The 243,793-nt window shown below is 48.3% G+C and overlaps 2 protein-coding genes across 3 annotated transcripts; one reads left to right on the forward strand and one right to left on the reverse strand.

Moving 5' to 3' along the window:
• The first annotated feature begins 38,184 nt into the window (after positions 1-38,184).
• LOC144721532 (slit homolog 2 protein-like) lies at positions 38,185-226,369 on the forward strand. Of its 2 annotated transcripts, XM_078599210.1 has the most exons (37): positions 38,185-38,659; positions 50,938-51,009; positions 51,748-51,819; positions 62,514-62,585; positions 155,095-155,166; positions 159,295-159,366; positions 160,304-160,375; positions 161,685-161,848; positions 165,595-165,742; positions 170,269-170,340; positions 172,326-172,397; positions 172,532-172,603; positions 175,815-175,958; positions 177,080-177,243; positions 179,024-179,047; positions 182,593-182,743; positions 183,341-183,415; positions 185,436-185,579; positions 186,859-187,002; positions 189,569-189,735; positions 190,443-190,575; positions 192,263-192,331; positions 193,289-193,360; positions 196,984-197,055; positions 198,550-198,621; positions 199,045-199,208; positions 199,918-200,042; positions 200,665-200,765; positions 201,972-202,111; positions 206,934-207,027; positions 209,424-209,561; positions 211,354-211,594; positions 213,090-213,220; positions 217,840-217,994; positions 218,890-219,184; positions 219,860-220,074; positions 221,407-226,369. In XM_078599210.1, the coding sequence occupies exons 1-37, from the start codon at positions 38,472-38,474 to the stop codon at positions 221,679-221,681; spliced, it is 4,653 nt and encodes a 1,550-aa protein (XP_078455336.1). In that variant the 5' UTR covers positions 38,185-38,471; the 3' UTR covers positions 221,682-226,369. The 2 variants fall into 2 exon arrangements, with proteins under 2 accessions (XP_078455336.1, XP_078455337.1); XM_078599211.1 differs by lacking the exon at positions 179,024-179,047.
• Positions 226,370-232,851: 6,482 nt separating this feature from the next.
• On the reverse strand, positions 232,852-242,098 carry MORN4 (MORN repeat containing 4). Its single transcript, XM_078599212.1, has 5 exons — positions 242,011-242,098; positions 239,899-240,000; positions 239,467-239,581; positions 235,331-235,440; positions 232,852-234,380 (listed from the first exon to the last, which is right to left on the reverse strand). The coding sequence occupies exons 2-5, from the start codon at positions 239,963-239,965 to the stop codon at positions 234,232-234,234; spliced, it is 441 nt and encodes a 146-aa protein (XP_078455338.1). The 5' UTR covers positions 239,966-240,000; positions 242,011-242,098; the 3' UTR covers positions 232,852-234,231.
• Between the last annotated feature and the right edge of the window lie 1,695 nt (positions 242,099-243,793).

The following is a 243,793-nucleotide window of genomic DNA, read 5'->3' on the forward strand; positions in this document are numbered from 1 at the left end:
TTTTTGGCACGCGCGTCGATTGCCAGCGCAACATAAACCAAATTTGATTTGAAGCTTTCGTGACTGCAGAAATTACTCATTGCTTCTTTCGGTAAAGTCACGTAGAAGGAAAATAAATTCAATCATAGAGTACGACGTTTCGATTGCAACACAAGCAACCGTCATCAGGTAGAACTAAACATTTTAATATAAATATTTCTACGTGACTTTACCGACAGAACCAAAGAGTAATTAACCAAATTGTTTACTTTCTCAAGGGCCAATATCCCGTCGAGCTCTTGCGAGCCATACGTTCCTCTGCCTCTGGGTGCAACGCCGAGGCGACAGTCGAAATGCAAACCAATGAAACACACTTCATCCCAGCGTTGTTTCAATGCGCATAGCGACCGTATAGGTTTCCCTGTCTTGCTCCCACACGTTAAGCTTTATGTACGTATGTTGAACTTCTTTCGCACCGTACGTAATCAAACGTGCGAATCGAATGTGCGGCGGAAGGACAACTAAATGAACACAAACAGAAGTTTGCACGCACACACACATGTTTGCATTGTTGTTTTCGATTTGCGTGCATTCATGTCGCTGTTAGACTAAAATATGGAGATCACTTGCACCCATAAGCTAACTTGTTCTAGCGCTTCATGCTCTCAAATAATATTTGCGATGTTATTTTGTTTTGTTTGTTCGCGTGTATTTAGGTTTAGACCGCGAAATATCTCGTTCAGTAGTTGTGCAGTATTCCTGAAGCGCTCTGTACCCGTTCTCTGCAAAATTGACGCTAATTGTTTGGTCTGTTGTTGTTGTTGTTGCTGCTGCTGCCGCTGCCGCTATGCTCACGCAGCACCACGGGCAACTGGCTAAACGGGATCATCATCCGCACAACAAATGAAAATGAATCCAAACTGCTGGTTGGTTTAAACTTTAAAGAAAAATTTTATCCCGTGGAACGATATCGCCACCTGCTGGTATTGCGTCTCACTCACAGCGGCGTGGTGATGGGCTGCCTGCAGTTAGAGCGTCTCAACAGCAGAGGGCGACACAGATGCAGGGCCCAACAACAACCAACTCGGTCACTCTTCTTGGTTCTTTCGGTAAAGTCACGTAGAATGGAAATAATAAAATAATGAAAATAAAACATAATAAAATAATTCTCACGACGTTTCGGCCACAACGCAAGCAGCCGTCCTCAGGTGGAGAACAGGTCTGTCGAGAAGACAGAGTCTGCGTTGTGGCCGAAACATCGTGAGAATTATTTTATTATATTCTTAGGTTTTTTCGGTAAAGTCACGTAGGTAAAACATTAAAATTAATAAAAGTAAAATAAAATAAAAATCAGGACGTTTCGGAGGCAACACAAGCTTCCGTCGTCAGGTGGAACCGTCACAGCCACGACAGGGGTATCAAGCTTGTGTTGCCTCCGAAACGTCGTGATTTTTATTTTATTTTACTTTTATTAATTTTAATGTTTTACCTACGTGACTTTACCGGAAAACCCCTAAGAATATGAATCCTTGCAGTCACGAAAGCTTCAAATCTAGAATTATTTTATTATGTTTTATTTTTATTATTTTATTATTTCCATTCTACGTAAGAACCAAGATAGATGAATCCCTGCAGTCACGAAAGCTTTTAATCGAAATTTAACTCGGTCACTGTTGTACTCGTAATCTTTCACGACCAATATTATTCATTATCATCATGAAAAAAAAATTACTCTCCAACACACCGGTGTGCTGAAGTAGGAACTAATTGCCGCCTTTTGTTTACGTGACAAACATTACCAATGTACTGTGTCGGGTGGTGGTGAGTCCACGACACATCTGTATTTACGCGATCTAACCCAAAAAATGTATCATAACATTCATCATCAATACCGTCAGCAGCAGCAGTAGCCATGATCGATCTACTGCTGGATGAAGGCTTTCCCCGAGCCGTCCATTTCTCGGTGACGATCGCTTGTGTTGTGATCGATTCGTCGTAGTTTTTTGTTAATTTTATTTTTTATAAATTATAAATTTGAACCCATCTACGTGACTTTACCGATATGCCCAAAGAATATTAATTCCCGCCGTCACGAAAGCTTTAAGTCAAGATCCGTCCATATCCCTCACGATCCTGTGACGTTGTAATAATGATAATAATTCGCCGAACAACGAGCTGATGTTGACGCAAGCAAGGACAATGTCACATACTCCGGATTGTAAGACGCTTTGGAAAGGAAGACGCTCCCCAAACTTGTGCCCGGTGTCAATAAAGTTACACAAATCTGGGAACACGCACACACACATACCTACCGGATTATAAGACGCGCCTTTGCTTGGACATGCAAGGGGGAAAAGTGCGTCTTATATCCGGAGTGTACGGCAATACATACCCAAGTTTATTTTCGGACAGCAAAGGTGAGATGTTGTCCTCCGATCATGCACTGCACGTAATCTTACATCGCCGCACAAAGCCTCTACAGAGGCTATTAAACGTCTTAATAAACTCGACGTTCACACGTGGAACGTTGCAATCTGCATCTTGCCGTGCGAAACAAGAAGGTGATATAGTGCATACAGCCTTGTTTTAGTTTAGACCACGCACTGCAATGTTTAAAGACAAATAACGATTATTGAATTCATCTTCTTGAATTATAATCGGCAGGGCCGGGTGAGTGGCTCAACTCGCATTTAGTCGATGCGAATTGCGACCATTGAGGTGGTCGCTCATATCCAGCGGCGGGCATTGCACTTTCCAACATCGTGTGTGCTTGCCCACAGAATGGCACATATTTTATCGACCCTGAAGTGATGATGGGCTAAGTCAACCCCAGCCAGGATTTGAACTCGGAACCTTCCGATTGCGGGCTGCTTGCTCGGCCGCTGAGCGATCCGGCTGGATGCGATGTATTCGCATTTATATTTCTAGTTCATTTACCTCTCCTATAAATCGTGTTTTTTAGATTGTTTGTTGTTGTAACCTTATTACCCACCCCTACTGATGGCCTAACTGATGGCCTTAATCCAAGTTATCTTGTGGTTGTTGTTGTTTGACTTGCATCCCACTGGGATATTTGCACAGGGCTGGTGTACGGTGATTTTTCTGCAATATTTTGCCTTCTTTTCTTGGATTTTATGTTTGCACATAGTCACTTTAAGGTGTTTTCTTGTTCATGTTTTTTTGTTTGTTGCGGTTGCACCTGATTCAAGAGTCGAATGGCTCACAGGGCTATACCTAAAAAATGAAAATGAAATTAACTTTACTGGTCATCTGTGAAAAGAGCGCTTTATAGCTCATCGGATTCGTTTTCCAGGATAAATAAATGTTCCGAGTCTGATTCCGATTCAGTGGGCCGTTCACTTTGACGTCGCACTGTCATGTTGGGTGTCTGCCTTCATTCGTACGAGGTCGGATTCGCCTGAGCCCCGTCCGTTTTCAAGCAGGGGGCAAATCCACGATGTGTCCGTATCGGCCAGGAGGCGTCACCATTGCACCACTGAGGCTGACTTACGCAATAAATTGAAAAATGGGCTATTTTTGATGAACAGTGGAAACTGACGAGTCATCCAAGCTCGCAAAGTAACGCCTTGATAAAAAAAACATAAATAGGGAGATAAATTCAAGAAACCGATATTGAAGATAGAAACAGCTACACCAATATGACATTTTCGATTCGTAACGCGACACGGTTGTTCTGTTGCTGGGTTACATTTGCTTCGTTGCTGTACTTTATTTTCATTGCTTTCCTGTTATCATTCTGGCCACCACAGGTCACTCTTGCAAATGAGACTATGCTGGTCTCTTGACTTCTCACCTGGTTCAACAAAACAGTCTCTTCACTTGAACTGCGATAGACAGAGTCGACGGGAGACACGGGAGGGGTGAGACAAGGGGAACTCATTCTCGGCAACGGAATTGAATGTGACACTGAGTGGCATTTTAGCAAAAAAACTAGATTGGACAAAGACATATATACAAAATGGTGAACGTATTAAGCATCGTAGATTCATCTTCTTGATTCTTTAGGTAAAGTCACGTAGAAGGGAAATAATAAAATAATAAAAATAAAACATTATAAAATAAATATTATGTTTTATTTATTTGTTTCCCTTCTACGTGACTTTACCGAAAGAACCAAGAAGAAGAATCCCTGCAGTCACGAAAGCTTTAAATCGAAAAATTCATCGTAGATTCACTGATGGCATGGCCATTAAACAACCAGTGGCAAATTAACTCTCATAGCCAATACTCCAAGCACTCTGTGTGATCCACTTTGGGTGGATATCATTGGGGCTCCGCGATCCACCAACAATTACTCATCGGATTCCCCCCAGTATAACTACACATTCTAATTCTGTAATGCACACTCGACATAAAGTACTCGCGCCATCTATTGGAAGATATTCGTATTATTTTTCAATCTCGGACGCTTTCGTCGAGGATTTTAATTTACCATGAGCTGTAACGAAAATCGTTGCTTGCCTGCGTTCGAGTTTGTTCCGCTTTGCCCCGAGATCCACGATACAATCGTCTTGCGATCATCCGCCGGTGGATTGTGGTCCACGTGTCGTCCACCACCGACACGACACGAAACGAATTGAATACTTGCACACAGAAGGCTGCAAAGTGGGGCCAAAGATGACTGCAATAGAAGCATGAGTTGCGTACAACAAGTTTGCCTCGCGAAAAGGAAGTAACCCTCGGAGGGATGCAAGCAACAACGACAAAAACACATTGCGCATATCTACTGCCGTTACGGAACGCAGACCGGAGTCAACACGATCAAATGAAGACGCGGCGGTAGGGCGGGAGAGAGCCCTTTTTTAAATCCTTTATATTAAGTTCACTTGCTTGCTTGCTTACGACCGTGCAAATCTTTCGGTCGTTTTTTAACCCACTTCCCGTGAACCAATTGAGCTGACATTTTGCACACAGACTCGTTGTGCGTGACAATGTATTTTCGTGAAATTTTTTTCTCCAAAATGTTACACTTTTTAGGGAAAAAATTAAATATATTTTATTACCAATTGCTTAATGGTGGCAGCCATTCATCTGACCCATAGGTGGCAGCCATCTCAAGCCAGAGGACGAGAGTACTCTAGCCGCCACGCATATAAAGGATTTATAGTGAAAAACTTTGTTTTTACGGGTTAATTTTTCTCAAGTTGCAATGCAATAACGAAAATCTGTTCAAAGTAATGCTCCTGCCGGGGAATGTTTTCGATTGGTGCATGTTTGCCTCCCGTGACGCGTGGGATTGATAGCGTGGGCCTTGACCAAGAGGCAAGGAGTGGTGCGTGCGCACTGGCAATTCATCACACTGGCAGAGATGAACACGTGACATTGGACAAGAAATGCAAGTGGGAGACATCGTAGCGACTTAAAAAAAAAGTGGTTCTTGAGCAGGATACATCGTAATAGGGAATGATGACCGCTGAGCAAGACGGTTGAGACAATGGCAGCCAAAGGAGAGAGCACATTCAAGAAAGTAAACTATTTCAATTTTACCAATATACCAATGTTGAACTTTTTTCGCACCACACGTAGACAATCGTGCTAATCAGCAGTGCGGTTGAATGATGGGATCAGGTAAGGCCCACTGAGCTATAGTGTTCTTTATCAGAAGTGCCCTGGCCACAATCATAGCTCAACGAAGTGGCTTATCACATATACATTCATAGCAGCCGAAAACTCCAAACGCATGATTCTAAATGTTGAGGAAAAAACCGGAGGACCCGGAGAAAATTCCACGCGACTACGGGGAGAGAGACACGCAAACTCCAAATATACAGCAGCAGGCGTCAGGGTCGGGATCGAACCCTCAACCTCCTGCATACCAGGCGAGGTAGTTAACATCTCACAGAACCCACGACCTCCTGTAGACCAGGCGAGGTAGTTAACATCTCACAGAACCCACGACCTCCTGTAGACCAGGCGAGGTAGTTAACATCTCACAGAACCCACGACCTCCTGTCGACCAGGCGAAGTAGTTAACATCTCACAGAACCCACGACCTCCTGTAGACCAGGCGAGGTAGTTAACATCTCACAGAAACCACGACCTCCTGTAGACCAGGCGAGGTAGTTAACAACTCACAGAACCCACGACCTCCTGTAAACCAGGCGAGGTAGTTAACAACTCACAGAACCCACGACCTCCTGTAGACCTGGCGAGGTAGTTAACATCTCGCCACCGCGGCGCCCAGGCAGCGAGCGAGATGAGCATCGCGGAAAGGAAGGACGAAGAGCAGCGCAGGTGCAGGAGCGAGACTGATTGTGGCCTCGCAGCGCCGTCTCCGAGGCGACAACGGGCGTGGGGAGGCGTTCGTCCAGCTGATGATGACGTATTTTGACAATCAAATCAGCCAAACGTCATAACAGAGGACGGTCCAACTTTTCAACCAATGTCATTTCGTTTACTCTGCAACGACATCTCATAGCCTCAAGCAGGACACACTGACGAATCGCGTTCCCCCATCATCGCCCCGCTTTTGCCGAGCGCTCCGTTTTCGGAGGGGGCCCTGCCTTTGGATGAATGTCGCATTTTGATTCCGCACACTCTGTCCCAGCTGCTAACGGATGCACCGCTGATTTCCCAGCACCGCTGTTTTCTTAACCCAAGTCTCCGCCATAGTAAATCGTGCTTGAAGACCCACGGCAGTTTTTTTCTTCCTCTTCTTCTACTGCTTCATATTTCTCTCAGCTGTGGAGGAGCCGTGTGTGGCATGAGCATTGCCGGCTCAATGACTTTGCTCAGAAGCCATCCGTCAGGACCTGTGTGACATCTGCGCTAAGTCGGCGCACGGGGGCTGCTCCACACCAAGACAGCCCCTCCCCCCCTTCTCCCCCCCCCTTCTCCCTCCCCCCCTCCCCCCTGCTCCATCGCTCTCCTCTTCTTTTCCTGGCCGACAGCCTAAACGCGTTGTGCTCGCAGAGCACAAACAAAGCCACGTCACTTCGTAATTACCGGCGCAGCGTTCGCCCTCGAGCCGCTGCTAATGAACAATGTGGGAGGAGAAAAAAAAACACGTTTCTCCAAGACTTTCTTCATTTTTTTCGCATGTTCCTTTAAATCCTTCTAGTCTTCTAACCCCCCCCCCCCCCCCCAAATAAAGCATTTTCTAAGCGTGCTTTTTGCTGTCGTTCGCATCGTCGTGTTCGCTTCTATTCGTCTGTGCTTTTTCACTTTAGACTTTTCTGCAGCCCTTTTTTTCACGTCGCGTTTTTTTTTGTGTTCCTCTCTTTTCGTTTTTGTATAGACGCCCGGGATGTGAACCTCCCACGATTCCTATATTTCTTTGTGCGAAATCCCCTTCCCTCGCCAGCCCAGCGTTTGCCCTGAGCGCCAGCGGCCCAGCGCTTGAAGTGCCCCTCCGAGAGACGCCAGTGAACTTGAGAGAGACGGGGTATGTGCGCTAAGCTGATTTCCAGTAGCCCGAGATATTTTTTGGGCCGGGAGGGCGCCAACCAGAGACTCCAAATCATCGTATCGTTTAGCGCTCTGTCAGTCATCGCGAAACACTCCGCCGCTTTCTCGGCAACAAATCGTTCTGTTCTTGGTAAGGAGTTTGTCTCCCTTGTGTCACCGACGTAAGTTATCAATTGATGGGTTCGCAAGTACTGCATCCAAGTCCCCTTTTTGTCGCAAAAATAACACACCTTCGGTTCGCACGGTTGGGTACGTACGATGCGAAAGAAGTACAATATACATACATCGGTTGTAGTTTGGTATCAGTATCTGGCCTGTTGTCATTCTGCCGCATTGCTTTTGCTCCTCGGCGTCAATATTGTAGACATCACTTTGCTCTGCCATCCAGGGTCTCAAGACCGCGCATTCTACCTCTGCCTGTGATCGACTGCATCCCATCTTGAGATGCGGCATAATGTGGACGCTGTGTAAATTGTAATCATGCTTGCAGTTCACCTCCCTGCAGAGCAAGGAGCGCAACGTGCTTTGCGCACTGCTACTACGAACCTGCGTCCCTCCAAGTTCGATTCCCAGCCACGCGTCGCAATCCCACACTGGCCCGCGTGGTGAAATATGGTCATACAACCCCCATGACTGACATGGCCCCGGAGGCAGGTGGGACCTCCGTCGAACAGATTGCCAAAAGGGCTATAACATCGCCCGGCCAAGGGCCGTGCACTACACCCACACGTCTGAACACGTTGAACTTCTTATCCTCCGACTCGCTTATTTTACTTGTGGTAGCTACAATCACGAGTAATTTCAGACTGGCCCGAGTTTGTTTTAACACGGAGTGGCATTTTGAAACGCATCGCCCACTGCGGTGGTGTCGGCGTTTTTGCTGCTGCTGCTGCTGCTGTTGCTGCTGCTGCTGCTGAACACGCGTGTCGACGTAGGGACGGCGTGGCGCGGATGCTCGCGCAGAGAAATGCGTCCGCGCCCGCACGCGAACCCCGCAGGCCGCTGAAGGTTCACGCAGGACACGCGGTGGGGGGGGGGGGCAATTAGCGGTGCAGGTGCCCGGACGTGTGTGTGTGCGTGTGTCGTTGAATTTTGGCGATTTTTTTGTATTTATTTATTTAGGAATCCACGTCCTCGTGCGAATCGATGTGGCTTTGTTTTTCCCAAAAAATGTTTTTAGCAAGTTCCAATGGGTACAATTAAAGTTAAAAGGGTAAAGGGGCAGCCCTGCAATTTCTTGCTCGCACCACCGCTGGCAGAAGGGCTCCATCCCTCCACTCAGTGATATTTGGGCGACTCTCCCACGTTGTCGCAACTCCGCACCGCACGCGACCTGCCGATGAACTCACCGCGGTTGTACCCCATCCATAGACTCGCTGGGCACAGATCGAGGCCGGGGAGAATTAAGAAACTTGTCGGTCGCAATTGCCGTACCGGGAGATCGAACCGGCGCCCTCCGGATTGCCGGTCCGGTGTGCAGCACAAACCACGGTAGCACGCGGCAGCAAACCTCTGCGCTCAATAACCCGCGGACGGAGTGAGCGCGTCGAGTTTTAGGGGAACGGACAAATTACCCCATTCTGGGGACAAAAAGTTAAGAAACGTAACCCTCGAACCGGTTTTAGGAAGGTTGAAAAAAAGTCGAAGAAGAAGAAGAAGAGAGAAAAAAAATTCCCTTTTTTGGTCAAAAAAAAAAAACAAGAGAGAAAACACGCAAAACATAATTTGATGGTGCAGGCTGGAAAAATATGGGAGACAGATGTTTTTGTTCGGCACAAAGGCGCCCTTCACTCGCAAGATGAGGACATTAGTGCTGATAGATGCCAACACGTGCCGGGTGCTGTGTGCCCTACACCGAGGCCCTCCACGTTAGACAGTTATCTTCTCGCCGCCACTCAACGCGCCCTCTCCAACCCCCCCCACCCCCTCGCTGAACGGGGCTTCTAGATGGCCTTTCTAGTTCGCCCCTCCATCCAACGTTATTTTAGTTTCATATAAATGTAATGCGGGCGTAAGCGACCTTCCGGATGTGACGTCACGGGGGGTGGAGTCATGTGACGTGGGGGGAAGGTTCGGGTCCTTAAGCGGGTAAACCGGAAGGGGAAGGCAGTCGGGGTGTGAGCGGAAAAGAGTGAGGCCACGCGGGCGAGTGTGGAGAGGGGGGGCGCCGACGGCCATCGGGAGCCAACCCCGAAGATAAGAGGAAGCTGCGGAGTGGTGTGCAGCTGCAGAGGAGACAGCCAGAAGGGCTGCGTGTTAGAGGCAGCGGTGTGGCTGCCAGGAGGAGCTGCGGAGAGAGAGAGAGACAGCAAGAGGCTGTCAGAGCTGCGGAGGGAGAGGAGTTGCAGCGAGAACAGCCAAGGGGGGCTGTGTGAGAGAAACAGCAGCGGAGCTGCTGTTGTGGATCGGGCCGACATTGGAGTCAGCACCGTGGAGAAGCTACAGAGTAAAGACAGCCGTGTGGGTGTACAGCACGAACCGAATAAAGGACACTGAGCCAGACATCGTGGTCCAGTCGTTTATTACACTGGTGTCGGAAGTGCAACGGCATGTCGAAACAAGTGAGGAAGAAAGTTAATCCGGCGCCTGCATCGGCTTCTTCGTCCGACGACGACGAACTCCCTCCAACCACGGATCCTGTTGGGGTGGTGGAGGAGAGCCCGGCTGAGGCGACCACGGGAACGGGAGTGGAGGATGTTGGCGCGGTGGCGGGTCCGTCGACATCATCAGACGCGGATCAACGATGGCAAGCGATGGCGGTACAACTGGAGGCACTTAAGGACGTCCTGGCGCATCTATGCCATCTCGTCGCGCCAGGGACGATGGATGATGCAAGTGGTGCTCCGCGGGCCGCCACGTTGCCTGTCCTGCCGCCGCCATTGCCCACGCGGCAAGAGGCCGCCATTTTGCGCGCTCCGTGGCGCCAAACCGCCATCTTGGCCACGCCGCGGGCCGACGCCATTTTGAATTTGCCATCACAACCACCACCATTGGAAGACGGCGGGAAGAGGAGTCGGAGTCGCCACCTTACAACGGTTAAAGAATTTTCCGTCGGTGGGGACTGGAGCGCGTTCGCCTGCCGCTTCTTGGCGGCGGTACGCACAGCAAGATGGACCGATGCGGAGGCTTTGGAGGTGTTGCCGACTCTCCTGGACGACGAATCTGTCCGATTCTTCCGTTCCATAACGACCGATAAGAAGGCAACTTTATGTGGTGTTTTTCAAGAAATGGCCGATGCTTATGAGCCACCAGATGATGCGCATCGGCGATTCGCTCAACGACAACGAGCACCAGAGGAGTCGCCCGTGGCGTTCAGGGGTGCGGTGCTGGAGCTGGCCATGGCAGCTTATCCTGAGACGCCACAGGACCTGCTCGAGCCTCTCATATTAGGGAAAATGTTGGAGCTGTCTCGGGATCTAGGGATCCCCATGCCTGTGTGTGGGCATGAGAAGCTAACTTCCCGGACGGCTGCTAAGTGTCTCGATGCGCAATTCAACCTCCGTCACTGGAAACAAGTGACGGCGTGGACGGGGGGGCCCGTCAAAGAAGGGGATGCGCTGGGGTGGAACCCTGCGCAGGCTGTCTATGTTCCGGATGACCGGGGCCCTCAACAACTGACGGCCGCCTCCGCTCCATGGACGGGACGCGGCGGGCCGAGACCGCGCGCGGCGCTACCAGAACGGGGCCGTCAGGAGGCGAGGCCTGCGCTTCGGCGCAACGAGGCCGAATGTTTCCGCTGCGGGCGTAGGGGCCACTACGCCAGAGACTGCTGGGCCCGCTTCCCGGCTCCGCCGCAGCAGGAGGCCTCGGCACCGGTCAAGTCGGCTAAAGATCCTCCGAAACAGGCATGTCGGCACGCACCAGACACTCGGCAAGGCTTTACACCTCACCCATCACCGTCGTTGCGCCATCCTAACGTTGTGGTTAAAGCATGCCCTTCGACGGAGCCTTGTCGCTCGGTCACGCAATGGCGCAAGTTGGCACGGAGAGTCGTCGCGGCCGCTACGGGCTCGTCCACTGTACCGGGGTCTATACAAGGGGTGGACGTACGCATTTTGGTCGACTCCGGCGCGTCTGCGACTATTATTTCGGATGTCATTTTTCATCTGTTGGGCATCCCGCCGGGGGCTGTGCGTCCGGTTTATGGGTCGTGCGTCGCTGCCAACGGGGGTAGCATGGGTATCGTGGGTCAGGTGGATGCTAAGATATCTATTGGGGATGTGTCGGCCTCGGGTGTTGTGTTGATATCGAGATCTTTGGCGGTTCCTTGTTTGTTAGGCACCGATTTTTTGGCTAAGATGCCCATTTTGATCAAAATCAATGAGAATTGTATTGAACTGCCGGGGGGCCGTCAAATCTCGTTTCTGCCGTCGCCCTGGGGGCGACCTGCTTCGGCCGTACAAGTGCAGGCGCTGTCCGTCGCATCTGTGGACATTCCACCTGGTACACAGATGCTTATACCCTTGCGGTATCGGAAGCCCCTGCCTGATCGGCTAGGAGCAGTAGGGGTCTTGTTGTCACCGTCCGCCGCGATAACAACCGGGTTGGCGTTAGTGGGGGCACAGACCATCGTCCGGCCGGATCAATTACCGTTTTTACAGGTGCTTAATGCGGGGGGAGAAAACGTCCGTGTCCCGGCCGGTACGGTTGTGGCACATGCCACTACGGCGTTTGCGACCCATGATTGTCCACATAGCCGGGGAGTTGTTGCTGGGGTTTCCGAGCCAAGGAGTTCGGATGATCGTTGGGTTGCTCATTTATGTGACGAAAATTCTTCCCTGTCCATGGAGCAACGTGGTGAGCTGCGTAAATTGTTGTTGACATATTCCGATGTGTTCAGCTCCGATGATTTGGATTTGGGCCGCACTTCGTTGCTTTACCATCACATTGAGACGGGCGATGCTGCCCCTATTCGATTAAATTCGCATCGGATGAGTCCTGCAGAGCGAGAACACGTACGGGGGGCAGTGGAAGACATGTTGGCTGCGGACATTATATCGCCATCTAACAGCCCATGGGGCGCTCCAGTCGTCTTGGTTAAGAAGAAGGATGGCAAATTGCGATTTTGTGTTGATTTCCGCAAATTGAATAAGATATCGGTGGCAGATGCGTACCCCCTGCCGCGTATGGATGACTCCCTCGACGCATTGTCGGGGGCTAAGTTCTTTTCCACACTGGACCTCTCTTCGGGATTTTGGCAGCTTCCCCTTGACGAGTCCTCACGGGAGAAAACCGCATTCCGTACGCCGCAGGGGTTATTTCAATTCAACTGTCTCCCGATGGGATTGAATGCGGCCCCTGCTACATTTCAAAGGTTGATGGAGCTCGTTTTGACGGGGTTGCAGTGGGAGACATGTCTTATATATTTGGACGATATCATTGTCTTCAGCCGCACATTTGATGAACATTTGACGCGGCTGGAGACAGTGTTCACGAGGATGCGTTCTGCCAAATTGAAATTCAAACCAAAGAAATGTCACCTACTGCAACGGTCCGTCCGCTATTTGGGGCACATTGTGAGTGCTGAGGGAGTGTCCACGGATCCGGAAAAGACGGCGTGCGTCCGGGATTGGCCGACTCCGGCCACCGTGGGGGATGTTCGGCGGTTTTTGGGATTTGCCTCGTATTACCGAAGATTTGTGCCGGGTTTTGCGACGATTGCGAGGCCCTTGCATCTCCTTACGGGTAAAGGACGGAAGTTTGTTTGGGGACAGCCGGAGGAGGCGGCCTTTCGGAGTCTGCGTGATCTATTGGCCACGGCCCCAACATTGGATTATCCCGATTTCGATCACCCATTCATTCTTGATACGGACGCGAGTGACACAGGTATTGGGGCGGTGTTATCACAGTCTAAAGGGGGTGTAGAGCGTGTCGTGGCGTATGGTAGCCGAGTCTTGTCTCCTGCGGAAACCCGCTACTGTGTCACTCGCAGAGAACTATTGGCGGTTGTTTTTTTCCTACGGCAATTTCGACCATACCTCTACGGTCGTTCTTTTATTGTGCGTACGGATCATGCGGCCTTGCAATATGCCCTTAAAATTGACCAGCCATCCGGACAGTTGGCACGTTGGTTGGACACGCTACAGGAATTTTCCTTCCAAATTCAACATCGGAAGGGAGTGCGCCATGCGAACGCTGACGCACTTTCCAAATTACCGCGGCGCGCCCCTTGTAAATGTGAGTCGGGGACGCATAGGTGTTCGCCGATTCCAAACCCCCCTCAGCCGCTTACGTTGGCCGTCGAGAAGTCGGACACTCCGATGGAACCGGGACCGGCTGACGGGGTTTTGAATCTGCCGCGGTCTGTCTGGATCCGGGAACAGATGATGGATGAGTCATTGGTGTCCTTGCGGAAGCGGTCTGCTAAGGACAATGGGAGTCCGAGTACGGCTGTGGGGCCGCAAACCGCTCTCCGAGATGGTCTGCTTATGTGGCGGGAGGGGTTCCAGGAACGTTGGCGCCTGGTGGTACCAACGTCCTTGCGATTCGAGTTGATTAGAACCCTCCATTGTGACACTCTCTTACATTTAGGGGTGCAGAAGACCTTGTTGACGTTGCAACGTCATTATTTTTGGCACGGCATGGCGACAGATGTCGTAGGGCACGTGCGCGCGTGCCCTGCGTGTGCACGACGTAAGCCGCCGAAACATCCTTACGTGCCGCCTCTCCAGTCGATTCAGGTGTCTCGAGTCAATGAATTGGTGGCACTGGACATATTGGGACCTTTTCCACCATCGGCGAGGGGTAATAAATATTTGCTGGTAGGGGTTGAGTACCTCTCCCGTTGGCCGATGGCCTGGCCGTTGCCCGATCAGTCGGCCGCGGCCATTACCGACGCCTTTTTGTTTGGGTATATTATGGATAAGGGGGCGCCTGAGAGACTCCTCACGGACCAGGGCAGGAATTTCTCTTCTAAATTATTGGCGGAAGTGTGCGCGGGCCTTGGGACTAAGAAAGTACGGACATCCCCATACCATCCGCAGACGGATGGTATGGTTGAACGGCTGAACAGGACATTGTCTGCCATGCTTTGCCATACCGTGAGTGAACAACAATCAGATTGGGATCTGCACATCCCCGGGGTGCTTTCGGCGTACAGGATGACGCCTCATGCGGCTACAGGATATTCGCCGTTTTACCTTATGTATGGTCGGGAAAACGTGCCGCCGGTGGATGTGCAATTGGGAACTGGGGTGAAGGGACCTCGTAAACCACTTCCTGAATACATTCAGGACACGGTTCGCCGAGTCACGGAGGCGCGGGAGAATGCCCGCGTGGCTACGGCCAAAGCCCAGGCCCGGAACGAGCGATATGCGCGACGGTCTGAGGGGGAGTGCCCTTGGAAGGTTGGGGACCTAGCCTGGCTTCATTGTCCACAGGTACGTCCGGGGACCTCGCCGAAATTGCACAAACCCTGGCATGGTCCCGTACGCCTCATTGCGGTTCCCAACCCACAGTCAGCACGCGTCCAGATTGGGTCTCGTCGCTGGGTTGTGCATACGTCGCGCTTGAAACCATATGTTGCTCCCTTACATGATGCGTCATCCCCCAATGTTGCCTTGCCGGGGTCTGTTGCTGCTGACTCTCCCCTGCCTGCGTCCATTGATCTTGCTAGAGCGCCTGTCGTACCTGTTCCAGACAGGCCGGCCGTGACATTGCGGGGGACGAGGGGCCCTGCTCGGAGGACGCCTGCCAGGTCTGCGGGACCTTCGAGCCCTGCAGCCCTTCCGACCCAGCTGCGGGCACGGTCACAGGACAAGCCCAAGACTAACTCTTTAGAGACACGGGACGGCGGTGGACTTCCAGCTGCGACAGGGGGATTACCCCCTGTCATTCCTCGACTTTCATCGCGTTCCCGTTCTGCGAGTGGGCCGCCGACCGTCCGGGACGGGCCGGCGACCCGCACACGTTCCAAATCGCTTACGTTTCGTTGATTGTTGTTGTCTTGTTATTTTTTTTTCTTACAGTTGTATTTATTGCATGCTTTTTGTACGTTCGTTGATGTTAATTGCGTTGTTGTTGTTGTTCTTGCTGTTACATTTTATGCTTAGTGTCCTTTAGGGGGGGAAGCTCGGTTCGCCGCATTACGATTTGCTATTGGTCAGCCGAGGTCGGCTGGGATTTTTCTACGGGGGAGGGTGGTGTAATGCGGGCGTAAGCGACCTTCCGGATGTGACGTCACGGGGGGTGGAGTCATGTGACGTGGGGGGAAGGTTCGGGTCCTTAAGCGGGTAAACCGGAAGGGGAAGGCAGTCGGGGTGTGAGCGGAAAAGAGTGAGGCCACGCGGGCGAGTGTGGAGAGGGGGGGCGCCGACGGCCATCGGGAGCCAACCCCGAAGATAAGAGGAAGCTGCGGAGTGGTGTGCAGCTGCAGAGGAGACAGCCAGAAGGGCTGCGTGTTAGAGGCAGCGGTGTGGCTGCCAGGAGGAGCTGCGGAGAGAGAGAGAGACAGCAAGAGGCTGTCAGAGCTGCGGAGGGAGAGGAGTTGCAGCGAGTACAGCCAAGGGGGGCTGTGTGAGAGAAACAGCAGCGGAGCTGCTGTTGTGGATCGGGCCGACATTGGAGTCAGCACCGTGGAGAAGCTACAGAGTAAAGACAGCCGTGTGGGTGTACAGCACGAACCGAATAAAGGACACTGAGCCAGACATCGTGGTCCAGTCGTTTATTACATGAATACGCACGCAAATGTGGAAAGTGTTAGGGAATGTTATGTCCGCCGATGGGATCGGGCCGATATGAAGGCTGGAGAAGCGGTCGCGACACGAGGGTTTTGTGCCGTGGAAGGCATCGTTTCATTTCCTCGCCTTATTAGCCTCCAGCCCCCCCCCCCTCCTCATCACCCCCCCCCCACCACCTCATCACCCCCACCACCACTCCTCCTCGGCGGCGGTAATTATGCCCGAGCTCTTGTAACGAAAACAAAAATGGGTAATAACGTAAACACTGCCAAGTTATCCTCATTCATTTCCTCAACCTCTCTCTCTCTCATTTATTCCATGAGATGTGTGTGTCTCCCCTCCCTCTCCTGCCCCACTAATTCGTCTCTCCTGCGTATCTCCCCCTTCGTACTTTGAGGACGTTCAATAATAATTAACCGGTTCTCTCACCCGACATCACCCCGCATCGTAAGGTGAAAGGAGTTTTGCGCGCGTGCGTGAAACAAATCCCGTGAATTTGTTGTTGTTCGTGTTTCAGAAAGGTCATATTTACCCCCGCGGGAAGAAGCTCATTACATGGAATATTTTTTTTTTGTGAACTGTGTAATGACCGTTTTGTTGTACATTTGATCAACAATTTTTTCTTCTCTCTGCGTGTGCGCGCGCACGCGCATATCTCAAAGGACCGTTGCAGAACATGTTCCCGGCTCTTCCGCTCGCTTTGTTGGTCATTTACATGCGGCCGCCGTGTATGCTCTCCTCCCGCTTGCCTCCGCCGTAGAAGTGGCGCCATCTGTTGCATCCCCTGCTGCGCTCTGCTCCTGCGCGAGCGCGCGCGCAAAAAACAAAAGAGAGAAATCGTGCGTCTGCTCGTCCCATGCAACAGTAGTAGCAGCGGCAGCGGCAGCAGCAGCGGCGCGCCATCACTTCCAAACTCGTCGGGGGGCACGGACAAGCAAGGCACGAAGAATAAGCGAGGGACAGAGAGCTGCATCGGGCACCTTCGGAGTGCGGTTGACAGTCGAGGGACCCCACACATCGCAAGTTCCGATTTGTGTGGCCAGACGGGACGCAACTTGTGACGGTGCCCCTTTAAAATGAAAACAAGCAGAAGGTGGTCACGCCTGGGTATGGTTTCAGCTGATCAGCCCCCTCCCCTCCCCTTAGGATTTATGAAAAATGTGTGTGCCCCGCAGCTGGTAAACTGATTTTAATTTTATTTATTTAAAAAAAAACATTCCTGCGGTGTAAGTATGCTTATGTATGTATGCCTGTTTGCATACACAGACGATCGGTTAAACATTTTTTTGTGAATGAAATGCAAAAAAAACATATCTATGCTGTGTGTGTGTGTGTCACGCCAGCACAAGCGCTGGGTTTAATTTTCGAACGTTTAATTTGTGATCGCTGGACTCGCTCACGCGACTACAAGCGGCACCGTTACCCCTTCAAGATCGTTATCTTGAAGTGTAACGGACGTGCGCATGCAAACTTGCTTTAATTTCTTCTTCAGATAAAGCGTTCTGAACTCTATTTGAACAGTCCGTCCGCACAATTGAATGCACGCGAAGGCTTCCTCCGTGTTCCACTAATTGCATTTCATTACTCTCCCGAATGTCTCTCGCCGTTTCCACGAGCTTTACGTCATCAATGCGTCCAAGCCTTCGGATTCATCTCTATTCGCATCCCATCCATCTCTCTCTCTCTCTCTTTCGCTTGCATCATATCATTTTTTAAAGGCACTCACTTTTCTACAGGCGCATTACGTGTGCCGGCTCTGTAGAATATGTGTTGGCGTGCGTACGCGCGCGTGCGTGTGTCCGTTGTGGCTCGGGTTTGTGTGTTTTTTTCGTGTTCCTCTTCCTCTGTCTCTCTCTCTCTCTCAATTGAGAGATCTAGGGCTCCCTGCGGAGATTCGGTCCCCAGCTCTGCTGCCTCGCTCTTTTAACGCATCCCCCCTGGGCTGTTTTGAGCTCAGCATCGTGCACAATTTGTCAAAAGAGATTCACAAAAATCTCGATCACCGTGTTATTAATGTGCGACCTCTTGCCCAATAACGGAGCCTGGACACTGCGCAGGAGCTTGGCTTGGCTGGGTGGGTGGGGAGCGGTGGGGGGGGGGCACCCACAGCGCTGCTTTCAATACCGAGACAAAGCAGAACTCTTACGCATGCGTTTACTCACCACTTTACCCCTCTTCTTAATTGCTTTATCGGCAGAACATGTATATGTACACACATATATATATGATACAACACTAATAGTAAATTACAGCCCTTTGTCAATACACCGCTGCAGGAAAGCTTCCCCACACCGCGCCAGTTTGGCCATACATCACCCGGCTTGTCATTGCGGTTTGGTGGAGATGGCATTTCAGATGCCACTCACCACTGGTGCTGGCCATGGCCGGGAATCGAACTCGGCTCACCGCGGGTTCATCACAGTGCATCGCACTGACCGCTCCAACCACTCACCGCAACTCTCTTCGTATGTCCACGACAACGTGCATCATCGCGTGCTCGTCAATTGGCAAGGATACGTTTAATTAGGAAGACTTGAGAAAGCAACAGCCTTTTCATCAGCGTGTGGCATTGCCGTACGGTGACAAGTACTTCTCCTTGTTTGTCCAACCTAAGAGCCTACAAACGCACCTGAGGAGGGTTTCTTTCATTAAAAAAAACAAACGTTTGTGTGTAACTGGAAGTAAAAAAAAAATGCTAAAAGAATTGCTGCCATCCCAAGTCGGCTGTTAAAAAATTTTGTATCTGATCTTTAAAAAAAAAAAAACACCAGATCCATCTAATCGAGCCTGGTGGTCCGATGCAGCGCTGTGGAATTGTAAACAAACAAAAAACAGCTATCTGGAGCTCAACTTAATTACACGTCTCTTCTCCTTCTTGTTCTTATCCGGAACTGTGGCCAAGTTCTACCCCGGAATCCAAGACGCGTCATTATCCACCCCCTCTGTTTTTGATGGTCAAAAAGAAAACGACGCGATGCCGTGAAAACACAATCGCCGGGCGCGTTACGACAACTTACGCGGAGCGTGACGGCTCGGTTTAAAAAGGAGGAAAAAAAAGACGTGGCACAGCCGGTAATTTTACAATTGTTTATTTGATCTAGATTGTAAATAAACCCGGTGAAGCCAAAGGACATCGTCGCATTTGCTTATTTTTCGGCAATCAGTCTATAAACAGGCCACTTTTCAGACTGCAACAGGCTAAGGGAAAGGCGTACGCGGAGATTCAAAGGCTACGGAGAGTCGATGGATGTCAATGTTTAGCCTGATGAAGGTGTCGCGCTGAAGGGTTCGGGAAAGTTCTGCTGTGTTCCGCACTTGACGGAGCATCAGTGAGCTCGGGGTAAAGTTGGCGAAAGCGCCTCCGACAAGAGAGGCGGCACGGCTCGGGAAAAGTTTGGCCAAATATTAAACGGGGGCTCTTGACTTAAAGCTTTCGTGACTGCAGGAATTCATATTTTTGGGGTCTTTCGGTAAAGTCACGTAGATAGGTTCAAAGAAAATAACAAAAAAACTACGACGTTTTGATCGCAACACATAATTCGTCCTGATGACGAACGCTTGTGTTGCGATCGAAATGTCGTAGTTTTTTGTATTCTTTTTTGTAATCTATCTACTTTACCGAAAGACCCAAAGAATATTGAACGGGGCCCTTCCTGATAGTGGGGTGGGGGGGCTGTCTTTTATAAGAAAAAAAATGGCAGCTGTGAATAATTCAAGGCGCCTTCGTGCCGTGCAGGTTTAACCACAGCGTGTCTTCAAGTTCTGTCACGCATTACATCTCTCCTACTGTGGCCATCATCGCCGTTGTGAGTAATGTTCAATCCACTGCTGGACGAAGGGCTCCCCCAAGCATGCGGCAATCTCTCACGAATCATGCGATCTGACCATCCAACCGACGCCTGCCTACACGTGGCCGTGAATCGATCGCTCTCAAAGTCCCACCGGCGTCTCTACCATGAGGAAAATAATAATCACAACAAAGGCTGCCTCAATCCCTATCAGTGGCAGCGAGCCGCTTGACCGTACGTCGCCTGTGTGTCTATGTGTGTGTCTCTCTCTCTGTGTGACTATGTGTGTGTCTCTCTCTGTGTGTGTCTGTCTATGTGTCTGTGTGTGTCTCTCTCTGTGTGTCTATGTTGCAGAGGTGTGGACTCGAGTCATGTGACTTGGACTCGAGTCAGACTCGAGTCATGAATTTGATGACTTGCGACTCGACTTGGACTTGCATAACAATGACTTTGTCCCACCTCTGCTATGTTGTGTGTCTCTCTCTCTGTGTCTCTTTGTTGTCTCTCTCTCTCTGCTTGTGTGTCTGTCTGTGTGTCTCCGTGTCTGTGTTTTGTCTCTCAAATTTAGCAATCTTTGGAAGAACGTAATCAACCAGGTAGGGTGTTGACTTGTGTTAGCCGACTCTCTGTGTTGTATTGAATTTCATTTCTAAGTTTACTAGGGGATATTTTTCTCGTTCATCCTTACCTGATGACGAGTGCTTGTGTTGCAATCGAAACGTCGTATTCTATTATTTAATTCATTTTCTTTCTCTGTGACGATACCGAAAGAACCAAAGAGTAATTCCTGCGACCACGAAAGCTCCAAATCGAGTTCGTACGTCGCCGTGTTGGACAACGCGAGTTCGTGAAGGGGGGGGGGGGATCATTCGTTGTCGACGTTAGCCGTGGCAGGGAATCGAACTCAAGTTTGCCCGGTTCATGGCGCAGCGTAAAAAAACCGCGCTGGCCCTGCCGCTTCACCAGTTGCTCTCTTCTGCACGTGGATGATCATCGTTGTCACGTGGGACATAAGCGCAACAAAGCAGAGCAGCCTAATTACTCTCGTTTTTTGTTGTTGTAAAAATTAGTGTTGTTTTACTCCAGTCTAATTAACATGTGCGGTTGCGACAACATCCTTCATAATGTTTTTTTGTTTTAACCACAGAAAGCGCCTGCGTGCCGCTGTCATGCAAAGCAAATACACAAACAAACAAGCGAGCGAATGCATTAAACAAACACTGCGCATAACGCGCACATAATATGAGTAAAGTCGGTAAACATGACCCAGGTCTCCCTTGAGATCGACACTCCTCGTCTCAATAGGCCCTTAAACTGGCTGTCTACTAAATATGCGGCCGCTTATTCATCATCATTATCAGCCACGAAGCATCCACCGCTGGATGAAGGCATCCCCACGATTGCAACAATCCACCTCGCACGTTCACACTTCGCCCATGTAATCGCTCCATCTCCACCGTCAATGCATTTGTCCCGGCGCTCCCTCCTTCGGCTGCCAATCCGTCGTTAGTCTCGTCCACCGACCACGTATTACCCTCCAAACGCCCCCGACAATACAGCGCAAGTACGTGGTGGTGGATACCGTGTCCCTGTGTCGTACGTTGGTTTCTCGCGTTAAGGGCCTCAGTGCATTGGAGAAGGATGAGCAACACACACGCGCACACAGAAGGTTGGTGGCCTGACCCTGGAGACAGGACAAAACGTTCGACTGAGTGGTTTGTTGGGTCACAATTGCTCGCAAGAGACACCTATTGACGGATGGCCGAATCACAATATTTAACTCTAACACTAATCTTCATTGGATTTGCTGAAATAAAAAAATGTCCCCTTCCTGCATCCATTTCGCCACTTGCAACATATAAACAAAATATTTCAGTACCCATCAGCCTAACGGCATTCTGGGAGCGTACAAATTCAGCAGCATTGTGTCAAGACAAGCAACACTGTGGATCGGTATCTGCATACAGCATCTCATTAGTGGGGTTAGGCTTGCTTGAATCAATGCTGCGTACATGCTAATATTAAAGACAATGACCCTTCCCTTACGATATGGGCTCCCAGTTCCAAGCAAAATTATTTAATACACAACACAAATTATAAGTGTTTTAGATAAATAACATTATTTTGTAACAACAAAATTCTGTTGTTATTCATATTCTCCACAATGACGCAAATTATTATTTTGAACAATCTACGTGTTGTTATTTTCATTATACGACTATTACTGTTGTTGTTTTTTGTTGGAATATGTTTGTCCATCATTCAACTTTTAACTCGGTGTCACCACGGTGGCGAGATGTTAACTCCCTCGCCTGGTATACAGGATATACAAAAGGTTGTGGGTTCGATACTCGACCCTGACGCTTCTATATTTGGAGTTTGCAAGTTCTCCCCGTGGTTGCGTGGAATTTCCTCCTGGTCCTCCGGTTTTTCTCTCCATATTTAGAATCCGTATTTGGCTGTTATACATTTCCACGTGAAAAGCTACTTCATTTGATAAAGAGCCACATAGCTCAGTGGGCCTTACCTAGTGAAGTAAAACTAGTTTAGTTTTAGTTTTTAGTTTAACTTGAGAACCAAAAGTTGCACAAGGATGGGACTCTGAGGTCCATCACCTCGATGCCAAGCGCACAGCCACGGTTGCTAGACGCCACCGCAAGAAACTTCCCAGGCTGCTGCTGCAAGTTACACTCAGATTGACCACATTTAGAAACATGTTATATATTTGCACGTGATAAGCCACTTCGTTGAGCTATCATTTGTGGCTGGTGGCTACTAAAAAGAAAGCTATATCAGTATCAGAATATTGATTTATACTGGAGAAATTCGATGCGCTATAAGCTCTTTTTTCACAGATGTAGCTCAGTGGGCCTTACCTGGTCACAACATTCAACCGCACCTCTGATTAGCACGCTTAGCTACGTACGGTGCGAAAGAAGTTATATTCTGCCAAATCAGTGTATTCGTGAAGTATGGTCAAACAAACCTCACTGCCGACGCGGGTTGCGGAGGCCTTCATCCAACAGTGGACTGAGCAAGGGCTGCAAAAAAATTAGCATTCTAATATACATGATAGTCTTTAACCTCGGTCGTTATAAACGTTTATTTTGTTGTTAACGATCTACCTCCACGAAGACGCTTAATCTTAGGTCCGAAGTAAGCATCGTATATCTGTGCGTCGAACTCGGACCCATTTCTATAAGATAGGGAGGGTCCTTGCCTTGGAACATCTGGGCAATTCGCCAGCATTGGTTCAAGCGAGGCTGACTGCTGCTGCTGATGATGATGATACACTGAATGTTGTAACGGGTCCAGAGTTTGCTTGTTAAATAAAACCCGACAACAACAACCCAAAGCTGCTGATAAAAGCCTTCCCGCAAGGCTGTGCGATCGATGGGGTGTTCGCAAAAATGGGAGAGGCAAAAAATACTGGAGAATAAAGGTGTTGTTTATTTCGTGACAAAGGAAGAGTCGCGTTTGTGTTCGTAGAAAGTGGACGTGGGTCCAGAGACGTGCCCAATTCATTACGAACCCTTGGCTTTAGTTGCAACGGTCACGACTGTATAGGCACCTCGGAGTGAAAGACATTGACCACCACGTATGAAGGTCCGAGCAAGACGACGCCACTTAGTGTAACAATCCCGGCTCCAATCCGTCCGTCACGTCTCCTCCTTTTCCTCCGTTGCAGCCAGATGGGGGAACTCGCCGAGGTCACGCGACGCAGTCAAAAAGAAGGCGAAAGGAAAACAGGGGAGACCAAGGTTAGGATGAGGAAAATAAATAAATAAATAAATAACTACATAAACAGAACAGGGTTAGCTTTTGATCGAGTTAGGACTCAAATTCAACGTCAAGGCGCAGATGCGAAAAGTGTTTACAAATGCAAAGATGGGATGTTTTTTTTCTCTCCCTCTCTCTCTCTCATTCGTAATCGTGTTCCAGTTTGTGTGTTTCTGGCAACGTGGCATGGAACAACACATTTCCATTCCGAGACCGCTCAACGGAAAGCGGTGGAGAGTCACCGCGTGTGAGAGAACAGCTTCTGGAAAGTGATATATACAACACATTCCTGCGGAGGGAGCTGGTAGGAACGTTGGGTTGCTCGGTCAATGGCCAGGGTCAACGGTGGCGTGGTGTATTCCGCAAATATGCCCGACTGTGAGGGCGGGCACAAGCCGGCGTGAGTAGGTTAAACGTTGAGTTTTATAAGGGCACCACGGGGTGACCAGCCCCTCCCCACCCAGCCCCACCCCTCCGACCCCCCACCCAGCCCCACCCTCCCCACAACAGCCCCTCCCCACCCTCCCCTCCCCTCCCCACCCAGCCCCACCCTCCCCACCCAGTCCCTTCCCCACCCTCCCCTCCCCACCCAGCCCCTCCCTCCCTACCCAGCCCCTGCCTGCACGACGGACGGATACAACAATCCCCTGTGGGCTGGTGTAACCAGCAGGTTCCTACCAGTATTATGGAATTACTTGCTGAGTTCCCCTCTAACTGCCACTTCAATCTTTATTCGAAGCTTTCGTGACCGCAGGAATCCATACCCTCTGGTTCTTTCGGTAAAGTCACGTAAATAGAAAATATTATAATAATAACACAACGTTTCGGTCGCAGTCACGAAAGCCTCAAATCAAGATTGAACCGCCTCTACGGGGAGGGCTTCCACACAACTGTGAGATCTTTTACTGATGACGGACGCTCGTGTTGCGACCGAAACGTCGTGTTATTATATTTTTTTTCTATCTACGAGACTTTACCAAAAGAACCAGAGAGTAACTGCCACTTGTGCAGTTGCTGTAGCTATCGAGAGTGCAGGCGGTGCAACTGCACCATGCAGGGCCTGGCCGCCGAAAGGAGTAACTGTGGATACTGAATCGTTTCGATGTAACGCTGTATAGATTTCGGAGATTATTTGGCTCACAATAAATGCATCGGATAGCGTTCGCAAGACGTCAATAATGTAGTATTTGTGCTGCATGTAGGGAAATAGAACAAACAAAACTGTGTAAAGAAATGTTTTGGGTTTTTACAATCCAAGACCAATACAAATGAGACACATCATAGAAACAATACAAATGAGATGGACATTTTTTTTACAATTGACGAACAGTACAAATTAGAGCGTATAACCGAGACGACACTAAATAGAGCAACAATATGAAAAAACATGATAACAAAAACAAGTCCCAAAAAAAGATGACACATTCTCGAGCCCATTCGCTAGAATCTGGGTAAAGTCCGCTATCTGCCAAGGGCGAACCCGGCCGGCAAGACGACAACAATCAGGAGGATCCTGGATCACGACAACCGACCGAACCCACAGCGCTGGACGGGCATCGGCACGGCAGGAGGGTCACGAATCGTCACAAATCCACCAGACGGGCAAAACGAACTCGTCAAGTTGGGGGGGGGCAGACAGGGTCCATTCTGTGTGGTGAGCAGACATTTATTTATCGCTTTATTTTATATTCGTGGCAGCAAAGTGGGAGGGGGGGGAATTGAACATGCGGACAAGGCAGCAAGCTTAGCTTGCTACTGCATTGACGTGCACCACTGGCCGGATAACAAACGGCTCAGGAGGGGCCGGTTAAAATTCATTCCATTTTTCCACACGCTGAAGGGGAATTTGCTGGTGGTGATGGTGGTGGGGGGTGGGGGGGTAGGGGCTTTATGCGTATGAGCGCACGAGCTTCAGCAGCGCACATGCCGCTCGACTATTATTGACAAAACTGCTGCAACTTCCAGCCTCCCCGCTGCGATTGCTGGAGGGTGACGGGCCCACACCGCCCGTCAGCAGCGCGGCACGCCGCTCATTTATTTGACCGTGCGGGCGAGCGAGCTGTGGTGGTGGTGGCTGCGGCGGCGGCAAGAAGGGAAATGCATTATCAATATTTGTATTATAATATATAAAGAAGTACAGACAAATAAATGTGTTGATGTATCGACAAGGGCTGCGAAGTCGTAACGAGCTGCAGCATAAAATGAATGAATCGTTTGGAACGAATGAATGCCATATTCTTAGGTTTATTTCGGTAAAGTCACGTAGGTAAAAAATGTTAATTAATAAAAGTTAAATAAGAAATAAAATAAAAAGCACGACGTTTCGGAGGCAACACAAGCTTCCGTCTTCAGGTGGAACCGTCACAGCACGATAGCTGTATCAGGTCGTGATTTTTTATTTTATTTTTTATTTTACTTTTTATTAATTTTAATTTTTTACCTACGTGACTTTACCGAAAAAACCTAAGAATATGAATCATTGCAGTCACGAAAGCTTCAAATCTAGAATGAATGCTAATTCTTTACCCATGAGAAGCCTCGCTGGGTCGTCGAGAGGGTCTTAGAATGTGAATGTTTGGCGAATTTCATTAACGTACGTTTGGCTGCATGTGGAAGGAAAGCGGTGAAAGGATGAGGATTTGCACTCGTTGCATTTATAATAGAGCTTAAATGCCACAGAAACTCCAAGCGCCTTACATCACATTTCCAACCCCAACTATTCCAATGCCCTGCTGCAGTCGAGCCGAGCGCTTTGCCCAGTGGCAGGCTGCATCTGCGCCCAGGACAAGGAGCAAGCGGACAGTACTCTCTGTCCTTCAATTGGCGAGATGTTAACCACCTCGCCTGGTATACATGATGGACGTGGGTTCGATCCCGACCCTGACGCCTGCTGTTTATTTTGAGTTTGCGTCTCTCTCTCTCTCTCCCCGTGGTCGCGTGGATTTTTCGCCGGGTCCTCTGGTATTTTTTTCCCCTCCACATTTAGAAACATGCGTTTAGAGTATTTGGCTGATTTAAGTGTCCGCATGATAAGACACTTCATTGGACAATCGTTTGTGGCCAGGTCGCTTCTGAAAAAAGCAATATAGCTCAGTGGGCACTACTTTGTAAAATCAAATAAAAAATAGTAAAAATGTTGTTTTAGGGTATTAGTCTGCCACGAGATCCAGGAGAAAGCCCCACTGTGCACCCGAGGAGGTTGACACGCGCTGCTGCCATCTCCTGGCCACACCTCACAGTCCCACACATTTACAACACCTGGGCAGGCCCTGGTAGTCACAAATGTACGAACCAGGCTCAACCATGCTTAGCTTCGGTGAGCGGATGAAATTGGGAGTATTGAGGGTTAATGTTGATCTTAAGGCAAATAAATTAAATTCGTTTCAGAATTTCCATCGATAACTTGCATGTTGTTCTCAATTGCATTGCTTAGAATTGCACAAGCATTGGAAATATAGTACAGCAGTTTGTTTTAGAAGATAATGAGTCATACATGAATATAATTCGTTGAAAATGCATGAAGATCAAAGTCCACAACTAGAGCCTAAGTCTTGACTTAAAGCTTTCGTGACTGCAGGAATTAATTTAATTCATACCGAAAGACCCACAGAATAGAGCCTAAGTCTCAACACTCATTATCAGTAGGGTCCTGCATTGGGATATTTGGCCAATTCCTTTCTAAATAATGTTTAACATGTGAGAGGAAATGAGAGTACACAGAGAAACTCCGCACATTTGCAGGAACAACACTCACCATACAGGTTCGTGAACCCATTTTCTGCTCTGCCATCTTCTGCGCGGTGCAGTGGTTGAAACAAATTTAACAAATCTATACGTGATCCACCAACCCTCGCCTCCACAGCGGCTGGATTAGGTGGCGTGCGTGTGTGCGTGTGTGCGCGCCACAATGGTTGGTTTAACGATGCAATTAACAAAGGCTGTGCCTCTGGGTGTACGTGTTTCGAGGTTGTGGCAAGGCCGCTCTGCGACCATTCTTCGTGGGTCCGCACGCCCCGTGGCGTTTGTAGCAACGTCCGACGATCCGCTCGACGCCCTGGCGGCTTCTCCAGCATTCCTCCCACATTCAAAGTACTCATTCTTCAGGAACGTGGAGCGAAACAACGGACATCGTTGCCGAACGACGCGCGATACAACGCGAATACAACGCTGGGACATTCATGCGCGTTTTACCGTCTTCAAATTTTCTACAAAACAAAACGGCAATTGTCGGTCTCCGTTACGGATGGGCGATTCTAAATGCTTCCACAGGAAGCTGCTTTTGGAATTGAGCTTCTGGCTGCTTTCGCCAGACCAGACCATCCCCAGGTGCTGCCGCAGCCAAACATCAGTGGTGTTTCTGCTCCGTCTTGAAGACGGCTCATGATGCATCCCCGTGGGTCAAGGCTCTTGAGTTGCGAACCCTGAAGCGATGACTTCATTTTGTAAAATCCATGCGGAGCGGCCTCCAGGGATCTATGATGCGCCGGATCGTCTCGCTACCGGCTCACCCTGAATGCTCCCCATCTCGCCCGCATCTCGGAAGCTAAGCAGGGGAGGGGGGGGTGTGAACCGCCTTGAGGAATGCCACGAGATTCCGTAAGGATCGGGCTGCGACGTGGTCAGGAGATGGCGGTGCAGTTCAGTGATGGACTGCATCCATCCGTGCGGTGCTTCGGGTGATAACCCATCGCGCGCGCGCTTTTGCTCCGGGAACTCTGATTTCCTTCCGCATGCAAAATGATATGCAATGGAATTGGACAAACATCGCAATGCAGGACCCACCGTATTAAAAAAACGAGTGTTTTGAGAATCTGTGAGGGATTAATAAAGTACATTATTAATGATTATTATTAAATAATGGGAGCCGTGGCGCAGTGGTTAGCACACCGAGCGATGGACATGATCTCCCGAGTCTGATTCCCGGCCACAGCCGAGATCAGCGGGGAGTGACGTGTGAACCGGCCCTGCCCCCCCAACCCCTATCGACCAGCGTGGTGAAGTATGGTCAACACAACCGCATGACTCACACTGCGTGGGGAGCACTTAATCCAACAGTGGATAAGCAAAAGGCGCTACAAGTAGTACGCTCGGGAAGTATTATTATAATTATTATGAATCGATGACTCGTTTATGAACTTGCTGCTGCAGCTCCTAGATGCAGTGATGATCTGAAACACGCCTTTGTTTTTGCGCCTCGAGATGCACTGCATAGCAGGCTGAGTGGCATCATTAATAGATGCTGGCGATGATGATGATGATGACGATTATGATGATTATGATGGCGATGATGATGATGGCGAGGATGATGATGATGATGATGGCGAGGATGATGATGACGATGATGATCGCGATGATGATAATAAGGATGATGGCAATGATGATGACGATGATGATAATGATCGCGATGATGATGATCGCGATGATGATGATCGCGATGATGATGATAGTAAGGATGATGCCAATGATGATGATCACGATGATCGCGATGATGATGGCGGCATGCAACCACTCTCAAGCGTTTGTCGGCACCTGAAGGCAGAGGCATTTTTGTGGACATCCTGAATCGCGTAACCGTGAACATGGAGTTTTAGCTGCAGCTGCTCTGCGCGACATCGTGAGAGAGACCACAACTGCTAACAGGAGGGACGTGATTTAAACAAAAAAAATCTCGTTAACGCAACACCAGTGTGAAGCGTGCCTGAGCGTGCGCTGTGGCATCCTGGAGGCTCTGCGAGCAGATTGGTAATGTCCCCCGCAGAAGGAGGTGCTGTTAATGCGATGAACTCCGGAGAATACAACGAGAGGCTTTGATGCGCGTGAGGGGGAGGGATAGTGTCGCGGTTAGCGCTGCGCTACAAACCCGGCGACACGAGTTCGATTCCCGGCTCACGGGCCAACACCACAGGTGACGATTTATCTGAACCGGTCATGGGTTTCCCTTAGGTCGACTCAGCCTCGATTGAGTGCCTGGTGCGGTGTGTAAAAACATCGCCACTCGGGAGACAAAGACGGCCGGGCGTGGTGCTGGCCACCCACCCCATCGTGTGCCGTTGCGGCCTTCATAGGTGCTCGCTAACAGCACTTGCCCCGAAATTGTATGTTCAAGCTATACGGGGGATCTTTGTCTTATATATAAAAAAATTAGTACAATTTGTTTACGTGTTGTGAGCGCCAGTGGAAATATAAAAAGGAGCCTAGCTTCAATTTAGTCCGTGCTTAGAAACGGGGAAGGGGTGGGGGGGGCGGTGTGGGCCTCGGAGAGGACATAGTTTCCCTTTCACTCCTGGCTGACCTCAAATACTGATGCCCACGGTCCCTGGCCTAATTATAGGTGTGGCGGGTGAGATGATATCGCTGCTTTGTGCGTGTCTTTCTCGCTTGCCCCGTGCTGATGGTTCTCTGCACGGTCCCCAGGACAATGTGGGCTGCACTGTTGCATCTTTAAACAACAACAACAACAACAAGGATACAAAACAAACAAACAAAACCACAGTCTGCAAGGCAAACTTTACTTTAATAGCCATATAAATAATGATTTGTATTAAAATTAACGGAATAGAACAAACTGTTTCGTAACATTCTCGAAGGTGGCATTGTGAAACTTCTACCACGGTTTTTTTTTAATGGGGAGCGATGTTGCAGTGATTTGGGTCCTGCGCTACGAAACTGGCCACTTGGGTTGGATAACAGCCGTGGCTGACCAACAGTGGTGAGCGATTTCTGAACCGGTACTGGTTGTGGAAGAGGTTTTCACACGACACATTTGAATTCGCCCTTTTCTCACTCGCACAATAGGGAAGTGCATCTTGCCGCTGCCGGGAGATTGTCATTTATCGAATGAGGGACAAATAAAAATGATCTTACTGTTGGGATTTCGCCAAACTGAGTGAACATCAAATTTAACGCAATCGGGTTTTTTTTTCGTGCAAGTCATTAGTGACCGGGCTGAGACCATCAGTTCTCTCCACTCGAGTACTGTACCTGGTTTAATCAGAGATGGCTCATACCTGGATTGGAACCTATGTTTCGTTCGACTGTACCAGCTAAGGCCCACTCAGCTATACAGCTCTTTTTCAGAAGCGACCTAGCTACAAATGATAGCTCACTGAAGTGGCTTGTCACGTGGACATTTTATAGCAGCCAAATACTCCAGACACACGTGTTCATTTTAAATGTGGAGGCAACAACCCCTTAAGACACCGGGGAAAAATCCACGCGACTACGGGCAGAGAGACACGCAAAGTCCAAATATACAGCAAGCGTCAGGGTCAAGATTCGAAACTCGCGTCTATCGGTTCAGGGCTCTGATCTCTGAGCCTCCCATTCACCTCTAAAATCGTGACAATAAATAAAACAATCCTGCGTGCATGTACACACGACAGTCTAACTAAAAGTGAATGCAATGTTAATTAATCATTCATACATAATTGACAGCCCCTTTGTTAATACGAAGGCCCCCGCCCCCCACGCCGTTTCGGATGTTTGACCATACTTCACCACGTTGGTCAATGGAGGTTGGTCAAGAAGGGACGGAGCGCCGATATCACACGCACACGATGCGAGCCGTGGCCGGCAATGGAACTCAATCCGGCCAAGGTTCATAGCGCAGTGAATTAACGCAGCGCCACCACTCAATTAAACGGCTCTATTCGTTCATCGAGGCAATGTGTTAGCGTGATTAAGTGGAACCAATGCGAGCGCCATTAAGCGAGCGAACGTTCGCATTTCGCCTCCGTCCATCGATTTTTTTTTTGCGGGAGGAGTCGGAGCGCGGCGAGGCCTGTGATGCGAGTCGCAACCAACAGATGGAGCAAAGCCCCTTCTCCTCCCCCGTCTCCTGTCGCCGCGCGTCCCGTGAACGAAGGGCTCGGGGCTCGGGCGTTCGCGTGGACGATCAACCGAGACTCGGGCTTTGTTCTGCGGACGCACACAGTGGTGCTGGTATCGCGATACGCGAACAAAAAAGGTCACAAGCCCCCCCCCCCCCCCAAGCCGATGGTGAAACAATCAATTTACGGGAATATGTATTTAATTGTTCATGTGAAAACCACCGTCAGACGTTTACGAAGTGTGTTTTGCTTCATTCATCCTCATCGGCCAAGACCGATCCACTGCTAGATGAAGGCCTCGCCAAGCCGTCGATATCCTCGACGATGTAACAATATACTCCTTCATCTTCCCCCCGGCGTCAATGCCGCTCTACAATGGGCGTAATTATTCGCACGAGACGAGATGCATTTATGTATTGGGAACTCCGCGGGGAGGAGTGCAACCGCCGTTGTCAGAGAACAGCCGCGGAAGATGGCATTACAGAACTACTGCTGAAGTCACAACAATATGCCTCTTGATGCACACTCGGGGTGGACCGTTTACATCCCACACAAAGAACGTGTGTTGCATGGTTTAATATACTCGTCGTTTTCAGATGCAATTTTCACGAATGACGATACGCAAGATTATAAACAAATTATTGTAATGTCCGGAATATGTATCTTTTATTACATCTTAAGAGCTGCAATTTTGCGACAGTAAGTGAAACCCCAATGTCAATGCGATGCTTATTGCGTGCAGTAATTGGGGATCGAGCTCCATTTTCTTCAGCTCATCACCACCCCCTTAACACCCCCCTTCACCCTGGGTTAATCACGGGCGGCTGGAACCCGGACTCGAACGCAGGTTTCTCAGCGATCAGGAGACACTCGTGACGTTATACTCTCACTCACAACGATCTTGAATGATAACGATGTGTGGGTTAATACACGTAACGGTAAGTCCTTGCTTAACGAGGTTGTTGCATTATGCAACACTTTTCGCACAACGTGGAATGCGCTCGTTATAACGCGAAACAACGCGCCGTTACAACGCGGTTTCTTGAGCAGTCGAGGACAAACTACTTTCTTTAGCTTCGCCGCTGAGCGGAATGATACAATTCGCGGAATGATACGGCAACGCGGCGGCAATATTCTCAGTGATGTGTCCCATCCATCTCGCTGCGCGTGCGTACATCGCATCTCGCTTAACTTTATCGTTACATTATTTCATCGTTTCGCTTAACGCGGAAATTTTCAGGAACCCATCCACCGCGCTAAACGAGGACTCAGTGGGCAACGTGAACACGCGCTCTTTGGAAACAAGCTTACATGGACACAATAGTGATAGTTTTACACGAATACAAACCGAGTATGCTCAGTGAACTACACTCTGAACCCGGCCACCCGAATTTAAATATTGGCGACGACCACCATCAGTGATATCTGACCTAGTGCCGAATTATCCCAGTAGCACAAGTAGCTACATATGCTACGGGTCCCGCACTTTCAAGGGCCCCGCGCTAAATGCTTTCAAGCTATCAATTCCGGTTCAGTGATTCTGCACTTGCTCTATTACTACAGTACTATACGGCCTTCAACTTTTATGAACAATTGGGTGTTTAAGGTTAGCGATTTGTCGTATTATCTGGCTGTATAGCAAATAAAAAAAATACAATTACTTTACAATGCGAGTTAAAAAATTGTGTTTCAATATGTATGTGTTTTTTATATTTAGGGCCCCTCGCAAACACGCACTGGGCAGCATGGTGAGGTATCGTCAAGTAATTTCAATGACCGATATGACGGTGAAGAGATCCTTATCCAGCAGTGGATTGACAGAGGGATGTACATCGTTTCAATTCCATTGCGCGCGATAGAGCGATCAGCAGTCTCAATACAACTCCCGCGTCAACAATCAAATGTTTATTTCAACTTGCACCTTACACACGCAATGCAAAATGCACCCAGGGGCTATTGATTTACATTAACGTTGGCGCAAATATCGGTGATGTATTGTTATTCCCATACGATCACCATTAATTAGCAATCGGCATCGTGAAGACCACAGACAAGACCGTGTGAAAAATAATTAGCTCGGGGTATTACAACGCACCGATGAATCGCATGATTTACCATCTAAGCCAACGCTATGCATTTAAACGAATTTCGTAGTAAACCTTCGCACGTTTGTCGATTCCTACGTCCCGTGTGAAATCATCACGTGACTCAGCAGCCGCTAGATGCCGCTATCAACGTGATAAAAAAAAGGTTATCGACGATTCATTAAATCGCCGGCATGGATGCTACTCGCATTGCTTCTGCTTTACTTCCCTATACTTTGCACTCCTATCGTTGATGTTGCACTGTATGTTGTATCGTTCTAACCGCCCCTATTGGTCACCTGTAGAAAAAAAAATAGCTTCCTAAATCATCGGATTTCTCCAGGATAAATAAAGATTCCGATTCTGTAACGAGGACACAATCTGGCCCACCGCTCGCCCTTCCCACGGAGCGTAATGAATTCACCAAATCGATCGAGTTTGGCTATTTAATATCGACAGCTCAAATGACACCGACTCATAGATGGCGCACACCACGACTCGTAACTCTGCCACGCGGCTCATGACATGGACATGAAGTTGCCTTTCATTTCGAGCATCGGTGTGCGGCTGCGTGTGTGTGTGTGTGCATTGATCCATATTTCAAGCGCACACGTGTTATCTAGAGTAATTGGTAGTACACGTGTTCTATTGTAATTGGGAATATAGTACACGTGTCCGACAGTAAGTGCTAGTGCACGTGTTGTACAGCAACTGGCAGTACGTAAAGCACCAGGTGGCCGTACCCCTGGCCGTGTATAGGCTTGTCAGCAGAATGCTCCTGGCAGAATGTAACGCAATTTAGATTCGACCCGCGTCTTCATTACAGCTGCATCTCAAAACGCTGTACAAACACAGGGTGGCATGCGCATTACGGTAATGCGGACGGTAATATCGATGTGGATTAGCGAGAAGAGTCATCTTAAGACTTTGACGCTCTTCACAAGTGTGTGCGAAGAGGACTTACCGTATCCGTATTCTGCGGATGAGAAGAGACACCCCCCCCGTCCTTGCATGGTCGGTGTGCGTCTTCCAACAACGAAAAACAAAAAAAACAGCCATGCATTTTGTAATTGTCAATTGTAAAAGAGGCCGAATTGCAATGGTCGTACGCTTTGTTTCATATACATTTTCACATCATGCAAAATGATGTAGATATAAGTAAAACTGTTGTGGGCCGTCAATACGTCTGGATATCTACCCTTCGCGGAAATGACAACTGTTCAAAGAAAACACGTGCAAGTTAATGTATGGAGGAGCGGTGGCGCCGTGGTTAGCACACTTGCTATGAACGCGGCCACTGCAAACGTGACTTTACCGGGCAGTGATTTCTGAACCGATTCTGTGCCTCGCCCCCCCCCCTCCCGACTTCCATCAACCCGCAATGACACGCGTAGTGAAGTATGGTCAAACAACTTCCACGACCGAGCGCCCAACACGAGGAGGCTTTCATCCAGCAGCGGAATTGACCACGGCTGCTGATGACGATGGTTAGATCAGATGTAAATGATGCACACTGAGCCCGGGGTATTTGCTCAATCGCGCACTATCAATTATTTCAACTTGTAACCAGGGCCGGATTAAGATTGTGTCGGCCCCTGGGCTACAGGCTACCGTGAGGCCCCCAGTAATATTCTTAGGTTTTTTACGGTAAAGTCACGTAGGTAAAACATTTAAATTAATAAAAGTAAAATCAAAATAAAATAAAAATCACGACGTTTCGGAGGAAACACAAGCTTCCGTCTTCAGGTGGAACCGTCACAGCACGATAGCTGTATCAAGTGAGAGAAATTCCAAGAACACAGTATTTGTATATATACTGGTTGAGGGTGGGAGGAGCCAAGGTAGGCACTGAATATTATTTTTTCAAAAGGAAAACAAAGTTAAAGAAAAATAAAATGTATTTTTACAAGGCCTACAACAAATCAAATTCAGCATTCACAAATGAAATAACTTTTTCACTTCATCTCTGGAGGCCCCTCTCCAGCTGGCGGAGGCTCCTGGTGCTGCAGCCCCTAAAACCCCCGTGGCTGAATCCGGCCCTGCTTGAAACGCGCCGCCACCACCGCCGCACCGTAATTCGTTCACCTCTCGAAGAGGCGCGAGGAGGAGGAGGAGGAACCACAGACAGACAACCTGCGAAGGCAGCAACCACGCGGTGGACCGGCGCCAACAAATTGCCCAAGCTTTGCGGTCCACCATACGTTAAGGTGTTACCGGCACATTTAATGAGCGCATGCACGTGGGATGAAACCGGAGCGCGCGGGCGGAGAAACCCCTACTCGCGCGAGGGAGAAACACTCTACCCCCATACGGACGGAACAGGTGGAATCCACGTGTTCTTGCGTGTACCGCCTTCTCCTGGCGAGCCAGGGTATGGCAACATCGAGCCTCCACCAAACCCGGCTCAATGCTCGCGCCACGACAATTCATCATTTCTGGGTCGGATGTCAGACGTTTCGCTCCACGTGCGTTGAGCTTCTGCAGCGGTTCCTGTGGAGATTTCTCGAGGGACTGCAGAAAGAAGAGGCAGCGAAACGTCGGAGGGCTGCGCGGATTTCCCGACCGAAGCGAGCGACGATTCTCGCGACACGAGATCCGCAGCGCTGATTTAGTACGCTTCCCACTAAAGAAAATCTATAACATCATTACAAAATCAATTGACGGTCCCGTGGGAAACGACTGGAAATATGAGACCCCCCCCCACCACCACCATTCTCCTACCCCCCCTCCCCCTTCTACACAAACCACCCGACTCCTCACTCACTCTCTCTCTCTCTCGCCGGCGCCGCGCACGACCCAGCAAGCCACTCCGCCTCGTGCACGAAGCCATCGTCCAACACTGCCGCCGCCACCCCCCCATTCCGGGCCAAATGAGCCCCCCACCTCATCCCCACAGCACTAACAGACTGCACATATACGTCGAGTATTGTACACGAGACCCTTGAAGATCGCGGGGGGTTACGTTCTTGGAAAGTTCTGCGTAAAGCCGAAACCGCGATATTCGATACTTACGCCTTAACTAAATAATGGGGTTCGGGACGCATGCAAACAAACATATACGCATCTAAATTGAAATAAGCGCTGTTACTCTATGTCACGTAAACTAATAACACAATTATTGAAATAAACCCTGAAAACACTTTAAAAAAAAAACATTCCTAGACAATACAAAGTATAAATAGTGAATAGATATTGTGCAGTACACATCTCTTAACCTGGCTATCCCTCCACCCCAGCCAAACAGAACCACCCAGCCCCTCTCCATCCATCGATCCCCCCCACCCCCCACACACACCCCATGACGCCCCCCCTCTCTCCCGCCCCATCACATCACACTGTCACAATCTGCGTGTATGTATCATTGCATTTGATACAACACCGAATGTGGATGCAAAGGTGCAGCCCTGCAATTGCGTGCTCACCGCCACTGCGGGCGGATGAACCTCCTTTAAAGGGAGCGCTAGAGAGCCCCTCTAGAGAAGGGGTCTTTGACCTTCTCTTCCACGCCGACCAGAGGTCTTGGAAGAGGTGCACATCTCTTAACCTCCCTCCAGTTTACCCCGCCCCAACATTCCAGCCATCCATGACCCTCGCCTCCAGCTACCCACCTTCGAGACCCCTTTCCCCACGACACCAGAGATGACCCCCTCTATTATAACAGCCTCGCTCCGTACCCCTCCAAAGGGACATCTATCGCACAGCAACTTCGAGTGCAGCTTGTTGCTGCCCGCTTGGCGCTTTGGGGCGTTTTGCTCCTGTGCTCAGCAATCGTTGTTTTGTGTTGTTGTTTTGTGTTGTTGTTGTTGTTGTTTAAAAAAAACAAAACAAAGCACTCATCTCTTAACCCCAGCACACCACCACTCCGCGCCACTACCATCATTACCATCTCCCTCCATCCATCCCACTCCTGCGCGCAGGCTCCACGCACCCACACCACGCGCTCTCTGCTGCCTCCCTCTCTCTCTCTCCCTGCCCGAGACTCCACCGCCTCCCAGCGCGAGCCGTGGGCCGTTTTTCTATTCGCTGACAGGCGAAATGAATGGGCCGGGCGAAGCGAGGCGAGGGAGCCCGGGATTGGTTTATGGCCGAGCACAGCGAACACAACTCCTTGGTGCGGCACGCAGAGCCGTGCACCACCGCAGCCGCCCGCTTTAATAATAGAATAATACAAACACACGCGTACACACACACACGTCGAGGAGAAGGCTGCGGCGGCTCAGGGTGCTCTTGACTCTGCTCGCTTGGTGCTATCGCTGCTGCTGTTGTTTTGCCATTCGTATCGTTGGGAGCAGTCGTGATTATAATCATATCGCCATCATCACTGTCATCATCGTCGTCATCATCATCCTGAAGTGCGGAGCGGTCGAAGCCGGTGGGTGGTGGTGGTGGCTCCTTGCGTGAGACGCAGCATTCACGGGCAGCTTCAACGGGGGAAGGACTGATCCTCGGTTCGGTGCAGAGATCGATCTTGAATTGTTGACGGGAGGAATCATTAAAGCCCCCGTGTTCTGCGTGGGACGGAGCATTGCAGCACGAGCGGAAGGGGGGGGCGGGGGGGGGGACGCCGGGGGGGGGCGCCGGGGGGGGGGCACGGGGGGGTCTCGGTACTTCACGCGACCACCCTCGCTCATCAATCAAATGCGCAAAAGAGCAAAGCAACATCGGAGCCGCTCGTCACTGCTAAGGCGACGCACCCGTTCTCAGCGCTAGAAAGTGCGCCTTTAAATATTTCATTTTGTTAGTCTTTCCCCATCACCCCCCTCCGCACAATCCTTCCCTGTGAACAACCGCAGTCGAGCCTACGTACGCCAGAGTGTGCTGCTGAAGGGGGGAGGAGGGGGGTGGTGGTGAATAGCGTAGACACAGGGACGTGTCTGCCGTGCCCGTCGTTCACCGCGCACGAAGATGCCCGGAGCGACGCGCCCCGTAGCTCTTCTCGCCGCCGCCGCCGGCCTCCTGTGCCTCGCCTTGGCCGGGAACGGCGCCTGGGCCGCGTGCCCGGCGCTCTGCACCTGCACGGGCACCACCGTGGACTGCCAGAACCTGGGATTCCGCGCCGTGCCAAAAGGCATCCCTCGCAACGCCGAGAGAATGTGAGTAGAGAGACACGTCGCGTTTGTGATGGGGAGTGGGGGGGTCTAAGCGGGATGAGACTCGCGAGCGAGCGTGATTGTGTGCTCTGCCACGCTTTGCTACCGCAACATCCTCGTCGTCGTTCTAATCATCGTTCGCTCCGGCATCGTAATCATTGTAATTGTCGTCGCCGTCGTCAGCCGATTTCTCTTCCACCGCATCTAATTCTCCCTCCGTGTCCTTCTAACCGTCATTTCTTCCTCTTTCTGTGATTATCTTGATAATTGCTCTCACGTTCCACCTTCTCAGTAACATTTACATCTGCAACAGCGTCTGGCTATTCCTCTTAAACATACATTTACTCTCTCCTTCGCCTACCTCTTTCAAAGTCGATCATCATCTGCCTCAACCACCTTCTTTTCATCCGTCTAATCATCTTCATCTGTCTGCTTTTCAACCCCTTATCGCCACTCCATCTTATCCTCCTCATCATCATCATCATCATCCGCTTAATCTTATCATCATCATAATGATCATCATCAGCCTGTTGATTCACCACCTCCTTACTCCTCCTGTTGCTGCTAATTATCATCGTCATCATCGACAGCCCACGCGTCTAATGAATGGACCGCCCGTGCGTGTGTTTGCCCCAAAGTTGTAAATTAACTCGCGCGCCTCGACGGCGAGAAACGGCGATCGTAGCCACGAGTTGAGAGCCGTGATGGCAGTTGGCGTAAGCCGCACAGTCACTTTATAACGAGTCGACAAAACTGCCCGCTCTAATGACACACTTGACGCCAGATTTAAAAACAAAAAGATGAGTCTCAAAACTTGACGTGGAACTCTTGTTGCACGAGCCCGGCTCTTGTGCGTAACGAGCGGGCTGCAGTCCTCCGTCCAGGCAGAGTGAACGCTCCAAATCGTCGCAAATCTAATCTGCCTCGCCGCCGACTTTGTAATTCATTGATAATGGACTTAATGACGGGCCAGTGAAGTCCAGTTGAGAGTTTATCGGACAGCGCGCCGTACACGCACCCGTGGTTGTATATGCTTTAATCGCGCTGCTGTGGTTAACTCACATTTGTTGGAACGTGGAACGCAAAAAAAAAAATCATACTTCAATCATTTCCAAATCGCGTACGAATCATCTGCGTGATTGTTAATGGCATACTATCAGATGCAGAGGTTGGGGTTTGGTAAGTATTTGTTTATTTACGGCCGCTGGCGTTTCTGAACAGATTAAGGGAGCATCGTTGGCCTAACTGATGCTGTCGTACGGTTCTTTTAAATGCTTTCTAACGGAATGGTTTGGGGGTAGAGCTGCTTATGGGCAGGAGGAGGAGGAGGCATTGAATGTAAACACACATATTTGCTTTGAGTACATTGATGGAGCGGAGTCGTGCCTCGTGTAGACAACAAACAGCGCGCTCCCCCCTCTCCCACGACAGCACGAAGATTGTTTTATTGTCGCCTTTAAATGCGCAATGACAGTTGCACTGAAACGCGACACCGGCGCTTGAAGATGCGATTATAAAATAAAAAACGACGAAGGTTAGAGAGAGGGAAAAAAACACACACACACGTACAATCCCCTGCCCTCACATTGCATTACAATTCGGCGGGGTCACGTACTCATCTCGTGTATGTATGTGTATACAGTACACGCCACAGTAGTCATGTACCACGAGTCAAAGTGTGCACGGGTTGTGTTTGCCATGTTGTGAGTGCAACGTCGAGTGCACGGTTTCCCAAGCTGCAGTCCTCACGACCCACCACGCCACATGATTCCGCGTCTGCCAGTTTAGTCCCCATTCAAATACAAATTAACTCGTTCGATGATTGGTCAACACGCCCCAAGTGTACACGCTAAGCATTCGGCGGGTTTTCGCGTTATTAAGATCGAGATCTCAGTGTGCGTGCCTGTTTGTGTGTGTACACACGTATTTTACGTGACGTAGATAGCGTTAATTGCTTAGCGCGTCACGTGGGACGAGCTTAACAATAATCGGGTGCGTGCAGCGTGGAACGAGTTAATTTGTATTTGTATGGGGAGGAGAAGACGGATAAACGCGGACAGACGTGTCGTGGTGGGTCGCAAGGGACCGGCGTTTAGGAAACCCGGTTCTCATGTTTGCCTAGCGAGCTGTTAATCGCCTCGCCTGGTATACAGGAGGTCGTGGGTTTGACCCCGATCCTGATAACTGTATATTTGGAGTTTGCATGTTCTCGTCGCGGTCGCGTGGATTTTTCTCCAGGCACTTCGGTTTTTCCCTACACATTTAGAAACATGCTTTTCAAGTGTTTGGCTGCTTTCCATTTCCAAGTAACAAGCCACTTCGTTGAGCTATCATTTGTGGCCAAATCGCTTCTGAAAAATATCTACATAGTTCAGTGGGCCTTACCCGGTAAAATAAAACTTGTACAAATACTATCGTAAATATGGGCATTATCCTTGTACGCGTACGTGTGCATGTGGTTTATGTTAATAACACATTGCATAATCCATCGTAGACATGGATTTAAAAAAAAAAACGCGTGTGTTTCACGCCTGCGTTCGCGACAGTGAATGTCACCAGACGAAGTGCGACGATGGGGTGCCCCCCCCCCGTCCCAGTCGACAAGCAGATGTCCCCACACGGCCACTCCGATTCACGCCGTGACATTTGACCCTTCTTCATCGGCGCACGCGCTTAAAACGAGCAACGTGGGTTTGTTGATTGCTTACTGGTGCCGGGAACACAGCGACGCATCGCACGAGCAGCACAACAAATCCTGCAGCGCGTGACCTTGTTATATGGGGAGGTGGGGAGGACATACAAAACACTGGGGGGCTGATGGGCACGGCAATGAAATCCTGCCCGAATTAAATGGTAAAAATGAATAAAAACATTTATACACCTTTATACAGCTGGTAAATTATATCACCACCATGAAATAATTGTCATCATCATCATCGTCGACTCATGAGTACAACAGTATTGACTTTACTGTAAGAATTTTGAGGGGGGGGGGCTGAACCTTCAGCAGATGCGAGGCGTGTGGGGGGGGCAGTCCCCTCCTGGTGCCAGTCCGACGTTACAATCTAGAACAGGGCTGTCACTCAACACAATCTAGAGCAGGGCTGCCACACAACACAATCTAGAACAGGGCTGCCACACTTTCTTAATCACAGTGCATTGCGGCTCTTGAAATATTGAGGGTTTTATTTACCGAATTCGAAAAAAAATGCTCTTCCTGTTGTTATTTCAGTTGCCGACGCCTGGTCTAGAATGTGGAGTTTCTAGCAATGACGACTCTTTATCTACCACCACCCCCCGCGCGTGCAAAGACAAAGATCCCCCGTGTAGCCTAAACAGACTGTTGCGGCAAGTGCTGTTAGCGAGTAGCACCTATGAAGTCCGGCATGGCACACGGAGGTGGGTGGGTGGCCAGCACCACGCCCGGCCGCCTTTGTATCCCCAGTGGCGATGTTTACTACACACCGCACCGGGTACTCATTTGAGGCCGAGTCGACCTAGGGGGAGGCCCATGACCGGTTCAGATAATCGTCACCGGCGTTGGCCGTGAGCGGGAATCGAACTCGGGTCGCCGTGTTCGTTGCGCATTTGAGCTCCGACCGCTACGCCACCGCTCCCGCGTTCACGGTGCCCGCATCGTGCTCATCGGCGATCTCCGGACGTATCCGGCGCGCTTGGTGGAGGGCAGCTCATTGAAACCCGAACACCAACAACAACAACAACAAAAATAAGTGCGCGGCTCGTAACGATTCCAAGCAGAAACGACATCGCCCGCATCGCGAGCAAATAATTTGACATTTGGAGCGCCACGTGTGCCGCGGATTTACATTCAGAGTCCCCGTGCTCCGTGCCAAGCATTAACCGTCATCGGGCGTGGTGTTTTACATTGATGTCCTTGTGTGTGTGTATGTGTGTGTGTGTGATTGAGAAAATTGCCCGCAATTACTCAATTACAGTGTCGAGATGTAGTTCTCAATGCACGCTTCACGCGAGACGCAGTTTTTCAGTTTCATTTATTTGGTATAGCCCTGTGAACCAACGCGGTGCTGCATTGGGCCGCGTGTGTGCGGGATAAATTGCCGCAAGGCACACATCGACCAAAATAAATGGTGATATACGCACAATATTGTTCTTTCGGCGTCTGCGTTCGTGTGTGTGTATGTGTGAGCGGTGGCGCGGTGGTTAGCGCGTTGTGCTCCAAACCCGGCGACTCGAGTTCGATTCCAATAACAATTATCTGAACCGGTCCTGGGCCTCCCCTAGGTCGTCTCATCCGCAAATGAGTACCGAATGCGATGCGTAAACATCGCCACCAGGGATACAAAGGCGGCTGAGCACGGAGCTGGCCACCCACCCCCTCGTGTACCGTGGCGGCCTTCATAGGTGCTCGCTGACATCACTTGCCCCAACAGTCTGGTCCAGGCTTTGGTGAGATTGATTACGTCAACTTCTTTGTCCGTGGCTCCTCCTGTTCATTCGAGAAGACATAACGGTGCCTCGGTGGGGTTTCGGTTAATAACAAAGAATGTGCATGATGTGTTTTTTTGGGGGGGTTAGATCGCGTAAATATAAATGTGTCGGTAAAGCCGCCGCCACCCGACACAGCCAACTAGTGAGGGTTGTCACGTAAGCAAAACATGGCAATTCGTGACTCGTACAGCGCACCGGTGTGTTGGAGAGCAAATCCACAACATTTACAATCAGAATATCGTCATGCTCTGCATTTTGCGTACCGAGAACGTTATTGTTATTACTTTGTCTTTGGTGCAATTAAAGCGGATGATTAACGTTTCAGAAAAAAAAAAGATTCGTTAAATTTATTGGCAACAACATCAGTCGCGTGGCATTTCGGATCGGCCACACGGTGGCTGCGTGTTTGCTCTCTCCCTCGGGATTGTTCGCACAGCCCCGTGATATTTGCTTGAACGTTTGGTCCACGCACCTACCCGTGATATCGTGATTTCGCGGATACCGCCGGTAATCAATGAGTAAATAAAGCAGATGCAACGATTGCTCTACTAAGAACGTGTGCGCGTGTGTGTGTGTGTGCACGCGCGTCTCTATAACAACATCAATCTGCACACTTTGAACATTGCTGGTTGAAGTTAAAATAACAAATAGTTTTATTTTTTAATCCGTTGGCTCTCATTCACATCTTAGCGGTGTCTGGCCGAGCAAAACAACAGACAATTTTACTCCGACGTGGCGTTTATTTTCTTTGCAGTTGTGCTGTTTCACCCCTCGTGTGTGTCCTGTCGGGTCGTACCGCGTGTCGTTGTCGACGTTTCACTCCACCGGCTGGGAACTTGTTCCCGAAACGCACTGAAAACGTAAACAGGCAATTACCCGGTGGGTTTTTACTTTTTATTTTCATTTCCTTTTGCAAAACCCAACGTAACGCCAAATCCTGATCGCGTTACAATGCCGACGAACTTACCGTCAGAGTGTGGATCAAATCCGTAATCTCCGAATTGAGTGTCCTGTGTGGAATCGTTCAAAAGCTTTTCCTCGGCAGTTACGAGGTCTGTCTCGTTAACCCCCCCCACCACCCCCTAAAAAAAAAAAATCTAAAGTGATCGCTCACCTTTAGAAGGGGGAAAAAAATACCCCCGCTCTGTGACGTCACCGTTCGTCATATTTCACCGATGGTGACAGTCACGTGGACAGAATCCAAGAAAAAACGCGGACTCCTTCGTAAATTGTGGCGGTTTAATGCTCCGCGAAGTGCCCATTAAGAAAACATGTGGTACCTCCACAATACACACACACACGCGCAGGCGCGCACACACAGACAGACACATTTACACGCTCCGAGGGACTCGTGACCCAAAATGTGCAATAATTTAGGGCGGCATTGAAGGCAACCTGGCCCTCCGGTTATGTTTTTGGCAATATTCCTTTGGCACGCGCGCGAGCGACGCCCCGCGCCTTCCAATGCGAAAATAAATTAGCGGCGCGTCACGCGATAATTCATTAATCTCGAACGCCGACGTGCGATATCTTGCGTGCCGTTTGTTTAGCGAACGGAACACCAATTGAGTGCGTGATTGCTCGACGCGCGCACCGCGGTAAATATACCCCCCGGCGGTGAGGCTATTGAGTGCGCAGGCGGTGCAACTGCACCGAGGCGCACAGACCAGAAGGGGACCAGGTGGCAGACTACGAAGAGAGGGGGGGGGGACAATTTTCATCGCTGGCACCAGCGCCGATGCAAACCGAGCGACGCCACTGCCACTCGCACGGCAAAGGCGAACACTAAATATTGACACGATAGATTAACTGTGAAAATATTTAACTTGGTGTATACAGCATATGTGAGAGTGGTGGAGGGTGGGGGGTGGGAGCTTTGGCGCAATGATTGACACACGAGGCGATGAACCCAGCGACCTGAGTTCAGTTCCGTGGCCACTGCTAACCCCGCCGATTGGCGAGCGATATCCATAACAAGCCCCAGAAACCCCCCCCCCCTCGCCCAGCCCCCACCCCCGTGACCACTGTGGTGAAGTATGGTCAAACCACTCCTCGTGACCAACACGACACGGCGTGGATTTCATTCACCCATCAGTGGATTTGACAAGTGGCTGTGTGTATCGTTGTAATTTATGATTAGATGTGTACGCAGCATCCTCTTGGATTTGCAAAACACGCGGTGACGTTTGGGACCTCTTTACTCCAGGAATAATTGGCATCACACACGATGTTGCGGCAGCTTATAGCCACTTCATGGAAACATTCCTGACAGTAATTACATTTTTGCACCGTTGTGACGAGAAATGTAAACTCTCATATCTGCATCTCGATCATGATGATGATGATGAAGATAAAAGCACAATAAATTCCTACTACTTCCCATCCGCCGAAAATAAACTTTTGAGTTATTTTGAGCCAATTTTTTCTGGTTATTGTATGAACATACAGCAGACGTGCGCGCGCACGGTAGTCCAGAAATAGAACGACGCTACAATGCGCATTCCTCTGCAATGCGAGTCTTAAGTTAACTACTCACCTAAGGCAAAGCGAGGCCTACTTCCCGTCACACTGCACAACCGCAGCGGCTCGGTACATGCTGCGTGTACACCACTCGACGCTTCACGTTGGCATTGGCGTTATTTTGTGTGTGTGTGTCAGAAAGAGGTTCAACGTGTACTGTACGTACGTATGTTGAACTTCTTTCGCACCGTACGTAGCCAACCGTGCTAATCGGAGCTGCGGGGGAAGGACAACAAGCTAAACACAAACAGCTGTTCTAACGGAATGAGTTATAATCTAGATTTCAAAGTTCACGGCTCCATTGGCTTCCTAATATCGGAAGGGAGAAGGTTCCAGACGGCCGTAGAAGCGCATTTGAAAGCGCGTGATGCTGTGGTCGTTTTTGTTCGACGGTTAGCCAGAAGCCGCTGCGAGGATGACCGGAGTTCGGGTGACGGTTTATGCTCCTTGACGAGATCAGCGACGTATTGTGGTTCATTTGCGGCAAGAAATACAAAAGAAAAAAATCCCCCGTATAGCCTTCACATACTATTGTGGCAAGTGCTGTTAGCGAGCACCTATGAAGGCCGGCACGACACACGAGGGGGTGGGTGGCCAGCGCCACACCCGGCCGCCTTTGTCTCCCCAGTGGCGATGTTTACACACCGTACCAGGTACTCATTTGAGGCCGAGTCGACCTAGGGGAGGCCCAGGACCGGTTAGGATAATCGTCACCGGCGTTGGCCGTGAGCGGCAATCGAACTCGGGTCGCCAGGTTCGTAGCAAGAAATGCATTCGTACACATACATCGAGTTACATCGAGTGAGAGGCTATGCTTCATTAGAGCCGTTGACAAAGTGTGTGTGTGTGTGTTTAAGTCTGCACAGTGTTGTACTTTGTGTGCACCCGAGACAGCTGCCGGGTCTGCATTTATGTGGCCAGCGCCGCTTTGTTCAACGTGCCCTTCTGACGTTAAGTAAACGTCCGCTCCTGCTTAATCAATCGATGTGTGGTCCCCTTTATTTAATCAGGTGAGAACCCATCGAAATTTGACACGCTCTGCGTCTTCCGCTCGGAGAGAAAAGAAACCGCGATGACGTTTGACAGAATTGAATGCATCCCGATGCATTGACCTGTCATCGTCGTTGTCATCATCAGCCATGATCAGTCTACTGCTGGATGAATGCCTTCTCAAGTCGCACCTATCCCTCACGGTTCGGCGATGCAACAATCCACACGAGCCGATCTCAGCTTCATATCCACGGCGGACGTCACCTTAGACCGGTTTATTCCTTTGACTGTCGCTCAGTATTTATTTTCGCCATTATCCCTTCCAGCCATGACATGTCCTGCCCAAGCCCAATTACTTATCTTACCAGTCAAAATAATGTCTTTGGCCTTCGAATGTTCTCTAATCCACGTGTCCTTCTTTCTGTCTCTGAGTGCAATCCCAAGAATGCATCTCTCCTTGCTTCTGTTGACCTGTACATAGAAAAATGTACGTTAACGTTTGTGCATAATGATTTTCTAACAACAAAAGTGAACACTAACACCTTTGCTTTTGTTGGTATCCTGGAGTTTAGCGGACGCTATTTAATTTGAAGCATATATATTATTTATATGTATTCATGCTCAAGAATACAAGATGTGTACGTCACACTTAGTCGAGCGGCAAGTCGCGTGCGGTGGGGAGAAGTGTGGATACTCGCGCGCCTTCCCAAGATTTCCGACCAGTGAGGAAGAGTAGGCCAAAATCATCTCGAGAGGGGGGGCTCCTCGCGCACTACCAATGACAACAGCACCTTACAGCAGCAGTGGTGTGAGCAAACAATTGCAGGACTGCACCTTTACCCTTTTACCTTTCATCTACATTCACGCCAGAGCTTGGCAGCCTTTAAATTCAAAACACATATCCGCTCCGTTGTACCGTAAATGTGAGGCCGATATTAATCAGAGCCCACGGTGAAGTTATTATAATGGGCTCTAAACGGGGTCGTCGTTGGGTCAGACATGCCACCACGTGGCTTTGTGAGTGTAAATTCGGCCGTGAACGGTGAGGCCACACAGGTGGGTTTTTACCCGCGTGTGGTTTTTAAATACGGCAAGTCCTCGACTAACGCGTGGTGTTCGTGCAACGAATCTTTCCTGTAACGCGGTTCTTCCGTGAGGGAGCGCGGAATGGCCACAAGTTACAACGCGGAACGCGCCGGCTCGTTCTAGCGGTGCATGGAACGTGCGCCGTTATAACCCGGTTTCTGAGCGGTAAACGACAAACTACTTTCTTGAGCTGCACGGCTGAGCGGTATGATACAGGACGTACGTATGTATGTTGAACTGCTTCCCCACCGTACATAGGCAACCACGCTGGAGGTGCGGAATGATACGGTAATGCAGCGGCGTTATTTGTTCCACCGTCTCAACGCGTGTGCGTGCGTCGTATCTCGCCGAGTTTTACCTTTATGTTATTTATGGAGAAATTCATCTTCTTGGTTCTTTCGGTAAAGTCACGTAGAAGGGAAATAATAAAATAATAATAATAAAACATAATAAAATAATATAATTAAATAATAATGTCATAATGTTTAATTATTATTTTATTATTTCCCTTCTACGTGACTTTACCGAAAGAACCAAGAAGATGAATCCCTGCAGTCACGAAAGCTTTAAATCGAAATTTATGGAGAAATTGTTTTGCTTAGGGCGTTTTTCGCTCAACGCGACACTGTTCAGGAACGCATCTACCGCATTAAACGAGGAATTACTGTGCCCACGAGGATGCAAAGGAAGTTTGCGCGGGAGGAGCTGGCCTGTTACGCAGCTGTAACCGAGGGTTCCCAGGTCTCTGTTACATTGGGAAAATGAACGCAGAGAGTTGTAACGCAACTAAAACAAAAAGGAAAGCCATTGACTGGGTAATATTGCCCCAAGGTAAATAAAGTTTGCGCGTTCTGCTATGAGTCAGTTTGGCATTCGCAGCGCTTTCACTCCTGGTACCGGGTCACTCAAGGGTTATTTGTCACCAGAAGCCACTAGAAGTCTACGGAATTGATGATGAGCTATGTGCAATTCAAATGACCTTTGGCTTAGGTCAAAAACACCAAAATATAAAATTTGTCACCAAGCTAATTTTACGGGGTGTTTTTTTGTTATATAAATGTTTAAACTCTCCTGCCATTCCTCTTCATGTTTGAGTTGACAGCTGAGGGAGTAGTGTTTGTGAAATGAAGAAAAATACGAGCAACATGAGGGGCTGGGGGGAGGGGGTCAGGTGAGGGGGGGGGGCAGGGTTGAAGCTGACTTAAACTGTAAAATTTCACAACCATTGTATTCGATTTACGACAATAGTTGACGATCCTGTGTCTTGTTACAGATTTTACCACTTGGGTGCTGTTACACTGGTGAATGATGTATGACATGCAAGACAATTACATAAGAAATATAGAAGCCACAAGTATTTTATTTATGAGTGTAACTGCAGCTATTTATATATGAAATGGATCTTTTTCAATTCTACTCATTCATAACGTAATGTAAAGTTCAGCTCACTCTCTGGGGAATCTGATATTGCTCAATTCCATATGTCTTTGCATTAATTGTTTCGTAAACCCCTCTGGTGAGTCCTCAAATTTTCACAAATTGCAGGCATGTTTCAAAAAAATATCCGGCGTAATCTTACGCGACATTCTTTGCGACATTCTACTTGTCCTGTGTCATTTTGTTACCCGTATCAACAGTCGCAAAACGTGGATAGACCAATCGCGGAGCTAGATAACCTGGAGGTACCTGGGACATCGTGCACGCTCCGTAGAATGCACACACAGCGAATCGATGCCCTTTCAATCAGGCGAGATCCAATTGAGATGCATTATCTCTTCTGCTGGACAAACTTTGTAATCGCGGTTTTTTTTTTATATTGTCCGCGATTAGGGCCAAGATTTATACTAAATGATGTCAGGTAATACATTTTGTTGATCGCCAACTAGTTCACAGCCGATCGCGTTCTGAGTTAATCACAATGTCTCCCACAATGGCTGTGGCGGGAATTGAACTAATGGCTCCCCGCACACTGGCTTGTCGGTTGGCTCGTTGGGGGGAGAATCAGAATCAGAATGTGTATTTATACTGGAGGAATCCGATGAGCTATGAAGCTCTTTCTTCATAGATGTCCAACAGGATCGGACGGGGCTCATGTGTGCAGCGGCATACCCAGCTAATCGATTTGTAGCATTCAAAATGTGCTTCTACCAAACAATGACAGTAATTTTGATTTAAAGCTTTTGTGACTGCAGGGATTCATATTATTGGTTCTTTCGGTAAAGTCACGTAGAAGGGAAATAATAAAATAATAACTCTTCTTCCTAGCGTTTTTCCCGCTGTGGCACAGGGTCCGCTTTTCGGCATTGTCTTCTCCATTTGGCTCGGTCCAGGGCATCTTCGGGGGATGCGTTTAAAATAATAACAATTTTACAATAAAATTCTCACGACGTTTCGATTGCAACACAAGCAATCATCATCAGGTGTGCTGTGGTTTTCACAACTGATGATGATTGCTTGTGTTGCAATCGAAACGGCGTCAGAATTTTATTGTTTATTTTTATTATTTATTATTTCCCTTCTACGTGACTTTACCGAAAGAACCAAGAATATGAATAACAGTAATTGCAAATATTTTTTATTTGTATAACATTAAAACTATCTTAAATTACATCTACGTTCAATCATTATACATTTACACGTTTACAATGATGTAAAATCTCAAACGTAGTCTGACAAACAACTGCCACCTAATTGCCCTTGTGTCTTTCCCTGGGTGCACCTCTGTGTGTATGATGTGTGTGTATTTTTGCGTGTGTGTGTATATATTTGTATGTGGGAGTGCGTATGGGTAGTGTAGCGGGTAGCGCACTGCGCTACGAACCCAGCAACCCGAGTTCGGTTCCCGCTCACGGCCAACACCAGTGACGATTATCTGAACCTGTCCCGGGCCCCGCCTAGCTCGACTCAGCCTCAAATGAGTACCTGGTGCGGTGTGTAATCATCGCCACCGGGGAGACAAAGGCAGCCGGGTGTGGTGCTGACTACCCACCCCCTAGTTTACCGTGCCGGCCTTCATAAGTGTTCGCTAACAGCACTTGCCCCAACAGTCTATTAAAAGTGATACAGGAGACCTTTGTCTTTGTGTGTACAGGTGGTTCTCTGCTATTGCGCTGCATACCAATCCATGCGCCTGGCTGTGTTGCCGTGGGCTCGGAGTCTCGCAGGGTCAGATGAAGGCCGCTCATCGCCGTGCGCTCGTGTTTTGTTGTTCACAGCGACCTCAATGGGAATAACATCACGCGCATCAGCAAGGCGGACTTCGGAGGACTGCGCCAACTACGCGTTCTGTAAGAGCCCTCTCGCCCACCTACCGCTCGCGATACGAGATCGACCCCCCATTGTCGAATCCCCCCCCCCCCCCCCCCCGATTGCAATTACCACCACCGAAAATTTTCATTTCCAACGGAAATATATTCCCCGGGTCACCGGCTAGAATGCTGTGTAGTAGGCACACGCGAATGTGAGCCGTAGCCATGGCAAGAAAGGTATACTGAACGTGGTGTGCAGGGCTTGAGAATATTTTCTGGGTCGATGGAGCGGGCACACGACTAATAGGCATGCAGACGGGTAGTGACAGTCAAAGTGAGTACGATAATGGACGTGGTTTGCCGGGTGTGTAAATGTTTTTCTGATCTCCGACCTAGACAAACAATATTTTTTTTTTATCCAAATAATCTTCACGTGTTTTGCCTTATCCATGTTTTTGTTTTATTCTGGGGGCCGCTATCCTTCCGCCAACGTTGCGCCAGATAGTGGAGTGTTGACCGCAGTTGTTTGCTGACGGTGAACCTGGCTATGGTAGTTCTCTAGCGTTGTGCCAGATAGTGGAGTGTTGACCGCAGTTGTTTGCTGACGGTGAACCTGGCTATGGTAGTTCTCTAGCGTTGTGCCAGATAGTTTAAAATTGACCGCGGTCATTCATGAACGGTGAACCTCACGATGGTAGTTCTCTCTTCCACCGCCCTGTCGTCTTCGCGCAGCTGATCCTTGCGTGTTTTTTTTCTCGCCCGCCTGCTCGTTCACAGGCAGCTGATGGAAAATCACATCGTCGCGATTGAACGCGGCGCCTTCCAGGACCTGAAGGAGCTCGAGCGACTGTGAGTACATCGCCCGAGAAAAAAATATTTCCGTGCCCGGCACACAACATCCAATGTACCTCTCGCTATGACTGTGACTACTAGCTACGAGCCACGTGACACCTGCTAGCCACGTGACACCTACTAGCGATCTTGAAAATATTCAGTGAACAATTAGGCCCCTGAAAGTTGCACTTGTTTTCCCTGATTGTCATTAATATGATTAATTCGTGAAGATAAATAATTCCCAGGCTAATGATTATAAGTATTTGTTCCTACCAGCATGCATTCATTGCCCCCTACATGCAAGTCTGTTATTCATTCCTCTCTTATCTAACTTGTATATATATCTCTTGAAAAGGAATTTGGTTTAAGGTTAGTAACTGATATTCTTGGTTCTTTCGGTAAAGTCACGTAGAAGGGAAATAATGATGATGATTGCTTGTGTTGCAGTCGAAACGTCGTGATAATTTTTATTGTTTATATTAATATTATTGTATTATTTCCCTTCTACGTGACTTTACCGAAAGAACCAAGATTATGAATCCCTGCAGTCACGAAAGCTTTAAATCAAGAGTTAGTAACTGAGTTAAGTTTGGACTAACTTCGGACCAAAGTCATTGTATGAAAAAGTTAAATTATGCTGTATTTATGTTGAACTAATTTCGCACCATATGTAGCAAACTGTGCAACGTACACTGCATGAAGAAGTTGGGCAACCAGTCTTCAAATAAATCATTTAGTGGAAAATGCATGGATATACGGTAATGCAAAGAAAGATTAGTCCGTTTCAAAAATAAGAGGGAGCACAAATATTTCAGAAAGGGGACCAATATTCGTGAATGTCAGTTCTGAGCGGGAATGCACATTTGTTCTCTCTGGAGCAATTATTCTGGGAGAGGGTGGGGGGGAACACACATAATCTCTGACACCTTCACGACAGCACGTGTGTTCTATTACGAGTGGCACAAATGCTAAATGTACTTGTTATGCAATTGTAGAAACACGCACACGACAATTGTCAGCACAGCAAGGGGTGTCCGCCGTTGTTTGTGCCGGGGCTCAACCCAAACTCCTGGAGCGGTCACGTGCGTGGAGCTCGCTTTACAGGGCGTCTTTGCGTCGGCCCCGGCTCTTGAGCCCTCCCAGCTCAATTTCAATTACCGGTGGTGCGGTGAGAGCCACGGTCTGCGCCGATCGTCAGGGATGCAGGGACTACACCGGCATAGTTTCTCAATTGCAGCCACTCACGAAGCAGTATTTTCGTACGTGGGATATCTTTGGCAGATATTAAACTCCGTTGTGAGAATGTCGGGGTGTTTTTTCTTTTTATGGATTTTTTTTTCCGCAAATCATGCGACACGCATTTGTTAGTTGAAGCTACTGGCTGGATGGCCCCTGCTAATGGAAGTCGACAAACTCCGCTCTGTACACGCTGGAGACCCGATTGACATCTCAATGAAATGGCTAAAAAACAATCGGTTTTTTTTTTGATCTGCAACATTGTTTGGCTTTGGAAAGACGATTTCAGAAAAATATATCCGATGAATTTGAATTTTCATCACTGTGACAACCTAGCCCTGAATCAACCCTTAGATGCTTCGTGCTACAAGAAGCAGTGCGCATGATAATTCCTGCAGTCACGAAAGCTTTAAGTCATGATAATTGGTTCTCGTGCACGGAGAGAAAAGTGCGGGTGCTGCCATCTAATCTAATATTTCGATTTAAAGCTTTCGTGACTGCAGGGATTCATCTTCTTGGTTCTTTCGGTAAAGTCATGTAGAATGGAAATAATAAAATAATAAAAATAAAACATAATAAAATAATTCTCACGACGTTTCGGCCACAACGCAAGCAGCCGTCCTCAGGTGAAGAACAGGTCTGTCAGAAAGACAGCGTCTGAATGACAGACCTGTTCTTCACCTGAGGACGGCTGCTTGCGTTGTGGCCGAAACGTCGTGAGAATTATTTTATTATGTTTTATTTTTTTATTATTTCCATTCTACGTGACTTTACCGAAAGAACCAAGAAGACTAATCTAATATGTTACGCTAGCATGGAAGAGTAGGCCAAAATACCTTCTAAATAGAGGCTGTATAGCTCCCTCTGGTGGAGGCATTTTCGTGAGCAGTGGTGTGAGCCAGTAATGGCAGGGCTGCACCTTTACCTACATCGAAGGTAGGGCGCGGGAGAGGTGGTGCAATGGTTCTCGCACTATGTTGTTAACTCGAGCGACTTGAATTCGTTTTCCAGCCGCGGCTAACATCAGTACGTGGGTGACATCTAAACCAATCCTGGGTGTCTGTACCCCCTCCCCCACCAAGTTCGCAAGCTCACTCTGACCGGCATGGTGAAGTATGGCCCAACAACTCCCATTACCGACACAGCACGGTGTGAGAACTTCATCCAGCTGGAAGTTATCTATTCTATGTTATTTTCTACATGGAGGGCCTAGATTGGAGCGGTGTCCGTGACGGTGTGGCGCCGAGTCCCTATTACCCTCCGAGCTGTCGTAAACGGACTCTGCTGGGGGCTCTGCTCGGGCTGCGCGCTTTGCCGCACGACGAGCGGTGAGCAGAGCGGCGGTGGTGGCCGCGTAGTCACAAAGCTGTGCCGCGCAGGCTGTCATTAACCTTGAGCCGCAATTTCCTCCGTTATAATTTAGCCTTTGCAATTAAGCCGCTCTTGTGCCCTCTATGATACTCGTGAATTTTTTTTTATTGTGGTTAGTCATGCTAGTTTGCAATTGGGCGAGAAGAACATTTTTACCTGATTTTTATAATTTATTTATTCCGTCCCTTAATTTAATCCCGATTGTTTTTCTACGGTGGATGTATACATTTGTCTCGGAGATGCCAGTGGAATCGCTGAAGGCAATGTTTCTCAACGCCAGTCCTCACAGACAACCTTACACCACAATCCACCTTCTTAGCTTCACCAATATTGCCTAGCGTGGGTGGGTCACGATTGAACCGACTGCAGTTGAGAAACGCTGGCTCAGAAGTTCCGCGGGCTGCTCTCGCACCGAGGTCCTGTGTTCACCTCCTCCATTCCCTGTGGCCCAAACGGCCATTAAATACACGGGGCACCATGCCCACGGGGCCGCGTCGCAGCTCAGCGGCAATATCCTGGGGTCAAGCTGCGCAAAGACCCAAAACAATGGCAAGACGGATTTGCTGTTGACACTGCTTGAGGTGGCCTCTATGGAGAGTAATTACGCTGCACAGTTGCCCAAATCTACGTCACGTGACCAAGATGTGACCCGGAATTAAATAATTATCCGAACAATTATGGGGAAGGAAATATCTCACCAAGATGATGATGATGATGATGATCATCATGCTTCTCCAAACGTCCATCTCCGGACGTTTTGACAGCCAATCGTGATACCTTTTAATCCCTCTTCGTGCAGAGGGGCTTAGGCCTTGCAGCAGTTAGAGTGGCAACCGAGCGATATTTCTTTGCTGCAGGACAAGCGGACGCTTTGTTGGGGACCTCCTGAGCAGTTTACCCGAGGAAACTGGCACGTGGACCGGCAGGAATTAAACATCTTTCATGAGTTTGCCGTTGAAACATCTGGAGATGTAATTACTGTGGTTGGAGAAGCGTCATCGGCATCTTTGTGAGACCCATTATTGTTGAGACACGAAGACGTAGCCCTGTCTGACATTCTGCAGCTGTCCACAAGTGTTTATGATTCACATTAATTGTAAGCATAAATGTTGACTTGAAGCTTTCGTGACTGCAGGAATTCATATTCTTTGGGTCTTTCGGCAAAGTCACGGAGATAGAACAATAAAATAATAAAGATTAAAATAAAGTGAATAAAAATATAAGAATTTCACTTCAATTTTATTCGTTCATTGTTCTATCGACATGACTTTACCGGAAAGACCCAAATAATATGTAAGCATATATGTTATTAGGTTATCATGTTCACATGAAAGTCACTGGTAAATAGATGTAAAAAAATTGTATCCTTTCCAAACACTCAAGCTTAGAAGTACCGTATTGGCAGCATTAACATTGTCCATTCACATATGATACAATCCAATTGCGATTCATATAGCGTCTCAATGGAGCTATATCTTAAGATACTATTTGGAAAAGTGGGGCATGCGCATGACCACAGCGATGAGATGGTGGTGCGTTATTGAAGCAAGTCGCGATTGGGAATCACACCGCACACACGGCTACGTAAGGCAACAAAGCCGCAGTGGCTTATAAATATCCACAAATCACGGAGCACTGAAACAAACGAATCTCCATTGAAAACTCGTTTCTTTAGAATTGCTTTTCGTTTTTTCTTTGTTGTCCTTCCCCCGCACCTCCGATTAGCATGGTTGGCTAGGTATGGTGCGAATTTTTTTTACGTGCAACAAAATAAAATCAGGCTTGACGATTACAGTTACTTGAATGGAACACTGAATGGATCTAGGTTATGGATTGAGGGTTGGTCTCCATGAGGGCCGATGCGCTGCCAATCGAACAGACGTCCTTGCCTACGTGAGATGTGGACGTCTCCTGTGGGTGCAACATCGGTGCCGGTAGATCGAGCGTCTCGAACTTGGCCACGGCTCCGCCATCAACAATTTTACATTTTCGCTGGACGAGTTTTTGTTGTTGCAATTTCCAGAAATTGGTGTCAACAAATATAAACGTCACTCGCGCTAGCCGCCCGTGGGATCTCCTGATGTCCGTCTGATGCGAGGACGCAGCGTCCGATTGTTTGCGGGGCACAAGCACGTTCCGTTTTTGTCACGGCGAGACAGAAGGGGGCTTTGACGAGCACAGCAAGGGCCCTCTTTTTTTGGAACGTGGTTTTCGGTTCAGCGCTGCTCCACATTTTGCGGAAAAATTGGCGTGGCGTACCGATTTATCGTTGTTTTTGTTGCATGATTGTGAGCGCAAAAATAACAAGCCTCCCGCGCGCGGCAGAAGATGATGCGACCACAGCGCTCATCCAAGTGGCTGCTGCTTCTAGTACCGCTGCCAAAGATTGTTAACGTCGCGATGACGCTTGGCCGTAGCCGCATCAGCAGAGTCAAAGTGATCTCCTGCTGCTCAAACGAGCGTTGAGGCATTGAGGCATTGGTGCTCATCTCCTATTTACAGCGGTGGAAGTTCCACATACCTATGCCAGGATGCGCGGATGATGGGCTGAGTCAACCCCTATCCAGGATTTGAAATTGCAACTCGATAATTGTGAGCCAGCTGCCTCCTAGGACGGGTCGCGTTGGGTATCAACACCTGGCATATCGATGGGGGGCACGGGGGGGGGGGCTGGCTGCAGTGCAGTGGTTAGTGCATCGCACTCTGAACCTGACAATCTGGGTTTGATGCTTCACCCCCCTCCGCCCCCACCCCCTTGGCTTCACCAGCCCACACTGTTTAGCGTGGTTAGGTATGGTCATGCAATCCCATTAATTGACATGGCGTGGGGGGATACCTTAATGCAGCAGTGTATTGACGAAGGATTGTAGTATCAACAAAGCTTTGTTGATATCTGAAGCACTCTTTATTGATATGATATTGTGACAGTTTTCATCATTTTGCAAAAAAACCATGAGAGTACTTGACAAAGCAATAGCGAACCTGTGGATGTATTCCTCGATCGAATATTTGAACTTGCAATGCACGCTCTTGGCAGAAGCACGCTCGATAGTACGCCCTGCGGCCGGGATGTTACCGTTGCACAAAGGTCAACAATTATGCTTCTTGAAATCTTCAAGAAAATTCATTGAATTTGACATAAAACAAATGCCAAAGTCACACGATGAGAGGTCTAGTTTGTATTTGAGCGAAAAGTCAATTTCCTAAATCATCCGTGGCGTCGACATTTTATTTCCTGCACCATTTGTCTGCACACCAGTTAGGGTCGGTTAGTATTCTTTGCCAATAAAGGCTTATATCCACAGCTTACTGGGCAATGCAAGACCACGTGACTTGGCGATAACATCACAGGAATAGGCAACGCATGTTGCAATAAGCAGAGCGCCGGCCAAGGCGTGGCATCAGTGCTATTTTACAACGGGTATTGTGTCATTAATCATGTGATTGTAAGTAACATTACTGGCCCCCTTTCTTCATCTGCCAGTGCATTGACAAAGGGTTGTAAAGTATTTATTTTGCATTGCATTTACCCATGAAAAGCCTCATTGAGTGCCGGTAGAGGACAACAATGGATGTTGCCGCCTTGCTCTCTGCTAATAACATCGCCCCCCAGCAGCCAATAGCAACCTGTTTTGTGCACGGTGGTCTCCCGTTTGCCCATCCATCCAAGCGTGAGCCAGACTCAAAAGTCCTGCTTAGCTTCGGAGATAATTTGCACCTGCAAATATGTCGGGTGCGAGATGTGTCAACTACCTCGCCTAGTATACAAGAGGTCGTGGGTTCAATCCCAACCTTGACGGCTGTATAATTTGGAGTTCTTATGTTTCTCTTCCCGTGGTTGCATGGAATTTTCTCCGGGTCCTCTGGTTTTTTCCCTTCACATTTAGAAACACGCGTTTAGAGTATTTGACTGCTATACATGTCCACGTGATGAGCGATTCTTTGGGTTATCATTTGTGGACAGGTCGCTTCTGAAAAAGAGCGACATAGCTCAGTGGGCCTTACCTGGTAAAATAAACAATAGTTTACGTAGTTTAGTTTTCCTGCGCAGTGCTCCTTATTTATGTATTCCCGGCTGCTCATCTTGAATTGTTGAACTGTTAAAGTTTCCTTTTTTTATATATACGTGCATAAAGTGAATTTTAACCGCGTTCAGTTTCCATAAATAGCGAATTTGTGGAACAGGGGCTTCTGGGGAGTTGTGCTTTTTTTGTCACATTGTACTTCAAGACTGCGACTGCTTTTTTTCCCCCTGACACGACCGGATGGTGGAGGGATTTCTAGTAAAAGAACCCATCAGGCTCGGCGTATTGGTGGTGTAACTGTGACGCAGATTGGATCGCAGGAGAGATGCTCGGATGAATCAACATCCAACGGCGGTGGAGAAGTGAGCGTAATTAATCTCGCCGCCTCGCCTCGTTTCGCTGCCATTAGCAAACTTTCTTTTTTTTAAAGCACATTGCCTCCGGGGATAAAATTAGCGCAGCCGTTACAGCCTCGTTAACGTGCTGCTTCGAAGAGTGTGTGGGTTTAAAAAAAATATACATATTAAAAAAATATTCAGGGCCTACCTTGGCTCCTCCCACCCTCAACCAGTATATATAGAAATACTGTTTTATTGGTATTTCTCTCACTTGATACAGCTATCGTGCTGTGACGGTTCCACCTGAAGACGGAAGCTTGTGTTGCCTCCGAAACGTCGTGATTTTTTTTATTTTACTTTTATTAATTTTAATTTTTTACCTACGTGACTTTACCGAAAAAACCCATGAATATAAATCCTTGCAGTCACGAAAGCTTCAAATCTAGAGTTACCGTGCTTGTTTTTTACTTGCGTGTTTTTCTTGTGAAACCTCCAAAAGCAAATTTGACTGTTTATAGACAAACCTATGAGATCTCTTTTACCAGTGGCAAAATATAATAGTAGGTTTTTACCCTTTTAACTGGTACAAAACTGACACCTTGAATAAAGGTGTCAGTTTTGTACCAGTTAAAAGGGTAAAAACCTACTATTATAGACAAACCTATTTATTATCTGTGTCGATTTGTGTATGTAATTGACCAAACATCCCAGTGCAGGACCTTCTTTAGAGGAGACGTTTAGCAATCATTGCGGGAGGGGGGGGTCTTTGGTTGTATCGCACACCCACGTGGACAGCAAAGCTGTGAGGATGAGGCCCTTGCCACGCCCTGCGCTTCACGTTTGGTTATTTGACCAGAGGTCACCACACCGCTCAGTGTGGATTTGGTGGAGGCGGGGAGCGTATACGTGGGAGCATAGAAGTACTGTACAGCAATGGATTTCGCGACACCGTAAAAAGGACGCTTATTTATTTTGAACTAGGTACTGTAATGTATTCTATGTAGAGTATGAATGTGTGTGTATATATGTGGGGAGCGGTGGTGCGGCGGTTAGCGTGCTGCTCGAGTCTCCAGGTTCGATTCCCGCTCATAGCCACTATCAGTGACGATTATCTGAACCGGTCCTGGGCCTCTCCTAGGTCGACGCAGCCTCAAATGAGTACCTGGTGCGATGTGTAAAAACATCGCCACTGGGGAGACAAAGGCGGTCGGGCGTGGTGCTAGCCACCCACCCCCTCGTGTACCGTGCCGGCCTTCATAGGTGCTCGCGAACAGCACTCGTCCCAACAGTCGGTAAAGGCTATACGGGGGATTTTTGTTTTTATATGTGCACTTGAAATATATAAACTTGTAGCAGTTTGTTAATCTGCTACTAAATAAAGCCCTCCCAACGTCATTCCGCTCATGGGGTTTGCGTGACTGTCCTTTGTATAAATACACACATACAAAATTCTTTGTGTTGTATCTAGATCGTAATTGTCTCAGATTTTGACGTCTTTATAGTTTTAGGCGCCATGTTTAAGAGGGGGGGGGGGGGATGCCGCCTTTTGAGACAGCTTATGCTGCACCCACCACGGCTCCATTTGTCCTCACGCGTGTGTTGTTCTTCTTCTTGGTTCTTTCGGTAAAGTCACGTAGAATGCTTGCGTTGTGGCCGAAACGTCGTGAGAATTATTTTATTACGTTTTTATTTTTTTATTATTATTTTATTTCCATTCTACTTGACTTTACCGACAGAACCTAGAAGATGAATCGCTGCAGTCACGAAAGCTTTAAATCGAAATTTACGTATGTTGTTTTTCATCTCGATTCGAAGCTTTCGTGACCGCAGGAATTCATACCCTCTGGTTCTTTCGGTAAAGTCACGTGGGTAGAAAACATTAATAATAAAAGAACACGACGTTTCGGTCGCAACACAAGCGTCCGTCATCAGGTGAGGTGCAGTGCCGGCCCGAGCCTCTTGGGGGCCCTAAGCAGAATTTGATTTGGGGGCCCCCCTCCCACCACGCAGACTCATCTGTGCTAGAAGATTATTGACACAAATGTCACACTATAATGTTATAGCGAATATTATAAACGAATACAGTGAGGTTATGTATTAATAAAAAATAAAAACAACACTTAAAATACTTCACTCTTTTATTAAAACTTCTGAATACAAACGGTCACAAAAAACATATTAAATAAATTATTTGCAAATGTGCATTAAATGTGCAATCTTTTAAATAAAACCAAAATAGACAAACATTAATCTAATCAAAAATAGAATGTTACAAAAAAAAAGATACTTAAATAATGAAAGCAAACATAAGAACAGCAAGGGTTCAACAATGTCAACTGTACAACAATGACCTCAAAATCGTTCCTTCCTAGCTTTTCTGGAGGCAAAGTCACTAATGACATCATTGTATGGTATTGCTTGGCCAACTTTGTTATTAATACTAATGACTGCAAGTCCACTTAGTCTTTCCTGGGCCATTGATGATCTCAAATATGTTTTTATCAATTTGAGCTTGGAAAAGCTCCTCTCTGCTGAGGCAACTGACACAGGCAGAGTGCAGGCTATCCTGAGAGCTACCCAAAGATTTGGGTAAAGCTCACACATCTCATTTTGTGAGAGGTATGTGAGAAGCTCAAAGGCAGTCATCATAGTTTGGGGAAGTTCAGGAAGACTCTCTATCTCTACTGCCAGTGCGCTACCATCAATATCAGCCTCCTCTCCACAAGAGAGTTTTTCCCCAAGAAGCTCACATTGTTCCCTCCGGACCTTTTATTAACCATATTAATAAAATTGAAGTCTATTTTCATTACAGAAGTCTCCCCACCTAACATGGCTTTGGTATATTTTCTCATAAAGATCAATACCATCGCTTGCCAAAGATCTTAAAGCAGAGACCGCACGTGCTTTGCCTATGAAGCTGGAATATTCACTTCAACACAAACAGCAATGCTAGCTAAGCTTGTCATCGCTGTTTTCTCCAACTTAAACCGATATCTATCAACGTGAAATACACACCTACTACCTAGATAAATGTATATTAATAACATTTCACTGTTGTGGCGGGGATTTAGCTCTGGTGCGTTATATTACCACTTTTATGGCTTATAAAAATATCATGAGTCATGACTAGCTAGCTGCTTCCTCAAGTGACGTGAGCACAATTTGTGCTGCTGCTGCACAAAACATACTGTAAATAATAATGCAAACATACCTTTATCTCGCTCTTTTTTCTCCTCCTCGGTCCTTTTCTTTTTTCTTTTTTCGGCACCAGAGGGATACGTCCTTTTTTGTGACATGGCTTAGGCGTATTTATTATCGTGACGTACAATTGCGCGCACCTGCCCGCGCCCGCGCCCGCGCCCACGCGAATTGTCAATGAGCCGTGACATCCGTGAGCCGTGACAAAGCAGCAGTTGTCGACAGAATTTTCTTGTCTTGAATCATTTATTCATTCATTCATTAATTCATTTATATCACTTGTTTAAGTTATTTAATTGTAAAAAAAAAAACGATTCGGGGGCCCCCTGGTGGCCAGGGGGCCCCAAGCAGCCGCTTAGTTCGCTTATGCCTCGGGCCGGCCCTGGTGAGGTGTGTTGTTTCTCTACGTGCCTTGCTTATGTTGACATGATTTCCCTCACGGGGCATCTTGAGGTGCACTTGAGTCTGGATGCTTTGCACGATTCAAAAAAGCGCGCGACTTCTCTCCCCCATCTCCCTTGTGGTGGTTGTCGTCGGCCAGGCGCTTGAACAGGAACCGCCTCCCTCTCCTCCCCGAGCTGCTCTTCCTGGGGACGCCGAAACTCGCCCGACTGTGAGTACAGCCACCTTTATTCTTTCTCAACTCCCATTAGCACGGTTCACTACGTACGGCGCGAGAGAAGTTCAGCACGCGTACACGCACACACACCACCGCCATCGAGCGTCGGAGAGTGTGCAGGCAGTGCAATTGCGCCATAGGTGCCTACAGGTCAAAAGGGGCCCAGGCACTGGGCTATGAAGAGGTATCGAGCGGAGTGGGGGGGGGAGTATGATGCTCAAAACACCGCCCCCCCCCCCCCATTTCATTCCTCATAGCACCAGGGCCCAATGCCAACCCACGCTGCGCCACTGCATTCAACACGGGGTGCGTCGGAGGTCACGTCCGCGACCAACTCCAAGTCTGTCATCTGTTGAGCATCGCGCGCGGCATGCACAACGCCTCCTACGTGTCCCTCTTGAATTGCCGCCACGATTTCTCGTGGCGGACGCAAGCGTCGCGCTGTTTTAGCGCTCGCCGACCCAACGCGTTGGCAGCGACACCGCACCCGTGCCACCCCCCCCCCCTCCTCCCCCCGCGCTCTTCAACTCGTGCCACCTCTCTGCCAAGTGCGCCCGCGGATTTACCGTCACTTCGCTCACGCCCGCCCGCCCGCCCGTCCGTGCGCACCTTTGCGCTCGCGAGGCTGGCGCAGTTTGCGTAGCGGAGCTCCAACTCCCTGCGGGGTTCTCCATTGAAACTGTATTCCTGCCTCCGGGAGTCGGAAGTCTATTAAATCCGATTTAAAGGCGGCGGCGGCGGTGGTGGTGGTGGTGGCGACTGGTTCGTGCAGGGAAGGAGGGCCCTCTCACCGGGCGAATCGTCTTGGCGAGGATTAAGAGCGAGGTGGTCGCCGGAGGGGGGTGATGGTCTGCGGCCTCGAACGATGCCATGCGGCAAGTTAACGCTTCCAATAGATCTGCGGGTAACTTGAAGGGTATTTTTAGCTTATCGGGCCGTTGGGCTGTTTGCTCACCAATCCATCTCCCGCTATCTGATAGGCCCATCTCGAGCCAAAGAGGCCATTGGACAGGCTTGGCAAACATGCAACCCAATGCCAATGCTGATAAGAAGTGCCAGGTGATGCAGATAAGATTTGGGGTATGGGTGTGGGTGGAATGCACTTGTGGCAGCTGATTTGGGAAATATAAATAAACGAGAAAATAAAGTGTCAAAAAAAGAGAGAACGTGCTAAAAAGACTTGGACCCGCACATTGATTAAAAACAAAAACATCGCCGCTACGCTTAGATTATTCGCATACATTTTTAACGCGATCTATTCATAAATCATTGAGGGAATGGTGTGGTGGTGGTGGTGTGAAACAAATTCATTACCATTATAAAAGGGCATCTGGTATGGGAGGATTTCAAATTAGCGAGGGAGAAAAAAATAATCTGCCGCGTGAACAATAATTACGTGAAGCAGTGCGCCGGAATAAGTGCGCTTTGCTTTTTTTGTGTTCGTGCATGTGCAGGCCCGGTGCACGTGCGTGCCCATTAAAAACCCTCGCACGTGCAGCAGCGCGCGCGCGCGCACGGCCAGGCCATTCGCGTTCTCTCCCCTCCCGAGATTACAGTTCAGCGATGAGGTCATCGGACGTCTCGCTGTCTCGCTGGGCGCATCTCAAATATCGATGACTCTCGCGCATTTCCCACGAGCCTTGTGGCCCCTTCCCTTCCGAAGCTGCCGTCTCGCGCGCGTGCCGCGACCTCTCTCCTGAGAGCGCGGCCACCGCCACTGCCACCGCCTCTCTCTCTCTCTCCACCGCCACCCCCCGCCGCCCCGATCCCAGAGTTGGCCATCATCGCAAGTAGCGCCGCCATGACGACGACGACGATGATGATGATGAGACACAGCCTCATTAACCTCTCCGTGGGAAATTGCTTGGGGGCAGGTGCTGCTCTGACCTCCCGGAAGCTCCCTCGCGTAGCCATCCCAGGTGGGGGGGGGGGGCATCTCAGGGCGAAGGCGCATCTGTGCAAATGTATAGATTTTTGCACGCAGGATGGAACACTACATTTTTTCCCTTAATTTAACCTTAACGTGTCAAGCTCTGTTCTATTGGGAGATGTGTGTATTTTTTGCACGTAAGTGTGAATTTGTGTGCTATTATCAGTGGCGACTATTTGAACCGGTCCTGGGCTTCCCACGAATTTGACTCAGCCTTAAATGAGTAATTGGTGCGGTGTGTACACAACAGTGTTGGGGAGACAAAGGTGGCCATGTGTGTTGCTCGTGGTCTCGTATATACATTTTGCTTAACCAGTTAGCCCACGCATTAGCATATTGTTGGCATACATTTTTGTAAACAATCAATTCTCAATCGATTATCCTATGCATGCATTGTGAGCATAAGAACCTATTTCATCCGATGAATCGATGCTTCGTTGCACTCCTCGTAATCGGCAATAATCATCATCAGCCATGGTTAATCCACTGCTGGATGAAGGCCACCCCAAGCGATCGCCATCCCCCAGGGTCTTACAATCAAAACCCACCCAACACCTGTGCTCTACAGCTCTTTTTCAGAAGCGACCTGGCCAACAGTGGTAGCTCAACGAAGTGGCATAACGTGCGGGAAATTATAGCAGCCAAATACTGGAAGACCCGGAGAAAAATCCACACAACCACGGGAAGAACATGCAAACTCCAAATACACAGGCGTCACAGTCCAGATGAAACCCACGACCTCCTTCATACCAGGCGAGGGAGAGAACATCTCGCCACCGCGGCGTTTCCGCCACCAGCTTCCGCTCCGTTGTTAGTCCTGGCCACGGTAATTGGCGAAACGCGTGCGAAATATCCGTTTAAGCGAGCGGGCGCGTGACGTTACGTACCTGTGCAAGTCACTTTGTTTTTATAACGGTGACACAACTCGCACCATTATTTGTCGAAGAGAGGGTGTGGGGGGGGAGGTCTTAACAAACAGGCCTTGAGTTGGGGGGGGGGGGCTAGGGCGATCGGGCGTCCGGGGCGCTCGCGAAGAGAAGAGGAGGAGGAGGTGGCATCGTTATTTCGCGCTCGCGACAAAAGCTCGGCGTGAGTGCCACGGTTCGTTCTCCCGCAACGAGGTAGGGGAGGGCCCACCGCCTACCCGCTGCTGTGCGCCGCCGCCGTGCTGTGCCGGGCCTGACGTGCCGATTAGGGGCCCCGCTCGCCGCCTGAGCGGCTTGTAACGAGACGTGAAACTGACAGCCGCTTCGATGTACTGGCATTTGTATCCCTATCGGATGTCGCTCTCTCTGCTTGAGTTGCCACCCACCCCCTCCCACTCCACACACTCGTTCACCACACCGACCCTGCCAACCCACGTTCCTCCCGTTCACACTTTGCCAAATTACTATTCCTGGGGACATGGACATGCTCACATGAATATATACACATGCTTGAAAGGAGAGGCGCTTACCCTATATTTACGTGAGCGCTATGTTTGAGGCTGACTTTTGCGCAGAACGCCACATATATATGTATCTATTCGGTGTCTGGAGCACATTGTTGTTATGCGCTGATGTATTATCATCATCATCATAGGCCACGATTAATCCGCTGCTAGGTAAAGAGCCTTTCGCCAAGTCGTCGCCATCTCTTGCAGTCCAGCGGCGTAAAAGGTTCAACAAATGTCCCCGCCCGCCCCCCCCCCATGTGGTTGTAACGATGTGAAAGTAAAAGTGTCCATCTCAACTTCTTCTTGGTTGAAGCTGTGGACGAGACGGCCTCACCAGGTTTTACAGTTTTCCGTGTTTTGAACGACGCGGGTATAAATTCTCTCGCGGGTGATCGAGTTGCCGCCGTCAACTGAGATGTGGAGCACGGGGGGACGGCGACAACCGCCGGGAAGAGTGTCACAGGTCATGGGGGGGGGGGAGTGGTGGGTGGCGAGGGGGTTGGGTGGGGGGGGCTATGTCCGGTGACATTTGTGGAAGTAGCTAACGAGAGTGTGACGGCCGCCGATCTAATTTCGATCCGTGCTTCTTCCAGCGCTGAGATTCAAGCGCGGCTTGAACAGATCCGCGTGCTTGGTTTTCGCCCCTAAATTAAAGGGGACGATGCCGCCGCTGCTGCTGCTGCTGTAGCAGTTGGCTGCCATTTGGAACACATGGGGGCCCTCTAAAAGTGTCACGCTTTGGTGGCTGCCTTTCGCTTTGCGCAGGCGTGCATGCACAAGGGGTGTGTGAGCGGTAACGGAACGAGCGTGCTCTGGGAGTATTTGTGGAGGTGCCCATTTGCCCGGGCTTGCTCGCGGACCTGCACGCACATGTTGCTCGAGCTGTGTGTGTGTGTGCGTGCGTGTGTGTGTGTGCGCGCGCGTGCGTGCGTGTGTGTGTGCGCGCGCGCATGTGTGTACGTGTGTAGTGGTTAACGCGCTGCCCTACAAGCCCGACGACTCAAATTCGATTCGCGCTTGCGGCCAACACCAACGACGATTTGTTTAACTGGTCCTAGGCCACCCCTAGGTCGACTCAGCCTCAAATGAGTACCTGAAGTGATGTGTAAACATCGCTACTAGGGGACAAAGGCAGCCGGACATGGTCTTGGCCGTCCACTCGCTCGTGTGCCGTGCCGGCCTTCGTAGGTGCTCGCTAACAGCACTTGCCCTGACGGTATGTTAAGGCTATACGGGGGAATCTTTGTCTTTGTGCACGCATTTTTTCGGTGGCGATGGCACAGCGATTAGCACACAACGTTTAGGTCTTGGAGACCTGGGTTCAATTGCTGTCCATCGCATTGCATCATTAACAAATTACACCTGTCCTAGGCCTACCCCGAGGTCAACTTTAGCCTCATCACGAGTCCCTGAAACATTGTGTAAACAACAGCACTGGGAAGACAAATGTGACGTGGTATGGTATCTTGGCAACCCGGAATGTATATCCACACTTGGCGAGCCACATCGACTATTACCTCCCGCTCTGGGGGGAGCTGCTCGTCACGTGCCATCTACTCCAATCTACCAGCGACACAAGCAATAATATTCTGTGAGAAATTAAGCTCTGGCCCCAACAGTCTATAAAACAACGGTAATCCTGGTCATTGTGCATATCTCTGTGTGGAACGAGCCGCTACCTGAGAGTGGTTGGCTGATGCGCTGTCTGTTGAGGGAGTGCGAAGGGTGATCCAGAGCTTGAAACAAGGTAAAGCGGAGTGCAGGGCAACTAGAATGCAGAAGTTGGCAGAGTGAGGAGCAAAGTCGGTGCATCTGCCAGTCATCACAGTCAGTCATCCTATGCAATCTGGATCTGTTCCATGTCGTCCTGCCAGTGGGAACTTCCGACACTTTACGTGGCCTCAAATTGCACCTAGCCTGGCACAAGAAGCGCGCTGACGTCACCGCCACTTAGTGGTGAGCGGCAGTGGTTGTTTTTGTATGTGTGTGTGTGTCGTATGACATTGGAAGCGGTGTGAGGAGGCCGCGTGATGAACGTGTGCCTCCCCCGTCGTCACCCGATACCGCTTCTCTTCCTGTATCCGTCTCGGTTGCATCGCACCCGCTTCACCTCGGCATCCGGATTTTTTAAAAATCGCAGCAGGGGATCGCGCCAGCTTTGCACTTCAAAAACCTCTGGGAAGGCTCGGCATTAACAAATACGTGCGGGCCGATACCGATTTTACAACATAAATATTTAACAGTGATCATTGGTTCATTGACCCCGCGCAACTGCAGCTAACCGCTTCAAACGACGTCCGATGGCGGTTTTTTGCAGCCAACCAAAAACCAAAATAGATTTTAAGACTGCAAAAGCTTTGCATGCCTTGCAAAATGCAACCGCATATTCACTCGTGTCCCACGGCAGCGAGAGGGGCACCACCGTGGCAAGATGTTAACTACCTTGCCTGGTATGCAGGAGGTCGTGGGTTCGATCCCGACCCTGGCGCCTGCTGCTGTATATTTGGATTTTGGATGTACTCCCTGTGGTTGCGTGGATTTTCTTTATGTCCTCCGGTTTTTCCATTCCACATTTAGAGCCAACACACGTTTCGAGTGTTTGGCTGCTCTAAATTTCCACACCATGAGCCACTTCGTTGAGCTATCATTTGTGGCCAGGTTACTTCTGAAAAAGAGATATACAGCTCAAGTGCGCCTTACCTGGTAAAAAAATGTTTAACTAGTTAAATAGTTGCTATGAATTGGGATGGGGAGGGTGAGCTGAGCAGTGGTTTCTGCACTGGGCCATGAACCACGGTGACCCGGGTTCAATTCCCGGCCACGGCTAACATCATCGGTGAATTATATCTGAACCGGCAACGACCAGCACTGGGAAGTGGGGTCCAACGACCCCCACAACCAACACGGTGGCGTGGGAAAGCCCTCGTCCAGCAGTGGATTGACAATGGGCTGTGAGTCAAATTTAAATATCACGAAGTGGAGCAGGTAAGCGATGAGTTTTACACGGTGAGTTTAAACGGTGAGTTTAAACGGTGAGTTTAAACGGTGAGTTTAAACGGTGAGTTTAAACGGTGAGTTTAAACGCACCTGAAATGTAAACCGTTTGAACGCCGGTGGTGTCGGCGCCTGATGGACGTTTGTCATTTTAAACGAGTCGTGAGCTTTGGAAAGGGTCTCACAATGTGGGCTGCTTATTCCCCCGTGAGATGTCATTTAGCCTTGGGGTGCTGGCGGTGGGGAGGAGGGGGTAATACGCAGTCACCGTAATTTCGAGGCAATTGTCGGCGGGATATGGATTTGAAGGGGGTCTGGGCTGGTGAGCAGGTGCGCGAGTGTTTCATGTCGGCGTCGTGTCTCGCCGCAGCGCGCCCGCGTGTGCTCCCAAATCCTCCATTTCTGGCGAGCCGTCCACTTATTGCCGGTAGCGCCAGCGCCAGTGCTCCATTTCTCACTTTAAAAATTCCTGGGTCTCTGGTAGACCAGAGGGGGTGGTGGTGCTGGTGGTGGTGCTGGTGGCGAACAGCACGTGATTAGTAACCACAGCCATTGCGAGAGGTCTGTACCGGATGTGGTGTCCCAGCTGTGGCAATACGTTCTGGGTCACTGGTAGGCTTGAGTAGGCGGATTAGCATGGTTGGCTACGTACGGTGCGAAAGAAGTTCAACATACATACAAGTGACTGGTAGTAGTAGCCACAGCCATAGCAGAAGATGGTGTGCTATATTCCAGTGCACCTATATGGACAGACCCGGCTGATATCAAGCACTGGCCATAACATTGTAAATGCAAATGTTAAAATTGGCAAACAAAAATACTCAAACTGCTTCGACTGGAGCTGAGCTACCCATATGAAACCACGGGATGGTTCCGTGTCTTCCAACCTACATTGGCGGCGATGCAGCGAAACATAAGGGGCTGGGGATGTCCGTGCGGATAACCGTGAGGGCGTGAAGTTAATGACCGCGAATGGGGTTTGTGCACAGGCTCTAAGTGCTGCGCGAGCACAGATTGAGGATCCGGGGAGCGAATGGCCTGAAGAAGAAGCACACAGCGGTCCACCTTATGAACGTAATGAAAGCAACGTCGCCACGGCAGCGAGATGTTAACTCCCTCGCTGGGTATGCAGAAGGTCGTTGGTTCAATCCCATCCCTGACGCCCGGTCGCGTGGATTTTTCTCTGGGTCCTCCGGTTTTGTCCTCCATATTTAGAAACATGCGTTCAGAGCTAGTTTGCTGCGATACATTTCCACGCGATAAGCCACTTCGTTGATCTATCGTTTGTGGCCAGATCGCTTCTGAAAAAGAGCTATATGGCTCAGTGGGCCTCACCTGGTAAAATAAAAATAGATTTTAGTTTTAGTTTTACATCGTGCTTTGTCTGGGCTGGTTTACATCCAGAAGGTAAAAAAAAACTGAAATCTGAATCGAATTAGTTGTCGTAATAACAGCACTGTATTTCGTAACGAGACGACGATGACGAGACACGGTTTTCTGCGCCGTCTGCTTTTGACTGATTTTTGTTTGCCTTTTCGTTCACTCGGTGTGACTGCCTTCAGAGCTTAAAATAAAACCACAATACAACTTCACGATCAAACTTCCGCGACGTCATGCCACTCGGGGAGAGGCGCGTGCGCTCTTGCCTTTGATATTGTAATTTTGTTTTTATAGGTAAGGCGGGTTTTTTTTTGTACCCATCCGCTCGCTCGTGTCTCCGCAGAGGCTCGCGACGGCGCTCAGGGCACAGCTTAGATAAATCAATGACAGAGATGAGATCTCACCCCCAACATTTTTCGTGTGTGTGTGTGTCCCACTAGGACCCCTGCACCGCACCCCTATTCTCAATTGCACATGGTGATCTAAGCCCCGTTCCCAGCGCTCAGATCCCGTGCGTACATAGCAACTCGCTCGCGCGCCCCAAGAGAAACTCAAGGGAGAAGGGCGGGGCGGGGAAGAACTTCGCATGGAAAAGAGGGGTCTCTCTTTTTTTTTAAATCGTGGGGAATCGGGACACAAAGGCCAGTTTGTTCCTCCTGGGGAGAAAAAATAGTTTGTCATTAACTTTTAAACCCTGTGCCCCCCCTCCTCCTCCTCCTCCCTCTGATTCCCCTTTCCATCCCCACCAGACGCTGAATGGAGTTTTGACGGGTTGCTAAAGAGCTGCTAAATCTCTGCAAGCAGAAATTAGCAATTTAATAAACGCAGAGTAAATGACGCTTTTCTTTCGCTCTCTCTCTCTCTCTTATTGACTTGCTCGCCCGCCTTCTCTCTCTCTCACACACTCAGTGCTCTCTCTCTGGCTGCCTGTCTGCCTGTCTCTCTATCTTTTATCACGGCCCGTCTGTGCCTCTCGTGCTTTGTGCTTTTAATGTGTTTGTCTTTTTTTTTTCTCCCCGTGCTTTTAGCTCCAGTCCCTGAAGGTGAAAGGGAGCCTAGCGTTCCGTTATTTGGAATTTACTGGAATTCACGTCTGCCCGTCTTCCTGCGTATTTGTTGGGAATCGTGGGCTTGGCCTCGTCTGCGGCGATGGGCTTTATTTGTTTCGTTCTGTTTGACTAACGGGGTTCCTAACTGACAAAGGCATTACGCTTAAGGTTAATGAATATTTGCTGGCCTGGCTTCTGCCTGCCAGCCTTCCCTCCAAGGGCTCTGACAAAGTGTGGCATCTGCTCTTGTGCCTCTGGAAGCCGCCACCCCCCCCACCCCCCTCAATCTTTCAAGCAGATGCATCTCATTCAGCAGATTTATCGGCGAAAATGGCAAGGCTTTAATGCACGTAAATCTTGGGCTAAATTCTATCAATTTAAATTCCTCGCACCATCATCGACTCGGGGTCCTGCTTTTTGCCAAGGTTATCCCACGCACGCCACGATTTGCCGCAACGGTGCTTGGATTGTCTTCGCCCTTAACCTTGCGTCGCGAGCGAGGTTCGACGACGCAACAGATGAAGTCGTTCACGGCGCGACTGTGATGAAGCTGTAACGCCGCGGCATAATTGCATCCATTTGCGTTAGTTCAGGACTGCAACAACATTTAAGGGAGAAATGCATCGTTGTGGGGAAGAAAAAAGGTGGCAGCAGACGATATTTGTTTAGAGGCCCTGTCCCTCGTTTACGCTAATTAAGCAGCCCGTTAACTCGGCCATTCACAGCGATTAACGAAGTGTGACGGCGTGAATCGGGCCGCGACCGTGAAAGAGGGGGGGGGGGCCTGGACCACAAAAAGGGGGGGGGGACCCTCGACGTCACCTTTACGTGACCGGCTCTCGCCCCCTTCACGGCAGCGACAAGCAGCACAGCAAGACGGATAGTCCTGTAAACTGTGATGTGCCCCGTAGCGTCGGCGGTGCATTTGGCCAGCCCCGGGGTTTTGCTCGAACCATGATTCCTGCGGCCTGCACCGCCGATCTTCGGCCATAATTTGGCAACCGGGGCAGCAGCTACTTTTGCTGGGTGGCAAAGCGTGAGGAAGTTCCCGTTCACCTTCCTCGTCATCATCATCGTCATCGTCAGCCGTGATCTATCAACAGCCAGGTGAAGGTCTTCCCAAGCTATTACCATGTCTAAATTAAAAACGAATTCCTTTGGGACTGCTCTTTGTGTTTAGTTTGTTATCCTTCCCGCACACCTCCGATTAGCACGGTTGGCTATGCACGGTGTGAAAGAAGTTCAACATGCTTGCGTGCGTACGTCTCTCAGGGTCTCGCAAAGGTCAATCTAGCACCTGCATTTCATTGCTCCATCTCCGCAGTGGACGTCCTCTCGGGCACCTTCCCTCCTTCGGCCCCCACGTTGCCGGCGGTCTCAACGCCACCGGCCATCGTCCCTTCTAGCCCACACGTCCGGCCCAGGTCAATGTGATATCTCCGTCTTGCATACGTGCGCTCCCCCCTCCCTGCCTCTGAGTGGAATTTACAAGCAACGCGTGGTTCACACCTCGGCGACTATTATCGCTTACGCCAAGCGCGGGTTCCAAGCATCACGTGCGATCGGGAATTTTGTCCGCGTTCTCTCGGCAAATCTGAGAACGCGTCGGCTGGAGTTAGCGGACTTTTGAGAGAGGGAGGTAATCGGCCCGTCTCGTTTACGGGTCTAATGGCCAGATTCGTGTTTCAAACCTCGCCGATGAAACGGCGCAGACGCCGCCACGAGGAATCGGGCGGAGGAGGCGCGGCGCGTGAACGATCCCACGTCGCGTCGCGGGGGGACGAGGGGGGGGGGGCACGCGCACGCACGTGCATGCGCGCACCACGGCACACACGCGGCACACGCACAGCACACACGTGTGCGCTCACGGGCATATACATTGTGCCCGGCCGGCCGGCACTGTGCGTGCGCGTACATGCTGCTGGTTGGTCGTCGCCTAGCAACCCGAGGCGCTAAATCGTGGCTTTGTGAGCGCGGGGCCGTCCGTCTCCGTGGTTACCGCGGTGTGAATAGATTGGCTGGCGGGGGTGGTCTTTTTTTTGTTTGGAGAGGGCACCCCCCCCGCCCCCACCCCTTGCCCCCTCCGCACACCTCCCTCTTGCCAACCACGATGGCCTGGGCCCCCCCCCCCTCCCCTTCCTCCCCCACCAACTAGTGAGGAAATTCACGTTTGGCCAGTGAAATTCACCTAAACACGGCGAGGGAGGCTAACAAGTGGGTTATGGGTCACGAGGACACAAAGAAGGCGGGAGGTGTGAATAGGAGAAGATGAGAAAGGAGAGGCGGCATGAATAGAGAGCGGCGAGTTTTTGGGTCGCGATGAGTTGTTGAGGAAGAAGCAAAAAGGTGGAATTGTCGTGCGAGCGGAGTGGCATTGCTGCTGCTGCGGCAGAGGTGGCGGCAGCGGAGGAGGCGGTGGTGGTGGCGGTGGTGGATCGCGGTTCTCCAAGCCGGCAGATGGGGGGGCCGGCGACGCTGAATGAGAGAGTTCAGGCAGGAGCACGAGGCCCGCGAGAGGACGATGAATCGGGAGTTTTGTATTGAGCTAATGCTGTTCGACAAGGCTTATAGTTCACACAAGTGGATTATGACGGGTAGAAAGGGACACCAGCACAATGACGACAGAATGAAAGGGTAGGGGAAGGAGAATTATATATATATATAAACACACACATATATACTTATAGACACACAGATAGACAGACTGAGATCGAGAGGTTATTGCCATCCGTTATGCTGTGTCTCCCGGTTTCCGCCATGAACGCCGAGGGCCCGTTGCGCATCTCTATACACACGCAGGTGGAGGGGGCATGGCTCCTGGGCTCCCTCTCTTTCTCAAATAGCTGGCCCAGTCACGGGCAGGGAATGTGCATGAACAAAAGACTTTTCAGGATTTAAAAGGATGTAATTACCACCACCCTCGTACCCACCTCCCTAACGTTTCAGCCGAGCCCTACCTCAATCGCAAACCCCCATGCCTAGTGCCCCTCCAGTGCAGCTCCCTTCTCAGGACTCATTAAGTTTAATAACGGCGCCCGATTCTTAATGAACTTGCGCTCCAGATAACTTCTTTTCAAGTCTTGTTTTTTTCTTCTTCTTCGTCTTCTACCACTTGCCGCTTTCATTACGTCGAGCTATTGGAACTCAATACCTTTGATGTGCCTTCCCCGAACCTCAACCGATTGACACAGATCATTCGCGTTAAGTTCACAGCTGGGTTTTTTTCTTTTTCTTTTTTAAGGCTTCGCTTTGAAATAATTTCGACGCTAATACCGATGTTAATTTTCAGCAGGCGGTGGTTGTTGTCCCTAGTTTGACTCGCGGCTCGATGGTGCGATCACCACCAGGGCATCGTACAGCCGACCTCACTCAACCGGGATTTCTCTCCAGAATCGATGATTCTTCACGGAGGAGCGAGACAGGGTGGGGGCGGGGTGTTGTGAAGAGTGACGGTCCAAATACATTGCCTCATTGCTGCACACTTAACCGATTTTAATGAGTAACTGCAGAGATTAAGAGCAGGCACATCATTGATTCTCATAATATGTGTATGGCAAGGTCAATCTCAGGCCCTAGCGGTGGTGCCAGAGGTCTTGTACTTGTGCTCAGGTAGGAGCCCGTTCAGAATCGGAGTTCGTTTTTTGTTGGTTCGTCTGTGTTTACATGAACGCAAAAAAACACAAACAAATTCCACGAAGTGTCAAGAAAAAAAACACAGACAACAGAATTTAAACAAAAAAATCAACACAATTCATTGTTTATCATCGTTATCATCGCTGGTACAATGGCAGTTGCACTTCAACATTGCCAAAGAGAATGGCAAGGCTAATTACTGGCCACACAAATATACTTAATAGAAATTTTTTTTTTAATTCATATGAGCATGTAGATAATTTTAAATGGAGCATAAGCAGCCAAATCAATAACGTAGAAGAGCAAATTGGCTAATTGTATGTCACCACTTCAAATAATACATTAAATAGCGTATTAAGTGCGGTGGGGAAAAGGTTAGCAAGCGAAGAGCGAAAATCGTCTGGAACCACAAAGCACATGTTGTGGGAGAGTAAATATATATATAAAAAAAGAGAGGGTGATACGAAACAAATGATTGAATAGACAGAAACCCAAACGCAAGTAATGTATAATAACTAAACTTAAGGAAAACACACAACACGCATTCATTGAATATTTACTTCCGCTTTGGCAAGAAGAAAACATTTACATTCATGGTCCCTAAACGCGGCGGGCGCTGGCCATCTTTCAGACATTTGTTGGGGTCAATACGATTGTGTTCACCGCCCCCCCCCCAACCACCGGTCCCTCTGTTCCTCCGCTGCATTCGGCTGCCGCGTATTGACGACGGGGCCATGGGCCGGGATTTGTCAAAGAGCGGTGGAGAGGAGAAGAGGGTCATCGAGTCCATCCACTCGGCGGGCTTTGCTCTGCGTCTGACCTCGCACGGACGCTGTCGAACGCGAGCGCGAGCACTCAGACGTGACAGCGCCGATGACAGCCGGAGATATGAAGAAAAAACACAGAGCGGCCGGGAATAACGGACACAGATTGCACGGCCGACATACAACATTGTCGCAATTTGTGATGCGTTTGCGTGTGTATGGGGTGGGGGGGTTATAGTGTAGCGGGGTTATTGCAACTGCGCTATGAACCTGTCGACCCAGGTTCGATTCCCGCTTACGGTTAATACCAGTGACCATTATTTGAACCGGTTCTGGGCCTCCCCTAGGTCGACGCAGCCTTAAATCAGTACCTGGTGCAATGTGTAAGCATCGCCACTGGGGAGACAAAGGCGGCCGGGCGTGGTGTTGGCCAGCCACCCCCTCGCGTGCTGTGCCGGCCTTCATAGGTGCTCGTTAACAGCACTTGCCCCAACAGTCTGTTTAAGCTATACGGGGGATTTTTGTCTTTATTTTTGGTGGTACCGGTAGTGCAATGGTTGGCACGCTGCGCTACGAACCCGGCAAGTCGAGTTCCATTCCGGTCCCGGGCCTCGCCTAGGTCGATTCAGCCTCAAATGAGTACCTACAGCAATGGGGAAACAAAGGTGGCCGGGCATGCATCTGACAAGACCACCCGCTTTGTGTGCTGTGATGGCCTTTATAGGTGCTCGCTAACAGCACTTGCCCCAACGGCTATCGTGGGATCTGTGCCTTTGCGTGTATGGGTGTGTGCATATTTACACGTGTCTTTTTAAGCTAAATTGGTTAGTTTTGTTTATATACATAAATGTTTAGATCCCCTCTATTGGAATGTGGAATTTCCACAAGTTATAGTGTGTATGAGTGCCATGCCATTGCTTGTTTTTGAGAAGGGAGTCACGGAGTCGTTTTGACTTGGACTGCCCCTGCTGTAGAGACCCCTTATATATTCTGCACAGAATGAAAGAGAAAGGGCGTAATTATTTGGATGTTAGATTAAGCCGTAGCGGGAGATGTATTGCTGTGTGTGCTTATATGATCGAGCAGTTACTCTACCGTAATGGATTATTAGAATATTCTATTAAACACCGCGGCTGTAGTTTGTAAAATACGATATTTACACTAACGGCCTTAACGATCCAGGCTCTGACAATCCACCCGCATTAAATATGCGTATGGGCGCAAATAAAACGACAATTGCTCTGATTGAACAAATTGGAATACACTTTGGTGATTTATTTTTCATGCTAAATTTACATTTTAACCACTTTTTCCCGAGCGTGTGGCTCTTCTCAAGGTTATAGCTGAGTGGAGAGAAACTTGAGTGTACGTGGTGCAGCCACGCTAGATGAATTCGTAAGTTCGTATTTGGTCTGGAATTCTGAATTATGATGAGGCTTTGGCCAAAGGTTAAACTGCAGGGGCAATGTTGTTCACCTCTTTGATTTGGCTGGGTCACATCACAACTCTCCCGTGCCTCTGAAAAGAAACACGTGTAGCGGCACATGGCCACAAGCCACCAACAACAAAACGCAACACGCTCGTCGAACGCACACTGTGGCCTTAAAAGGAAAGGTATATAGCGGGTGACGTTTCAAGCAATGGCCCTTCTTCATTGCACTTAAATGGAGAAACCAGAGGGATAGAGTGGATAAGGGGTGGAGACTGTGCCGTGAAGACATGCCGTTGCCAGCAAGGCCCAAGTTTTATTGACGAGAGCGTGGAATTCAATGCGTTATTTGTGCTTGTGGGCCTGTACATTATAACCAAAATAATTTGTTTAATTTTACGTTTGTAAGGTTATTAACGGTGGAATTCCCCCCCCCACCACAAACAGTATTCCCTGTACGTGGTAATCAGTGAATAGATTTTATGCAGCGATAAAATTTTGTCGGTTAGATTTTTTTTTCGATTGGTAATGCAATATGCGCCCGAGAGAATATCAACCTTGGAGATGCAGAAAGGAGATCAGCTCGTGCGTAGAGATGGAATGAGAAGATCAGCTTGTGTGTGCAGTGGGGAGATCAGCTCATGTGTAGAGATGGAATGAGAAGATCAGCTTGTGTGTGGAGTGGGGAGATCAGCTCATGTGTAGAGATGGAGGAGCAATGAGATCATCTCGTGTGTAGAGATGGAGGGAGGTGGATTGCTAAATCGCGTAACCATGGAGGGAGATCTAACCCAAAAACGTTTATTATGAATAATATTGGTCGCGAAAGCCAACGTGTTAAACATGGAGGGAGAGTTGGCGGTGGCTTGGGGAAGGCCTTCATCCCAGCAATGGATTGGCCGTGGCTGATGATGATAATGATGGTGATGAGGCTTCTTCATGCGACTGCATCTCAAGATGCTGTACACATTTGGTGGGGGGGGGGTGTATATGGTTTGAAAAAGATGAAAGTTTGTAAGGAAGCGAATTGGAGTTAAATTGATGTCTGGAATGAGAAGACGACCAGATGGCAGTAATGGAAAAAATAATAGTCTTTGAATAAAACAACAGAAAAAAAGTCATCATTCACTAATCTGACTGAAATATAAATGCATGCTTTTGAGCTTTTAAGAAATGCATTGGCGACAGTTAGAGAAGCAGCAATTGTATAGATATCATTTTACAAATGTCTAAGTGACGAATGTGTAGATGCTGTTCTACCGGACGCTAAACAGAAACACCGATACTTTGTCAAGATAATGAACAATTTACTTGTTTCTGGCACAACCGATTCAACATTCCATTTGAGCTGCCCATGTCAGCTTTCCCACTCTGACAACCAGCTGCCCGACGCGACCGCGCACACTTAGAAGCCGACCACGTTGTCAATCATCACACATGCTCGCCAACCATTCGGTGCATTCACAGGAGATGACGACGCGAATGTAGCCTTGAAAAAAAATAAGGATACTTTCTTGAGACGTCGCCGTGCTTCGTCAAATCTCTCGTGACTCGGTATGATTCGTAGGGAACTGAATGGGCATCTCGTGGGATGCGGCTCCGAATCGATAGAGCTCTGGGAGAGCGGCGTCCGTTAGGAATCGTCGACAAGGCCTTGCAATCGGGCAAACCCCGCAGCGACCATGCGTGACGGTGAGTCGATTCTGCGAAGCATTCGGCCCGTCGCAGGGAGTTGTCCTCCCAAATCACTGCTTCTTACCATCGTCCCCTTGGCATTCTCCAGGCAAGCTTTATCATGCTGCGATCATTTTTTTTGTTCTACCCGTGGCACGCGCGGATAGGGGAGTGGAGTCAAGGATATAGGGAAGAGACCGAGTGATCCGTTGCAGACAGAGCAGGAAGAATTGGCATTTGAAATGCTGCTTTACATGACAAGAAATGTAGAATTTAATTTAAGCCGGATCTGTTCAGTATGCCTCTCACTATAAGCGTGGCTAATTATCGCGTGCATACTCCGGTCTTCCAGCAAATTGGAAAATATCCTGCCAGAAATTGAGCTCTTAGCACGTACGTGATTTTTGCTGTTAACAGGTTATCTTAATTTGCACGTTGGTTTTGTTTGGACCAGTCTTGTGGTCTGAGACCTGTACGCTGTGCTGATGCTGCCCACACTCATAAGAACCACTCATTGATACAATACAAACACGTGTACAATGTGTACTCATATATAATTACAACACAATTTGCATTCATACACTTCCAATGGAATTATTGTTTTTAGTTCAGCATCTAAAGACAAAATATATCCAAAAAGTGTATCTCAAGAAAAACCGGTGTGACCCGCACATCACCGAGACGGTTACGTTACAGCATGTGCGGTGTTCGATATGTACACAGTCGGGATAAAGAGAGATGGTTCAGTCATGGGCAGAGATGGTCAGTCATGGGCAGAGATGGTCAGTCATGGGCAGAGGGCAACACCTTGATGCCCACTTGCAGGCCGGCGGACCGGGCATCTGCGACGTACACGCTACAGACGCTCCACCGGGGAGCGTCGAATGAAAGGGGGGGGGGGTGGGGGAGCAGGAAGGGAGGACAAAATAAAAGATATTGGCAGAGGTTTAGTCACGCCTGTCACGTGCGGGCACGTCTTGTCACTTTGACCTCTGGCCCCGGTCTGACAGTGACACAATGGATTGGAAGGAGGGGGGTGGCGGCAGTGTGACTGGGGTACATGGAGACACCAGGCCGGAGGCGTGGGTGAGATGGGGGCAGCGGGGGGTGGGGTAAAAGGAGGGAGAGCGAGAGAAGCGACAGCTTTATGGAATTCCAGTCAATCAAGCGGAGAAAATAACCGGGTTTCCATCCAGATATTCACACGCAAAGAAGTTTTACGATTTGTACATCTCTTGCATGCGACGGGCAGTCGGAGACACCTTACTGTCAAAGGTATATATAAAGTAAAAGTACATTGCTGTGGAGTCAGATTGAAATGCATTACCATGGTGAAGTCTTTTTTTTCATATCTGCAAATTCATGTAAAGGTATCATTTATGGAAACGCAGTTCCCGTTCTCCTTACCGAAAGCGGCATTCGAACATTTTTCACGGCCGGCAAGGAGTGGGCCACGCTTCAAATTGCTGCCAATTTCAATCTCTTACCGAGTCCAATAATTCAAGCAACGGTGGCGGTGCTGGTGTGGGATGGTGGGTGGGGGGGGGCGTTCACCCGAATGTGAAGTGGTATTGCACCATATGGTTTTTAACTACGCAGAGTCTCGCCGAAGACTCCCAGAACCTTCATCCCTCGGGCTCTTTGGCGGCACTGAAGAGGAACGAGAGCCGTCGCGATGTGACCGCAAGCGAGACGCGCGGCGCGAGCGAGAGACGTGATTGCAGGGTTGGTGCTACAAACTCGGCCGATGCCACAGTGCAGGTGACTCATTCCTCGAGCTTGCCGCTCGCTCGGCGTAACACCAGATGCGCCGGCAGACTTTGATTTTTTCTTGTAAATAAACGTTCTCACACGGACACACGTGCGCGCGCGCGCGCGTGTGTATGTGTGGGCGTGGTGTTGGTCACGGTGGGGGAGCGGTGGTGTAGCGGTTAGCGCGCTGCGCTGCAAACCGGGCGACCCGAGTTCGATTCCCCCTCACGATCGACACCACCGGTGACGATTGTCTGAACCGTTCTTGAGCCTCCCCTAGGTCGACTCAGCTTCAAATTAGTACCCGGTGCGGTGTGTAAAAACATCGCCACTAGGGAGACAAAGGCGGCCGGGCGTGGTGTTGGCCACCCACCCCCTCCGTGTGCCGTGCCGCCCTTCATAGGGGCTCGCTAACAGCACTTGCCACAAAAGTATGTTCAGGCTATACGGCTGATCTTTATCTTTGTGGGGTGTCCGGACCGTGTGGAGAGCGGTGGCGCAGTGGTTAGTGCACTGTGCCAGGAACCCGGAGACCCGAGTTCGATTCCAGCTCCCGACAAATCATTCGGTGACGAATATCTGAGCCGGTCATGGGCCTCCGGAAGATCAACTCAGCCTTAATAATCGAGTGCCTGGTGCGGTGTGTCTTCCACACCCAGCACTGGTGTGGTGTTGGCCACCCACTGCCTCGTGTTGCTCTACCGGCTTTCGTAGGTGCCCGCGAACAGCACTTGCCCCAACATTCAGAAAAGTCTATATGGGGAACCTTTGTCCTTGTTAGGGTGTCTGTAATGAAAGAAGTATAACGAGACAGAAGTTTGAACTAGAGCAGTAAAACTGCACACACACGCACATTTGGTGTTTGGTGGAATGAAGATGTTATCGGAAGTTGTTATCCCTCTCAACCTCCACGTGTCTGCCATTTACATTGCGACGTTTGCCAACACCTCGGTTGTGGTTGTGTGGAATGCTTCTGTTTGGTGTTGCTCTTGAAGTCCACTCGTGCCCCTTCGGTTTGTTTGGCACGGACGTTACCCGATGATGTCTCGTTTATGACGCTTGAATAAAGGATTCATCTTCTTGGTTCTTTCGGTAAAGTCACGTAGAATGGAAATAATAAAATAATAAAATAAAACATAATAAGATCATTCTCACGACGTTTCGGCCACAACGCAAGAAGCTGTCCTCAGGTGAAGACCAGGTCTGTCGGGGAGACAGTCGTGAGAATTATCTTATTATGTTTTATTTTATTATTTTATTATTTCCATTCTACGTGACTTTACCGAAAGAACCAAGAAGATGAATCCCTGCAGTCACGAAAGCTTTAAATCGAAATTTAAAGGATGCTTCTCTGATGTGCACGCCACATCGGCCGTCCGGCTGCTTCACGCCTCTTCCAAGACGTTTGGCCAGTGTGGAATAGTAGGCCAAAACACACTCGAGACAGCTCTTAAAGGGGTTGTCTAGTGGAGGCCCTTCTGTCAGCAGTGGCATGAGTAATACATTGCAGGGTTGAACCTTTACCTTTATACGTCTATCTTTATAGATACTCTGGCCATTAAAAAAAATCACAATCCTTTTGCATCGCATTTATTCATTAACCAAGTTTGTTGTTGAACAAAAAAAACGCGTGTTCCTTCGCAAGCCCAGGTGTGTCCTGAAATAAATTCTAATTAATATCCGTATTTAAAAAAAACAACAACTGCCAGCTGTCTCAGACATCACCGTTCTTCGGCATGGGCAGCGTGGTTGGCTTGAGTGATGGTGGGTTTTTTCGAGCGAGCAGTTCTGGAAGACGTGGGGAGGGGGGGGGGGCGGTTAGTGGGGGGCACCAGAGCCAGTGGTGGGGGGGGGGTCCTGAGAAAAATCTATGGATTTGGAGGTAACCCCCCCCCACCCCATTTCAACTTATAGACTCCTATAGAGATGAGAGACGAGATGTAGACGAGACAGAGAATCAGGCGTCCGATGAGAGAGGAGAGCGATAGGGATGAGAAACGAGTGACCTGTTTTGCAACATTCATTAGCTTGCAACGTTTATTCGGATAGGAATTTGAGCCAATTACAGATTTCATTCCACCCTTGGTGGTGGGGGGGGTGGGGGGGTTCTTCTTCCCGTGTGGGTCATGATTCCCGAAGAACCCCCCTTGAGCCGCTCTGTGGGCGACAACCCAACGCGTTTTCTTAAAGTTTCCGTCTGAGCCACAATCGCCGCCGCCCCCTGCCTGGAGCGAGTGAGCGAGCGAGAGCCCCTGAGAAGTCCGCAAAGCTCTCGCTCGCTCGCTCGACAAGCCCTGGGAACAAACAAGAAGACAAACAAAAAATCCACCCCCGGCCGCCACCACCACCACGACCGCCGCCGCCACCACCGCGGCCTCCCGCACTCCGTCTGCGGTACAACGACGGCAGTCGCCAGGCAACGCCATCGCCGGCTCTCCTCTCCCCGATTCCCCGGGATTGCCGGTCGGCGAAGAGTTTGCACCACGAGCGACACCGGGGGTGGGTCACAAAACCGGCTTGTGTAAAAAAACAAAAAAAAAACTTCGCGACCATGAATACGACGGACGGGAGGTTACGAATAAAAAAAATGTAGAGTTGGTGATTCGGTTCAAGCTAAGTCATCGTTATTTGGCACAGAAGCGTATACGGTACGAGCAGAGCACTCTTTTTCAGTGTTTCCGTTTTTATAAAAAATAAATTAAAAAAACGTTTTTATCTATCAGCCGAATGGGTTTGCAGACCAATATGATCAAGGAGTGTTTGTTTAAGCGGGCGCATCCGATTGGCACTGTTGGCAACGGAAGAAGTTCAACACAAGCACACTCCTGGACAGGTTTTGATATTCTCGGTCACATTTGCAGAGTCATCACACTTGTTTAACAAATGCTGCTGCTGCTGTTGTTATTAGTACTAAGATCACTCTTCTCGAAATGGAGTTCCGTTCAACTCTAAACGCATACTGCATTGCCACATGGTAGAACGTCTCTCGTTTGATGCTACGGATGCCACCTGTACATAATTATCACGGGACGGTGCATATTTCAGATGGTTGTCCCGAGCGCTATGCTGACTCTTTCTGACTCTTGAAATAGTTTGCCAGCTTTGATGTCATTGTCCCAAACACCTGTTTGCCAGGATATGTGACTTGTGAAGTAAGGCACTTTTGTGCGCGACCTTTGTCAAATATATATTTTTATTCGAAGTTGACAACCCGACTTGGTATTTAAAGAAGCAGCAGCAGCAGCTCCCAGTAGTGAGGTCGATAGTTCACGCTGTGACCAGGGTCGAATCGGGGCCGTCATCGTCGTCGTGATCCCTCGTGGGTCAGAAAAGTAATTGCAAGAAGGGTTTGAGAAAACACATCTTCACGAGTGGAAATGCGGATAAAATAGGAAAGAAAGTGCAGATAAGGATGACAGAGATGTGTGTCAGTTCTGTCTCTAAATCCCGAGTTAAGTGACTCTGCCGGCAGTATAAATAAACAGGCCTGATTGGGATATGAGTTCCTGATAAAGGGGAGGTGAGGGCTTGGGGGCTCCTGGTAACCAGATCCCTTTTGACAGGGCCACTGTGCCGTCTTTCGTGTCCATTCACCGTTAAAGAGTGGGCGTTCCTCCGCGGAGACGAAACATAAAGAGCGAGGGGAGCAGAGCGACAAATGACTGTACTCCTTTGCCACCCCTAACTTGTTCCTTTTTTTTGTAGCCGTGGTCTCACAATGGAGGCACACGACCTGGGAGAATACCAGAGTGACACGCGTGATTGTGGTAGTTAAACTGGCGTTGAAGTCGGCTCTGCACTTCACAGATTGTCATTGTATGTCTGTATGTATGTACACACACACGCGCGCTTTATTGTGGCCGAGAAGCAAAGCTACTGCGACGCAATGCAAACTTTTTTTTTGTTTGAGAAAGTCCGCTATCATACCTTCGAATTGTTAAAGTGCGGAGCAAACTTTACGGACACTTTTGTTGAAATGGCACAAGGTAACAGCTGCCACTAGCGTGGTGAAATACCCATCCTCGCACTGATCGGCGAAGAAACCAATGAAGACAAAAGCACCGTGAATGAAACGTGTGAGCGTTTGTCATAAACGCGTTTGTAATTTCACCGCGTAGGATTTGAGCTATCGCATTACCACACAAAAGCCTGCGATTGTGAAAAACGTCGCACGGTCCTTAGCGGCCCCCTTTGCAGCAGGCAGCAGCGCATTTAGTGTCAACCCCTGTAGAAATCACTGTGCAGTGGTGGGAATCAAACCGAGGCCTTCATTCCGAGTGGCTCAGCGGGTAGCGCAACCGACCACTTGACTACCCAGCCAAGTGAATAATGCAGATCAAGGAATCTGACCCCGCTCCTTTGAGTGCTTGCGGAACGCATTGCGCGACTTTACGAGCACAGTTGTTGTGATTGAATGCATTTGAGAAAAGAGATAGAAAAAAAATAATCACGTCCAAAAGCCCTCCGTTTATTATTCCTGTATCGTGATTGCGCGTCGTCCTGCCGTTAATAATTGCGCATGGGCTGTATCGTGGGTTCTTTAAAGACCATGAAAAAAAAAGCTTTAAAAAAAAAGTCTTCAAAAAAATGTTACATAAAAAATAGCGCGCGGTGGTTTTACCGTTTCGATTAAACTTGTTAGGCAGTGGGCGGCTTCAACCGACCGCTGGCATCGGGGGCCATGCCACAGACTCGCACTGGGACCCTCCACGATCATCGAGGAGAAGCTGCCCCCCTTCACGCGGTAACCGCGGGCCGCTAACTTATGGGCTCGTTGTTAAAAGCGGCGAAATGTGGTGATTGCGTAGTTGGCACGCCTGGACGTTTGCGGAGGTAAAGGGCGGCCGAAGTCACAAAAGGCCGCATCGCGTTTTAGAAAATGAACAATCATTCCAGATCTGAATGTAAGGGTCGCTATGGTGACATGTGGAAGGGGCTGTGTGGTTGTAGGTTGGGGAGTGGAAGGGGGGGGTGACGGACGGTGGTGGGAAGGGGGGTAATGGGGGGGGGATGGAGGGGGAATGTCGGCAGATAAAGAGATGGCAAGAAAGATGGGGAGATGAGATTGTCATGTGTACAGAAGGAGAGAAGAGTTGAACGCCACTAACATGTGAGCAACAGCCCATGATGATATCTTACACAGCAATAGTTGTCGTCATCATCACCATCACTGCCGCTAATTCCCAAATAATTTAGTTTTTACTTTTCACGCTTTTAAGAGGTGTAGCGAGCTTGCATTGCTTCTGCAGTGCTTGCGTTTGATGCTGTGGCAGGGCAGCTTGGTGAATGGCCATTTGCTTTGCAGGCAGGAGGTCCCGAGTTCAAACACTTCCACATGGCCCAAGCATTCCCTTCAAAGGAAATACAGTATTGCATTTGCATTAGCCATCTTTGTTATGGGGCCCTTTGTCAATCTACTGCTGAATGAAGGCCCTCCCCAAAGGAGTTATGATTGACCATACTTTACCACGTTGCTCCGTACGGGTTGATGGAGGAGATTGGTGGGGGGGGGGGGGGCGGGAGACCAGGACTGGTTCAGACATCACCCGCCGCTGACGTTAGTCATGGCCCAGAATCCAACTCGGCTTGCCAGAGTTTGCCTTAGTTTTGAAGATGTCGTCAAGGGCACCGAATACACCGCATCTCATCAAATCTCAGAAGCTGAGCAGCGTTTGAGTCTTCGTTGTGCTTGGACGGGCAAACCGCCATGCGTAACAGGTGTCATAGGCTGCTACGGGGAGTTATGTGATTGGCAGTAGCAAAGGTCAGTGCATCCGAATCCATTGTTGCGCACTAATTCTACGCTCCAACATTCTGCTGCTCGCTTTGAACCCTAATGACCAATGTGCCAAAATATGATCCAATAAACCTTCATACACGCACGGGGCAGGGGAGCTCCTCATCCCCAAGAGCCCTGAATGTGTACATGCGTGTGTACATGCGTGTGCACTTGCGTGCATCCACAGGGTTAAAATGTATTTGTTTCATGGTCGCCGCTCGACAGAGCTCATTTGCCGTGAAATGGTGCGGCGTGGGGTACAGGTCCTGTTCCTAAGCGCCGTTAAGCGTGTGAAGTCGCTGAGATCCTGCAGGAATACAATGATTGCGTTGATGGCGGTGGTGGCGGTGCTGGCAGTGGTGGCGGTGATGGCGTTGATGGCGGTAACGGCGGTGATGGTGGTAGTTGTGGCGGTGACGGTGTTGATGGCTTGCACGTGCCGTGCTAGAAGGGCACCTTCCTCATCGATTTCTCTTTGGCGGGCGTACGGGCGGCAGATGACGCAATGCAGAAGCCCCCAAGGGCTCGCCGGAGTGGCCTGCAGCTCGTGACTGCTGGGTTATACTCCGGTCACTGGCCTGGCGGCACGGCAGCTCTCAGCCAAACCGTGCGAGTGCCGAATAACGAGATGCGTGCTTAACGGAGTCGCCGTCTGCTCGGGTCACCTGAGCTCAGTTCCCTCCCCCCTCCCCATCTGTCCCACCACCCGCTCACCTTGTTTACTCTGGAGTTGGCCATCCGCGAAATTTAGTGCTCAGCCTTTTAAATGAAGTGGTGAAACAAATGCTGAATGGAGATTTTCTTTTTTTTTAAAGGCGTTTAACATTTCGCTTGTTGTGAGGAAATTTGATCCAAAAATAAGGCTCCGACGTCCTAAATTACAATTTCTTGTCTTTAACGAAAGCTTCAAGTGGAATTGAAGCGTTTGTTGCATATTCAGCTAAATATGCAGCTAATATCCATTACTGTATAATGAATGCACTTTTAAATAGGAAAATGTTTATTCTGATTCATGCAATAACAAAAAAAAACGACAATTACATGAAGAGGCAGCATTAAACCCACAATGCCTTACTGTTCAAAAGTCAGACATCTCCCTGCTCAAATGGGCATCGGGCGAGTTCCCATTTCATTGTTGACCTTTTAGCTCGTGGTGGAAATTCCGCATTGCCGTTGCTGGGAATAGTTTTCTACACAGCACTTGATTAGCCATTCTGACAAAGCGATACTAAATTTTACCCACTGAGGAGGGGCAAAGGGCTGATCCGACCCTTCAACGGGGATGTGAATGGCGGTGAAATGCACAGCGCGTGATTAAAATCGATGGGGCTGGCAAATAAAAGTGGCGGCTGTGGGAAAAATTCCCCGGCGCTGCTCATGGGCGCGAGCATCGCCCCGGCGCAGCGCGCCGCGCCTTTAATTTTGCCACCAGCAGGAGGGTGGAAGGGCAGGGGTCAGGGTTCACAGGTTAATTTTGCGCTCTCCGCAGCTCGAAGGGGAATGTTTGAAGCTTGAGTAAACGAACACGTCTGGAGTGCGGCTGGGCACACCCGCTCCGCAACACCCATCGTCCTATAAAGCGGAATGAAAGGACCCCACTTTGGGGCGGCTTTAGGTGATGGGGGCAAAGCTGCGGATGCGACGACTGGAGCTGGCAATGGAATGGGAGTGGTAGGGGGAGAATTTTAATTTGCGCCTTTGATTTAATGAAACATTCAGTTTGATTAAATATATCACTTACATTAATGTAATGCCGAAATTAAATTACCTTGATGACTTTAATAAAAGCTGAAGCTTTAAGAAGAAAAAACATTCCTTTTAAAATAATTTCTTGCAAAACTTGGTTCCCAGTTGTGGCTAATTCAGCGTCGCGATCAATGCGCACGTAAACGTTCTAAGGCAAGAAATGTCATTTCCTTCTGGCATGTTTTCTGAATGTTGCCGCCTCTTGTGCGCAAAATGTCCAACTTGCCGAGAGCTTCTTCGAGGACAAGAATCCTCTTGGCATTTTTGAGGGGAAAGTGAGACAACGTGCGGACAGCTACACAGCAAAGACAAACAACAAAGATCCCCCCGTATAGCCTTCACAGACTGTTGGGGCAAGTGCTGTTAGCAAGCACCTATGAAGGCCGGCAAGGCGCACGAGGTGGGTGGGTGGCCACCACCACACCCAGCCGCCTTTATCTCCCCCGTGGCGACATTTACACATCGCGCCAGACATTAATATGAGGCTGAGTGGAGCTAGGGGAGGCCCAGGACTGGTTCAGATAACGGTCACCGGTGTTGGCCACGAGCCAGAATCGACCTCGGGTCGCCAGGCTCGTAGCGCAACGCGCTAACCACGACACTACCTCTCCGCAGCTACACAGAGTAACCACAACACGTTCGCGGCACTCGAATAGTTATTCTCCGTCACACACGTTTGTGGTAAATGGCGCTTAACGGGCTGCTGGACAGTCGTACGTGCGATTGCGCTCATTTTTGAGAAGGCGTCGGGAGAGGAGCTTTCCTTTATTTTGAGCGGTTAATAAAGCGCGCGTCGAAGGCCCCGGCGCTCCTCAAGTCGCCGAGATCGCAGATGAAAGGCGCTATTCAGGGCGTTCTCCGCGGGGACTGTGTAAATAGCACGGAGATAACCCGCTGCCTTCTAAAGCTCGTGCCGAAACCTGCCACTCACCAGCCCGGCACAAACCAGGTCCCAGTCACTTGGCACCGGGTCCCACGCTCACAAGAATAACGCTCTCTTCCCCTCCAGCCGGCAGCGGCCGAAAGATGTAAGTGGTAAAAAAAAAAAACTCGTGCAAATAATGCGGGCGGGCTTGCCGTGGGTGGTTTCCATCAGCGTGGCATGGCCCAAGCGAAGTGACGCTAAACCGAGAATGCGAGGAAACGTTTGGAGCCCAGGGTGTGAAACCCCTGGATTAGGGCACAGATTACAAATCAAAAGCACTTTGGAGCAGGAACAGTTTTTCCCACTTCTTACTCGAAGCAGCAACGTGCCAAAAAAAAAAGAATTCACGTCCAATCTTCAGGATTTGTTTATTAAAGGGAGAAAAGTTGGAGGCTGATCTTGTGACGTGAGCAAAGCATTCAGATTTATCGACCACGCACGCACGCACACACACACACCACACACGTGTAACCATGTGGCTGTGTTTACAAATAATCTCAAGAAGCTTCCAAAAGAAACCCAATCATGCGTATTTAAGGGAGTTACAAAAATAAAAAGGATTGTTTCTTTTCATGTGTAAAGTGGGGAAGCTCTAACCAGCTGGAAATATTTCACTGAAACATTAGAAGCATCGAGACACATCGCAAGCCCTCCAAGTGTTGTATTGATCTGAACCCAGCGCCTTTTGAAATTTATACTCGTTCAACGGCAGATAAAAAAAAAGAGATCGCAAAATGGTCCCAGGTTAGGGAGCCGAGTTGTGGCATCATTTATTTATTTATCTGTCTGTTTGTGCATTTATTTATTTATTTATTTTTCTGAAATCTCACAAACAGCCTTTTGTGCAGGCCCTGCTGTGGCCAACTAATCCGTTTGACCAGGCAGTTCGTTTGGCAAACATGGGATTAACGTGGAGCAATTTAAGGCAAAGAAGGAAAACAAATGCATGGAGAAATGGACTAATGTTTTTGAAGGAAAGGAGGCGGGGTGGTTGGGGGGGCAGAGGGGGGGGTGAGAAAAGGAAATGCTTGGCTTGCAGCGGTCGGATTAAAAACTCATGACTTGGGGGGGGCTTAAATCTGTGGCAGAGCCAGGCCTGAGGGCTCAATGGACCAAAACTGGGCCGAGGTTTACAAGGACATTTCATGCTTTGGTGCCCACGAAAATGTGGTCGTTCGTACATTTCATTATTACTATTATTATTCCATGCATGCATACAAGCAGGCTTGTGCGTTGGATGTGTGTGCACAGATGCGTGCGCGTGCCTGTTATCATGCGTGCCAGTTGCAAAATGGTAGCAGTGTGCCTGTGCATGCAAAGTTGTCATATTTCGAATGTCGCCTGCGAGAAATATTTTTGCAATGTAATTATCTTCGACGTAAGGCACCATAATTGACATTTCTGGATGCATACCGGACGCTTCTCCCGCTATATGTTAAGGAGGCAGTGTCCGTGGGCAGGAGAAACAATCTTCGGCTATAACATTGACTTATCTCGTGTCAAAACGGGATGAGAAAACCTGGGAGGAGGTGTTGCAGAGGAGGGGTCAGTATGCCGGGCTTTGAGAGAGGGTGGGGGGGGAGGTGGGTAGTTCGATGAAAAACAATCTTTACTCACCAGGAGCTCGTTGATTTACAAGCACGAGGGGCCTGGCCAGAGTAACCTGTAACCCTGGCTCCTTAAAGGAGTCTGTCCACCTTTTTTTCCCCTGTGAGTCTCTGCCCTTTGGCCCACCGTGTCATTAGCTGTAATTACAATGCTTTCGTCTTTAGTCCGTGCCAGACGTGCACGCGCGCGCGCGCACACACACACACAAAAACACGCAGGACATCCATCCTTCAGAACAAGGGAGCAATTTTCAAAGTGGCTGGATATGCAAGGGTGGGGGACTGAGCTGGGGATGGTGCTATGACCAGACCGCTGTGTATTCAGAAAAACAAATCTAAGGTAGTTTGGGAATTTAAAAAAAGTAGATATTCCGCGAGAACACAGGTGTAACTGATGAATTTGATTTCAAGTATGAACCTGCCCTTCATAGATTGTAGATAGAGGTTTAAACACTGCATGCGGACACTGGTAACGATTTGAGCTCAGATTATCGATGCTGAGCCAAAAAAAGAATCCCGAGTGGATGCTGCGCAGTTAAAACCACTCAACCACTCTTGATCACGATCGTACGGAATTGAAATGCATTCATAAAATGAATAGTGTAAATTCATTCCGACTGCCACATGCATTTGTTTCCTCTTATTTTTGTTTTCTTTAACAAAAAATAAAACCGCTGGCTTCTTCGACTAATAATAAAAAGCACCCCCCCCCATCAACCCTACCCTAAACACTCCGTTGTTTCAACAGGATTATCGAATGTAAACACAATCGCAGTGTGAAATCACATTAATGCTGTTTTGCAATCACTTTTTTAATTAGCTTGCACAGATCCAATTGTGCCCTGAAACCCCCCTCGCGAATTAAATACGGCTTACGAAGGGAGGGGGGCTTGAAGGTAATTTACTTTTTCAAACGAATTCGGTCTCGGAGGCCTCAAGAAGGTGTTTGGTCTCTCCATACAATTATAAAATGTGTTTTATCGTCTTTATTATCTTTAAATGTATGAGAGCTTTTATACGGTCGTAGGGTTTTTTTTTTACCTTTCTATTCAGTGATAAAAATGTAATTGGCTCCATTTGGAATGGGACGGCGTGGTTGAAGACTATTACGAGCTAAGTTTTTATCAGATTGTGTTGTACCTGTGACCAGGAGATGGCAGTGGCAAGTGTTACCGCTCGTATGTGTTGGTTTTCTCGAGAGTTTCACCATTCTATCCCCATGTGAAGCCAAATATTCATTCTTTGTATTGGGCCACAATGCAGGATCTTCCTTTTAAAAAAGAGACTTTTCTGTCTGGTCTTATTATAATCATCGCAGGTGAATTGGTGGCACTGTAAACTTTGGGGACCAGAGTTTGATTCCCGTCCACAGCTAACACAGATGGTGAGTATTAACTCAACCACACCCAGACGACACCCCCTGATGAAATATGGTCAAACGACCCAACCCCAGGACCGAAAGGCATTGGGGAAGGCCTTCATCCAGTAGTGCATCGATAAAGCAACGTACATTGCATTACAAAACTACAACAATGATGCCGTCTGCGTTGTCACATGAGACAGAGTAGCATGCTTTACGATCGTGTTTCACAATTAACCCACCACATTTTAGCGATGCTGCACTGCAGCCCAAATCCAACAACTAGGTGGAACACATTCATCTTCATTGTTGCCCCACCTCGTGTTTTGAAGACGAGCTGATAAGGTCGCTAGCTGAGAACCACACGCACGTTAGCGATGATTATCTCGCCGATTGCGTCTGTCCGCAGAATCTCGGGCATTATTGTGCCCGTGCGCTCCCCCCCCCACACACATCTTAAGGCAACGCGGTTAACAAACGTCCACAAAAGGAAAACGTTGCAGCTGAGAGCTCAACCCTGAAGAGAGAAGGCGCCTCCGAAGAGAGCGAGTTGGCTTTGGGGAGCGTTTGGTCGTGCCGCTAATGGGCCCCGGGTTCGTGTCACGGTCAGTTTGAGGCGCGCGCGCGGCGATGAACTGGCCCTGCCGACCCAGGGTCTCGGCTCAGGCTGCCAGGGAAATGGCCCAGAACATTCTGGCAATTAGAAGAAACCTATCTGCTCCGCATGCTGATTTTTCGGGAGGTTTTTTTTCTTCTTTGTTATTGTTTTTTTGTTCCTCTCTTCGTCTCTCCCACTGTGTAAACGTAAGGAGTTGGGTGGGGGGGGAAATGAGTGCAGAAGAAAAGAAAAAAATCAATAGCTGCTGTTGAGTGTTGTGTTATTTTTGTGGCCTAAAAATGCACGACGGAAAGTAGAGTTGGCACTTAAAGGAGTTTAACCATCGCGGTTGTGCGGCGAAATGTCACGTGTGTGGTTTTTTGATTTTGTGGCCAAAACTAGAGAATTATTGAGACCAGAAATGTATGAGCTCTTGTGCCATCAACATGCATACATGTCCACGAATGGATGTTATTTTTTCCCCCATAAAAGTCACGTTCCAAATGTTATGGTTTGGAAACATTCACTAGTTTCCTGGTCTAATAGGCAATATGCTCAACCCTTGAGCCGGTTCCCATGGAATTAATGGTACTATACTCACAGCAACATAGCAACTCGTCAGAATGAATTAGCATTGCCGTAAATGATATAATAAAGACCCTGTGGCGTGATTTGCAAGGGCGAACGTCTGCTTCACTCAAACCTAAAATCCTAAATTGGAAAATTACACAAACTAATAATTTCAACGCAAAAAATATATAACTGTCTCAGCTTCACTATGGCAACCGATGCAGCACATGCAATGAAAAATAATGAACCTCAACGGATTCGCACCTGGTTAAATGAAGACGTGCAAGGGAAGTGAAAGTCTAATCATTGTCATACGTCACGAATAATTACACCCGTTTTCTATCTGACAGCGTTTGGATAATAATTGCATCTCTATTTTAATTTGACAACTTGGAATAAAACGGTTTTTTTTGTTCAACTTTACATATCCCTTTGCGCTCGGCAACACCGCGATCCACAATTTCTCGTTATCCAAAGAATGCTCGGGAGGAGGGGGGGGGCAGCGGGGGAAGAGGGGAGGGGGGAGGGGTAAATAAATAAATAATCGCCCCCCCTTTTTACCGGCCGCCTCCTGCTGCCCCTCGAACGCGGCGCAAATGGCACCGCGAGAGAGAAGCACACGGCGCAGCAGCAGCAACAGCAAGAGACCGTGTCACGTTCGCGAGCCGCGTTCATTAATCACTGTCGCTGTGTTTTGAAAGCGAGTCCGGGGCAAGGTGGTTGGGTGCTGGGGCGGGGGGGCTCGGTGGGGTCGTAGTGGGTGGAGGAGGGGGCGGGGTGAGAAGTGTTGGGGAGGGGGGCGGTCGAGTTAGCAGGCGGGTGAGCTGCAGGAGTTGGGTTTGGGATTTGAAAGCAAAGTCGAGTGAAGCTTGTAGGGTCGCAGGGGGTGGTGGTGGGGGGGGCAGATTGTCAGCTGAGAATCTTGTTAAACTCTACCTTCCAAACCCACCGCTGTGAGCCCAGCCCTTACTGCGCGCCAAGTTAAATACTTCAAAAGAGACCAGCGTCAGGAACTCGACTTTTCGGTGGAGTACCGAGCACCTGGTCGGGTGGGGAGAAGGGCACAAGAGCCGGGGGCCGTGGGAGTGGGGGGTGGGCGTTAGTAGCGGAGGAATCTGCAGCGGGCCACCCCGGTGTGTTTGTTGTATTGTCCGTGTTGCTGTTTGGTAGCTGATGCAATGTGTGTGTGTGGCAGGACTGGAAACAGGTCTGTTTTCTCCCCCGAGGGCAATAAAATAACATTGAGACGCGGCTGTCGCGGCTTGAAAGGTGCCCGGATTGCACACAGCGCCTGTGCCTGGTCAAGGCAGAGCCACTCTGCTCAAGTGACCACCTTGTGAACGCCTATACGAGCAGAACCGCCGTCGGTGGGTCCGCGTGTCAATAAATACGTTGATATTTTAGTCCACTGGGCTATTGCTTTTCCGGACCAAATTATCCTGCAGCGTTTGTTTGAGTTTAAGCAAACTCTGGATCGGTTTTGACTTTCTGGGTTTCATCAGTAGGGTCAGTGTTGTTAAATAAATGCCGTTGGCTTGCCAGACGTTATTCGCAAGATGATTCTATGTTAACGATAGGGCCCTGTTCAATGCAAAAAAATATCTATTTTGGATATCAAACATTATGCTTCGTGTAAGTACCAAACATTACCGGATTGGGATGTTGATTGTTTCTATCACAAGCCCGTGAAATGCAGCGTCGTGTGTGTTTGACCATGAAACTGCATTACGAAGTGTGCAGAGTTTCATTTAAACTGCAGTGTTTCATTTTTTTTTTGTTTTCACCCGCATTGGACGATAATGCAGCAATTTGGCAAGGTGCACTCCTCCACAAGTTGTCACCACCTCGTCGGCCTGCCGCCCGCTGTCTCATCGCCGTGTCCACGCTCGGGCGTGCCGGTGTCGTTCTGCGGCGTGCCGTCAGATTATTGTCTGCCGTTTGCGTGCAACAAAATCAAATGCCATTGCTGTTATTACGATCGACATCTGCATTAGCCAGTGTACCCTTCGTGTGTCCCTGCCTGCCAGATAGAGCATGGGGAGGTGGCTATATTCAGCACTGCACAAATTGAAATCTGCTGTAATCCACGATAATGGGAGGAAATCCAAGGACACGAAGATGATGAACAGGTACATCCGCCCTTCCTTCTGGCTACAATGAAATTACTTTCATTGTAGTCCTCACTATTGTGTCTCTCCTTTGTAATATGCCGTTCTATTATGCAGCAGCCCAGATTGCTTATCTTCTTCAAATAGGAATATTTGGAGCGCGTTTGAATTATAATCTAATGCGGTGGGCGAGATCAAATGTGATTAAAATGCTTTACAGGAGAAAAATAATGTAATACCGTCATTTTACAATGCGCCCAACGGGCCACTGCGGCTGTGTTCGCAGGCTGTTAAGGTGCCTGGCAATGTGCGCGCAGTCGAGTCCAGATTAGTTTAAACTTCCCAGTTAATTCCACCCACTGGACTGCGTGTATCTGCTGTCTCATACGTGGACAGGTGGCTCTGTGGTAGGTGGTAGAGCGAGCGACGGCTCGTAAGGGGAAGGCTTGAGAGTTCAAATCCCGATGAGGGTTGATGCAACCCATCACGTGAGAATAGGTGTTCCCCTTTTTTCTGGCAACAAAACAGGTGTTGAGATGTTAAAACAGTTTCTGAATTGACCAATCGGTTTCAAAGACAATGCGTATATTATTAGAGTATGGATTTTTGGTTGCATTCTCACCACACGTATTGTGGTTAATGCAGACATGATTCCTTGTAAAAGGTTTCAGTTTGGTGTTTTAACATCTCAACACCTGTTTTGTTGCCAGAAAAAAGGGGAAAACCTATTCTCATATTTTGGTACTGGCAAAGGAGGTCCCATGATGTAACCCATCACGTGTGTGGGCTTCATATAATGAATGCCAATTTGATGGGGAGTCAATAGTGGTTGTCTTTTGGATAAACTCGCCCCCGCCATCGGAATGTGGAGTTCCCACTACTGGCTTATGGCTATTAAATTATGCTTTTACCAGGTGAGGCCAACTGAGCTATATAGCTCTTTTTCAGAAGCGACCTGGCCATAAATGATAACTTATCATGTGAAAATGTATAGCACCCAATTATTCTAAACGCATGTTTCTAAATGTGGATGGAAAAACAGGAGGACCCGGAGAAAAATACACGTGAGCATGGGGTGAACATGCAAACTCCAAATATACAGCAGGCGTCAGGGTCGGGATCGAACCCACGACCTCCTGCATACCAGAGCGAGGTAGTTGACGTATCAAACAGATGAGTACTGCCTCAATTCTCACACAAGTAGAACTCTCGGACTTTTTTAATGTACAGGAAAACCTTGCCCAACGCGGCTTCATCGTGTTTCAGCTCGCCGCGGAGTACCCGATGAGGTCTGTTTTCCAGAGCATGGGGGTGACGTTTTTGTTGTGCGCGGTTTGACGCTGCTAAGATTCTCATCTCCGCGTCAACAATCAACGCCGTGAGAGTGCCGCATCCGTTGGCAGGCGTTCATTCATCGACTGTGAGAACGACTTCTTTACCACGTACGTTTGGCGTGCGTGTATTTCTTCGTGCCATAATGTAACACACTCGAAACGCACGATGGCACGTTCACGTATTGCCACATGCATCCAGCCGTCCAGTCGTTGAGGACGTTTTGTCATGCGGACGCCTGGATGGCGAATCATTAACGTTCAAGTGACTGTGTTCTATGGGCGAGCGTCGGGCTGGGAATCCAGTGTTAGGGGCGGGTGTCAGGCGTGAGTGCCCAGGTGATGGAAGAGTAATGTAGTTACATATTTTGGGATTAGTATATTCCGGGACAGGTGACTGACAATAATGTGTTATAAATTATTAAGATGCCAAGCAATGTTCGCACAGTCGGTCCGGTTTAGTTGACAATTTCCCAGCTAAATTATATCTATGTGCAAACTTTACCCGTCTGAGTATATATATGTGTGTGTGTACATAGAGGGAAGCGACAGTGGAGCGGTTAGCGCACTGCACTTCGAACACGGTGACCCGAGTTCAATTCCCGCACACAGCCAATGACGACTATCTGAACCAGTCCTGGGCCTCCCCTAGGTCGACTCAACCTCAAATGAGTACCTGGTGCCGTGTGCAAACCTCGCTACTTGGGAGACAAAGGCAGCCAGGCGTGGTGCTGGTCACTAACCCCCTCGTGTCCCATGCTGGCCTTCATAGGTGCTCGCTAACAGCACTTGCCACAACAGTCTGCTCAGGCTATAAGGGGGTCTTTGTCTTTTTATATACACTGAACTTTTTCAGGCTTCGTATGTTTAGGGACAAGCGACAGGCAATAATATTTTATGACAACTCCTTGGGTCCCATTAATAATTTGTGAATATAGCAGAGTGCAATTTTGGGAATGCCGAGACACCAACACTAAGTAATGTAGACGTTTTATAGATTTTGCAGTCACTGCAATAAATGACAAAACGAGGCTGCACTGATATCCGGGCAGCAAGCGTTGAATTATTCCTGCATACAGTGCGGTTCCCCTTGCTATCTTCCATCCCGTGTGCTTTTCTCATGTGAAATACACACAGCCTTGTCAATTGCTTTAGGAGAAGGGGGTGGCAGGGTGGGGGGGAGTCAGAGACGAAGTAGAAAGGACCCTTAAGTGCTGCGCATTGACAAAATCCAGCCGGTGCGCATTTGACCATCGCCGTGTCCAGGAGCACGCCCAACAACTCCGCGTCGCCTCCACTTCACGGCGCAAGCCCCCTCCCCCCCTCCCGGCTGGCTTACCTGGGAGCAGAGAGGCTGCTGTTCTCGCCCGCCTGGACACCAGCAGGGTGCCCTCCCTTGGCATTCCCTGCGGCGCAGGCCGTTGTCTGCTGGCGTCGTCAGGAAAAAAAAATAAACCACCAGCTAAAGGTCATTCATCTCCCATTACTTAAAAAAAGGTTGCACTTAAAATGGTACGCGCCGCGGCTTTGCAGCGGCCTCGCCCAGGTCTCTCCCCAGCTGGCGAGGGCTAAGTTGGCGAGAGTTGCATGCGCAGGGACGTGACCCCCCTTCCAACCCCCTGGCCCCTCAGCAAGTGGCCTCATTGCGTGAGCTCGAGGCAGCGGCGACTTTGGACACTTTGGCAATCGGCAATGGACGAGTCGAACTTGACGCGATAACTAAACACCGCGCGGTGCGTCTCGTTTTAGAGTTCAAGCTGAGTTTTGGCAGCCTACTTACACTGCACTTGTCCTGTTAAGAGCTGTTGGTTGTATCTATTAATCGTAGCATTTTTTTGTATCGCACAAGCAACGTTTCATGGGCTACTGGAAAAGTTATGAGAACGAGATCCTGAATAAATATCGAAAGCCCCGTCTCTGTGAAGTAATTATACAACGGCGAACACATGCAGATTGGAGACATCGTGTCGGCTTGTGTGTACGCACGGGATATTGAACGCCAAGCATGCCAATCGGAGGCGCGGACTTGGGCAAGACATGTGGCTAAACGGTGCGATGGCTGATGAATGAGGCCAGTCATGGAACGGTCGCCAAAGGGGAGGGAACACACCGGAGGAGACGACTGCCGTGAGATGAAGAGCTGAGATGAGCTCACACGCAGGACCGAGACGGATTGTGGCATCATTAACACTACCATTCATGTTTTTATTTGAGCAGGTAAGGCCCGCTGAGCTGTTTTTCAGACGCGGCCTGGCAACAAATGATAGCTCAACGAAGTAGCTTATGTGGAAATGTATTGCATGATGTTGATTCTAAATGGAGAGGGAAAAACCGGAGGAGCCAAAGAGAAATCCACGCAACCACGGGGAGATCATGCAAACCCCCAAATCTACAGGCGTCGGGTTTGAAATCTAACCCACAACCTCCTGTATACCAGGCAAGATAGTTAACATCTTGTCACCGTGGCACCCCACGGGACCATGACGGGCGACGACCACTAGGGGTGGCCTTCATCCACGCTGTATCGTTTGTGGGGGTTGTTTGACCATACTTCACCGTGGTGGTCTGTTGTTGCGAGTTTTGTGAAGGAGGAAGTCTGGAATTGGTTCCCCACGAGCCACTGCACCAACAATCCCCCCCCCCCCCACCATGAGTCTCACACATGAGTGCATTTGCATTATAGTCTCATTATTTATGAACATCAGGGCAGCAATTAATGTACACAGAGTCTATCGTTCTGACTAAAGTGATGCATTACGTTGCCATGATTTTGCGGGTGTTCCAAACAGCCAGCTAAGTGGAGATAACCTTTCTCACGTTGCCTGCCACCTAGGCATCTAAAAAAATTATAAATCAAAACAGCCGTTACGATATACTCAGGAAGGCCAGCTTAAACCAGGTCCCTCAGGTGCTCACCACTCTATGTTGCAGCACGGGCCCTTTGTTTTTATGATTATTTCTTATAATATTTTTTAACACTCTCCTGCCAACCCCTAACGCTGCCCTCCCACACTTCCATCTATTTTAGCTCAGCTCTGACAGGCCCCCATCTGCTAATGAGGCATGAAATAACGGTGGAGGAATGTGTTAGGGCCAGATTCTGAGCCCTGCCATGGATTCCAGACGCAAACCCCAACCAAGGGACATCGGACCCACCTCCCACCCCTTCCCTCCCTCCCTCCCCTCCCTTCCCTCCCTCCACCCGTGGGGTGGATGGTCCTCAGTCAGTCGTTAATGATCCCTACGTTGCTGGCAGTCTGATAATAATTGTGGCATTGTGGGCGCACTGGCCTTGTGAGATAATTGAGCGTCTGGGCCAAGCCATCGTGGGAAGTTCACAACTCCATCAAATTTCAAGTTCTCAAAGTGTGTCTGTCGTTGGGTTGCAACCTGTCCTGAATTCCCAAGGATTGTCCCCTTTTAGGGAGTGGCTGCCATGGGATCTCTGTTAAGTCATTAAAAAAACTGGTGCATAATAATAATAATAATACACTATTCAAGACAATGCACTATTCAAGAGTTTTCTCCCCTCTTCCGGTATTGTGAGAGATTTATTTTTTCGTCCCGGTTTATTGCATCTCCGAGGTGGAATTCCCTCGTCTGTCATGATCGCCGGACTTTCCGTCGTGACGGCATTCCGCGTGACTTCGCCATCAGAAAATAAGTCGCGCCGGCAGTGGCGTCCGCTCTGTTCTCCGCGAGCACCGGCGTTTCACTCAAGATTCCGGAGCCATGTTGGAAATTCAGTGTTTTTTTTTGCTTTCCGAATCCCATGGTGCAAGTTAATTCGGTTGGGTGCCCTGCCAAAAAAATTCTTGAGTTTTTTTTTCATAAACGGATCAAAACCCGGGGTTTTGGCAGGTTGTTTGATTGCAATGTAACAGAAAACCGCAGTTTACTTGCGCATGCAGTCCTTTACCTGCGCGCCCATTCCGTAGATGAGGAACCATATATACTTTGTGCTGACATCTGACAGTTTCTTTGTGCAATTTGCATTCGTTGGGCGCTTTTTTTCGAAGGTAATCTAATTATGGTGAGATGCACGTGATTTCTGCTGATATTACACAGGAGCCTATAATCAAGAAATTGCAGAATTATAATTTAAATAAAGGCTTAAGCGTTGGGCTGTGGTTAGCAGAAAATACATGATTTGACATGTTTCTGAAAGAAAAAAAAACGCCATTCATAAGTGCCAAGTTATACTGTATGTATAACTGTAAGTGTGGTGTATGTTAACCTACATGGGCCGATTCAGGGCTTAATTTCCAATTGAATTTGTTTTTCTTCAGATAACCCGGCTGGAGTACGTGATACGTGATTAGCTGCTTCTAGATTTGAAGCTTTCGTGACTGCAAGGATTCATACTCTTAGGTTTTTTCGGTAAAGTCACGTAGGTAAAAAAATACAATTAAAAGTTAATAAAAGTAATAATGGACGTAAAATAAAATAATAAATCACGACGTTTCGGAGGCAACACAAGTCTCCGTCATCAGGTGGGACCGTCACAGCTAAAATTACTGCATCAAGTGGTGCAGTAATTTCAAGTGATGCAGTAATTTTAACTGTGACGGTCCCACCTGATGACGGAGACTTGTGTTGCCTCCGAAACGTCGTGATTTATTATTTTATTTTATTTCCATTATTACTTTTATTAACTTTTAATTACATTTTTTTACCTACGTGACTTTACCGAAAGAACCTAAGAGTATGATTAGTTCCCACAGCCACAGTTATATGTATACTGGATGTGCTGTGACGAGCGTGAACATATTTCCTGGATTGCTGGCCCGTTGTGGACCCAATTGAATTTGAAGCGGTGTGTTATCCCACAATGCACTGGTTGTCTCTTGAATTTTGTAATGCTTTCGGAATTTATTGTGTACCAATTCCAAAGTGAATTACTGCTTTGTATGTATGTCAAACTTTTTTCGCGCCGTACTTAGCCAACCGTGCTGATCGGAGGTGCTTGGTTTGGCACTGCCAAGATGTGGCTTTGGAACCGCAGGTTGGTAATTATCAAATTGGAAAAACAACAAAACCCTGCGGTCATAGGAAATGGTTTTCCAGCTAAGCCCACCTGCAGGCTGGCAACATGCAGTCGATTCACCAGTTCTCTGCTCGTTTGTTGTAACAACACTTTTGGCCACTCTGAATGGGTTCCTTTCCTTGTTTTACACAACTCCGAGGATCTAATCAAATTGGCACGAGATTGTGTGACTGTACACCCGAACTTTGCTGATAATGGGAGGAATGCGGGCGGTATAATTTCTTCATCCGTAGACAACCCACGGTCCACTTCTTTACATCTTTAATTGCGCGGTGTGCCAGTGTAGAGGTCACACACCGCTGGCTGTGTTACTGATGTACGTTGTCTATAGCGATGTTTTGAAAAGGGAAAAAATATACATATACAATATACCTTATTATCCGGATTATAAGATACACCCAAACATTTTGCTTTAAAATACAGGGAGGAAAAGTGCATTTAATGATCCAGAGAGTATGGTAATAGGTAACATTTCGGACAATAGCCCTTAATAATTATTAAATGTATCCAGGAATGCCACACTGAGCCATAGGACATTGTTTTTTTTTTTAAAGATGTTTTCAGCCAATTAATGACGCGGCTTGTTTTTGCAAGTGGGAGGCGACCCAGAGAAGACCCTCACGTGTGAGGGGGCCAACTCTCTATCCCAGTACGGATGGAAACGGATGGCGATTAGTCCACTTAACATACTGCTGTCTCCTGGCGAGCCAGAGCTATGCTACCTTGACCTCCACGGGGATGGAGTTTAACAGTGTTTGTGTGCTCCACCAACCCTCGCAGCTGCCTCCACAGTGCTTCATTACAGGCCACATGCAGCAAAGCCACCGCAGCCCGGCTAAACGTCACCTCTTCTTGGTTCTTTCGGTAAAGTCACGTAGAGGGGAAGTAATAAAATAATAAAATAAAATAAAAATAATAATAATAAAAATTTATTATTATTTTCTTACTTCCCTTCTACGTGACTTTACCGAAAGAACCAAGAAGATGAATCCCTGCAGTCACGAAAGCTTTAAATCGAAATTTAAACGTCACCTGTTGTGCGGTGTTTTCTCTTCAGTGCAGCATTAGTGACGAATGTGTTGACTTTTTATAATTAGTTTTTGTGCACCACTGCCATTGCGGTATCTATCACAAAAATACCGTTTAATGCAAGTTGTGCTCATCCGTGCGTTGTCCATTGTTTTCCGCTGAACCTGTCATCCAGCCGCAAGCTCAGGAATGTGCCTACGATTTATCTGTGCTTCCCTGTTAAGTGGATAAAGCACCGGAGAAAAAAAAGTGTAGGCTGTCTGTCACCTTGACCCGATATGTGGTAGATAGCGCAGGCGATTAGGGAGCTTGCGACAAGCTTACTCGCCACAGTGCTTGGCACGTGTCTCCAGAGAGCTCGGCATCGCTCTCGAAATATTCCTGAAAAGATATGTGTTTAAAGGATTTTTTAAAATATAATTAATGACAATAATTGCCTTTATATAGCACCTTTCACGGTGTCTCAAGGCGCCATGCGTGAAAAGGACAAAGGTAACAAAGGAAGAACCCCAAATAAAAACCAGAGAGGAACAAAGCAGATTCAGTCGGGAATTAAAAATGTCACCTGCCAGAGTTTCACAACCGGGGGGCACCAGTCGGGAGTTTCTCAACCAGGGACGGGGGGGGGGGCACTGCAATCTTACAACCCTTCTCATTCAAATTCACGACAGCTCAATATGTTTTCTCCATAACCACTTTAATTTCTGCTCTGTCTTTTTCCATCTCCTCAGTCCTCTGAAACTGAAATCACTCATCGGCTGTGCCGTCATTAAACCGAAGGACACACAATCTGCTTCAAATTACTGTTCGGTCTCCCTCGAAGCCGCCGCGGTCTCCGAAGAAAGTCGCAGGATGTGTGGTCGGTCTTCGACTTCAGCCACGCAGCCTCCTCCCAACTCAACCATCGTACTCTCTCCTCTTCCTTGCGACCTGGCACTGGGCACGTGGGGTAGCAGCCGTGCCCGGCAACGCATGCCAGCCTGTCGGCAGCGGGAGCGTGTTGGCCTCCCGTTTGCTTTTTTATTTATTTGATGTGCTGCGAGGCTTTCAACGCTGTCCGCAGCGCTGGCCCAAACTATAACTTGGCAACGTGCTCATGCAAGTGGCGTCGTAGTTTCACCGTTCACCTCTGCAGCGGAAAACAAAGTGCGACTATCGCTGACACCATCTCGGCCAAAACGCCGGCTCTGTCCAAGAAATATATGCGGTCGAGCCCCAGTGTCCCTTCTGTTTTACTTTCGGAATTTAATATCTCCTGCCGCCTTTTCCCCCCTCGCTCTCTCTCTGTCTGTCTCTCTCCTTCCCAGTGCTCCACTCATTTGCCTTCTCAGCCTCCCCTTTAAGCCAGTCTTCCGCTGGATGCATGTTTGGTTTATGCTCAGTTCACACTTAAGATTTCTCTCCATGCAGCTAAAACAAAATCATGCAGTTGACCAAGCAAGCCGTGCCACATGCCCTTTTCTATAACCAATCGAGCAAATTTGCAAGCATCTGGTGTGGAAAAGTATGCAGGCTTTGGCTTTTTTCGAGACGTTATTATGGTCCCACATATTTATATACATTTTGCTTGTCAAAAAGAGACCCACAGCAGACTTGGTACTATTAAGCAGAATTTCCAAGCACGAGTCATTTTACAATCAAACCAAAACCCGTGCCTGGCAATCGTCTGCCCTGGACGGGAATCCGTTTACGGTAGCTTGTTTGGCACCGCTGCTGCCCTTGTCATGGTCATAAAATGTAACCTCTTTTGGAATATTTTTTGGCTGCTGAGAAAATTGTGCACAAAATCAGACTCCGGGGCCCCCAATATTACACCACAGGCTCGAGACGGGGCGCGTCCGGCTCGGTGCGGCGGGGGTGGTGTGGGAGTCCTGGCCGTCGCTCACCCACGAGTAAAACGATGCAAAAGGCGGCCTCCCCATGAGGCCAGGTGCTGGGCGAGCTACTGGCGGGCTTCGCTGGCAATCGCCTCGCTGCCTTCTTGCCTGGGAATCGCCTCCGACTCCGCATTCAGTGTCTCGTACAAAACGTCGCAGTGTTAAGAGGAAACTCCTCTTAACTTAGGCCCTGCGACTCGCTTGCTCCTCTTATCTAGAATCCCCACATTCAATCCGTGCAAACTCCTGTTGTCCGTGCAATGTTTGTCTTGATTATGCGTGATTTTCTGCAGAAGTTTGTAGCAAATTCATCGTAATATTCGTGTTGACATGGAGCTGTCACACAGCGGTTCTTGCACTGTGCTACGAGTTTAATTCCCAGCCATGGATAACTTTCGTAGGCAAGTGATAGCCGAACTGATCTTGAGTTGAACAATCCTAATAACCAACATGGCATGCGGTTACCTTCATCCAACAGTGGATTGACATAAGGCTGTATATTATAATTAAATCATGTACCATTATCAACTTAAAGTGGTCTCCTGGAAGTGTACTCTTTGGTTTTTTCGGTAAAGTCACGTAGGTAAAAAATTTAAATAAATGAAATCACGACGTTTCAGGTGCAACACAAGCATCCTTCTTCAGGTGGGGACAACTTAGTGAAAGCACACCGCTTAAGTGTGTCCTTGCAGTCACGAAAACTTCAAATCTAGAACTCCTGGAAGTGACCTCCTGTAAGTGCCAAATTAATCATATTCTCTACGTCTATATCTTGACACGGATAAAATGGGTTACCTGAAAGCGATGGCCAATTCATTCTATTATCCATTTCTGTCGCTGGCTACCTTCGCAGGTAACAGGGGCAATGTCTGTGGATACGTGCAGAATAATAACATCCACCAATAGCCCCACCCGTCCTCCACACCAACCTTGGCTAAGGGGAGTTGTACGGTAATCAACTGCTTCTTTCACACAAGTCGTGCCCATACTTGGCAAAGGGTTATTCCCCGACATTTCGCGAAGTCAGTCGGGCCACACCAAAGCCCACCGCTGCGGCACGCAGAACTTCCCCGGGGTCAAAGGTGAGGCCTTACGGACTATGGCTTTTTTGCAGGGTCAAAAAGCAAAGCTACAAAACCATCATTGGCACGGGATGCCTTCTTTCAAGGATTAGCCTCCGTTTAACAATGGCTCTTTAGTCGATGTATTGTTGAGAGGTTCATAATCCGACCGTTTTCCAACTCCTGTCTCTTGGTTCCCCTGGGCTGCGGCAGGCCCGGTTTTTGGGAGCTGAAAGCGCAGAGGGTTTTGGGGAGAGGTCAAAGTCAGCGACGAGTAAATGGGATTTGTCACTCGCCGGGCGCTGAGTGTGAGATTGATGAGAGGCACGGACAGGAGTCACGTCAGCCGTCGCTCGCTGCTCGATCCGCGGATTGTCGTTCACCTATTCAATTACGGGCTGTGGAAAATGGAGAACAATCCGCTCGGTGGATTAGACCATGGCGTGAAACGATGCGCACGTTTCATCAAAAGCTTTTAGAATGTAAGAGGCCGGTTTATAACGTAGTGTGGCGTTCCCGCTAGAAAAATCCAGTGGTGCTGCTTCAATTCAACACGAGTTGAGTATAATAATGATAATAATGCCAGCTACGTACCCAGGAAAAAGTCACAAAGTTCCAGGACTATTTTTCAGGGTGGTCCTGTATTTTAATGCTATGAATCAATTGCACTGTTACGTGTTGGACTTTTGTGCTGGAGGGGTATAACCGAACGATCCTGGAGAAAATCTGCTCGCACGACAGGGAGACGCCTCAGCCCCAAGCCTATAACACCTGGCAAGCACTGGTGATGATCACCCATCCAAGGTGCTTAACTGGGCTCACATCTGCTTAGCTCACAGGATCTGACGGGGGGGATCAGGTGCATTCTGGGTTGTTTGGTCACAGGGTGATTTTGGACCGGGCCACTGCTCGGATTACTCTGCCTGAAATGAGCACTTGTGCAATGGGGCACAGACGTCAGTACAGTGCAAACAAAGTTACTGGGAGGGATGCTAGACCCATCACTCTTTCTCTCTCTCTCTCTTGTAAGGGTGGCGGGTCCATAAGAGCAGTTGCCCCCCGCCGATAATCTATACGGGCTCAGCGACGAAGATTTGTCTTTATTCGCGTGTGTTTTGGTCGCAACTATCAGCGCATTGTCACGCCAATGAATTGAGCTTTGGGGAAAGAAAAAAGAGGTGAAAAAAAACCTACAGCACAGATGGTGCCTGGTGTGGTCTTCTGAGGTTGTGCGGCCGGCCCCTGCTGTATCGGATTAGTGGCCATCGTTCAAGTGGGATGATGGATGTTGCTGGTGTTATTTTAAATGTGGCGTCGGGCCGATGCTTGCACTGGTGAAGCGGTGGAGGGGGGAGGGCCAGGCCTGGGCGGGGGGGGGGGTGGCGGGGGGGGCCACGTGCGGAGCGACGGGGCCTGGTGACGAGCAGGCGCAGGTGCTTGTGTGTCACGCATGGCGAGCGTGCGTGCGTGGGAGCGGGCGGGCGGGCGCGTGCATCGGTGTTGTGCTCTGCACTGCAGGATTTTGTACACGGATCGCGGGCAAAGTGTGTGTGAGCTTTCCAAAGGATCCGCGTCGGCGGCGTTGCGGAAATGAGGTTACAAGTTGCGCAAATGTGTCTTGAGGAAATGCTTATTTGTTGCGACCGGGCGTGTTTTTGTGATTATTTGGGACTGTATTTTAATATATTTCTTGTTTTTTTGTTAATACGTTGGTAGAGCGCCAAATAATGTTTAATTGGATGTGTTTAAATAGGTATAATCTTTGTTATTGAGGAGTATTATCCCGAGCGTGACGTTAAACCGATTTGGTTGATGGCGTCATCTCAAAATACACTGTGGACGGAAGGCAAGGGGAAGAAATCACTCAACCATACTTCACGAGTCGCTGTTATTACGCCTATTTACCCAGGAAAGCCTCACTGAATCGCAACTCTTTTTCATGAGGGTCCTTCCATGTATCCACATTAGAGAGCGATGTCACTTTGTGTAATTCCAATTGAGTCATTTGCAGGTAATTATTTTAGCATTGGGGATATTTGGCCAATAGCAGTTACATTGTATTTTTTTTATCAATGAGAATAAACCAGAGAACCCGGAGAAAACCCATCCTGAACAGGAGGAGAACAAACAAACCACACAGAATGGCACCTGAGTTGGGACATCAAACCCAGGATTTTTTTGCTGGGAGGCACGAATGTTAACACTGTGCCACATTGCCACCCACGCTTCACGAACCTTCTCGTGTAGAGTGAAGTAAAGAGGGGCGGGGGTGGCATCAGACGAGGATGGAGGGGGCCGAGAGCGGGGGGGGGCTATGGACCTGCCCTTGGGCAGAGAACTTGAGAGATTGCAAAACAATAGTTTTTGTTATTTTCCATGACTGCAATAGTTCATGTTTCAGAATACATTCAGGGAAGCTACCGCACAGCGGCTGACCTGACCTTTCCCAAAGCCACGTGACCGTGAACGCGCCGACATGTCTCCACTAAGCACCTCGACATTTGGGTGCGCGAATTTCGATACTCGGAACAGATTTCGTGCCTGAAATGCATCCCATTTTGTGACAAATTTGGACACCCACTCAATTATATAACGAGTATAAAGATCACAGTGCGTCTTTTTATAAACCCGCGCAGTTTAATTTGTAATGTTTGCAATGAAGTTGTTCGTTAAGAGTTTTTATTTTGACTTTCATTGCTGACCAATTGGAAAGAGGTGTCATTGCAGTTAGGTTTTTTTTTTTAAGTGCCTACATTACTTTTCAAAGTGCTGGCATAGCCAATGTAAAATAAAGTGCATTGCAGTCTGCATTTGGCACCGAGACTGGCTGCTAGCATATTTTATGGCTAGCACAGGGACCTAAATAAAACCCGCGATTGAAATGATGGCGAAACAACGGGTGCTATTCCTATCCGAGGCAAAGTTTGTAAGTGAGGCTTACAAACGTCGTGAATTCCCGCTCGCTAATGCGACACCTTCGCGAGGCAAAAACGACCGTGCTTCTTGTGGGGGCCTGTCCAAGTGCGCACAACGTCGCGTTAACGGCTTCGCGTTTTTGTTTTTCGTTTTGAAAGTGTAAACGAGTTTTTTGGTTTCGCGCGTTGAGTGCTGTTTCACATTTTTTCAAACTGCGAAGATGAAAACAAAACCCTCCTGATTGGCCTAATGGGATGACAGGGTTATGCAAAGCTTTTTTTTCCACCCGAGTCTCTGCCTCGGTGCCCGGTTATTCCATCTGTCGGGGGGCCGTGACCGCGGGATGGAATTACCAGAAATGATTTTGAAATCGGGGGCCATACGTTCTCGGCTGTCATGTTCTGCTTGACATCTGGCGGGCTTAACGCAGTATTAACTCGAGCATTTGCCACTCAGTAGGGGGGGGTGTGCAGGGGGAGGTGGCCCTGGAAGGGGCAATTTAGCAACAAACGGCTCCGTGCCTGTGGCGAGTTGGCTTTATGATTTATTCCAGGGGGCTTGACAGCGCCGGGGTATGCGCTCGTTCGTTTGAGAGTGCTTCAATATAGAACGCATCACAATTATGGGTATTTTTACATTATTTTGATGGAAAGTACATCACGGGGGTTTATCTTTAATTTCGAAGGAAAATGTATAATGTATATATCATTATGCAGAAACAGTTCAGCATCTAATAAAGCAATTGAGGCGGCCATTACGCCGAGTTAAGCCATCTGTAATTTCAACGGATCCTTCGGCGATTGGACACTCTGCTACATCTTAACTGATTGAAATTGTTACCTCACGAAAATGATTATCCTGGCGCGAAGTTTCAGATTTTAATGTTGGCCAAATAAAACCCTTCTTAAACACCCCCCCCCCGCCCCGCCCCACCACAGCATGTGAACATTCTCTTCTCCCGCGAAACTTCAACTGTGTGCGTGTGAGGGCGACATATTTTACAAACATCGCCCTTGAGCCCGGGTTTCGGGTTTTTAGTGGAATTCCCTCCAAGGGGCTCCGTTGCTCTGAGCCACCACCACTATTAGATGGGAGCCGTAATGCTGCATGGGAATTGTAATTTGTGGAGTGCCTCGTAACCAATGCTTTCGCGTGGGCAAGGCCAATCAGCCACCACGTGCCAATGTGAGTTGCTAAGATGGCCCCCTACCTTGCCCCCCCCTCCACCCCCACCAGTCATTCGTCTTTCCCGCCATTTTCAACTGGAGTCTGGAAATGCACGAATTTCCTCAAAAGCCGCATTTCAAAAAGGAGAGAGGACGCAGAGAGAGAATTACATCACCGCCCGGTCTGCGTGTTTTCTGGAGGTTTCCTCCCGTCCCGTTGACTCATCGTCAATTAATCTTTGCTAGTTCTTGGAATTGCACGCATCGGGAAAGAGTACGGGAGGTGGGGGGTTAAAGGTGTACTTTAGCAATCTCATGCAAGGAGGGGGGGGGGGGCAGAAGGTCGCAAACATGTTTAAGATGTGCCAGTCTGGAGAAATATCTCATTATATTTGTGCGGGTCGACAAAAATGTCATAATGAAGCACACGTCCATGTAAATGTCCATCGGCGTCCAACGTCTGAAGAAGAAAAAGACTTGCCACGATCATTCGTCATTCGCACCACATTGCTACATAAAACCGTATAATAGGCTGCCATTGCAGGCAGTGGTCCTTCTCCAGAGCAAAGGAAGGGCAAAAAGATTGACTGACTTCATCTTTGGAAACGATACTGTGCAATCTGGTGTTCTGCAAAAAAATTAATAAAATAAAAAATGTTTTATTTTTTGTCAATAAAAATTAGGCAGCAACCAATCACTTCTAAAGCCAAAAATACACTACCTATCATCATAATCATTAGCCATGATCAATCCACTGCTGGCTGAAGGCCTTTCCAAGCTGCCGCCATCTGCAATCACTCACGATTCTGCAACGTGCGCATCAATAAAGCTCGCGACGCTCGCACACAAGATGTGTTGCCATCATCGCTCCCCTTCCTCAATGTACATGCAAGCACTTTTTAAAAATTCAAAGTTTTGCATTCGTGTGCGTGCAATTCTTCATCTGCACGACGACACAGCCAACGAATGAAATACAAATTTGATGATTTCTGCTGAGAATTCAAATCACCTCCGGCTGGGTGGAGGAGATTTTTTTTTAAAAATTGCTGCAGAGATGGGTTTCAGGGGGGTTGGTCATGGAGCAACCGCTGAAGCCGGCTGTGACACTCGGGCGTTTAAGGTGGCGTGTTACTAATGGCCATGTGGGGCACTCTTTTCTGTCATTATCAAGGCCGTGGCAAAAAAAAAAAGAGTTGAGCCATCGCATCTGGGTCTTTGACACCGAGCGGTGAGAGAGCCGCGCATCGCCACGGCCGACCAGATGCTGCCCTCCCCTTGGGGGGAAGCGAGTGCTGCAACAACAACACGCGAAAAAAAAACCGCAGTAGCTTTCCCGATCATAGTCCAATAAAAAAAAATGGGTTTGCGATCGTGCGTTTATCAACACCGCATTTCGAAAGCGGAGTTGTAAGATGAATGCTTGTGAATGGGGGTGATACTGAGAACCGGTTGTCATGGCACAGTTGTTAACACATGGATTATAATTCCTGCCACCAGAGTTGGATTCCCGGTCAAGGCTAACAATATCAGCGGTCAATGATTTACGAATTTGGTCCTGGGGACACCTTTTCACCGATCCGTGCTGCTTAGATTTCGCGCCGCGCAATGGCGTTAGCCGCGGCCGTGCATCGAACTCAGGTAGCCTGGATTTCATAGCCCTGTGCGCTAACCGCTGTGCCACCGCTCCACCGCTTTGTATTCCACCTTCGGTTTTAATCTGCATTGCCCTCCGTGTTGCATTCCCTCGTTCACTTAAGCAGCTTTCCCACGTTTGATTTTGTTCCGACCTCCCCCCCCCCACCGGCCCCCCTGCCGTCAAGGTGAAACTGACATTAGCGCCACTTTGCACTACCGGACACGTTCATCGTATTTTCACCGTGAGAACCCCCGGAATGGACCCGATACCACCGGATCTCTGAAGCTAGCCAGGTTTTGACCGTCGGGTGGGTGACCACTATGCAAAAAAAAGGGCTTTAGGTCTGAAAGCCCTCTCCTGGCTAGCAGACATTGACATGTGGCGTTTAGATCCAGTATGTATGTTTATTTAACCTCTTTCGCACCGTACGGAGTCAACCGTGCTAATCTGAGGTGTGGGGGAAGGACAACAAACTAGACACCAAAAGCAGTTTCTAAAGGAATGAGTTATAAATTAAAATGTACACGTGTACAGATCCAGTGCTTCCTAATATCGGAAGGAAGATCGTTCCAGACGGCCGCAGAAGCGCATCTGCAAGCACGCGATGCAGTGACCGTCCTTTGTTCGATGGTTAGGCATCGAACGTATTGCCATCCGCAAGAAGTGGGGCAACATCAGTTGTGGTTCTGTACCATGTTACAACAACCGTGTTTCTAGCACCTTCGATTCGCTCGGTTGGGCTACGTATGATGCGAAAGAAGTTCAACATAAGTCCATACAACCCGCAGCGACCACCAGCGCGGTGAAGCACGGTCAAGTGTCTCCCCCTCTCCCCCACAAGGACGCGCATGGCGTGGAGAGATCCTCATCCAGCAGTAGATGGACAAATTAAAGGTGGGCTGCGCATATTCAAGAACAAAGAGCTGCCGGGAGGAGGTCTCGCGGAGAAGTGGCTGCATCGATGTGAAGAAGACCTATTTGGCAGTCGTGGAAAAAGTGGGGAGTTTTTACAGTCACTCTGGAGGGCTTCCATTACAGAGATCAATGCGAGCTGCACGGCCTGGAGAATACCATTGTTTTTGGTGTGAATGCCGCCATTGGCCACCTCACCTCACACCCCCCCCCCCCCGCTGGTAATTGATCTCGACAATGAGCGGCAGATATGAGGTTGTCAAGCCATAAAATTGAAGGGGTTTTTGTGTCAAAAACGATCTCGGAGATCCACAAATTATTGGATTTTTTTCTCTCTCCCCCTCCCCGCGGTGCTGCCGATTGTATTGGAGCCCCTGGTCGTGCCAGTCTTACCTGCTGGTCGCGCCAGTCTTACCTGCTGCCTGTTCTTACCGGCGCCTTAAACGCGCAAGAGAACGTCGACATTCGAGCAGAAATGCCGTGCCGTTGATGCGTGCTCGTTATCATCGTAAACCATCGGCCATGGTCAATCCACTGCTGGATGAAGGCCTCCCCTCCCCAAGCTGCTGCCATCTTTCACGATCTTGCGATGTGAGTAATACGCCGCTGAGTTCATTGTTCCATCTCCTCGCTCCTTGCCTGCCACTCCATCATTATTCACGACCATCGGCCACCGTTCCTTCAGACGGCGTCTCCCGCTCGAGCCCCATTCACATCTCATCACAACGCCGTTGTTATAGGAAGGAATGTTAAAATATTCGCTCAATATTTTAGACATTTTTAAGCACCGAAGTTCCATCGTCGGGTTAACTTCTAAGGCGTGTCACTCTACACGCGATGCACTTAAGTCTGGCCCTTTGAATTAAGCAGTTTGAATTGACACGGACTTTATTAAGAATTAAACACTGGGCTCAGGATTCTACAAGGCTCCCGTCCTAGATTGCGGTGAGAATGCGTCGCAGGCGACAAAGTGAAACTCAAAGAAGACAACAGCTCCCAGACTGGTTCTCCGCACACATTCCTGATCGCAGACAAAAGTTACCAGACGACCAGAATAACAGCCGACAGATAAACAAACCACGGCAGCAACAACAACAAAAACAACAAACAACAGAAGCAGGCTCTTTGGTGTGTGTGTGTGCGCGCCAGGCCGGGCACGCCGGCGGATTTGACGAACATAAATAGAGGCGCACCTTCCCGCTCGTAATTACGTATCGACCAGGCGCGTGAGATTTGTGAGTGGAGCGACGGTCATGGGGGGGGAGGTTGGGGGTGTGGAGGAGGGATGGGTCGCATCTGGGGCACCGCGGTGGGTATTGGGCACGCGACCGCAGCACGAGCCGGCGAGCAATTCCCCAACGGGAGCGGGAGGAAATCGATGCGACGCGGACAGCGGACTTCAGCATTCCGATTTTGTCTTAAAGATATACAAAAAAAAATGCGCCCGAGTGCATTTCGGCAAGATGGGGTGGGATTGTGAGTGGGGGGGGGGGTAGACGAGGAGGGTGGAGTTGGGAGAGGGGGCGGGGGTAGAAATGGAGGCATGGAAGGAAGATGGGGAGGGGAGTGAGAGGTGGAGAGGGAGTGAGGATTGGAGCGAGTTTAATTTGCCAGCCAGATGGTGTCCCTTGTGAAGTAAAATATATAAATGAAAGAGGCGTCATCACCGAAGGGAACGAGATAAGCCTGCTTGTGACGTTCCCTGTTAATGGAAGAATCGGAAGCACCCCCCCATCCCCCATCGGGCGGCGTCCGATGAAAAGAGACCGACCTCAATCAATGGCGCTGTGCTTCCTCGCCGCCACGTTCACGGGCCAACCAAACTAAGCGTAAATAATATCCCTCTTCTCCTTTCTTCAATTGCGATATCTTGCAATGTAATTTATATAAAATGAACAGAAAAAGCGTCAGCTTCCCATGTCATTAATTAAGTTACAAATGACCCAAGCAAGCGTGTTTTTGTTCATTTTCTTTCTTACAGGCAGTGTCGGGATGATGTCGATCGGGGTTTTTTTGTTGCTTCCGGTGACTTGGTCATCCCTCGCTTAGTGAGTTAATTAACGCTGTCATCAATATGCCCGTGGGCTGCTGTCGTGGGGACACGTGCGAGCGTGGACGAGCGCAGCGTGCCACTGTTAATTGTCAAAATCACGGCGGCTTCCGCTGAGAGAAACGGCCTCTGGCCGCTCAGCGCTTTTGTGTCCTCGTGTAATCAGAGTCTTCAAACGGCGGCTATAACATTTTTCAGTAGCGTATGGGGGCCCCTTTTCAAGTAACCTAATGACGCTATTAATCCTTTTTTTATAAAGCGGCGCTGACAGTTTCACTTTATTAGCGGCTCCCTGACACGCTGCGCTGAAAAACACACGTTCCAGCGGCGGCTGCCGCGGTGGGAGTAGTGGAGGGCGTGGTGGTGGTGGCTGGGCTGGCTGGGGTGGATGGATGGATGGAGTCGAACAGAGGTGGTTGATGGTGCGTGGCTGGGGAAGGGCAACCGCACGATGCTCCGTGGCTGGTCGAGTCTCGGGGCGGAGGAGGGAGGGAGGCAGGGCAGTGAGGTTAGGGCGTTGGCGCAGGCGGTGGTGGCGGGGTAGCTAAGTGCAGCTGGAATAAATTGCCTCTCGAGGCCCCTCCCCTGCGAGCGGGGGGGGGAGGGCGCTCGTTATTAATGGGCGAGAACCGCTCATGGGAAGAAGAAGAAAAAACCACCACCACCCTCCTTCCCAAATGAGGGCTCGTGCGCATTGTTCTTGCGGGACATGGTTGGTCGCCCGCACGCACGTGGGGATTTTATATCCTTGCTACTTTATAACCTCGCAAGCTGCACGGTCGGGCGCAGATCTAGGGCGCCGTCTCTCCCTCAGCCCAGTTTTCTGGTTCACGACCAAAAGCTGTTCCACACTTTTGTATGGTCATATACTCGGTGTATTGTGTGCGCTGCTCGGGTTGTGAAAGTAATCCGAAATTGTAAGTCCTGGATCTGTCCAATTTCAGGTCTAGCCAGGAACTTCGAAAATACGCGATCCCTAGTTGACGTATGGCAATTGCAGCGATGTAACTTTTGAGTGGTACAGACGGGTGCCACTGCACCAGGGCTCATGGGCCAGGTGGGGCCTCGAGCATCCGGCTACAAAAGAGGGGGGTGGAAGGCAGACAGGGGGCGCCAGCCATTCCTTGTAACAGGGACCCATGCCAACCGTGTCACTGGGCATTTGTCGAGCGCTTCCATGCAGAGCTATGGAGCTTACCAGCGTGAATATTGTACCTTCACAAAAACAACAACAAAGGCTGTTGAACAAGCTGTATGCAGTGCGATGGAGTGACCTTGTGTGCAATTTTTAAATACATTCAATGTAAATACCGTCGTATAAAACGGGGCACAATGTCATATCTGATATGGGCAGGAGAATCCCACTGAGCAGCTGTGACCGGGATGTGAATCAGCTGCAATGTGCTCCGTGCAGCTACAGGCACTCCTGAGTATTCATGCTGCACGGTGCAGTTTTGGACGTGATTATTGGCTTAATGGGACGAATGGCTTCCGTGGTACAATTGCTGCCAACACGTTCTCCGTGTGACCCGTAAAACAAAAGGAAGAAATGAGATGAACACAAACAACGGTCCATATTTATTCAGCAATCTGCTGCAATGGACGCATGATGAGTGGGTATGCAGGCCCCACCAACTCTGCCTCTGCGCCTTGTCCAAACACGCACTGCTGCTCACGACATTTCTATTGCTTCGGAACTGGCAGATGGCAATGAGGCGGTGGTCGCTGAGATATCGCAACTCATTCTATGTGTCTGACTGGTCTCCAGCTCGGATCACGCCATCTGAAAAATCAAACGTGCATTTGTGAAAGTGGACTTTTTTCTATTCTTTGGGTTTTTAGGTGAAGTCCCGTCGATAGAAAGAAAAATACCACGACGATTCGATCGCAACGCAAGTAATCGTCGTGATATTTTTATTATTTTTCTATCTACGTGACTTACCGAAAGACCCAAACAATATCAATTCCTGCAGTCGCGAAAGCTTTCAGTCGAGATTTAGACTTTTGTCCCCTTGCCGACACACATGGTAAATTGCTCATCGGTGTACATCTTTACTTCACGAGTTTAATAACTCAAATGACTAACAAACATTTCAGTGAATCGGTAGAAGTAAAACTAAAACTAAACTTTATATTTTACCACGTAAGGCCCACTGACCTATATAGCTCTTTTTTTCAGAAGTGACCTGGCCACAAATGATAGCCCAAAGAAGTTGCTTACGTGGAAATATACAGCAACCAAATACTCTAAGCGCATGTTTATAAACGTGGAGGGAAAAAAACCGGGAGGACCCGGAGAAAAATCCCCACGACCACAGTCAGAGAGACACGCCCTCTCCAAATACACAACACTCGCCAGGCTCGAGGATCGAACCCCACGACCTCGTGCATACCAGGCGAGGCAGTTAACATCTCGCCACCGCGACCAGGATGACAAGCCAGAACATCGCGCAGTCGAACTCACGGTCCTGAACCCTGATCGCAGTTGACGGGAGTCGTCTGCCTTGGCGAGCGGCACGTCGCTTCGAGCGGAGGCGGGGCAGGCTGGCGCGGGACGCCGCCGCCGCTGCCGTGGCTAGCGGTGCCAAGCCCGCCAGACGTGTGGGTGGAGTGAAGTTCAAACGAGCGGCTCTGCCGGAGGCCCCCAGCTGTTGTCGCTCGCGTCTGGAAAACAAACCAGCGCCGCCCCCCCCACCTCGTCTTGTTCACTCCGTGTCGAGCAGCCCCGGCCCAACAATGGAAAAGCAACGGTCGAGGCAGCGCTGATCCGTGAATCAAAATTGTGGTGCGGTTGAGGTTTTTTTTCTCCTCTCTTTCGACTTAATTCAGCCTCCCAAGCTCAGCAATCATTTCGCCCCCCATCCCAATCCCCCACCACCCTCCACGCCCCTTCATAGCAGATGCACAAGCTGTTCCCTCTCCGTTGCATCCGTTGTACCCTTATAGGCTGCCCACACCCAACCACACGCTGCCAAAGGGCCCTCATCCCTAATCCGTTCAGTCTAACCCATCTCCTGGTGGGAGGTTTACCGTGGTTATAGCTTAATTGTTGTACAATGATTCACGTTATAATGCGCACATGCTAGCCGTGCCCTATATACTTCAAACTGAGCCGCCAAAATGTTTTGATGATGGGTCGTAAGAAGTAAATGTGGTGCCGCAAAAGTATAGGTTTCATTCTTGTTGTGGCCACTAACAGCATAAATATAACCGTACTTACTTTTTTCTATGATTTGTACCTAAATGGCATTAGATTGACCATGGCTGCTGAAGATGATGGTTAGAGAATATGTAAATGATTACCATTGAGCCCAGGGTCTTTGCTAATCACGCACAAAGAATAATTTCAACTTGTGACGCACCACGACTGCCGCACAGTTGATGATGAAGACAAAAAATATGGGGCTTCAAACTTAACTCAACGTGAAGTTCATGCAGAGATTATGACATGAAGGCGAGTTGGAATATTGTGAACGTCACTCCCGTATCCACATAGTTTCGTTTTTCAGTCAACCGTGCTGTCAATTCTACAGTTATACAACACCGAGTCTGTACACATTAATTTGCTTTTAAACGTGTTAAACGTACGGCGCTTGCTTAATGTATCTTGTTTTGTGGTTGGGAAGGAATCGTGAAGGCAATAAAACAAAGCGCCGGTTTATTTCCTGGCCCCGGGGATCAGCTGCTCCGTGGCCACGACAAAGGCTTCTGTGTGAGTGTTTTGACTGAAACGCTTGCTCCAGCGCGCCGCCGCTTTTATCGCTTAATGCGATTAGAGGTGACGGCTCATTAATCGTTAACTCTGATGGAAGGCAAAACACCCATCTGGGCACAGGGCACTCTGGGTAATGAGCGCAGACTTGTCGAATTTTCACGCTTTCGTCTTGGTCCGGAGCGGAAACGTACACAACAGGTACCTATGGACGCCTCCTTTCGACACCTGCAACTTGTTTCGGGGTGGATTTTAATGCAGACGTAACTGCATCGACTGTCCCCATGTTTTTTTTTTCCCGGTTGTATCGCGTGTTGTTTCCGCGTGATGCCCTGAGGCATTGCAACGCGTGTAGGTGGCTTCTTGGCGAACTGAAGGTTCAAAAGTTGCAAGCACGTGGAGAGAATTGTCGGACATCGTGCCATACAGGCCGAAAACACGTCGGGAGACCTATACAGCCCAACCCCGAAAAAAAAACTACGCAATGGTAATCATTGTATTAAGCTCGTTAACGTCGGCATGGTGATCAATAATCCCATTATTGAGATCCTGTTTTGGGGAGGGGCAGGCCGTGAACCGGCATCATCCCTGGGAACATCACAGTGGCGAGATGTTAGCTCCCTCGCCTGGCATACAGGAGGTCGTGGGTTCGATCCCGATCCCGACGCCTGTATATTACGAGTTTGCAAGTCTCTCTCCCCGTGGTTGCGTGAAGTTTTCTCCGGGTTCTCCTCTTTTTTTCCCCTCCGAATTGAGAGACATGCATTCAGAGCAATTGGCTGCGATACATTTCCACGTGATAAGCCACTTTGTTTAGCTATCATTTGAGATGGGTGCGTCGCTTCTGAAAAAGAACCATGTAGCTCAGTGGGCCTTACCTGATAAAAAACATTTAAAAGTTGTTTAAATGGTTAGTAAATCTCTCGCGCCGTTTCGGCTGTAAAGCTCGTGGCTTGCGGGGCTCGGCGAACTGAAACCACGCTCCGGCTGCATCGACGGAGCGTGAAAATTCATCCGGCATCTTCGGACTGGAAAATGTTTAACACAGCACTGGTTGTCATGCCTCGACACCCTTCCTGTTGTTTTTAACGGGCGCTGTTTGGAAGGCAGATGGGGGGGGGCGGGGGGGAGGGGGGTTGATGGGGGCTCGTTACATCATGCGAGATGTTGCCACCCTAAGTGGGATCCGCAGCCGGGAGTTCACGGTTGAGAACTTAACAAGAGCCATTCCGCCTGCATCGGCAGCATCATTTCGACCGCGCTGCGTGTGTCTCTCTCTCTCGCTTTCTCTCTCTAACCTCAGCCAGTGTTCGTCAGCCTAAGGTACGGTTAAAGCACTGATTAAAAAAATGTGATTTATATTCGAATAAAGATAACCATACCGATAAGAATATATTTACAACCGACTAACACCCGATTAAAATAAAATACAAACTCTTGACTTTTACCTATTTCATCATTGTTAATCTTAAGCGGGATATAACCGAGGTTTTTTTTTTTTGCAACGGGATGCAAGAGCGTGTAACTGATAGTTTGCGTGCTTTTATAATGTGAATTACATTATTGTTTGTATTATGTTTGTTTACAAGTAGCAGGATGGAAGGGGGGAGGGGTTACATTTTTCCAACTCGGAGACCAGCGGGAACGTTTTCATCTCCACGCCGTGTACTTAACCGGTCAAAACGTGCAGCAAATCCTTGTTTAGGGTCTGACCCCCACTTTGATCTGAATTGCCGGAGTGGCTGTTCGTTATTTTACTAAATGCCGTAATTATTCCCCCTCTGTTTTTAATGTGATCTGACAGTGTAATGAACAGCATGCAGTGCGACGCCATTGCATAAGCACTGCTTTTAAACTGCTCTGTCAATTACTTAGAGAGGGAGAGGAGGGGTTTTTTTTGTTGTTGTTGCGCTGGTCTTAAAGGCAAATCGCTTCGCAGCCTCGGAATGTAATTGGGGTGAAACACACATCATTAAGCACAAGCAAAGCATTATACGCGATGACACAGAAATGGCTACCATATTGGTGCGTAGGGCATGACACAATGCCAGGCAGGAGCCGCTTTTAGTTGAAAGGGGGCTACAGTTGGCACGCACACACCACCCAGACGGGCAGCCCTGAATGGCTCTTAAGCCAGATATTTTGAACAGGTACAGAGACCACTTTAATCTCCCCCTCCCCCTTGCCGACCCCCCACCGCCACACCTCTGTCCACCCAGCAGCAAAATAAATGTGGGCACATTACGGAATCATAATATTTATTTAAGCTGGAGGAATCCGATGAGCGATAAAGCTCTTTTTCACAGATGTCCAGTCGGGGCAGGTCAGAACGGTACAACAACAAACAATACAAAACACGATAGGAGTGTAAAGTATCGGAAAGGTAAACAAATAACTTCAAAAAAACATATATAAATGAAACTAAGCTATTATTCTTACCAGGCAAAGCCCACTGAGCTATGAGCTTTTTTTCAGAAGCGACATGGACACAACTTATCGCCCACTGAAGTGGCTTATCACGTGGAATAAGTTAGCTGATCAGCAGTTCACGTATGGTGGTGTTAAAGGTCTGGTCAGTGTAGAACAGTAGAACTTCCTCTAGTGCGAGTGACATAGGCGGCAACCCATTGCGGGGGTATAACTTTACCCATACCTTTGTACAAAGATCTCATCGTGCACATAACCATATCTGCTCCCGCGTGAACGGTGTCACTGTGTTTCGCTCTCCAGGGTTCCCAATAAATGCAGTGTAGTCTTTAAAAATATGCTGGGAGGGAAGGGGGCAGGGAAGAAAGAAATATGTTTTGATGTTGGATGTAAATCCCTTTTATTAGGATTTGCAGTTGCCGTAATGGACCCGTGTTGCCAGCAGTTGGGACCACGAAGAGCAGCCCCCGGGTTAGATTATCACATTTTTTGACATTCCAGAGTAAAGCCCTCCCTTTGGAGTTTACAAGGAGCCAAAAGACAAATGAAGACGCACATGCCACCATCAGGCCGCGTCCTGTACAGGTGCCACATATGTTTAACGTTACGCAGCCATCCTCTGCCGAGTTATGATATTTTTTTATATTCCGTCCTACCCCCTCTTCACGCCCGCCACTTTTTGACGAGGTGAGCACAGCGATGAGGTTTTGTCTGATAATTGGTTTTTTACCCTTCTATCTGGCAACAAAACTGACACCTTTTTTACAAGGAGTCATGTTTGCATAGACCTTACCCCGAGCTCTCATACTCTGATGGTGCATTGTCTTTGAGTTGTGCGCCTTTTGGCGTCATCTGGTCCAAACCATGTGAGACTAGGCTCTAAGGAAAGCTGTCTCGGGTGTGGACCAATCAACTTCAAGGACAGTGCAAACATTATCAGAGTTGTGTTTTTTGTTTGCATTATGACTGCAGGTATTGTGGTCTATGCAAACATGACTCCTTGTAAAAAAGGTGTCAGTTTTGTTGGCAGATAGAAGGGTAAAAAAGAAATTCATATTTTTTACTGGCAAATGAGGTTCCAATGGTGAGGTTTTGTCTGTCTGCATGCACCTCTTGAATTTGAACGAGCACCCGCAGCCGTGGTGGAGGGTGGTTGCCGGGTGGCTGTGTGGCGGTTTTACCAAAGGAGCTTGGTGCTGGCCACTCACGCACTTGTGCGCCCGTATTGACCCTTCATAGGTGCTCATTAATAGCACTTGCCCCCAACGAGTCTGTGTAGGCCACACGGGGGATCTTTGTCTTTGGTATCACCGAAGACGTCGCAATGAAAGCTGCGTTGCCGGCAGGACTTTTTCATCTGACGGTTGTTTTGCGTGAGGGTCAAGAGGTTCACGACAATGGCGCGACCCAAGCACGCGCTCTCTTTCCGTGTCGCCGGTTTCCGACGGGACCGTGAACATTTTGGTTAGATTTCATGTTTTTTTGTCTCGTGTGTAAAATAAATAATACGAATGAAGACAACAAACGCGATGCGTGCAGTATTCTCGAGTAGGTTTAATAATTCTTTAAACAGAACGTGACATTTTTAAAATGTTTAGATTTTTTTGATTGTCTTTAATTTCACGACTGAATAAGATGCCATTTTACTCAGTATAATTTCAATAGCATGTTGCGTTTAAACACGTATTTACGTTGTGTTTTATATTTACGATGATAATTTTCTGAAGCGCTTCATTGAGCTATGTTTATTATTCACATTCCTGACTGTTATTATACAATTTGGAAATATTCGGTTATTAAAACTGACTACATTTGCCTAAATAATGCATTAATGATAATAATTTGGTGCTGATATATATACGACACAATTACCAGCGATCAACATATAACTATGATTCCTCTGATATGTCATTCGGCAATGATAACACCTTTCGAGTGTTCAGGAAAGTCTAAATACTCATTTTAGTAGAAGCCTACAAATGTATCTTCTCCCAGGGCCACTTTGAGCAGTGCTTTAATAGGAGCAGAACCTATACAATACCCATATAAACCCCACACACACACAAAGGAATTAAACAATAGGTCCACACAGATGGGATCACGAGCGCTTGCCATCTCTTCGTATACTTCACAGCGCTTTGCGTTTTGGAGTTTCACAAATCTGGGTCGGCCTCCAAACAGCTGAGTCTCAGGCGTGCGCCACCACACCCCGTCAATAAATATCAATTCGAGCATTACGATATTATAGATATCTTTCCATTGTGCACAGAAAAAATGCCTCCTACACGTGGTATTGTTGTGTTCATGCGGAGGCTGCACAAGGGGAATGCACAATAAGCATCAGCTCCTTTGAGATCCGTTTTATTATCAGCACTCACAGAAATGAAAAGTTAAAGGTAAAGGTGCAGCCCTGCAATTGCTTGCTCACGGCACTGCTACCGGTGGAAGGGCCCGCACTCAACGGAGCCCTGGAGAGGCCCGCGAGACAATATTTGGCCTACTCTTCCACGCTGGCCAAAACCTCTTGGAAGATATGGGTGTAGTCACAGTTGCCCACCACACACGACTTGCCGCGCCGAGGGATAGAATAGAACCGGCGAGCTCTGTATTGCAAGTGCAGCGTGCGTGCTAACCATTAATCGGCGGCAGCGTCCCATGGCCTAGACATGCCCTCGAGAGAAATGCGGGAGGCTGCACCTTTAAGGCGTCTCTTCGAGACCCAGAGTCATGATTTTCCTCATTTTCTCGCAAGATTCATCGGAAGACGGCTGACCCCCTCGCCTGCCGCGGTTTGTTTTTTTTGATTTACCGCCGCCTTCATGAGGACAAATGCCTCGGCGCTGGAATTCACTATGCGCCTCGAGGGGAGGCTGCCACTGAGCCGCCCCTCTTTAATTCTGACCTTGTCCTCAAGAGCTGCTTCTTGCACTTCACAGCTGTGCTTCCAGTGTTCAAATACCAGCATTTGAAAACAACAAAAAACAAGCTTTGCCTCCCGCTTTCTCACACACAACAACAACAAAACTTCTTAGCTTACGGGGGATTCATGTGTACGAGATTATTATTATTATTATTGTGAGGCCCCTCAGCAAGTTGCACCTGACAGCTGGCATTTCCCAACAAACCCCTTATGAAATCTGGTCAAAAATATGATTAGATATTTTGGGAAAATTCAAACCACAGTTATAAATTGTAGGCAAAAAAAAGGTATTTCTGCAGTACTTTTTCCCAGAATTATATTGTTGTTGTTGTTCACGTAAACAATGACGACGTCGTTTTTACAGCAGCTTATTTTAATTCCATTCGTGCTTTCATGATAATTATTATTATTATTTAAAGCCATCTCTGAATCCACTGCTAGATGAAGCCTTCCACCACAATGTGGCGCCACGGTAGCGAGATGTTAACTACTTCGCCTGGTTTACAGGAGGTCGTGGATTCCATCCTGACCCTCGTGCCTGTATATTTGGAGTTTGCAAGTTCTCTCCCCGTGGTCGACTGGATTTTTCACCAGGTCCTCCGGTTTTTCCCTCCATATATTTATAATCAACTTGCGTCTAGAATATTTGGCTGCTATGAATGTCCACGTGATAAGCCACTTCGTTGGGCTATCATTTGTGGCCAGGTCGCTTCTGAACAAGATCTATATAGCTCAGCAGGCCTTATCTGTTAAAATAAAAAAGAACATTTTTATAGTAATTGGTTTTTTACCCTTCTATCTGCCAACAAAACTGACACCTTTTTTACAAGAAGTCATGTTTGCATAGACCACAATACCTGCAGTCATAATGCAAACAAAAAACATAACTCTGATAATGTATGCACTGTCCTTGAAGTTGATTGGTCCACACCCGAGACAGCTTTCCTTAGAGCCTAGTCTCACATGGGTTGGACCAGTGCATACATTATCAGAGTTATGTTTTTTGTTTGCATTATGACTGCACGTATTGTGGTCTATGCAAACTTGACTCCTTGTAAAAAAAGGTGTCAGTTTTGTTGCCAGATAGAAGGGTAAAAAACAATTATCATATTTTTTACTGGCAAATGAGGTTGCAATGGTGTAAACAGTTTTATAGTTTAGTATATAGGTCATGGGGTTTGTTTGACCATACTTCACCACGCCGGTTCAATGTGGGTTCATGAAGGTGGCATGCAGACTAGTTCAAAAAGCACTCGTCGACGTTAGCCACTGCCAGGAATGTATCACAGGGTGCTGGGTTCATAGCGTAGTGCACTCATGAGCACCTATCATGCCTGCCACAAGCGTTAACATAGGGAAGGCATGAGTGAGAATCAAACTCAGCTTGCCAGGTTCGTAGCGCAGTGCACTAACTGCCACGCTCCCGACTCCCCACAGAATGTGTCCACACACATACGCACACCATGTACCATTCACGCGGCCGCAGCTCTCCCACGTGTTCTCTCGCTGGACCGCGTGCTGTTCGGCATGACACGGCACAACCACCCTCACAGTCGCGCGCACTGCCAGTAACCCCACAGCCATGTCGTGTTTGACTACACTTTAGGGCCACCTGTTTGTTTGCAAGCGTATCGTTTTGTTTTGCCGTACTTTAGTGGAGGCGCGGGGTTTTTTTCACCACCACCTGCTGTGGCCATGGCTTGGGGAAATAAATGGGGAGAGGGGGGGCACCACGGTGCTATCGCAATCAATGGCAATCTCGCTTCAGATATTTTTCTCCCCTCGGCCGGCGCTGCTGCTGTCCCATTCGTCTTGATTCAAGGGCTGACGGGGGCACAGGGGACTGCTCTTGTGAAGCTGCCGGGGGGCGGGGGGGGGTGGTGAAATGAATGGCCGCACCACAGGTAAACGGGATCACATTTCTGTGACTCTTTATATTGAGTGGGACGCTCCGTCAAACTGCCTTGAAATTTAAATCGGAACAACCACGCGCGTGGCGGCGCATTTACCGCCGGCCATTATTTCACGATTGTCTGCGTTGATACCGTCATCTATTCGGCGTCTGCCGATACAATGACGCACCGCCATCTATTTACGCTCCACCGCATTGTGCGGAGTGATTAATGGATTCTTTTTTTTTTACGAATATGTGCTGCCATGTTCAGGGAATTCATTATCGTAATCGCCATCGTGGGCCACGATCCATCCACCGCTGAACAAAGGTCTCCTCTCCTCCAAGCCGTTGCCATCCCTCATGGCTCCGCGATGCAGACATCCGTCCGGCGCTTTACACGCGAGCTGATGCCGTGGTTGTAAACGCCACCTTGCTAGGCACGAGACGGTTTCTGAATTACTGCACTGCACATATATATTGTGTGGTGCTGCTTGCTTTTTTTTTAGATAGACCTGTCGACAAACATTAGACCGTAGCGCCGCGCGTACACTACAACAACATCGTGTGCTCGAGCTTATGTGGGGTAATGGACAAGGTGTGTAATATCCTCGTGACATGCATAAATAAATGCATTTATTACAGTGCGCCCTTTGATGGACAACCGCAGCATGCGGTTAGACCAAGTACCCGCTTGCGCCTGTTCGCTTGCGACGAGGCTTGACAAGCATGAAAGGCCCCGCGCATTTGGTGCGTGGAGCCCGTGGGTTAAAAGGGGCCCCCTGGTCTGATCTCCGACCAATCATTCGGTTCCTCTTCTAAATAGCCCAAAACGAGTCGCTTCCTGAAATTAATTCTTCGAATGTAATTAAAAACAAATCGAGAGCACTTCAATAATAGGCCTCTGCTGTACGCGCAGCATTCCATTACGAATGCGCTGACCGTGAACTGCCATCATTTGGCTCTGCAATTATGTGCAGATTACGACCGGTCACTCCATCCCTCCGTGCATCCATCCATCCGTCGGTCCGCGCATCCCCAGATTGTTTTCGCCAAAGCCACTGCCACCGGATTGGAAATTAAAATGAGATATTCCCCGTCATGATGTGTGACATTTAGTAACGGCGCGATGATCGAGGGGGTGACACGCTGTTGTACACAGAGACCTGGTGGGTCGGGGGGGGGGGTACAGACGATTTGTGCCGTGCAAGACCTGTTCAGTTTGCCAAAGAGCGGAGGAGAACGCAATGTAAACACGGGATGGCACCGAGCGAGCGTCGATGTTTTTTCCCCCCTCTCTCTCTCTCGTCAAGCAGTGTTTAGCCGTGTGAGTGACGGCTATTGTGGGAGGGAAATAAAAAAAACCCGGAGATCTCTGCCTTGTTTTTTTGCCACAGCCACACATGTGGATTTAATTTGTTATGTTTTTCTAAGAATCTGTCGTTGCATTATTCACTTTTTCGTACGGGTAAATAAAGAAATAAGACGAGCGTTGCCGCGTTGCGTCTCCGGGCGCACATTTCTCCAAAGAAAGATTAGAGTCCTACGGAATAAAATGCGAGTGAAACCTTAGTAGTGCCTCGCCAGTACATTACGTTATAAATGATTGCGGACGGCCTTGGCTTAATTCCAAGCAAAGGTTGACGCTGCGCGCCCGTGTGTGTGTGTAGAGAGCTCCGTGCCGTGTGAACAAAGCGCATTGCTTGCAGCCACGATCATGACACGGTAAATTGAATTGTTGCTGACTTAGTATTCTTACACAATAAATAACAGGTTGAGTAAAAACAAAAACGTATCCTTTGTTGTGCAGAGGGAACAAAAACTACATTGATGATTTTGACTGACCGCCCACCTTCAAATGAAAGTAACAGAACACAATTCCAGTGATTTCATTTCACTCAGCCTGCTATTGTGAAGGTCTGCTGAAGTCGCAGTCATTCACGTTTGACTAGCTGACTGAATGGATAGATTTCTGCAAAGTTTGTGAGACAAAACTTAAATCTTCAAGACCTCACCTCTGTCAATTAACCTGAGTGTATCATAATCAGTGTAATCGGCTGCAAACAAAGATACTTTCACAAATCTGAAGATAGATTTCTTTTTTTTTTAAGCCTTGCAACTCCTTTGCGCGTAACAAAACCTCGGTGTAATTGCCGTAAATCGACTCCTTGCTGCTCTTAAAAGTCCTACAATGCGTACAGTGCTCTTTTTGAAAAGGCAAAGTGGGCGCGTGATTTCAGTGAAGGCGCAAATCGTGGCTGGGGAGGCCCCCACGAGTTTCAGAAGTGCTTCTATTTATAAGATGCACGGGTCCTAATGCATCGAGGCAGCAACGTTGGGTTTTACCCGCAAAGTGCTACTGCAGTTTTGAGTTTCTCTCCCATAAGCGGGTCACAGAGGATAGGTTTAAACAGCGGCTTGCTTTAGAACGTTACCCTGCGCACTCACCTTATTTAATTTCACCACTTGGCCACCTCATATCCCTGCGCCCCGTGTGTGTGTGTGTGTGCACTCGTGGCGTTGGTGTCATAATTTCAGTTTTAAATAATTTAAAAAGTTGGGGGGGGGGGGGCATTTGTATTTTCAGTGCATCAATAATTTGTGAGTCTTCCAAGGTGAGGCAAGGCTTCCACTGAGCTCATGTCGGCGTCATTCACAATCTGTTGCATTTCATTCGCTTACTCTAATCGTAATTGGGGGATTTTGGGGTTGGGGATTTTAGTTAAATGCTAATCATCATTGTGTTCATATTCTTCTACTGGCCTGTCCTCGCGGATGTTTGGGGTCAGAAAACAAAAGGTTGCCACCGGAACGAGGCGCATTGTGTGGGAGAGGAGAGGACTGTTTGCCAATCCAATGTGTCCACGACCTCTAACCTCGCCCCTAACAAGGCCTCCTCCTAACGAGTGGGCAACGGTTCGGGCACAGCCGCGACATGCGCGACACGCGACATCGCCCAGCTAGCGGGCACGTTTGGTTATTCACCAGATAGCTTTTGGCGTGAGAGTCAAAGATTTGTATTTTGATTTAAGTTTGATCAATTCTGCGCGATTTGCAGCAACAGCAGGAGCCACAGAGGGAGCCTTGTGTACGCTTATTAAGATTGTGGCAAATATATATTTTTCCGCCGTCGTCTTCAATGCGCTCACACATCGTCGTCGTCGTCGCAAAACAGCAGCGTGCATCTCTGCCCAGACGATAACCTGCGGGTAATCGGGGTGGTGGTGGCTGCGGCGGCGGTGGCGTTGTTGTTCCGCGCGTGCATGACTGGGCTGGTTTCACAGACGACTGGGCAAGCGTCTGGGGGCAGTGCCGTGACGGCGGGGGCGTGTGACGCTTGACTAGCCCCAGCGATTACCGCTGCCCAAGGATGCTGGCACGGGTTACTTATTCGCGCGTGCGACAGACGGTAACGCGAGTTTTGCTGACGGGCGAGGGACGGTCCGCAGTCTTCATGCAGCTGCAAATGCAGAGATCATCCGCGTGGAAAGATAACAGGCGGTTGGGGCAAGTGCTGTTATCTATCTCACGTTCACACGCAGCACCAGGAACTCATTTGAGGCTGAGTTTACTTAGGGGAGGCCCGTAACTGGTTCAGACATTTGCCACTTGTTGGTCGTGAGCGGGAATAAAACTCGGGTCGCCGGGTTCGTGGCGGAGTGCACTAACCACGCACGCACACACAGCACCGCGCGGTTACGAGCTCGTACAAGGGAATCGTGGTGCTTCATTAGAATGATATGATCTCAAAAAATAAATTCCACCTTCGTTTAACTTAACAGAAGCTGTTGGGCTGAACGAATTGTATTGTGCCCGCAGCACATTGGAGAAGAGATCCAATACATGTCGCCTTTGTCCAGCAATAATTGCGACTGTCTCTCGTTTGCTTTCCTTCGCCTGGTTCACCAGTCCATCCCTGACAACGTATATACGCGACGTAGATTTGAATTTCATTCCTTATCAATTGGACGTGAAAGTTAAGTTGAACAAAAGGAGAGAGAGAGAACAACAACAAAATTCCTGCCTACTGTAAGCAGTTTGGTATTCATCCCGATTTCAATGCAGCACACAATTGGAATTTTAAACGACCGCGTGTCACGCATCGTGTTTCACTGCAGCCGCTTGGTGCGCGACGGCCCACGTGCGTCCAGGGGCGCTGAGTGCGACTCCAATACGCGAATAAACAACAACAAATATCAATTGCTAATTATGCAACACAATACACATATTCAAAAATAATTACCGTCACTCGTTTCTCTTGGGAGGTGAGCTCTACATTATCACAACCGTGTTGCAAAGCACGTTTTTTTTTTACAAAGCTTTATAACAACAACAACAAAATATGGAAACGTTACGAAAAAATCGGCACCGTTACAAGGGGTTCACAGCATTGGTTTGCCCAGCGTGCCTCCCTGCACATCGCCACGCCAATTAGCACCTTCGACGCTCGCAGAGGACAGGAGTTATGAAACTTGTATTCTAAGTCGCCGTGCAAGATGAATTACCATTCGTCTCCACGGGCTTTAATTGAAATTGTAACTGGCGGGGGAATATGGTTCCGCCATGTGCGCGTGGTTGATTTTACATCGTTAAGCATTTTTTTGTTTATGCTGCTTTTTGCGTGTGAAAATAGTGACATTTACCAGCTGTGAGTCGAAAGCCATACAGACGATATTGTTGCTATTATTTTTTTTTCCTTTTCACTCAAAGTTGGACTCCACTGAGATTTTTGTTCAGCTCAAACGTTTCACGCTGCATCATTGAGCAGAAAAGTCTGTTTCATGGTCTTGTATGTCGTGAGAATGAAATTGAATTTTTGCCAAACGTGTGCAGAGCTTTGGCGGACTGGGTCCTCAGTAAGAGCTAAGGGGTGGACAGCATTAATTTATCTTTTCAGGATTGTCCTTGGGATGGCATTGATTTTTTTTCTCTCTCCACAGCTTGTACTTGTAAGAAATTTCCAAACAGACACACAAGCTGTAACACCACCTCTTTTGTGCATAAAGATGATGGATGTGCGAAGCAGGATTTCAGCACAGTGCTTAGTTTGCGATTATATTGAGTGATGAGTGAGAAAGAGGATTCTCTTTAAAACATGCGCCTCACTTAGCCTTGCAATAGACACCCCTTTATTCATGTTCAATTGCTGTCAAAACAATGGTGCCAGTTTCTTAGATACACCCCAACTCTTGTCCACCCAGCAGCATGCGAAATAGGTACAGCACAATCAGGCAGTGGGAAGGTCGCTTGTCGTGGGGTAAAGTGTGGGAACTTCCAACTCTCCCGACACGTCTGGACAGCATGGAAGAGTAGTAAAACCCTCTCGAGGGGCCCTCTAGAGGCCTTTCCCCATCAGCAGTGGCATGAGCCGGTAATTGCAGGGCTGCACCTTTACCCCTTTTGACACCTTTAGCAATCCAACAAGTTCCAAACGAAGAATGTTTTTCAGTCATTTTAGACAAACCTAGAACATCTTCTTGGTTCTTTCGGTAAAGTCACGTAGAAGGGAAATAATAAAATAATAAAAATAAAACATAATAAAATACAATTCTCACGACGTTTCGGCCACTACGCAAGCAGCCGTCCTCAGGTGAAGAACAGGTCTGTCTGAAAGACATTCAGACGCTGTCTTTAGGTTTATCCAGGTTGGAGTGCAAGGGGGGCAGTCACTGTGGGTGACCGGGCAAGCGGGAGTGAATGCTTATTGCGCTCCAGGTAAAGTTCCAGCAAAATGACATTGGTCTTCCGAGTCCGATCCGTTGTGTGTGTCGAGGTGACGTCTCTTCGTGAGACCCACGGGCTGTAGAATTCACTTCCATCGGACGCTCATTCTGCTGACTACCGCCTCGTTTTATTAAGATGCACTTATTTTTTAAGGGTTTTTTTCTAATTCTTGAATCCTTTGTTTTGGAGTCGTATCCGATTGCTGAGAGCCTGATTGTGTGCGTTTGTACAGCGCCTTTGGATCTCCAGGTGAAAGGCACTTTTTAGAAGTGTAAATTATGATTACTATAATTATTATAAAGCGTTTGTACATTTAATGTTATCGCTGAGAAGCAGGAGAAAACTTGCTGCTTGCCGTGTTGAGAGAGAGAGTCACAGTGTAATATAAATAGACTAAATATAATACGAGGTCAAAGACTTAATATAATACTCGGTCAAAGAGACGTTTCTTGTGGTTGTCTCAGAGCCGTCATTATTCTTGTACGCAGCCGTTTCATATAAAATGCCTAAAATTCCACCGTTGCTACTTAGTAACTGCTTACTTAATGACAGATATATATGTACACAGCATTATTACTGTACATGCAAAATGATGGTAATCTGTTAAAGGTGGTACCGGATGAGATAATGACACTTTAACAGTAATGCGCGGGGCGTGTTCCATATAGTGGGTACGTGTCCAAGTCTCTACGTCCGCAATTATGCCCAATTTGCTTGCTTTGTTACACCTGCACTCAAAGGTAAGAAACGTCAATTTTACAAAGCATCTACACGCAACGGCTTCTCAAGACATTTTATAAATGTGGTGGGGGCTACATTTGGGACGAATGCAGGGATGGACAGGGGATTATATCAGAGGATTTATATTGTTTAGATTATTTTGCTGCGGTACATTTCCAAACATGATCAGCCACTTTGTTGAGCTATCATTTGTGGCCAGGTAGCTTCTGAAAAAGAAGCTAATAGCTGGTAAGATGAAAATAGTTTAGTTTTTATTTAGTAAGTTTTTTTAAAGGTATTGTCTTACCTTTCCTATACTTTGCACTCCTGACGTGTTATTGTATTGTGGTTGTAATGTTCTAATCTGCTCCAACTGGACATCCGTGAAGAAGAGTTTTATATCTCATCGGATTCCTGCAGTGTAAATACATATTCTGATTCCGACACTGGAGGGAGAGAGGAGAGAGCAGCACCATGACATAGCTCAGGAAGAAGCAATTGGGGCACAGACAAAACAGGGCAGCTAGGGTCACCAGGGTCACCAGGGCAGGCAGGACCAACCAAGGGGCAGGCAGGGCCCGCCCGCCATGGCAGCACCAGCAAGTCCCAGTGGAGTGAGCTACTTTACTCCAGGATCCGCTTTGCAAAGTGAAACAAAAAAAATTGGTCCACTGTCACCGTGTTCTCTCACCTGGCTAAAAATGAAGGCAAATGCCACGGTATACCCGTGGATAGAAGCATTGCCTGTGAAGCGATGGGATTGCCACCGGCGGAGGTGGCCTGAAAAGCGCACTAAACAAGCGCGGCCGTACTTAACAGGATTACAGCCGTAACAAAGGGTATTCCCGGCTCGTGCTGCGCTTTGTGGCTCGGCTGAAATCCTTCTTCGGATGAGAGGGAGGAGGGAGGGAGGGAGCCGATCTGAAGGGGCGGCTGGGATTGGAATAACGGCGAGCAATCGGGCGGGCGGGCGGGCGAGCGGGGAGAAGCTCGTCGAGCGTGCAGCTCCTCCGCTGGGAATTGTTCCGTCAGCGTTTGGAGAATGGCTGTGCGCGGGGGTGGCGGCCCCCCTTTCTTAAAAAAAAAAGCACTGCATCCTTTGTTGCTTTGTGCCACGGGGAATAGACGGGGCCACGTTCACGTTTTTTTTTTGTCTCTCGATGAAAAGGGGCCGTTGAAAGAATAAAAATGCGACCTTAAACCCGCTCGCCGCCTTCAAACTTCCGTGGCCGCTGCCGTTGCAGCGGCAGGAGGATAAGGATGCATAATGAGCTCACTGCCGGCCCCGAAACATCAGGGTTTTTTCACATGATTAATCTTTGCTCCTTCGTAGATGACGATGGCTTGCAAGTTTTGAGGAGCTTTTTAATCTCTTGCCTTTGGCGTTTAGTCGTCGCGACGACCCGCTTGCGTTTGTTTTAGTAGCCGCCGCTATTTTTTTTCATCGGCTCCCTCTCAAGTGCGTCTCTTGGGGAAAATGAGATTTTTGTGGCTTGAATGGCATGCGCATGCTCCGAGTGTTTGCAGGTTGTGTCGCACCCCGTGGATAACGTCGCTCTGTTAAGCATGTGATGATTTATTACGGCCGATTAGTGCCATCTGTGTCTTACAGCTGTTGCCGTTGGGTTGGGGAAAAAAAGAGTGGCAGTCAATTTTAGTCGGGGATGTTGCTACGCCCCGCATACGCGCTCGCTCACTCCGATGACAGAGCGACGATTCTCACACTCGCAGAAATTAAGAGGCAAGCGGACAAACACACACCACAGGGCGACTTGTGAGGGAACAAAAATCGCACCGCACAAAAGTTATATTTCATTCCTTCTCCTCTCGTAACGCCGTCAACCAACCGCAGCTAAACGGAGTTAAGCTGGCTCCACAATAAAAAAACATATTAATAAAAAAAAACTGGAAGCAGTTGCACAGCAGTGCCAAGCATGGCTTCTGCTCTGAGCCCCTTCAATTACTCACGGCCTCATTATTGTTGGAGCTTTTTGCCGACGGGGATTGTGGCCTACGTCCCGCTGCGAGCCTACTCATTAGCGGGCGGCGGGTTATTCAAAAAACGTGTCGGAGGCTTCGCCTTCCTGTCCATCTGCGGGTTCTGTGGGCGCTCGCTTTATTTATTTATCTGTTTAGAACGACGGACCCTGACCGACCAGGTTTCATCTTTTTCTTAACGATCCTTTGCTATTTTGTGGCGTGCCAATCTTGCAATTTATTTATCAAAGTTGTGTTGGGGGGGGGGCACGGCGGGGGGGGGGGGGACAGGGGCACAGGCATTTCTATCCAATTACCGTGTGAACCGGGGGTTTGTGCGTGATGTACGTGGCCAGGGAAATCGTGTCGCGTTCGAGGCCTTCGCTTGCAGAGTTGCTTCGGGCAGGGCTCGCGTAAATTTGCCACCGAATGTATTTTCCATTTGGCGCTTTGCAAGTGAATGCAACAGGAAGTTATCGGGCGCTCCGTTCTAGTACTGTGGGATGACGTTTATTCTCATGGCTTTGGGGTTAAGTTGAGGTCTCGGGTTAAAATTGAAGGGTTAGATTTAAAGTTCAGGTTGCATTACAAGCCTGCATTTCGGTTATAAATAAGTTTCAATAGTCGCGGGATCATGTCCTGGACGTATCGTCCGTGGCCACGGCAAGTGTTTCCATAAGTTCACAGCGCGATGTCCATCCATTGCCTGGTGAAGTTCTTCCCACACGGTGTCAGTTAAGGGGGTTGTTTGACCATACTTCACCTCGCTGATCGGTGTGAGCTGGTAGATTCGAGTGGGACCCAAGACCGATGTAGATATCGCAGGCCACTGATGTTAGTCGTGCACTATGACGGCTGTGTCTGCTCTATCCTCTTTGTTGTCACAAGTGCTGTCGACACTTGTTCAAATCAGAATCTTTATTTATACTGGAGGAATCCGATGAGCTATAAAGCTCTTTTTCACAGATGTTCAGTTCGGGCGGATAAAAACGTTAGAACAACAAACTAAACAAAAACACGACAGTAGTGAACAAGACTGGAAAGGAAAACAAATCACCCAAAAACATACAAATAAAACTCAACCGTCCCCATCCTACTAAAACCTACCGAGGTATTAACTTATTTCTCATAAGCAACCTGGCCAGACATTATAGCTCAACAAAGCGGCAATCACGTCGAAATTTAGAGCGGCTAAATTATTTAAATAATCGTAATGTGCGTTTCTAAATGTCGGGGGAATTACTCCGAAAAAAACATCCACGAAACCATGGGGAGAGAGACACGCAACTCCAAATATACAAGCGTCAGGGTCGGGATCGTAGGAAATATAAAAAATTGTTAAGTCCGACAAGGGAATGCACGGGACGACTTTCCCTCAGCTGGGCTGCCCTCGTGACAAACCCTGCGTGCACCGGCAGCGCGACGGCAATCATCGACGTAGAGAGGCGAGCGTGATTGCGGCGGCGGTGGCATTCATTGCACACGATCACGAAACTTCACTGAGAGGGAGGGAGGGAGGACAAACGCGGACGGCTCCCGGCTGGCTCTCACGGCTGCCGCTGCAGGCTCGTTGGCTCGATCGCGTCGAGGGGCTCGAACCCGCTCCGTCTGACGCGTTTTATTTAATCCGCTCTCATTACCGCTGCATGACTAACAAACGCAATTGCGTTAGGGACGCTTAGGTGTGCTTTCAACATGCTGTGTATATTTTAAAAGCAGCCCCCCCCTCTCCCCCACCCCTCTTTGTACACGTGTTATTTATTTTACTTATTTTCAATTGAACTTTACTTTATTTTAGTTCACTGCCAATAGAAAAAGAGGGTGTCGTCACGGGCATGATCTCACCATCTCCTCGTTCGTCTCAAACTTGCCGGAGAGCAAATCTGCTGACCCCGTGAAAAAATAGAAACAATAGCACGCACGTCCAATAAAGTGGGAAAACTAGGGGGGACAAGGGCCGAGGTCGAAATGAGTCCTCAGTGCTGAGAAAGCACGCACACGCATGCGTTAACAGCAGTAACGTAATCCACTTCACGTTCGAAATGGTTGTAGGGTTCCGTTCAGTCAAAAACCCCTTTTCACGTAAAAAAACAAAACTCTCTATCTAATGAGGAAGTGGCTGCAGTCGTAAAAAGAAAAGAAAAATAGGCAGGGAAGGGGAAAAGGAGCGCACAAAACAAACCAACCCACTCGTACGACAGCCACACAGTTGCGTAGTGGGGGCAAAAGAAGCCTATTTGGGAAAGAGAGAAACTCGGTTTTTGTTAAAGATTTTTGTAACGGGAGTAGCATTGAAGCCCCCGGGCCGGGCGGTAACAATGCCGGTACTGTGGCTCCGTGCGGCGGCACCGCTGCAGGGAAGCTGCAGCGGATTGCGAGCGAGTCTCAGCGCCGGCTCTAATGACCACCACCGGAGGAAGAGCGGGCGAGCGGGGAAGAAAAGCGGCCGAGGAGGAGGAGGAGGACCGCGACCACGAATGGAAAATTTGGATTTGTATGGCAGCCCTTTAAATGCTGCCATTAAGAGTGGTCTCTGGAGTGGTCCACGCTACCCCCGCTGTGACCCCCACCGGCGCGAGTTCCACTCCCGGCAGACGAGCACAAGTGGCGGGTGATATGCGAGCCGATCCGCACTGATGCGCAACAGCAGTGGCGTCAAAAAGGGCTCCAGATATGAATTAAGTGCAACCGCGCCTCAAGCAGCTCTGCGGGAGTGAGAGGCGGAGGAATATCCTTGTTAGTGTTGAGTTGGGGTTGGTGGGGGGGGGGGTCAGTCGAATAAGGAATCAAAGATTATCAGGAAAATCATGAAAACTACAAGATAGTAAAGAGCAAAAAACCCCATAGAGCAGAGACAACAACCGGACATAGTTGTATATTTGTTGAACTTCTTTCGCACCGTACGTAGCCAACCGTGTGCATCGGAGGTGTGGTGGAATGGCAACAAACTAAACACAAAAAGCAGTTCTAAAGGAATGAGTTTTTAAACTAGATGGTTTAAAAGTGCATAGCTCCAGTGGCTTCCTATAGTCAGAAGGAAGAGCGTTCCAGACGGCCACAGAAGCGAATTTGAAAATGCATGATCCAGTGACCTTCTCTGTGCGATGGCCAGCCAAAATCTGGAAGAGGCAAGTGGTAAACATTGACATAGCACACGCGTAGAGAGAGGAAAGGTACACCACTCGTGGTAGAAATCCTACTTGAGTGGGGTTCTTAACTCGCGATCGCTGATCATAACGAAAGCTCTTCCACCGGCTCGAAGTGTGTCTGTCGCAAGATTCGTAAAACTGGAGTTGACGAGGTGCATTGTCGCAACGGGCAGCCGGCTGGTAGCTGACTCGTCGGTAGACGCCCGCTCCTCGTCGCCTGCCACACCACTGTAGCCCGTCACAACGTGCACGGGGCTCGCCGGAGTGATGCTGATGCGAGGGGGAAATATGTGGAGGGAACAAAACCGCCTAGAAAAGAAAAGAGGGTGGTCCATAAAAGCGCCGTTCGCTTTATCTTTATCTGACGGGGGGGCGGGGTGGTTGCAATTGGCTCCGTCGGGGTGATTCGCGGTAATGAATGCGTAATTCCGCATCGATGGAAAGACCCGAGGGACATCCGATCCTGGAGGTTTTAATCGCGACAGAGACGGTGGCCATCGGGGGGGGGCAGGTGGGGGGGGTGTTAGGATTGTGGGCATAGCAAAGGGACTATCGTTTCCTCGCAGACCGAATTACCCCTCGCTATTTTATCCGTACGTTATTTTTAGACGCGGGGTGGAGGGTTCGGGGGCGTGGAGAGGAGATCACGAGCGGGAATGTGTGTCGGGACAATCGTTGGCGGTGCGGTTATTGTTTTAGAACTGCGGCATCGCCGTGTTTTAAGAGGCGCTACCGAGAGGTCGGCACCGTCGCCGACGAAGGGGGTAAAGTAGGGGGGGTACAGTACGTGTGTGAGCGGGGTAGGACTCTCACGCCCGTCCTCGACTGCGTTGCCATTTCCGATAAAAACGTTGTGGCCAAAATATATTTTCCTATCCTCTCTTATCTTTCTGGTCTCTCTGTTTATGTTGCTAAGCAGAATGGCCCTTACCCAAAACATCACCTATTTGTTTTCCTCTTAACACCACCGCATTTTCATTGAATATTGAGAGCGTTATTTTTAAACCCTTTCCCGTTCTGATGACGTACGTCTACGGCATCAGTTTTTCTTCCAATGCCGTTCCAATTACGTACATGTACCTAAAACGAAACTGGAAGGCAAAGTGAAATAACTTTATCCGTACCTAGGCTCATACAAGACCACGCGGGAGGTTGTGTTGCACAGTTTGGTGCCAGCTATCATAGAGTGCGGTTGTGCCGCTACGGTTCTCAGCGCTACACTTGCGCATTGCAACTTGCAGACGTCTCAGAACAGGAAAGGGTTAAGTGTGCTTGCAGACCACTTGCCAACGCAGCAGCGTCACCAAAATAATTTGCTATTTTTAGATCGTCGACACAAACATTTTTTTACAAAACTTGAAAAGTGTACAAAGAAGCACGAGGGGAAATACATGTTTGTAATTTATGACCACGTAGATTACACGGCTTTTGCGGGATAAAGACATTTCGCAAGAAGGGATGATGGTCGATGGGGAAGAATAATGACTTTGGATTGTGAAAGATGGTGACAACTTGGGGAGAACTTTATCCAACAGTGGATTAACCTTGGCTGCTGATGACGACGACAGTGATGATGATGATGATGATATCTTTAGCAAAATGCTCCACTGGGTTTCCCAGCCAATGACCTGCTGAAAGAGGGCCAATGCGCATTTAATGTCCACATGCGACGATGCCTCGGAGTCGGAGATTGGGAACCGCTGGACACGCGCGCATGGCAGAGCACGTAAACAAACCAAAATTACGGAGCGTTCCGAGCGATGGGCTTGTTAGTTTCCAATTAAGTGCATTTAGCGTCAGTGGATTTGGTTGGAAACCAATTTCGACGGCGTTTGTACAAGATTAGAACCCAGGCGATAAGCGGAGGAGAATAACCTGCATTGTGTGCGCGTCCGCGTATGCCTCGTTTAAGCGAGCACCATGCCCAACAACATTGATGATTGATCGTGAACAATCCTTTTCCTGGAAGCCCACACGGTCAAAAAGATGAGCTTTGCCTATGCAAGTCTGTGTGGCGGTTGTTGTTTCAATGTTTATCGTGTTGCCTGTTTCCCTCAAATGTTCTTCTCATTGTCCCTTTTGGTTGATGCTGCGTCGTGAGACGGGGGTCCATTGGGAAAGCTCTCGCAGGGCCGTGGATCACCCCTGCGTCACAGAACGGCCCACAGAAGGGCGTTTTGTAGAACTGCTTCTGAGAGAGAGAGAGCCATTCATTTGCCTCTCGTGGGCAATAAGTCGCGCGCATTCTTCACTTGCCCTGCCACAGAGAAACGCTCGTCACGTGGCGGGCACCGCAAATTATTATAATTTTCTCAGATCCCCAAATTAATCAAATAAATTGACGACCAAATTTAATAACGGCGGGTTTATTTTTTTGTCGCCGTAGTTCAAACAGCACTCGAGCTGCATTGCATTAAGACGTAAATGCACGTTTGCATGACGGTTTGACGTTAATTTCCGGAATGGGAAACATCTTGCATTGATTTGAAATGCAAATTAGTCGTTTGAATGCGAGTGCGAAAAAGCTCATTCATCCGTATCACGTATATTTATATGCCGTCTGTGACTATGATAGTGTGCGGCACTAGCATCTTTAGATATGGACACATCACATTGTCAGCATGCTTACGGATAGTGATTTGAGCGGTACTTTGTTTATAAAACATTTTTTTAGTACATTGCAAAAGCAACATACAAATGTTGCTCAATCAGTACATAACCACCTTATATCACACGTTGGATCAAAAGCCTTGCCACTGACCAAAAACATTTTGGAACAAAAGCGAGCAGCATGGAGATAAACAAGCTTAGATTTGCATCAAGATACACAAAGAGGAACACGTGAATCGGTGAACAAATGAGAAAGAGAGGGAGCTCATTGACTTAAGCAAAGTAAGTTAGCTGCAGCGGGACACATTGCTAGAAGGGCTGGATGATCGTTCGGACAACTGAAGAAGTGGCAGGCAAAGGAGGAAACATCTACCCTTGGAGATGGAGTGATGAAATTAGTTCATGTGCAGGCATGGTGTGAGATGTTTCAACACAGGACCAAGAGGGGAGGTTGGTGGGAGGATGGTTATGCCTTCGTCCAGCAGTGGATGATGATGATGACCACGACGGTGATGACGATGACGACGACGACGATGATCATTGATGATGGTGGTGACGTTTTAAAAACTCAAGTCACTCAATTCGCCCGATCCACGTGCCACGCTTCCCAGAGTAGTTTTTCGGTAAACGTACAGAATCTGGTGAATGCCTGTGGCTTGAGAACGCTTAGTTTGACATCAAAAGCAGCTCCAAGGATTTAAATAATGTTTTAGAGCCACGAAACTAATGATTTCTATCTTTTTTGTTTTCGCTTAAACATTGAAAAATTAAAACCCCAACGCTAACCACGTGGTGGTGATTGTACATAATGACAGCGTCATTGTGTACAGTGCAAGAGAGCGTATTGGCGTACACGAGGCTTTAAATCCTTTATAAACAATTCCAAGGATTAGTACAAATAAGAGAATCGGCCTCCCCACACCGTGTCGGCCATTCGAGTTGTGTAGCCATACTTCATCACGCTGGTCAATGGCGATTGGTGAAAGGGGGCAGAGGACCAGGATCGGTTCAGCTATCACTCGCAATCAATATTTCTCGCTTTTGTCTTCTCGACAGACCTGTTCTCCACCTGATGACGGCTGCTTGCGTTGTGGCCGAAACGTCGTGAGAATGATTTTATTGTTTTATTTTTATTATTTTATTATTTCCATTCTACGTGACTTTACCGAAAGAACCAAGAAGATGAATCCCTGCAGTCACGAAAGCTTTAAATCGAAAATCAATATCCGTTGTTGGAAGCACCCTGGGTTCTTAGAGGAGCACGCCAAACACAGTCTCAACCGCTGCGCCACACTCTTTACATACTTCTAAATGTATAACTATTAGCTTATAATGACATACGTACGATATGCATCTGTTGCGTTGCGTACATACCATATTGATTATATCACATTTATGCAATGCAAATAATGCATTATATCAAACGTATCGCATCGATTATTGACCGTCACCCATATCGTTATCATTATTCGATAAGTAACCCTAATACATTTGTGTATTATAACATTCCGTACATTTTCGTCTGACCAAATTAAAGCTTTTTGTTTGGGGTTGAACCCCGTTAAAGTATGCATGCGTGTGTATATATAGATAACATTTCATGCGCGTGTGTGTATATACATACACAAGAAATTCCGTACAACTTTAAAAAAAAACGATATTATGAATGGAAACATTTTGCGGCAGTTTTGAGCGCATGGCATTTGGCGCGGAGTAAACGCGCGCGGAGCCCGCATCTCGGGCCGGACCCCCTGCCGCTGCCAGTTAGCTACCAAAATGTTTCCAGCTGTTAATCATTGCCTTCAGACACAATGCTGTCCGGGGCGGCGTGCCGTATCGTTTACAGCAGCGCTAAAATTAATTTCGAAACGCGAAGCCCCGGGCCCCGTTCACTGTCGAGTGCACCCAGCACGACCTGTTTGCCTACTGGGCAATAGCTGCCCCGCCAAACCTTCGCGGTGCATTTACCGAAATGCACCTTGACCCCCGGGGGAATAGGTCGTTCTCATTTGCAGCGTCACACTTCTGGAACAACTTCCCCCCGTGGCAATACATGGACTCCTGTACTGATGAACATTCGACTTATGAACTTTCAGAGATACGAACAAAGCTGTCCGTATGATGTCCAGTTGCCTGTTCGGAACGAGAGTCGTAAGTTCAACCGCCGCGCAATAGATGGTGGTGGTGGCATCTACATCTGCAGAACATGAAGAACCAGTGGCGTCTACATTTACAGGAGATTATAAAACTTTTAAATCAGTCCCCGTATTCTTGGGTCTTTTGGTAAAAGTCACATAGATAGGTTCAAAGAAAATAACAAAAAATAACTAAACTACGACGTTTTGATTGCAAAACAAGACGACCGCTTGTGTTGCGATCGAAACGTCGTAGTTTTTTGTTATGTTTTGTTATTTTCTTTGAACCTATCTACGTGACTTTACCGAAATACCCAATAATATTAATTCCTGCAGTCACGAAAGCTTTAAGTCAAGATCCATTCCCCGTGTTTAGCATACATGCTCTCCAACATGTTTGGAATCGACAGGAGTAAAGTTGGACTTACGAACAAATCGACTTATGAACAGACCTCTGGAACCTAACTCGTTCGTAAGTAGAGGAGTCCCTGTAAATACAAACGACTGCATTCAAGTCACACCTCAAAACACATCTATATGCGCTTGCAAACAACTAACTCAAAGCCCCAACTTATATTTGTGTTTATGGATGTTGGTGTGATGGCGTTTCGGGTGGCAGATTTGGGCCCAAAAGGCACCACACATATTTTAAAAAATAAATTTGACTCGCCTTGACTCTATCATTCTCTCAACCCTATTGAGGGAATGATAGAGCAATTTGTGGATTTAAAAATTGCGTGAAGGTCACAGACGGCATTTCAACTGCCTCAGAAAAGTAAGTGGGCGTAACACGTGGATACAAAAAAATCTAAAAAGATATATAAAAGGGATAGTGGACGATGATGGTCAAACATAGGAATGGCGTGACAGCCAAAAGATCCAGTGAGTTTGAGAGAATGTCAAGCAAAGGGATGTAATGATGAAATCGGCTTTCGTGCCGGTACTATATACTTTATTACATGACAAAATTCTGATTGACGGCAAAAGCTTGGGGAGCTCTTCATACAGCAGCAGATTGATCATGATTGATGACGATGAAACCTGTTTCATGTTGGATCGATGGGGTATTAGTTAGTGCACTGTACTCTGGACACGTTGACCCGACTTAAATTCTTGACCACGGCTAACATCAGTGATGACATCTTCACAAACCAGGCACTGACCATTGCGGTGAAAAATGATTAAACTACCCAGCTCAACACGCAACATACGGCGCGGAGAAAAAAACCCATAATGGACTCACACGCGCACTATTCGACTACTTGACGCATGTCTCCTGAGCGTGAGAATCAATTTAAGGTCACCATTAATGTTAGCGTGAAAGCATTAGCTTCAGAGAGTTGCCATGGCCACAGAAAGAGAAATGGGAGAGAGAGAGAGAGAAATCCCTGTATACAAAGGTGCCGACCCAGGTATTTTGTTTTAAAAGCCCCACACATCTGCACTGCGAGGGTGGGTGGAGGAGGAGGGGGTGGGGGGGGGCATCTGTGCTCACAGCGGGGAAGCTGGCCGAGTGAACGGATCGTGGCCGTGCTGAGAGACAGAGCAGCGGCGCCTCTGAGCTACGTGGAAAGCATCTGTCATCGTTAGGCACGTTCATGTCAAAAAAAACGTGCGCGCGCGACTATTGTGCTGTGCACGGCGGTGTTGCCCCCCCCCCCCGTTGAGAAGTTCTGTCAAGCCCCTTTAAAGTGAAGAGCAGAGAAGCGGGCACACAGACGAATGAGTTTCACGTGTTTACTCCTCAACTGGCGTTAGGTCGCACATCAAACAACATTCGCCCGCAATTGTGTATTTTAACGTGGGCTTTCTATCGGCAGCAAAAAGGTGGCGATATCAGCCGTAACTATTGTTTTTATTGTCCTTTGCCTTAAACGTGTGAAGGTTATAAGGCGGTCCGGAATGCGTCGGGGGGACACCCGTGTTGAGAATGCACGGAGAAAAGCATTTTAGAACGTGACGGCATCTCTTGGGTTTCGTGGTTATTAATATGTCGTGGGTTAGTGTGACATTTTAATCGAGAGCAGAGTTCATCTCATGTTTGACCGCCCCACCCCCCCATGTCTCGACCGGAATTTCTGGTCATATTCCTGTTTGGTTCGACCTCATGCATGGGCAAGTTTCAGGCATACAGACACACGTGTGTATTTAAACAAACTCAAAAACACAATTCTAATACTGCTTCGCTTGTGGTGTACAAGCCCAAGTAACTAAAATTCAACACATTTGTCAATAACGCTGCCCTTAAGAGGAAAATACAAATTAGGTGATGTTTCTTCAAAGCAGAGATATCGTCTGTCCATGTATTTATGCATTGCATCTATTTTTATTGTTTTATTTGCATAATTCGGCTAAATAGGAATGAAGTATTTCCGCCACAGACTTCAAGACTAATGGGGATGCGCACTAGAAAGTAGTAATTTGAGCATTTAAAAAAAAATAGGTTTTCAATTTTTTTTTAATAACGTTGAAATTACGGGAAGGTAAAGGTACAGCCCTGCAATTTCTCGTTCACACGACTGCCGACAGAGGCGCCTCCACTAGCGGAAGCTCTAGAGAGCCCCTTTGGATCGTATTTGGCCTACTCTTCCACGCTGATCAGGCATCTTGACAGAGCGCCCATACTGTACTTTCCCACACACAACCTGCAAATCAATAATATATATACGTAAAAAAAAATCTAAAACAAAATATGCTAAGTCGGCTTAGAGCTGTATAACTTGGCATGGCCGATGGCTTTTAATCGAAGAGCAGCCCCCCCCTCCCCCCGTGGGTCTGACGGAGGACGCTGAGGCAGCTCCTCATGGAGATAGTAAACGCCCGACGAGAGGCAGCTGGTACCGGCAAAGGAGATTAAAACCGGTCACTCCGCCACGGCGAGAGGGGAGACGTACCAGTCCCCTCCGTGACGTTGCCACGAGACGTCTGCCGGAACCCCGGTTTGGCGGACAGGCGGACGCGCGGCGACTGCGTAGTTGACCGCTGATCGCCGTGACTGCGGCCACCCTTTTTGCCCGTGGCACCTGCTGGGTCTGCCCCGTGACCTCCTGCCAGCGGGCGTTCGACACTTCACGTGGCAGCCTCAAGGTGCACTTGGCCTGGCACAAGCGTCGTGGTGACGTCACCGCCACTTAGTGGCGAATGGCGGTTGTTGTTGTGCGGTAGTGTAGCGGTTAGCGCGCTGCGCTACGAACCCGGCGACCCGGGTTTGATTCCCGCTCACGGCAAACACCAGTGACGATTATCTGAACCGGTCCTGGGCCTCCCCAAGGTCGACTCAGCCTCAAATGAGTACCTGGTGCGATGTGTAAACATCGCCGCTAGGGAGACAAAGGCGGTCGGGCGTGGTGCTGGCCACCCACCCCCTCGTGTACCATTCCGGCCTTTATAGGTGCTCGCTAACAGCACTTGCCCCTACAGTCTGTTAAGGCTATACGGGGGATCTTTGTCTTTGTGCTCGGCAACAGCTTCATTGCGGTAAAGTAATTGATGTACAAATGCATAACCCGACGCGATGGTCAACATGTGAATCAGTGCAGTATTAGATACGAAATTAAGAAGGCAGTCCTGGTTGGAAAGAGAGGACATTGGTTGGTGCTCACAGAGGCCCAAGGCTTGCTTTGGCTTTTTTTATATTAGTGGCATCAACCACAGCAATTTCGGCCATAGGCAATCCAGGATTCGAGGATGTCTACCTCCTGCCAGGCTGGTCCGCAGTAGAAAGTGCAAAATGTACCCTTATACCTTCAACAAAAAATAGAAGACGAATAAACGGAGTTGTAATAAAAAGGACACATTCTTCTGAACTCAAGATGACATTTGCAACTGCAGAAATAATTGCATCTTCAAATAACCACATCAATTTTTACGAGGCGTTCGCCGTCATCAACATAATCAGCCATCATCTGTTTACTGTTCGATGACGAAGGCCTCTGCAAGCCATCGACGTCTCACGGCGAAACTATCCACGTTGCTTCGGCACACGAGCTGATTTAATTAATCCATCTCCATGGTGGATATCCTCTCGGGAACATTCCTGCCTTTCGCTGCCACTCCATTGTTAGTCTTGACTACCGGCCATCATCTCTTCTCGCGACATCTCCCACCCAAGCCGACTGACTTTTTTTTTCACACACAATATCACGTCTCAGATGTGTGTGTGTTCTCTGATCAATAATTTCCTCTTTCTGTCTCTCGGTGTAATTGCGAGTGTGCAATCTCGCCATGCTTGTTTGCATGCAGAGTATAATTGCTGTGAGTAGTAGCGAAATTGAAAGGTGAAATAATTTGTCATTATCCACGCTGGTGCCACGATTTTTGCGCCCGTTGCGCAAATGGCCTTCGGATTTGGCCTTTTGTTTCCATGGCTTAAGGCTCGCACAAGCGTAGTGAAAACATTGCGAGGGGGGCACAACAGTTCTGTCGATGGTACCCGTTGATAAATCCTCGCTCTGACATTCGAGGTTCAGTTACATTGCCCTAGAGGGCCACAGTTAAACTCCCAAAGCATCCGGCTTAGAGAAAATGGGTTAGGACGTTGCAGGGGATTATGCTGTGCCTGGTTGTGAAAAAGGCACAGAAGGGTTTGTGTAAAATTGCACGAAAGCATTGTGCATTGATGGGAGGCTCTTGTTATAGTGTGTGCCTCGGTTTATTTTTTATTTGCAGCTCTTTGTGTCATGAAAATTGAGAAATAAAATAATGATAATGCTGGTAACATTCTCACATAAAAGCTGCGTACAATTTCCGAAAGCTACGATATTCTGATAGTCTGAGACATGATCATAAGCTTGCTTTGTGTTTATGCTGACATTTTCAATTCATTTCTAGATTGATGACCTCATTAGAGGTTAAGCTCAAGGTATTTTTTTTGGAAGAACGATTTTAAAAAGGGGAAAGGATTATTTGTGAGAGTCTTGCAGAGTTGCCTTAGTTTAATAGGCCATTTCCTTTTGTTTGACCACCTCCAAATTTCCTGGGTTCAGAGGGCAGTAAAATAAGAGTGTAAAATAAATGAACTCCCACAGGCCCGAGCCTCGCCATGAAAACATAACACGTGGCTAATGTTCCCTAATGCTTCTCCACTTAGTGCATACCAATCAATGTAATGAGCATTCTGCAAATAATGTGCTTGTTTATGTGTGTATATTCAGCGAGCCTTAGACACTTCACGTGACCTCAAAGTGCACCTGGCCTGGCACAAAGGCGCCGTGGTGACGTCACCGCCACTTAGTGGTGAATGGCGGGTATTGTTTTTTTTATTTAACAAGGGGTACTGCCACGGTGCAGTAGTTAGCACCATGCAATCCAGAAGTTCGCAGGTTATATTCGATCTCCAAGAGTGGCAGTTGAAATAATGGCCATGGTTTCTCCAATCCGGTTGCCTCCACTCAGCACTGTAAATGGGTCCACCGTCGGCCGACCGGCCGGGTCGTCGCGCGTGGCGGTGTAAAAGTGCCGGTACCCCCACCTCTTCCAAGATGTCAGTCTAGTGTGAAAGAGTAGGCCAAATACCCCGCAAGAGGGCTTTTCTATAATTCCTCCGAATGAAGGCCCTTCTGCCAGCGGTGGTATGAGCCGGCAATTGCAAAAAAAATATATATTTTTTTTTTATTAAACAAGAGCCTGGCACAGAACGCGAGCGACGGGGGAGAGGAGGGGGGGTACAGAGAGTCTGCGGGCGAAAAGCCTGAGGCCAGGTACCCACGGGACAAGAGAAAAGGAAGGTGGTTGTGGGCCGTCGCTCATCAATCGCAATTTAAACATTTCTTAATTTCTCGTTGAACTAAGCGACGCAGCCTCGCAAAACACGACGACAACGCGGCCGCGTTCACAAAGCGTGCGTTTAAACGTGCGGCCGCACGCACGCACGCACCCAGCTGGAAGCAAAACGTGCTGTGAAATGAGACGGGCGCCACGCGTGCGGTTTCATGAGAGAGCGAGCGCGTCTGGGAGTCGGAGCGCGTGGAAACGGGCGGTCAGGGATTCAACTCGTGCGCGGCAAAGTTCAGCTCGAGCAAGCCACTTTGTTACCGCCGACTGGGGCCGGTTTTACGAGGCAATCACAAACGAGAGTCCCCTTTTTTATCGCTCCTCCTCCTCCCTCCTCCTCCTCACTGAAACCTGTCCTGTGATGTTTGCAAAAAGTTTTTGCTTTCCATTCAAAGGTGTTGGAGGTCAGCCCCATAAGGATCTGCGAAGGCTAAGATGGAGCATTCTGGCATAAGTAACCGGAATAAGCGCGCGTATTTGCATGACCGTGTAAAGCAGGTACCATTTCGCTTTGTTTATTTTTATCTCCGCGCGCACACACAATGCGCGGCATATGGCCCTTTCCACAACTACCATGGCCTTTTCTCCATATCAATACGGGGCAGGCAAAAAAAAGGGGGGTGGTGGGGGGAGGGATTCGTGGCGGTGGGAGCAGCGGGACCTGGGGGGGGGGGGTGGGGGGGGACTTGAGATATGAGAAGCGTCCGACAGTGACGGTGCGACATCGTTAGGCCGGCGGGAATTCCACACTGCACGGTTACGGCTGGAAACTGAGAAAGTGGCAGGCGAGGAGACGGTAGGTTAACGAGGGGGGGGGGGGGGGTTCTTCTTCTTCTAAAGACCCGGGAGGGAAGTGGGAGGGCCGTCTCAGATTTGTTCTTTAATGGAAAGCTTGCTCGCCCGAGGGGCATCGACCTCGGCATTTGTAACGCAGAGCGCATTTCTTAATAAGCTGGGCACATGATGCACGGCTCGCGAGGGATCGCTGCGTCAGGCGCCCCAACCTCAAGTTGATGTGCTTAGTGAATTAAATGTTTCCAATTTGTGTTTCCCACACACACACACCACCGCCCCCCCCCCCCCCATATTTTAATGTTTCTGTAGGGACTTTTCCCTGTGGTTATATAAACGTTGGCATACTTTAATCAGCTTAATTGAAATGAGGCTGACTGCACAGTAATAGTTGACAGGAAAAGTGACACCAGCAGCGACATTACATAGATCTGAATAAGCGTCGGACTTTCTCCTTCATTTGCACGGTCTCGCTTTTGTTCACTTTTAACAAGTTACTCTACAGCAGCAGATGAGTGAAGCTGCAATCATTTATTTTCTATTATTCTGTAGTTGTATTACCTCCCAAAGGGTGAGCATTTGTGAATTGCTAATCGTGAAGTTCCTTTCTGCTGCTTTCATTCTCCCTTTGCTTGGCGTGACATCTTCAATCATAATGCCTCGTGTTCTCTGGAGATCTTCATCCAACCGTGGATTGATCATGGCTAAACAGGATGATGATGATGACGAAAACGCTCGTATTATTTACTAGACGTGCGTGTCTTTGCCATTGTGCTTGCTAACAGCGCTTGCCCCAAAAACCTATTGAGGCTATACGGGGGGAGGGGATCTTTGTTGTGTACACACAATGTAATTTCTCATGTTTAATTTTCATTTTGCGCTACCCCTTTACTCATCTTACCTTTCAATGCGCACAGGGTGGCACTGGTGGAGTGAATGAAAGGTGTGAGCCAGATACTCACATGTGAGAGAGCCTTGTGGGAACGGTGCAGAGGATGCGGTCTCTCCTGCTGAAATGATCCCGCTGGTGGTGCACGTGACATCCCCCGTTTAATGAAACTTACCAGCGGCTGGCTTTGTAGCAACGCGTTGGAGGTGGGCGGACTGGCAAATGACAAAAAAGGAACAAAAAGAACACGACCGAAATATATGGCTTCGTGGCTCTTGATAGAACGGTGCACCTCATACACTTAGAGGGGGGGGCGGCGCTTGCAACGCGCTGATTTATACCGGCGTGAAGACGCACAAAGCAGACGCACTCAGCTAAACGACAAAATCGATGGGCTGTGTCGCTTCTTTTCAGGTCAAGGTCAGGGTGGCCCGAAACTTTTTTAATCAGAAGTGCCCCAATTAAATCACGGGCACAACCGTTCGAGGTGTAACGGATGCACCGATCGGGCCCGTCAATGTCCATCGTTAATATCACGCAAAACGCATCAAATGGCGTGCGTTAAGAATGAATCGATGATTTATTTTCAAGTCCCTGTGCCGTGTGTCGTAGCGGGGTTCGTGCGATGCCTGCAGCCACGAGAGGCCGATGCATTCCACAAATAATTTTGATCCTCCATTCGTTCATCGAATTGTGGAAAGTCATCGTTACGCCGCCACTAACCGTGCGCAGATGTTTTATACGAAATGAATGAGTGTAAAGCCTGACCGATGGCAATGTCACCGTGGTGATGGGGCTAAAAAGATACAAATCAATACATAGCATAGCCCGATAATGTTCTTTCACATGAGCAGCTTTCAGCAATGAACTAATTCAAAGTTTGCAGGTGTTGCAGGGACGTGGGAGGGGGGGGCAACACTACTTGGGTGCCACAGTGGCAACATGTTAACTACCTCGCCTGGTATACGGGAGGTCGCGAGTTTGATTCCAACCCTGTATATTTGGAGTTTGCATGTTCTCATGGTCGCGTGGACTTTTCTCCGGATCCTCCGGTTTTTCCCTCCACATTTAGTAACATGCGTTTAGATTATTTGGCTGTTATAAGCCATTTCGTTGAGCTTTCATTTGTGGCCTGTTCGCTTCTGAAAAAGAGCTGTATAACTGAGTGGGCCTTACCTGGCAAAATGAAAATAAATTGTTCATACTAGGCAGTGCTGTTGGGTCAGTGCCCTATCCCAGCGTACGTGACGTGTGTGTGTGTGCAGAGGGGCACTGGTGATGCAGTGTTCCTGGGCACTGCGTTATCTTTCGATGCGCTTTCTTGCCCTCTACGTTGTCAATCTTTGCTGTCTCTCTCTCTCTCTCTCCGTTCCACCTTCTCCTTGCGCTCAATCGCGCTTTCGCTCCTTTTCTCTTCTAGCCCCCTTCACTGGAACAAACTTCTCCACATGAAACAGTCGCCTTTGCTCGCAAGTTTCCGCTCCGCACTCAAAGCTCACTTATTGTTTCCTTGCTCACCCCACGGCCCCTTAATTATCCCCCCCATAACCGCCACCCTTACGTTATTCTCATAAGGCTTTCACTCATTCTCTATTCATTCAATCTATTCATCATTTACTGTCATCAATGTCGCTTTCATAATTTCGTTTTTTTGGGGGGGGGTTAGATCTCTTAAATATAAATGTGTCGTTAAACCCACCACCACTCGACGCAGCCAATTAGTAAGGTTTGTAACGTAAACAGAACGTGCCAATTCGTCACTAGTACCGGTGTGTTGGAGAGCAAATCCACACACATTTACAATCCGAGTACGACGTGTCGCCAGTAATTACAACTAGCTTCATCAGGCGACCGCCAGATTTGTGGAGAAATCCTCCTGTTTCGTTCCTTAAATAGAGGGACAGATGTGATGACGTCACTTGTGAATTTCGCTTTCACCGAAGTCACACATCAGCATCGTCGTCACAGATTTACCACCCATCGCTTCCTCTCGTTTACTTCATTCACCTCAGCTCCACCATTACATGCATACGTACCACTGTTCATTCTGTGCAAAGCGCCTTGAACAATGCACTTTATACATTATCTTAGGATAAGAAAAGATGAACCTGGTGGCCTAACATCAGCGGCGAGCAATAGAGCAGAACCCCTCTTAACGACGGTGATGCGTTTCCACGAAACCAGTCGCTAAGTGATTTGGTCGTTCAGCGAGTATAAGAGATACATGTTAAAAGTTGAATTCGTTCCGATAGCATCCAAAGTTACCCCTTTAATCCCAAAAAGGGATATTAATACAGTAAGATACTAACAGTATAAACACAGTATATTAAAAGAAACATGGTTAATCAATGCATGAATTAATATTTACTATACCTATAACAACCCGTCATTAACAAGGGCATGGTCGGTAAGCGAACACATTAGGCTCTGTGGAGGCACTACTATACACTACACTACTATACACTACACTATACGACTATACACTACACTATACACTACACTACGATGCACCACTATACACTACACTACTATACACTACGCTACTATACACTACTACACGCTGCTACATAACTACTATACGCTACTATACACTACACTATACACTACACATTGGGCTCAATGGAGGCCCACCGTTAAGCGATGAGTCGTTAGCAGGTGGGGTGATCGTTAAGAGGGGTTCGACTGTATCCGGACCAGTCCTCAGCCTCCCCTACCCATTCACAAACTCGCACTGACCAGCATAGTGAAGTATGGCCAAACACCCCCCTCCCCCCACAAGTGCCACGGAATGGAGGTGCCTTCGTCCAGCAGTGAATAAGCCACGGTAGTTTTGTTTTTCAATCTGTGTACTTGTATAATTTGGACGTGCTAGTGTAAGGGGTTTATTTGTGGAAGATAACTTAACACTGTGCTCGCATATTTCCCACACCAGTGGGAAGATATCCACGTGCTCCAAATTGACCATAGTGGACGCGCGACTATGAGGCTCTTTGCCTGCATTGGCGTATATGCTGCGAGTAGGGTTGATATTTATTCATGCTAATTGAAGCCAAAACCTCTCACTCACCAGGAGGTCTCAATAGTGCCCACGTTTTACACAAATGGTCTTGACGCCTTTGGATTTGAATACACCATGACCATGGCCTCGTTTGTAAATGGTCATTTTAACATTGCTCGGTGACTTACACAGCCCAGGACTCGCCATTTTATGAAGTCAAGGTTCACGTTTGGCATCTCTGTGCCCAGAAATTGATTTTTCATTTGTAGAACCTCACTGCATATCGTGCACGCCTGTTAGGTATCGAGGGCACATTTGTGTTTGGTTAAAAAAAAAATGCTTGTTATGCATTACAAATTACTAAATTAAAAGCATATTCCTTATTACAGCTGTAAACCGAGCTTCTCTCGAAATACAAACTTCGCACACAAGCATGGAGCCGCGCTTTGTGCAGAGTGACTAATTAATTTCAGACACACATTTTTTAAAAGAAACACCCACGTCTGTGGATTTTAATTTTTTACAATGCGAGACATTTTATACGACCGCCTATTTTTCCCTTTAATAATGAAATCCGCCTCTGGGCGTCTAAAAAGATGCCAGGGTTAAGCGGATGTAATAGTTACCAGCACATTGTAAACGCCTCCCAATTACCACATCAAACACAAGGTGCTTGGTGCTCCGGGGTGACGGATGTACAAGCACTGTGAGGTTTCTTACATTTTCCATTGCGAGCAACCAGGCAGACACGTCCTGGTTTTGTTCTTTACAGCCGCGTGTGCCACTGTGTTGCCAGGTAAGGCATCAATGCCTCCCCCCCCCCCCCCCCCCTTAATTCCAAGCTCTTGTACACAGACATATCTCCTACGTCGGGGTCATTTGTTTGGTTTGAAGTACGGCTGCAACCTCGGGTTACAACCACTCAAATGTAAAAAAAAAACGAAAAGTCCCCACGACATATCGTGGGAAGAGGAAACATCTCGCAATGTTGGAAGATGGAGGCATTGCATGCAAAGCCATTGCTCCCGACTGTTGTATTATTACACGACCAGTTCTTTATTATGTCCCAGCATGGATACCTTTCAGCAACAGGATGTCCTGGGAAAACCAGGACAGGTGGAAACCCTTGCTCTGCAAATACACCTTTCCCCGTTGTGAAATCAACAACTCCGTCTGACTCGGGACACATTTCATTTTCGATTACTTTACGCGTCGTTTTCGAGTCACTTATAAAGCGGAATCAGAATCTTTAGTTATACTGGAGTAAAACGTACACGGGGCGTGTTCGTATAAGTGCGTGTTTTAATTAGCTGCGCCGCTGTTGCGTTTTAAACAATGTTGAAACGACAAATTGGGTGTTCCATCTTTACGCACCCACATTTTTTAAGCTAAGCAGTGGAGGTCGGGTTGAACCAGTTGTTCTTAACACCTGGGGTGCACGCATTTCCCTGGGGGTGCAATATGCCCTTTCTGGGGGTGCGAGACGTGGCCAGATTCCTTTCGAAGTTAAATAATTAAGCGCGGGCACGTAACTACAACTACTTTGTTTCACCAAACCCTCTACGCATTTACTAAGTATACATTTTTTTTTACGATTGGGAACCAAAGGGGGGGGGGTGCAAGGCTGCAGCAAAGGTTAAGAACCACTGGGTTAAACGCACGGCGTATTGCTCACTTCTCAGTCAGCCCCCCCCGTGTGGATCCTTGTCCAGCCATGAGCGACCACCCTTCGACACGGCCGCCCTGCTGCTGCTGCTGCACCGGTAATTGATTCACAGCGGTGCGTGGAGCGAACCGCGCGCGCGCTCCCGGCGTTTGGCGAGGGCGGTGGGCCGACGTTGCCCCGCGTTTGGTTTTTGGTTTTGGGTTTTGGGGGGTTTTTTTTGTTGAGCTCGATTCTCCGCCTCCTTGGGAGGTTTTTTTTTTATTTTTGCAGTCGCACCGCAACACAGCTGCGCGAAGCAGGTGGAGGTAATTGGAACACGGGCGCTGACGCTTAATTGCGCCGCACCCACTTTGAGTTCCAATTAACCTGCACCACCTGCAAGAGCGGCGGCGTGTGTGCCGAGCGCGCGCGCGCACGCGCACGAGCACACGCACGCGCGCACGAGCACACGCACCGCACACGAGCACACGCACGAGCACACGCACACGGACGAGCACACGCACACGCACGCGCACCGTACACGCGCACGCGCACACGCACCGCACACGCGCACACGCACACGAGCGAATGCACAAACCCGCTAAGTGGAATCCGGCTTCCACCACCAGAGACACGGCTACGGAGTTCTCCAGCACTATAATTATGCTAAAATCTACACAAGCGCTGGCTATTGATTCAGTACTGAGCCTACTCTTCGTGCCCAGGTCTATATTCTCTCTTTAAAGGTTTTATAATTCAGAATTGTCACTGTGTGATGTGCCATCCTATTGGGATTGGATTTTATTTAAAAGGCATCTTAATAGAGCAGTAGAGTCTCCTTAAACACAGACATCCTTATAAACTTGCAACACAGCACACACATCCAAGTAAATAAATCCTTGAAGTGTAACACGGTATTCCAGAAGGTTTCAAACGTTGTAAAAGATGAAGGATTAACTATGAAGCTGTCTCCCCAGTTGTACTCAATCATTTGTTAGATGCTTTTTGTGAATGGGTTTTCTTTATTGGGTTTCCAAAGCCACCGTGACGTAACGTTGCTTTCCCCAATGCTGCATTGTTTTCACCTTGAACACGTCTTTGCTCAGCACTGCCTTTGCCCAGTCACAGAAACAGCGAAGACATCAAGAGTGAATAAAATTCCAACACTTGCCATTCTATTTCCACAGCAAGCGGACATCCATAACGCAGAATTTTTTTTTATCTGGGCACTAAGTGCCTATGCCACGATCGTCCGATGCATTTGCTCAGATTGTTATGGATTGTTTCAGGGACAGGTCTTGTTGGTACGTATTGATGCTGAAGTTGCGCCGCTGAGTGTTTTTTTGCTTGTTTTGGTTTTCTTTTGTCGATTTGTTGCACACAGGGACCTCAGCGAAAACCTGATCCAGGCCATCCCCAGGAAGGCGTTCCGTGGTGTGACGGACATCAAAAATCTGTGAGCAATGAAGTTTATTTAGCAGCGTTCAATTTCATAAAAAAAACTCTTTTATTTATATAAGCCAGATGTTGTGTGACTTGTGTGTACAAAGAAAATGTGTATGCGCATGTCTTGCAGCTATTTTTTTTATTTTATAAATGTAATTCTGTGATTCATCATGAGGATGATACGATTTAGTGCAGTGCCCTCAGTGACGAATAACCAGCCAAGCATGACTTTGTCACGGTTTTTTCTTTACCTGATAGAGCTGCCCAATACCTGTTTTTCCCCCCTATAAAAACTTGGTCACGTAAGTTAACAAAAACTCCAGCGGTCACTCACATCGCTGTGTTTTGTTAGCCCTGACCTTAGTTTAACAGCGACTCCGTGTGTCATCGCCAAAAATCACATCACGTTTCGTTACAACTGCCACGTCATACGGTTTGGGTGTTCCCCCTCCAGATATCAACACCTACTTTGCTGCAATAACAAAACAGAAGCCGGTGTTGGGAAGGGGGGAGGGGGAAAGATCCCTGGCCCATTGCCAGATTTTACAAAGCGCCACCACAACCACCACCACCACCACCGCCGCACACAATTACACAGTGCGCAACACCAGCGAATACGGCATCCAAACACCGTTTTAAGACGCACCCTAAACTTTCCCACTGGCATCAAATTGTGGGGGGGTGGGGCAATGAGGGCCTGGACACGCTGGCTGGGCATGTGCCCCCCTGTGTCCCTCCTTGCCCCGACCCTGCCCACCCCGTGCCTTGTGCGCAGCGGCACGGCGTGGGGCGACCTTCTGACGGGTCCATCGGAGGTTGTTTGGGCTAAAAAAATGTAAATGCCGCCCGCTTGTCTGCTGTCAAGCTCCTCGACTCGTCCTTGGTCTGTCCGAGAGGGGGTTTTGTTTTGCTTTGCCCCCCCCTTCCCCTCACTGCGCGACGACTTATTTATTTAAATGTGTGTGGCTCTGCATTGGAGAAGGTCCCTGCATGCATAATGTATTTTTTCCCATCCACTTGGACCGCAGTGCTGTGCTCCCCATACGCTCCCCAATGCAGAATATTTGTTTCCTAACAAAAGGGAGAAAGAAAAAAAACGAAGGCACTCGTTACGTGGGTGTTGCGCGCCTATACTACGCACCTGCACTTAGCGTACCCGCTTCTGCTCGACGTGAAAAAGAGCTTGATGGCTCATCGGATTCCTCCAGTTGGAATAAATATTCTGATTATACTGCACGCACAGGTGCATCATAGCAGGTGCACCTTCTTTACAAGTAAGTTAACAATAGTCATTTGAAGCCTGTTCAACTGCTGGATGAAGGCTTTCCCCACACTGTGTCAGTCATCGGTGGGGGGGAGGGGGGTCGTACTTTATCACGTCAGTCACTGTCAGGCTGGCGACGTGACGGAGTTGCTCGAGGGAACACTCGCCGCTGATGTCAGCCGTGGCCACGAACTAAACTCTCGTCTCGCTTGGTTCATAGTGCAAGTGTCGAACCACCTGACAACAGCTTCCGGCCCACAATTAGCGTGCCACGTGTATTGTTTGTAACTTGCACCATTTTTGGCCAGGGTGCATTCGTCCTTGTTAATATAATTAAGAGGATGATGATAATGATGTAAAATTTCTGGCTGACAGACGCAAGCCAGTGCTCGCTCAAGGGGGAGAATAATGTTCCATTCATAGATTAGAGTTCCGTACTTAATAAGACGTAAACTAATCGATCGAGAGAAATTGCGGCTCCCTTGGCATCTTTCGGGTTGGCACTTGGCCTGGCGAATGCATTGACAAAAGTTTTGGGCTTGGTTTTTTTCACGGCCGTAATGTTTTACTCTTCGAAGCGTGGATTATCAATCGCTGGAAACACTTGCCGTGAATCACGCTTAACTTTGTTTTCCGTGACAATGCACTCATTCCAGCATGACGGCTTTTCGTAAAAAAAAATTTCGGCACAAATTCATCAACGATAGACGGACGTAACTTTTATCTGTGGTGATGTTACCAGATGCTGTCTGAAGCTCTGTCGTTGTTAAGGCAAACACGACGCGTGTGCATACTTGTAATGCACACGCATGTAAAGCGTGTGTGACAGAGAGAGAGAGAGAAAGAAAGCAAGAAAGATCCTTTTTTCAGAAGGCATTTTAGGAAAAATACACATATTGTTTAAATATAATACAATTTATAGGGTACGTCAGGTGAACTGTGTGCATGTTTGCCTTCGTGATAAAGCTGTGAAGGGAATTGTTATGAATCGGGGGGATGAATGGACGGCCGAGTGATTGAAAGCTGCAGGTGAGGTGGAGCTCATTTTTCCCACGCAACACAAAAGAAAAACTATGATAAAAAATGGAGAGAGGGGAAAAGGAGAGGGAGAGGAAGGCAGATGAGGAAGGGAATGCTAGAAATAAGTCATCTGTCTTTGGGCCACCCAGCCCTGGTGCTGTCACCCTTTCTGGTCCCACCAGCACGCCCGACCGTTTCCGACAAGAGGAATTGCCGAGACCGTAGGGGCGTCCGACTCTGTGACATGTTCCAATGAGCCCGTATACATGCGCACGTTGCTGTGCATGCGTCGATAAGTAATGCGAACGAAGCCGTCTAGATTTTTTCCCCCAGGGCCACACGATGGGTGGAACAATGCAGTGTCAGGATTCGGGTCAGGATTTTTTTATATATATACAGTAAAACCTTGGATTGCGAGTAACTTGGTCTGCGAGTGTTTTGCAAGACGAGCAAATTTTTTTAAATACATATTAATTTGATAAACGAGCGAGATCTTGCAATACGAGTAGCACGTGTATACGCTTTGTCTGCCGAGCGTCACGTGATCACACCTAATATACGAGTGCTTTGATATACGAGTGCTTTGGATTACAAACACGTTTCCGGAACGAATTATGCTTCGAATCCAAGGTTTTACTGTATATGTATATTAGGCTGAATGGAAGCGGCCTCTAGTGGTAACTTGAGAGATTTTGAAGGGTGTCTGAGAGCAAAATGACACCGTGATAATTAGAAACATGGCTGCCTTTCCTGATCTAAAGCATTATAAACACAAAAACAACGAATTGAAGGTGGCACATGTATTTAGTATGAGTTCATTTTGTGTAACTATCTAGCCTGCTCGTGTCGAAATTGGTCATTTTGTTCAAATACATTTCTTCAGGTTTCCTTGGTCAATGGGAAGCTTGTGAATTTGCTAATTGATAAACATTTGCATTTAAGTTACGTTTTAAATGCTACGTGCGTACACTACTAAAATAAGACTCTTTTGTTAGATCCTTACTTTCGCTCCACTAAAAAAAAATACATTGATCGACAGGATCACGTTTTTTGTACAATCCACCGCTACGAGATGTCATCCGCTTGGCATGGCAACTTTGTGCATACTCCTACCCCAACTTGCAGAGCCTATTCCAGATTAAAATTCAATTCGGCCTACCTTTGGCAAAATATAATAAGTGGCGGATGGGCCCTGGGAAAGAGGGGAAGGAGAGTAAAGGCTGGAGCAGCAACCCACTGATTTATGGCCCCCATTCTCTTAATGAAATTGTTGCCTTGGACATGACAGCAAAAAAGCCCCGTAATGGATAAGCGACTTTACTTAATGAAATTACTAAGTCACGAGCCAAAAAAAAGGAGAAAGAAGAAGACGGAGGGGGAGGATGGGTGGAAGGGCTCGTGGGTCTGGGCTGCTGGCGCTTAGGAACGTGGGATGGGGGGGGTGGTGGTGCGGGGGGGGGGGGAGGCAGCAGCGGTGCCAGCATGAATATTTACTACGTTAGCGCGATTCATTTTTTTAATGCTCGCCTGCGCCGGGGACGGCGCTCGTATCGTCCGTGCCTCCCGTTAGAAAAGGAGCACCCTCGAGTCGCATCGCCCCCACTCTCGTTTCTCGCGTCAAGAGAGAGAGAGAGAGAGCCCAGCGCAGGCGGCGGGGATTGCCGCGCCGGCGTTAGCGGCGGCGACAGCGGCGAGGACGCGACTCGGTCACCGGATTCGGGCGAGAGGGCTTCGTTGCCGACGGCGAGCGAATTCTCGCTCTGAGCCTTTCTGCCCTGCGGAGGCTGTCCGCCTGATTGTCTTCCGTGAGCTGTGCGCTTGTCTCTCTGTCCCTCCTCTGTCGCTGTCTTCTAGGCAACTTGACAACAATCGCATCTCGTGCATCGAGGATGGGGCCTTCCGTGCACTGCGAGACCTGGAAGTCTTGTGAGTTGACACTTTTTTTTTAATGTCCTGCACGCTATTTGCCGGTGTTTGTCAAAATATATTGGAGGTTTGCTGCAGAGGCTGTAAAGTGCTCGCTAGTACAAGCGAATGTTTTCGTTGTGATATTTTTCATAATCAACGTTTGTGGGTTTATTTACTTATTTCCCATATCCGCATTTGTGTTTCCCATTAATGTCCATTGCTTGTTACGGACAAAGAAAATGCCATTCCAATTACAGAGTGTGCAAACAGTAGGCTTCGAAACGTCCGCGCAATCCGAACGATTACTTTAGGAGAGAAGATGAGCGCGATTTTGCATTTTGTGACAGAGCACGCATATACAAAACAATTTTACAGCGAGCTTTCTCTCTACGTGATGAACGATCGGAATAATGCGGAGACAATCCACAGCTGATTCCGAGTGCTGAGTCTTCAGAGTGGCAAAAGATCAGATGCCCTCTGTAATAGCTTTGACACACAGTGCTTGGGGTTAAGCCACACTTATATTAATGCGCAGCCCAATCAATTTCACAGGGAGGGATAACCTTTTCAGACGACAGTGCCTCCCAGGAGATGAATACAGCGATACCTTAATTTAATGCATCACTCTTCCTGCGCTGTTTGTTGGTGGATTTCAAACAGGGGAAGGTGTGCCCGTACATTATTTAGCTCGTTTTATTGCGCACAATTGAAAACGATGTAGAAAAAAACGGGCGACCGCGTTTGAGGGCTGAGGTGGGTAACTTTTCGTTCTGAAACTAGCAGAAGCTATAATTTATTCTTCTGTGTTTTCTTACAACAAATGTGCGCTAAATCTACCATGGCCAGAGTAGAAACTTGGCATTACCCGTGTGTGCTTCAAGAGAAAATGGTCTTTAAATGTGTTTTTTTACACGAGTGGGCCTAACCATACGTTCATTTTTCATTCTCGTTTCAGCACGCTTAATAACAATAACATTACTTCATTGTCGGTGGCGAGCTTCAACCACATGCCCAAGCTAAGGACATTGTAAGTTACCGTGACACGCTGCCCCTTTTTAAATCGCAATTCGTCGCAGCAAGAGGTGCATTAACAAATTAGACATCATCACGTCACGTCTGCCGACGTTCGCGGCTAAATGATAGCCGCAATAAAGAAGAAGGCTTTTGCTGGGGAGCCTTGTCACACGACGAGAGAGAACGCTATTCACTGCATGCTAAGTGGCTCTACCCGGTAAAGGGGGGGGGGGGGCGGGGGGGGGGGGAGTGCTTATGAATTGACATGATGATATGTTGTAGGATGCTTGACTCTCCTATGATGAATGTTTCACTGACAAATTAGATAGGCCAGCTTTCTAATTTCCTTAAAAGCCTCCGCCTCCCCACCCATGCTTGACGTGCTAATTTAATACGTTTTACAGAGCATTGGCAGCAGGGGGAAATACGCCCCCCCCACTCGCCTCCCCTTTCCAACTCCCCCCTTTGCCCTGGTCATAGCTGCCGCGGAGAACCTCACGCCCACCGCGGTGGGGAAAAAAAAAACTGAAAATCTCGTCCACTCCCTCCCACTTGGCAACGGTCTGTCCGATGCGTGCGGTCTCCTCGTCATTAACAATTACACACACACACCGATATATGTCCGCCGACTCATTCGTACGTTACCAACTGTCGCGCGCGCGCCTGCCAGGGACAGAGGAGCGCGGCCCCAGCGGCAGCATGCGGCATGCTCACTGCGCAAAAAAACAGGGGGCCCGGTTGCCAAATCGGGGCCGCCTCTCGCGTCCCTAATTTGCCTCGGTTTTTTTTGTCGCTGCACTTCCACGGATGTCACGCCACGACTGGGTGATCAGTGATCACAAAAGATAATTAATTACGCAAACGATTTTCACAACAAGGGTGCGGAGAGGCGCGGCTAGATTGGGTACACGGCCAAATGTTGTGAACGCTGCGTGAGCTCGAACACGACGGCAGCAATGATAAGAATAACCCCACGTTAATTATTTATTCATCATTGGTCATCCTACAGACATTACTTGTCCCCGCCATAGAAACGTGGAATTTCCACCACTGACCCAGGGGCTGTAAACGGAAGATAAGGCACTGCCTCAAAGCTCACTTGGACAGGAAGTGACTTTGACTTTCGAATTATTGTTCCACGTTCTTTTTTTCCCCCTCACGATATTCTTTCTAATCCTGTCGTGCGAATGTCTGCTCCTCTTTCCCGCGGACGCACGCACGCACACGCGTGTGTGTGTGTGCGCGGCCCCCGCTGGTGCCCACATTACGCGCACACGCACGCAACTCACCGACCCCGCCGTCTGCCGTTTGTGCGCACGTAGCCGACTGCACTCCAACAGCCTCCAGTGCGACTGCCACCTGGCCTGGCTGTCCGACTGGCTCAGGCAACGCCCGAGGATCGGCCTCTTCACTCAGTGCGCCAGCCCCGCCAACCTGCGTGGCCTCAACGTGGCGGAGGTTCAGCGCAAGGAGTTTGTGTGCTCAGGTGAGAACCACCGGCCGGAAATCGCTCCGGCGTCTTGTTCCTCGCGCGCGTGCGAGTGAATCCGCGGCGCCTCGAGATTCGGCGGAAGTGCCGCACGACAGCAAGTAGGCAAGATAATTGGAAGTTTCTATAGAAAGAGATTTATTTTTTTGCTACAAGTCGCTGTTGTAGGCAAATAGGGAATGTGACATTGACCGCGTGCTCTGGTTTTCTAGGCACCACGCTCACGCCATCACGCAATAGAACACTTGTCACTTAAAACGGTGCATGCATGCTAGAGTCGTGAAGGTGACTGGGCGTGCTAATGGTGGGGAATGCGTGTGTGTGTGTGTGTCCCTGATGTGTTTTAACTCAAGCATCCTGCATGATGACAACCAGTATTTCCAGAATTTTACCACGAGTTTTTACAAAACCGTAAGTCGCATAGACGAGATGACCGTTGCATGTTGAATCGGTGAATGCTAAACGCGTCTGTGACCTCAGTCTAGCAGGCTTGAAGCTCTATAACAACAATATTCGGAGGCAAATTTACAATCGTTTTAACATATATATTATTTGCTAGAATTGTTTTGTTTTAAAAAGGTATGTAATTATCCTAATTGCTATCATGATCTATCCACTGCTAGCCATGACCTATCTACTGCTGGATGACGACCTCCCCGCTGCCCCTTGTGACGCAGCAATCCGCCAAGCTCATTTTTAACGAGACGACATCACTGCTGCATCCTCGCAGTGGATACACGCTTGCCCATATTCCCTCCTTTAGCTGTGACTTCATCACTAGTCTCAACCACTGGCCATCGCCTCTTGCAGTGTTGTCCTGCCCCAAACCCACTTATCTTATCGGTCAACGTGATGTCTATAGATTGCCGCTGTCCCATGCAGTCCTCCTTCCGTTTCTCAGTTTTAATTTTAAGCACGCAACCTCTCTGCGATTATTTGTGCGCTGTTTAGCTTATGTTACATTTGCTTTGCCGGTGCCCTTGATTCCGAATCTGTTTTTGACATCAGCAGCTAGTACGCGCTGATTCAAAAACCTTCATTATCAAATTGTGTTATCCAAAAGAGCTCCAACATGTTTTCACCCACCTCCTTAAATCCATCAAGTTAAATTTAATCCGTTGTCTGTACAGAGATGAAAACACAATGAGGTATATACACAAGCACATACTGAACTAGCGCACTCTCCAGCACTGTAGCTGTGGGGTGTGCAGGCGGTGCAACTGCTCCAGAGCCCACAGGCTACACAGAGTGGGGGGTGGTGGGGGGGGTGTAAATTGGACTGGGGTGGGGGGGGAGCAGTTAACGCCTTGCACCTTGGCCCGTGCCAACCACACGACGCCATTGGCACTGTCAGTCATTAGCCTGAGGTCACAGCCAATCTAAAGCTGTTAAATCAAAGTACGTGCACGTGTGCGTGCGCGCGCGCGGGTTTAATTTACGAATGCATAATTTATAACGTTTTGATTTATTGTCCGGTGTGTTTGCTCTGCATTTGGTTGGGCCTGATGCATTTCTCGCGATTATACGAATCTATTCTCCAGACGATGACGAAGGCAAGTTTTACCTTTCGTTTGATGCACGATTACGCAACATAATCACCACCACCACCACCTCGTCATCGCTTCTGGTCCTCCTTACTCTCACAGTTGGATACCACTCATTCGAGTAACCGCTACTCACCGTTAGCAATCTGTTGTAAATAGTTAATTCGTACATTGTCTACTAACTTGTTCATTAACATCAATTAACCCATTTTCCATAAGGTAATGCACTGATGATCAATTAAACCTCTTTTGCTTTCATTGTGTGTACACTTGCTGCATTTGAAAGTGTTTTTCCGCACATTGTTGTTGTTGTTTTACATTTCTATATATAAAGAAACCCGAGTGAATGTTACTCTTTTAGAAGGGATATAGCAGTTTCATTGAGCCCTATGGAGCTCATTTGGATGCCCGGTTCAACTTGACGAGGGCCTATTAAGCCATTGTGAGGAATTACGCTGACAAACCTGGCAGTGTCACACAGCTCACGATCGATAGGCCATTGTAAGATCTTTGTGTGCGCACGTCAGCGGACTGATTCATTGGTAGCCTTTGTTTAAGGGGACAGAGAGCCCCGTGAAAATGCGTCACAGCACCCAAAATTAATATTTCTCTGTGTTGGAGAACTGAGTCGTTGTATCGTGCGGCCCGCTCATGGTGGGTGGTTTAATTTTGATTTGGGCACCCTGATCTAAGAGGAAATTAAAGCAGACAACATCTCCAAAGGACCGTGCGCTCATGAGTAACGATGGCAAATCATCACGGCAGATCTGTGCGTGCCGTGAACATATGCACGTGCCATGAATTAACGGCACGCAAAAAGAAAAGCCACATTATCGTAGCCTAATAATATTAGTCACAACTTACAGCTGGTTTAAAATCCACTGCTGGATGAAGGCCTCCCCACGCTTGGTCGGTCAAGGGGGTTGCTTGCCCATTCTTCATCATGCTGGTCTGTCTGTTTGGGGTAAGGAAAGGGGATTTTGGGGGGGGGGGGTTATTGAAGAATAATTTGGTGCATGTTCTGCAGGGCTCGCTTAATAAGCCAAACTCATTTGTGCTGGCCGTTGCCCAGCCCGGGATGGAGGGGGGGGCGAGGCGTTTGTATTGCGCGGCAAAGGATCGGGCCAAGTGACGTTGTTCAATTCGATTCTCAATATTTCAATTCTGGCAAATCGCCCGATGAGGCTGGCTGTAATCACCAGCGAAAACGTGGTACTCAAATTGTAAATGATGCGGGTTTACTCTCCAACACACCGGTGCGCTGAAGTAGTAACCAATTGGCACGTTTTGTTCACGAGACAAACCTCATGAATTGGCTGTGTCGGGTGGTGGTGTGTTAAACGACACATTTATATTCACGCTATTTAACCCAACAACAACCAAAATGTTATTATGGGTGGTGCCTCGTCGGTTGACGGTGCTGCCAGAATACATTGTACAAGTCCTGCCTTTTTCAAAGCTCTGCTTGGCACGAGCCATGGATGTTGGGTTTTTTTCCTTCTGGCCGTGGTGCAATAATGTACGGCTACTTTTCATCACCTCATAAATAGTCTCAAGTGCGCTCCCACAGGAGCAGCAGCAGCAGCAGCGGTTACCGTTTGCAGCCCCCTGAACATCATGAGGAATGGTACTCGTACACCAAGTGTTGTTACGGGCCAGAAAAAAAAAAGTTAATTCACACCTTTTGAGTTCACCGGGGGAAATTTTACGAGATAACTCCTAAACTGACTTCGAAGTGCTGGAATAAATTCAGCTCGTTTTTCAGCAGGTGGGCATTTTTAATACGTATTTATATTTTATCTAGCATATTTTAACACACAACTTACAGATGTTGTTTGCATTGACTCGTGCCGGTCGGCTCTCGTTCTGATGGAGAACATTTTGTGGTTGTGGTGGTGGTTGTGGTGGTGGTGGTTGTGGTGGTGGTGGTTGTGGTGGTGGTGGTGGTTGTGGTGGTGGTGGTGGTGGTTGTGGTGGTGGTTGTGGTCGTGGTGGTGGTTGTAATGATGGTGGTTGTGGTTGTGTGGTGGTGGTAATGGTGGTGGTTGTGGTGGCGGTGGTGGCATGGTGGTGGTAATGGTTGTGGTTGTGGTGGCGGTGGTGGCATGGTGGTGGTAATGGTGGCGGCGGTGGCATGGCGGTGGTGGCATGGTGGTGGTTGTGGTGGTTGTGGTGGTGGCTGTGGTTGCGGTGGCACAGGTCACTCGGACGTGTCCAGGACGCAGACGTGCAGCGTGGCCTCCAGCTCGTGCCCCCTGCCCTGCACGTGCGCCAACAACATCGTGGACTGCCGCGGGAAGGGCCTCACGGCCGTGCCTGCCAACCTGCCTGAGGCCATCACCGAGATGTGAGCTCCGTGCACACGTCCTGCACCTCCCATTGGCACGGTTGGCTACATATTGTGCGAAACAAGTTCAACGTACGTACGTGCACCTGAGCGAGATAGAGTGCACTCGGGCGCAGCAAAGCATTCGCTGTACCAAGCCCTTGCTCAGTTCTCAAAGCCGTGCATTAACAATTGAACATTATTCCATTAATTACCTAACCAGGAAAGCCCCGCTGAGTCCAGGACTCGTATTTTATTTGCTCAGGAGGTTCTTGAATCGAGTTTTTCTTTTTTAATTGGTCAGCCAATGTATGGGTATTTATTACACAAGTGGGTAGGAAACCAGAGTTCCCAGAGGAAACTCGCACACGCGAGAGGGGGCAACTCTCTGTCTTGCGTACAGATGGAAACAGATGCAGATTAGTCCACACTTTCGTTGTGCAGTGTTACCTTCTCCTGGCGAGCCAGGGTACGGCTACTCCTCGACGCCCACGAGAAGGGAGTTTCACAACAGTTGTGCAGCATCTTCTTGGTTCTTTCGATAAAGTCACGTAGAAGGTAAATAATAAAATAATAATAATGACAAAGGGGAGCCCCTAGGGGCTCCCCTTTGTCACCAGTTATAGCCAACATGTTCATGGAAAAGTTTGAATCAGACGCCATCCAGACATCCACCCTGCGTCCTTCCCTGTGGAAGAGGTATGTGGATGACACTTTCGTCATCTGGCCACATGGCCTCCCAGCATTGAACCACTTCTTGGACCACATCAATTCTAGACACCCATCCATCAGATTCACCATGGAAGTGGAGAAAGACGGTAAACTACCATTATTGGATATTCTGTTTGAGAGGAGGCCTGACGGATCCTTGGGACATTCTGTCTACAGGAAAGCCACCCACACAGATTCCTACTTGAAACCGGATTCCCACCACCACCCATCTCAAAATAATTATCTCATCAAAACGCTATACCACAGAGCCCATGGCATTTCTGACAAACACCACCTGACCGGTAAATTAAGACATGTACATCGGGCCCTCAGGATGAACGGATACTCTGACCGTACTATCCGCCAAGCTGTCTCTCCCAGTGGCGGCTCCTGCAAAATCTCTCAGGGGGGGCAAATGTCTGGATGATTGATAAGGATAAGGTCCACCCATGCAATGAATAAATTAACAGCTTAAGCATGTAAAGGCAACTTCACTTCTTTAATATTAATGAAAAATAAAGTGACTCTTACAATACATCTTGTTTGTTTATATACTCACTATTAAAACAAACCACTCAAGTTTATTTTATTAAAGATTCCACTAGGTGGCGATAAATTATATTGTTGGATGAAACGTGCTTACGTATGATGACGTTAGCACGTATGATGACGTAAGCACGTTAGTGCATGCCCTCCCGGAAGCCATAGAGAATGCATTGCAGCGCCCCCGTTCGAAAAAAAACATCTTTGAATGTAAGTCTATGGGGCCACTCTGGGCGATTCTCAGCCGTAGTGAAATCGCCCAAAAAGAGGCGGTACTCCACAGAACGTGACATGACGCTGATTGGACTATATCCAGAGGCTGACAGTGACGGCTAGCGTGACTCTGTGGTTGAATGACATTGGTGGTGCGTCGCCCAATCGCCCTAATGAAGAAACCGCCCCTGGTCTCTCCCACCACACAGAAACAGCCACATGAAACTCCGACCAAAACCATCACGTTACCATACATAGCAGGCGTGACCAAAAAGATCTCCAAAATTCTAAACAAACATAAGATCCAAGTCCGATTCAGTACAGTGCATAAAATCTGTGATCTGATTCCATCTGTGAAGGATGTCGTTCCTGACTTACAGTATCCTGGAGTCTACAAATTGAGTTGCATTTGTGGTGATTGCTACATTGGAGAAACGAAACGTCATGTTTCTGATCGTGTCCGCGAGCACAAGTCAGATCTGAAACATGGCAGAACTGATACTTCTGCCGTTGCCGATCATTGCTACAACTCGGTGGGCTCTCATGAAATTGTCTTTTCCGAGACCAAGGTTCTCTGCAAACCTCCCGGCTACCATCAAAGGTTTGTACATGAAGCCATACAAATATACAAACACAGACATAATTTCAACCGTGATGATGGGTACAAACTTAGTAATCATTGGAAAGATGTTATCAACCACGCAAAAAAGACTTAATTACACTTTTTTGGACCATCTTATCTGACAGGCACTATTTTACTTTACTTTACCGAGTGTTAACATCCCCAGTTATTTTTTAACAGTACTCTCTTCATTGTTCAGCCAGCATTGGTATAAACATGGGCATTTTCGTTATTTTGTCTATCATGTGTATCAGGCCTCCTCTCCCCCTCTCTGTCCATTGTGTTGGCGTGTGCAGCAGCAACCGCGTCCAAGCCATCGTCCATTTTTTTTGGCCCCGCCCCCCCCCTCCCCCTCCCGATGCGTTGTACTTAGCACTCCGTGCTGTCTTTGAGCCCCGCCCCCCTCCCTCCCGATACTTTCCATTCATTGGCTACCACATTCTGATGAGCTCCCCCCCCCTCTCCTCCCCCCTTCAACTTGCTTATAAGGGATTACATCTTGAATCATTGCCTCACTTGATGCAGCTAATTCGGCTGTGACGGTCCCACCTGATGACGGAGACTTGTGTTGCCTCCGAAACGTCGTGATTTTTGTTTTATTTTATTTTCATTAATTTTGATGTTTTACCTACGTGACTTTACCGAAAAAACCTAAGAATACCATTGTAGGAATGAAAACTTATTTGATGAAACGACTGTAATTTACAGGGAAATTCCACGCGTAAGTTTTATTTAATTTACGGCAGAAATAAGTAAGAAGGTCATCATTATATGAACTTGAATGAAACAAAATTCGAGATATCATCAACACTTTGGCAAAGATATAAATCAATTTGCAGTACTCAATTTTGCTGTTGCTAATGCATTTATAGAACTGCGCGACATCGCTCCTGACTAACGGGAGATGGATATCAACGACAGTTCACCTGAACAAATGTGAATGAAAGTTAATTACGAATAACTTCAGCACTTCCGATGTACATTTTGTCCGTTAATACGTAGAGTCATGGAGGTCTCCCTTTACAAGCGGTAACACCCACGTGTTAAAACACGGAGGTATTTCCCAGCTCTAGGAGTACATGAAAGGGAATGTCACCGAGGTTTCAAAGCATACCAGCTGGTATTTGTGAATTCCTTAATCGCGTGGAAAATGGCATATGAATAAGTGGGTGCCAAATGTCGTCGACTAAGTCGTCTTCACCCCGATAGTAAGCGGCAAGATAGAGAGCCGATCCCAAACACAGCGGTGCAACGCCTTCCGCCTCACTCATCGTCTGCGTGTACACGAAACGAGGCATGTTTGTCACATCAGCCTCGTCGTCATCATCCATCACCGTCAGCCATCGTCGGCCACTGCCGGATGAAGTCTTCCCGAAGCCACCACCATCGTTTGCGATCCTGCGAAATAATATTCAACGCAGCACCTACACGCGAGGTCATTCATCGTCCCACCTCCTCGGTGGATGTCCACACGGACGCGTTTCATTCCCTGGATGCCACAACATCATTAGTCTCGACCATGGGCCATCGTTCCTTCCAGCAATGTGCCACATCGTCAGTTGGTTCATTGCACTGGTTTGAATTTTATCATGAGCAGCGCCGAAGGAATCGTTCAGTTAGCCACAACGGTTGGCGTGGTCGCACAGTGGTTATCACGCTGCGCAGTGAACCCGGTAACCTGGTCACGGTTAACATCAGTTGCGAGTGATATCACAACTGGGCCTGCCCTCCTTCTCCCCCGCCCCCACTTCACCAACTTGCACTGACCAATGAAGTGAAGGATGGTAAAAACAAAACACCAACACGGTGTGGGGATTCCTTAATTAATTTGCAGATTGAGACCGCCTGGAATTTTATGTTGCACACATTTTCATTGGCCAGACTGCAGCAGTTTGTAACTCGGCGATGGAAGCTTTCTCACGATGGTTCGTTGGCTCCTTTTACGACACGAATCGCGATGTCGAGGCAGGCAAGAGACGTGCCGGCCTGATGCTACTCTGCTGGAAGCGCCGAAATACATTTTGAGAACTCATTTCCCGGCCTGCTAAACCCGTGGAGGCATCTGCTTCGTGTTACTCGCTGTATTTGGACCCATTTCTGTTTAATTTGCTTCGAGGGATCTCTTTTACTGAAAGCGAGCGCCTGCTTGTTTTTAACAACGGAGACGTTTCTTGGCATTGTTCGACCACCTTGTGTCAGGGGTGCCACGGGGGCCTCTTGTCAAACGGGGTCAGTTCACGCGGTTCGCACAAACTCCCTGCGTTTGCATGTCACTGTTTTGATAATGCTAATAGATGCTTCAGCGTAAATATTATTAGTGTGTATAAAAAGTAATCGACCGTCTGTGGCAGCCAGCCACTCGCCGCTTGTTCGTTCGAGTGGGCAGGAGGCGGTTTGTGTAAATGTTGATTTAAAAGTGCACGTCCGTGTTTGTTTTTTGTTCCTCTGCCTTTTACAGACGACTGGAACAAAACGGCATTAAGTCCGTTCCCCCCGGTGCTTTCTCATCGTACAAGAAGCTCCGTCGAATGTACGTGGGGTTTTTTGTTGATTTTTTTGTGTACGTCTGTGTTGAAACTTGTTAAAGAGGCTACATGTCTCGGTTTTATATATAGGGGCACGCAGCACCGTTTTAGATAATACGGGCATGACATAAGGCTCGCCGCATTTGTCAATAACACTGTCGTTTTGGGCATTAGTTCTTCTTCATAGCAGAGAAAGGAAGAAGAACAGAGCCATTGCCCGAAGTATCACATATTTAGATATTATTTAATTTTCGGGTATTGTTATGAACCTATAATGTTGAGTTTGCAATTTGTGCTTGTGCACCGCCGCAGAATCACAAACATTCTTAAACGCAAAGGTCAGCTGTGTTTCTTTATCGTTTAACAAATAAAAACATCCCGCATTCATTTCCACGCCACGGTCAAGTGTCTGTTTGGGAAACAAACGCAGTTTGAGCGACCGGGCCGACAAACGAAAAAATGTTCGATTTAAAGCTTTCGTGACTGCAGGGATTCATCTTCTTGGTTCTTTCGGTAAAGTCATGTAGAAGGGAAATAATAAAATAATAAAAATAAAACATAATAAAATGTTATTTTTATTATTTTATTATTTCCCTTCTACGTGACTTTACCGAAAGAACCAAGAAGATGAAAAAAAATTTCTCCGAATAAATTTCGCAATCTTTTTTACGTAAGAGCTTCGCTCTGGGCTCAGCCACTCGTTGCCGTGCGGGCGCCACTGCCCCCCCGCCCTCCTCCCCCCCCATCGTTGGTGCTCGCCGGAGACTCGTACCGTTTGCTTCATTAAGCAAAGTGCAGGTCACAGGAGCAGTGGAATAGGAAGTTGGCAGCTATTAATGCCTGATTTATCATGTCACGGAATGAATTAATTCTGTGAGATAATGCACTTTACCGCGTTAATGTATGTGCGCACCTGCACACTTAGGTGATAACGGGTTCCATTTATATGGTGATAATTGTGTAACAAAACCTTTGCTCCGAATGGAACATAAGAGGTGTTTGAATATAATTTTTTGTAATTCTAAGAATGGTAAATTTGAATAAAATTGCACTTAGGTTTACTTATTATAACTGCCAGTTTCTAAAAACCAAAAAATCTAGAATTCAGCATCCGGACAACTTCAAAACATGCCAACACATGCCAACTGTTTGCCCTGGCATCCAGCCCGTGAATGGTTAAATTCTCAGGAACGCAAATTGATTTTCGAATTTAATGTCTCTTTCGAGAGGCATAGGGGCCCAGTGTGGGGCAGGTTTCACACCGTCGTAATGAGCTCCGAAATCTATTACCCATAATTCCTGATGAAACAGGGAGGCAGTGCTCTTTCGGATGATTGTACATCATAATCGCATGGGAGCGCAGAGCGAAGAATCTATTTTGTGTTCAAGATCCACTCGCTGCTGCATATATTAATGGTTTTTAAGATGATTTACTTTATTCTAAACCTCTGTCACAAAAACAAATCTGCTTCGTGGGGAATTGCATTTGTTGCTGATGTTCCCACTCATCCAACGTTTAATTTCGTTTTTATCACACGTTCCGAAATGTTTTGATGCAATTAACACGCTTTGCTTTCCTTGTCCCTGTCCAAGTCCTGGCTATAGACCTTCCTCCTTCTCCTCAGGCTACAGATGTATCTCCTCCTTAAAGAAATGTTGTCTATACACACCTCCATGATGCACGTTGGCCCGCAGATTCTCGAGAAGCGGCAGTAGTTAGGTGTTGCATAAATCCAAATTGTAAAAATGAAATTGCAAATATGAAAATCTTCCTATGTGCCAGTTTAAATCACGTATGATTTCAGTAAAGTGCGATATTCTCCGAGTGTAAAATACTGCACATTGTGTGTGTGCGCGCATGCTGTGTGTGTGTGTGTGCTGTACGTACAAAATGAGGTTGTGTTCTGTGAAGGCTGACATTGCTATTGCTCTTGGCTTGAGGCTGTGCGTAACGTGGAAGCATTAATGTTTCATTCCTTCTTTCACGCAGTGATCTGAGCAACAATCAGATTTCCGAGATTGCTCCGGATGCGTTCCAGGGCCTGCGGACCCTCAACTCGCTGTGAGTGAGATCCTGCACGTCTCGTGATTAAATTCCCATCGGGGCCACACACACGCACAAAAAAAAACCAGCACGAATCTGCCCGCGATGTGTTTTGCGTCGCCATAATGTTCGATGTCTTTGTGCGTTTGCAGGGTTTTGTACGGGAATAAAATCACCGAGCTGCCCAAAGGGCTCTTTGATGGCCTCTATTCGCTCCAGCTGCTGTAAGTTTTGGGACTACACCACTTTGTTCGAACCTTACAACCGAGAAAGAGTAATTTTTATTCCATTTCAAATGGGGCTCTATTGGTTCTCTAGGAAAAGGAACGTTATTCACTGGTTTATAGGAGTGTTTTTTTTTTTACGTGATACATGCAAGCGTCGTACGAAGTGAAACGACGGCATTAGAAATGATGGTCGCCTTGGCGGTTGACATCTCCTACCTCACGGCTTGTTTTAAGAAATGGCATACGGCTTTAAAATCACGCCGTGATTCCTTTCGACGAGATGCTGCTGCCCGAAATATTCCATGTAAGCGTATTTGTTTGCCGAGATAAATTCGCAGCATCCGCCAAAGGCGTCGTGCGTTTGTAAACACAGCCGAGCGTGTACAATCGTTACATTCAACCCCCCCACGCTGACAGTGTCTGGTCCAGACTTTGCTCTGCTGTTTTTTTCTTTGCTCCTACGGAGGTGCGGGGGGGCGGTTAGGAGGGGGGGGGGTGTCGGGGGAACGGAGGGAGGCCAAATGGATTGCGCGGCGGGAGTGGAATTCCTGGAAACCAGATTGCAATGTCGACTTATTGGTGGCGACAGTAAAGTAACACAGCCGCCAGACTGGAAGCGCTCGGCGCGTTTTGACGGGCGTAGAGCGGGCGGGCGGGCGGGCCCGTCCGTGAAGGGCTCTGCTCAATTCCTCGCGCGTCCCCGGCCCACCGGCGGGCTAATGCGCCCCAATTAGCGATGACAGCGCACTCCTGCACCAGGGTCTGCTCAGCGCTGCCCCGGCGCAGATCTCCACAGCTTCTGCCCAACGAGCGGTCACTGGGCACAACGTCATTACATAATCAAAGCAAAATGAACGCAATACGTGCGCGTATATCTTTTTGGTTTTTTTCCATGCTTGTGTGTGAGCGTGTCTTTGTTGTCCTTCTTCTGATTATACGCAGTTAGCTACGAATGGTGCGAACGAATTTCAACATACATACACACGTGTTGTGGGGAGCAATGGTTTAGTGCTTAGCGTACTGCGTTAACAAACAAAAAACAGGCGAACTGGGTTCGATTCCTAATCACGGCTGACAACAGTGCTGAGTAATATCAGAACCTGTCCTGAGCCTCCCCCAGGTCAACTCGTCTTCACAATGAGTGCCTGGTGCATTGTGCATTAGTCAGCACTGGGGAGACAAAGGCAGCCGGGCATGGTGATAACCGCGCCACCGCCTCGCGCATCGTGCCGATCTCAAGAGGTGCTCGCTAACAGCACACGTCCCAACAGCCTGTGTGCAAGGCTACGCGGGGGGGGGTTGATGTTTGTCTTTCATTTGACTCATCTTAAACTGAGAGCCAGATGCTGTGGTGATCAATGCTAAAACGAAGGAAATGATGGCCAGGTGCGTGGCTGGCTGATCCACGCACGGCATCTGTGACCTGTTCACCTTTAATGAGGGCCGCACGCATTAAAGCACTTGCTGATAATCCCTGTGCATTTGGCCATTTTCATGACAATGTACGATCATCTTCTTGGTTCTTTCGGTAAAGTCACGTAGAATTGAAATAATAAAAGAATAAAAATAAATAATAATAAAATAATTCTCACGACGTTTCGGCCACAACGCAAGTAGCCGTCCTCAGGTGGAGAACAGGTCTGTGGAGGAGCCGTCCTCAGGTGGAGAACAGGTCTGTCTCCTCGACAGACCTGTTCTCCACCTGAGGACGGCTACTTGCGTTGTGGCCAAAACGTCGTGAGAATTATTTTATTATGTTTTATTTATATTCTTTTATTATTTCAATTCTACGTGACTTTACCGAAAGAACCAAGAAGATGAATCCCTTCAGTCACAAAAGCTTTAAATCGAAATGTATGATCAGGTCTTTTAACGTACAGCATTAGGCAAACTGCGGCGATATGTTGTATGCCTATTCTTCTCATGGAATTACTTTCATAATTTGTTGGGTTTTTTTTCTTCTTCTTCTTATAACCTGATGCAAGAACTAAAAAAAAATACAACACATTTGTCAATAGCACTGCCTGAAAGACACAGCCGGTCCAGGCGGTGTTTTTGGTAATGACACTTTGTCATAGCACGTAAATAATTTATGAATGATTCACACACGTAAGACGAATTTATGAAGAAGGGCCATTGCTGGAAATGTTGCCTATTATTTATGTATTCTCTTTCAGCAGCACCATTGACGAATGTGTTGAGTTTATTTTCGTTTGTTAACCGTGCTGGTGCGCCACTGCCAACGCAGCTGCAGCGGCATCACCGGTGAATTTGTTTCGGAGTGACTGAGCGTGCAGTTAAGCTTTGGGTCACCGATTACGGTTCATCATTACGCTCGCATATACACGCATGGAACATTTTTCGTGTAAAATCGATTGTTTGCGACTTGTGCAAAATGATATGCAAATACGGCGGTATTTATGAATGAGACGGGACAAACAAAGGTTGGCAGCACCAATGACGCATCATCTACTTGAAACGAATCGTGACTTTGATTCGTGGCAGTTCATTGAATCATAAAGGTGGGGTGGGGGAGGCGGGGTGGGGTAGGGGAGCTGGGGTGGGGGAGGCGGGGGGGGTGAGGTGGGGTGGGGGAAGTGTGGTGGGGGAGGCGAGGTGGGGTGGGGGAGGTGGGGTGGGGGAGGCGGGGGGGGGTGAGGTGGGGTGGGGGGAGGCGGGGGATGGGGGAGGTGGGGTGGGGGAGGTGGGGTGGGGGAGGGAGGTAGGTGGGAGGGAGGCACGGGGGAGGTGGGAGGGAGGGAGGCGGGGTGGGGGAGGCGCGGTGGGGGGGGTGAGGTGGGGTGGGGGAGGTTGGTTGGGGGAGGTGGGAGGGAGGCGGGAGGGAGGGAGGGAGGCGGGGGGGGGCGGGGTGGGGGAAGGGGGCAGGGGGGTTCAATATTTGCAGGTGAAGCAGGAGTACGTGGGTATATTTTGCAGTCACATATTTTTTTTTTGTTCAATGTTTGTCACACTCATTTGTGTTCCCCCGGTGTTAGCCCGCAATTTAAATTAATGACTCCGTCTTATGACATTTACCTCTCGCTACGATTGCTGGTATTTAAGCACTAATTGCACAATTAGTGCACGAAGTTGTTGGTGTCTATTGTCATTTGGCGTAATCGCATGTCCAACTCCGCTGACTCTTTCCTCAATCATCGCCTGTGCCGCTCCGATCCCCCCCCCGCCGCCGCCACCCCCTCCTCCGCAGGCTGCTCAACGCCAACAAAATAAACTGCGTCCGAGCGGACGCGTTCCAGGACCTGCAGAACCTCAACCTGCTCTCGCTCTACGACAACAAGATCCAGACGATGGCCAAGGGCACCTTCAGCCCCCTGCGCTCCATCCAGACGCTGTACGACGGGCACCGCGCGAGAGCTCTGGGGAGCACTATCGCGTACTCTCGTGCTCGCGCGAGCGAGGGATGCGCAGAAAGCACACCGGGTGAAAACCCGGTGTTCTCTCTGCGCATCCCTCGCTCGTGGCCCTGTCTGGGATGCCTTCGGCCTGCTCGCATGCACATTACGGGCTCACTGCGGTGCAGATGCACCATAATCTACGGTCATTCCTCTTTTTAATGTGGAAGATTAAAGGCGGGTGGCCAAAGGGCAGACCTGTGTATATTACCCAGGCGGCGCACATTAATTCTCATTCACGGTTGCCAGCGAGGCCCCGGGATTAGACGGCGATTATGCATTCAAATTTCAAAGTCATTAGACGCGCATTGCCATAAACCAACATGGTCTGCGGGGTCAACCCTGTGCGTTCACTCAAAGCGGGCTGGGGTTTTTTCATTTTTTTTTTTGTCACGAAATTAAATGAACACTGGCGTATTCAGGATATATCGAGCGGCTTTGTTCTCATTGCCTCAGCGGAATAGCAGACGCGTACCCAAGCGCGTCCACGTTTCCCTGCTACCGCTGGCAGGGTACAAAGCGTACTGCAATCGGCACGAAGTTTTCCTTAACACACTCCGTCACATTTGATCATTCGCACGCGTGTTTATTCCACAACCCGTCTCAGTGTCTCCCAGTTGAACAGCGTGAACGCTGTGTTGAGGGCACAAGAACGGCATTTATAGTATTACACGCAGAGTTTTATTTTGGTTTATGTTTCATGTTAAAATAGAGACCTTGAGCTATTGATATTTAATAGGTGAGATGAAATCAATTAGTTTAATGGATTTTTTTCCTCATTCCCTAAAACCTTTTTAGTGGAGTGGCGGCGCAGAGGTTAGCACACTCTGCCCTGAACTCGGTTACCTGATTTCGATTCTGAACCTGTCTTGAGCCCCGGCCCTTCCCTTCACCAACCTTCCCCCTCGCTGCTCAGCGTGGTGAAGTATGGCCAACAGCTCCCATGACCGATACGGTACGGGGAAGCCTTCGTCCAGCAGTGGATTGACAAAACGACCATGAAAGCCATCCCCAAGCATACCGACCGTCGTCCCCGTCTCTCCGCTCCTCCACGCCGCAGGCACCTGGCGCAGAACCCGTTCATCTGCGACTGCCACCTCAAGTGGCTGGCCGACTACCTCCACGCCAACCCGATCGAGACGAGCGGAGCCCGCTGCGCCAGCCCGCGCCGACTCGCCAACAAGCGCATCGGCCAGATCAAGAGCAAGAAGTTCCGCTGCTCGGGTGGGCGCCCACACCTGCCGCATGCACCCTTTGAAGGCGCACCACACGCTCACTGCACGCTCGCTCTCTCTCTCTCTCACGGTCTCTACCTCTCGCGCCAGCGGTCTTAACCTTAACCCTGCTCGCAGTGCCTGCCAGTATCTCAGCAGTGGCTGGAGAAAGGCAGGAGGGGGCTTGGTGTGTGCGTGTGAGTGTAGGATACCTGTCTGTGGTGTCGTCTCGCATGTACGTGTACTGCTCGTGTGTGGGTACGTGTGTGGGTACGTGTGTAGGTGCGTGTGTACCAGTGTGTGTTCATGTGTGGTTGTTGTTGTTCGTGTGTGCTCACGGGTGTGATCCTGTTTGCGAATTTAAAGCCCTTGTCAATGTTCTATTCGTTGAGGGCCTCGCCACGTTGTGTGGATCGCAGGGGGTTATTTGACCATACTTCACCATCCTGGCTACTGTGGGGTGGTCTTGAGCATAGACATGGGCGCATTAAAGTACAACGATACATTTTTTTTCTGCACTACCCATTGATGCCCACCGTGTGACCTTTATGGAAATAATCGGCAGGTATCGCAAATAAATTAGAATTGATATTGCCGTGGTGACATGTAAGCTTCTCTTCGTCTCAAAACTATTTTTTTCAGAAAGGTCCTGCATTGGGATGATAATTGGTTTTTTACCCTTTTATCTGGCAACAAAACTGACACCTTTTTTTGGCGCTATAGCCGCACCACCATCCTTGTTGCGTGAATGGACGCTCGCTAACAGCACTTGCCCACACAGGGGGAATTGTGTCAAGGGCAGCACAAATGCTTGTGGAGCCTGCGCCCAAACAATTATCATATTTTTCTACTGGCAAAGGAGGTGCCAATGGTCGGCATTGGGATGTTTGGCCAATACCATTCATGATTTTCTTGGCAGTGGGAGGTAAACCGGAGTGCCTGGAGAAAGCACACACATACAGGGGGGAGGGGGTTAACACTCAACAATGTTACCTCTCAGCCCCAGTCCTACAACACCTGGCAAGCCCTGGTGGTCAGCCTTCCAAGCGCTATCCAGGCTCGAACCTGCTTAACTTCTGAGACTTGACGAGATGGGGATAGGCCAGATGAACGTATTAACTCGGGGTTTCTCAAATTCCATTACCCACGATCCACCACAGTACGTCCTTCAGAATGCACCACCCTTCAAATGCAACTTTAGTTGATACGTGCTGCACATGCCTGATGATTGTTAAGAATTCAAACGAGGTTAGAGAGATCTTGCGCGCGTATACGCGTGTGTGCGTGTGCGTCCCACGTGGAGAATAGACCACAGATTCAAATTAACGCCGCTCTCTGCGTCTCGTCGGAAGTGTTCACCAATCATCAGGCACGGGCAATGCGGAAAAAAACTTATCTTACATTTGAACAAGGGTAAACTCGGACACTCGAGAAGACGAAGCGGGTCACAGGCAATGTCTGAGACCACACCGGAATCTAAACGTAGGACCATTTTGTCCGGGCTTTTAGCCACATGTGAAGCAAATGGATTTTAAATGTAAGCCACTTGTGTGTGTGCGTGTGTGCTCCATCATGGTGGTATTTAATGAAAGTTTTTTTTTTTGCCTCTTCCAAACCCTTTCGGAAGATGAACTGAGCTTGGTTCTTTGGGACGCGATGGCGGTGCTTGTTAATTCACGGTGCTTGTTAATTCACGCTCGCTCTCTCTCTGTCTCTCTCTGTCACAGTCACAGCAATCAGCTTGTCTTGTTGTCTCCCTTTCTCTCCATCCTGCCACCCCACCCCACCAGCCAAGGAGCAGTACTCTCTACCAGGTGCGTGCTTCTCTCACCTTTTTGCATTCTCTGACCAATTTGCCACCCATTTCTACCTGCTACTAATCTCTCTCTCTTTCTCTCTGTCGCTTTCGTCTTGGCTGCCGCTGTTGTTGAATTAAAAAAATTGTCTGTTTTTCTGCCGGTGAATCGAGAGAGATTGTTTCCAAACGCTAAACCACCTCCTCTGCAAAAAAAAATGCGAAATGAGGGGGTTGCCACCTGTCCTTGTTTTCTCACGATTCGTCCTCTCTTTGAAGCAGTTGTCCCGTGATAGGTCTTCGTATTTTTCATAGCGAAAAGGGGGGTGGCAACCCTGGGTGAAATGCCCAGTAAGCATTGCGAGAATCACATGGAACCGCATTGATTGGCTGAAAACGTCTTAATATGTAGAGAACCACAGAGCTTGGGCAATTGTTGGCCGCGCCAGCTCACGGCCGCGCTGCTGCCTTGCAGCTTGTCTGTGCTTCCTTATCAACCCTGAGACCCAATTTGCACAAATGACGACGCTATATATATAAGCCCAACATTTGTACTATTGTTATGAGCACTGCAGGTTATCTGCAAAACGTTGGCAGCATTATCTTGCACAGGGGTGGTTCGGTGTTGGAAATCGCCCAAGGTCAGCACGTAATAAAAACGTTTGTATAATTTTCTATGTCGTGGGCCTTATGGTAACAGGGCGCTCTGTGGCGCGACATTGTTAGTCTTTCACTTACGTGTGCCGGACGGTGTGCCTGTATGTGTCGCTTGAGTGGTACAATTTCAATGCAAGAAGACTCGGAAGCAAGAGCTTTTGCATGTACAGTAAACCCTTGTTAATTCGACACATGTGGGGCTCTGGCCATTGCGAATTATCCAATATTGCGAATTATGTACAATGGTGTACTCCCCGGTGCCTCCTGCCCCAATAACAAAAAAATCAAAATTTGCTTTCCTAAATAAATTTTCCATAAAAAGTAACGCTTACCATCAGTATACAGCACTGCAGGTGAAGAAGGAGGATGCGGTAGGTCCCATGTGGTAGGTGGCAGAGGTTGTGGAGGGACCTTAATGCACTTAGTATGTACTTACTGTACTGTATTTTCAGGGTGCTTGATTCAATGTCAAACTCTTCACACGCCATACACATTGACACACACCCTGTGCATCAATTCTATCCGAAACTTTGGATTTGTCTCGCAGACTAAAGGGGTTTATATTTCAGTCCCTTTCCATTACTTCTTGATGTCGGTGTAGACGACATTTCTGAGAGGGTTGGCTGCACCAATAAGGTAAAGTCCAAAGCGACGGGTCTGCACTAACGCTCACCATGCTCGCCACGCTCACCATGCTCACCACGCTCACCACGCGCGCCACCACCAGACCGAGCCGTTGTTTTGGTCGTGGCATGCGGCGTCGCTCCACGTGTCTGACGAAATTGGACCAGTCGGTACGGGAATTCGGCTCATGGCGAATTACTACTACACCGTATATATGCCGAAAGCGCAGCCGTGCAGAATTATCCCCAATGATCAATTATCAAATACCGAAATAACGAGGTGTTACTGTATTGTTGCAAGCATGGGCAGCGTAGCGTTTGGTTTCTGGTTGTTAAACACGTGCGTCACGTTATGACTTTTTTGACTGCAAGGCTGATATTAATTGTGGATTTTATCTCCTGCTGCTTTGATTTTAAAGTTGTAAATATTGAATGACGATGATGATGATGATCATGTATGAATACATTTTCTCTGGACAATGATGATATTCGGGGATGAATCGTCCTCAATTTGATTTATATTTGTCAAAGTAGGAAAACTGTTCTGCCACGCATTCTCAAAGCCCTCTTTCCATTCATTCGTGTGCCTCAACATGCATATTTGTCTGTTGGTGTCTCTGATCCTTTTTCATAATATTACTTTATTTCTTCGTACTAAACACTACTTGGCCGTCGTTATTTTAGCAATTTTCTACAAGTAGTTCATTTTTGTTCATAAAATCCTGCTAATTTATACACCTGGCATGCTACCACGGTGTAATTGTTAGCACACTAAACTTGCAATCCAGAGGTCACCAGGTTGATCTCCTGGCATGGCAGTTGAAACAACGGTAGAATTGTCTTGAATCGGCCCTCACCCAGTGGTGAATATGGGTCGAACGTGCTGGGGTTCCCACGTGTGGGTACACCCACCTCTTCCAAGACGTCTGGCCAGCATGGAGGAGTAGGCCAAATACCATCGGGGTTGGGGGGTGGGGTTTCTAAAGCTCCTCTTAGTGGGGAATTTTCCAACGACAGTGGGCACGAGCAGGACACTGCAGACCTGCTGCACCCATCCCTCTTAATACATCTGCATAATTCTGACATTTTCACTCGTGTGGTCTTCATAACTCCATCCCCTTTGAGTCCCATTTGGCCCCAACGCCATGACAGATCTCTCTCTCTCGTGCACTCTAAATCTCTCTGTTGTCTCTCTCTCTCTCTCTAACTGGCCTCCTCACGTGCTGCCCTTGCTCCGCGGGCCTTGGGTCCCGCTCCTACGGTACTCTCCTGGCCCGCCGGGCCCAACGTGGGCCTGCCCTGCTGCTCCTGCCGCGTCGCTTTCCCTTGTGCTTGATCTAACCATGTGCTTGCCGCGCTCAAGACAAAACAAAACATGGTTCCTTCAAGCACCAGGGAAGGCCACGCCCCTCGGCCACCCGGGGGACACTGCAGAGCTTGCTGCCTGGTGGTGGTACCGGGTCATTCCCGACCTCCTAGAGTCGACAAACCTGGTTACACTTAATGTTAAACAGGCGATTTGGTGATGCTGCTGCTGTTGCATTGACGGTGGTGCACGAGCACACATAATAATAAGACAAAAAAACTCCACACGTTGGTCAATAATAATTATAAATCGTGATGTATGTGCTATGAATGAGGGCCATTGCCCGAAACGTCGCAAATTTAATATCTATTTAGGCCACACAGTGTTATTGATGAATGTGTTGAGTTTTTTTCTTGTTAATATTTTGTTTTCTCCTAACCTCTTCCGATGAAAAGGTCGTGTTTTCTGCTGGGAAGCTGTGTGACCTTTTTGTGTGAATTATATTTGAGATGCGCTGAGTAAAAGTGAAAAAGTGAACTATTCTGCAAAACAACAAAGTAACGCTGTGCTTCAGGAATCAAACAAGTCCGCTCCACACGTGTCAATGATTCGTCACGATTCAGGATAGCGATTTGATTTACGAGTTGGTTAATGTTTCTAACAGTGGTTGCATTGTCACTTCTCTAGTAGCTGCAGGGGTGACACAAACTAACGAATACATGTACCAAATGAAAATAATCTGTTGCTAATGATTCGGCGAATGTATTATATGCATAATTCATCGATGCATCATTACACCTCTCCTGTGTTTACGAGTGAAGAAAATATATATTGCCAATCCATGTTGAAACATTGTCTTGTTATAAAGTGCCCATGGTCTATCCCCTCTTGGCCCTGCTTTGCGCTTCTATTTCCAATTCCCCCCCACCCCCCACCCGCTGGCTGCGCTGGCCGTGGCCCCACCGTGCCGATGCGCAGGAGCCGAAGACCACCGCTCGAAGCTGGGTGGCGAGTGCTTCGTTGACTCGCTGTGCCCCGAGCGCTGCCGCTGCGAGGGCACCATCGTCGACTGCTCCAGCCAGCGCCTCTCCCGCATCCCGGAGCACCTGCCGCAGTACACCACCGAGCTGTGAGTCGGCTTCGCAGGCGCGCCGGGTCGGGCGCCTGGTCCTCTCGAACCTGTCGCACAGTGAGCGGGCCACGGTGGCAAAATGTTAACTGCCTCGCCTGGTTTGCGGGAGGTCGTGGGTTTGATCCCCGACCCTGACGCCTGCTGTATATTTGGAGTTTGCGTGTGTCTCTCCCCATGGTGACGTGGATGTTTCTCTGGGTCCTCCGGTTTTTCTCTCCACATTTGGAATCAACGTGCGTTTAGAGTATTTGGCTGATAGAAATGTTCACGTGATAAGCCACTTCGTTGAGCTATCATTTGGGGCCAGGTCACTTGTGCAAAGAGCTGCATAGCTCAGTTGGCCTTACCTGGTCAAATAAAAAAATAGTTTCTAGTTTGGAGAGTGGTTTAGGCTTCGTGTGTTGGTGCACTTGGTAGGAACGAAAGAGCCGGTGTTGAAGACTGCATTGGTTTTGTGTGCTGCAAAGCCAGGTCAGGGAGGGGGAAATATTTCACGTCTAAGATTGACAAACTTTCTGTCCGCACTCAGAAACAGGTTTATTGTGTGTGTGTGTTCAAATATGCTCGTTGTTTGTATCCTTCTCTTGCCTCCAGGCGACTGAACAACAATGACATCACGGTGTTGGAAGCAACGGGGATTTTCAAGAAGCTCACACAGTTGCGGAAAATGTACGGTTTGTTGCTGAGAATCGAATGGATAACCATTACTCCTTCATAACCATTATTGCATCTGTTATAGCAGCCATAAACAAAGACAAAGATCCCCCCTATAGCCTGAACAGACTGTTGGGGCAAGTGCTGTAAGCGAGCACCTGTGAAGGCCGGAGTGGCACACGAGGGGGTGGGTGGGGTGGCCAACACCACGCCCGGCCATCTTTGTATTCCTAGTTGCGATGTCTACACACCGCACGAGGCACTAATTTGAGGCTGAGTCTACCTAGGGGAAGCCCAGGACCGGTTGAGATAATCCTCACTGGTGTTGGCCATGAGCGGGAATCGAACTCGGGCCGCCAGGTTCGTCGCGCAGCGTAGCGCTGACCGCGACACTGCCGCTATGACACAGAAAGGACAAACTTTAGGACAGACATAAATACAAAATGGCACAGGTTCAAGTCGAATTAATTATAAAAAAAAATATTCCACCATAAGTTTTGATCTTTGAGTCTTTTGTTGTCACTGGCATATGTTGTGCAATGGGGTATGTTTATCAACAACCTCCCACTTCCTACCAATGTGATAAATGCCTTTCACCACCGCCACCCAAACAACCTTATGAACATGTAGTCTTAAAATAAAGTCATGGAACGGGGTGCATCCATTCATCAACTAAAATCACTGGATCTTACGCTCACAATACATCTATCGAATCGAGCATGTAGGAATACATTACTTGTCATTCATGCAATTTATATGCTAATGATACAGATGACTTGCGATAACCTCAAACATGAAGTAATGCCAACGAGCAAGTACAAATTAGACAAGCGGGCATTCGTTCTGAAATCGCCGAACGGAATCTTGACGATTCATACAATTCTCACGTGCAAAGTAGATGTTGCACTTGTAACTGCGAGCAAGAAACACCTGATTTTCTATCGGCTTTAGCGTCACATTCCACAGGAGGTGACCTACTTGGTTCACTGGTGATGGGGATTGCATATTTGCCAGTGTTTAGCCTAAGACTTCAAGCAATTTTGCACTTTAAGCTAATCCTTTCCGATGCGTTAATCCAATCAACCTCAGGTCCATAATTTTTAAGTCTCCCAAGCAATATATGTTTTTTAAACATCATACTTTTCTGCTTATAAGCACACTCGACATTATTTCATCCAAATTGAATTTTTATAGCAATTCCAGGTCACCGTTACCAATTGCATAGGTCACTCCGTCAGCAGCGATCATCCGTTTGTTTGTGATCTTGAGACTCAAATCGTGTCATTTATCTTCTCGCGTTTTCAGCCTCTGAAGTTGCTTCTGTTCGTCTTCATAAGTTTCCCATCCCTTGCCCCATGTAACTTTTTGTCAAGTCCGGTGCCTTAAATACCTTTTCTTGGACACGTGGTTAGCGAAACCCCGCGTGAGTTGCATGTTAAAATTCTACGTCACCCGCCGGTGTTACTTGAGTCATGCATGATCTGGATGTTGTTTCCCTCGAATGCGTTTGCCACTCAGGTGTCTGCAATGTTTCGGATTTATTCACCGCTGTAACTTCCTTCGTTTCACCAAAGTCCTCCGTGGGGGCGGGTGGGGATGTGGTGATCATTCTTGTAAATCAGCTTAGGGCTGAATGTTACTTCATCATCACCATCGGCGGATAGCCCGTAGGTGTCCACCGCACATTTTGTCATTTGTTTCCACTTTCCCTCTGTCTTGTGCCAATATGCTCAAGTAGTGCACACATCTTCCTGGCACCAATCTCTTATGGTGTCCTCGTCAAGCCATTCTCCGTTATGTTTTCCTCTCTTTCCGGTTCCTTCCATTTTTCTGAACAACACACTTTTAATTTTCCTGCTGTTGTCCATCCTACATGTCTGCCCAAACAGTGCCGGTTCCCTTCTCGTAACCGCCCGCATCATCAGGTCTTCTACCGGTCGCGCGTGTGCGCTTTTGCGCGAGCCCGCGAATTGTGTGTCGTGCTCGTGGTTCGGTGGGGGAACTCTCCCGCCGTGTCTGCTCCCTCCGCACGCAGTAACCTGAGCAACAACAAGATCGCCGAAGTGGAGGAGGGGGCGTTTGAAGGCGCCGGCTCGGTGGGAGAGCTCCTGCTGACGGGAAACCAGCTGGAGAGTGTGCACGGAGCCATGTTTCGGGGCCTGGAGGGCCTCAAAACACTGTACGCCGCCAGTTTATTGCCATGACCTTTCGAGCAGTTTTTGTGCTCTGCGAAATGTGTAATGGATGATATTTGTTTTGGGCGTTTTTATTTTCTTTTGGGTGTTTTTTTCTTTCTTTCTTTTTTTTCGGTTTGCGTTAACTTGTTTTGTCCCGGCCACGGCCATCCACGCAATTCCTCTGCGTTCCTTCGTGTGCATCCCAGCGAATTATGGTTTTTTGTTATTCCGTCGCAATAAAACGTCAAAAAGCAATGTCTTGCTCAAATGAGCATTGAGGCATTGGTTCTCATCTTCTGTTTACAGCCCTGCAAAGCCAGCAGTGGAAATTCCTCGTTCCTGTGGCAGGGGAGAGTCTCTCTATAGGACAACTACTGTTGCCTACCCCACAAAGTGGAACTTATTTTATCGACCCCACAGAAATGATGCGCTGAGTCAACCCCCAAGCAGGGATTGCGAGCCACGCACAATAATTGCTGACAATATATTTATTGTAATATGGAAATGGAAATCAATTTATCATCAACTGCAACTGGATCCTTTTATCGTCCGTGTGTATGTGTCTTTTAGATATTTATTGTAAGGATAAGGATTTGTGTCATGGCGCTTAAATACCTCAGCAATTCAAAGGGCATGACTTCGCATCTCATCTCATCCATCCCAGTGCCATATGGCAGTCTAACCAGGTGACCCTCAGTGACACCTTTCCCTATGCTGCACGTGGTATGCCCAGCACTTGCCTCCAAATGGGCATTGATCTGCTGATAGGGGGCAATGTTGCATTGTTATTTTCCCAATTAAGTCATTTGCTTTTCATTTAACGCTTGGGCCATTGTCACCTTTATTGCACATCATGATCATCATCATCATCATCGTGGGGCACGCGAGAGCAACCAAAACCGTCGTTGTGTCAAACCAGAGTGCCCACGTGCCACCGCTACGCTGCCGAGGGAGGGTTCCTGCGTGGTTCTGCCCGTGTCACGACAGATCTAACGGATTTAAAGCTTTCGTGACTGCAGGGATTCATCTTCTTGGTTCTTTCGGTAAAGTCACGTAGAAGGGAGACAATAAAATAATACAAATAAAACATAATAAAATACAATTCTCACGACGTTTCGGCCACAACGCAAGCAGCCGTCCTAACGGACCAGCGAGTCCCGCGGACGGCCAACCGGGCGATTCGGCAATTTGTCGTTCGGACAAGCACTTTGGTGATTTGTCAAAGTAAAGTAAAAAAAAACAATCGCTCACCCTGCGTCTCACCCCCTCCGCACGTGACAGGATGCTGCGCAGCAACAAGCTGACGTGCGTGGGCAACGGCACCTTCGCAGGCCTCGGCTCGGTGCGGCTGCTGTCGCTCTACGACAACCAGATCGGCAGCATCACTCCCGGAGCCTTCGCCACCGTGCACTCGCTCTCCACGCTGTGAGGAGCGCCCAACACCACCACCCACTCCAACACACAGCACCGCATCGTCCCGACGATTGTTTCTTCTTCTTGGTTCTTTCGGTAAAGTCACGTAGAAGGGAAATAATGAAATAATAAAAATAAAACATATTATTTTATTATGTTTTATTTTTATTATTTTTAATTTACCGAAAGAACCAAGAAGATGAATCCCTGCAGTCACGAAAGCTTTAAATCGAGATTGTTTCTTGTTTATCTTGCCATGCATTTCGTGATTCGTTTCACCATTTTAAATTTTCTGAGGGTTTTCGTTTCGCTCACTAGTTGCTTTCAATTGGATTTGGCCCTCGTGTTTAATTAATGTACGACGTTGTGAGGATGCGATTAGCATGAATGGCGCTATATGAAATTAAGTTGTTATTACCGTATTCTTTGGATTATAAGTTTCTCAGGAAAATAAGACGTGCCACAAAATGCGTGCCCTGTATCAATTAAGTTTTCCAAATCTGGTCACACACGCGCGCGCACGCGCCCATATACCTACCGGGATTATAAAGAAGCATCCTCAAATTTTGCTTTAAAATACAGGGCGGATCAAATATGAAATGGTGAATGCGATACTATGCAAAGCGTGCATTTGGCCGAAGTTGCGAATGCTTTTGTTGTATCGGGGGTGGAGCAACCCTTTTGCTGCCTCGCTGCACTTGCTGTCACTTAACGTGAAGGGGTCGGTCGCCTCCTCGTCACTCTCGCATCGCTCCTGTGGCACGGTGACCGTTCTCACGAACCTCGCTCCTTGATTCCTCCACCCCATGTCGAGGGCTCGGTCTACTAGACCGACCGTTTCGTGTCATCCATGCTCAACAACTCCCTCGCCGTCTCAACAACAACAACAACAACAACCGCCGTTCACCACTAAGTACCGGTGACGTCACCACGTCACCGCGCTTGTGCCATGCTAGGTGCACACACGCCCACCCACTCGCTCGCCACACTGCAGGTCACAACTCTTCTCGTTCTGCTTCTTCCCTCGCATGGCTCCACTTCGGAATCTTAAGCCCATTCGGAATCTTCTCCCATCGTCTCTTTTCTCCAGGCTCTTTATATGCAATTGCTTTGCTCAATTCAAAAAAACGTACGAACTCTTATCCGTTACAACTTTGATCGTGCTGTTTGTTGCTGGTCACTTGGCGCTTTGGGCCGATGCATCATGGGCGTTATTTTCTTGTATATTTTTTTAAGCAGAAACCCCAGGGTCGTTAGCATTGACTCGAAGCAACGCGTTTCCGCGCCGCGCTCGCCAACATGTCCATTGCCAATGCAAACAAGCCCGTGGTGGATGTTCGGAGTCATGTGTGTATTGCAGAGAGTGCACGAAGCTTTCTTCATACAAGCAAAATAAGGAGAGCATAAAAATGTATTTCATTCAGAATTATTTTGGCGTGGATAGATTAAGTAACTAGACCAGACGGGCGTTTAGCTCGTAAAGCCGGGGAGGTTTATACTCCGTGGACGTTTTTTTTTGTTTACAACGTACAAGTCGGCTTGTAAAGGATAAGTAATATACGGCCCAATTTCAAAGTTACACGCACGCTGTTAACTCGCGGTTGACATCTTGCGCGGTCTCCCCGATGTGAATGGCTCGTTGCAGAGCTAGCACCGACCTCCGACCCGGTGCGTTAGCTGTAACGATTCTCCCTTCCCTCTCGGACGCATGTACGCGCACGCAGGCACACACACACGAACATTAGAGCCGCGCAGTGAGCGAACGCGCGCGCGCACACACGTGTGTGGCGGCAGAAGATTCAGCGCTCATGACTCGCAGAGACCGGCAGCCCCCAGGCCGATAGCCAACAAAAACCGCGTGTGATTGAGTCATCGACCTCTGAAATGTATCTGCTACGGCAGCGGGGCGCATTTGAAACCAGCTCCGCTAATGGTCATTAATCCCCCATCAAAGCAGTGACAAGACCTCCGGGACACTCTCCAATATCTCACCGCGATTGTCACCTTAACGTTCCCCTCTGTCAGCCACCAACCCCCCCCCACCTTCCCCCACCCCAAACCCCTCGCCCAGCCGCCCCACAAACCCCCAGCCCTCCGGACAACTCTCACATTCAACCGAGGGCTGCGGCAGTAGCGTATCACTATTGTCGCACTTAAGCCCACACTACGGTGAGCTCCCATGGTCATTGTGTGCCGAGGGCTAGGATCAGCGCGACAAAAGGTTTGGCGGATGGTTTAATGGGCACGTTTCCTGCAGTTGGCTCACATCTGAAGCAGCAGCGTTTCTACGCTCTGCTCGCCCGGCGTTCTGTTGCCAACATAAACATCCGCGCACGGTAACTGTTTTGCCAAATTCACGTATTTGAAGTGTTGTCATGCCAGCAAAAATGGTGCGTTCGAAAAAAGAATAATCCATGACGCTTTAAAATAGCTTTATATTTTCAGCAGGTATTCTCGCTCAGGATTAGATATCGATGGACTCGCACTCACTTCTTCATCTATATATATATTTATCCACCCCCCCCCCCTCACGCTAAACCGTCTCACCCATCTCTATCGCGTGTGCCCCCCGCGGCAGGAATCTGCTGGCGAACCCCTTCAACTGTAACTGCCACCTGGCGTGGCTGGGCGAGTGGCTGCGCAAGCGGAGGATCGTGACGGGGAACCCGCGGTGCCAGAAGCCGTCGTTCCTGCGTGAGATCCCCGTCCAGGACGTGGCCGCGCAGGACTTCTCATGCGACGACGGTGCGTTGGCGACGAACTCGCTCGCACACGCATCTCGTTTCTGTTAGATGCAGAAACGGGATGCTGCCCCACCGCGGTGTAGTGTGTTAGCACAATGGACTTTCATTCCTCCCGGCACAGCGTTCAAAACGATGGAGAGGTATCTTAAATTCTCCGTTGCCTTTGTCCACCCAACGATATAAATGTGTCCGCCACAGTTGGTCGGCACGTCACATGTAGTGGGGTAAGCGTGTATGTGTGTTGAACTTCTTTCGCACCGTATGTAGCCAACCATGCTAATCGAAGGTGCGGGGGAAGGACAACAAACGACAAAAAAAACTGTTCTATAGAAATTCGTTTTCATTCTAGATTTCAAACTAGAAAGCTGTAATGGCTTCCTAATATCAGAAGGAAGAGCGTTTCAGATGGCCGCAGAAGCGCATCTGAAAGCGTGCGTTGGCAGTGGCCGTCTTTAAAAAAGTAAAGAGACGGGGCAAAGTGTGGATACTCCCACCTCTTCCAAGTTGTCTGACCGGCCTACATGAGTAGCCCAAAACTACCCTCCCTCGAGTGGAGGCCTTTCTGCCAGCACTAGCACAATCAAGACATTTCTGGGCTGCCCCTCCGTGTTTCTTCCCTTTAAACCGCTCGCGGCTCCTGCTTGGCGCTTAGCGGACGACTCTCCCGGTGGTCTCCCTCCCCCGCCCCCCCGCCATGTTGTGCGCCAGGCAACGATGAGAACGCCTGCACGCCGCCGCCACGCTGCCCTGCCGAGTGCACGTGCCTGGACACGGTGGTGCGCTGCAGCAACAAGGGCCTCAAGGGGCTGCCCAAGGGCCTACCCCGAGATGTCACCGAGCTGTGAGCACGAGCCCCGCTGCTCTCCCGCGATCGCACACATGGCACGGGCTCACGCGCCGCACACGCGTTGTGGTGGAGAGATGTTAACTCCCTCGCCCGGTGTACAGGAGGGCGTCGTTTCGATCTTGACCCTGACGCCTGTATATTTGGAGTTTGCATGTTCTCCCCGTGGTCGTGTGCATTCTTCTCCGGGACCCACGGTTTTTCCTTCCACATTTAGAAGCATGCATGGCTGCTATAAATTACCTGGTGAAATAAAGAATATCTTAGTTTATAGTTTTAGCTCGCACGCCACGCTGCTCGGCTAACCAGGCCCCCACTCCTTAAACTCCTTTCGCTCCACTCTCAAAGCCTCACCTCTTCTCCATTGCCCATGCTCTTCCCTCCCCCTCGCCCCTCCACTTCGTCCCCTCCCTCCCCTATAACCCTTTCGCGACCCCCACGTGCCCTCTGTTGCACGCCCTTGCCATCTTAATCACTCTTGTTTTTGTTACCGCTTTTAACCTATGGAGAGCGCCTTGAGCTAAGGTGCTCTGTAAATATAAAATAAGATAACATTGCACGGCCTTGCCACGTGCTTTTACCGCCCCTTTAACCCCGATGACTTACTGGCGTGGTCCTCTTCTCCTCTGCCCATGATGGACGGTCTCTTCTCCTTCAAAAATTCTAGTCTCTATACCGCCCCTCCCCCATCCCCCATCCAACCTCACCCCATTCCACCTCCCCCTGTGAACATCCCCACTGGTATTGTACGGCATCTTGACATGCGGTTGCATTTTCATAATCATCATCACCGTCCACGGTCGATCGACTGCTGTATGAAGGTCTCCCCCAAGCCGTCGCACATCCATCCCTCGTAGTCCCGCGCCACAATAATACACCCAGCGCGCTGTAAAGGAGACGGCGGTGACGACGACGCCGTCGCTCCGTCTCCGCGACGGGCATCGCCGTGGGGCTCTCCGTGGAGCGGCGCTAATTACGCAGCCTCAAGTCACGTGGGGAGCATTTCTGCACAGAGGGGCCTCTCTCCGCGTGGGATTTTTTTTTTTATGGTTGGCAAGTAGTGGGAGGCATTCAATGCGGGAGTCATCATCGGGTCGTGATGAACGTTCCGCGTGTAATGATAACGTCCCCTGCCAGCAATTCAACAAATGATCACGCTTCAATTCAATGCAGTTATTTTGTTTTTCCTCGTCATTACTGGCTCACGTTGTTTCTCATTTGCTCCGTCTCATTTGTACAGTTGCGTGCTCTCATATTCCCACATTTAAGAGGGGGCAACATCATTTCGACTATAATTTTCAGACGTCGGAAATATCGGCTTCCGCACGCACGACGCCGGCGCGTTCATTACGAGTGTAAGAAACTGTCGCATCGTCGCACGCCGGGTTATTATTAATTTAGCGAATGCGTTTGAGGGCGGGAATTCGTAGAGATGGAGCTCGCAGAATTCGGTCCGTGCTGGTTGGATCATTAGCTTCCCCGGGGAGAGTGGGTGGGGGGGGAGTGGGGGGTGGGGGGTGGCCAGGGTACTGCCGAGAGCTGTGACGTGAACGCTGAATGCATTGCCCCCCACATGCCTGGCAACAGGCTTTTAATGTCCATGAATAATTCCTGACCGGTATATTTCTCTGCATCCCGTTCCCCCCGTCCCCTTCCCCTTACGTACGCCTCCACTGATTCCCAGCTACCTGGACGGAAACCAGTTAACCATGGTTCCCCCAGAGCTGTCCAACTACAAGCACCTTTCGTTCATGTGAGTACCACTGGTGACATGTAAGTTGCATAATGAAAGAGTGTTCCGCCATTTTCAGTCCGCTGCTGGATGAAAGTCACGTCAGTCGTTTTTGTTGTGTGTCCATACTTTACCACGTTGGTCGGTGCAGGAAACCCAGAACTGGTTCACTCATCACTCGCCACTTATGTTAGCCATGCCCGGTAATGTAACTCGGGTTGTAAGGTTCATCATGTAGTGTGCTAAGCACTGCTCTTAATAAATATGCCAACCGAACGGGGATTCTGCATTGCGCAGTGGGTAGCACACTGTGCTATGAACCTGGGATATCAGTGACACGTGATATCTGAACAGGTCCTAGCTCCCCCTCACCCTATAACCTATTGTCGTTAACTGGCCTGCGTCGTGAAGTATGGTCAAACAACATTAATGACAGACAAGGCATGGGCAAGCCTTCATCCAGCAGCGGTGTGGCAATGGGCTGTAAATTAGTATTATTATCATCATCCTAAAAGAGCTCTTATTACCACTATTGAAATCAGACCCATATTCATTATTATAACTGTTGGGGTCATTTGCAGTTGCTCATTAAAGTGAATGAGCTTGGAACGTGGTGTTAATGGCTATTGTGAAATGTAGAAAAGTGAAATGCTTCGTTAAAACTCTCAATAGTTAATCTTGCGAAACAATTGCAAATTAATAATCCACTTTCACAAAAATAATGGATTTTTTGCCTAATAAAAATGTGTAATAAATCTGGCAACCTCACGCATTTCATGCAAAATTTTGTCTTATTTTACATTTTTATTGAATGTTAAATATTAAGTTGAAAAAGCAATATAATTTTCTCCCTCCGCTTCTCTTTATTGGGTAAAGTAATGTTAATCGAGCGAGTCGGGTTGTGTGCACATTTAGATCTCACCGTCGCACACCGTGGCCCACGCTTGGCACCGATCCCTCCGCTCGTTGTCTTTCTAGTGACCTGAGCAACAACCACATCAGCACCATCGCAAACTTCACCTTCAGCAACATCACCCAGCTCTCCACACTGTGAGTACCCGTGTCGGATGGTCAGGGCCCGATGGCTGTTGGGAGGTTCGTTAAGTCAATTCGGTGTCAGCCGAAGGGAGTGGACTCATTTCCCGGGCATCATGGAAGGAAGAGTATTTCAGACGACTGTAGTAGCACATCTGAAAGTGTGCGATGCAGTGACCGTCTTTAACCAAGTCGTAATTATTATATTGGCTGTTTTGCCTTTAAATCTGTTGGATGCACCTCTGACGACCGGAGTCTGTAGAAATGGGCCACACGGGGTAATGAGCATCCACGTGCATCTCCAACCACAGACTCGAGATGTCATCTCGGAGATTCCAAGAACCGGGACCTATCACGGCAAGAATACTATCTCACAATACCAGAAGAGGGGGGGGGGGAGGGAATGCACTTGAGTGCTTTGTCTTGAGTGCCATATTCTAACGCAACTTACAAGAACCTTAGTGTTCTGGAAAGACTTCCAGATTTCCCAGGACAGCCGCTTTGAAAATTGGACGATCCTGGGCCTAATCAAGGCAGGTGGAATTGCTAGAACAGATGCAGCGGCAGGTGTCCTCTTCCTCACTGGAGCCAGGAAGCCAACGAACGAACACAAGCTTCCTCCCACCCAGGTCTCAGAAACAATTCCTCACCACGTTTCCCTACCAGCTGGCTGCCATTTGCCTTCTGCTTCATGGTTCGACAGTAACAGTGTTTACCACTCCTGGCAACGGACAATGTTACTTTGGTCAATTACGATCAACCGCCGCAAGTTGCTGTAGCCGCCCCACAAAGTGGTGAGGAGCATCTCTCGGCAGACACGCAGCGTTGATGGCCGAGCAAAAACGAACGTGTTTGCGTGACGGCATCCTTGATGGCTATAAAATGCGGGTGGAATACACAGACAGGAATGGATTTGGCACATGTATTTAGATGTATTTAGATGCTACGATCCTGCCGTGGTATAGCGGTTACCAACATCCTGGAGTTTCGATCCAGGGGTCACCGGTTCAATCTCGGTAGTTGGAAGAATAGTGGTGCCCGGCAGTATAAATGGGGATACACCACAGTTGATCGATTGGCATGTGGTGGGGTAAAGTGTGGGTATTTCTACCTCCTCCAATGCGTCTAGCCAGCATGGACGAGAGGGCAATATGACCCTTGGAAGGAACGCTCATGAGCTCCCTCTCGCGTGAAGCCCTCCTCCGCAAGCAGTCGTGTGAGCGAGCAATTGCAAGGCAGCGTGAATGCAAGTTGCATTCTGTTGTATTGTGTGGGGAATTAGCAATAGTAGAGTAATGAACGACTGTCGAATTAATGGTGAATTACTCTTAACTATTGTTAATTTCCCACACAATACAATTTTGATTTGCATTGCCCTGCTTTGTCGCACTGCCTAGCGTTGGCTACACTCCTACGCCACCCCTCATAATTGGTGTTTTCCATATTTACGCGGCTTAATTATGCGTTCATAAGACAAACATAATATTCGCATAGTTTATAAATTACTCGACTGTGCGGCGCATAATGATAGGTTTTATATAAATGTTTAAAAGTGATGCCAAATGTAATGTCATCCTAACAATAACAGACAAAAGGCCCCATTTTTCTGTGCAATGTAGGGCATGGTATTTGAAAACATGTGTCACCATGTAGCTGCCAAAACATGTGTTGGATGATTTGCTGTACGTGGCTCCCATGCATACCTTCATATTTGGCCCGAATTAACAGGATTCTGCCGAAATTACCATACCTTGTACCTCATAGAGAAACAGTTCACACCCATATATATATGCATAACTTTAAGATAAACAAAAGTAAGAATTGAATCGTAGCGTGCACCTCTACAGATGTGTTTAATTACCCTAGGTCGTTATTGCAGCGTTTAATTAGCCCCAAGGACGTTTGCTAGATAATCCTGGGACGTGAGAGGCTTGAACGAGCGCAACGGTGCTCGATACGTTTTAAGCGCCACTCACAAACGCTCCGATCAATGACGACCCGGAGGGCTGGAAGAGGAATGAAGCACCGTGTGTACTTATTGGCTTCCGTCTGTACTTATTGGCTTCCGTCTAAATGAATGAATCAATTGCAGAGTTGGGTGGCTGACTGGCTGGGTTGGGTTGGTTGATTGACTGGCCGACTGACTGGCTGGCTGTCTGCTTGGTTAATTAGTGCATTGATTAATTGGCTGGATGGTTTGGTGTTTGCTGAGTTGGTCAGATGGTTAGCTGATTAATTGAATGGCTGGCTGGCTGGCTGGTTAGTTGGTCAGGTGGTTGGGTGTTTGATTACTTGGTTGGCTGGCTGGTTAGTTGACCGGCTGATTTACTTGTTGTTCGGTGACCAGCAGAGTGGAGGAGGCGCAGGCTCTGTGAGTGAAATGTAAACAATCTGGGAGGGCAGCGAGCAGCACCGCAGTGAAAATCTGCCAGGCTTAGGGGCCACCCAAGGCTCGGCACTTAACTGCAAGCTGGTTATTGTTTGTGTACATCAGAAGGACAGATCAAAGGTTATTGTTTGAAGAAAATAATGGGTGGGTTCTGCTCTGCGTTTCTGTCCTGTTTATGAAGCACGCGCGAGTTGTTATTTGTTCCAAATGCGGTGGTTAAAATCAGCCGCATGTACAATATTAAATGTCCCATGGAATGTATTGGCGCAGGCAAAACACAATACATTACAATTGATATTGTCGTGGCAACATGTAAGCTGCTCTGAGTCCCAGGACTCTTTTTCAAGAAAAACGATGATATTTTTGGTTTTACCAGGTAAGGCCCACTGAGTGATATAGACATTTTTCAGAAACCACTTGGCAAAACAATTCTTGCTCAACGAAGTTACTTATCACGTCGACATTTATATCAGCCAAATACTCTAAAAGCACGCTTCAAAATGTGGAGGGGAAAACCAGAGAACCCGCAGAAAAGTCCACGCGACCACGGGGAGAACATGCAAACTCCAAATATACAGGCATCAAGGTTGGGATCGAACCTACGACCTCCTGTATACCAGGCGAGGTAGTTAACATCGTGCTACCGTGGCACTAGAAGGCCCTGCATTGGGACGTTGGGTCAATAGCTTTCATGAGATGTTTGGCAGTGAGAGGAAACCGGAGTATCTGGAGAAAATACATGCATACAGGGGAGGGGGTTTAACAATGTGATGTCCTGACCACCTCTCAGCCCCAGCCCTGCAACACCTGGCAAGCCCCGTGGTTGCCCATCTAACTACAATCCAGGCAAAAATTGGCTTAGGTTCTGAGATCGGACGAGATTGGGCACGTCCAGGGTGATTAGACAAAATCCTTGACACGTGATGTTAATCCTTTCTCTCATTAGGAAGCCACTGGAGCTATGCACTTTTCAATCTAAATCGAAAACTAATTTCTTTAGAAGTGATTTTTTTATGTTTAGTTTGTTGTTCTTCCCGTACTGTGCGAAAGAAGTTCAAAATGCGTACAATCCTGACGTGTTGGAACAAACACGCTCAATAACAACACGGCTTTGTTTAAAAAAAAACGATGGTCTCGACGTGAGTTATAATAGCGCAGCACTTGTAGAACAGCTCCAAATATGTTGAGGGGGGAACATAACGCCCGGGAAGTCCGTGGGTGTAAGGTTTCACCTCTTTGTTATTTGCAGGATTTTGAGCTACAATCGTCTAAGGTGTCTTCCTCTGCGGGCGTTCGCTGGCCTCAAGACCCTGCGCCTCCTGTGAGTGTGGGAACCGGCACGGTGACACGTGTCCGCTCGCGATGACACGTGTCTGTTGCTGAGCGTGTGTGCGGCAGGAACTTCAAGAAATGTGACCCCCCCCCCCCCGCTTTGTCAAGCCATCCCCCGCGATTGCGACGGCCCCCTTCGATTGCGTGAAAGGGCAGCGTGTATTCGGATCATGAGCGGTGGGGTAGCGGTTAGCGCAATATGCTTCAAACCTGGTAATCTGTGCCCGATTCCCAGCCACGGCTGGCGTAAGTGGTGTTTGAACCGGTCCTGGGCGCTGACCCACACTCCCACCCCCCCTGCCTCACCAGCCCGTGTCGACCGGCATGGTGAAGTATGGCTCAAACATCCCCCATGAATGACGTAGCATGGGGGAGGCCTCCGTACGGCAGTGGCTTGACAAAGGGCTCTAAATTATTATCGTCAACAGAAACGTGTAGATGCTTGAAAAGATATCGGTATGTCATGTACGTCCCATGACGCTCAAGCTATTTGCTTGAGGTCACTCCCTGGAATGTCATTGTTGAGCCTCTCTAACCTTGAGACGCCCAGCATTTAGCAATTACACCTAAGGGCTTGGGGGAGGGCGCTTCCTCGCTCCGCGTTGGATGGGTGGAACGTCCTCGCGGGTTTTGCGAGCACGGCCGGGAAGATTACATTTCAGCGATGATGGACAGTGGGGCGGACAATTGTTTAGCTGCATCCCCAAAACATTCTCTTGTTAAAGTCTGCGCAATAATTTCACCGGTTTCACAGCGCGGCATCGAATTGTTTACGGCTCGAATATTTGGGTTCTATTTTTCTTTGCTCCCCTCCTTCCGTGTGCACGGAGCGAATTCCTTATTGACAGCCGCATAATCTTATCGCGGTGCGTTCACCGTGGCAGGACACGTCCCTTCCCACTCGACTTCCCATCCGTTGTTGTCGCTAACGTGTCACATCACGTGATTTAATCTCCTCGGCTGAAGAGCAAAATCCTCGGAATGTAGACCAGATTCAGTTAGAGCCGGAAGAGGGGAATTATTCATCTCGCAGCCATGCGGGCGTGAAGTGGGCGGTGGTGGCCTGATGTTGCTGAAATCCCGTGTCGACCATTTGCGTGCATGCGTGTGCGTGCGCGTGTATGTGCGTGCGCATGTTTTTTTTATAATGGTTAAGCGGTAGTGCAAAAGTTAGCGCGCTGCACTATCAAGCCAAGAGCCCCGAGTTCGATTCCCACTCATGGCAAACACCGGTGACGATTATCTGAACCGGTCCTGGGCCTCCTCTAGGTCGACTCAGCCTCAAATGAATATCTGGTGCGGTGTGTTAAACATCGCGACTGGGGAGACAACGGCGACCGGGCGTGGTGTTGGCCACACCACCTCTTTATGTACCGTGCCGGCCTTCATAGGTACTCGCTAACAGCACTTGCCACAACAGTCTGTTAAGGCTATATGGGGGATCTTTGTCTGTCTCTTTGTGTTTTTTTGGCATGGCTGATAGGTCACTTCACGGAAACGACGTCTCCATGATTCCCCACGGCGTTTTCAGCGACCTGACGTCTCTCTCCCATCTGTGAGTTTCGCCGTGATTCTGAGCGCAGCATATTTTTTTTAAAACACACACAACTTCAAATTAATTTTTCAACAGTTTCATTTTACACCCCCAGCCACGTGTAAATATTTTAAATGATAAATTACACCTCAAAAATTAAAACACGAGCACGCACGCTCCCATACAACATTACCGCGAAAACGTCGCGTACGTAACGCTTCGACGCGGAGCGCTCGACAAGGGGCGCGCGTGATTAATGAAGCGATGGCCGCCGCTCGCCCGCGGCCTTCTACAGGTGTGAGTTGCGCCGTCCACAGCGGAGCTCACGTTTCGGATATTTCGCCTAACCGCTTCGTGTCGTTTTAACTCCCACCCACCCGCCCGCCCGGCCCGTACGGACGAACCAACGGACCGACCGACCAACCGACGGACGGACGTCGGCAGAGCGCTGGGATCAAACCCGCTGCACTGCGACTGCGCCATGCGCTGGCTCTCCGACTGGGTCAAGGTGGACTACAAGGAGCCGGGCATCGCGCGCTGCTCGGGGCCCGGGGACATGGCCGAGAAGCTGCTGCTCACCACCCCCTCCAAGAAGTTCGAGTGTGTCGGTGAGGCTCCCGCGCGCCACGGCACCGCGGCGCTGTCCTATGCCGTCACGTGAGGTGGATCTTACCGGTGTGCAGGCGGTGCAACTACACGGGGTTACCATGGGCCGGAGGGGCACCAGGTGCCGGGCTACGAAGAGGCAGCGGGGAGGGAGGGGGGGGAAGCGGACAGAGGGCATATAGCAATGCACATCGCTGATGGAGATATTAGCAAATGATCACTAAATATCGACAAGAAGAAGCATTCTTCAACATATTGATTGAACCCAAAGTTATTTGTGTGTGTGTGTGCGTGTCTTTTTTATAGTAATGTAGTGGTTACCGCGCTGCGCTACGAAGCGAGTGACCGAATTCGATTTTCACTCGCGGCCAACGCCAGTGACGATTACCTGAACCAGTCCTGGGCCTCCCCGAGGTCGACTCAGCCTTAAATTAGGGACCTGGTTCGGGTGTGTAGACATCTCAACGTGCTTAATAGGCGCTCGCTAATGGCACTTGCCCCAACAGTTTCTTAAAGGCTAAATGGGAGGTGTTTGTCTTCGTCTATACATATTAATAAACAATAGTTTTGTCATAATTCTGTCAACTTAACAACAAACTAACGATTATAATGCATAACAAATGAGCGTTGCAATATGCGGCGCGACCGTTTTTTGCACGTCTTATTCAAAGCCTGTGATCCATCACGACCGTTGGTGCGCGTGAAACCCAGGTCCGCCTGACGTCAGCATCCAGGCCAAGTGCAACCCGTGCCTGTCGCAGCCATGCCTCAACCACGGCGTGTGCAGCGGCGACCCCGTCGACTTCTACCGCTGCACCTGCTCCTACGGGTTCAAGGTGAGGGCCGCCGCCGGGACCGCCAGCACCCATTGGTGGGCCTGATGAAAAAATCCTAAATTAATATCCCAACTGTGGGGGCTTGCTCCTTCTCCTTTGCTGCCTCTACTGTCTGCATTCCTGTCTCTTGGTCATCCACAATGCTGATTCCCTCCTCGTCTTTAAGTCCAGCGTTCAGTCTTCTCTGCGGCGAAGGAGTTACTTCCCTCACAGGCTCATCCTCAGTGTTCACTCCTCTCCGCCCCCTCTCACCTGCATTGTAATCATCACGCTCTTCTCCAGTTCCCTACGGTCTATGTCCACCTCACTTTGATGAACACTGAGAGATGTTTATCCTGAAACACAATACAATAGGAGCGGGGGCAGTGGTGTCACGATCCAAGCACAGCGGTTTGAATGCCCGGCTGACATCAGTGGCACTCCACCCTTATAAACGCTAAAACTCTGACGAGCGCCACCTGGAACTAATTTTGCCGCGGGAATTTAGATTCATTTTCCCCATCCCGCCCTATGCCATGTCCCCCACCCACCCAACCCCCACCAGCCCCCCTCCCCGCCACATCCCATCGCCCCCCCCCCCCCACACTGCATTAACCCCACGCCGCTGTGCTCCCGGTGCCAGGGTCAGGACTGCGGAACGCCGATCAACGCCTGCGTGAGCTCGCCGTGCCAGAACGCGGGCACGTGCCACGTGCGCGAGGACGGTGACGACTCCGGATTCCAGTAAGGGGCCCTTGACGGCACTCGCCTGAACCCAGCTTGCACACGGGGCTGATGGCCAGTGGCCCCCAATAAAATAATTTTATTGTGTTTTATTTTTATTCTTTTAATAATTTTATTGTGCTTTATTTTTATTCTTTTATTACTTCCCTTCTACGTGACTTTACCGAAAGAACCAAGAAGATGAATCCCTGCAGTCACGAAAGCTTTAAATCGAAATTTAAACACGCTTCGTGTTTAATCCGACGTGCATTTTAAAAAAAAGAATGCGATGCAACGCAATCAAGGGCTTTCGGCGACTAAAAATGTGCTCGCGCTAATTTACGGCGCGGAGCGGCGTTAAAATTCACGGCGAGTCCAAAGGTTGCGTATGTTGTCCGATTCGATGCGTGACGTGAGGAATATGTAGCCTGCAACAGGCCTGCACGGTAACCATCCAGCTGCAGCGGGGGGGGGGGGGGGTCTTTGTGTAACGGAAGCACGAGGCTACACAGGCCACCCGAATGCACCAAATATTGGGTCGTTCTTAATATCCACCAGACAGCACTTGTGCGGCCAATTATCCGGGCTAATGGGGGGGCCGGCGGATGGTATAGATGAAACAAAAGTGGGCATAATGCTACGTATATTTCAATCAGACTCTAAGGCAATTATGATTTCCCTGCATAGAATTGGGGTTCTAAGATGTCATCCCTCGTCTGTGTGTGATTGTCGGCACATCTGCGATCATGTAGGCATCCAGTTGCTGGCCCCCTGATGAGTATGCAGCAACCCAGATAATCAAGAGATGACTGCAAATCTCCTGGATTTATGTTGAACTTCTTTCGTACCGTACGTAGCCAACCATGCTTAAGCCAGTCATGATGATGAGGTGCGGGGAAAGGACAACAAACTAAAGGCATAAAGCAGTTCTAAATAAATGAGCTTTCAGTCTAGATGATTTAAAAGTGTATAGCTCCATTGACTTCCGAATATCAGAAGGAAGAGCTTCCCATACAGCCGCAGAAGCGCATCTGAAAGCGCGCGACGAAGCGACCGTCTTTGTTCGATGGCTAACCAAAAGCCGCTGCTGCGAGGATGACCGGAGTTCACGTGATGGTGTATGCTCCTCGACGAGCTCAGCAAGGTATCGTGGTTCATTTGTGACCCTGCTCGAGACTCGCTGCCGCCTCCCCCTTACCCCCCCCCCCCCCCCCCGCGTGACCCCAGGTGCGAATGCCCCAAGGGCTTCGATGGAAAAGTTTGCCAGGTGAATATCGACGACTGCGAGGACAACGACTGTGAGAACAACGCCACCTGCGTGGACGGCATCAACAACTACACCTGCCTGTGTCCGCACGAGTACACAGGTGAGCTCCACGCCCCATCACCCACCACTGCCCACCCATCAACCAGAGCCACTCTGGGTGAACGTTAATGGCTTGGCGCTCTAGGTCAGAGGTGGCGAACCGTTCCCTTACTGATGGCCAAACAGGACTTTTAAATACCTTTGCGGGAGCTTAGGGGTTTGTTGGGGGTGGGCGATATACCACCAGATGTCCACTGGCCCACCACCCACGTTCACTCTGCTTAGCGGTACTGTGTATCACTGCTGTGGTGCCCTCCCCCCCCCACTCAACAGCTCTACTGCCCCCCACTACCTCCCAAGAGAAGCAGGGCCTAGCAGGTGCCACACATTAAACTAAAACTTTAAACCAATTTTATTTTCCCAGGTAAGGCCCACTGAGCCTGTGTTTCACCCTTTTTCAGAAGTGGCCTGGCTATCACTAATGATGGCTCGGCAAAGTGGCGTATATCAGCGTTTGGAAATGTATGGCAGCCAAATAGTCTCGATGCACATTGCACGTGAATGTGGAGGGAAAGACCCGGAGGAAAAATCCACTTGACCACAGGGAGAACGATGTGGAGGTATAAATTTGATTTAAATCTTTCGTGACTGCAGGGATTCATATTATTGGTTCTTTCGGTAAAGTGGCCACTTTTTTCAAATTTTCTTGCTGTGTTTTTCACACCTGATGATGATTGCTTGTGTTGCAGTCGAAACGTCGTGATAATTTTATTGTTTTATATTTTTATTATTTTATTGTTTCCCTTCTACGTGCCTTTACCAAAAGAACCAAGAATATAAAGATGTGGAGGTAGCCACTTCTGTCACTGCAACGGGCCCTGTTGGTCACAGACATGACTTTGCAGGCCATAATTAGAAACACAGCGTTGTTGCCGGTTCCAAAATGTTCCCCTCTAGTAGCAGATTCATGAAGCTAAGATGTTTCTCGGTGATGTGCTGAAATACTGTCCGTTGTTACGATTCAGAATGGTAGACCAACCAACCATGTGCCCACGGGCCCCCGAGGTTCAACCACCCCTGCTGTAAGTGCAGCAGGAGTTGAGCTGTGTGTGCGTGCAGTGGGTAACAAACATAGCAATGGGTTCAACACACTCCCCCCCCCCTCGTCAAACTTGTTAGAGCACCTGATTGTTCTGAAACAAAATATCACTTGAAAATTAACTTCAACATTCTGGGTTTTAATCTGGCCCATCTGATCAAAACCAGATTCTGCAGTGAGTTGATGGTCTCAGCATGGCCACCAATTACTGCACAGTGATTTTTATCGTATATATAAACAACAAAAATCTAGCTTTAAGAATGACAAAAAATAATCAAGCTTGCCTGTCACGAAACACGGATCTCGACTGCAGAGTGAGTGGGGAAGGTGCAGCGCCTCCTAGTGTACACAGCAGGTCGCTTGAAAGGATCTCGGATGCAGTTCTGTGATGTTGCCTTCCATTAGGCTCGTCTCTTACACGCAAGGTGGTAACATTTCCCCTGTCCAGAGTTCCGAATGGACACTTCATCTCATAACATGATGCTGAGGAGAATAAGAATAAAACTCGAAAAAAGATAATTAAATTAGTTGAAGAGTTTGCATTCTTCACGTTTTATTTTACTTTCTTAGCCACCAGGCTGCTGACATAACTTGGCGGCAGCAGCCAGTGAAACAGTCGGGTGTTTTTTTTTAAGTTCTCCACCATAAATCACCCGCTGAAAAGGAAACCTGGGACTAATTTGAAACGTACGACTGTGCGGTGGCCTTGCTTGTAAGGTGGTGGCTACACTGGGGGTGGGATGGATTTTTTAGCCATGTGCGTACCTCCTTGGGCGAAAGCCAGTCTGAGCAGATTGGACATCTCAACTGTATCAGTTGGTTGCGATTTGTTTGGGGAGTCATTCAAATTAATTTCATTGCGCCACTTTAGCGAGCAACTGTGATGGCCTTCGCAAGTAAACAACCCGTGGAAGCCCCTTCCACTGTTCGGTTTTGCAGTGCTGTGTTCTAAGAGCGCGCGTAAATATTTCCACAAGTGCTAACGACGATGTAAGACAATCTCTGGTGGAGGGTATCTGTGTGTAATCGCATGCAGATACTTGTTGACTTGCCAATTATGTGCACTTAAAGTAAGCGAACCTCTCAGTGATGTCACGCCGGCACAATTCATAATCATACTTAGACGTGAGCGGCATTTATCTCTCCAACGTCACGACGATGACGGCGGACGGGCTCGACGGCACCCAGCGGCGTTCTCGTCTCCGGCCGCTTTGTCGTAGCGCAAAAGTCGAATTGGGTTACCGGTCATCCTTGTGCGCGGGCAGACTTCGAGATAAGATCGGTGCAGATCTTTTTTTGCGGGGAGGAACGGGCTGGCATGCACCAGAGAAAAAGGGAAGGAAGCGGAGAGGGGCAGGGCAGGAGGCGAGGGACGGAATCGTGTCTTACAAATCTCCCAATCCCCGCGTGCCGATCACGCTAATAGTGAACAGATGTGTGCGATGCAGCCGGGCGTGAGGCCAGCACGGCCGCCAGAGTGGGCCCTCCATTCCTCAACGCAGGTCACGCTACGTCTGCCGTGCCGTGCTTCAAAAAGGAAGGAACATCCTGCACCGCCGAAGAGAAAAAAAAATGACCCATAAACTGATGAGGATGGGATAACATCAGTAAAAACATTCAGGCAAAACATTTTTTAAAAGCTTATTAAAATGAAAAGTTAAATCCGTAAAGTGTTTGCACGTCGTGATACTGTGCGTAGACTGTGAAACGTTAAAAGTTAAATTATCTGGCCATGTAAACAATCAGTTGTGTGTCTATAGATTTTCTATTTGTGCAAACATCGTGCACCTCGTGTTGCAATTGTATTTTCAATCATGGCCTTTAAACTGTAAGCTTAATGTGTAAATTTTCATTTACAGCGGCTAATGCCCTGCATTCCCCTGTGGCAATAACCATCCATTGAGTGAAATCCTGTCCTCCAATTCATCATGAGCCTCCAGCCGAAGGGACGCAGGACCATTTTTCACTCCTTCCCCAACACCGCTGCAGAGCGAGGGGAAACTGGTAGCTTACTCCTTAAAGCTGTGCGCGGCAGCATCGATTCAAAAAGGCTGAGAAAAATAAAACTCTTTAAATGCGTTACATCTGTGCCACACCACGGCCAAAATTCATGAAGGACGCTGGAGACCCCGAGTGATGAAGGGGCCTCCGGACAGGAACGCGCCGGCCTTGTGAGACCGTGGAGGTAGTCCCGCGCCGGTTTATTCCTGGGTTTCTAAGCACGTTCTTTGTGCTTTTCCTTTCACATCTTGTGCGCCCTGCACGAAGATTGCTGCTTTTTGTTCGTTAGCATCTCTCGCCGCCGCTTCTCTCACTCTCTGGCTCGCGCGCCACCAGTGCGCTGTCCTCGCATCGTGCCGGCATAGCTGTGACGTGCTGGACATGCGAGAACTTGGCCTTCCTTAACGTTTGCCGAATGTTTGTTTTGTTCGTTTCTCGCTGCAAGCTGCTAAAAAGGGCAATGAAGTTGAAAAAGGTCAGTTTGTGACGTGCTTCTCTTTTTGCCGCTCTTTGCTGCTCTCTGAGTTTCCCCCCACGTGCCGTCCGCCTTCGTGATGTTTAATTTTTTTTGCCGGTGCATGTTTTCCATGGCTTAATTTGTTGGCGGGATTGATTGTTGTTTTTTTTTTCTTCTTTTTTTACCAGTTCAGCAGACTGGACTATGCAAGTGTAAAGTAAAGTGCTTGCATGGAAATAATTTAGGGATACTGGGAGAGATTATACACATGGGTGGAAGAGAGTGAAGGGTGGTGAGGGCGGTGGGGGGGGGGGCACTCAGGAGATGGACAAAAAAAATAGCTAAGAAGCAAATTCAGACTCCTTCCCAAACACATTTTGTCTGGCGTAGCAATACACATGCCTCCCATGTTGCATAACAAATGCACGAGGTGCGATATTCTAGGGAAAAAATAAAACCGTCACACAGGCTGTAAGACCAGCCTCGCAAGCGGCAATGATCGAAGGAAAGTTCAATGACGAGGCAATTTTAATAATGAACGGCAGGCACGCGTAAAGGTGACGGGGGAAAGGAGATTGAGAAAGGAACACAGCGGTTTTGTCAGGCGCAGCGTCTGGCTTTCCTCTCTCCGAACGCACTCGGAAGTGGTGGTGCCCTGCCACGCGTTGCCGATCAAAGCCTCGTTAATCTCCGCGCGTTGTTGCTGGGTGATGCTCGCCGCAGTGGTGTAACGGGTCGCCGCTCCCGGGCTTGCTACTCAGAGGTCGCCGGCTCGATGCCATCTCCCGGCACGGCGGATGAAACGATGGCGCAAGAATCTTAAATCCAACCCGCTGCCTCCGGTCCACCCAGCGGTGTGAATGTGCACACGCCACGGTCGGTCGGCAGGTCGCACGTGCGGATGGTGGGGGTAAAGTGCGGGTACTCTCACCTCTTCCCAAGATGTCTGGCCAGAATGGAAGCGTAGGCCAAATACTCACTCGAGGGAGACCCTTCTGGCAGCAGTGATGTGACTAGGCAATTGCAGGGCTGCACCTCTTGCCGCATGTTTGTGTGACTGGACGAGGCCGAGGCGCAGCGGCGATGTTGTCGACAGGCAATGCGCAGCGAGGAAATGAGCCCGAGGGACTGCCCGAATACGCAACACCGCCACCCATGAGCGGCAGCAATGGCGTACTTGCATCAACAATGTCGTGACGGTCGGGCGAATTATAAAAAATCTCGATGAGCGCTCCTGTAACGCGCACGCTGGCTCACGTGAGGTCGTTGCGCGTGAACATTGCATTCCGGTGGATGGTCACGTCACGGTGTTTCTCCACCCTCTAGGGGAATTGTGCGAGGAGAAGATAAACCTGTGCTCCGAGGAGCTGAACCCATGCCGCCACAACTCCAAGTGCATCCTCACTTCCGACGGGCCCAGGTGAGAGCAGGCGGTGGTCACTCGGCAGTTTTGTGACCAAAACTTTTATTATTACAACCGGAGCGTTTCATTTCTGACGGAGATGTCTGGGGCTGATTTCCAGAAAAGATTTCCTTCCCCCCCACCCCCGTCTCTTTCTTTCCCCCCCACCCCTGCACTGTGGGGGGCAGCAAGGGCCGGGGGGGTTGGTCATTGCGGTTATTATAATTATATTGTGATTATAATGCACCACGGCATTTACGCAGGGCCTGACGCAAAGTTTGCCCATTAGTGTGGCTGCATGCAATTCCACAGACCCCAGGGGTACGTGGACAAAAGGACTGACTGATAAAGCTATGTCATTGAAAGCTGCTTAATTACTCCAGCATGTTGAGTACAAGAGTTATGTTACAGCAGGGCAGAGCACAGTAAGATCACAGGACACTAAATACTACAGTGTGTAACGACGCGTCGCTTTATCGATTCGTATTCATTGAATCTTAGGCCTGTCATAATTTATGGGGGGTTTTATATATGTTGTATGTAGTGCATTCGTGTAGTCCCTTCAGCCACTAGAGATCACTACATTTTCACCACCCATCCCAACGCAATCCAGGTTCAACCATGCTTCGCTTCTGAGATATGACTCTATTGGGGAAACTACAGTTGAATACAATTTCAATGTATTTTTAATTATTATTTATCAGTATATATAACGCTGTGACAGCTCGTCACACATTCCTGACAGAAGTGAAGTATGACATGCAAATTTCGATGTAAAGTTTTCGTGACTGCATGGATTCATATTCTTGGTTCTTTCGGTAAAGTCACGTGACTTTACCGAAAGAACCAAGAATATGACATGCAAAGTTCACATATCTTGTCAGCGGTGGTGGTGCTGCTATGTTTTGTTAAGAGGCGCCGATGCTCCCGAATTCTCGTAACGCGCCCTGGGTTAGAAATGAGCCTCAAAATCCCCTACCACACCCCCCCACCCTTCCACTGCACCGGCAGCGCCTATAAACGTGTGGCTAAATGATATGTCAAGCCCAGGTCTTTGGGGACCTTTTAGAAAGCATCGCCCAAGGCTGTCCCCGCTGCTCGCGGTTGAGCGCAATTTATTTCCAAACGCGGCAAGCGCCGTGACGGACGCGAGTCTCCGGCCCATGTGACAACACGGTGCACCTGTGTGCCGATATCGAGAGGACCGTTAATTAACCTCTTTTTTATTGCGGGCAGCACGTGGCAACAATTCATGGCTTTTGGTGTTTTTTTTATTTTTAGGTTTTTTCGGTAAAGTCACGTAGGTAAAACATTTTAATTAATAAAAATTTAATCAAAATCACGACGTTTCGGAGGCAACACAAGCTTCCATCTTCAGGTGGAACCGTCACAGCACGATTGCTGTATCAAGTAATAAATACAGTAAGAGATACAGCAATCGAAACGTCGTGATTTTTATTATTTTTATTTTACTTTTATTTATTTACATTTTTTACCTACGTGACTTTCCCGAAAAAACCTAAGAATATGAATCCTTGCAGTCACGAAAGCTTCAAATCTAGAATTTTGGTGGTTTTCTTTTTGTTTCTTTCGACACTCCGAATATCGAGTGAAGCCTGCAACCCGTCACACGTAACACATCCTCCCCGCCACTTCCTCTTCTTCTTATTCATACGTTCACATCCCACTGCTGGGCAGAGACCTTCTCCAAATGTCTTGCACTCTTCACAGTGTCTTTCCACCTCTATCCAGCGTGCTCCTCCAGATACCATCATATTAGTCCAAGAAATTGTATTTTCTGTGTCCCCCCACCCTCTTTCTCCTGCCCTCTATTGGCCTCCATTCTGTTGTTAGTTTTTTTACATAACCTAATCCATTTATCATGTACAAAGCAAAGCCGTTTTGGTTTTGTGCCGGTTTTTTGTGTCGTCAATTGATATTCTGAGTCCAGTCACCAATGACTGCACGAAAAAACTATCCCATTAAATCTGGTTTCGCAATTAATTTGGCCAAATTCCAGCTCTGAGAATTAGAATATTGGGTTTTACCGTCGTGCAACGAGCACGTCTCATTGTGCACGCCGACCGGGAAAAGTGCTGCCATCTACGTGGTGGACCTGAGATGAATTTGAGAGGACTTCTCAAGCAGTTCTGTAATATCTACTTCCACGAAGGATTGCGGTGCTTTGCGAGAGATCAGAAACGGTTGCTTGAGTCTCGCTACACGACGCTGATATAACCCAATCGATCGGATAAAAAAATTGTGGAAACAAACTAGTCCCGTACGACAAACTAACAACCGAAAGCAAAACTCTCCATCAACGGGGGGGCAAAACGGGCAGGGCGGGCGGGCGGCTGCAGCCGCGCAGGGCGTCGTGTGTGCAACGAGCGCGCGTCTCCTCTCCGTCGCCGCAGGTGCGAGTGCGCCGCCGGCTTCGTGGGCGAGGACTGCGCCGTCGACTACGACGACTGCCAGGAGCACAAGTGCCAGAACGGCGCGCGCTGCGTGGACGCGGTCGACGGCTACGTCTGCGTGTGCCCCGACGGGTTCAGGTGTTTACGGTGGCACGGAGAGGCACTCTCGGCGTCGTCGCGGGTCGTTAGGTAGACCGCGAGGCCCTCACCGGTTTTAAAGCGGGTTTTTCTCGCGGCTTTGTGTTGTCGGGGAATAATGAGACCCTTGTGGTTGCTGCTGCCGCTGCTGCCGCTGCTGCCGCTGCGAATGATTGATTGAGTAATTGATATTTTCTTTACCGGGGCCTGTTAACAGAAATAATCACACGCATCGGTGACACAAGTGTAGACTTTCCGAGTTAATATGGCATGTTACTCTGGAACGACGTGGCAGGTATGTCGTGGCTTTCAGTGGGGTCAGAACCCCCGTATAGCATCAAACGGTTTCAGCGACAAAACGAAAAACCTGCAGTCTGTAGTCGCATGCTTCAATCCCAAATACAACAACTCTGAGTCAAAATCAGGAAACAGTTGAAACGCATTCAGTCGATTTTTTTTTGTAGTTTTCTGTAATCCCGTTCATGACGCATGCCCCTTAATCCAATTCCTCCCATGCCCAAATCTTGTCGTAGGAGTCACTCTCACAAACACAACACGAGCTGCAGACGCATTGAGTGCTACCTCCGCACACACACACACACTACAACAACTGTGAGTCATCGGATGCGATTTCAGGTAGGCTCGATCACAAGTCCGTATTAAGTGGAAACTCTCGGAGGTGGGCGTGAAGTGTTGGTTTATACATGCGTCTGTAATGGCTATGGGTGTGACACACAGCTCACGGACTGCTTTAAACGAATGTGAGAATGCCGCCGAAGCAGCGGCATCACAAAAGCCGCAACTGTCCTCATCCGCAGCCTGCGCTGCTGCTTCTGTGGCCAGCAAAGCGTCGCATAACTCTCCACTGCTAAAGTACCGTGAATGTTTTTTTTGGATAGGGAAAAAAAAACTTTTTGGCAGATTTTGATTCACAAAAACTCTGAGAATGTTTTTAATTGCCCAATTTTCTCAATTTCAAAGAAAAACGGTGGAGTTTCATTCCACGTGGTTATGGCCCAGTTGTTAACAAAAACTAACCAAGTTCACCTTCATCACTCCTGGCACTCCACCCGCACTGCCCCCCACCCATTCTCCCTACCCACGAGGAATGTAACAATTCACAATTTGATGACTTGTCAAGATTCGGGGGGCACCAATCTGATTGGAGTAACGATTCTTATTGTGCAATTTGTTTTTTTTGTCTTGTGAAAGTGTTGTTTACCCTACTGGCACAGATGTAACATTTAGTTTTTTTACGTTGGATACATAATACAATAATACATTCTCATACGCATGTATGGTGAGTTGAAAGAATCGATATAAATTGATGAATCGATTGTTACATACCTCAACGTTTCTGGTAGGTTCAACCGCCATACACGGTGAACCTGGAGCTCCTCCCCCTATCAGGCCCGCCCTCTTTTTCATAGCCACGCCCACTCAATCACTATCCCCATTCACACGGTGAGAGTGGCCTTGTAAATGGCATAGGCCCCACCTAATGCACTCTCCACCCCCACCCGCTACTCAGGTAGTCCCCACCCATCTTCCATATTGTGAGTCGAGCACGATACCAGAAAATATTAGGACCAGGACAAAAATCACGATTTCTCTAAATGCTTCCAGACAATGGAGACAACCTTCCTGAAGCCTGGATTACCCTGACCAAATTAGAACTTTTCGTAGCTTTACGCACAACTAACACCTGCCCATGCCCTACCGTGTGTATCACCCCACCCCCCCCACCTCCCTCCCCATCCTCGTCTTCCTCCTCCACCCGTCACCCCGGCAGCGGGCCGCTGTGCGAGGTTCCACCTCCCATGGTGTACCTGCAGACGAGCGCGTGCCAGTACCACGACTGCCAGAACGGCGGGCAGTGCGTGGAGGCAGGCGGCGAGCCCGAGTGCCAGTGCCTGCAGGGCTTTGTGGGGCCGCGCTGCGACAAGCTGACGAGCGTCAACTTCGTGCAGCGCGACTCGTACCTCCAGCTGCCGCCCCTCAAGGGGCAGCCCAAGGCCAACATTACCCTGCAGGTCACCGCGCGCACACACGCGCAAGACGAAGATGACGGGAGGTTCCAACCCCCACCCCCATTGTTTAGCCACACAGACAGTTCTTAATTTCGGCCGGGTCTGTCCGGGTCACCGAGCCAGAAAACATTTCCGTCACAGTCGTTGCACACAAAGTGCTTGCCACGAATGAACCACAATACCTTGCTGATATCGTCAAAGAGCGTAAACCTTAAGCCAGACTCCGGTCATCCTCACAGCAGCGGCTTTTGGCTAGTCATTGAACAAAGACGGTTCAGATTCGCTTCCGCGGCTGCCTGGAATGCTCTTCCTTCTGATATTAGGAAGCCAGTGGAGCTGTGCCCTTTTAAATCCAGATCAAAAACTAATTTCTTTAGAACCGCTTGTTTGTTGTTTAGTTTGTTGTCCTTCCCCTCCACCTCCGATTATTATGGATGGCTACGTACGGTACGAAAGGGGTTCAACCTACATCCATACATAGAGTAAATACACCACATCCAGTATACCTCTCCCGATGGCTGTGGCTACTGGTCACGTACCTGCTCCAGTCTACCAGCGACCCCGAAAGTACTGAGTGAGAAATGAAGCTCAACTTATAAACCAGTGCAGTGGCTTAACTTTGATATGAATAGAACAAAATTGGTAATCACCATCATTTGTTTTCTTCCGTTTGAACAATTGAACCTTATGGCGGGACCCCGGGGTCCCGAATAAACGGAAGTCAAAATCGTAAATAATTAATTTATTTTTGGCGACTCCGTCCCACCGCGCACATAAACGTCGTGACCCACCTGGCGCGGATCAATCTGTTGTCGTGTCGTCCAAGCGCAGCAGCGAGGACGAATGCGCAGAAGAAACAAAACTTTGATTAGCGCATCGTGTAGAGCTCGTCCAGAGGAATAGATTGCCGTATCGTTCGCCTTCAACAGACATAAAATAACGTCGCAACGCAGTTCATGCGAGAGCCGGGGGCTTATAGGACCCCGAGGTCCGTCCATAAGGTTCAGTTATGCTTATTTTTTTATAACTGTGCTGCGTGGTTAGGTATAGTCAAACAATGCCGATGAATCAGAGGAGACCATCACAGCTGTAAGAGTAAATATTAATAGTCTTATTATTTTGTTATTAAACCATTTTCATCTATATTGTACATCACAGTTGTTGAGGACAGACCCAAAGTCCCGAAATGTCAAGTGGCCAGCAGCAAAACAGGTGTAACAGATGGAAATTACTAATGTCTGGAATTTAGCAAGGTTAGTGTAAGAACTTGGACAATGGGAGGGAATTCCAAGGTGGAGAAGCGCAAGGGAAGAAGCAGACTGAGGAGTTATTGTGACCCGCACCTTCGATAATTATAATTAGCACGGTTGGCTACGTACAGCGCGAAAGAAGTTCAACATACATACCTACAAGCATGGTCCGTGTTGCCTCCAGCGCCTTACATCAAGAGTGCCCTCTCCTGACGACGAGGCTCCTCGCGTCCGATCTGAGAATGCAGGTGGCGACGGACGAGGATAATGGGATGCTTCTGTACAATGGCGTGAGCGAGCGCATCGCCGTGGAGATCTACCGCGGCCGCGTGCGCCTCAGCTACGACACGGGCAGCTACCCCAACCCCACCATCTACAGGTGCTAGAAGCGGCCGCTGCTTTTAATTAAACACAATTCCTTCTTTTTGACAGTCAATCAAGCAGTTGTTTCCAAATGCGAATTAACATCCTTTGCAGTGAAAGGTCAAATTAGGGTTGCCACCTGTCCTGGTTTTTCCCAGGATCGTTATCTATTTTAATTAGATGTCCTGAAAAATCGGACATAAATGGCCTCGTGTTTGCGAGTTGTGTAATCAAACACCACTAAAGACAACGCAGGTGCATGTGGTTCTCGCCTGTTCCGGTATTGTGAGATACCCTTCTTGCCATGATAAGTCCCGGGTTTTTGAACCACATAGGTGGCAACCCGGTCTACTGGTTTTGCCAGCAATGCATGAGCCCTGACAGTGGCAGTACGATTGAATACGTACGGTGCGAAAGAAGCACGTGGGGCAATTGCTGTGGGGCCCTATCAGAATTTTGCATTGCCACACCTCCTGGGTACCCAACAATCTGCCACAAAACCCAGGCGAATGTCTACGTTGTCTACGCCTAGAGCCAGGGCCCCCCAGCCAACCGCCAGTGCTCACCTTTAGCCCAGGACCTGAGTCCCACTTCATGGGCTGGTGATGTGGGCACCTCTGACCTGTGTGCCCACGTGCAGTATCTTGGCTCTCGAGTGTGTAATTGCCTGCATGCTCGATAGCTACAGTGCTGAAGAGGGGCAAAGCCAAGATTCTGTCTGAGGAAATGTTTTTTAGATTTCACAGGTGGCTTTTGGAGAGAGGGACGATGGTGGATTTAGGAACATAATCAAAATGCGGCGGGTGCATGGGAGCTGCTATCGGATTTGTGGCGCGGGTGAAATCACCTGCAAAGTGAGGTCACCAGATCTTCCTTAAACTTGATCTGAAAAATGTTACTCTGCTGCAAGCGCGAGGCTGGAGAAAGTGCTATGGCAGGCCTCGTCCCTTTCATATTTTTGAGACTGTGCTTTTTACCCATTAAAGAACTCCCCTGATTCCCAGCCTACGCTGCTTCTCCGAGAACTTGGAAATTGTCTTCCGAGTAAAAGTGAGAGGCTTTTTTTTTGTTTTCAGTCCCCAGCACCATCCATGCTGTCCTTAAAACAAAGGGGAAGTCTGCCTCTTACATTCCTTTCTGTTTTTTGAGTAATGAGCTTCTGCTGAAGCGATGTAAATTATAAAACAAAAAATTCCACTCGCTCGTTTGCCATTAATGCCAGTGCCGGCTAATCCGCGCCGCTATTTGCCACTGCGTCTCAACGTTGGCCATTACTGTATTCAGGCGATGCTGCTGTTTTTTTTTTTAAAAATGACAACGCTAATAGCAGGAAATGTAGCAAAGCCAAGAAGGGGTTCTGTTTTCCTTGAAATAAACTTAAACTTCGCTTTAAATGTCAAACTTTTTCAACATATTTTTTGTATACAAAATGAGAATAGATGTTTTCCAAAGCATATAATAATGGTATTTATCATTTTTTATTGGTATTAGCAGATGTTTTTTTATTGTTACATATAAATACACATACCATAATAGAAACATTACATAAATAGGATGTGCCTAAAACAATGACTTCTGCAAGCTGTGCTTTTTATGGTGCCTTTGACAATTAGCTTGCGTTTTGACATTTAGCATTTGCCATTCTAAACTGCCCCCAAAGAAACAGATGAGAGACTAAGAAGCAGCCTGCATTGTGTCAAAGCAATTTCACAGTGGTCCAAGGAGGCGGATGGCATTGCGTTCCACTAAACGGGGTGACGATGACTGTAGTTACCTCATGCAAAAAACAAAACTCCAATTAAAAGACAGGAAAATTAAGGACATAGCAACAGCGACAGCAGTGTATATACAGCGTTTACATTGTTGGGTCCACTTGCAGTGGACGTTCGTGTTCGTATGGTTTACAGAAACATCTGTGTAGGATTTTCCAAGTGCAAGTTGGCAATCTCATTGATTCCTTGATGTGGCATGGAGTTGATAGCAGAGATATCACCAGGATAAGATCGTTTGGGGTTATTATTGAGAATGTGTTCTGATGTTTGAAGTGCATTTCCACAGTCACACAATTAGGATTTTTTTTATCAGCCCCCATTTATGGAGGAGCTAGGCGCAAACGGCCACATGATGTGCAGATGCGGTTCAGCGTTGTGCCATATTTTCTGTGGGACTGTAAAGCCTCTGGGTTCTTCTTTGGTTGGGTTATTCTTGCACTTAAATATTGCAACAGAAATGTGACGGCATGACAAAACAATTATTTTTGCCCAACGTCTATTTAAGTGAGCTGATCCTGGCCAATCTGCAAAGCCTTTGAATTGGCTTTCAATATTCATCAAACCTCTCCGTTTCAAATGAAATTCAAAGTAAATTTTATATAAAATGATACTTGTAATATATTTGGCGGTGACATCACAGCCGGAGGAGAGAACACATCAAAGAGTTTGACCGGTGGTGAGATCGGTCCACGGGCAGGATCGAGGTGGATAATTGCAGCAGCACTGGACCACAAGGATTGACAATGGATGATGATGATGAATGGGGGGTGGAGGGTAGAAGTGGAGGCTGGAGGTGAAGGGATGGCTGTGAAGTGGAAACATAGTGGTTGGTCCATTCGACTCCGACCTATGACAGAAATCTGTGGCAAGTGACAGCTGCATGCAGCATGGACACCCCCACTCACCCACCCACTTCACCAAACCATACTGACCGGCGTGGTGAAGTATGGTCAGACAACCCTTATAACTGACGGAGCGTGGCGAGGCCCCCAACTAGTAGTACGTTGACAAGGGCTTTAAATTCGCAAACAGGATCACACCTGTGAGCGCACATGCACACTCGTACACGCGCACCTACACACGTACCCACACACGGGCCATACACGTCCGTGCGAGACGACACGACAGACAGGTATCACACACACCAAGCCCACTCCTGCCTTTCTCCAGCCACTGTTGAGATACTGGCAGGCACTGCAGGGTTAGGATTAAGACCGCTGGTGCAAGAGGCGGAGAGGGAATCGGAGAGAGAGCCTTCGTCCAGCAGCGGATTGACCGATATCAACACGTTATTTTTGTTGAAATATCGACCGGTTCCCGATTAGCTGCGTGAAATGTGAAAGTGGACCTGGTGGCAATGCAATCACTAGAATGTAAGAATCCTCTGCATAAAAATGTGACGAGTATCTCGCAAACACACGGGTTTTCCTCCTGACTGATAACTACAGAGACGACGACTTCTGCAACACAATGCCAGGATAAATTAGGCGTGAGCCATATGCTGCACTCTCGCGTTCAAGCCTTAAGCTTTAATCCTCCCTGAATGAGAAAATGCACTCTGTTGAGCGCTTTTGTCTGTTGGAGAACCCTGTTGCTACTCACGACGGGACAAACACAAGCTGGCGTGGAATAATGATGCTTTATTTCGTCGTGTGAAAAAAAAAGTCACCTGGAATTTGTAACGAAAGCTGAATTTAAGCACGAGCGAATACGAGGCCTGCCTTTGTAGCCCTCAAATATCGCGATGATGTATGAAACAGGAAGTGAGGAGAAGGAAAAGCTACCCTAAAATATCGTACTTTTCGGATTGCTCAGATTTTTTTCCCCCCATAAATCACCAAAAAAAAACTAAAGTATTTATGTTTTCCAAAATGGGATGGTTTGCATTTTCTGTACATGCAGAGTTCAATTCCAGCGATTCCGGGCCACTGATTGATTGCAAGCCCAGAACTCTGTTTTTTAGCAAATGAAATCAGTGCCCGTAATGCGATCTCTTGCTGCGGCTGCTGCTGCTGCTGCCGCCGCTGCTTTGGCATGGAGTGGCCAAACAATAAAACACAAAGGAGGACACTCATCGTTGTTTTGGTGAAAGCCGTCCGGTACGGCACCTGGCCAGGACACCGTGAAAGCGCAGAGTGCAGGCTTAGACAGGTACACAATGCAAGGCCTGAGGATTTACATCCACAAAAGAAGTTTAAAAAAACGCAGCTTTACTCGAAGCGGTGACCGTTTTTGAGTGTTTGGCAATGTATCACTTAGCCCACACTCGCTAGGTTATTGTATACATTTTTACAAATGCTGATTCAATATTGACAAACACTTTCTTCGGGCGTCTTTAAAAGTCTATTCTTAACTTGAAAATGGAAAGCAAAATATGCCATTGACTCTCTGTCTCGTTCAAACAGAAAAATGGCTTTTTTAACGACATATCTCTCTATCGTTTTGACCATCTACTTATAGCATGAATGAAATAAATACGTAATTGGTGAATTAAAGTTGCTGGCAGGTGAAACGATACTTGCCTGGCATAAGCTACCTTTAATGTGTGTTATATAAACCAGCCAAACAGGGAAAGCACCAGAGATTACAGGCACCATGGAAATGGAACGATGATTTCAGCTCTTTGCAAGTGCCGGGCGTAGATACAGTATGTTACATCACACGTCCGTGAGAGATGGTGCTAACTTGGGGCGGCATTGATCCAGCAGTGGATTGATCATGACTCGTGATGATGATGATGATGATGCTGTGCTCCTCCGCTTAAGCATGGTTGTCTACGTACTGTGCAAAAGAAGTTCAACATACATAAGTACGATCACGTGGAAAGCAGATGTTTGATTCAAGCTGTTGCCGTGTGCACCAGCCTGGAGACGATAAACGACGGGGAGTTCCACACCGTGGAGATCGTCACGCTGGAACAGATGGTGAACCTGTCCATCGATGGAGGCTCCCCCAAAACCATGATCAAACTGGGCAAGCCAGCCTCCCTCACCCTGGAGTCGCCCCTGTACATCGGTGGTGAGTAAGCCCACTATACAAAATGTATTTAAAATACATTATTTGTCGAATTAATTTGCATAAGAAATGGTGGGGCGGGTTCGGGTTAGATCGCGTAAATAGATCACGTAAATATTTACGCGATCGAACCCCCCAAAAAACGACATTTATTATGGATAATATTGTTCGCGAAAGCCTTTGTGTTAAACTGAATTAAGCTTGGTTCTGCACTTAATGTTAGAAAAATCCCCATGTCCGCGACATTTAAAATATCGGATAGAATGTCAGGTGATGAACTTTACTCACGATGGTAGAGCGGGTGGGAAAGTACTGCCCTTAGTGTGTAGATCAATGATCACTTGAAGGGATATCAGAAGTTGTTGTGATATTCCCTTCTATAACATGAGGAAAGTACTCTCCGAGAGCTCCAAATGTATACCTTGTTTTATGATATGCTAGCACAATTGGGATAATACTGGGGGAAAGGCCAAAATAATGTAAATGTTTTTTTCTAAATAGGAGCGAATTCTACATTCCTACGGTGAGAGCACATTTATCTGTAGGACAACCAGCATTGACTTGCCCACGAAGCGATACTGATTTTATTGACTCCGAAGGATTTGATCTCACGACCTTGCGATTGCGAGCAGCTCACTGTACTGAGCCACCCGGCCGGACATCTGATGACATGCTGGTACGGAAGTTTGTATATATATAATTAATAAAAATCCTTGTTTCGGCACAATTAAAGCATCTCGAGAAGGGAATATTAACTGCTAATAACAAAACATGGTAAACATCCACTCGCAAATACGACAGGCGCTTCTGGCTCCCCGGTATTGCCACGACGAGGACCCACGCCTCCAGCGTGATTACCACACGGCGGCTCCCTCTTCCCCCCCCCCCCTCCGAGCAGGCATGCCCACGGACGTGAACAGCGCGGCGCTCAAGCAGATGCACGACCGCAACGGCATGGGCTTCCACGGCTGCATCCGCGACCTCTACATCAACGACGAGCTGCAGGACCTGCGCGCGCCAGGCCGCCCGCCCGCCGGCATCCTGCCCGGCTGCGCCCCGTGCCGCCAGCAGGGCGCGTGCGCCCACGGCGCCTGCCGCGCCGCCGGCCCCTCGGGGCACACGTGCGAGTGCGAGGCCGGGTGGACGGGCGCCCAGTGCGACCAGCGCTCCGGCGACCCCTGCCAGGCCAACAAGTACGGAGACGCGCGCCGCCGCCACTGCCACTACCGCCGCACTTTTGCCGTTTGCGTCCCGGGTGGGCGTCGCGTCTATCGTGGGAGGTTGTTTTGACCGTACTTCAGAGGCGACGGCAGTGCGCAATGAGCCGCGCCACGGATCGCCAGCGACCCGAGTTTGATTCCCGCGCATGAACCAGTCCTGGGCCTTGCCTACGTCGGCTCAGCCTTAAATGAGTACTGGAGAGACAATCGCGGCCAGGTGTGGTTCTGACCACCCATCCTGTCGCGGGACTTGTTGGCCTTCATAGGCGCTCGCTAACAATACTTGCTCCAACAGTCTGTTAAGGCTATACGGCGGATATTTGTCTTTGATCTTGCTTCACCACACTGGCCAGGACTCGTTCAGATACGACTCACCACTGATTAATTATCACCACGACCCACACAGCACAGGGAGGGTTTCATCCAGCAGTGGATCGACAAAAGGGCTGTGCATGTACTTCACTAACATCATTTCGGCTGTAAACGTTCATCATAGCAATCAGGACCACGATTATTATTCTTGTTGTATATACATATTTAGAAGTTCTTTCGCACCGTATGTAGCCAACCGTGCTAATCAGAGGTGCAGGACATCATGTTGTCATCATCTTCACGGTTATCCCCGCCTCCCCCCCCCCCCCACCCCAGGTGCGTGCACGGTGCGTGCGTCGCGCTCGACGCGTTCTCCTACAGCTGCCGCTGCGCCGACGGCTTCGTGGGCACGCTGTGCGACGAGGAGCAGCGCGAGCTCTTCAACCCGTGCCGCGGCGTACGCTGCAAGCACGGCACGTGTCGCATCTCGGGCGCCGGCAAGCCGTTCTGCGAGTGCAGCCCCGGCTACACCGGGGACAACTGTGACAGGGGTGAGGAGCGTCGTGCGAGCGCCGTCGAGGAGACCTCTTTGCGGGGCGAGCGTCGGCGGGGGAGGCGGGCGACGCTATTTTTCAGGCTTGGGAATAATATTTACAATTGGGTTCAGCAGATGATTGCTGACAATGAACGAGCGACAAATACGACCGATATGCCTAGAGAAGAACGGTTATTCGTACAGTGGTCACCAACATGCTCCCAACATAGACTATGTATCCATAATAGGTTGTTTGGGTTAGATCGCGTAAATATATAAATGTGTCGTTAAAACCCGCCACCACCCGACAGCCAACTAGTAAGGGTTGTTACGTCAACAGAATGTGCCAATTCGTCACTAGTACACCACACCGGTGTACTGTACTAGTATATATTTACGTGATCTAACCCCAAAAAACAAACTCTTATGGATGATATTGGTCGCGAAAGCCTAAGTGTTAAATAGACTACGTATGTATGTGGGAATTCTTTCGTACCATACGTTGTCAACCGTGCTCATCGAAGGTATGGGGTAAGGACAACAAACTAAACACAAAAATCAGTTCTAAAGAAGTGAGTTTTCAATTTGGATTTTAAAGTGCATAGCTCCAGTGGCTTCCTAAAGGAAAGGTATAGACCGAAGATGACGTCCACTGCAGAGATGGAGTGACGAAATCAGAGATGGCTACTGCTTGGAGAAGCCGTCATCCACCATTGATGACGATAGCGATGACATTTGTACAGAAACATGCTGCTCTGGTTGCAGCAATAATACAAAACCCTCCCTACCCTGACACAGCCAGGAATCCATACATCCACTATTCCCGTGGTAGCCCAGTCCCTTGGGTTGTTAGGGCACTGCCGCTCCTCCAGGTGTGATTCCTCAGTCGCTGGGGAAACCCGGCACATCGGTCACGGCATGGTTTTCCACACCGTGTCGCTCATCGCGTAAGCTTCGTCCGTCGCCCTCCCACCTTCGTCGCACAGGGTCTGCGCTTCGCGCGAGATTCAGATGCAGTTGGAAAGGTCGCCAAGACCTTCACCCACCAGCCCTCATTATAATCTCCAAAAATACATTTCACGGCTCTGCCACCGCGTGCGTGAGTGCGCGCGCTCGCCCCGCCGCTTTAAATTAATGTGCGGTCGACAATTTAACCGTTGCCCGCTGTCGTTAGGCTAATGACAATTTATAGTCGGCGGCAAAAAACTGCGGAAAGCAAAATCGCATGCCCCTCATTTGTTTTAACGCTCCTGTTTGTTTTACCTACCCCCGCACCATCCCCCCCCGCCTCCCCCTTACGTGGTCTGGACCACCTTCCCCCCCCCCCGCCCGCCACCGTTTCCCACAGAAGTGTCGTGCCGCGGCGAGCGCGTGCTGGGCAGGCTGCAGAAGCAGCGCGGCTACGCCGCGTGCCAGAGCGTGCAGGAGGTGTCGCGCGTCGACTGCAAGGGCAGCTGCGAGGGCACGGGCGGAGGCGGGGGCGGTGGCGGCGGCGGCGGTCAGTGCTGCGCGGCGCTGCGCACGAAGCGCCGCCGCTACGCCTTCGAGTGCACCGACGGCTCCTCCTTCTTCGAGGAGGTGGAGAAGGTGGTTAAGTGCGGCTGTGGGCGCTGCCACCCATAAATAAGTTGGGGCTGATGGCTCCGCGCAGTTCCTCCACCCCCCCCCACCCACCCACCCCACAATCGTGCGTAAGCGAGCGATTGCACATTTATACCCCACCACCGCACCGACCGACCGACCTGTTAATTCTCTTATTCCATTCGCCTTCGAGAGGTGAGTGAATCTAGGCGCCTTCAAAGCGACGCCCAGCAACAATGCAAGGACAAACGAGTACTAGAACTTATTGCACAGAACAACATGCGGAGTTGTTTCGTGATGAATGCCAGCGCGGGGGGGCGGTCGTGACTCTCCAGCAGTGCCTGCGTAGAACTTGCAGGGCTCCGTACAAAAAAGAACACAGGGATGTAAGCGGCAGCAGGTGGATCTGTAGCGCAGTTGGAGTGCACGCCGCATGTCGGTTCGTGTGTGAATGGGAGAACCTTTAAAGGAGGGTGCAGAAGGCCCAGTTTCTAACAAGCACACTTTCGTACGACTTTAAGATGAGGAGGAACACATTTAAAAAGGTGTTCACGGTAGAACTACAGTCGTTATGAAACACGGGGTGCACGTTCACGTACCGTATATGCGTCCTGTACATTTATTCCTCGGTGATATTTTTTTATTATTCCACAGCTCAATCAGAATCACATTTCTCTTAGCCGAACGGTTGTTTTTTTTAGCTTCAACGTGGTTCAATAGGTGGGGGGGGGGAGAGAACCTTCCAATCACGACATGGGGGGGGGCGCACACAGTCTTGCCTTGAAGTCGCCGCCACGTCGCTTCGCGGAAGCAGTTTGAGGCTCTGCCGAAATTGAGGATCCGCTCGCCTCTCCGCATCAAATCCCCGTCCGCCCGAAGCTTCCCCTTCTTCCCTCCCGACCCCACCACCCACTTCAGCGCCTGCGCGCGGCTACCGACGGGCAGGACAACGTCCCATGCGCGAGACATCACCGCCACCTCCACCCCCGTGGCCTATCTGACCGCTCCACGGATTTACGAAGAGAAAAGCCAATGAGGAAAAGCCGCCTCACAGACTTCTTAAAAAAACTGATGTTATAACAGAGGAATCATAATGATAATGATACATTAGACAATGGAGTTTTTTTTTTTTCCCACTCCTTTACTGTTTGTCTGCACCGCTATCCGTAGAAGACTTCAAGACTCTTCGTTCCTGCAACGAGTCGTCAACTCCGGATGTTAGAGTTCAGCTTGAAGAGGGGCAGGGGGGGGAAGGGAGGCATTACGAGTGAAGAAGTTTGAGGTGACTTCAGAAGAAATGGCCTCGGTAACCTCTCGCTTTCGCCTGTTTCGTCTTGAGTTTTACGACTTTCCACCAGGTGGTTTGTGGGGGATTTTGTAATGACTTAAATTGTGAGTGCAAACATCGGAGCGTTTAAACAGACCGTCTGAACGACACGTAACTGCTGTCTGTAGATTTGACCCGAAATAGTGAAATACCGTTATAACCTGTGTAAATCAAATGTTTCTGTAACTTTTTTTTACTGAAATAGGTTTTTTTTTTGGTGTGTGTGCAGTGCGGTATTGACTCTCCAGTATTTGTTTGGATTTGGTTTGAGAAAAAAAAAACAGATGCGTACTTTTAATCAACAGGTGCGTCGGATACCCAACAAGAAACCCCAACCCGCCGCCCTTTTGCCAATAATCTTGCAGATTTAACGACTCTCGCCAAACTTCATTTGGTTCCTGTCGCCAGCGTGTACTTTTGCTCAAATCAAATGCATTCGTTGTTGTTTATTTGATTAATAGTGATAACAAAAAACTCTAGAAGACACGCACTAATGCAGTCGTTTGCAAATGTATCGCATTTGGATATACCGCTTGAGCTAACACCATTAACGGCTTCTGTCTGGCAGAGAGAGAAAAAAAGAAAAGGCTTGAAACGTTTAATATATTATTTATAATTTGTTTCTGTATTTTTGTATAGCAGAATTGTAACAGGATAAGGCTATCGATAAAGGTATAATAGTACTAACAACTTAAACAATTTACGTATTATTAAATGTCTTTTTTTTGTCTAATTAGCCCAACAGACTTAGTTTTCCTTTTTTAAATTTTAACGTGACCGGGCGCGAGGCATCACGAGGTGGACAATTTGGACCAAAACAAACCCGAAATAATGAAAGAAGATCCGAACATTTATTAAACCAAGCACAGAATTTTCATTTCTTTCAACCCCGACGTAAAGATCGAGCTGTTTAAGTGAACGCAAGTGGTTGATTCTATACAAGAGCGCAGAACGCTTCTGAGAATTGGGGGCCAACGAACGCCTCTGAAATTAGCAGGGTTTGTGATTTATCAGGGTAAAGGATCGCAAATAACAACCCCATTCAGCACTTGATTTTACTGTGGCCAAGTCCACTTTACCCACGTCAACCCATGGGAATATTCACGAAAATTATAAGGGTACTCTGGAAGTGCAGCTTAACGAACCATGGTCAAAATAGATATACGTTATTTAATGAATGAATTAATGTCATAGGACCTTCAGCGATGAAGTTAGGAGAAAACCCCCAATTAAGCTTCCCGGCACCTTGTGCTTTGAGAGGAGAGACACAAGAAGCACCCAGTGTTGTAGCCGTCCAGAGTAACGACTGCTATAGGAAATGTTCCAATGCCTTTGGCATATTGTCCGGGTAGGGGAATTCAAAAGGTAAAGGTGCACCCTTACAGTTGCTTGCTCATGCCGCTGCTGATGAGGCGGGAAGGTCCTCAACTAGCCGTAACTCCATATAGCAGAGGTGGGACAAAGTCATTGTTATGCAAGTCCAAGTCGAGTCGCAAGTCATCAAATTCATGACTCGAGTCTGACTCGAGTCCAAGTCACATGACTCGAGTCCACATCTCATAGGTGGGACAAAGTCATTGTTATGCAAGTCCAAGTCGAGTCGCAAGTCATCAAATTCATGACTCGAGTCTGACTCGAGTCCAAGTCACATGACTCGAGTCCACACCTCTGCCATATAGCTCCTCCAGACGGTATTTAGACCTAACTCTTCCACGCTGGGCGAATTATCAGGGTGCAAATAAACCAGAGGGAGGAATGTGCTCTCTGTCCCATACAGTATATACATGCATACATCGATGGCCACGTTTTTCTTTTGTTCCAGTAGAAGGAAGAACGGTGGTATAAAATGTCATCGTGGGAATTGAGACGACCCAAGAAAGCTGGCCGAGTGTGGATATGTGCACTTTGTTCTGCTGCCACTGATGAAGGTGCACGTACCACGTGTGGGAGTGACGTGCAGAGGCACCATATGCAACAACATTTCCAGCAACTCCAGTTGGCGCGATTAGGTTACATTCTTATTATAAACAATAACGACAAATACATCTACATTGGGATCCAGATTCCCATGTTGACAAATGTACATTTTGCCAGATTTTCTAAAACAAGTACCTAAGCCTCAATTACCAATGAGGCAAATTGCCAAAGCAATGCGTTTTGGCCTGTTCATGAAGAGAGGGATTTGGCCGACTAACTTAAGATTCAAAATATGGCAAGACATCTTACTAAAACGGTGGTTTTAGAATTTGTAGAGACCCGTATTGGACCCAACAATTGTGGACCTCAGCCATTGCATACGAGCGTGCAACGCTAAACAACATACACATCAACAGACATAGAATGAAATGCATATGTTAACAACATTATTCCATGTCCCTGTACATACAGTGTAAATACATTGTGTGTACAATTCATGCCTCTGTTGGCTGATACGCTGCTACGTCGCGAATTTAACACTTTCACATACATAATTTGTGGCAGAGAAAAAAATCCAATTATCTGTGATGTTAATGCGACATTTGGAGTCAGAAGAAACACCCACAGAATTTGTTTGAGAAAAAAAATCAATATAATTTCATACCTGTCATATAATTTGCAGCAGTCGGTCCACCACAGTGAACACGATGCATGAGAGGAGTAAAAAAAAATGTTTAACCTAAAAATCGACTCTCGGCAAAATGCATTCCCCTGCCACCTAAGACTACGTGGGTCCCACGGGACACCCCTGCCGCCTACACGCCACGTGGGCCACATGTGACCGTACATTTTGCCGATTGATAAATGTGCCCGCCCGCGTGGCTTCCACTGGTTTTGAGTGGCTCTGACGGTGGCTCGATGCACGTGTCTGCCCGCTGTGTTAACAACTTTGCCCGTGCTGTGCTTTCAAGCCAGATCAGTGGAAGTCATTTAGAGCTGTTATAGGCTGGGTGGGTAGCAGAGCGATGGGGAGAGGAGGGGGGGCGAAAATAATAAATAAATACGAACACACACACATTCGAAAAACCTGGCCTCAATAAGTTGCTGCGGTTTACAAACCAGAAATTGCGCCGTTTAGATCTCACTGAAAGTAACACATGATGTAGTGTGTAATGTATACCGACGTGGAGTTGTATGATAGCGGTTGTTATGCGTTATTTTTCTCTTTTTTTCTACATAATTACAATGCTATATTAAAAAAAGAACAAACTATATAAAATGTAATATTAACAATACTGTATAGCAACAAATGCTTGTTTTCTTGGGGGATTAGTTGTAACAATCTGGAAGGCGAACGTCGGTTGGTTTAATTTGAACGCATCTGGAGTGATCACAAATTTGTGTCTGTCGCTTGCGATGTAAAATTGTATTCAATGTACCCAGCGGTTGTTTCAAGTCTTCTTTAATAAAAATGTACACAATAAAATTGTTTTTTAAGGCATTGGTAAATATGGCTATCTCCGCTCGCCTTATGGAACTGCAACCCCTCGCTAGCATGACATCATCATCAATCACTAGCCACGATCCATCCACCCCTCCATGAAGAACTCCCCCCAAGCTTGTCACCATCTCTCATTGTACCGTGATGCAATAATTCGAGCTGACTTCGCCGCTCCCGTCTCTGCGGCAGATGCTCGCTGTGTGTATGTTGAACTTCTTTCGCACGACGTAGCCAATCGTGATAATCGGAGGTGCGGGGGGAAAGACAACAACGAAACATGATAATTGTTTTTTTTACCTTTTATCTGGCAACAAAACTGACACCTTTTTTTACAAGGAGTCATGTTTGCATTGACCACAATACTTGCAGTCGGAATGAAATGAATGACTCCTTGTAAAAAAAAGGTGTCAGTATTGTTGCCAGATAAAAGGGTAAAAAACCAATTATCATATTTTGCTACTGGCAAATGAGGTTCCAATGATGGAATCGAAACATAAAAAAGCAGTTCGAAAGAAATTAGTTTTCAATCGAGATTTAAAAGTGTATATTTCCAGCGGCTTCCTAATATCGAAAGGAAGAACATTCCAGACGGCCGCAGAAGCGCATCTGAACGCGCGCGATGCAGTGGCCGTCTTTGTTCGATGGCTATGCAAAAACCGCTGATGAGGATGACTGGAGATCACGTGATGGTTTATGTTCCTTGAGATCAGCAAGGTATTGTGATTCATTTGTGGCAAGTACTTTGTGTGTAATGAGTGTGACCTCTCTGGTGTTGTTACCTTCTGTGGCTGCCACTCCTTTGTTAATCTCGACCGCTGGCCATCATCCCTCTTAGCAAAGTGCCCTTCCCAAAAACTCCGCTACTTTTCATCAGTCAACACGATTTATTTAAATTGTTACCCGATCCACCAGGGTTTTTTTCTCTCTCAGTGAAATTCTAAGCATGCATCTCCCCCTGCTTCTTTGTTCAATTTAAATACTGTGTTCTATTTTCTTTTGTCTATGTCCGTGTTTCTGATCCATGTCGTAACAGGTAAAGAACACCGATTTAAAACGTTCTGCAGTAGACACATTGGTATGTTGCATTTACATTTTCCAAAAGTACTCTTCCAATGTACTCTTGTCCACTTTATTTCATCATGTTGATCCCAGTCTACCTTCAATAACCCTAGGTATTACCTTTCAATATCCCTAGGTATGCATGCTCCAATGTGTTTTGTTTAATTGTATCCCTCCAACGTATATATTTTTCCGCACCTCCGATTAGCACGGTCAGCTACGTACGGCGCGAAAGAAGTTCAACATGCATACATCTTCACTTGCTGAACAAAACAGCTGTACACGACGTTTGCTTTGGGAATACTATCCAGTATTTATCTTGAGTCCAACTTGCTGACTTCTTTATTAAGTCGTTCATTCAATGTGTCGTGTACATTTCCTTTTGTTTGTTCTAACAACCTGCCACCAGCTTGTCTGAGATGGCATCATGTCTAGAATTTGTATACATATTAGTCCGTAAAAAATATACAGTCATCTAAGTGTTGGTAAATAAAATCCAAAATAAATGTATTTAGAAATAGTAAAAGCAGTTTCCAAAAATGGTACAAGCTACGCTAAGATTGAATGGAGTAACCAAATACATTATGTTGAGGGGAAATGTTTTCTTTGCGAAAGTTGGATTGGGGAAATAGAGGCATAGACATTCATTGAAAACATTAATCATCTCTGGCTCTTAACCACTTCAAATATTGCACTGCACTGAACTGCAAAGTCGTTTTTGAATTAAAATTCGGCATTAGATTTGTGCTACATGTACTCCAAGTGTCCCTGAAGAGCAACACATCTTTTGACACATTGACAATTACTGCTTGGAATTTCAACATTATGAGCCCAAGGTCTCTATATTGTCTGGGGAGGCTTTGGTGTTGATGGAATGAGGAATTTTGTTACAGGTCTCCCTGAGAAAGAGTCTTTACCGCAATTGACTTTTTTTAATCATTCAATCCCTTATTTGTAACCAAAAGAGCCCGCTGAGTCTAAAGGTCGTGTTTTTTAAATGGAAATCCAGATTTAGAAACGAGAATAGCCAAAAAATAACAATGCAATGCTCCATAACAACGACATACAGGCACAGGATATCAACAGCCATGAACAATCCACTGCTGGATAAAGGCATCAGCAAGATGCCACCATCCCTAGCGATCCTATGATCTAATAATCCTACACATGACTTGACCTCATCGCTCCATCTCCCCAACGGATGCCCTCTCGGACGCATAGAAAACAAAACAATAAGTAAAATACGAAAACATGAAGGAATAAGATCTCTCAACACGCTTCGGGAGAAATTATCAGTGCGACCAATGGTTCGCCCACTTTGAAGTACTGTACGAACCTGAACACCTGGGTTCGTTTTCCGGCCACGGCTAACATCACTGGCGAGTGATTTTTGGCGGCAGTGTGGTGCAGTGGGAACATTCGTGCCTCACAGTGAGAATATACTGCCTTCGATTCCCGACTCGGCCGCCTTTCTGTGTGGAGTTCTCTCCCCCTGGTGAGCATGGATTTCCTCCGGGTTCTCTCGTTTCCTCCTATAGATAATATAAATGGAACTGGTATTGGCCAAACATTCAAATGCTGAACATCACTCAATTGGGATTACACGCAACAGCAACATCGCCCCCTACTGCTAAAACTTGGCAGGACCCTCCTGAAAAAAATAGTTAAGGCTCGGTGAGGCTTTTCTTGGTAAACAAGCAGTCCACTACAGATACTGGAAACACATTTGACTTGATCCTGGACTCATCAACTCGCTCCGAGCTACGTTGTGATGAAGAATCAACCACAACCATTATAAGGTCGCCCTCGTTACACACAATCTGCGTGCCACAAATGAAGCACAACACCATCGTGCTGATCTCGTCAATGAGCACACGTCATCACGCCAACTCACGTTATTCTCCCAGCAGCGGCTTTTGGCTAGCCATCGAACAAAGACGGTCACCGCATCGCACGCTTTCAGATGCGCTTCCGTGGCCGTCTGGAACGCTCTTCCGATGTTAGGAAGCCACTGGAGCTATGTAATTTTAAATCGAGATTTAAAACTAATTTCGTTATCACTGCTTTTCGTTTCGTTTCTTGTCCTTCCCACGCACCTCCGACTAGCACCGTTGGCTACGTACGGTGCAAAAGAAGTTCAGCGCACAAACATACATCCAGCAGTGGATTAACAAACGGCTGAGCATTACTATTGGTATCATGATTTAACTGGTTAAAAGAGGGGGTGGGGTGGGTGGGGACTGCGCGTGTGGCGACGCTGTCTCTGCGACGAGATGATGCTGTCTCATTATCTCACTTGATCGGATTATGTAATTAAGCAAGCCGCGTCTCCACAATGTTGAGTACAACTTCACGCGGCAGGCGACTTACTTGCGCGCGCGCGCGCACACACACACACGAGCCTGAGAGAGCAACAATTTCTCGTTGCGCGCGTGTATGGCATTTTCCCTGATCGGTCTCGAAAGAAAGATAAGCGCCGTTAGTCGGGGGTTGATTGTTGGAATTATTCCTGTTCCCTCTCTCATTGTCTTCCCGTATCCATCTCACCGCGCTGTTGTTACGGCTGGGTTTGACGTTGGCCGTGGATGAAAGTTATGGTGGCATTGGGGAGAGAGTGGAGATAGATAGTGGGTAGTCCATGGATCAAAGCTAAAATTGATACCACTTAAGGTCGCAAACTTTGAGTTGCACTGGTGTATTTATGCGGCTAACACGAGTGGATTATTTTCTAACCTACAGATTTCCGATGTGTATCCCTCAATTCATTGCTGTCGGCCACCTAATGAAATTGTAAACCAATAAAGTTATTGCCAACCTCATATTGCACCTACAAGTAAAATCTCTGGCCTGGACCCACATGGACTATGGACATAGAGGTGGAGAGATGATGAGAGACCGTGGTTGGCATGGACCTGGTGCAGGGAATTAAACGGGGTTCTCCCCAGAACAATTTCCAGCCCCCTCTTCGTAACGCCCCGAGCGTATGTGGGCCCCTACGGTGCAGTTGCACCGCCTGCACACTCGATCGCTCCCGCTACACCCAACGCCTGCATCGAGAGCCTCGGATTCACAAACGCGGGCACGTGCCAGCATGGACTTTGGGTGTTCTTGACATACATCTAATTTTATGGGAAGGACCTGCTGCAAGGTAATTTAAATCAAAATACCATGGGACATATATACATGTGCGTTTTGGTGACATATATCTGCGCGACAGTTCAAAATTGCTACGCACAAGGGTAAGTGGGATGTGACCTCCAGCATTTATCGGCACGTGTTCGACTGTGGCCTTAATGAGAAACAACCCCACTCATTATTGCCTGCAACCGAAGCCGGGCTCTTCGGTGTTGAAAATTGTACCCCAAAAAAAACGATTCACCTTCGTGCGATTCAAGTGCAGCGGCGACTCGCTTTGTGTTTGTTGGGCTTAACCCGTTAATTGCAACCCCATGTGGCCCTCGTGCGAGATGTAATCGTCTTCGACAACTGCGTGCCGATGAAGTGGTGTGTGTACCGGGGGGGGGGGGGGGGACCGCGTGCTCAACGTGGCGCGGTGCGAGGGCTCCGTCTAGTGGTCACATTTATGCGCCGTGATTTTGTACATTAATTTCGTCACGAGAAAGCCGTGTGGAATCCAAAAAACACCTCTTATCGCTGTGAATTGAATTGTTCTCAAAACGGTCGCCACACATATATATCTATCCAAAAAAATCAACATGGGCGATTCAGTTAAATTCAATGTGAGAAAAAATGCATTAAGCTGACGTTGTTATACCCATCCAGGTGGGATTTCTCTGTGCGCTTATGGTCCTTTGAGTCAGTCGTAAGCCAATTATTTTTGCAGTCTCCACTATATGTGTCAGCGTAGCCCCAGGCATACACGCGTTAAAACGGATCCCCTTACGCGCCTAACGCGACTCAAATTTGGTATTTGTGCATTGAATATTCGCTCTGCCTTCCGATTGAATGGGTTTTCTCCTAACTGCTGCATGTAATTGTTGAACTTCTTTCGCACCGTATGTAGCCAACCGTGCTAATCGGAGGTGCGCGGGAAGGACAAACTGAACAAAAAGCGGTTCCTAAGAAATTATTTTTCAATCTATATTTTAAAGTGCACAGCTCCAGTGGCTTCCGAGTATCGGAAAGAAGAGCGTTTCAAACGTCGGCAGAAGTTCATCTGAAAGTGCGCGATGCAGTGACCACCGCCTTTGTTCGATGGCTATCCAAAAGCCACTGCTGCGAGGATGACCGGAATTCGCCTGATGGTTTATGCTCCTTGACGAGACCAGCACGGAATTGTGGTTCATTCGTGGCTGATTTGTGGCGAGAAGCACTTTGTGTGTATTCGTATTCAGTTGAATCCATAACTGGATTTTGAGCACTGCGCCAAAGGTGGTGGGGACGGGAGGAAATGAGAAGTCGACAGGAGCTTTCCACAACAACCGCCACCTCGAGCACAAACGGTAGTTAGAGACGAGGCAGTGGGTACGCTGACAGACGGATTATGCAGACGCAAACATAGATTGAGATACAGGAAAGACAGAAAAGTAGATGGGGGAGGGGGGGGCACAGAGAGGAAGCAAGAGGCAGTGGGAAAGACAGGTGGTAACAGAGGGGGGACATAGAAGGAGAAACAAAGAGACACAGGTGGAATCGGATGTCGAGGGCGAAATAATAGACGGAGAGACAAAGGGCGACGGAAAACAGATGGGGAGAGACGTGCCAGTTTATTAAAATCATCGATTAAAACATTACCTCTGTATTCGGCTTGAAAGTGTAAGAGCCGCTGAATATCTGCACGTGATATTTTGCCGAAGAGTAAAACGTGCTATTCTGTGCACATATTCAAACAAAAAAGCGTGAAAGACTCGTCCAAGGAGAGTGCTAACGGTACACACGTACAAGGGAAATCCAACTGACTGGCAGAGATTGCTACAGTAAAACAATCCGCCTTTTCTAAAAGTATATTATGACAGGTTGGAGAAAAGACTAATGTAATTACAAAAAAATAAGCGACGGAAGAGATACGGTGTATCCTATGTGTGTTAAATAAGTGAATTAGTTGACTTAACACCAGAACGCATCCACAATGCTCTCAGACACGCCGTTAACGCATGATTTAGTCTATAAATTGGCCGTGACATGGTGTGCACACAATTCGCTCAATCAATCTTTAATCAAGTGATCAGACTGGGTTTAGATGCTGTGTGGGGGTCTCGCTAAAGCCTTCATCTGGGATTGCGTCTGTGTATATCCCTGCATGACATTTGAGCTAGCAGCCCCCAACCGACCAACGTGAAGTATGGTCAAATAGCCCCGGGTTCCCAAGATACCCTCATCCAGCGGTGGAGTGAAAAAGGGGGCCTCTTTACATGTACATATCCCTGTAAGAAATTCCAAGAAGGATGTAATTGTTCATGAATTTCAATGTATGAATCCAAACCGTTTATTGCAAACACATTTATAAATGACACAATAATGTAAGTTACACTGAAAATAAAACGTGAATAAGGTAAATGAAAAAGTCGAGGACCGATACATATACAGTGATAAAACTCTTACTCAACACACATGACTACTTAATGAGCTGTTTTCCATAGCAGACAGGCTTCGTTTGGTGCTTTGCATGCAGGTGCGAGTGCATATTGTTTGGAATTCGTACTAATTGGTTTAATTCGACAACAATTTTCCAGCAGAAGCATGGCAAATGTTTATCAGAAAAACCAATGTTCTACAAAGCGAGTGCAATCATTTTCACAGCCAAAACCGGTACCTTTTTCTAAGTATAAAAAATGCAAATCTGTAATAAATACACAAGAGGGCGTCTTATTGCCAGAAGAAAAAAATGGGCGAATGCAGCACAAAGGTAAACATAAGGAGTCCTTTCAGCATGCATACCAACCGGACAGAAAAGTAACGTGCTGGTAAGGGTCAACTGAAAATCTGCAAAGGCACATTCAAAAAAGCACAGTCCATTTGATTTTTAGCCTTTGTGAAGAACAGGAAATGTTATGCCTTCAAGAATAGGACATTTTACACATCTTACGTTGGATCACGGTAAAATGTTTAAATACATCTGTGCCCTTGCAGATTTATATACACAATACCCATGCATAGACTGATATTTTTATATAAATCACTTGAGCGGTTATCATCATGACAAATGCCCACCCCTTATCCACTATCCAACAAAGGACAATATAAAAATATCACACTTCCATCTGTAACTAATTTTCTAAGCCATACTTGATCTAGAGAGGAAATTAAAACAAAAAATGATATATTTTTTTACAGTTTAGCCAATACTTTTTATTGTAACAACACAGATGTACTGTGCTTGGTTTTATCTTCATGTTTCAGAGCTTTATAATTATACTTCAGTTATTGAAATGTATTGGGGATTTTTTTCTTCTTCGAAAGTGTATATAATACATCTGCGGCATATTAAATTCAGATTTTTATGTGGAATTTATTTTAATCATACCGCAATTTGAATAAAAATAGGTCAGGCTATGTTTTTCAAAATGCCATTGACAGGTGTGTGATCCAGAGCATTTCATTGAACAGTGAATAGATTTAAATAAAAATAATTAAAATAAAACTATGAGCCACAACATGGTACATTTTATGAAATGATAATATATTTTTCTCCACATTGCAAAGAAAATCAATCGCTCTGAGATTATAGACGTAATCTAACATTCTTCTCACATCTGCGTCCACTTCTAAAGAACGCCAAATGTCCTAGTTTTGGGCGAAAAACCTGATCACATGGGAATTTAGCGTATTCACACAGAAAGGCCACGGGCTGTCTTTGCTGCAGCCTGAGCTCTCTGGACAATGGCCCCACACTTCTCACGCTTGGACAACTTATTGTTCTCAAAAATACCTTCGTTCCGCGGCAAGCCATTGGAACCGTCTGGGAAGGTCAGCAAACCTGTTCGAAAAAGAGACATTATTAAGTGGTCAAACTGCTTTTTAAAATAAGTATTGCAATTTCCACCATTCACAACAACACAGCAATTTGTTTAGACTCCATCGAAAATGCAATACTTAAGCAGAAAAGAGGGGAAAAAGCTGGACATCACTCAAGATTCCCTGCAGAGAACCCCATTTCTATAGACTTAAATGTTTAATGGGCCATGTTTGTGTTACAGAATGCTTATGATGCTTTCATTTTTTTACGCACTGCATTGCTAGCTATACATCCGGAACATTTATGCTAAAGATGACACACATGAACAGTTGATTTATTTTGCCTGTTGTTTTTTCCCAATCAAATGCTCTTTTTCAAGACTTTAAAGTGAGTCCTGAGGCCCTTATTAGCATAGTCGAGAGATGTAGGGGTGTGCGCGCAGTGTGGAGAGCCAGACTGCTTGCTTGCTCTGTCGCACCCAATTTCAGAGTCCTTTTTCGGGTGGCATATCTGCCTGTCACCTGCAATACGTCACAGGGTCATTTGGCGTGGTTCGTCTTGGCGAGGAGATTTTTTTTTGTTTAGCGCCCTGGGAAATGTTACAGCATGATGGGCACTGACAGGGATCAGACGCTCTGCGTTCGGTCACATCAGACTGAAACATCTCAAATCTCATGTTCCACCAGAGGGCCTAGTGTGTGAACTCAAGTGAGCAACATATTGACTTTATAAAATTTCACTCCTTGTAAAAACTTATTGGAAAAAAAACCCATTTTGATGTGTGTGTAACTTGAACTTTGTTAAGTTGTAATATGTGCTTGCAAGTGCACGAGCGCATGTAATTGTTGGGGTTTTTCCATGAGCTTTGCACACACCAGACACAACATTCTTGGAAATCCAAGAGGAGATGAAGTAAAACTCAGCAGTAAGCTTCTACGAGTGGTGGAAATCCACGAAGGGCCACCCCTTACCATATCCCTCCACGTGGCCGTTCTTAAACTCTCCTTCAAACATCATCCCATCGGATCTTGAGAACACACCAACGCCATGAAACTTTCCTTGAGAAAACTCGCCTTCAAATCTGTAAACAGATGAGATTACCAAGACAAATTGGATGGGTCAACAAAAAAGCAATGCGTGATTGTTGAAGTACAACAATCAATATGGACGGGTGTATTTGTGTATCCATTAATGTCACTGAGTAAATTTTGTTTGAAAAACTTGGAAGCAAGTTTGGAGACAAGTTTTTCAAACAAGAACTATGAGAAGTGCACCTGCGGCCACAGGACCACCTTCTGTATTCTGTGCGTTGCCCAGTGTTTACTGGGCCCAACTGTAGATAACAAATTCATGTAATTTCTTAACAGTATTATACACAAGAGGGATATAAACTATTCCTTGGTGTCCGTAGTCAATTTGCAGATGACGCTGCTATAAAATGGCTTTTTTTTTTACTAAAATTGTTATGGGATGTTACAAATCCAAAAGCGGACAGGATATCAAGCTTAGCATCCCCTGGGAAGGATGTCATACTTTCTTGGATGTGACGTGCCCTGGACAATAGCAAATGTCGAGATGGGGATAAAATCTTAAAATCATGGAAACTCAGGGGGAGAGAAACTACCTCTGAGCCACACAGCCACTATGACACAGAGCATCGAAACAACACGTTAAATTCTGTATTTAGGTTCGGTTTTAAGGGGCAATAATTTGGTATATCTGTAAAATGGCATTCGTAAGTCTTGGGGTTCCTGAAATAGGATAGCTTATGGCCAGTAATAAAGCAAAAGAATGTGCTTTTATTGTGTTCTATTGGTCCACATATAAAACCAACGCATGTTTCCATTGGCCTTGGAAGATGCTACATTTTAACAGTAGGCCTATTCATTTTGGCTTCATTTTTGAACAAAGCGCACTTTGCATAACGTAAAAAAAATGCACCACGCAATAAGATGCTTGTGGACTGGCGCAGGTACAGACTTCATGCAAAACACAGAGATGGACATCATAGACGCACTCGGCAGAGGATCCACACGAGTAATATTAGTCGCATACAGTAGACATTTGTTAAAGCAAACTGATAACACGAGCTCACAAAAACAAAAACGAATTATGCACAACGCTGCTTATCAACGACGGGTTTCGCGCATGCTCGCCGCAACAGTAAAACGTGTGCTGTATACACATCTGAATAAAAGGAGGGACGGACCGATATGTACATTTGCAGTTTCACACACAAATGTGCAGCCCTTGTGCACACACAGTGTAATTAGCCCTGCGTCTTATTCGCCATCCAAACCTATCGCACACAATCACTGTCCTCAAGGGTCACATAATCCCGCTGTTACCATGGAGACTAATGCAATTACCCTCCGCGTGTATTATCCTATATTGTTACAGGCCTAGGCGTTACCATAGTGACGACTGCTCTTATTGCTCCTAAATCAATAGCAGGTTCGCGAGCTGCATGGTATGACCCAGACCTACTATATTTTTACATTAGACAACCCACATTTTGCTTTGAAATATTCACTTCACATTACAGCACCTATGCACTCGTAACAATATTCCTTACTTCACTGGCATTTGGGGGTTAGCTGAGAGATGTTTTAGCCTACAGTAGGATTTTTTTTTAATTTTACTGCTGTCATTTGCTTTGGATAATAATGTGTTTAACTCTTGCAGTGGGTACCATACAATGGTCTTCCATTAGTGAATAATCTGGCAGTGGAAAGAATACATGGCTGCATAGGATACAATTTGTATTTGAAGGTCAAAAGATGTCATTTTTGAAATCTAATATCTCACGGCTTATTTTTCAATTTTGTGTACAGTGAAAGTTGAAACACTGGAAATGTACAGCCTTGCTGTAAACAAATTTTGAATGGGGCAGATCCGGTGATATTATATTGTATTTATATTGCTGTCTCAATGACGTCCAAAATTGTATTCGGTGAACGTATTATTTTTTCACCAAGTTTGTTCGGCTCCATTTTCTTTAAAAAATATATATATTCAGAGGGCTTGTTTTTCAGGTTTGCAAATGAATGCGCAATCCAAATTTTCCACAGCATCATGATGTTCATCCGTTTCAAATCGAGTCCGTCACTCGCAAATCCACACTCATCGGCACTGACAGGGGCTAGCGGAGGGCCTGGCGATGCTAATTCTGACATTTATTAGGCGAGGCCAGCAAAACAATCGGCGTGGAGCGGCCATCACAGCTAAATTCCGCCCACTCCCACTGGCAGCGCGGTGATATTAACTGCTGTCCGCTCGCATGTTTCAAACGTCAGAACTCGTTACAACCTTCAAGCGCGAGAACCTGTCAAACGTGATTACATGCAAAATAGAAACATTACACCTCCTTGCCTTTTGGTCAAACAATTGCAGCAAGGATAACATTTTATTTAAATTCTAATTTAGCTGCAATTTGATGTCCTTTGCCATCTTAATTGCCAGCAGCAACATTTGCACATATTCGGGATTCAAAAGTTATTCTTTGCTCATGAATTTAAGGTCAAACGTCTACATTGTTATTCATATCGGAAGAGTTCTCAAAACCGATGTATTTCAAAACAAACTACAGTGACGGCCTTAATTATAATCAATGCTGACAACATTGCTCAGTTTTAATTTTAACTAAAGTTTTTCTGCCATGAAAAGCTTCCAACATGTGCGGTTAAGAAAAACGTAATTCTACTTAATATGTGGATTGTTCTAAAACTAAAATCACAGAATGCTCCACAAAATGCATCGATGAACCCAAAAGATACATATTTGAAAACAATGATAACGTTTGTACATTCTGTTATTGTGTACTTTTAGGTTAATTAATACCATCAAGTGCCACATTGTTACAAAAAATCATATGAGGACACAACAGAAGCATTCATTTTTCTTTTCGTTGCAATTAAGCAAAACAAATTAGGCTTTGTGTTGCAATATCTGCAAATCTGTTGGCTCCCATGGTGTGGCAACAGTTGGAAATGAAGGCACGGAGGTTACAACAGAAAAGATTTGCAGCCTGCTAAGGACCTTCTTTTCACACACATTAAATGCAACCCAAATAGTGTTTGCTCATCAACCATCCACACCAATCCATGCCATGTCCCTTTGAAAAATCCGATGACGAATAAAATAATGGGGTGATACATCAGGCTGGCAGTTTTTTCTGGCTTGTGCTAGATGACCTAAGCTACTTTTAGCAATGATATTTAATATGATGTGTGATGAGTATTCTGTTACTCTAACCTTTAGACTGTGACCAATGCATTTTGTTCCTTTTCCGTAAAAGTTATGTCATTGACAAAATAATCAAAACAGAAATGCAGCACATGAAATATAAAACTTCTTGGCTACATTTGCTTTATTATCCTCAATAATTTGACAAGTTCTCAAATATAGTTTTCATCATTTTTTCAGGCTTGTTAGTGCCGATTCTCTTTCAGATACATTTTGGCTTTTCACTTCCATCATTCCAAGAACAAGCCTCTGCATCACATACAAAATTAAGAATGTGTTGCCTACTTTTGAGTGACAAATCAGTGTTACACTTTATTAATGGTATTAATGTATAATCTAGCATGTAATATCATGCCAATTTCATTTACAGATGAGAAGTGCATTGCAGAATTCTTAAAAAAAAATTACTTTTCACAATTATTTTGAATTTAACAGCATAGATTAGAAAAGCTATGCCTGTAATACATATGGCTATCACAACCGTGAAAAGCGTATGTGGAGAAAAAAATCACAAAATTACCAGTATACTCACTTGTGATGGGTAGGATGCCAAAGTATATATTAATTTTAATATCATCTCAATCACTCATTTAAAAAAATGTACAATACTTTATAAGCTCCATCTGTGTGATGAGAATCAACTCTGACGTATATGACAAATTGGGGCCAAATTGGTCATGCCGACGTGTCACTACTGCCTTAAGTGGCCACAATATATTTAGATGTATAAAGGAAAACTACTGTACTGCAAACTTCGTTTTTACGCTATTAGGTTTATTTGGGTTTAATTGGCCCAGATGGGATCATGAAAGGGGGAAACAAACCCTTGACAGGTGATCAGGTCACTTCGTGATGGCATTACCTGGAGCCGTCGGGAAAGGCGAGAACGCCACAGCCACTAAACAGCCCATTCTCAAACTGGCCCAGATAGTGTGTGCCATCCGTGAATCTCAGCTGTCCGAGCCCGTGCCTTCGCCCTGTATGCAGAGACATTAACAACACACAGCACTGCTGCAGGCTTTCCTCGGCCGTTGTGAGGCCCCGTCACCGACCAGTGCATCATATAAATTGTAATCGAGTGCAGCATTTGTAAGCATGCATTATAAGCCGGAGGTGCCCTTTTGACCTCCAACCCCGTGTCCTCCATCAGCTTTCCACTTTGATGAAAATCGAGCCTTGTACAGTGGAATTTTTTTTTGGTTTTTAGCAAAAAAAAGTACAGTATTTCCTTCTGATTAAAGGGTATTGGTTAAAAGTGCTCTCTCCATGGACCTAACGGTAGATGCTGCCTTACCTTCCTTCCATTCTCCTTGGTATTCCTCCCCAGTGGCATATGTAAAGGAGCCCTTCATTAGCGTCATGATCACGTCTTTCGTGGACGCTGTGTGCAAAAGTGCTGTAGTCCAAGTGTACGAATGAGCACACACACAGACATAAAAGCCAAAGGCACACCATCAGCAAAAAAAAAGCACATGGTTTGTAGCTCACCCTGTTACACCTTCTGCCAGCCAGTAGCAAGCCAATAAACCATCGTTCTCATACATTTGCAAGTTCTCTGTGTAGCTCAGGAAGTCAGTGCAAGAACACACAAGCAGTGGTCAGCCACGCAAGGGGCAAGGGTCGTAGGTGAAGTTTACACTTGGTGGCAGGTAGATGGCTATCAGAGGGCCCACCAAAAGCAAATGATGTTTGTAGGTGTGACAGTGATGAACCGCCCCACCATCAACAACAGTGTGGTACAAACACAAATTAGAGACATTACATTGACTGTTAAGGAAATTAAGGGATACAGTGATGAAACGGCAGGAACAAAGTAGGGAACGTGCGCGAGATTACAGCCGCTGTGGAGATGGAACATTGAAAATTAGCAAAATTAGTTTTGACTAAGCATAATTCTCTGGCAAGAGCCTGATAAACACCATCCAAGGCTAATGAATCCACTTCCTGATGAAGGCCTCTCCAAGCCGCCATCTCTCAGGGATCTGCGATGTCAACAATTCACCTAGCACCTGCACAGGAGCTGACTCACCCATTCCTTGACTTCCACTACGTGATTATTCTTGATGGGCTACTATCTGGTAAAACAGTGTAGATGCAAACAGCGACATTTTTACTTTTGCACTTCAATTTGATAACCCGTATCTGGCTAATAAGTAAAAGTTCATGAACAAAACAAAAAAGGAAACGGAAACTGTAAAGTTCACAAAGCGTGGAACGATGGATGCTTGTAATTACACCGAGAGACAAACTGAGAACAACACGTGTTCTCAACAAAATGTGAAGGTTTATTGTACCATTCAATTTGTTAGGAAATGGGACTTGGGCAGAACACGTCATGGCTAGAAGGGACAGTGGCCTATTGTCTAATTTAAAACTATCAAAAATATATATTTTACCAGGCAAGGCCCACTGAGCTATACCGCTCTTTTCCAGAAGCTACATGGCCAAAAATGATAGCTCAACGAAGTGACCTATCGTGTGAAAGTTTATCGCAGCCAATTCTGGCAAAATTGCCCGATGATGCTGGATGTAATCACCAGCGAAATGTCGTACTCAAATTTTAAATGTTGAGGACTTACATTCCAACACACTGGTGGACATTAGTAGTAATTAATCGGCACGTTTTGCTTACATCATAAACCTTGCTAATTGCCTGTCAAGTGGTGGCGGGTCAACGACACATTTATACTTACGCGATCTAACCCCAAAAAATGTCATTATAAATTACGGCAGCCAAAAATCGGAGGACCCGAATAAAAAGTCACGTGACCACGGGGAGAACACGAAAACTCCAAATACACAGCAGGCGTCCAGGTAGGTGTCGAACCCACGACCTCCTGCATACCAAGCAAGGAAATTGACATCTCACTGCCACTGACTAATGACGGAGTGGCAGCCCAAGAGATGGAAGGCATAGGAATGGTACAATAATCATTAAAAATATATATATACAAATAAAACAAAACAATTTTTTCTCACCAAGCAAGGTCTGCTGAGCCATTAGCTTATTTTTCAGAAGCGACCTGGCCACAAATGATAGCTCAACGAAGTGGCTTATCATGTGGAAATCCACAGCAGCAATATTAACCTCAACAATCTATCCGCATGCTTCGAAATGACGAGCGACGAAGGCGGCTTGGCGCGAGGCCCTTCATCCAGCAGTGGACTCCGAGACGTGATCGTGGCAAGCGACGCCTCGGCACTTGGAACAGGTAAACATCATTCTCAACCAACCAGCAAAAAACCACGACCATTACAATGACTGGAATACAACCAAGACTTGCGTTAGTTTGCGCGGCGGCGCGTGCTTATGTTGTACTTATTGCTGTATAAGTGAAATTAATTATTTTAAACGGGCGGGTAGGAGGAGGGGGGAGTGAAGATTGGTGAGGTTTGCGCTCCTCACCTTTTATTGAAGGGGCCCAGTCCCCTACGTTCTCGTGCAGCTGTCAACAGCGCCCGGTGGCTCTCGCCGCTTCCGGGTGACGTCACCGCGCAACCTCCCCCCCCCCCTACGGCCTCCCCCCCCACAGCCCCCTCCTCCCTCCACCCACCTCCCTCCACCCACCTCGCCCAGTCCCTGCCCCGAGCACAACACGGCTTAGCAAGGTGCCAGATTCGAGGATTTTTGAACCTCAAATTAAAAGAGGTCTCCCCCCCTCTCCACACACCCCTCTCCGCACCCACCTCTCCGCACCCCCCCCTCTCCACCCCCCCCTCTCCACGCCCCCCCTCTCCCCACACCCCCCTCTCCACAACCCCCCTCTCCACCCCCCCCCCTCTCCACACACACCCCTCTCCACACACCCCCCTCTCCACCCCCCCCCCTCTCCACACACCCCCCTCTCCACCCCCCCCCTTTCCACCCCCCCCTCTCCACCCCCCCTCTCCACACACCCCCCTCTCCACGCCCCCCCCTCTCCACACCCCCCCCCTCTCCACACCCCGCCTCTCCACACCCCCACCCCTCTCCACGCCCCCCCCTCTCCACACCCCCCCTCTCCGCACCCCCCCCTCCTCTCCGCATCCCCCCCCCTCCGCACACCCCCCTCTCCACAACCCCCCTCTCCACCCCCCCTCTCCACACCCCCCCTCTCCACGCCCCCCCCCCTCTCCACACCCCCCCCCTCTCCACACCCCCCCCCTCTCCACACCCCCCCTCTCCGCACCCCCCCTCTCCGCGCCCCCCCCCCTCTCCGCACCCCCCCCCCCCTCCGCACACCCCCCCTCTCCACCCCCCCCTCTCCACACCCCCCTCCACACCCCCCCCTCTCCACACCCCCTCCACACCCCCCCTCTCCACACCCCCCCCCTCTCCACACCCCCCCTCTCCACACACCCCCCTCCACACCCCCTCTCCCCCCCCCCCCTCTCCACACCCCCTCTTCCCCCCCCCCTCTCCACACCCCCCCTTCCCCCCCCCTCTCCACACCCCCCCCTCTCCACACACCCCCTCTCCACACACCCCCTCTCCACGCCCCCCCCCTCTCCCCCCCCTCTCCTCCCCCCCTCTCCACACCCCCCTCTCCACACCCCCCTCTCCACACCCCCCTCTCCACACCTTATCGCCTGAACAGACTGTTGGGGCACGTGCTGTGAAGGCCAGCACGGCACACGAGGAGGTGCCTGACGTAGCAAACACGCCCGGCGGCCTTTGTTACAAATTTGAGGCTGAGTCGACCTAGGGGAGGCCCAGAACCGGTTCAGATACCGGTGTTGGCCGTGAGCGCGCTAACCGCTCCGCCACCGCTCCCCTAACAGTGACGCACGCGCACTTGCCTGAGCACGTGGTAAGCCAGGTGCCAGGTGTGAAGCGTGTAGCGGCACAATTGTGCTGAGCACGGAGTTAACACGTGCCAAGCGAGTGTGGAGGTTGTACCTCTGCATATAGAACGTTCTGTATAATGCTCAAAGCACGTGGCTAGCCAGGTATAAGGTTTGGCCGCCAGCTACGAGACGCACATTGGCCGACGCACATGGTTAATCATGTGCCAGGTATAGGGGTTTACCACGAGGCATGAGGTGCGCATTGCTCTCAGCAAATCGACAAGTAACAGATGAGAGGTTTTACCTCTAGGTATGACACATTGCTTCTTTAGCCAGGTGCCAGGTAGGAGGTGTTAAACCTTTAGACATAACCCATCAAATTAGTACGTACGCATGGAGGGGGGTGAACCCAAATGCGTACG

The sequence above is a fragment of the Lampetra planeri genome, chromosome 12 (genome assembly GCF_965212315.1).
Source record: "Lampetra planeri chromosome 12, kcLamPlan1.2.h2, whole genome shotgun sequence".
Taxonomy (NCBI): Eukaryota; Metazoa; Chordata; class Hyperoartia; order Petromyzontiformes; family Petromyzontidae; genus Lampetra; species Lampetra planeri.

Excerpts from the sequence above, each read along its gene's own strand:
- LOC144721532 (XM_078599210.1), top strand. The coding sequence starts at position 38,472 with ATGCCCGGAGCGACGCGCCCCGTAGCTCTTCTCGCCGCCGCCGCCGGC. Across the intron at positions 38,660-50,937 it reads CCTCGCAACGCCGAGAGAAT|CGACCTCAATGGGAATAACA; the intron begins GTGAGTAGAGAG and ends TGTTGTTCACAG. Across the intron at positions 207,028-209,423 it reads CTCACTTCCGACGGGCCCAG|GTGCGAGTGCGCCGCCGGCT; the intron begins GTGAGAGCAGGC and ends CCGTCGCCGCAG.
- MORN4 (XM_078599212.1), bottom strand. The coding sequence starts at position 239,965 with ATGACGCTAATGAAGGGCTCCTTTACATATGCCACTGGGGAGGAATAC. Across the intron at positions 235,441-239,466 it reads GCCTTTCCCGACGGCTCCAG|ATTTGAAGGCGAGTTTTCTC; the intron begins GTAATGCCATCA and ends ATCTGTTTACAG. Across the intron at positions 234,381-235,330 it reads CGGCCACGTGGAGGGATATG|GTTTGCTGACCTTCCCAGAC; the intron begins GTAAGGGGTGGC and ends TTTTTCGAACAG.